Source organism: Martes martes (genome assembly GCF_963455335.1).
Source record: "Martes martes genome assembly, chromosome: 5".
In the NCBI taxonomy this organism is placed as follows: Eukaryota; Metazoa; Chordata; class Mammalia; order Carnivora; family Mustelidae; genus Martes; species Martes martes.
In genome coordinates, this window is record NC_137892.1 from 68784605 (window position 1) to 69054725 (window position 270121).

The 270121-nt window shown below is 39.8% G+C and overlaps 5 protein-coding genes, 1 long non-coding RNA gene and 2 pseudogenes across 10 annotated transcripts; 4 read left to right on the forward strand and 4 right to left on the reverse strand.

The window, feature by feature from the left end:
* Positions 1–10175: 10175 nt before the first annotated feature.
* MCCC2 (methylcrotonyl-CoA carboxylase subunit 2) lies at positions 10176–77402 on the reverse strand. Of its 2 annotated transcripts, XM_080803638.1 has the most exons (17): positions 77113–77402; positions 68730–68796; positions 66184–66268; positions 62875–62976; positions 54317–54444; positions 52486–52598; positions 41721–41834; positions 35552–35616; positions 30420–30519; positions 30215–30310; positions 25872–25944; positions 22724–22800; positions 21663–21729; positions 19091–19247; positions 18255–18369; positions 15010–15095; positions 10176–12282 (listed from the first exon to the last, which is right to left on the reverse strand). In XM_080803638.1, exons 1-17 carry the CDS (start codon positions 77239–77241, stop codon positions 12165–12167), a joined length of 1692 nt encoding a protein of 563 aa, XP_080659764.1. In that variant the 5' UTR covers positions 77242–77402; the 3' UTR covers positions 10176–12164. The 2 variants fall into 2 exon arrangements, with proteins under 2 accessions (XP_080659764.1, XP_080659765.1); XM_080803639.1 differs by lacking the exon at positions 41721–41834.
* Positions 77403–77586: 184 nt separating this feature from the next.
* On the forward strand, positions 77587–95190 carry LOC308342925. The gene is made up of 3 exons (XR_013966827.1): positions 77587–78590; positions 91516–91684; positions 95024–95190. It is a non-coding gene; the product is annotated as an uncharacterized lncRNA (long non-coding RNA).
* On the reverse strand, positions 85458–178283 carry BDP1 (BDP1 general transcription factor IIIB subunit). Its single transcript, XM_080803640.1, has 40 exons — positions 178166–178283; positions 175017–175632; positions 171362–171638; positions 168566–168675; positions 167503–167562; positions 165829–165957; positions 164139–164272; positions 162945–163039; positions 155519–155573; positions 152165–152308; positions 148963–149247; positions 147068–147212; positions 143284–143442; positions 140410–140569; positions 139040–139131; positions 137724–137922; positions 136821–136933; positions 133864–135286; positions 132662–132846; positions 131623–131845; positions 128557–128735; positions 127154–127358; positions 126001–126140; positions 124214–124415; positions 123765–123955; positions 122359–122746; positions 118949–119068; positions 111945–111981; positions 111026–111118; positions 109213–109438; positions 108052–108209; positions 100535–100685; positions 100116–100293; positions 97691–97754; positions 97150–97336; positions 95909–96116; positions 92476–92515; positions 91579–91846; positions 90857–91103; positions 85458–85925 (listed from the first exon to the last, which is right to left on the reverse strand). Exons 2-40 carry the CDS (start codon positions 175226–175228, stop codon positions 85794–85796), a joined length of 7614 nt encoding a protein of 2537 aa, XP_080659766.1. The 5' UTR covers positions 175229–175632; positions 178166–178283; the 3' UTR covers positions 85458–85793.
* Positions 100877–105752, forward strand: LOC308342604 (ubiquitin-like-conjugating enzyme ATG3; annotated as a pseudogene). Its single transcript has 4 exons — positions 100877–100957; positions 104199–104806; positions 104993–105405; positions 105629–105752. The product of its transcript is annotated as a ubiquitin-like-conjugating enzyme ATG3 (transcript).
* Positions 178284–179779: 1496 nt separating the features above from the next.
* On the forward strand, positions 179780–185233 carry SERF1B (small EDRK-rich factor 1B). Its single transcript, XM_080803641.1, has 3 exons — positions 179780–179934; positions 180713–180821; positions 183775–185233. The coding sequence occupies exons 1-3, from the start codon at positions 179928–179930 to the stop codon at positions 183845–183847; spliced, it is 189 nt and encodes a 62-aa protein (XP_080659767.1). The 5' UTR covers positions 179780–179927; the 3' UTR covers positions 183848–185233.
* An 8623-nt stretch (positions 185234–193856) lies between these two features.
* Positions 193857–227716, forward strand: LOC308343784 (survival motor neuron protein). Of its 2 annotated transcripts, XM_080804955.1 has the most exons (10): positions 193877–193965; positions 206930–207001; positions 208836–208955; positions 210087–210287; positions 210881–211039; positions 212886–212975; positions 214209–214319; positions 219818–219868; positions 225178–225206; positions 227367–227716. In XM_080804955.1, exons 1-8 carry the CDS (start codon positions 193894–193896, stop codon positions 219863–219865), a joined length of 873 nt encoding a protein of 290 aa, XP_080661081.1. In that variant the 5' UTR covers positions 193877–193893; the 3' UTR covers positions 219866–219868; positions 225178–225206; positions 227367–227716. The 2 variants fall into 2 exon arrangements, with proteins under 2 accessions (XP_080661080.1, XP_080661081.1); XM_080804954.1 differs by lacking the exon at positions 225178–225206 and having other exon boundaries at positions 193857–193965.
* LOC308343311 (small ribosomal subunit protein uS8-like) lies at positions 221597–223137 on the reverse strand (annotated as a pseudogene). The gene is made up of 2 exons: positions 223103–223137; positions 221597–222055 (listed from the first exon to the last, which is right to left on the reverse strand). The product of its transcript is annotated as a small ribosomal subunit protein uS8-like (transcript).
* A 5340-nt stretch (positions 227717–233056) lies between the features above and the next one.
* Positions 233057–260247, reverse strand: NAIP (NLR family apoptosis inhibitory protein; the record flags this gene model as incomplete). Its single annotated transcript, XM_080804335.1, is given in 9 exon segments — positions 233057–233109; positions 233112–233127; positions 233131–233222; positions 233225–233428; positions 236023–236109; positions 239357–239395; positions 259925–260011; positions 260014–260124; positions 260178–260247. Coding segments are annotated over 9 exon segments (759 nt in total).
* Between the last annotated feature and the right edge of the window lie 9874 nt (positions 260248–270121).

Genomic DNA, 270121 nt, shown 5'->3' on the forward strand with positions numbered 1-270121 from the left:
AAACTGAGGGTTGCGGCGGGAGGAGGGGATAACTGGGGGATGGGCATTAAGGAGAGCACATGAGGGATGCCTGGGTGGCTCAGTTGGTTAAGCAGCTGCCTTCGGCTCAGGTCATGATCCCAGCGTCCTGGGATCGAGTCCCACATCGGGCTCCTTGCTCGGCAGGGAGCCTGCTTCTCCCTCTGCCTGCCACTCTGTCTGCTTGTGCTCACTCTCGCTCCTCTCTCTCTCTCTGACAAATAAATAAATAAATAAATCTTTAAAAAAAAAAAAAAAAAGGAGAGCACATGATGTAATGAGCACTGGGTGTTACATGCAACTGATGAATGACTGACCTCTATACCTGAAACTAATAATACACTATTTCTTAACAAACTTGAATTGAAAGAATATCTTGAAAGAAAAAAATGTCAACAGTAAAGATCGGAGACCCACAAAAGAAGTATTTCCAGTAAGCTCACCAAAATCTAGAGAGAATGCTGGTGCTCTGAGAGCTCACGCACAGGCTCTATGACATTTGCAGAGATCTCGGGAATCCTCCAAAGATACAGGAGTTGTAGGAAAGGTACCAATGCATGCTTCAATGAGTAAATTTATGAAAATAATCATGGGCAACACCTGTCAAGTACCTGCTCTCCATCAAGCACTTTTCATACATTAAATGCTCATAAACACCCAGTGAGAAGTTATTAGAAATGAGGAAAATGAGGCGCAGATAAGACCATAAATTGGGAAAATAACAACCTATGAATGGGGAAAGCAAACCTAAGTTGATGTGATTCCGAAGCTCATGCTCTTGATCACTCATCTGTAATATCTAGTTTCTAGAGAAATCTAAGCATTGACTGAAGAAATGAAAGCATGTTCCACATCATGAGTTTGGAAGGATTCCAGTGTAGTTCTGGTAACTTGTTTTCTCCATCAACAGCTGACGAACGTTTGCTGAATAGCTCCCTGGACCTGAGAGAGCATCAAGGTCATCTAGCCAACCTGTGCCAGAATCCCCTACAGTCTCTGCCCAAGTGTGGGCCACAGACCAGAAGTATTGGCTTCAGTGCAAGCCTACTAGACATGCAGAATCTCAGGCCTTATCCTAAACCTACTAGATTGGCATCTGCATTTTCATCTCCCCATAGTCCTCTCAAAGCTAACTACCCACCTCCTCCAGTATTTCCTAGACCATGCTGTTCATGTCTCCCCTCTCTGTGGTACCCAACCTAGAAGGACTTGAAAGTATTCAAGGGTGGATCTCAGGAATCTGTATTTTTACATACTTCCCCAGCACAGCTAAGACCCAGATCTTAGGGCTCAGAACCAATGCCATGCATGCCCTCTAGTTTCTTAACGTACTTCACGGAGTGCAGCTTGTCTTCATCGAGCCGAAGATGAGGATCAGGCCAAAGTATATGCATTAATATCAGAACATATAATTTTAATTAGTGCAGCCTGAAATGGGGCAAGCACTTATAAGATAGTCTCATCACAGTGAGCCTGTATCAAGCTTGCTGATAACCAAAATTCCAGCATCTGCCCCACACACACATACCACCCAGAGGAGCTGTTTCAAAGTCAAGTTTCCCTGGTTCTCTACATAAGCTCTCTAATGTTCTGAATTTAGATTTAAGACTCTGTACTTTTTCCTCTCAAAATTCCACTTGTTGTTTTGAACCCTTAATTTCACCTGTCAAAAGTTCTGAATCTTTATTCCATCCTTTATTGGAAAGCAATGAATGGACTGGGAGTAGTTAGACTCTAGAATCAGACATGCTTGAGTACCATCAGGTTTACTGGAGACAAATGTCTCAAATGGCTCTGCCCAAGACTTAAGAGGTCAGCTCAGTGCTAATAAGAAATGTTCACATAATAGGATACCTGTTGAGGGACATCTGGGTGGCTCAGTTGGTTAAGCCGCTGCCTTCGGCTCCGGTCTTGATCCCAGGGTCCTGGGATAGGGTCCTGGGATCGAGTCCCGCATCGGGTTCCTTGCTCGACAGGGAGCCTGCTTCTCTCGCTGCCTCTGCCTGCCTCTCTGCCTGCTTGTGTGTGTTCTCTCTGGCAAATAAATAAAATCTTAAAAAAAAAAATTAAAAAAAATAGGATACCTGTTGAGTGAATTAATGAAATAATGCCTGATGGCAGGGATACTGGCTAGGAGACTGGCTAGATACTTCCCCAAGTGAGACCAGATGGTGGTCTAAGCTGAGACCCATTCAGTGGTAAAGGAGGAGGATTTGGGGAGCTCTTTGAGAGGTAGAAACAATAAAATGTTTGGGGCAATTGCATGTCTGGGTAAAGAACAAAGAGTCACAAGGACACCGGGGTTTCTGGGCTGAGCAAGTATGGGGAACGTGGTTGCTGAGAGCAGGACCAAGTGCAACCCACCTCGGCCCACCCACAGGAACGCCTGAGGGCTCCAGGGAGATTGGAGTGCCCTCCAACGCCTGTGTGTTTAACTGGAACAGGACCTTTACCTTTATGGACTTAACTCAATTGTGACACTGATCATCCATCAGTAATAATCTCTGGATGAACCTTGAGGACACGATGCTAAGTGAAATAAGCCAGACACAAATGGATAAGTATTTTGTGACTTCACTTACATAAAATACCTAGAACAGACAAATTCATAGAGACGGAAAGCAGAATAGTGTTGCTAGGGGCTGGGGAAGGGGAAAAATGGGGAGTTAGTGTTTAAGGGGTACAGAGTTTCTGTTTGGAATAGTAAGTTCTAGAGCTAGGGGGTGGTGAGGTTTATACAGCAGTGGGTATGTCCTTCATGCCATTGAACTGTATACTTGGGAGTGGTTAAAACAGAAATTTTTAAGTTATATTTTGCCACAAGAACAAAAATGTTTTCAATGTAATCTCAAGTTATCAACCATCCATGTTGATAATTATTCCTCTTTTTTGTCTGGTTAAGCTTGGTTGGGACTGAGGAACTGACAAGTCATCAGAGGCTCAAATGCTCTGTGTAATCCACTGAGAAGTCACAGCAAAGGCAACAGGGCAGAAAGAGATGATTCAGAAAACAGTCTGTGGAGGCAAAATGTCAGCTGCTGTTATGGCCCATTACGTAAAAATAATTTTCCTGCTTCAGCTTTGTGAATGTTTTTGCTCTGATCTCATTTCTATCACCTTGGATACATCTCATTAGAAATTTCTGTTTAAGTACTTTCTGCAGCTAACCTAAAATGAGGCACATACAGAAGTCAAAATAAGGCAAATCTTCACTGGGGCTGTGAACTGTACCTTCAAAAACATTTATACAACCTAAAATTTAAGATTTTAAGTCCACGCAAGAGTCCTGAAATGAAGAGTTGCTCCATTTTGAAATCCCCTGATGTAGCCTCACCCTGTGACACAACCCTCAGCTCAGACTGCACACTGGAATCGCTTAAAGGAACTTTGAAATTTACTGAGACCTGCCTCCTAACCCAAGAGTCTGATTTAGTTATGGGGAGTCCCGCGTGGGCAACAGGATTTTTTTTAAAGATTTTATTTGTTTATTTGACAGAGAGACAGAGATAACAAGCAGGCAGAGAGGCAGGCAGAGAGAGAGGGGGAAGCAGGCTCCCTGCTGAGCAGAGGGCACGATGGGGGGCTCGATCCCAGGACTCTGGGATCATGACCCAAGCCGAAGGCAGAGGCTTTAACCCACTGAGCCACCCAGGTGCCCCACAACAGGATTTTTTTGAAAGCAAATTTCCTCAGGTGATTCTAACTTTCAGCCTTGGCTGTGAACCAGTGACTAAGAAGCCAAGACAAATTCATCCCACCCTGAAAATGAGGGAGAAAGACAAACATATAATGACCTAACCAAAAATATACAAGAGTGATACCATCACCAAAGCAGAAATTGATCTTAGAACTCTAACATTTTAGAGCTAGGAAGAAATTTCAAGACCACTAGAGCCATCGGTGGTTCTCAAAGAATGACCCCTGAACTGTCAGCATCAGCTGGAAACATGTGAGAAATGCAGATTCTGGGGCCCACTCCAGACCAGTAGGATCAGACTCCGAGGTAGAGCCCCAGCAATCAATGTTTTATTTATCTATTTTTCTGGCAATCTGTGTTTTAAGAAGTCTTCCAGGAGATTCTGATAGCAGCTGAATTATAAGAACCATTGTTCTAGAGCAGTGATGGGGAGCTTTTAAAAAAATATCCCACACTCCCCAATGATTCTGATTCAATCATTTTTTAAACCTCTTCAGCAGATTCTAATGTGAAACCAGGGTAGAAAACTAAACAAGTCCCACCCTATATTGAGACCAGGAAAGACCAGCCCAATATGGGACAAGTAGTTAGGACCACCATCTGAATGAGAACCCAAATCCCTCGATAACAAATTGATCTTGATGTCCAGTAAGCAATTCCAGTTCTCTTACTAGGAATACTAAATCTGTTCTAGTATGGATTTAAATTACGACTCAGTTCCAAAACTGCATTGTTCCTTTACTTAGAGTGCTCTGGTCTAGGAACTTGATCCTCTGGTTCTCTTTCCTATATCCCTCATGGTGGATAGAGAAGATCAGAAGACCAGCCACATCAATATCAAGGCAAAGTAAAGATGCCAATATGTCCTAAATTTAAAAAGGAGCCCCACAAGTCCTTGCAAACATCCACAGAATACATGCAATTTGTTAACATTTCAAAAGAGATTATGGACAATGTTTTGCAATGTCCCATTGGTTTCAATGCTGAAAAGTCCTCTTTAAGAACGCTGGCAGTGGGGTGCCTGGGTGGCTCAGTGGGCTAAGCCTCTGCCTTCGGCTCAGGTCATGATCTCAGGGTCCTGGGATCGAGCCCTGCATCGGGCCCTCTGCTCAGCAGGGAGCCTGCTTCCTCCCTCTCTCTCTGCCTGCCTCTCTGTCTGTTTCTGATCTCTGTCTGTCAAAATAATAAATAAAATCTTTTTTTAAAAAATCTTATTTAAGAACGCTGGCAGTAAAGCTTTCATCATAGTTGAAAATGCAGAGGAACTTATTTTAACCTTGGTCTTCAGGACATGCCACCAGTTAGTATTTGGGGCTACAAGCCCTGGAGCCTGACTCTGGCAAGTTTATTTTAAAAGGACTGCTAGAAGAATACAAGATGCCAGGACACCTCACACCTAGAGTCTTAGTAACCAGGGAGGTGTCAGGGCCGTAGAGCGAGAATGAACGAGCGGCCTCTAACACTCCACAGAACAACACAGGGCCGGCTGTCTTCCACGCTTCTCCCTCCGCTCGAGAATCAAACGACTCAAGTGAGCCCGGCCAAGCCCCAATGAAGGGCCCAGCTCTCCGCTAGGAACCTGAGCTCTTTGCTCGACACTCGCCAAGACTGCAGGGAACAGGAGGGGGTAGTTTCCCAAGGAGTATGAGGGGGCATGTACTGAAAGACGATGAATGGGACTGAGCAGGCGAAAATGCTCACTAAGTCACTGACCCGGGGTACACAAGGAGAGGGCCATGCTGTACTTGTTTGTGTAAGTATTAACTGCCCTGTTTACTCTGTGTTCTATCCAAAAGCCAGACACACTGTAGGCCTTCAGTAAATGTCTGGTCACTTTAAAAAAAAAAAAAAAAAAAAGCTGACAAAGTTCAAGAACATCCTCCTGGCAAGTGGTCTCCACCTCAGTCTCACCAAGTCAGCTGGTGCATACTTGTGTGCAGAATAGTAATAATGATAATGACGACAATGATAATGATTTGATGATGATGACAGGGGTGACTGGGTGGCTCAGTTGGTAAAGTGACGACCTCTGGCTCGGGTCATGATCCCAGGATCGAGGGATGGAGTCCCTCGTGGGTCTCCCTGCTCAGTGGAGAATCTACTTCCCCCTTTCCCTCTGCTCCTCCCCCAGCTCTCTTGCTCACTCTCTCTCAATAAGTAAAATCTTTAATCATCATCATCATTCTCAGCATATTGTATTTTTTTATCCAACTTACTTCTTTTTTTTTTTTAAAGATTTTATTGATTCATTTGACAGACAGAGATCACAAGTAGGCAGAGAGGCAGGCAGAGAGAAAGAGGGGGAAGCAGGCTCCCTGCTGAGCAGAGAGCCCGATGCGGGGCTCGATCCCAGGACCCTGGGATCATGACCTGAGCCGAAGGCAGAGGCTTAACCAACGGAGCCACCCAGGCACCCCTTTATCCAACTTACTTCTAACAAGTTGGTCTGGTCTCATTTTCTCTCTAAGTTCTCTATTAGATCCCCACCTTCAAAGACTTTTCCCTGCTTCCAATCCTCACCCCTCTCAGGCCACTTGCCCCACAAGAAGCAGGAAGAAAGCGGAGATGGAAAGAAAACTTGACTAACTGGACAGAGAGAAGGAAACAACTGCAAGGTCAGAGAGGCTGAATTTGGTCCCCGCCCATCTTCCTCAAGTTCACATAGCTTTTTGGTAACAGAACTACGGATTAACTAGCCTTCTCCCCACCTTTTCCCAGTCCTTCCACAACCACGATGCCACCCACGCATTTTGAGTCTTCACAGTTTGTTACTAATGTGACACAGCTACCTACACACAACTTTTAAAAATTAACAAAATCACTAGTTTTCTAAACAATTAACCTCTACTGGAAGTCACCGCAGCATTTGAAAGCACCAGAGTCATTATTACATGCAGCAATAATTATATCTTAAATATATGTTTATAGAACAGAATTTAGCAATATGGGTCTTAAAACTCTCCATATACTTTGATCCAACAATCTCACTTCTAGGGATTTATACCAATAATCACAGATATATATATATATTAATTGTATATATATTTATATATTATATATATTAATTGTAAGAATTAAGAATTAAGAATTGTAAGAATTAAGAATTAAGAATTGTCAGAATTAAGATATGATATATGATATATATATATGTGTGTGTGTGTGTGTGTATATATATATATATATATATATCACTGCAAGTATTTACTGCAGCATTATCTATAATAGTGAGAAGCCAGAAACAACCTAAGTATCCAACAGTAGGGGAGTGGTTAAATCAAATAGGATGTCCATACAACGTAGCATTGTAGCATTGTGCAACATCACAATTGTTGTAGATGAAGCAGCACCTGACATGGAAACATGCTAATACGTTTACAGGACATTAACTATAAATGGAGGTAACAGAGTAACTTTGTGTGTGTGAAAAAAATTTCCACAGATAGGAAAAAAAGAATAGCACAGTCTATACATGAAATTAGTAATAGCGGCTATCTCTGGGTGGTGAAATTATGGAGAATTTTCACTTTCTTCACTGTTTCTAAGTTTTCTTTAAAAAATGATTTTACATTATTGGGGCGCCCAGGTGGCTCAGTGGGTTAAAGCCTCTGCCTTCGGCTTGGGTCATGATCCCAGAGTCCTGGGATCGAGCCCCCCATCGTGCCCTCTGCTCAGCACGGAGCCTGCTTCCTCCTCTTTCTCTGCCTGCTTCTCTGCCTACTTGTGATCTCTGTCTGTCAAATAAATAAATAAAATCTTTTAAAAAAATGATTTTACATTATAAATTATAAAACATTTTCATTACCTTACAACATAGGAGTACAATACTGCTATTGAAAAATGTATAATTCATTTCCTACAGAAACCTCTTGAAAGTAGCCCTAGCATTCCAAAACTCTACCTTTTCATTTAACCTTTTCAATTAACACTTGCTGAATTACACATTAATTTTTTTTAATTCCCCACTTCTAACAAGTAGTTCTGGTCATGTTTTCAGTCAGTTCTGTTATATCACAACCTTCTAAGACTTTGTTCTCCCTCAGACAATTTTTTAAAGATTTTATTTATTTATTGTTTATTTTATTGTTTATTTATTGCTTATTATTAATTTGTTTTTGATTGATTCATTGAGAGAGAGAGACTCTTAAGCAGACTCCATGCAGGACTCAATCTGAAGGCCCTGAGATCATGACTGGAGATTAAATCAAGAGTCGGAATCTTAACCAATTGAGCCACCCAGGCACCCCAACACTTCTCTCTTAACCTAACAAGTAGCACAAACCTGTGATTTGGGTCACCTTTGCGAAAGGAAAAGCAGCCAGACACACTGAAATGCTGGGTGCTACAGAAAACTAAAATTGCCCCTACCCCGTGGTGAACTCTCCTCCTGAATGGATTAAAGGGCTCTCAGAATGCTAACACATACCATGTGTTTGACAGAACACTGAAATCTGTAATCAGAGTTACAAAACAGGCAGGCGACCTATAGAAGCTAAAAAAGACAAGGAAATCGATTTACCCTTCAAAGCCTTTAGAGTGAACACAGCCTGGCCAACCTTTTGATTCTAGACTTCTGACCTCCATAACTAGAACAGAATAGACTTGTATTGTTTTAAGCCATAAAAAAGTTACAAAGCAGGTATCTGGAAGAGTGGCTTTTAAGGAGATATTGAAACCTGACATCCTTCGGTACTTCGGGATAATGAACTAGAGAGAGCAACCACAGGTCCCAATCTGCTCACACCTGTTTCCCCAGTACAATTCATAGCAGGCCATGTTCCCTCCCAAGTATCTCAGAATGGATCATCAATTAGTTTGACTACAGACCTCACCTGGAATGTACGTTTGCCTAGAAAGGTCAAAAGTATAAATTACATTTAGCTCCAAGAGCAACTTTACCCCTAGCATTCTGATTCTACATACAAGAGAATTTCAGACACATTAAGTTTTTTAAAAATATTTTTTTAAGTGTTCAGTGGTACGACTTTTTGTTAAACCAATAAAAACATGTCATTATTAGATACTGATTGTAACTTCTCACATTTGCAAAGAAATGTTATAAATAACCAGAGACCATGATTATCTAGTTCATTCTCCTTCTAAATACTGAATTTCAGAACCAGTAATTAAGATTTGTAAGAAATGGCTTTGGCTAGAATAATAAGCAATCATCCTCCCAAAACACCAACAAACACATTTCAGAACAAACAAGGACTATGTGACCTCTCCCCCCAAAAATCTTAGGAAGTCATGGAAAAACCTGCCATTTACCTACCCCTGTAAATGTCATACGAGCCTCTATAGTTATGCCTTACACATAAGCAAGCACACCTGGCAAATTATAACTTTTACTTGCACATTCAATAACATCTACTGGTAGTATAAAAAATATATATATATTGAATTCTTTTTCCTTGAAAACTGAAAAATACATGTAATTTTATCTTTTATTCTGTAAGTACCTAGAGTAGCTAATTTAGATTAATTAGCTGCATGAGTCTTAAAATTTGAAGTTACTCCTATTATCCTGACTGCAATTCTCATTTATAAGAACTGAAATGGAGAAAAACAAAAACGTTCTCCCTACCAAACAAAAATTTCTGTGAGGTGAATGTGTTAGGTAACCGCACTATAACCATTTCACAATAGGCGTGTATTAAATCACATTGTACCCCTTCAACTTACCTGTGATAGGTCAGTTATGTGTCAGTAAAGCTGGGAGGGGGCAGACGAAAATGCTTCCCATTTTGGTAAAACAATGACTTTTTTTTTAAGATAAACTATGTAACATAATTTAACTATTTTAAGTGTGGTGCTGGTGGTGCTGGTGCTCTTTTTAGAGAAAACAGTTTTTAGAGAGGTAAAAACACTCCTAAAAAAAATCCACCCATCTTTGATTTGTTGATGATTAGTAGCAAAGAACTATTACCTACTCTTGATTAAAAAAAAAATTGTTTTCTGACATGGATGTAAATTTTAACGGAAACTTTAATATTATTTACTATTTTAAAATGCTTACCATGTCCCTTTTTTGGTTCGAAAATGCTCCAGAACAGGGAGGCCAAGGGAGGAACAGGAGAGAGAAGCAGGCCCCTCCACGCTAGTAACCAAGGCAATGCCATTCTGCGAGCGTGGTCTGCGACCACCACCACATGAGATCATCTCCACACCTGTGGGCCAGAATCTTGTTTATCAAGAGGCCTTAACTGTGTTCAGATGGTCTCAGCAACTCCTTACTCTCCGAAGGCTATGTTCTTGAAATGGCTCCCGCTACAGGAACAGTGGGCGGAGCGGGGGGAGGGACTTTCCAAGGAAAAGGGAGGGGACGTCCTCTCAATGACCTCGTCCAACATCCTGAAAATGCGGCCTATCTCTGAACTGTGAGCATTTACCTGTACACATGTCAAAAAATTAAACTGATTTCTGACACACAAATGCTGCCTATATTGAACATCACACACAATGTTTGAAATATTAATTTTATTAGGAAAGCACTGGATAGTTGTATTAGATGATACAATCAATCACTTCATTGTAATGTGGTCTGAAGACATCAATTAAAATCTGGCTTTTCTCATCCATTCAACAAACATGTAAGCACCTACAAGTGCTAGGGACTAGAGATGCAGGCTAAACGGGACATCCTTGCTCTCAGAGAGCTTCCACTCTAGCAGGAGGCCAATATTAAAGAAATATTTATGTTTCTCATATATATGTTACACAGAGAAAGTGGCTGGTGCTTTACAAGAGGACATAGTATCTAATCCAGCCCAGGGGAGTCAAACAGACAAAAAGGTAAGTGTTTAAGGTAAGGTAGAATGGTACCGGCAGAGGGAACTCTGGGTGGTGGACCCCAAGGTGGGAAGGACTCTATAGGTTCAAGGAATAAGAAATCTAGAAGAGCTGGAGCATTCGAGCATGAGGAAGAGTCATAGCTGAGACAGAAGAAGGGATGTGATGATCGTGGTCCTACAGAGCATGAGGGGTCTGGTACTTCTATAGGAAACCAGTGAGACATTTAAGCAAGGGAGGAACATACCAGATGCACACTTAGAATGGTCATCTTCATCTCACAGTACGAGAGAGGCAGTACTAGCTAAGAGTGGATGCAGGAGACCACTTCTAAAGCCCATGGTAGTGAAAGACAAAAATAAGGGGGAATTCAAGAGATAGGAGGCAAAATCAATGGACCTTGATGATTGAATCTGAGGTTCCTATAAGACCATCGGTGCAGACATCCAGTAGACCTGATAAGATATACAGGTCTGGAGCTCAGGGAGAACAGTGTCGATGCAGGAATCATCCACATTCAGACAGCAACCGAAGCCATAAGGGCTGAAATGACCTGATGAGAATAAACCAAACCATGAGGAACACCTACATTTAAGAATGAAGAGAGGGCCAAGGGCTGAGGAGAGGAAATGGGGAGTTTCATAACAGAGTTTCAGTTTGGAAGGATGAAAAGTTCTGGAGCTGGACAGTGGCCCGGTTGCATAGCCGTGTGACTGGATTTCATGCCACAGAACTGTGCAGCTAAAAATGGTTAAAATGGTACATTTTATGTTATATATATATTTTACCACAATTTTTTAAAAAGAATGAGGAGATACGTTTGTGTTATTTTTGTATCTTTCAGAATCAGAATCTATTTATGTTTTACTAATGAAAAATCAGGACAAATGGAGAAGGGGGTGGGAGAGAAACGTGTGGAGGAAAAGGGCCTGGCAAAGGAGACAGAACAAAATGGGCCAAAGAGTTTGCTAGAAAACCTAGAGTTACAGTCTGGAAGCTAAGGATAGCACTGCTAGGAACAAGTGTTCAACTGCTCTTCGTGAGAATTCAGTCCAGTAACATCGGGAAAGAACCCACTGGCTTCAGCAACATGGAGGCCAACCTTGGAGAGGGCTGTTGGCAGTGGAAGTCAGTGAGGAGAGGGATGAAGAGAGATGGGGAGGAAAGGGAGCCCCCCCCCCGCCCCCGAGCAGACAGCAGCAAGTCTGACTGTTAGGGGAAGGAGCAGGATGGTGGCTGAGAGGCAAAGTAATAGATGCTTTTAAAAGCTGTGTGTGTTAAAATAGCATCATGCATAATCACCAAAGCAATCATTTCGGTGGAAAAACAACTTTCTGTGAACAACCTCAATCATCCCTGGAATTTATAGGTTAGGGAACTTTTCACACTACATGTGGGTTAAAAAGGCTAACTAAGTTATTCTCTTCATTTTATGGATTGTAAATCTGGGCCGCAGAAAAATTTCTCTAAGAAAATGGACAAAGAATTAAAATACATCAAACAAATATCCTCACTTTTTTTTAAGGTAGAAAAGTAAAATGCACTGTGTTCAGGAAACAATTCCACTGTAACAGCCACATGTTGGGAAAGTCTAAAATTTTAAGGCTACTAGGACATCCATTTTTGGTGCACGTCCCATGGAAGATGCTTTGGATTCTAGTTACATCCTCAGGATGCCAAAGTCAGTCTTCTGGATTGGTGCGTTGAGCGCCGCACTAAGACTGAGACCCAGGACCAGTCTGGTGTCTGCCGGGTCAATAATCCCATCATCCCACAGCCTGGTAAAAGAACAAAACATAACTCATTAGGAATCCATCACCAAACAACCATTTACACAATTTACATCCAGAAACACTAAGGTTTTTCTTCAGGTCCTAGAGGAATCTACTGCTGAGCTCCCATGTACTACTTTCTCACAACTGAAACCGCCTTCAAAGGAGGGGAAAGGAGAGAGAAAAATGATAGGACTTTCATCCCAGGCCCTCACAGAACGTTAGAGTGAGCTATGGCTTTGGGAACTGTTTCAAGAAACCTCAGAATACTCCTTGATTTTAAAATATTTTACATATTCCAGGAAAATGTCTCCTGTTCCTCTTCTGCCAAACCAACTGCACAAGTTGATGTGTTCCTGTTATTAATACGGAAAGGCCCAGGAACCCAGGTAATCTCAAACCAAAGTCTCTACCGGAAAAGGTGTATTCCCCCAAACTCCCATGCTTTTAAGAAATAATGACAATTACTGAAGAGACTTCACCACATTTGGCTAATAAAATACCTTCAATATAAGTCCTTTATTTTTTGCTACAATAGGAAAGTAAGTAATTGCTTTAAGCTGCTTACAAAAGAAACTCTGAAGTAGGAATGTGTTTGCTTTTCACCGACAACCTCAATTTTATAAAGAAAAATGAATGAGAAATACTATTTTTTAAAGGTCATTAGTAGGTGGCAGTTCGGCTTTCTTTAAACAAACTGCCTGCAGTATCTGGACAAGAGCATCAATTATTAAACCATACTTATATCGACAGACCATGAATCAAATCTTTGCTCATAAAACATTCATAATAGGGACCCTGAAGTATCAACAGCCAATAAGGGAAGGCCACCCTTGTCATGCATAACCAGGTCAATTGATTACACTCCCTTCTGCAGCCAACGGCAGAAGAGTCCAGGGAGCACAGTGATGCCAGGGCCTCCTTCATGATGGCCATGAATAAGACCGCTTCAGGTAAGAAGCACTAATCAAACACCTGAAAAAGTCTGGACAGCAAAAAGAAGTGAGCAGAAGAAAATGGGCATGCTGCACCTGTAAGAGGAAGGATTAAGAGAAACACAGAAGGTCAGAGCAGTGATAAAAAAAAGGGTTCTCTGAAAAGACAGGTCCAACCATGGCAGAGATGAAACGGACCACAGAAGCTTCTTGTTAAGCTGAGATTTACTAAACCTGGCTTGAAAATCCTTTCATCTTGGAAAGAAAATTGCTGTCCCCCTGCCACCAAGTGTTTCAACAGAAGAGTTACGTATCCGCAGATTAACAGAAAAACCTTTGTGTCTTACAATATTTATTTCCGAAGATAAATCTATCTGGGCCATATGTTCTCCTGCCCTGAATACAGTCCATTTAAATAATAACGCTGATGTAAGCATGAAAATAATAAGGGGTTCGGTCTTTTTCAAAAGATGACTTAGCCAGGGCTGAAAAACTTATTAATGGCTCACTATTTTTCAAAGTTTAATATTTCAACTGTCCTTGTGAATTTCACTCACAATCTTACAGAGAAGCTTTAAAAAACTGGAGATGAGCTTACAATTTATTATTTTCTCTTAAACATTTTTTTTAGGGTTTTCTATTTCCTCTTTGCTTTTACTGGCTACTACAGAAGTCTGTTTAAGTGATGGTAAACAAGACAATGTTTCTGTCTCCAAGACTATAAAATACTTTGGTCTTAACTCAATGAATCAATGACCCACAACAACAAAATATACCTGCAAACTTGCTGGCGAAAATATGTATTAATGAGAAGAGAAAGGGGCTTTTTAAAGATGCCAAGTAGTGTTCTTTTTATTCTGAAATAATTATGGTCTTGAAAATAGGTATGTTCCGCCCTTATACCCCCAGTGCTAGGAGCAGCGCCTGTCCCAGAAGTTGTGTTTGGATGACTGAATGGATTCTAATTTGTTATTTTCTTCTCTCCTTCCTCTCCAGTTTGCCTTCACCAGTAAATGACATAAATCACAGCGTAACCTAATTTTAAAAGACACAAATAGTTATTTGCTTTATTCCATCTGCCCAAGGGATAAGAGGAGGATAGGAAGCTTAGATTATTCTTCCAAATGAAGAACATTAAAGTTGCTGAAAACAGAGGTCTGAAGGCACACACACCAGCCCGTCTCCAGCCTGGGCAGGCCATGATCATTTATTACCTCATTAGGCGGGGTAAGAAACAAACAGAACCAAGAGCTGCAACGGCGTGTGAGGTGATTACTTGGTGTTGACACAGAGACCCTGGCTGTGAGTAATCTCCTTCGGAATGCACACGCACACTTGTCAGCAATGCCAACGAGTGTCCAGCCAATCTCATGTTCAAAACGGGGTAAACAGCAAATAGTCAAAGAGAGTGGAATGACAGGAATCCACATGTTGAAGCAAAAATGGTAAAAGAACAAATTCCTGAGAACGACACAGCCAGGTAACCCTTAACTCTTCAACTTTTCAGCCCCTGTAGGCCCAGACACTTCCCCTATAATCGGGATAAGGAAGAAAGAGGGGAGGGTTGCGGAATCAAGACCAATGGTGGTGGGTGCAAAGCCCAGCCTGGAAGTAAGGGGTGATATTTCAGCAGACATTCCCATTATAGAGATAACAATACAAAATTCAGTGTGTCTGAACGTTCTGCTGTGGTTCCCATGAAAGCTGGACCAACCCAACAGCCCAGATCTCTGTAAGGCTGCCGCCCACACAGCCCAGATTGAGCGCATGAGGGAGGTGGTCATTCCCTGGTTCCCACCTTGCACTGGAATAGTAAGGGTCTCCCTCTTCTTCAAACCTCTTAATGATGGGCTCTTTTAAGGCTGCTTCATCAGCACTGGAGAACTGAAAGAAAAAAGGACCATGAGTAAGTCCACTGCAGTAAAACAAGAGATCCACTCAAGAGAACTCACAAATAAAGGGGCAAGCATTTCATGAGTAATGATGTTACAACCAACATCTTCATGGTGATATAAGAGCAATTACAAGAGATGCTTTCACACACATGATCTCACTTGAGATGGGAGTGCCACGCCGGTGCGCCATTACACCTCCCTTATCAGAGACATCCTGAAACTGTTCAGTATAAGGTTCAAAACCAAGGGTATCATCGTGTAATCTAGCAGGGTCCAACAACGGATGTGAACTATACAGTGTAATGAAAGGGTAACCTCATATTTAGCAGCTTCTGCTGAAGGTGGACAAGTAGGGAATTTTCATTCAAAAGAGCCAAATTCAAAAAATTTTAAACCTTAAAGGGGTAAAACAAGAACCACAACTTGAATAAACTCAAATAGCTGAGAGATGTCTTACCCTAATTAAAAACTTGGTGGCTCGCCCACCAGTATTGCCAGAAACAAGTGATAATTCAGGTGTAAAAATCTTTATACAAACTAATTTTGAAAGCCTGAAAAGTATTTTCAACTTAAAAAGTATTTCAGGGGCGCCTGGGTAGCTCAGTCATTAAGCATCTGCCTTCGACTCAGGTCATGATCCCAGGGTCCTGGGATCGAGCCCCACATCGGGCTCCCTGCTTCTCCCTTTCCCACTCCCCCTGCTTGTGTTCTCTCTCTCGCTGTGTCTCTGTCAAATAAATAAATAAAATCTTTGAAAAAAAAAAGGTATTTCAATCCAAAAACAAATGACTTATTTCAAATAAATTCAACCTTCTTTTATGTACTTTCAAGTTTAATATTATTTTATGTCAAGAATTTGGAGGGAGGAGGCGCCTGGGTGGCTCGGTGGGTTAAGCCTCTGCCTTCGGCTCAGGTCATGATCTCAGGGTCCTGGGATCAAAACCCGCATCAGGCTCTCTGCTCAGCGGGGAGGCTGCTTCCCCCCTACCACCACCCTGCCCCACCTGCTTCTCTGCCTACCTGTGATCTCTGTCAAATAAATCGATAAAATCTTAAAAAAAAAAAAAAGAATTTGGAGCAAGAACCACTAAAATCCTGTACTTTCCTTTCATATATAAAAACAGACAAATCCATGGATCTGTATGTCACATTAACCAAAGAACAACTATCTAGTAAGAGACCACTGAGTTAAGGGGTAAGTCTTCAAAATATCAGGTAGAGGGGCAGGTGTCTCTCCTCTGAGCCTGCGTGGCTGAGCTGTTTAAACGTCTGACTTTTTTTTTTTTAATAGTTTTGGTGGTTTTTTTTTTTTTAGATTTTATTTATTTATTTGACAGAGAGAGAAATCACAAGTAAGCAGAGAGGAGGCAGGCAGAGAGAGAGAGGGGGAAGCAGGCTCCCCGCCAAACCAAGAGCCCAATGCGGGGCTCGATCCCAGGACCCTGAGATCATGACCTAAGCCGAAGGCAGAGGCTTAACCCACTGAGCCACCCAGGTGCCCCTAAACGTCTGACTCTTGATTTTGACTGGGGTCATGGTCTCAGGATTGTGAGACTGAGCTCCACGGGGGCTTCCTACTCATCGTGGAGTCAGCTTGAGGATTCTCTCCCTCGCCCTCCCCACCCTCCTGATACACACTCTCTCCCTCTCTAAATAAATACATAAAATCTTTAAAAATATATGTATCTGGTAGAATTTCATACCCCTGCCACCCCTAACATACACACACAAATAAACCTTTCATTTAGCTTTATTACAAATAGGTACTGAAGTGAATATGAAACCTCAGTTTTAGGTGTGCTGAGTTCCTGCTGCTTGGAAAAGACAATTTAGAACATGGGGCACGCATGGGAAGCATTCAGGGAGGTAGGGCCCGCCCTCCACGCTTCTCTTATCCCCGTCCCACCAACTAGACAGCTGACCAGATGACCCCATGGCAAGAAAGTGAGCCTTCAAGGCAAGGCCTCCTCCATGTTATGCCCTGTTATGATACAACAGCGCACCTGAACAATTTCAAGAACATGCACTAGTCATCTGAAGGCTTGGTGCTTACACAAAATAGTCGTTCATAAGTTCTCAGTAATAAAATTAGCGAAGGGGCATCTGGGTGGCTCCGTCAATTAAGCCTCCAACTCCTGATCTGGGCTCAAGTCATCATCCCAGGGTCATGGAATTGAGCCCTGAGTCAGACTCCACACTCGGCAGAGAAGCTGCCGAGATTCTCTCTCTCCCCCTGCCCCGCCACCACTCCCGTGCGGCTCCCCTCACCCACTCACGCACGCATGCACTCTCTCTCTCACAAAAAGAAAGAAAAAAAACTAATGCAAAACTTCGGAGGAATCTCTGAGACACACACAAAAGGATCCACTTTAAAAACCTGCAGTGAAGAATCTGTCTTGATAAATTACCTTGTTGTTCACTCAACCCTTAGACTGTGAGTCGTCAGCCCCCAGAATGTCAGCTCTGCAAGGGGCAAGAACTACATTTTTTCTGAGTCATGTAAATTTTCTCTGGAGCTTGGGAGCACTCTGTACCCCGTGGAGTCCTTTTTTGTTTGATGTTACTGATGAGACGTAAAAAATAATCACTTCCAGTGCCCCTTATTAACATCCAGCAAAACTAAAAAGCAGCTACTTGCTGATTTGCCTTTCATCAAGCAGCCAGTGACCTCTCTGTTTTCCTCCACTTATCCCTGCACAGTATAATGGTATTCATTTCTCAATTAGATGACTGAGCCCTCCCACTCAAAGCCAATCTGAGGAGAAACTGAAAAAAAAAAAAAATTCTGCTGCTTTCAGTCCTAAAATCACATTTCTTTAAATCACATTTCTTTAAATCTCACTAACCGCAAATGACAAAGAAACCAAGTATCTTTATGTCTCGGGCCCTCACAGGCATAGTTTCCGAAGCGTTATCTTGGAGATTTGGAAAAATTACAAGAAGGGACCTCAAATTACATGGCTTTAAGAAGAGGGACAGAGCATATGCAAATCGATATTGCTCGAAGTCAGCATCTTCTAAGTGAAGCCAGGCCCTGGGGTGAGACCCTGACCTATGAACACTGAGGGGTTCTGGGTGCACTGCTCCCTGCCTCCAGAATGTTCAGTGGTAAAAGCCAAACTGGAGAAGCAGAAGAAATGACATTTACTTGTTTCCCTTCACGTGCTCTTTGGTCCTTTGCTACTGTGGCCAACACACTGGCTGCCTGCTCTCCTCCCATCACCGAGATGCGAGCGTTCGGCCACAGGTAGAGGAATCTTGGGCTATGGGGGGAGAAAAGAAAAAATGATCAAGTTAATTCACTGTACAACACAGAGATTTTCACAGACTTGTGTTTATCTTCTAAATTAGTAGTTCTTCATTCTAGCTGTGCATTACTAGGGGATTTTTTTTTTTTAAACCATGCTCAAAACCCACCCCAGGCTAATCTTCAGAGGTGTGGCCTGAACCAAGTAGGATTTCTAAGTTCTCCAGGTGATTGTGATGTGTTCGGATAAATTTTATTTTTCCATCTCATCTCAATTTACTTGGCCTAGAAACATACAAAATATCCCCTTATTACCTGTGCTCATGTCCTGTTTTCCATTCCTGATATAAAATAAAGTCTTGCTGCTTTACTTTTTAGTTTTACTAGGAGATTATAAGTTTGTTAACCTTTTTAAACCAAACAACTTTTTTTTTTTTTTATATCTACTATACATGTTCCTCAAAGCAAGACTTTGGCTGCAGCACACAAGTTATGACATGTAGTATTTTCGTTATCAGCCATTTCAAAATATTTCCTGATTCCCATTGTGGATATCTTCCAAGTAGCATGTTTCGCCTTAAACTTCATTTCACTCCTCCAGATGATACAAATTATGGCATCACTGATCAAGATGTGCGAATGACATTCTGTGTTTCAAATAAACCCATAACGAGCGGACCACTTATAATTAGACTCGAAGTGTGATTCTTTCAGAGAAAACCATGACAACCACCTACCTATATGCTCTGCCACACATCCCATAGTTTCCAGCCCCGTAAGACCCCCCAATGATGATGGTTATTTTAGGCACTTTGGCACAGGCTACAGCAGCCACCATCTTGGCACCATCCTTGGCAATCCCTTCAGCTTCATATTCTCTACCAACCATAAATCCTAAAAGAAAGGAAAGAGAAAAACCCTCTGGATGATGAGATTTATGTGCAGAAGTCAAGCCCAACACGGTATTTGAAGGACATCCTGCCAACTATATTTTACTATAAGGCCTCTCACTGTAACAACATATTTATATGTGAAATATATCTCCCAAAAAGTGTGCTTTAAAAGATCAAATAAAATTGCTCCTAATCACTTCTAAAATTTCCCTTAGAATGGGTCATCTGGATGCACACAAAGATCTTCAAGTGAGATAAAGATGCAAGAAACTTATCTTCAAGAAATGCTCTCAGAACAGCAATGTGGTGATGAAAGCAAGTGAGCCGGCAAGCTAAAGACAAAGGGCTGTGGCGAGCCCAGCTGTGAGGCCTCCAGTACTCACGGACCTGCTTCAATACAGAAACTGCTCCTTCTGAAATGCTGCTTTACACCTCTGAGGAAATAAAGACGACGGTTTCATAGATGCTAAGAGCCCCTGCCAGTGACTCAATAGCAAGGTGGAAAAATTTTCCACAATTACAGGTTTCCTCTACTACCTCAAGCTCCCAGCTCTACTGAAAATGCTCTGCTCTCATACTGGGCCTTCTGGGCCTTTGGCGAATTCCTCCTTCCCTCACAAAACCCAAGTCAGGCTTCATGTGGCTCCCTCCCCACCCATGGACTCACTTGCCTGACTATCACCATTTTTGCTTTGCAAGTCCCCAGCCATGGAGTCATCCGATTCCACTCAGTTTCTATGAGATGCCTATATGAGCTACGGATACAGTGGTACTCTCGCTGGGCATGATGTGCTTCCCTGGGACCCCTCTGAGCAGGGCCCTCACATAGCTCAGAGCTCCCCTTTCTGCCTTGTCCTGACTCCATGAAACCTTCTACAGTAGCCATCTCAAGGATCAGCTATCTTCAAGCTCTGCTTCCTCACCCAGGAACCCACCACCTCTCTAGTCCCTGTAGATGACTCCGCCTTGAGAAAGATTTTGCCACCTCACTTGTCTTTCTCTAATTCTTCCCAGCACTAGGAACAACATAATCGTGCTCCCTTCCTTCCTCTACTCTCATCTCTATGAAAGAAATCAGAGTTACTTGAAGACTGTCCCTGAGCCTTCTTCTCTTCTCTAGGGGTGTTCTTATCTCTTCCCACAGCTTTAAATAACATCCCCATATTCTGACGATGTCTACATTTTCACCTGCAGCTAACACATGTCTTCTGTGCTCAAGATTTATTCAACTGCCTTCTGTGTACATACCTCCATGAATGTCACAACAAGTCCCTCAAATGCAAGGTTGCAAAACCAAACCCAACCTCAGCTCTCTACCCCCACCCAAACAGACACCAAAAACCAAAAATGTAGGTCTATCTTTCAGAAAGAAGGTTCGCTCTATTGGTGGTTAAGAAACCATGAACCATTATTAGAAACAAGGTCCCAGGACTAGTGAAGCCTCAGAATCCTTTTTAGCTGCCCTATTACCACACCTGCCGCATAGGACCCCCTCAGGCTGCTGTCTGGATAGAACGCCTCTCAAAACTCATCTAACCAAGTATCATAAACTTAAGAGCAGCACCAGATAAACATGTCTTAGCAACAGGGCTATTTAAAGCCCTGCTGCCCACCATGAGCCAAACTCCTTTTTCTTGTGAAGGCTTGCTTGATTCTAACAACTAATTAAGAGCCCTCCTTCCTTTGACCCTGAAATAACCACGGTCACTTAGAAGATGGGGTGGGGGGCGGTTTTCAGCTAACCAACATATCTAAGTGCAACATACAATATAAATAGTAGAATCCTAGAATTCTAAGAAAAAGAAATCTACCATCATAAAAAAAACCTTAAAAATCATTGCATCCACCCTATTATGATCATCGGTGAAACATGAAATTCAGAGAGATGATACTGAGCATGCCATTCTTTGTGGAGTGTAAACTCAAATCCTCAGACTCCTGTTCAGGAGTGAAAAGGAGTGAATAGACCTTTTATAATATGTCGCTTCGGGCAGAATTAACTACACAGGAAAAGATGAGGGAAAGGGCGAACCATAGCATGTGCTCGAAATCCTTTAAGGAAAACAAAGTGCTAGCAAACAGACGATGGGTCAGACGACACCTTCAGAGTGAGATCAGAGAGTGTTCCTGGTAGAGAACACTGTCCTGCTGCTGGAGGGGCAGGTATGCGTGTGGACGGGCAAAGGGAGGCCATGTGACCGTGATATGTGGAACTCAGAAACTGCTTCATCCAAATATGGATAAACTTCTCATCTATTTGATTCATGAAGGGTTAACCCTTACCCTACAAAGAGTATCCACTAGACCGTTCCTCTATGACAGAAGTGTTCTAGGTCTATACTGTCCAATCCTGGAGTCATACTGGACAGTGCAGCTCTGGAATAATGCAACAAAACTGATTAAGCTATTTTCTTACCTGTAATGTTTTGAAGGAACAGCAGAGGAATATTCCTTTGGCAGCACATCTGGATGAAGTGAGCCCCCTAACAGCAAAGAAGATAATCTTTTTAAAGAGGGGGTAAGGAATCTGCACCCATCGTGCGTCCTACAAACACCATAGTTGGGTCATGTTAAGAATGAGTGCCCTGTGCTTAGCTAGTAACAACACACCATGTGGACCGACGGCCAACGGGACATGTGACTGTGCTTGTAGCGCGTTTGTTTTGCAGTTGCCTGTGTGATCACCAGCACACAGCTGGAGGGGTGAAGTCAATCACTAACATGCGGAACAGCAAGTGACACTCAAGAAACGAAGAGAAGAACTGCTTGTCAGTGGGAATTCCTGAGCATAAGATAATTCCTTAGTTTTCCACTTTAAGAGAAAACAGAATATAAACACCTCACAAGTACTCTCATAGTTTTAGGCTATGTACGTGTCATCCACAGCATTTATAATTCATGTATCTTATAAGAACTTTTTAAAACACTGGATATTTCTTTATTAACATGTAATGTATTAAACATATAATGTATTAAAACACTGGATTTTTTAAATAGTGCTCTAGTTGGGATGCCTGTGTAGCTCAGTTAAGCGTCTGCCTTTGGCTCAGGTTGTGATCCCAGAGTCCTGGGATCGAGTCCCACATCAGGTTCCCTGTTCAGCGGGGAGCCTGGTTCTCCTTCTGCCTGCTGCTCCCCCCGCTTGCACTCATTGTCTCACTCTCTAACAAATAAATAAATAAAATCTTAAAAAAATTAAAATAAAAATAAAACAAAAATAGTGCTCTAGATAAAACAGGTTAATGTAAACCTTCATAAAAACTGTTCAAGCACTAACACAACACACACACACACACATGTTCACATGCATGTACATAATGTTCTGCCTGCTAAGGCATCTGGTTAAATATTTAAAAGCTTTTATCTAATAAACTTTCATCCAAAAAAAAAAAAAACTTTCATCCATTACTTGGCCTTCAAAGCCAATTATGTTTAAATTAAAATGGAAAATCTTGAAACATGTTTAACAGTACTTGCCTTTTTTGCAGACTCAGAAAAGAGAACTCCATTATTTCCAACGATACCTATAGGGTATCCAAATATTCTAGCAAATCCTCAAAAGAAAATTGAAAAAAATATTTATGTATTTCAGAGGGCTTTTAACTCACAGCTAATATACAGTTATACATTCCTTAACTTCAGATGAAAGGTTAAAATGTGGAGATTTTGTCCAGGGTACAGAACAGTTTCGGTCACAGTGTTTTATTTCGAAGGTATCGGGAGTCTGGGTGTTGTGCTTCCTTGAGTGCACTCCGTGTAAAGTTGTCACTTGTCTGACTGGTTGGTTTGGTTAGATGATGGGGTTAGAGTGTCACCCATTCATTCCTGTAGTGTATGTCCAAGTGCCCTACTAGGTATCAGACAGAGGATCTTCTGAAATGGAACGAATCACAGATGGAGAGCCCTTAAAAGGCCCACGTTCAGAGCTCTCCACCAGTTTCAGGTGACTGGCTTGCCTGAAAATGCCTGTGGCGATGACAAGCCCTCAAGGTAAAGGGGATAAACTCAGCAAAAGCAGACTTGCTTTCAAAAGCAGGAACACAGTCAAGCCTGGGGGTTGTGAGTTTCCAGTAACAAACACAGCTAAGCTGAGAAGAATGGCTCTCACCACCACTCCTGCTCCCATTGCAAACACCCACCATCCATACAGACATAACGGAGAAGTAAGGGAGAGGGAAAGGAAGGATAAGACTATGTGAGGGAGACACCTGAGGTAATTTCAGGAGGTTTTTGCAAACCTGAAAAACTTGGCTAGAGAGAGCTTCCCAAGAGTGAACTTCAACAAGCCTGCGTAGGACTCTAAACAGGTGTCAAAGACTTGGAACCCAAGTCAATGAACTGTGCTTGTTGAAGTGGGTCCAAGAAAGCACGCGACCAAAGTGCCCAGAACTGGACTCTGTCTTCAAGCTCAAGACGCACAGGCCGCTGCTGAGATATCTCTAGCAGGTGCTCGAAAAATCGTTGAAGATAAATTAATGAGTAAGACAAATCGTTGAAGATAAATTAATGAATGAGACAGACAGAATGTCAACCTACTGATACACCAGAACACTAAACGGTTAAAATTTGTTTTACTCTGGCTTTGCCTTGATTTTCTTGGTCTTTCAGTCCTAAAACCCCAGCCAGAAGCCTAGGCTATCCATCTTAAATGGCACTGCCACTTACAGAGGGAAATGCAGAAGGGTGACCATCCCCAGAGGTTGAGCAATCCACTCAGAGTTCAGCCTCATCCCACAAAAACAGCTAGGAACCTAGCACATCTCTCAGCAGTGTGGTACTAACCGTAAGGTATATTGCCCCGTGAGCTATTTAGAGTTTCAGCCCTAGCCTGGCCTGGGATCTCCAGGCACAGCACCAGATAAGTAGGCCACATACCCTACCATATTAGGGACACAGAGGAAGTACCTTCACCAAATTCACCAATTTGGTGAAGTACCTTCACCAAATTCCTTCAGGCCAAACAGGAAAGCAAAATGTCCAAGAAACTACTAGGGCCTACATAAGGCAAGTGCACAGGCAGGAGGAAACTCTTCAGAGGGGTCAGAGAACCTGATCCTCAGAAAAATCTGTCCTTCTCCCTCTCCCCAATACTTCCCCCTCTCACCAGCCCCAATGCCCCTCTTCTCTTTCTCAAATCCCTTTCCTTTCCCCAGTCTTAGCTGAATTCCAGTACAGTCAGAAACGGATAGAGGAGCTTGTATATCCTTAGTATCCTAGGGGACAAAGGTACCACAAGTCTTTTAGCAAGTATGGGGCAAATTCATAAAAAGAGATGACCAGAACAGCCCATCTGTCTTTGGAGAAAGAAGCAGAAAACAGCTCTGACTTGTTTCAAACTGCTGCACAAGAGGTTACATCCTGAACTATTTGGTCACAAATCCTGAATATATATCAAACAAAAAGCTCTTAATCACTTAAACACCTCAATACAAAAACATAAATTCCACTCCCTTTTGTGAACCCTTTTGTTGCTCATAAATCAAACCAGAAGAAAAGTGTGATTCATCCTTAAGCCTCAACGTATATTTGCAATTTGGATTTTTATAGTGAGTTCTATTTTTTTTTTTTTACTCTGATATGTTGTCTTCAGGTGACTTACTATATTTTCTAGCTTTCAAAAGACCAAATAAAATTCACAGAATTCATTTTGTCATTTGTTCAAGACAGATTATTATGGGTCTAGCATCTAAGTTTCAAATACTTTTCTTCAAAAGCCTATAAACTCAACACTTCAGATGAACAAATGAACTTTTATAAACAGCCTTATTTTGTTTTTTTCAGATTTGGTTTTCTATCCTGTATTCTCAATCTAGTATTTACATGATTCAACATTAGACCTACACAGAGGCTACGAGAAGGTGTAACACACTTAATGTCCTTCTAGGAGGCTTAACACCATATAAAACCTGCTAGCAGAACTAAAGACTACAGAACCATGGAAACAGTGCTGAAGTTTTCAAAATTATTACAAATTATCCAGAGGAGCAAAAAGAACTACAAATATTTCTGCTAACTTTGCTTTGATAAGAAGCTTTTTAAGAGAGGGAGAGAGAAGTGGGGTAAGGAGCAGATAGAGAGGGAGGGAGAGAATCTTAAGCAGGCTCCATGCCCAGTGTAGAGCCTGACATGGGGCTTGATCCCATGACCCTGAGATCATGACCTGAGCCAAAATCAAGAGATACTTAACCGAATGAGCCACCCAGGCACCCCAATAAGAAGCTTTTTATAAAGCGAAGACCACCAAGTCGCAGACAAGGGCCTTTACTACAGCATCTAGCCGTCATCGTTGCAAACCCCGGGTCTATAAAACCATTCAGCTACACATGACCTTCACAAAACAACTTTTGAATATAGACCCACACACCTGTACCACTTTAAGTAACAAAGTTCATGTGAAGTACATCAATACCTTACGACATGAGCTCATTTGTTTTCAAAGCAATAGAAAATGTTCAGGGGCATCTTACTGGCTCAGTCAGGAGAACACAGGACTTCTTGATCTCAGGGTTGTAAGTCGGGCCCAACATTGGGTGTAGAGATTACTTAAAAACAAAATCAAGAAAGAAAGAGAGAGAGAGAAAGAAAGAAAGGAAATGCTCATATTTTCGATTCTTTGCCTTTATACCTGTAACTAATGTGTCTCCATAGAAGGCTTTGAACTCGTTGAATCTGCTTCCATCCACAATTCTAGCAATGACCTAAGAAGAAAAATAACAATATTCTAGAAAGATTATATTACAAAAGAATTTTTATATTAAAGTTATTCATAAGGGAAACAACTTCACTGTTAAGTTGTCACTTTCATAGCATTTCACCCGACAGAGTCTTCTCACTAGAATTTCACTTTCCATGTGTGGTTTAAGGCCCTGACATTAGTCCGGGCCCCGGTTTTATACCACATGGTAAGAGCTACGGCACCATGTTACAGACCAGAGAAGCACAGAGACTATGAGGGCTGGGAGCTGGACTCAGAACTTCAGGAGCTGCCCAAAAGATTGGCAAAGGGTCCAGGATTCAACCACAAAGCATGGTATAGGCTCAGAGTCGGGAGACTTAGCCTCCAAACGAAGGGATCACACAGCATCTGCATGTCCTGGATAAAATCTCAGTTCTCACAGTGAAGAGAGACTTCACAAAAGTTGTGAGGATGTCATAAGCCTAAAAAAATAATGCTGAGGGGCGCCTGGGTGGCTCAGTGGTTTAAGCCTCTGCATTCCGCTCAGGTCATGATCTCAGGGTCCTGGGATCGAGCCCCACATCAGGCTCTCTGCTCGGCAGGTAGCCTGCTTCCCCCTCTCTCTCTGCCTGCCTCTCTGCCTATTTGTGATCTCTCTCTCTGTCAAATAAATAAATAAAATCTTTAAAAATAATCATAATAATGCTGAGATGAAGACCCAGCTCTGACTCCCAGGCCTACTGCTGAGAAACTAGAGGCATAGACTGATTACCTAAAATCCTAAGCCTCAGTTTTTTCATCTGATTAAAAAAATAATAATAAGGTGCCTCTTAGTACAGTAGGTAATGCATCAGTCTCATAAAAAAAAATAATAATAAGGGGAACCCTCTTACCCCACTGATGGGAAAGCAAACTGGGGCAGCCACTCTAGAAAACAGTATGGAGGTTCCTCAAAAAGTTTAAAAAAAAAAAAGGAACTACCCTACAACCCAGCAAATGCATTACTAGGTATTTACCCAAAGGATACAAGAATACTGATTTGAAGGGACAACATGCACCCTGATGTTGATAGCAATATTATCTCCAATAGCCAAACTACAGAGAGAGCCCAAATGTCCATTAACTGATGAACGGATAAAGATATTATACACACACACACACACACACACACACACACACACACACACACACAGGAATATTACTTAGCCATCAAAAAGAATAAAATCTTGCCATTTGCAACAACATGGATGGAACTAGAATGTATTATGCTGTGTGAATTAGTCAGAGAAAGACAAGTATCATATGACTTCACTTATATGAGGAATTTCAGAAACAAAAGAGATGAACACAGGGGGAGGGGAAAAAAAGAGGGGAAAAACACTATAAGGGACTCTTAACAATAAAGAGAACAAACTGAGGGCTGATGGAGGGAGGTGGGTGGTGGATGGGCTAGATGGGTGATGGGGACTAAGGAGGGCACTTGTGATGAGCACTGGGTGTTGTATGGAAACTATGAAACACTGGATTCTGCACCTGAAACTAATATTACACTGTGTGTTAACTAGCTGGAATTTAAATAAAAACCTAAAAAAGTTTTTAAAAAAAGGTAACACTTAAAAAGTGCTAACTAAAGCACACTGCCTGGCCCTCACTGAAAAGTAGCTATTATTGTTAAGACTTCAATAAATGTTCCTTGATTCTGAATCTGATCCTGCATATATACATATCTAATCTAAAAGGGGTCATTATGAAATAGTTTATCCTTGGGACTCATCACATACATTAAGACTATTTCAAAGAGTTCCAAACATATTCCAAATTTCTTCAGAAACTATTTTAGATGATAGACACCATTTTTCTTTCTAGTCCAAACTTTCTTTTCCCTGTTTACCACATCAAAGCCTTGTTTTGTAACATGCAAAGGCTGAGAAATGAGTGAATGCCTCCCAGTATCCATTCTTTCCAAAAAGTAAGAGCGTACTTGGAATTATTTTTTATTTTCCTAAAAGGTCCGATAATGTGATGGGAATATAAGTTATCTGTTCTAAATGCTATGTAGCTCCAAAACTGTACATTCTAAAACACAACACAAAACAACTACCATCCTTTCACACAAAAATAAAGCCCCTCAAAGAGCACAGCAAATTAGGGCCACTTATTATCAAACTATCCCCTATTTGCTTTACGATACCCAACACCCAGCCACATAAGATGTATTAACTCAACTTCACAAAGACTCACACTTCAGGAAGCAGACATATCCTTTGGTACTATAACTATTTCTAGAAGTGGAAAGCGATGCTCAGAGAGGTCCAATCCCAGTACCACTGATTAGGGAAACAAGGACTACAAGCCAGGTTTTCCAATGAGCATTTCAGTGTTATCCCCTAGCTCCATATACTAGTAAGACCTCCATATAAGACTTACTTGCAATTATAGAAAAACGTAATACATGATCATTATAAATCAACAAAAGGTAGAAAGTCCAGGAAACTATTTAAGAAGGCAAAAGTCTATCTTTGTAGAAAGACCTCCATTTAAATGAAATGGAACTGTCACGAAGGCCTGGACGGGCGTCTTTTTACTCATTACTGTACACTTGGCGCCTCAAACAGCATCTTCACAGACCAAACATTCAATAAACACTGTTGCATAAATGAAAAATAGCATTTATGCTTAACAGGATGAATTCTTACCCATATAGAAAACTTGGCTATCCGCAACAACTCACTTCTCAAACTTATCAGATTGTAAGTATCAGACTGTCTATGCCTATTGTTAATGGAAAAGGCAAGCTAAAATCCTAATTCTATAACTTACAGTAAACCAAGTCACCTTGCTGAAGTGAAATACCGGTGGGAGCTTCATAAAAATCCAGAATGTTAAGACCCTCCAATATAGGGTATTGCCTCAGTAAATAGCTGTGCACATCCACAGATGGGATAGTACATTCATCAATTTGTGCAAAGAAAATATTTACTAAGGGTTAAGCATCTGCCTTCGGCTCAGGTCATGATCCCAGGGTCCTGGGATAGAGTCCCACATCGGGCTCCCTGCTCAGCGGGGAGCGTGCTTCTCCCTCTGCCTGCCACTCCCCCTGCTTGTGCATGCGCACTCTCTCTGACAAATAAATAAAATCTTTAAAATATCTATCTATCTATCTATCTATCTATAGATAGATAGATATTTATTGAGTGCCAACCATGTCACCAGGTATCATTATAGCAAACAGGACATAGCCATGGAAATGGTTTCAAGAAGAACTTATAAATATTGGATAAATGTTCAAATTTAAACTGGAGAAAGAATTTTTAAAATACACATGTGTATGTTTGCATGCACAGACGATCACAGCTATATAAAAATGTACACATATACATTAAGCCAGAACAGCAAAATATTCACTGCTTTCTCTGGATGGTAGAATTATAAGCAATCTTGTGTTTTTCTGCATTTTCTACAATTTTTCACAATTAGCACAGGATCATTTTATAGTCAATGGGAAAACCAACAAATACGAAGGCACAGAAACTGACAGTAAGATTATTTCTTAATTTAAAAAGTATTCTGTCATATATGGATAGTGAACAAAATAAAAGACTACATGCTATACGCAAGCACTAAAAATTATCAATCTAGACCAAGGAAGACCATGTCAGCAATCTGTAACCATAGCTACGTCTTCGAATGTAATCAAAAGTCTAATCTCTGCTAAGGTCATATTTATCTAAAAAGGGTATGTTTTTTCCTTTCCACAACTTACTGACATTTTCTCCACTTCCCAGAAGAGCACTAAAAAGAAATAGATGAAATTTATGAAGTTGCCTACATCATTCCTCATGTGCACAGCATTAGGGAGTCCTATTTATGAACAAAGCAAGCTTCGTCATTGTGCAATGAAAACTTTCCACCCATTAAGAGGTTTTTTTATCCCCCTCTCTCTTCTAGTAAGAAATCTTTTCCTTATATGTCACTCCCTACTGAAATCCGTAAGAGGCTCTAGGTAGGAAGGTATCTAAACAGATTTCACCTTAAAAATGGATACACTCTTAACTACAGGAAACAAACTGAGGGTTGCTGGAGGGTGAGGGAAGGGGTGATGGACATTAAGGAGGACATGTGATGTAATGAGTGCTGGGTGTTACACAAGACTGATGAATCACTGACCACCACCTCTGAAACCAATAATGTTAATTAATTGAATTTAAATTTTAAAAATGAATTAAAAAAATGGATACACATATAAAGAGACTGACAGCTTGGTTTACAGCTCACAGCTCCACTCCACACACCTCTCTAATATCAAAGTGCCTCTTAAGGTTAGTACCAACGATTCCATACAATTCATCAGCAGGAAATAAAGGATCCTCAGAAGGTTCTACAGTAACCTGCAGAAATATAAAACAACCACATTAACCTATTTGAAGACATTATTCAAGGTCACAAAAGCCTAGGCTTTTGAAGAAAATAAAAGATCCAAGAAAGCAACCAACTCACATCCAATTTCTTCTGGTAATTTAGATTCCTCACAATCATCCTAGTTAGGTGGAGGGCATGATGATCATCCAAAGCGTAGTAGTCGGACACTCCGGACTTTCTACGGAGTAAAGCACACTAAAGTAATCAGAACAGGGAAAACGAAAAGAAATGTCTTAAACCCTAAAGATCTTCTCTCATCTAAGGCTAACATCATTTTTACTTCCAGAACACTTTAATAATAATGTCCCCCAACTTGATTCTCATCATGTGCCCTGCAGAACAGTATTACCCTTATTTTACAAACAAGAAACATTGATGTCTACCTAAATTAAGTGCCCTGCCCTAGGACCCTCAGTAGCTGTGTAAGAATCCGCACATTCTGGTTCTCAATCTTGACCTTCTAGACCTAGACCGCAGAGTCTTGCTGACGAGGACTTCTACTGAATGCTCATCGCAAGCACCTCAAAGAAAACTGTATGATAAAGTTCAACGGCCATAGGTGTAGTCCATAACAACAAAGCATCTGTAACTCACCGAGCTCCTAGTGGGGGTGCCAGCTATGCTCTCGCATTGCAGGGAGACCACTGAGGCCCCAGCTTTACAAAGCTACACCTTAAGAGTAAGCCATCATGGGTAACATACAGAGGCTTGACGACCCTGTCCCTCAGATAAAACAGAACTGCGAGAAGGGCCACAGAAGTTCCTGCTCAATCTCAAGTTCAATGTGAATGAAGCACGGCCTTGCTCTGTTTATTAGCTTTGTTCTGACTGGATGGCTTTTTATCTCCTATTAGATATACTGACACTAGAATATAGTATTAGAAAACAGTGCCTTGGGGCGCCCGGGTGGCTCGGTGGGTTAAAGCCTCTGCCTTTGGCTCAGGTCATGATCTCAGGGTCCTGGGATCAAGTCCCACATCGGGCTCTCTGCTCATCAGGGAGCCTGCTTTTTCCTCTCTCTCTGCCTGCTTCTCTGCCTACCTGTGATCTCCGTCTGTCAAATAAATAAATAAAATCTTAAAAAAAAAAAACAAAAAACAGTGCCTTGGTGGCACAGCTGGTTGAGCCTTGGACCCTTGGTTTCAGCTCAGATCATGATCTCAGGGTCATGGGATTGAGCCCCACAATGGGGCCCTCACTCATCACAGAGTCTGCTTCGGACTCTTTATCCCTTTGCCCCTTCCCCCTTTGTGCACGCACACATGCACTCTCTCTCTAAAATCAATCAGTCGATCGACCAATAACTATAGGGGTGGCTGGCTGGCTCAGTCAGTGGAGCATGCAACTCTTGATCTCAGGGTCGTAAGTTTGAGCCCGACAATGGGTGTAAAGATGGCTTAAAAATAAAAAAAAAATTTTTTTAAATAAACAAAATAATTGTAAAGACAGACAAAAATATGTACCTGAAAAAATAGAACTTTGGTTCATTTTATGAGTAAGGACTAATCTGCAGCAATCTAAATTGTGATGTCTTGTCTAGGGAAAATGCCAAACCCTTAACAAATACTTCTTGGAAATGGGTCCTCACAGTGGCTTCAGGGCACTCTCCACCTCTGGACTGGGCGTTTCTAAATGAGAGCAGAGACCATGCTTACTCCTTGCTATAGGCCTACAACACTTCGCAAATGGTAGACCCTTCATGTTTTTTAACTTAATATGACATTTTAAAACAAACAGTATCTTTTACATGCTTCATACATCATACCAGCTATATTTGCTGACTTCTAGATACACTGTGATAATTCAGAAAGCAGAGAGAAGCAGAAGGCACTACTTCCAAATCAGGAAATATTTAAAATAAAATGTTTTCTTTTATTTATTTTTTTTAAAGATTTTATTTCTTTATTTGACAGACAGAGATCACAAGTAGGCAGAGAGGCAGGCAGAGAGAGAGAGGAGGAAGCAGGCTCCCCACTGAGCAGAGAACCTGATGTGGGGCTCGATCCCAGGACCCCGGGATCACGACCTGAGCCAAAGGCAGAGGCTTTAACCCACTGAGCCACCCAGATGCCCCTAAAATGTTTTCTTTTAAAAACTGCCTGGTATTTACCAAAATAGCAGGAAAGGGAAAGCTTTGATGAGACACTGTATTACAGAAGTCTTTGTGTCCAATTAATTCCTTTGGATGGCTAATCAGAGAGGTTTAAAATATGTATTTACAAAGACAGAAGAAACCCAAAGCAATGTATGACTAGTAAATTTTGTCAGACTGTTAAAAAAAAAGCCATTACTACTATTAGGTCATTACCACCTAATCACTGTTCCGTGATTTTAAACAGGTTATTACGAATAATCATAGCTAGTGGTATCAGGGCACTTCCCAGGGACCAGACACTGTGCTCTGAGGTAGAAACTATTCTCATCTTCACTTCACATGTAAAGAAATGAGGCTCAATGAAGTTAACTAGTTTGTCCAGTCACAAGGGTAGTAAGTAAGGCAAGCAGAAGATGAATTCCAGAACCTACACCCCTAACTTGGCATAGACTGCCTACAGCTTTTACGGGCACCAAATAACTTTTTTTTAATAGTCAAAAAAATTTTTTTAATTAATACTTCTCAAATACTATTTTCATTTTCTCGTTAAGCATCCACAAACAGTGACAGCCCACTCTGGCCTGTACCCCACTCACACCCCATTCTACCGTGTCCTCTCTCCAGGCTGAAATGCCCATGCCACCATCTCCCTGCCACGGTCAGTGCAATCAGAGAGTAACACAGCGTGGCAACTCACACACTTGTGCTCAGCATAAATAAATAAGTGTTCTTCTGTTCCACACAGGCAGAAACTCAGGCTCGTGCTAAGCTTTTCTCAGCCAACCTCAACACCACTCCCTTAACCACTCCTCCCTTCGCCTCTAGTTGCTCTTTATTAAAAAAAAAAAACAAAAAACTACTCTTTAATGGTCCAGTTATGATAAACAACAACAATAAAAATAATGGCAGAAGGGGTGTCTGGGTGGCTCAGTGGGTTAAACATCTGCCTTCGGCTCAGGTCATGATCTCAGGGTCCTGGGATCAAGCCCCCCATCGGGATCTGTGCTCAGCAGGGAGCCTGCTGCCCCCTCTCTCTCTGCCTGCCTCTCTGCCTACTTGTGATCTCTGTCAAATAAATAAATAAGATCTTAAAAAATAATAAGAAAAACAGCAGTTAACATTTTTAGGTCCTTATTTAAAGCAGGTATTGTTTCAAGCAATTTACATATATCATCCCATTTAATCCTCACAAAACTCTAAGAGGTAGATGGTCTTCTTACCCCTGAACTCTAACCTGACATGACTGGACCAGTAACCAGCAGGAGCCAGCTCAGGGCTGACTCACAGGAGCCAGGTGTGTGAGACTCTTGCTGAATCTACACTCAGTGGTGTCCTGTTGGGACCCTGCCATCGGCCTCAGTGGGATACTTTGTACCAGAGGCACTGACAGATGCCACAAAGCCGGACTCTTCCCCTCCCCAGAGAACCAGCTGTTATGCATCCACCTGCTCATGAGAGTGAGCTAAACTCCTCCACGGTGTGGCTGCCTCAGCATCTGTTCTGTGTGGTTGAGGGGACAGCAGGAGCCTAAAGCGGCTCCAGCCGGCTCAGGAAGGCGTAGGTGCTGGAGAGCAGCCCCAGACTCACAAGCACGTTAAGGTCCTGATTGGATTTCCCCAACAACCCTTGTGACCAACAGGCCCTTCCGCCTCCCAGCTCCTTCCTGAATGCCTTATGCGCGTTAAGACCTAAAGCAGAACCAAACAAAATGCCCATCTCTTGTTCTGAATTAGCCCTTGAACTCCCAAGTGCTCCAAACATAGACCCTAAGAAAAAATGGGCTCAGGCTCCGCCTCTGTGTGTGCTCTGCCTTGAGCTGCCGGCCTGGCCCCTGGAGGCACGCCGTGTACTTCCTCCAGGTTCTGTGAGTAATAAGCCTGTCCATTTCAATTTCTCCTGCGGTCTGTTGTTGAACCACAGCTCACCATCCAGCACTCTGTGCTCCACTTAACAAATATTAATTTAACAGTGTCATTTAACTGCGCCTGGATGGCTCAGTCGGTAAAACATCCAACTTCCTGATTTCAGCTCAGGTCATGATCTCAGGGTTGTGAGATCGAGCCCTGCATAAGGCTCCGTGCAGATGTCACTGGGTCCCACTCTCAGAAGGGCCCTGTGCTGAGCGTGCAGCCTGCCTGGGATTCTCTCTCTCTCCCCCTCTGCCCCTCCCCACTCTTGTTCTCTAACAATAAAATAAAATCTCTAAACAAAAAAACAAAAAGCACAGTCAACACCTACATACCAGTGGGTTGGATTGATCTTCCATATGCTCTCCCTAGACTTCTTTACAGGCCTTATCACACATACACATTTATATCATTATATCATATTGTTACTTATCGCCCACCTCCCTGACTAGAATGTTAAGCTCCCTGAGGTCAAAGACAAAGTCTATCTCATAATCTTGACTACCTATAACAGTGTCTGCCACACGACAGATGCTGGACGGATATCTAGTAAAGAAATGAGAAACCTCCTATTAAAAGAAATAACGAGGGGCGCCTGGGTGGCTCAGTGGGTTAAAGCCTCTGCCTTCAGCTCAGGTCATGATCCAGGGTCCTGGGATCGAGCCCCACATCAGGCTCTCTGCTCAGCAGGGATCCTGCTTCCCCCTCTCTCTCTGCCTACTTGTGATCTCTGTCTGTCAAATAAATAAATAAAATCTTTTAAAAAAAAATAATAATAATGAGGGGCGCCTGCGTGGCTCAGTGGGTTAAGTCTCTGCCTTCGGCTCAGGTCACGATCCCAGGGTCCTGGGATCAAGCCCTGCATCGGGCTCTCTGCTCCGTAGGGAGCCTGCTTCCTCCTCTCTCTCTGCCTGCCTCTCTCCCTACTTGTGATCTCTGTCAAAATAAATAAATGAATAAAATCTTAAAAAAAAAAAAAAAGAAAAAAGAAAGAACGAACAAGCTAGTGTTGTAGCTTAGAAATTCAACTCTGTAGTTCAAAGAATTGAACCCTGAAACAGCAGCTCAAGAACAGATCGACTTGTGGTTGAATCTGGCAAATTTAACTCTTAGAAAAAAAATAATGAAACTTTCTCTTCGACAGAGCAACAGGCCTGTCATTCATTCATTCCTGGAAGCCTGGAAAGCAACAAGGGCTTCTGTCTCACCTGCAATGCAGGTCGGCACCCCCGAGGTCCTCAGCGGATACATCCTCTCCAGTGGCGGCTTTCACCTACAGCAAGGAGAAAAGTAGGTGGTGAGTTCTGCCCGTCAGAGAAATAAAAACGCTTACCTAACATGCACGTCTTCTGACCTGACTATGCCTACCGCTCTTTATTCCACACAGCTAAAGATTTTCCCTCCCTCCTTCCTTCCTTCTTCCCTCCCTCTTTTTCTTTCTTTTTTTTCCCCCATTTTTGAAGTAGACTTCACACCCAGCATGGAGCCTAACGCAGGGCTCAAATTCAAGACCCTGAGATCAAGACCTGAGCTGAGACCAAGCGTTGGACACTTAACCCACTGAGACACCCAGGTGCCCCAAGATTGTTTTCTTATTCCACCCACCCAACAACCCTAGAAAAAACTGTCTCTAGTCTACAGAGAAAAATCTGAACCCAGAGCCACTAAGGAATTCTCCCACAGCCCCTGAGCAAGGGATGGAACCTGAGCTGAGTATTTCCGATCCGACTGTGTCTGTGTATATGCTATTCCCACTGCCTGGGCTCCCTCCCTGCTCTCTGTCACCCACCTGGGGAATCCCTCCTTCTCCTGCACGCCCCATCTACTCTATGCGGCTTTCTCTGTCCTGCACAGGCCTTTTCATCATTGGCAACACCCCAGAGCAATAAGAGAATAAGGTTTGCTCATCTGTGGTCCAAGAATACCCCTCACACACCTCCAACAGGGCACCCAGCAGACTGTGCACATCAGTAACCTGCATGTGTCTCTCTTGTCTCCTCTATAGTGTGAGTGCCTTGATGGCAGGCACTGTGATGTATTCATCTTTGAACGCTCAGGAAATTTAATGAAGTAAGGCCTTTTGAAAAACTGAAAAACTATCCTGAAAAAACGCAGTAACTATCAAACTCTTACAAGTGCAATACCTTTAAGAGGCCAAAAAAAAAATCTCTAAGATTACCCACACCTACAATTCAGCAGAATATAACCAAAAAGAAAGAAACGTGAAGTAATAAATGAAGAATGGCTTAACTACAGCCCGAGAAATTCTAATAGGAAAACAGAAAAATCAGTTAGTGCCAAATGTCAACCTGACCCCTTAGGAATTGCTAATTGGTTCCTACTTCTTTATGTTGATTGATTTCTTTTTCTTTTATAGGAAAAGCTGGTGTTAGAACAATGAACATTTACCTAAACTGTAGCACAGAAAGGACTTATTATTCACTACATCAGAAGTTCTGTCTTAAACAAAATATTATTGCACAGAGAAGAGTAATCAAAATTTTCCCTTCCAATTATTCCACCCACAGAACTAAATTCTTCTTCTCTTCTTCCCAAAATATTCAGTGTAAAATAGCATTCAGCCCAGACAATAACTAATTATAAGAGGTGCCTGGATATTTAAAGTTGTAGAAAGGAATAAACAACCGACATACTCTGTTTATTTCCAGGGATCTGACTAATACCAAGTGATGAGATAAGGATTCGTCATTGGTTAGTATTTACTGAACACCCACAACATGTTTGATACTGTGACAGGTGCAAGGACGATAAAAATTAAGAACAGCTCATTCTACGAAATATCAAGTTCAGAAGACAGAAGAACAAAAAGCTCCTTCAGAAACTTGTCTTACCCTTAGGCATTTTTTTCAACCATTCTAAAAGCTATAGCAACTCAACTGCATATGATGCATGGAATCTTCTTTCAATTTTCTAAAACAAGAGTTAAAATTTAGAACCCTCAAACTGATGAGATTGCTGGGGCTTGCTTTTTTTTTTTTTTTCTTTACCTGTAAACATGGTCATTCGGTGGTAGACTACAGAAGAGAGTTCAGTTCTCTCAGAGAACTGCCGACTTGTTGAGGTAAAAGGTAAAAATCCTCACCAATGATCGGACATTGCCAACTGCACCCCTCAGAAAACCTCTTCTCTCGAAACAGCTAGTGTTATTTCAGTATTAATGATGCTGCCTATGGTCCCAAAAAAGGCGTTTTCAAATTTCAGTCCTATCTTTACTCATTCTTTAAGGAAAAACACCTCAAAACTACTGAAAGTTTGTATGCATCACTAGACAAAGGGAAATTCTAAATGAATTTTCCTCTCATTTACCAATGGTAAGTATCACTTGTAGCTAGAAATACATCAAAGAATAACTGACACCACAGGCCTTCTGAATAATGCTTTCAGACTTTTATCACATTTTAAAATGGCAGCTCTTCAGGCTTATCTGATCCTCAATAAAATTTATGAAAAATAAACACAATCATTTGCAAAATATACATATTTCACATCAAAGCAAGCATAAGCTCTTTTTAACGTACTCTTTTTAATTAATTCATGTTATTATTTCAAAATCAAAAATGATTTTTTTGACAGACTTCTGAAGCGTTAACCTTACTCTTTGAGATAGAATTCACACATCATAAAATTCACATTTAAAGAATACAATTCAGTGTTTCTCAGTATATTTTCACGGCTGTGGAACCATCAAAACCACCTAGTTCCAGAAGTTTCATCACTCCCAAAGGAAGCCCATACTCATTACAGTTACTCTCCATTCTACCTTCTTCTTGGTCCTGGCAACCACGAATCTACTTGTGGTCTCTAGGAATTTGCTTATTCTAAATATTTCATAAAAGCAGAATTATACAATACTTTTCCTTTTGTGTCAAATTTCTCCTTTTGTGACATAATGTTCTCAAGTTTCATCCATGTTGTAGCATGTGTCAGAACTTCATTTTTTTTATGGCTGAATCATATTCCACTGTATGTATATTATAGTTTTATAGTATTCTTTACATTCTCCTCAACTATATAACATTCTTAGATTTCACTAAATAATGGGACATTTTGTTGTAAGATATAGTAATTATACCTGTGTCTTCACCTAGCCTCTGTTCATCCCTTTGAAGTCTGGGCCCAGACTGTGACACACGCATAGCAGAGTGAAGACTGCATTACTGAACATCACTGGAATGGAGCCGAGCATGGAGGAGATGGGAAGGGCCCAGGATTACTCAGTCCTGCAACACAGGCAGCTCCCCAGTAAGGGTGCACTGGGTCCCACTCTCAGAAGGGCCCTGTGCTTGGAGTTTAATGCTCAGTGGTTACCCTAATGAAATTTTACTTTTATCTTTGAGTATGTGTTCTGTAAATGAAGTCTGATGGGACAATGGGGTATGTGCGTTGGCTGCTCTGTCTGGTCTGGTCTTGGCTCTTGGCTGGTCTGTCTCCCACCATCTTTCTGGAAAGGGTTCTTGGCTCCCTGCTTCCTGCCAACTGGTACGTAGGCCCTGGGCGCTGCCCCATCTGCTCCTCCCCATCCCTGCCTAGCGACTATTACACCTGTCCCCAGTGCGGCCTGCCATGGGCAAAGGGAAGACCAGGTATCAGACATGCACCCCCTGGTGTCTCAGGGTGGAGCACAGCAGCACCTTCACCACTCTGGGCTGGCGGTGCTGAGCTGTATTCTCTAGCAGGTGCGCAGTGGTGGTGGAGGTGGGAGCTGAGGGATAGCTTTTCACCCCTCGCCCATCTGAATACCAAGCACATCCTGGAATGCAGGCTGCATACCCCTGGGGGGTCATATGTCTACCAGGAGTTGAATGATGGGCCCACTGGAAGCACAAATGCCTGAGAGGGGAGTATTCTATGCTTGAAGAAACATGTTCTTAAACAGCAAATAAAAAACACCAAGGCAGTTAAACATACCAATGTTTTATATTTTATATAAAACATGTTTTATATTTTAGTCCCTTTAACAGTAGTTGTTCCTCCTTTTTGAACAAGGGGTCTCATATCTTCATTTTGCACTGGGGTCTGCAATTACGAAGCTGGTCCTACCAGTGATCTGTAACGACTGCTAGGATTAGGAATGTAGAGCCCCTCTCACAGCTACTCTAACGTGTTCCTTTTTTTTTTCTAACTTAATCTTTTTGAAAAGGTAATGTTTTCACAAGACTCAGAAAGTCAAAGGGCTCAAAATGTTTATGTTCAGCACAGACACACATACACACAAGTCAAAGGTCTCTCCCTTGCCCTATTTCATCTCCTCTGCATTAAAACTATGTTTACTGTACCTTTTCAGAGTTTCTTTATGCATATACAAGCTTACAAACGCATAATATGCCCCGTTTAAAACAGAAGTTGAGGGGCGCCTGGGTGGCTCAGTGGGTTAAAGCCTCTGCCTTCGGCTCAGGTCATGATCTCAGGGTCCTGGGATCGAGCCCCGCATCGGGCTCTCTGCTCGGCAGGGAGCCTGCTTCCTCCTCTCTCTCTGCCTGCCTCTCTGCCTACTTGTGATCTCTGTCTGTCAAATAAATAAATAAAATCTTTAATAAAAAAAAAAAAAAAGAAGTTGACATATTATGTGCAAGCACCTTGTTCATCAACTTCCAGTGACCCTGAGTCAAACAAGAATGCAACTGAAACAAGAAGAAAAAATAAGCAGAAGTTTATTTCATCAGCCATTCAACAAATGATGCTAGTCCAACTACATATCACATACAAATGATGTTGGATTCCTTCCTTAAGTCCTACCCAAGCTAACTCAAAATGGATTATGAACTTGTAAGAGCTCAAACTATAAAACTTAAAAGAAACCCAAGTATTAAATCTTCATGATCTTGCAATAGGCAAAGCCTTCACAGATATGACACCAAAAGCACAGCAAAGAAAAAAAAATGCAAAAAGTGAACTTTACCAAAATTAAACATTTTCATGCTTCAAAGGAAGATGCCATCAAGAAACTAAAGACAATCCATAGAAAGAAGATATTTGTATCCAGAACCCATAAAGAAGTCTCACAACTCTAAATAAAGACAAAAAGCCCAATTTAAAAAGTGTGCAAAAGGATGTAAATAGGTAGCTCTCCAAAGATGATATACGAATGACCAACCAGCACATGAAAGGCACTCAACAACATGAGCCATTAGGGAAACGCAAATCACAATCTGAATGAGGTACCATCCACTAGGATGGCTGTCTTCACGTAGACACACAACAACTGTCTGCAAGGAAATGGAAAAATCAGAACCCTCACACACAGCTGCCAGGAACGTATAATAAATATGCTGTGGGCAGTTTGGCAGTTCCTCAAGATGTGAAACCTAGAGTTTCCATGTAACTGAGCATCTGTACTCACGGGTCTATAAACCTTATAAAGGGAAACACATCCATTTAAAACTCGGACAGGAAGGTGCACAGCAGCATTACTCCTAATATCCAAATGCTGGAAACAACCTGAGTGACTCTCAGCTGATCAACAGATACACGACATGCTGCCTATCCATAAGATGAAATATTATTCAGCAATAAAAAGAAATGAAGTGGTTTTTCAAACACTTAAACACATAATTATCACATGATCCAGCAATTCTACATCTGCGCAGAAACCCAAAACAAGTGAAAGCAGGGACTCAAACATATATATGTGTACACTCAGAGTCACAGCAGCAATATCCGTAACAGCCCCAAATTGGAAGCAACTCAAAAGTCCATTGATGGATGAGTTAATAAACAAAATGTGGCAGATACATGCAACGGAGTATTACTCAGCCTTAAAAAGGAAGTTCTGACATATGCAAAAACATGCTGAATCTTGAGGACATCATCCTAAGTGAAATACACCAATCACAAAAGGACAGACACTGTATGACTGCACTTATACAATGTAGCTACAGTAGTCAACTTCATAGAAAAAGTAGAATCGTGGTAGCCAGGAGCAGCAGAGGTTGGAAACAATACGGAGTTAATGTTTAATGGGTACAGATTTTCAGCTGGAACAGATGAGAAAGTTCTGGAGATGGGTGGTGGTGATGGTTGCACCACAATGTGAATATATTTAATCCCACAGAACTGTGCTCTTACAAATGGTTAGAACGGGGATGCCTGAGTGGCTCAAGCATGACTCTCGCTTTTGGCTCAGCTCACGATCTCAGGGTGGTGAGACTGGGCCCCACATCAGGTTCTGCACCCAGCGGGGAGTCTGCTTGAGGATTCTCTCCCCCGGCTTGTGCTCTCTCTTCCTCTAAAACAAATGAATAAAGCTTTGGGAAAAAAAATGGTTAGAACAGTTTAAAAAAAAATGGTGAGAATGGTAAATCTTATATTATGTATATCTTAGTTCAATCAATCAATCAGTCAAGACTATGTTCTTACCAGTGGGGGTCCTGCCAAGAAAATGGTACCCTGCTTGCGTACAATGATGTTTTCATCAGCCATCGCAGGCACATAAGCACCACCTGCCGTACAAGAGCCCATGACCACCGCTATCTGGAATCCAAGCATACAAGAAACCCAACAGGTGAGGTTCAGTTGGCTGTAGTCTCTGGATCTACAGACCCATAATTGTCGCCGTACCAGAGGCTCTTACTAGCTGGTTCCTATAAGTCCTTTTAAAAATGGTCCTCTAAGTGTTTGGAATAATTCCTTAACTACTTCTATCAAAGCCTTTTGAAGGGATTAGGTCACATCTTTACAAAATTTATGGACAGTCCCCCTGTTGGAGGGATGACTGGCCATTTAGAACATCAGCCTGATCAACTCATGGGGAGAAGAAACTCCACAATCCACCCACAGGAGAGCAACACTGTGTTGAAACTAATAAATCTTCTCAACAACCACCACTTACCTCATGGGAATGCTGAAATAATTCTCCAAATGAGTGTGAATATTTTGTGTTACCCTGAATACGGTATGTTCTAAATATAAAACTAATGTTAGCATCTCAGCTGAAAATTGTGTTCCAAGAGCAAGTCAGCTCTGTGGACCCAGGGTGATGTGTATGTTGAGAGCCCACAGTGTTGTTTTCTCAACATTTAGGTGTGTTTGAAATGCTCCATAACAAAGCTTTTTAAGAAGACTCTTTCCCAGAAATTAGTAAGACACAAAGAATAATGAATATGGGTTTGGCTGATTCCCCCTAAGTAGGAATAAGTAGTATCAGAGAAAAATAAGAAAAATACATAATGGCCATTTTCTTAAATTACCACACAAAAGCACTTTTTGCTACTGATTCCAATATTCCATCAGTTTTCTTAGAGTCAGGCAAATACCCATTTTGAAATAAAAATGCTACACTAGTATTAATCCAAAGATGCAAGGCAGCAAGAGGTAACATTTTCCCATCGAAATGGGCTACCACAAAAAGTACTTTTCCCTATTTCACATATGTTATTAAAAACGGCTGTAACATTTCACTGTCAACATATTACAAAAGTGTTTATCATGTATCGTTTTTGCTTATCAATCACTCGGAAGTTTATTTTCAAAATATCTATGGCTAGAAAAACTATCACATAAGGAAATGAGCACAGAAAACATTCACTATAACCGTGTTCACAATAGTGAAGATACGCAAATAACGAACATATCCATCAACACCACATTTTGAATGGATAAATGAAATATGAATAAATAAGTTCTTTAAAAATCTGAGGGAGAAAAACAAATGAAATGCTACCACTTTATAAATCCAGGCGCACCTGGGTGGCTCAGTGGGTTAAACCCTCTGCCTTCAGCTCAGGTCATGATCTCAGGGTCCTGGGATCCAGCCCCACATCGGGCTCTCTGCTCAGCAGGGATCCTGCTTCCCCCTCTCTCTCTGCCTGCCTCTCTGCCTACTTGAGATCTCTGTCTGTTAAATAAATAAATAAAATCATAAATCCAAGTGGAGGGTGCATGAGTGTTCCATTATTAGTGCATTATTCTCTGTACTTGCTGCATGTTTGAAATATTTTATGAGCTTTTTCTTTAAGGCTTGAGGAGTAAAGGACATGATGATGATTTCAATTCACCAGCCTGTTCTCAGTACAAGAACAGCAGATACAGCTCAAACTATTTCAGTACCCCCCCCCCAGAAAAAAAGAAAAGACAAGGAAGTAGAGAAGAGTCACAGTGAAGTAATAATCTAAAAAGGCACAAATTTCAAAAGTAAGACCCAAAGAACGAAAGAGGCATAGCAGGGTTCTGTGACAGCAAATTGAAAGCAAAAGAAAAAAACAGCAGGGGCACCTGGGTGGCTCAGTGGGTTAAACCCTCTGCCTTCAGCATCCCAGGGTCCTAGGATCGAGCCCCACATCGGGCTCTCTGCTTGGCAGAGAGCCTGCTTCCCCCTCTCTCTCTGCCTGCCTCTCTGCCTACTTGTGATCTCTGTCTGTCAAATGGATGAGTAAAATCTTTAAAAAAAAGAAAAGGAAGAAAAAAACAGCAATGATCAGCAAATATTCAGAGACCAAGGATGCGAGGTGGGGTGGGTGGAGGACAAAGAAAGAAGAATTCAGGTGTCAAAAGGCAGAAAGACAAAAATGATGGTAATGAACCTGAATGCCATCATGCCATCTCATGGGGGAGAAAACATCTACCGATTTAGTAGAAAAGTTTCACAAGTGAATAGCGAACAAATTATTAGTGAATCTACACCAAGGAATTTTACCGTATTCCTAAGGGCACTTTCAGATGTGTTCTTTTCCCACAGGACTTTCAAAACCAAGGAAATTGACAATCCACTTCTCTCACACAAACTGCGAGTGGACCCCAGTGACTCCCGACTCTTGGGATTCATGTCCTGTATAATCCTATCCCCCTTGAGTGTGGTGGATCTGGTAACATGCTTCTAACACACAGATTATACCAAGTGCCACTCTTGTGATCCAGTTCTGAGAGACCATGTCTCCCCCCTGCCAGCCCCCTTCTCTTGCCCACTTGCTTGTTCGCTCTGATGCAGCCAGCCAACATGGGGAGACTTGCTCTCTACAGATGCCCACTTGGGAAGGAAGCTCAAGATGCTTCCGGCCAACAGCTCCCAAGGAAACGAGCGGGGCCCTCAGAGAAATGAATCACACTGCCCGCCGCCACATGAGCCAGCCGGGGCAGAGCCTTCCCAGTCCATCCTGGAGGGGACTGCAGCCACCTGCGCTCAGCACTGGGGGATCCAGCCCAGCTGTGCTTTGAGCCCTGAACCACAGACACTGCAGGGTAATACATGGTGCTTTCAACTACCAAGTGTGGGGGGAATTTGTTACACAGCGCTAGACAATACAGAGATCAAAGGCCATCTACCTTCTGTAACTGCTATGGAGGCATCTCTGAAACCCTGGGACACTCTTTGATTAGGAGTAATCTGTGGTTGCTGGTCTGTAACCTGTCTGTCTATAAACCATTCCTCTATTCCAGAGATGGGAGATAGGCCAAGAAGAGAATTCTGGACGATCCCGGAGAGTAATGAAAAACCAAAAGATGTGGGTAAACATTGAAACCATCATGCTACATGAAAGAAACCACTTATTATATGATCCCTTTCAAATGAAATGTATCCTAGGCAAATCCACAGAGACAGAAAGTAGAGGAGTGGTTGCCAGGGGCTGGAGGGATTGGATACAAATGGGGAGTAACTGTCCTTGGAAACGGCATTTCCTTTGGGAGTGTTGAAAATGTTCCAAAATTGACTGAACTCTGGGAATATCCTAAAAGCCACTGAACAGTACATTCTAAATGGGTACACTGTATGATATGTGAATTCTCTCTTAATAAAGCTATTATAAAAATTTAAAATTTTAAAATAAAGCTATTATAAAATTTAAGAAGCAAGACCTAGAATTATTAAGTATAGAAGATTCAAAATTTTCCATCAAGAAGAAACAGGTTATTCTAGTCACAAGTGTGTCACAGACACTAAACAATATCTCTAAAGCAAATTCTGATAATAGAAGAGAACAGAAATAGAATAGGAAAATGAAATTTTAAAAATGAAATAAAATAGAAACAGGATAGAAAAATGAAACAAAAAAACAGAAAATAGTGGAGTCTCCACTGTCACAGAATCTCCTCTTCTCATCATGTAATTGTAAGCCAGGCACTCACTCATGAAACAGGGTGACTGGCCCCAAGAAGAGCCCTGTCACTGTGTCTACTCCTTCTCCTCACAAATAACAGGAACCCCTCGGCAGAAGACCTCCACTAGCTTTCCATGTCCGCAAGCATTTGTCTACGGAACAACAAAGATCTTACATTGGGGCCATGCTGGACAAATGATATGGAACCCCAGAGAGAAAATTCTGCTTTCTTTACCAAGAGGACATTAAAAGGACATAAGTAAGATGCAACTGTTCTGCACACACTCAGGGTAGAGATTTGGCTTGCATTGAGGCACAACACAGGCACCAAATCAGAAGAGACGGGACAGTGACTGTCATCTGCATCAGAGCAAAGGAGAACTCCCAAGAACTCCACTGAGAGGCTTGAGTCCACCCAGTCACCTGGGAGGAGAGCTTCCTGTGACACAGACAAACCAGGAGATCCCTCTTACAGGGCTGATGAGAAACAAAGGCAAGAGAAATGGAGCTTAGATTAAATCTCCTCACAGCTTGCGCCCACTGAGAGATAACCTGAGATAGGCAGAGCATGACCTTCTTCAAGGAACTCATAGCTGTCTTAGTACCTTAATGTTTATATTTATTAAAGACTAAAAGGAACATTTTGATAGCAGCTAGCCCTCAAGGTTGGGAAAGCCTTGCTTCCCAAATCCTTAGAGAATTACACCATCCTTAAACCCCACTAATCAAAAAGTATATAATAAGTTACTCCTCACAATCCCAGTGTAGCTCTTTCTGCCCACAGGTCCTGTCCACATGCTGTAAGAAAATCACCTTTTTAGACCAAAAATGTCTCCAGAATTCTTTCTCAGCTGACAAACCCCAAAACTTCCAAATTTCACCAGGGTGAGGACGTCCATGGTGATCCAAGACTTGAATCAAAAGCAAGAAAGCAGCGAGAAGGCCAAGAAAATGTAACTGACCCTTACACGGCTTGCCATGACTGCCAGAGAAGGCACAAGCAGAAATTCTGAGTACAAGGAAATGAGATGCTACGAAACAGAGGTAAGAGACTGAGAAACTTTAGATGAAATTTATTACCCTCCAGGTCCTGCCTGAACAAATAAAGACTGGTTCTCATTGCACCAAAACCAAATTACATATTGTAGGTCAGCAGCCTGCCCTACAGAAAAGGCTTCTGAGAGAGAGTCAAGAGGTTTTACACCTAATTCTGAAAAGCTGTGTGAACTCTAGACCTCCATGCTTCCACTGAAAAATTGCAAAAGACCATCCAGTTCAAAGGCACACTGTGATAAATGTAATGCAACTTGGAGGGGGGAAAAGTTTCAGTTGTTTGATGGAAAAGCCATTGAAAATACAGCTCATGTTTTGGGGCACCAGTCGGTTAAGCTCAGGTCATGATCCTGGGGTCCTGGGATCAAACCCCACGTGGGGCTCCCTGACCAGAGGGGTGTCTGCTTCTTCCTCTCCCACTCCCTCTACCTCTCTTCCCCTATTCCCCGCTTGTTTTCTCTCTCTCACTTGCTTGCTCTCTCAAGTAAGTAAATAAAATCTTTAAAAACATTTATATAGTATGGGCGCCTGAGTGGCTCAGTCAGTTAAGTGTCTGCCTTCAGCTGGGGTCATGATCCCAGAGTCCTGGGATGGAGCCCAGCTTCAAGCTCCCTGCTCAGCAGGGAGCCTGATTCACTCTTTGCCTGCCGCTGCCCCCTGCTTGTGCTCTCTCTCTCAGTCAAAAAAATAAAATCTTTAAAAAAAAAAAAAAAAGGTTTTATATAGTATGTTTTTAGGGGCGCCTGGGTGGCTCAGTCAGTTAAGCACCTGTCTTTGGCTCAGGTCACGATCTCAGGATCCTGGGACTGAACCCCACTTCGGGCTCTGCACTCAACAGGGAACCTGCTTCTCCATTTCCCTCTTCCCCTCCACCCACTCATGCTCTCTCTTTCTTTCTCTCTCTCAAATAAATAAATAAAATCTTTAAAAAAAAAAAAAAAAGCAAACCGGGAAAGCAAATACTGTCTATATCACACAAGGAACAAAACTGGTTCCTTCCTCTACCTATAGAGCTTCCATTAAAAAAAAAAAGCCACAAAATACTCACATCAATTCAATAGCTATCCAAAACTTAAGAACGTCACCAATTATACTGACTGATCACACTACTGATTCTGGAGCACTCATGCTTATCTGTGCTAAATAGGCTGAAATGTGCACAGAAAACAAAAAGTCCATCTTGCCCAGAATGTCCTGTTTCTTTCTCAATCTTTTCATCAGCCTCAAAGCCATCAGAGTGATTCCGTCTCCCCTAGGCCTTATCTGACTTCATGGACAGGTTGAAATGTATTTAAAAATAATGAGCAGCTCTTCCTGCCCATGGGTCCTGTCCCCGTGCTTTAATAAAACCACTATTTTTATAACCCCCCCCAAAAATAGGGATGCCTGGGTGGCACAGTCACTTGAGTGTCCAACTCTTGATGTCAGCCTAGGTATAATCTCAGGGTGGTGAGACTGAGCCCCCTTTCGAGCTCTGTGCTCAGCAGAGGGCTTGAGTTTCTCTCACTCCCTGTCTCCACCACCCCTGGCACGCTCTCTCTAAAATAAACAAATAGGTCTTTTTTTTTTTTAAATAAGTCTTTTAAAAAAAGAAAAACATAGTGATATACAAGTGCCTGTCCTAACTAAGCCCTCCTAGCAATTACCATGATCTGAAGCAAAGAAAACAAGTTTCAAAAATAATGAGCTAAAGCCAGAGGGAGGAGGTGAGGGGAGGAGGGAAGGAGAGAAGAAAGCAAGGACACTTGAAAGAATTTTAAGTGCCTCTCTGAAAAGAAGAACGAACAGGCAGAAGTGCAAAGAAAACTCAAGGGAAAGTCCCAAGGCACTGACCCTGCACAAGGCTGGATGAATATGCCTATTTCAGAAGAAATGCACTGTTAGTCATAGCAGAAACACTCTATTCCTGATGCACTAAAGGGTCACACTCAAGCAGGGTGAGAGGTGACACAGCAGAGCGAAGATCCATCCAGACGAGGCCACCACTAATTTTAAAAATTAATGGTATGTGAGACCTAAAGAAGACAAAGGTCCCACCTCCAAAGAGAATTAGAAGTCCCCCACTTTTGAAGCGAAAGGGAGCCACTATCTGGAAAATAAAAGAAGCGTGTCCCCAAGATCATCAAGACATCGGGCATGGATTGCAGAGAGCCCAGATTGCATGAGCCTCTAAGCAAGACCACAGGTCACCAGTATAAAAAGTCTTTGAACGTCAAAAACAAAAAACAGGTCCTAAAGCATACCAGAGAGAAAGGAAAGAGGAAACAAGATAGTACCGAGGCAGGTATTTCCTGTAACTGTCTCCTACCTGAGAGCAATAACAAACATTTTCAACCTTCTAGGTCTGTAGGAAGCTGTCCATATCTTGACCGCTACAACAGAGACATGAGAGATATGATTGAGACAACATCTCTGAGAGACATCTCTGAGAAACAACAGAGATATGATTGTCCAAAGACGTACAACTTAGAAATAAGTGGGTAAGTGGATTTACATGGGCAAGGATACTAACATTAAAAACCAACCTTGGAGAGGAAAGCAGGAACTGAATAAGTAAGGAAGCTAGTGCTCCCTATCAAAAGGCACACATAACGGGCCTCCCTCTTTCTTCTGGGCTGTCGACATGCCATCCAGACTGAGGAAGACCCAGAGACTCCGGGGCCACGTGAGCTACAGCCACAGCCACATCAGCAAGCATGCAGGAGGCCGGGGTCATGCTGATGGCATGTGTCACCACAAGATCACCTCAGACATGTATCACCCAGGTTATCCTGGGGATATAAAAATGAGGAAGAAATATATATAAATCATACACACACACACACACACACACACACATAAAATATATCTAAGATCTATATTTTAAACCTGAAATGATTAGGTAGGGGGAAAAGCAGAGAAGAGACAGGATGACATCACAGTCTGAATCCTAGGGAGAAGACCAGAGCAAACAGGAGCAGTAAAAAACAGGTCAGTAAAAAAGCGAGCGTCTTCAAAGTCTAGTTTGAGCCTGTAAGTACTAACTGGAAATCCATGTAGATGGCTGAAACGCCCAAGGGTAAGCAGAGGTGCAGTGGGAGGTCGGGAAAGATCACGGAGATTAAAGTATGTCATGAGGGTTTATGCAACCATTAAGGACAAGTTCCTGGGTGGGGTTGGGAGGATTACATGGAGAGAGTGGGGGAATATGGAAAAGCCAGAGGCAGGAAGCCTAAAGAGGATTTCAGGGAAGGGAACAAATGACAAGACCAAGGGGTCATACGGAGTGGGAATCTGGTCTGTAGGAGGCCAGCAGGACCTCCAAGGACAGTGGGTTTTTATGGAGATTGAGCAGTCAGGAACAGAGGCCCTGGGACAGTTCTTGAAGAGTTTGCTGATTCGGGGAAGGAGAGAAGCTTCAGGGAACAGGAGAAGCTAGAAAACGTCCTTTTCTTTTGTCATTGTTTTCGGTGCTTTTTCTTTTTCCTTTAAAAACAGAAGTCAGATGCCTGGGGTGCTCAGTCAGTTAAGCATCTGCCTTCAGCTCAGGTCATGATCCCGGGGTCCTGGGATTGAGCCCCACATCAGGCTCCCTGCTCAGCAGGGATCCTGCTTCTCCCTCTCCCTATGCCACTCCCCCTGCCTGTGCTCTTCTGCTTGCTCTCTGTCAAAATAAATAAAAATATTTAAAAAGAAAAAAAAATTTAAAAAGAAAAATGGAAGTTATTGGCTGTGAGAAAAAAGAAAGTGGTTAAAAAATATTAACATGAGAGGGAGGAAAGGGATAGATGAAGAGTTACAAAGGAGGGGTTGGCATGAGGATTATAAATGTTAAGTTTAGCTTTGGAAGTAAAGAGGGACAGTTGTCTGTGGGCTAAAAGAAGGCGAAGTCGCAGTGTGTTCAGTACAACAGTGCTCACACACAGTCTGATTTCTCCAGTGAAGTATGAAGCAACAGCTTAATTGCAGACGTGGCGTTTGGAGTCCACTTACTGGGGAAAAGATCGGAGTAAGCGCTACAGAAACTGGTAGCAGCTAGAAATTTTCTCCAATTCCCAGAGGGTCATAAGAACAGAGGAAGGTAAACCTTTCCCCCTAAACTTCCTACTGGAGTGAAATAGAAAAAAGATATGCTAAAAGAAGTGGCTACGTTAAGGAAATATTGATGTTGAAACTTTTAAGAGACAAAAATAAAATAGGAAAAGGGAAAGCATTCTAATGCCCTTCCCACATTTTAGATTTTTTTTTAATCATAGGCACATACAGCTTATTCAAAAATATGGACACTTTTAATTTTTAAAAGACCTGTTTTTCAAAGCACTTTAAGGTTTAGGTTCCATGGGGCCAGAGCCTCTACCTGGTTTTATTTACCAACATAGTGCTTGGTTTACAGAAGGTCCTCCATCAATATTTGTTACATGTTGACTGTTAAAAACTACACGAACAGAAAGAGCAAAGAATAAGCATGCAAGATGACAGGTCTATAGAGGGCTGAATGATGGACCCCCAAAAATATACCCACACCTGAATCCCTAGAACCTTTGATTATGACCTTATTTGGAAAAGGAGTCTCCGCAGATTCCACAGATGTAATGAAGGTAAGGATCTTCAGATAAGATCATTCTGGATTATATGGGCAGGCCCAAAATCCAATGACAAGTATGCTTGTGAGAGAGAGAAGAGAAGACACAGCCACAGACACAGGGCAGAAGGAAGACAAGCTAGAGATAAGAGTCACAGAGCCATGAGCCAAAGGAACACCTAGAGCCAGGAGAAACCAACAGGGGCAAGGAACAGAGCCTGCCTTAAAGCCTTCTGAGAGAGCCCGGCATGGTTCCCACATGGATTTCAGACTTCCAGCCTCCAGAACTTGAGAGAAGAAATTTCTGTCATGTTCAGCCCCCCACCCCCACCCCATGTGCAGCAATTTGTTATGACAGCCCTAGGAAACTAATACAAGGTTAGTACAACTATACAAATTATACCACAAATTAATATGGGCTGGTTTCCCCTATTAAACAAAAGATCACAGTAAAAACTTCATACCAGGTCATGGAAGGACCTCTGTGCAAAAGTGAGCAAAGCTGAAGTTTCTATTTAGAGAAATAAAGCATAGATGGTCAAAGTCACTACATAACCATAAGTTATACAGTAAGTAGTAACTGTTTCGATAAAAAATAAAGATAAGATACAATAATTGCAAGTGAAGGCTAATTCATTAAAATATTACCAAAACACCACAAACTTAAGAAATCCAGTAACAAAACATAAACGAAGGAGAAGCATCAATATTATGAAATATTTCAAACATGCCAAAAAAAAGAATACAGAATAACAAAAAATAAATATCCTAACACCCAGTCTTAAGAAATCCTGACATTTGGCCAAATTCACTTCAGATTTTTTTTTTAAAGAAATAAAACATTTCAGGTACTGTGAAGCCTCCTGCCTGACCCCTTCCTCCCACCTCCCACCTCGAAGGTAACCACTGTTCTAAAGCTGAGTATATTATTCCCATGCACCTGTTTAAGACATAAGTAATAGATTGTTTGATGTATTTAACAATTACAAACAAAGCAGGTGACTATGGGTTTATTCTACTATTACTTTTACTCAACTTATTTTCTGAGACTTCTTTATGTTGATGCACGCAATTCTAGTTCATTCATTTTAACAGCTAAAAATCATATTATTCATCTCCCAATAATGGCCACTTAGGTTGTTTGTTAACTTTTGCTATGTCAATGCTACAACAATCTCCCTTGCACCTGTCTCTTCATATAGCCAGCAAAGTGCGTCAGAACATAGTCCTAAAAAAGCAATTACTCATTGCCCTTTCTTTTAAGAAACTCTTTCTTTGGTGAACAGCCTTTAGGACAATATAAAACTATGCCCATAATGAAGAGAATAATCTGACTACAGATAATTTTAAGGCACTTTCTGTGGCGGAAAAACCTAAATTCTATATTAAGTTCCGTTTTAAGTCATCTCAGAGCACCTAGTTAGCAATGGCATTTGGAACAAAAAGCAGTAAGTACATTTCATTAATGAGAAATTACCTGTGCAATATTTTGAGAAGACATAATCGCCTGGTTATAAAAAATACGGCCAAAGTGATCTCGATCTGGAAATATTTCTGCTTGTCGAGGTAAGTTTGCTCCTCCTGAATCAACTGAAGACAAGGGAATTAACAGAAGTAAGTACACTTGAATGAACAAAATAGCCGGCACACAGAGAGACTTTTATCAGTGAAACAGTTCTTAATCACCTTCACAAAAAACTTGCCCTACTGTTCTAAACTATTCTACAGCATCTTTTTCAAGTCCCCCAACACAGCCAAAAAATTCACTGTTTTCCTCAGATCCATTAGGGTCCCCTTCCAGTGCCAAATTCCACTTGAAATGTTTAGGACATTCTCTCTTTGAGGACAAGCTAAAGCCCCAGAAACACCATAAATTCTTAATCAGTTCAGCTAAAAACAAAAAAACAAAAAAACGTGTCTTTCCCTCTTTTAAATCAATACAAAACCATCTACAGAATTCATGTGACAATTCATCACGGACTGCCTGGAGGACTGTTTTTACTGCAGAGGGGAGTAGGGGCTACGAACGTCCGTTGAATTCGGAACAGAGCTTGCTGACTTCAGAGCTCTGTGATGACTGGTGTGTTTCCTAGCCTTCTATGCCTCGCCTTTCTCACCTGTGAAATGAAGGGGACAACAGTAGCTCTCCCAGGGAGCTGTTCCTGGGATGACATGAAATAAGGTATGTAAGTACTCAGAGTTCAGCACAGTGTGAGTGCACAGAGCAGTGTTATGAAAATTCAGCTAGTCCCATGCCTACTGCTCTTGCCTACATCCATTAAGTCTTTCATTGTTCTTTAATACATGACATCCTGTCTCCAATTCATTCAAGCTTGCCCAAGACAGGGATAACATCATACTCTTTCTTCACTCCATCCCCTATGGTGTTTGGCACAGCACCTGTAAGCAGTAGGGCCCCGCTGGCTATTTTCCTCATGTGCGAAAAAAGTTCACATTGTGAGTCAAACAGGTAAATTCACTTTTGCAGGAAAAAAAAATCTCTACATCAGTACCTGTTTAAATACCGCACCAGCAATATATGTATGGTGGCATTTCACCAAACTAAACCAATATCCAGGCAGTGCCAATTTTTTTTTAAAGACTTTATTTATTTATTTGACAGAGATAGAGAGAGAGATCACAAGCCAGCAGAGCAGCAGACAGAGAGAAAGGGGGAGAAGCAGGCTCCCCGCTGAGCAGAGAACCTGATGCAGGGCTTGATCCCAGGACCCTGAGATCATGACCTGAGCCAAAGGCAGAGGCTTAACCCACTGAGCCACCCAGGTGTCTCAAGGCAGCGCCAATTTTAAACTGCCTTGCTTTTATGTTCCTTTTGAAGTATCCTTAGACTTAAACATTACTTTAATTTCAAATATAAATATACTTTCATAAAGAATTAAATTTCTTTAAATTGCATTTGTTGGAATTATTCATAAGCATTTACAAAGTACTTAGCACTCAAGAGATCCATAAATATCAGCTATTATTTTTCCATAGTTTGAGCTCATTAGGTCCAGACAAAAAGAAAATACACAGAAGGAAAAAATCCACACCCATGTAGAGAAAAAAAACTGGCATACATGAAAACACTATCAGAGGTAGTTACTCCTCAGGGATATTATTATAGGTAGTTTTTGTTTACTTTTTCTTCCAGAGTTTTTAGCAAAGAACGTGTATTTCTTTTGTAATTATAGGAAAAACTAACAACAGTTTTTAAAAAACCCATTGATAATGTCATATACAGCCTTCTAAACAGTATTGTATTCTCCCAGCTAAAAATTGTTCATTTTATGACTCTCGTGACTTGCCCAAGTAGATGCAGGGGAGTCTGTTTTGCATTGCAATTTCCTGCGCCCGTAAATGTTTCTTCACAGTCACTGGGTAGTAGGTACCTCCTTTGATGGTGGCATCATTGGCAACAATAATGCATTCCACTCTGAAAGGCAGAAATGTCATTATAAAGAGAGTATGAGAGACTTCTTCAAAGTTCAAAGGCCAATTACGTCTCATTACAAGACACTCCAATACAACCTTTAACTTCTAGTACATTTCACCAATAACAGGCATTAGCAGACAATCTCAAAACAAGTGTTAATCACAGTTCACATACTCACTTATGTAATATAAAATCATCACTGTGAACATCTTTACAAACTCATACTTAATTTTTAAAGAGTCCTCAGTCCTGGGGGCACCTGGGTGGCTCAGTCAGTTAAGCGTCTGCCTCTGGCTCAGGTCATGATCTCGGGGTCCTGGGATCAAGCCCCACTGCCTCACCCTGAAGGTCGGGGCCTGATTTGACACTTGAGTGAACAACAGTGTGCTCTTTACCAAATTTAATCTTCTTTATGTTTATGATATTATTATATTTTAAGATTTTACTTTTAATTACTCTCTACACCCAACGTGGGGCTCGAACTTATAACCCCAAGACCAAGAGTCATACTGCTCCACCAACTGAGCCAGCCAGGCACCCCAATTTATGATATTTTTTAAAAATCTCACTTTATATTCCTTATAATTCTAAAAAATAAGCCACTAAATCCCTCCTGAAAATAAACTAGGGAAGAGCCTCAGAACAGCGGCCCCAGATAGTCTGGGCTGCTCGCATTAAGGGATGTGGCCAGCAGTGCTCACAAGAAAAAGGGGCTTATCTCCTTACAGCATCCATTTTATGGCTAGGAAGCACCTTTCCACATTACAGGTAGCATTTTAGAGTGGAATGCCAATTCTTCATGACTTTGGTGAACAAATCAGACTTCAAAGGAATTTCAGTTTATGGCAGGTTATTGGGGCTATGATCTCACACCCCCAGAGTCTATTTGTCCTCCCCTGCCCTGGGGGTGCTGCCCTAGAAAAGCTTACGAAGCTCTGATACTGGGGACACCTGGGTGCCTCAGTCAGTTAAGCGTCTGCTTTCAGCTCAGGTCATGATCCCGGGGTCCCGGGATCGAGTCCCTCATTGGGCTCCCTGATCAGCAAGGAGTCTTCTTCATCCTCTCCCTCTGCCCCTCTGCTCTGCTTGTGCTCTCTCTTGCACACGCTCTATCTCAAATAAATAAAATCTTTAAAAAAAAAAAAAGAAAGAAAGAAAGAAAAAGAAAAAAAGAAGCTCAAACACTGGAAAGGGACTATGGAGCCAGAAAAGCTATGGTGAAATTCTGGCTCTGCTGCTTGCTAGACATGTGACCTTCCACAAGAGACAGAGCCACTTGCCTATTAAAAGGTCAGAGACATGTTACAGAATGAAAAATAAAATAAGACCACAGAAAGACTGCATTGTACATCTATTAGTTCTGCCTACCTAGAATCTATCATTTTGGCAACGGAATTCAACTTTCTTTTAAGAAAATGCCTCTTATTGGGGCGCCTGGGTGGCTCAGTGGTTTAAGCCTCTGCCTTCGGCTTGGGTCATGGTCTCAGGGTCCTGGGATCGAGCCCCGCATTGGACTCTCTGCTCAGTGGGGAGCCTGCTCCCCCCCCCTGCCTGCCTCTCTGCCTACTTCTGATTTCTCTCTGTCAAATAAATAAAATCTTTAAAAAAATACTTTAAAAAAAAAAAAAAGAAAAGAAAATGCCTCTTACCTAACCCATGTGGTCCAAGTGGGACTGACCCCAAAGCCTATCTTCAAAGGTGCACACAGGAAGCAGGGCTTTCTTCTGTGTCCACACTGTGGCTCAAGAATGGGCTTGGACCCCAAGGCTAACCCCATAGGAGCTCCAGGTGCACCACTCTGCCCACATCCCCACACGTCTACCAACCAGGAAGCTCTCAGAACCCAGTCCTCTCGGGTTTTATGTAGGCTTCACTGCACAGCCACGACTGACTAATTCAGTGGCCACCGTCTGATTCAACCTCCAGCTCCTCTCCCCTCCCCACAGGTGGGGACTGGGGAAGTAGGTAGAACAGAAAAGTTCCAACCCTCTAATCACATGGTCAGTTCTCCTAACAATCAGCCATGGCCTTGGTTGGGAGTTCACTGATATAACAAAAGACACCATGACCATTCTCAACACTTCCAAAGGTTTGGGGAGCTGTTGAACCAGGAATTGTGGACAAAGACCAAATATATATGAGAAATAAATTTTGCTCATGTAAATGATCATGTAGATAGACCAAATCTATCTATCTTACAAAACACAGTATTACAGTAATACAATATATAATTTTTATGGTATTATTAGCACTACAGAACAACATATAATAAGACAAGGTAAAATATATAACTAAAAAAAGTAATTGTGATGGTGCTAGGTCAAGATACAATGGTCAAACAAAGAAATGGAAAAATATTCCATGCTCATGGGTTGGAAGAACAAATATTGTGAAAATGTCTATTCTACCTAAAGCAATCTACACATTTAATGCAATCCCTATCAAAATCCCATCCATTTTTTTAAAGAAATAGAACAAATAATCCTAAAATTTATATGGAACCAGAAAAGACCTCGAATAGCCAAAGGAATATTGAAAAAGAAAGCCAAAGTCGGTGGCATCACAATTCCAGACTTCAAGCTCTATTACAATGCTGTCATCATCAAGACAGTATGGTACTGGCACAAAAACAGACATATAGATCAATGGAACAGAATAGAGAGCCCAGAAATAGACCCTCAACTCTATGGTCAACTAATCTTTGACAAAGCAAGAAGGAATGTCCAATGGAAAAAAGACAGCCTCTTCAACAAATGGTGCTGGGAAAATTGGACAGCCACATGCAGAAAAATGAAATTGGACTATTTCCTTACACCACACACGAAAATAGACTCAAAATGGATGAAGGACCTCAATGTGAGAAAGGAATCCATCAAAATCCTTGAGGAGAATGCAGGCAGCAACCTCTTTGACCTCAACCGCAGCAACTTCTTCCTAGGAACATCGCCAAAGGCAACAGAAGCAAGGGCAAAAATGAACTATTGAGATTTCATCAAGATCAAAAGCTTTTGCACAGCAAAGGAAACAGTCAACAAAACCAAAAGACAACTGACAGAATGGGAGAAGATATTTGCAAACGACATATCAGATAAAGGGCTAGTATCCAAAATCTATAAAGAGCTTAGCAAACTCAACACCCAAAGAACAAATAATCCAATCAAGAAATGGGCAGAGGACATGAACAGACATTTCTGCAAAGAAGACATCCAGATGGCCAACAGACACATGAAAAAATGCTCCACATCACTCGGCATCAGGGAAATACAAATCAAAACCACAATGAGATACCACCTCACACCAGTCAGAATGGCTAAAATTAACAAGTCAAGAAATGACAGATGCTGGCGAGGATGCGGAGAGAGGGGAACCCTCCTACACTGCTGGTGGGAATGCAAGCTGGTGCAACCACTCTGGAAAACAGTGTGGAGGTTCCTCAAAAAACTGAAAATAGAGCTACCCTATGCCCCAGCAATTGCACTACTGGGTATATATCCTAAAGATACAAACGTGGTGCTCCGAAGGGGCACGTGCACCCGAATGTTTATAGCAGCAATGTCCACAATAGCCAAACTGTGGAAAGAACCTAGATGTCCATCAACAGATGAATGGATAAAGAAGATGTGGTATATATACACAATGGAATACTATGCAGCTATCAAAAGAAATGAAATCTTGCCATTTGCGACAACGTGGATGGAACTAGAGGGTATTATGCTTAGCGAAATAAGTCAATCGGAGAAAGACAACTATCATATGATCTCTTTGATATGAGGAAGTGGAGATGCAATGTGAGGGGGTTGGGGGGAGGTAGGAAAAGAAAAAATGAAAAGATGGGATTGGAAGGGAGACAAACCATAAAAGACTCAATCTCAAAAAACAGACTGAGGGTTGCTGGGGGGAGGAGGGACAGGAGAAGGTGGTGGGGATATGGACATTGGGGAGGGTATGTAACGATGAGTGCTGTGAAATGTGTAAACCTGGCGATTCACAGACATGTACCCCTAGGGATAAAAATACATTATATGTTTATTTAAAAAAAAAAGATACAATGGTCAAGGGATGGTAAAAATAACAGTAACAGACCATACTAACATGGCACTTACAATGTACTTGGTGTTCTTTTAAGGCTTTAGATACAGGAGGTGTCCCATTTTACAGATGGGGAAACAGGCACAGTTAAGTAACTAGCCCAAGGGTACCACCCAACAAGTGGTAAAACCAGCAAATGGCTTAAATACAGGCCCTGAAGCAAAAGTGAGTTTAATGCATCCACAGAGCAGTGAGACCAGAATGGCTAAAGTGTTAAGTACAAAGGTAAGGTGAGGAGAGCAGGCAGGGACCATACCCTACAGCCCATGGTGAAAAAACATGAGTTTTGCCAGAAAGAAAGACTAAAGGTCCATTACTGTGTAGCCAGTTACATTTTAGGCAAGGAGTCCTTGCTTAGTTTAAGCTGGTTTATAAATTCCATACAATAGTCTCATTACATTTCTTGGGGTCTGTTCAGAACTGACCATGGAACCTCTTATCAATATACCCATCATGACTCAAAAATATACAGAAGAGCAGTAAGAGTATAAACATTTTTAGTGACTTAGCAAATGGTTCTGGCTCTGAAGAGATTCCACATTGCCGGAACAGACCTTCAACTTGCCACCTACAAGTGCCTGTCTACTCTCAGTGGCAAGAGGATCACCTGTACTGTACATCTCTTAAGGAATGGTGGTATTTCTCTTCCTTGTTTCTTCCTCTTGTTTCACAATAACCCTCTCTGGTAGCTACTATGATCATTCCAAAGTCATGAATCACATTCTCCAGATGAAAAAAAACAAGGTACTGAGTGGTCAAGCAATTTGCTAAAGGTTAAACAGCTATAAAATGCTGAAGCCAGGATTCTAATTGAGGCTGACTACTACTGAACCCATACAATTCCTACGTGCAATTCAATTTCCTTCCACGCTGAGAACTTTATAAACTGAGAACAAGGCACAAAGAGAGAAAATGAAAATGAAAAATATAAAAGCATAAATAAGAATAAAATATTAGTATATGCACAGGAAAGGTGGAAAGGCAAGCTCCAACATGGGGGCCATCATTATCACTGAGATATAATTAATTATAACTATCCTACTTAAGTAGCTTATTTAGTGATTACGAATTTAGTTTAGCTCTGCATTAAGTTTATCCTTTTTTATTTTTTTATTAACATGTAATGTATTATTTGTTTCAGGGGTACAGGTCTATGATTTATCAGTCTTACACAATTTACAATGCTCACCATAGCACACACCCTCCTCAATGTCCATAACCCCGCCACCCCGTCCCTCCCACCCCACCCCCCCCAGCAATCCTCAGTTTCCTGAGATTAAGAGTCTCTTATGGTTTGTCTCCCCCTCTGGTTTTGTCTGGTTTCATTTTTTCCTCTCTTTCCCTTTGATCTTCTGCCTTGTTTCTCAAATTCCACATATCAATTATGTTATATAATTGTCTTTTTCTGATTGACTTATTTCACTAAGCATAATACTCTCCAGTTCCATCCATATTGTTGCAAATGGTAAAATTTCATTTTTTTCACAGCTGAGTAGTGTTCCACTGTATATATATACCACATCTTCTTTATCCATTCATCTGTTGATGGACAACTAAGTTCTTTCCACAGTTTGGCTATTGTGGACATTGCTGCTATAAACATTCGGGTGCATGTGCCCCTTCCGATCACTACGTTTGTATCTTTAGGGTAAATACCCAGTAGTGCCAATTGCTGGGGCATAGGGTAGCTCTATTTTCAACTTTTTGAGGAACCTCCATACTGTTTTCCATAGTAGCTGTACCAGCTTGTATCCCCACCAACACTGTAGGAGGGTTCCCCTTTCTCCGCATCCTCGCCAACATCTATCGCTTCCTGACTTGTTAATTTTAGCCATTCTGACTGGTGTGAGGTGGATCTCATTGTAGTTTTGGGTTTTTTTTTAAGATTTTATTTATTTATTTATTTGACAGAGAGAGAAGTCACAAGTAGGCAGAGAGGCAGACATAGGGAGAGGGGGGAGCAGGCTCCCTGCCAAGCAGAGAGCCTGATGCAGGGCTCGATCCTAGGACCCTGAGATCATGACCTGAGCCGAAGGCAGAAGCTTAACCCACTGAGCCACCTAGGCGCCCCTCACTGTAGTTTTGATTTGTATTTCCCTGATGCCAAGTGATGTTGAGCACTTTTTCATGTGTCTGTTGGCCACCTGGATATCTTCTTTGCAGAAATGTCTGTTCCTGTCCTCTGTCCATTTCTTGATTGGATTATTTGTTCCTTGGGTGTTGAGTTTGATAAGTTCTTTATAGATCTTGGATACTAGCCCTTTATCTGATATGTCATTTGCAAATATCTTCCCCCATTCTGTCCCTTATCTTTGGTTTTGTTGACTGTTTGCTGTGCAAAAGCTTTTTATCTTAATGAAATCCTAGTAGTTCATTTTTGCCTTTACTTTCCTTGCCTTTAGTGATGTTTCTAGGAAGAAGTTGCTGTGGCTGGGGTCGAAGAGGTTGCTGCCTGTGTTCTCTTCAAGATTTTGATGGATTCCTGTCTCACATTGAGATCTTTCATCCATTTTGAGTCTATTTTTGTGTGTGGTGTAAGGAAATGGTCCAGTTTCATTCTTCTACATGTGGCCGTCCAATTTTCTCAGCACCATTTGTTGAAGAGACTTTTTTCCATTGGACATTCTTTCCTGCTTTGTCGAAGATTAGTTGACCATAGAGTTGAGGGTCCATTGCTGGGCTCTCTATTCTGTTCCATTCATCTATGTATTTGTTTTTATGCCAGTACCATACCGTCCCGATGATTATAGCTTTGTAATAGAGCTTAAAGTCCAGAACTGTGATGCCACCAGCTCTGCTTTTCTTTTTCAACATTCCTCTGGCTATTCAGGGTCTTTTCTGGTTCTATACAAATTTTAGGATTATTTGTTCCATGTCTGTGAAAAAAGTTGATGGTATTTTGATAGGGATTGCTATATTAAATGTGTAGATTGCTCTAGGTAGCATAGACATTTTTCACAATATTGGAATGTTTTTCCATTTCTTTTTGTCTTCCTCAATTTCTTTCACGAGTATTCTATAGTTTTCTGAGTACAGAGATTCCTTACCTCATTGTTAGATTTACTCCTAGGTATCTTATGGTTTCAGGTGCAATTGTAAATGGGATCAACTTCTTAATTTCTCTTTCCTCTGTCTTGTTATTAGCGTATAGAAAAGCAACTATTTCTGTGCATTGATTATCCTTTTTTTTAAAGGTTTATTTTTAAGCATCCACTATGACTCCAAAAAAAAATGTCTTCACACTGGGTGAATATTAAGCAAATCATAGCTGGCAAAGAGTTGTGGAGGAGTATTGGGGGTACAAGAAGGAAAAAGTGACGATGACTAATGGCTACAGGTGCACTGCAGGCACAAATCATGGGCAGAAGGTGGAGGAACACACACTATAAACCATCATGTGAGTCAAATGCAACTCAGAGTCCAATCACCTAAGGACCCAGCAAAGTTTTGCCAGTGACTTGATCTTAGGCAAGTTATTTACCTTGTTAAGCAGGCTTCTTTACCTGCCTAATGGTGATGATGACTGTAATACCCATTCTCACAGAGCTGTGGTAATGATTAAAACAACTAATCAGTGGGAAGTGTTTACTAAAATGCCTGGTGTGCTAACCTGAGATGGTAAATGTGAGGCCATACATACACATACACAAGTAAATTGAACTTCCACCAATTAAGATTTCCTAAGTCTAGAGTGGTTCTCAAATGTTACCATTTGAAAGAAGGGCTTCTTTAAAAACACTGGTTGCTGGGCCCCAACCTCAAAATTTGATTTTTCTTTTTTTTTTTTTTTTTAAGTAGGCTCTAAGCCCAGCATGGAGCTCAGTGTGGGGCCCGAACTCAAGACACTGAGATCAAGACCTGAACTGAGATCAAGAGTAGGGAACTTGACTGACTGTGCCACCCAGGTGCCCCTGATTTGGTTACTTTGTAGGAAGACCTAGTCATCTACATTTCTAATAAGTTCTCAGGTGATGCTGAGGCTACCTGGAAAGCACACTTGCAGAAAGACTCCTCTAAGACACTGGATTTCATCCTAGATGTGCAAGAGACCACCTACGGAGCCTTGAAAAATGACATAAGCCAAGCCCACACCTGTAGTCTGATTAAGCAAGAAGGTTTGGATTCAAGCCCCAGGATTTATGCTGTGGCTTTTTCCCCCACTTCCATCTTTGTTTTTAAAGCTCTACAGATAAATCTGATACGTGTTGGGGTAGGAAGCCTCAGTCCTAAATAACACAAACAGCATAAAACTGCACATTCATCCGCATAGCAGTGGGTGGTGGCCCGTGCCTGTCACTCTTCTTCCTGACCCACATTATTGAGTGTAAGTAGAATACTCACCCTGATACTCTCCCAATGCCTGTAATAATGCCACCAGCGGGGACCTCCTCATTCGCGTATAACTGGTAACCTGCAAACTGAGATAATTCCAGAAATGGAGATCTGAAGGGAAAAAAGGATATTGCTTGAATTAAAGTCACTCAAAAAAAAAAGAAAGAAAGAAAGAAAAAAAGAAAGCATACTTAAACAGCTAAACATGAAAAAGATTAATGAGCCAATGTTTCAAGTATGCATGCTATATATATATATATATATCCTACAAAAAAAATATTTAACCAAAATCTAGCATGGATATTTTGAGGAATTACATGTTATAGCCACACAATAGAACACTAGGAACCTATTTTAAGAGATGTTGTACAAATGTGCTTATTAGTAGAGAAAGAGACCAGCACCTAACACTAATGTAAGCCCCCACCCTATGCCAGGCTCTCTTTTAGGAGCTCCAGAAACCTAATTCATTTGTTCCTCAGAACCACCTCCTGAGGTGGATCCTATTATGATCCCCACTGACTGATGAGGAAACTAAAACACAGAAATTAAGTCACTTGTCTAAGGTCACACAACTAGTAAGTGGCAGAGCTGGGTTTTAATAAGCAGTCTAATCCCAGGGATCAGGCTACTCACCACAGTATTTTTACTCTACCTTTCACTTACTTAAATGTTCAAGATCCAGTAAGTGGGGAAAAAAGGTGGTACAAAACACCATCTTTAGTATGATTCTGTTTCTCTTGTAAAAAAAAAAAAAAAAAATGTGTCTAAGGGGCGCCTGGGTGGCTCAGTCAGTTAAGCATCCAACTCGTAGTTTTGGCTCAGATCACAATCTCAGGGTCATGAGACTGATTCCCGAGGCAGCTCTCCGCTCAGCAGGGAGTCTGCCTCCCCGGCTCTCTCCCACTGCCCTCTCCCCCTCCCCCTGCTCATGCTCTCACTTTCAACTAAATATATAAATCTTTTTTTAAAAAATGTCTCATACGGGGGTGCCTGAGTGGCTCAGTCAGTTGGGCCACTGCCTTCGGCTCAGGTCATGATCCCAGGGTCCTGGGATCAAGTCCTGCATAGGGCTCCTTGCTCAGCAGGGTGCCTGCTTCTCTCTCTACCTCTGCCTGCTGCTCTGCCTGCTTGAGCGTTCACGTGCGCTCTCTCTCGCTCTCTGACAAATAAATAAATAAATAAAATCTTTTAAAAAAAAAGTCTCATACATATATGCACAAGAACATTCTAGAAGGATATATACTTTGTATTAACAGTGTTTGTCTCCAGAATGGGGGTACATGTCGTAAGAAATACTTTTGGAGTCCTTGTTCCCTTCTCTCCACCTGCACTCCCGGTCTCCCACTCCAATCCTTCAGGAAACCCCGGTGGGTTAGCTGTTCTTGACAACAAGCCTAGAACCTGACATTCGCATCACCTCCACTACTACCACCCTAGTCCAAGTCACTGGCATATCTCCCTTGAATCATTGCCACATCCCTGTAACTCCTCGTGGTGCTTCCACCCTTGCTGCCACCAGTCTACTCACAACATAGCAGCTAGAATGACTCTTTTCAAATGTAAGTCAGATAGATCATAAGGCTCCTGTTCAAAGCCCTACAAAATCTCCTCACTTCTGGATAAAAGCCAAAATTCTCACACTGACCCAAAAAGTCTTATGGAACTGAACCCCATCTCTACTACTCTCCCCTTCATGCCTTCTTCCCCCTAATACACTGGCACCTGTGGTTCTTGGGCATATCAATACATTCTGCACATTCCCACCTCAGGGCCTTTGCACTGGCCATTCCTTCTGTCCATAACACTCTTTTACCAGTATTTTCAAGGCTCTCTCTCTTCACTCTTTCAATTTTTTTGCTAAGATGTACCTTTTCAATGAGGCCTACTCTAATTACCTTATTTAAAACTACAACTTGTGGGGAACCTGGGTGGCTCAGTCATTCAGTGTCTGCCTTCACCTCAGGTCATGATCCCAGGGTCCGGGGATCGAGCCCTGCATCGGGCTCCCTGCTTGGAAGGAAGCCTGCTTCTCCCTCTCCCACTCCCCCTGCTTGTGTTCCCTCTCTGGCTGTGTCTCTCTCTGCCAAATAAATAAATAAATAAATAAAATCTTTAAATAAATAAATAAATAAATAAAACTACACTTGACTCTCATCTTCTCCCTTACTCTGGTCTTCCTTTTTTTTTTTTTTTTCCTGGTCTTCCTTTTTTCCAATAACATTTATCACCTAATATACCATATCATTTAACACATTTATCATTTATTTTCTATCTCCTCCTGCTACAATGTAAACTCCAGCTGAGCAAGGACCTTTGTCTGTTTTGTTCACTGATGTATCACTATCACCTAGAACAGGGCCTGACACTTAGTAGCCTCTCAATAAAGATTTGCTGTTGGATATACAGAAGTTGCACTGTTCTTCTAGGCTTTAACTTATATAGTCAAATACTGCCAACTCAGTCTTGGGAAGGACCATCTTTGTACTTTTCTTGCTAAGATTGAATTATGCCTGTACCTGCTTCCCTCCTTCCCTAGACTTTTCCATTCTGCATTCTCAGATCACTTTCTCCTTTTTTATTTATGGCCAAAACATTTGTAGAGCTACAAAATGGTATCCATTCTTATTATGAGATAGTGCGAATTTTACCTAAAAGTCTTTTTTTTTTTTAAGATTTATTTATTTGACAGACAGAGATCACAAGTAGGCAGAGAGGCAGGCAGAGAGAGAGGAGGAAGCAGGCTCCCTGCTGACCAGAGAGCCCGATGCGGGGCTCGATCCCAGGACCCTAGGATGATGACCTGAGCCGAAGGCAGAGGCTTTAACCCACTGAGCCACCCAGGCCCCCCCTAAAAGTCTTTAACACTTTGTGGTTCTAAAATTACTGTCAACAATAAACATAACCCTAGAAGTAGTCCTTCCTTCAATATTTTTAGTGTTTCCCCCTAGATGTAAAAGCATTCCTTTATAAGGCCTAACTTATAGAGAAGCCAACTTCTCTAGAATATAGATTACTCCTATGGAAGAACCACCAAGAGCTCTGATTAATGGCTATGTGGCCTATACATTGTGCAGAAGGTCCCAGTGATTTAAGGGCTTTTTGAAACTATTAATTATGACTATAATTTATACTCTTTCGCTTACCTGATGAAACTTTGTTCTTTGTATAAATAAAATATGCATATGTAAAAAAATAATAAAAATAAAAAAGATTTGTTGTTGAATCTTAGGGTAAGAACAAATCATTTATTTATAAAACTGTCTAAGAAAGTACCACAGACTAGAGAAGCTGAGGTAGTACTTGGGCTATACGAACCCTGGGTCTATAAGACCGTCCACTCTTTCTCTGGCTAAAAGTTTTCCTCTTGATTTGTGGAGTTGTCGGGCTTTCTCATTGCCTCCTAAGATAAAAACACGATTAGGTTAGATTGATACCATGTAAGATCTCCAATTAATTTAAGGCTAGAAAGACATAAAATAGTCCAAAATATACTGCTTTTAAAAGTTGAATGTATCTTCTGAGAAACAACCAATTTTCAGATCGTTCACTCAACTTACAGGCTTTATTTTCTGAAGTAAATAAACTAGAATTTTTAAAAAATCGGTCCCTGATTTCATAGCATATTGTACATTTTCTGAATTCAATGGTAATACTTAAATAACCTAGTATCTTCTCTGCAACTCATATGCTGTAAATACTGCCTCACCTCCACACCTTCATTAAGCACCTGCCACAAATACCTAGTACTCCGCTACATACTACGTGAAATCTGAAAAACTCCTACCTTCATTTGGGCCAGGTGAAAACACTACTTTGCAAGACTTACCTAAATGTAAGCGACCCCAAACTTTTTATCCCGTCTCCAAAGGGGAGAGAGTTGCACACCTAATATATCAATTAAAAAGTCCAGTTTTGTTAGCATCTTCGCTCAGGTTGTCTTTGATGTTTCCGGATGTTGTTCTAGACCGAGACAATCACAGTAGCTGAAGAGTCCACGAGGTCCCCAGATAAGGCTGTTTGAGGCACGCAGCACGCCAAACCTCCCCAAGACTGACGGCTGCCCAGCTCGGTATCTCAGGATTGATAACCCACTCTCAGCAAGCCAAGGTATCAGATCAGAAACAGAAGGATCACACGGTACCTTCATATGTTTAGTTTTCACTGCTGGAAAACTAAACTTAGTATGTTTAGTTTGACAAATTTCACAGTAAAATGCTCTCGAGCTAATGAAGTGTTCAGCTACCTAAGAAAGCTATTTCTCTGGGGGGTTTTTTAGGTGAGAAAACAAGTTCTTGTCTATTTCAAACAAGCTTCCCAGTATTATTTTTCAAACCAGGCCTCTGTACTCTCTCCAAGGGGATTTTTTTTTTCTGAAGGGATGGATGGTGTATTTCTAAAATTATATCTGCCTTAAGCTTACCAAGAAAATTTTATCCTCGGGCATTTAAACTAGCCTGTCCTGTGACAGGACACCTGGGCAGCTTGTTGGGTTAAGTGTCTGCCTTAGGCTCAGGTCATGATCTCACAGTCCTGGGATCAAGTCCTGCATCAGGGCTCTTTGCTCAGCGGGGAGCCTGCTTCTCCCTCTGCCTGTTGCTCCCCCTGCTTGTGTTCTCTCTCTCTCTGACAAATAAAATCTTTAAAAATAAATAAATAAATAAACTAGCCTAGGATATGTGGGCTATGAAACAATGTGACACTGCACATTAGTTTTCCAAGATTATTCTTAAAGATTCTGTGCTATCTCCATTCCCACAAACTCTGAAACAGAAAAGCCTGTTCCTTCAGTCTCGTATACCATATGGCACTGATTCTAATACACACATTCTGTTCACATTTTAACATCCCTGAAGTCAGGAAGCATTTTACAGTTTAAAGGATCTTTCCATCTCTGTCACCTGGGGACAGCACAACACATCTGTCTGCCTCTGCCTGCATAGCACAAATGTCACTTCAACTGTGCTACATGCAAGATGAACTACATGCATCGAGTTAACTTCCATTTTAAAATGTCTTCAGGGTGCCTGGGTGGCTCATTCGGTTAAGTGTCTGCCTTCAGGTCATGATCCCATGATCCCATGATCCGTCCTGGGGTCTAGCTCTGCATCAGGCTCCCTGCTCAGCAGGAAGCATGCTTCTCCCTCTGCCCCCACCCCCACTCATGCGCTCTCTCTCTTTTTCTCTCCCACAAAAATAAATAAAATCTTAAAAAAATAATAGTAAAATAAAAATAGAATCTTATTTTGGAAATGGCTTTCAGTTCAAGCCACCTGGCCTTTTAAAGTAAACTGTCACACTGATCAATCACAGTAGAATTCAATGTGGTATTTGTTTATACATTAATATTTTACATGCCCCACATCATGCAATTTCTTCCAAGCAAAAGGATGTCTATTATTCCACAACTTAAAAACAGAAAATAATGACAGTCTGCAGAGTTCTTAGGAAATCTCATTTAATTAGCACTAAACCCACACAGAAATTATTTCCAAGTTATATAACAAAGCAGAAAATGCATAATTATGCAAAATTAGTATATAGGATAAATATAACTAACGAACAGAAAATGTTTCAGTTGCTCCAGGCAAAACAAAAATTTCAGTGGATGCTGTGGCTAAAATAAAACGGGAAGAAGCAATGCTTTAAAAATTGACGAATCTGAAATTTTACTGTTTCCCAGATAGTTGGCAGTGCTTAGGAGCAGAAAAACTGGCCAAGAGGAAAAAATAAAATGTCAGCACACCAACAAATACACAGTCTTGAAGAATCAAAGCCTTCTGCTACTAGTTTCTCCTAAAACCAGCAACTATCAAGGATGAACTTCATTAACAGCATAAAATGAAGAATAAATGAGTGTTTACCTAATTTTATTTTCTGTGCTCGTTCACGGAGTTGATTTACTAGTGCTTTCATCTGCTCATAGTTTTCCTAAAACAGAAACAAAGAAAGGGAGAGTAATATTAGAAAGCAATTATCTTGTTGGGTTTTTTTTAGCCAAAGTAAGGGTTGATGAGAATATCCCATGCCAACCCCATGTGGCTTCACGTGGGGTCACCCCCCACCCATGTGGCCTCTGGGCTGCGTCACTCCATCGGATAGAAAAGATGAATTCCTGCCTGTCCATCTTTGCCCAAGCTGCTCTTCCTGCCTTCCCTCTCTGGTCCAAGTATTCAAATCTCACCCCTCTTTAAAGCATCGATTGTTTAAAAAAAAAAAAAAAAAAGCACAGATTGTGTTCTGTCTCCTCTCTAACCCCATTTCTGGTCACTCCTACTCATTTTAGGATCTTTCTTATGTAAGCATCAATTGAACTTCACTGATTTCTATTTGTTTCCCCATTTTAAGGAATATAAGCCCTTTGAGAGCCTGAATGCCATCTTACTTTTTGTGTCCCACCAATCCCTGCCCCAAGGAGTTTCTAACCCATGCAGAAATACTTGCTTACTGACAAATTACACTTATAAGCAGAGCCCAGGGAAAACAGTGGGTCCCCTTCTGTTTAAAAAGGAACAAAACTCTATGTTTGCATGTCTTCAAAAATGCTCTAGAGTAATACATAGGAAAATATAAACTGTGAGAGGTGGGAAAAGGGTAGAGGGCCTAACTTTTTGCCATTCTGTCAATTCTGTCTGATCAGTTCATTACTTTAGACCAATAAGTAGCGAGTTATTTTTGAAAATTCAGAGTTGACTCAACTAACACATATTGCTCCCCACAATGTCTTTAACATCTCTGATTTAATTCCCTTTCCATGACACAATATAGCTTTCCAGATGCTCAAAATTAGATGAATTTATAGTCTTTATAGTAGAACTCCAGTATTTCTTATTTTCTACAGCTCTAAGAGCTCCCACCGTCAAGGTTTCTGCTACATTCTCCTGCTCTGCAAAATCCAGAAAACAATAAAGAGAGAAGCAGCATACTGTTAGGAAAAGAACCTTTGCCCTGGAGTAGGGAGGTCCCAATCACTGTCTAGTAGCCCTGTGACAACTTCCCTTTGAGGCCCACCAAGCCCTGTCCAAGGGCAGACAACCTGCGAGGAACAAACTCCAGAATCTGCCTAGAACATTGTTTCTCAACCTCGGCTGGACACTGGAATCACTGGGAAGCTTTGAAAAATAAAAATAAAATAAAATACAAATAACCCCCCAGAAAGCCTGATGTCATTGGTTGCAGCATGGCCTGGGTATGGCACTTTGAAAGTTCCCCAAGGATTCAAATGTCCAACCAAAAACAGAGAAACGCTGGCTCACAGTCTCCATGCCTGAGCTCCACTCTAGACAAATTGGAAACCTACCAAAAAGGGGGGTTGGTAACAGGCAAAGAGGTCTTTTATCACCAGAACTTTTTCAGATTACTGCAGTGTTTGCTCATATTAATAGCATGAGGCAGTGGAATCCAAGAATTTGTTCTTCCATTAAGCCCAGGTTACAGATTTTTACTCACATTTAGCAAATTCAGAAACTCCTAACCTTACTAATTGCCTCGGCCAGAAACAAAGCTCTGGCCCAGAGGACGTCTGTTCAGCCCATCACCAAGAGGTGGCATTAGAGCAACGTGTGTATCACCACTTGAAGTACATGAGGACATTTTCAGCAGCCTTTCAAAACAGGGAGCTACCTACCTCGGTACTGAGAGCCTCCTGGGCTGAGAATGAGTCCTAGGAAGCAGGGGCTGTGTTCTGAACTCCTTTGTCATCAAAAGAACTAGGAGAGGGGTTTTGTAAGGGAAAGGCCTCCTCGCATAAACAAAACGGGGAGGCGGAGTTGGTGGCCGGCTCCCATCGGAAGCCAAAGGCCATCTTCTCTGTGGGGCTCTCTCACCTCACCCTGGGCTTCAGCTGCCACCTGGGGGCTCAGAGATGGGTGCTACTCTGGCTTCAGGCCCTGGGCTCTGTCTACCTGCTGCTCAATGCACAGGGTGAGGAAAAGATCTGATTACTGTGTTGCTAAGTGGAAAGGAAAGGTAATTTCCCTGCACAGGCAAAGTTATTTTTTGCTTGCTTTTTGCTTCAAGTCTATCTTGTCAACTTCTACCTTTATTCTAAGGTTCAAAATCTCAAAAGCCACCTCAGAGGTGGCTTAGTGTTTCAGAGACCTTCTTTTTTTTTTTTTTTTTTTTTTAAAGTAAGCTCTAGGTCCAATGTAGGGCTCAAACTCATGACCCCAGAGATCAAGAGTCGCGTGCTGTACTGACTGAACCAGCCAAGTACACCTCAGAAACCCTGACCTTAAGAATCTCCATGGAGGGGCACCTGGGTAGCTCAGTGGGTTAATCCTCTGCCTTCAGCTCAGGTCATGATCTCAGGGTCCTGGGATACAGCCCCGCATCAGGCTCTCTGGTCAGCGGGGAGCCTGCTTCCTCCTCTCTCGCTGCCTGCCTACTTGTGATCTCTCTCTCTCTCTATGAAATAAATAAAATCTTTAAAAAAAAAAAAAAAAAAAGAATCCCCATGCATGGTGAAGCGCCTTCATCAGGGTAGGCAGACTTCCCAAATGCTCCATTGTTTGGAATTCCATTTTGTCTCTCTGCCACTCTCTCAGCTCATCCATTTCTCCAATTCACGGAATGACTGATTCTGTGGTTTTTAAGAGGATTTGCTCATTTTGAGTTTAAGGCATTTCTGGAAAGGAACCTCATCCAAACTGTTAGCCCTTGAACTCTTCACTTTCAAGTAATTGGATTAAAAGATAATCTGAAAAATGCTCTGAGGGAAAAGAGAGGCCACACATATTGTCCCACGTGACTACAAGTTCAATAAAAGGCATTTAATGTGGCACCTGGGTGGCACAGTGGGTTAAGCATCCAACACAGTTTCTGCTCAGGTAATGATCTCAGGGTTCTAAAATTAAGCCCAGCATTAGGCATGCTGGGCATGGAGCCTGCTTATGATTCTCTCCATTTAAGAAATGAAACAGATGAACATAGGGGAACAGAGGGAAAAATAAAATAACATGAAATCAGGGAGGGAGACAAACTGTAAGAGACTCTTAATTATAGGGAACAACCTGAGGGTTGCTAGAGGGGAGGTAGGCGGGGGGATGGGGTAACTGGGTGATGGGCATTAAGGGGGGTACTTGATGTAATGCGCATTGGGTGTTGTATGTAACTGATGAATCATTAAACTCTACCTCTGAAACCAACAATATACTATATGTCAATTAACTGATTTTAAATTTAAAAAATAAAAATTTAAAACAGATTCTTTCTCTCCCTCTCCCTCTGCCCTGCCCCACCCCCCCCCATTCTCTCTCTCTCTCTAACATAAATGAAAGAATGAATGAATAAAAGGAATTTAGTGCCAATGGGGGGGAAATGTGAATACCTACTAACACAGCAAGGCATGTGAAAGGTTAACACATTTACCTGGGAATAATCCTATTTTGTTAGTTTAAAATTGATGAAGAAAAAAAAAGAAAGTTTTTTTTTTCCAGTGACATTATATGGGGCTAATTCTCAAGGAAGTCCATCCACTCATTATGAAATACTATCTTCTGCTCAGTCCTGCTTAGCTCAATAGCACTTAGATACAAATAGACAGGTTACAGGACAGCAAAGTGAAGAGATAGGGGTTTCACTAACATTTTCAGCTCCCCTTAAATGGGGTTTGTCATTGTTGTTAATGGAAAAAAGCTGTGTACCTGGGTGGCTCAGTCAGTTAAGCATCTGCCTTTGGCTCAGGTTATGATCTCAGGATCCTGGGATCAAGCCCCAAACCAGGCTCCCTGCTCAGCAAGGAGTCTACTTCTCCTTCTCCCATCCCCCTACCCCCACTCATGCTCATGCTCTCTCTCTCTCTCAAATAAATAAATAAAGTCTTTACAAAAAAAAAAAAGGAAAAGGAAAGAAAGTTAACTTTCTTCCATGGAAATTTTCAAATACATATAAAAACAAGAAGACTATCGGGACACCTGGGTGGCTCAGCTGGGTTAAGGCTCTGCCTTCGGCTCAGGTCATGATCTGAGGGTCCTGGGATCGGCCCACATCAGGCTCTCTGCTCAGCAGGGAGCCTGCTTCCCCCTCCCCCTCTGCCTGCCTCTCTGCCTACTTGTGATCTCTCTCTCTCTCTTTAAATCTTTAAAAAAAAAAAAAAAAAAAGAGCAAGACTAGCATAATGAAATGTAGCCAATGTCCTTCAACAATTAATTATCCATATATGGCCAAAGTCGTTTCCTTCTTGCTCCCCACCCTGAATTATTTTGAAGAAAATCCCAGACATAGCACTCCATCTGTAGCCAGTATTTCCAAATCTCCAAAAGATGAGGAACATTACTGAATATCAATAATCCGTTAATAACAGCCAATATCCAATTAGTGAAGATATTTCCTCAACTGGCGGATAGATGTTTTTTAAAGTTTGCTTATTTAAATAGGACTCTATGGAAGGTCTGTATACCCACAACTGGCTGATGTTTCTTAAGTCTTTTGTGAAATGTAAGTTCTCCCATCTTTTTTTTTGGTCTTGATATGTTCTGTTTGTCCCATAGATTTTTTCCCACAATGCTAAGTGTAACCTCCTAGTGTCCTTTAACAAGTTCTCATTCTCTTGCAGATCACAGAGACTGATGGGATTCTGTTGTGCCTTTAGTTTCCTTCCGTGCCCCCCAGCTCAAGAATGAACTGATCTCCCTCCCCTGCTTATGCTCTCAATCTCTCTAAAATAAATAAAAACTTAAAAAATAAAAAATAAAGTGTACTCAAACCCAAGATGGAATCACTACAGCCTCTGACATCGCCCAATTTACAACAAAGTCAATCAAAGCTAAAAACTACTTACACGAGGGATCTTTATCCTAGCTAAGTCAGCCTCCCAGTTAAGAAATAAAGGAAACTGGGCAGCTGGGTGGCTCAGTTGGTTAAGCGTCTGCATTCGGCTCAGGTCATGATCCCGGGGTTCTGGGATCGAGTCCCTTTTGGGCTCCCTGCTCAACCGGGAGCCTGCTTCTCCCCCTCCCACTCCCCCTGCTTGGGCTCTCTCTGTCAAATAAATAAATAAAATCTTATAAAAAAAAAGAAAGAAAGGAAAGTATCACTAATTGCTAAGGCTTTCTGAAGCACATGGCCATAAGAAGTGACAGCGGACAGTACATACTCCTAGCCACTAATAAAACTGTGCACAGAGACATCAGACTGTGGCCAGGGCTCCTATGTCCCATCTCCCATCCAAGGCATGGCTTTTTTATTCTTCTCTTGTAGCTTCTTTGCATCAAAGAAGCTTACTACTTACAAGCTTACTACTTGTAAGCTAGAGGTCCCAGAAGATAAGGGTACAACCCAAGTGAAATCTTTCAACATCCAACATACGAAGAACATGTCTGCTCTCCCCATACTATATATTATTTGTGGCAGACCCTGCTTATCCATATCCATTCTTCCCATCTTTCTTGATGATGAAATCCTACTTTCATTCAAGGTGACAACATGCCCCAGCTGAAACACTAACATATCCGAGCCTCCTTTTGTAGACAGGTGCGGCCACATGACTTAATTCTAACCAATGAAATATAGGCAGACGTTGTTAGGCATGACTTCTAGAAAGGCTTCTTAAAAAGAGAACAAGCAGGTGAGGGTGTCCTTTTGCCTACTCACCCTTCTTCTCCTTAACCTGAACTCTGTATGTGATAGGTGGAGCTTAGGCAGCCACCTCTAGGGCATGAGGCAGATTGTCCTACTTGCTCAAAATTCTTTTGTCCCTCTGCACCATTACTAAAATAACAGCAAAGTAGTGTGAGATTATAGTTCCCCATCCACATTCCATGAGTCTGTCCATTTTACTTTTTTTGACCAGTGGGATATGGGCAAAACGGACAGCGCATCCACTGCAAGCAGAGGCTCTAAGAGGGACAGTGTTTCCATACTCTCCTCCTGCGCCCCAGCCCTCCATTAGGAGAGGCGCATCTCTCAGTAGCCACTTTCCCTTCAAACTGGGCTCTGGAATAAAAAACAAACCTCAATCTGACACGCTGCCTGGGCAAGAATTGCCACAACCAACCCATAGATCCCAGAGCAAAAAATGAATATTTGTTCTTTTGGACACAGAAATCTGGGGACTGTCTGCTATTCAGCATTACTGAAGCAAAAGCTGGCTCAACAGATCCTGAGATGACGATGTGGACAGAAGGAAAAGTTGAGAGAGCTACTACTCCTTGAGGGTTTATTATATCCCAGGCCATGTTGTAAGTGGTCACTAAGTGTCCTGATGACACCATGCCATATGCAATTATTAATGCTATCACACAGTTGAGGTAACTGAGGCACAGAGAGATGAAGTAACTGGCCCTAAATTACTCAGCTAACAAGTAGTAGAGGTAGGATTTAAACCAAGGCTCACTAGCTCCAGACCCTTGCTGTTACATTTTTGCATATTTCCCTTCAAGTTTTTTTCCCCCTCTGTGGAAATATGTTGTTAGTTTTTAACACACATGAAATACTAGACCAGTGTCTTTTCCATCCTATCACAACTACTTCCCCAATTACTAGTGCACAGACTGGACCAGAACATTAAACACCTCAGAACATTAAACACATTAAACACACTCAGGCCCACACTCCCTAATCCCTAGCTAACAACAGCCACCATCAAAAACATAGGCCTGGGGGCGCCTGGGTGGCTCAGTCGTCAAGCATCTGCCTGTGGCTCGGGTCATGGTACCAGGGTCCTGGGATTGAGGCCCCACATTGGGCTCCCTGCTCAGCAGGAAGCTGGCTTTCCCTCTCCCACTCCCTCCGCTTGTGTTCCTGCTCTCACTGTGTCTCTCTCTGTCGAATAAATAAACATAATCTTAAAAAAAAAAAAAATAGGCCTGAACCTAAAGCCAAAAAAGATGGCAGACCAGGAAGCTCATTCTCCCGAGACATCCCAAAACAACAAAACTGGCTAAAACAACCTTATAGAAGCCCCAGAAGATAATCAAAGGCCTCCAGCAACCAGAACACCCAACCAAGAAGCCATATTCCAAATGGGAAGAAATCTATCCTCCATACTGCCACCACGCTGATGATTCTACCATGTCCTTGGGATCTTGCCGCTTCTCTACTCAAGTATCTCAGCAGACAGCAAAATGCAATGTGAATGTGGCTTCCGCACATAAGACCCTCCACTATTTAATCTCATCTACTCCATGAATTCCCTACCCTAGTCATGCCTTCAAAGTCCTCATACCCACTATACTCTCTTAACTTATCTATGTTCTCATAACTCCCTTAATTTGTATAATCTTGCCTCTCCTCTTTAGCCCTGAACGTGGCCAGCTCTCACCCAACAATCAAGATCCAACTCACTCATCACCTCCTATCTGCAGCTTTCTGTAACTATCTTTTCAAGCTTTAGACACCACTTATAATGTACAATAGTTACACGCTTTCTTGTCCATCTTCGACACAAAATTATGATTCCATTCCTACACATCTATACCAAATACCTAAAATACTGTCTAGACCACAGAAACCACTTAATATTTCTGAATCAAACATTCTTTCCTGACTCCAGAAAATCTAGACTCTTGGAAGACTCTTATTGGATATTGTTTCTGACTGAGCCTACTTATTTTCTTTCAATATAAAGAAAGTGTTTAAATGTCTTTTCTTAAAGTTAACTGTACAATTTAAATGTTATCTGTATAAGTTCAGAAACCATGGAACAGGGTGAAATTTTCTAGCTGGTACTTCACAAGCTGTTTCTTTGACCTTGCTATATACCTCCCGATTCCAAAAAAGGCCCTTCAAAGATTGTGTGTGATAAGCGTGTTCTATTAACAACTATTCAAGTAAAGTCTGTTAAGCACAACCCAGGGTTACCTGTGCTAGGCCAGTGGTTCCCAGAGCTGGCCTCCGCTGCCAAGTCCTGAGGATTTCATCAGCAATGCAAACACCAAATCCCCACCCCAGAGACCCCAAAGGTCCAGGGTGGAGCTTAAAGCAGCTGTACATTTAACAAGTTCCTCAGCTGACAATGCTGACCAGGTTTTGAGAACCACTGATTTCAAAGATACAATGTACAGTGCCAGGGCTCAAAGTGAACTAAGATGTATTTGACTTGGAACTACCTTCTTTTGCAAACTTCACGACCTTCACTGCGTCCCAGAATCAAGACTGGGGGTTCCAGAGAAAGCAAAAGAGGTGTTAAAGTGTGCCCACCCTCCACCTGCTTCCTAGTCCGGCCGTCACTGGCGGACAGGTGGAAAAGGAATCACAGGCTGTCAAGGAATACCAGGCCCGGGCCGCCGGGGCGCTCACCCAGCCTACCTGGTAGATGCCAGAGCCCGAGTCTGGCTGGGTGCCCAGCGTGGCCACCGAGTCCCCGTGATAAGCGCGCAGCCCGGGGACAAAGGAGCGGGCGCAGGATCGCAGGGCTAACCTCAGGGCAGCCCACATGACAGCCGGCAGGGAGCGAGGGACCAGCGCCAGAGAGGGGCCTGGGAACGCTCAGAGGTGGCTCTTTCACCTCCGGCTTCCCGTTTTCGGAGCACCACACCGCTCTCCTTGCAGCCCCAACACGCCTGAATCCTCCCAGGTTCTCAGGCCAGCCGTAGCACGTGTCTGCGCACGCCGGCCGTAATAGGTCGTCGCTGCACACCTCGCCCCCTGAAGACAGCCAATAAGGGCAGAGGCGCAGCCCCGCGAGGTCCTGTCGCATCGCGAGCTCGGGAGTTCCGCGGTCCGGAGGCGGAGCTACCTTGGTTGCCGCCCCTCCTCTCTCGGGGCTGAGCTGCCTCGGTAAGGTTTGGTTTTTCTGCGATCCGCTTCGGTTCATTTTGTACGTGCTGCTGTCTTCTTCACCTCTTGATAGAAAGGGACTGAAGCTTGAAAAATCCTATCCTTATATGAGAGCTGGAAACTGAACCGGCATTAAGCTGTCCTAAGAAACAAAACTCTTTAGAGGAGATAAGTATTTATTCATTCAACAAATACTTCTTCAGTGTCTCCTATTGTCCATTGCTTTTCTGGCGCTGGGTTTTACAACTTAGTGAGTCTTCCAGCTTTGCCTTCCTTTTCAGGTGTTTTTTCCGTTTCGTTTTGTTTTTGTTTTTGGCTATTGGGGGCCAGTTTCTTGAGATTCCGTATTATTTTTCGTATGGGTTTTTCTATTAATGCCACACACACACACACGTCACTGGGGTTTTGATAGGGATTGTATTGAATCTGTTGCTCATCCTTGTATAGTATTGACATTGTAACAGTATTAAGTTTTACCATCCATGGACATGGGATGTGTTCCCATGTATTTGTGTCTCCTTTCTTTTAGCATTGTTTTGTAGTTTTCATCGTGCAAGTCTTACATCTCCTTGGTTAATTCCTATTTTATTCTTTGTATTTTATTCTTTTTAATACTATTGTAAATGGAATTGTCTTTGTAGTTTCCTTTTCAACTGTTCATTATTACTGTATAAAAGTGCAACTGACTGATTTTTTAGTGTTGACTTTGTATCCTGCTACTTTGTTGAATTCATTTATTAGTTCTAACAGTTTTGGGGGGGTCTTTAGCGTTTTCTACATATTCGTCATCTACAAAGTGATAATTTTACTTCTTTCCTTCAGTTTGAATGCCTTTTCTTTCTTTCCTAATTGCTCTGGCTAGGACTTCCAGTACTATGTTGAATGGCGGTGACAAGAGTGAGCATTCTTGCCTTGTTCCTGATCTTCGAAGGAAATGCTTTCAGTCTTTCATCACTGAGTATGGAGTTTGCTGAGCATTTTTCATGTGTGGCCTTTATGATGTTAAGGTAGTTTTCTTCTATTCCTAGTTGGTTGTTTTTATCATGAAAGAGTATTGAATTTTGTCAAATGCTTTTTTGCATTAACTGAGACGATCATGTGTGCCTTTTTCTTCTTTCTTGTTAATGTGACATATTTGTCATCATTCAGCATTTAATATGCTGCCGAATTCATTTCACCAGTATTTTATTGAGGATTTTTGCATCAACATGCATAAGGGATATTGGTCTATAAGGTTCTTGTATCTTTGTCTGGCTTTGGTATCAGGATTATGATGGCCTCAGAATGGGTCAGGAAGTGTTACCAACTTTTTATAAAAGTTTGAGGAGAATTGGTATTAGTTCTTTAAATGTTTGGTAGAATTTACCAGTGAAGCCATGAAGTCTAGTGCTTTTCTTTGTCTGGAGGATTTTGTTTTGTTTTAGTTTTGGGGTTTTTTAAAATTACTGATTCAATCCTCTCACTATAGATCAGTACAAGTTTTCTGTTTCTTTGAGATTAAGTCTTGGTAGGTTTTGTGTGGTAGGAATTTGTCCGTTTCATCGAGTTATCCAGTTTGTTGGTGCACATTTGTTCCTAATGTTCAGTTTACTTTTTACTTTAGGGAATACAGTATTTCAACTTTCATGGTGGAAATAAAGATGTTTTTACTTGTTTCTGTCATAAATGATCCCAAGGCCACAAAAAAAATTCATGTCCCACCTTCAATTACAGTAGGAGAAATGGGGCACACCTGGATGGCTCAGTTAGTTAAGTCACCGACAGACTTGATTTCAGCTCAGGTCATGACCTCAGGGTGGTAAGATCAAGCTCCACATCATGCTCTGCCCTGGGTGTGGAACCTGCTTGGGATTTACCCTCCTTCTCTCTCTGCACCCCTTCCCTAGCATGTGCACCCTATCTCTCTAAAAAAACAAAGTAGAAGATATATGAAAGACAGTAGGCAAAAATAGGAATAATAAATTTAGAAGAAAAAAAGGAAGCTGAAATCTAACTGCTTGCAGTGGAAGATAAAAACAAGTAACAAGGGGCACCTGGGTGGCTCAGTAGTTAAACATTTGCCTTCGGCTCAGGTCATGATCCCAGGGTGCTGGTATCGAGCCCCACATTGGGCTCCCTGCTCAGTGGGGAGTCTGCTTCTCCCTCTCTGTCTACCGTTCACCCTGCTCATGCTCTCTCAAAGAAATAAAAGTCTTTAAAAAAAAAAAAAAACTTTAGACTATGAATGGATGTTATGGAAAATGCCATTATTAAAATCTTAATTGTAATACAAAAATCAGTTGCCTATTTCAGCAATAAACAATTAGAAAATGAACATTTTAAAAACCATTTATAATGGTATAAATGTTATAAATGGGGTTGTGAGTTTGAGCCCCATGTTGTGTGTAGAAATTACTTGAAATCTTTTTTAAGAAGTACTTAAAAGTATATCTAACAAATGAGGTGATACTATGTATTTAAACATAGTATTTGTACAAGAATATTTACATAGCTTTATTGAAAACACCAAAATTTGCAAACACTCCTGTAGGAAAATGGACAGAAAATTAGGAGGTATTCATATAATGTGGTATCCTCATAAAATGGAATACAACTCAGCAACAAAAGCAAACAACTACTAACGGGGATGAATCCCAAAAACACGTTGAGCAAAAATTACCAAATACAAAAAAAAAAAAGCACAGTATGTGATTCCACAAAGTTTAAGGAACAGGCTAAACTACTCTTTGTGGATGAGAGAGGGGAAGGGGCTTAAGGGAACTTCCTAGGGTGATGGAAACGTTTTGTGGGATTGTCAGAGAGGCGTATGTATTGTCAGTCCTCAAACAATATGTAAGATCTATTTATTTTATTAAATGCATACTATGCCTTAAAAACATTAACTGAAGAAAACAGTGTTGACTCAAAATTATGAACCAAATCAAAGGATGATGGTTTTACATGATGACTCACATTCTGTGATTTGATTCTATAAATTTGTTAGAAGCATTAGGACTGTCTAGGCCTTCCCGCTGCCAATCTTGTGACTAACAAAGTTGCTTCTAAAAAGAAATAGATGCTTCAGTTTTTCTCCAGAAGTCAAAATTGAGACAATCTCCCCCTTCCCAAAACAAGAACAAAACAACAAAAGTGAAGAAAAGAAAGAGGAGGAGGGAGGGACAAAGAAATGGAAAGCAGTAGAGAAAAGATAACTTAAGGAACGAATAAAAGTGGTAAAAAATAAAATGATTAATAGAAGTTGCAGATATGAGAACAATGAAATTGGAAGGGACAAAATTATCAAAACAATAATACAAGAACATTTCCCAAAAGGGAAGTAAATGAGTTTCCCTATTAAAAAGGTCCATTAAGTGTCCAGCAGCATGAATGCAGGGGCAGGAAAGGAGGGCGGGCTTACACCAAAGTTCATTATTGTGCAGAATACCAGGTCAAAAAACTGTAAATAGGCAAGCCACATCCAAAGGATAGGGAATCAGAATGGAACCAAACTTTTAAACACTGAAAACTGGAAGACGATGGAGCATGCCTTCAAAATGATGTAAAAATTATTTTCAAATTATTCAGGAAATTCTATTCATAGCCCAACTGAGAGTAGAATAAAGAAATTTCAGACACATGAAGTTTTAAATAATGCTATCAGCCATGTACCCTTTCACAGTAAACAGTGGAAGATATGCCAAAACAAATTAAGAAAGACAAGGGCATGGGCTCAAGAAACAGAATCTAAACCAAGAAAGAGAGGTAGGAAATTCACAGAGTAATAGATGAGGGAAGTCTCATGACAACAGCTATACTGCACATAGAGATCTGTAAAGCCCCTGGTCCAGTTTAAAGTAGGAAGAAAGAGCTCCAGAAAGTGTTCCAGGAAAAAAAAAAGAAAGGAAGAAAACAGTTTACCTTACAGTTTGACCATGTGGAAAAGTATATGCAGAGGCATTTTAAACACTTGCTGGAGGGTGTGGAAAGTTAAGTCACAGGTTCAAAAACAAAACCCAAAGCAAATGAAAGAAGTGCAGCAGTTATTAACTCCAAGAAAAACAAAAGCTTGTACCATGTCACCTTAGTACATAAAGAGATATAGCACTGAATAATTACAATTAATACAGTAACAATACTAAATATGGACTAAACCTTATGATTAACATACTAAGAGGGAAGCAAGGAGGGGAGTTTTAAGAAAGCTATTTAAGATTTTATTTAATTTACTTGACAGAGAGAGAGAGAGCACAAAGTGGGGGGAACAGCAGGCAGAGGGAGAGGAAGAACCAGGCTCCTTGCTGAGCAGGAAGCCCAATGGAGGGCTCAATCCCAGGACTCTGGGATCATTACCTAAGCCGAAAGCAGATGCTTACCTGAGTGAATCACCCAGGAGCCCCAAGAAAGCTAAAATTCTTAAGTACCATGACAGAATGTCAGTTATCAATGTCTAACATTGTAAATTCTATAAATAACAGAATAACCATATTTAGAAATAGGTAATAGCAGAAGACACAGCTTGTTTGAAATGTAGCACTACTTGACTTTTTCAGCCATGTATAATAATTTTTAAAAATATGATATAATGCATACTAAAAGGTTAGTACCATGTCTAGCATAATAAATGGTAGCCTGTTGTTTTAAAGAAGTGAAAGTTTTTAAAATCTATGGTGGGGGTAGGGGGGAGGGGTAAAAAGGGTCAGAATGAGTTTAGTACAAAACTTGTGTGAAGTATTGACCCCAAATTTAGCTTTGCATTGAAAAAGAAAATAATACAAAGGTTCACACAGCCCATATACAAAAACAAAACAACAACAACAACAAAATCAAACCAGTGAAACAGAAGCCCAATTATTCCTGGCACTGAAGCCAAAGAGAAATTATCCTAAATAGGATTCTCATAGGTAGGATATTGGGTGATATAACTATTTAAAACTCTCTAATACCATTACAGTAAAAATATCAATTTCTTTAGGCTTTTATTCTATTTCACATAATGTCTCTAAACACAACCAGACCAAAAAATATAGGCAGCTCATATATAAAGCTCTTTGATAATATGAGTAAATTCTAGATAAAAATTCTGTCCTGGACTTCAGAAGTCCAGGATTATATTATGGCCAGGACAAAAGTTTCTCTACAGAGAAAACAAAGTGGGAAGAAAAAACAGGAAAAGAGACTGAGTTCTTATACCTAAAACTTCATTATATATGGAATAAATAAACAAGAAAGCAACTCTTCACATGTCCTAAATGGGAGGGAGGGAGAAATCTATACTTTATTTTTATAAGATCAAAAAAATAGGGGTGCCTGGGTGGCTCAGTGGGTTGAGCCTCTGTCTTCGGCTCAGATCATGATCTCAGGGTCCTGGGATCGAGCCCTGGGTCGGGCTCCCTGCTCAGCGGGGAGTCTGCTTCTCGCTCTCTCTCTGCCTGCCTACTTGTGATCTCTCTCTCTGTCAAATAAATAAATAAATAAATAAAAATCTAAAAAATATATATATATATCCTTCACACATGCACATAAGACAAAAGATTAATTCTTCCACTTACATTTTTATGGAAGGAAGAAAGTATATGCTATAGGTGAAAAACTGACAAGTTTTGGTTAAACAATATCTTTAAGTCATGTGAAAAGAAAAAACAGAAATAGTATAAAATAACTTTTATTTACATAATTTATATGTATAGAACATAACTGCTTTCTTTAGAACAAGAAAATTTACAAATGACAGGTATTGCTTTTTTGTCAAAAACTCCTTCAAGCAAGAGAGTATATATGGTCATTTCTAATTTGAATAACATGGTGGTAAGCAGCAGATACTCACATTTTTAACTGTGCCTCAATCATTTACCAACAGTTAAGCTTTTAAAATCATCATGTTGACCACTTGCTAAAATATAAGTATTCAGGAGGAAAAGTCAAGAAAACAAAGACCATTATTCATACCTCCTTTCAGATTTACAAAATAATTCTTCTTTACAACATCATCTTTACAGGAATATAAACAAAGGGTACGACTAATTCTTTCCACCTTGTAAGGTAAATACAATGATTAAGTTTCTGATTTTCCCAGGTTAGTTTAAAGGATATAATAGTAGGACAATTTATCTTGGCTGACTTGATTCTCTTACACAATGAACACCCAAAGATAAAATTATTTTTTTATATAGTAAGAAGTTACACCTTCCATAAAATGAATTCATTATAGATGAACAAGAGACAGATGTTAACAAAGTTAAAAAATAAATATTACACAAGGGATAAAATAATACTTTAACTGTGGCAACCTAACATCTAAACTAAGATTAAATGAAAGAAACTGTTTCAAAATATGAGACTTTAAAAAATTTATAAAAACAGGGCATTAAAATAGCTATGTGATTGACGACCATGATTTTTGTGACATATTAATCACATGAAATAAATTAATGCATACCTACTGAGAATTTCCACTCAGATTTATAGATCTTCCTTGATGACACAAAAGTTAAATTATAATTTCACTATAAAGCAATGAATAAGAAATGCTCTAATTGCAATTTTAGGATTACTGTTACATTTGCTGAACCACATCCTATTTTACTAGTGAAGTTGAAAATTGGCCACGATTTTTTCCAATATACAAACACAATTATCTAGATATTAAAATATCTTCCCAGTTGAAATACTGATCATTTTGTAATGCAATCATCACAGTTTTAATTGTGATGCACAACTAATAACTTCAATGACAGATATGTCAAAGATAAAATGTCAGCACCTTAAGGTAAGAAAATTACTATCTAATACAGGGATCAAATGAAAAGCCCATTACAGCCATGTCAATCCCTTCAGTATTGTCTGTGGCTGTTTTCACACTGAAACAGCAGAACTGAACAGCTGCCACAGAGGCCATCCAGCCTGCAAATTCAAGAATATTTTCTAGAAAATGTTTCCAACTCCTGCTCTGAGGCTTTTCAAATAAAAGAACAAATTTGTTTTTGAGAAGTTTGATTTGAACCACCGAAGATTTGCTTGGGTAGATAATGGAATTACATATATAAAAAGCAAAATTTCAAAATCAAAAACAACCCTTAAATTAATACTGATGATAATCACTGACTAAATAAAGTCTTATTATCTTATTTTCTGTTTTAATATCACAATTATGTTCTGTGCTTAAAGGCCTAAGAGCCCCTTAAGCAAAATTTAATGGGGGAAAAAACTATCAAGAAATTAGTTTTTAAAAAAAGGAATGTGAGTGAGTGTGTGTGTGTGTGTGTGTGTGTGTGTAAAAGGGACTGAGTTTTGTATGTAAATCTCCCTCATAAATTAAGGGTTTTTTTTCCCATACAAATCCTGAGATTATCCAAAAAATAAGAAAAACAAAAACTTCACAGTACAAATTCAATATACTAAACTATGAGAAAAAAATGTATTCAAAACACATATACTATCCAAATACTTTTAGTGATATAACTATAAATATCTTTAAAAATTAAAGGGAAAAGGGACAAACACAAATTTGTCAATGTTGTCTTTACCCATAATCTGAGTGGTGAAAATAATTAAAACTGAATATTCTTTTAAATAAAAAATTTAAAAATAAATAAACTTTTTGATGTTTCATTTTTATAAATAAGTTTAAATACTACTTGTTCAATTAGGACTAATGTTACATCAACATGAATTAGAAAAATACATATTTTCCAGTCAAATAGCTGATAATAGAAAAGTTTTTAACATTTACCATACTAAACTGGAATCTCACAATATGCTTTCATATGCTTAGAGGCAACTGTAAAGGCCTTCAGCAAAACAAACAAAAAACAAAACCAAAAAAAAAAAAAACCAGAAAAAAACCTTTACAAAAGAAGTTCACTAAATGCTAAATAAATACAATCCACCTCCAAGTAAGTCGGCACTGTGATTTATACAGAGAGTTTACCCACAGCGTTCCAAAATGTCCCCATGTGTTCAGCACAGGAAGAGTCAAAACGTGAACGAGAAGCTATTTCTGTCTCAGAAGCAGTCTTAATTGCTTTGTATTTCCAAAATGCTGAATCAATCAGAATGAAAGGAACCTCAGCAATGTTTTCCACTGATTATAAAAGCTTCAAATCAAGCTCTTAAATATTCAAAATCAATCTAAAGAAAAATAGCCAGTGATGCTTTTTTCTAAATACTGCTTAGTTGATATTTGACTCTGGAAATCCTAGACTTAAAAAAAAACAATAAAAAAAAAAAGACTTTTATTCTGTTTCATCTACTTCGATAAAGATATCACCAAAGAAATATTCTGAGACTGTGGTTGGCTCCTCCTCGGGTACCCGGTTTTGGCTACTTTTACATTCTTCTTTTGGTAAGGGACGATCACAAGAAGCCTAAAAAGATAATAAAAATAAGTATGCAAATATAACATTTATATATTGGTAGTGGTCATCTAAATTGCCATCTCTTTGAAAAGCAATATAGTAATAAATATTAAGAGCTTTAAATATGTTCATATTCTTTGACCCAATAATTTCATTTCTGTGCTGTTTTATTAAGGAAATAATACTAAACATAGAATGTTATGAGTAAGATAACCTTTGAAACATTAGTTAAAATAATAAAACTGGACTCAACAAACACAACAGTGGGCATGATTAGATTAATTACAGTGTACATATGATCCATTATTTTACCCTAATTTCCATGAAAAAAATTTTAATACAGAAAAGCATAACATCAAATCTATAATGAAACATTTTAATAACCTGCAAAAGAATACAGACCCACAAAACGGAACAGTACTCCAAGGCAACTACAAATTAAAGCAATCCTATCAAAAGTTAGCATACTGGGCGCCTGGGTGGCTCAGTGGGTTGGGCCACTGCCTTCGGCTCAGGTCATGATCTCAGGGTCCTGGGATCGAGTCCCACATCAGGCTCTCTGCTCAGCAGGGAGCCTGCTTCCCTCTCACTCTCTCTGCCTGCCTCTCTGCCTACTTGTGATCTCTCTCTGTCAAATAAATAAATAAAATCTTTTTTAAAAAAGTTAGCATACTTAGGAACTTATAAAAAATTAAGACAACATGGTATTGTCATTGGAACAGACTTATATATCAATGAAAAAGAAGACTAGAAATATCCCTAACACATATACTGCAAATTTAGTATGAGAAAAGTTGGATTATTTAATAAATGATGTTGGAAAACTATATAACCATATTAGAAAAAAAAGTCAAACCAAAATAAATTCAAGATAAATGATTTAAATGTGAAAAAAATTTTTTTAAATCTATTCTAGGGACGCCTGGGTGGGTCAGTCTGTTAAGCATCTACCTTTAGCTCAGGCCATGATCTCAGGATCCTGAGACTGAGCCCCAAGTCAGGCCCCCTGCTGCCCAGCCTCCCCTCCCCACTCCCCCACCCCCACCACCTCCTGCTCATGCTCCCTCAAATAAATAAATAAAATCTTAAAAAACAATATACTCTAAAATATCATGGGAAAATACTTTAATAATCCTGGACTAGGGGAGAGGGAGTTATCTTGTTAAATGAGTTGAAATGCAGAAGTCATAAAAAGATTGATAAATTCACTTATGTAAAAATTTTTTAAATGTCCACATGGCAAAAACTACTGTACACAAAATCAAAAAACAAATGACATATAGGTTAAAAAAATTAGTAAATATATACATATAACCTTTATCACAAAGGGTTTTCGTTAATGGAAATCAACATGAAAAATACTAATGATGCAATTTTTTTTTAAAAAATCAAACAGAGTGCCTGGATGGTTTAGTCGGTTAAGTGTCTGCCTTGGGCTCATCATGATCCCAGGGTCCTGGGATTGAGTCCCTCATCGGGCTCTCTGCTCAGTGGGGAGCCTGCTTCTCCCTCTCCCTCTGCTGCTCCCCCTGCTTGTGCTCACTCTCTCTGTGTGTCAATTAAATAAATAAATAAATAAAATCTTTTTTAAAAAATCAAACATATGAACAGATGGTTCACGGAGAAAGCATGAATGATTCAAATACATGAAGAAGTGCTCAACCTCACTCATATGCTCATTAAATCTACAAAGAATTCCAAAAGTGAAAAAAAAAAAAAATGACATGCTAGTGTGAGGAAAAAGACCCTAGTCTCCTACACTGCTGCTAAGAACAGAAACTAATACATTCCGTATGGAAGACACTCAAGCAATCTCTATCAAAAGAATAACCCCCTTTTGGGAACCTGGGTGGCTCAGTGGGTTAAAGCCTCTGCTTTCGGCTCAGATCATGATCCCAGGGTCCTGGGATCGAGTCCCACATCGGGCTCTCTGCTCGGCGGGGAGCCTGCTTCCTCCTCTCTCTCTCGGCCTGCCTCTCTGCCTACTTGTGATCTCTGTCTGTCAAATAAATAAATAAAATATTAAAAAAAAATAACCCCCTTTTGATCCAACAATTCTATTTCTAGGAATTCAACCTGTAGATAAATGTGTAAAGTCACTCGTTTATAAGTTAGTTATTACCATATTATTTGAAGCAGCAAATCCATTAGGAATAACCTAAATGCCTACCAGTGTGAGACCACTATTACTCTATGGTACATCAAAACAGTGGGATATGATCTAGTCATTAAAATTATTCCTGAAAAATGAAGTTATGTTCATACAAGAACTTAGATATGAATGTTCACAGCAGCTTTATTCGTAAGAGCCAAAAACTGAAAATAACCTGTATGTCCTTCAGTAGGTGAAAGGATAAATGTGACTGGTAACATACTATGGAATACTATTCAACAATGTAAGGAACAAATACATAAAACCATTTGGATGACTCTCTAGGGAAGTATGCTGAATGGGAAAAAAGTGAATTCTAAATGTATGATTCCATTTACACAACTGTATACAATATTCCACTGACATAACATTCTCAGAATGACAAATTTAATGGGATAGAACAGGTCGCCAGAAGTTAAGGAGAGTGTGGGGGTGCAATGAATGTGAGTTTGTCTATAGAAGGCAATACACAGGATCACTGTGGTGACAGAATTCTTCTGTCTTGACTGTGGCAATGTCAATATTCTGGTTATGCTATCGTACTACAGTTCTGCAAGATGTTAACATTGAGGAAAACTGGATGGAGGGTACGTGGGATCCCTCTGTATTGTTTTTTACAACTGCATGTGAATCTACTATTATCCCATAATAAAAAGTTTAACTTTAATTTTAAAAAAGAGAGAGGGGCACCTGGGTGTCTCAGATAGTGGAGTGTCAGACTTTTGATTTCGGCTCAGGTCATGGTCTCAGGGCGGTGAGATCCAGCCAGAGTCAGGCTCCGTGCATAGCACAGGCTGCTTAGGATTCTCTCTCTCTCCCTCTGCCCCTCCCCCTGCTCACACATGCTCTTTCTCTCACTCTCAAATAAATAAAATCTTTTAAAAACGTAAAGATTTTATTTATTTGAGACAGAGAGACAGTGAGAGGGCACAAGCAGGAGGGCGGGGAGGAGAAACACACTTAATCAAGTGAGCCATCTCAGCGCCCCTAAACAGAGTTAGTTTTAAAACTGCTTACTGAACGTTTTATACCTATGGAGAGAAAAACTTCCTTAATCATAAAAGCAACTTAAGAAATTGTAAAGAAAGGGGGCATCTAGGTGGCTCAGTGGGTTAAAGCCTCTGCCTTCGGCTCAGGTCATGATCCCAGGGTCCTGGGATGGAGCTCCACATCAGGCTCTCTGGTCAGCAGGGAGCCTGCCTCCTCCTCTCTCTCTGCCTGCCTCTCTGCCTACTTGTTATCTCTGTCAAATAAATAAAATCTTTAAAAAAAAAAAAAGAGAAATTGTAAAGAAAAAATTGATTTGACTATTTAAAGCTTATGTGTATATTAAAAACCCTACAAAATTTTTTAAAGTAAATGAATTTGAAAAAATTACTTGCAGTAAAGAGCTAAAAGGTATGGGGCTTTTTTACATAAGGATCTCACATAAGTTGATAAGAAAACCACCTAGAGGGCGCCTGGGTGGCTCAGTGGGTTAAAGCCTCTGCCTTCAGCTCAGGTCATGATCCCAGGGTCCTGGGATCGAGCCCCACATCAGGCTCTCTGCTCCGCGGGGAGCCTGCTTCCCCCTTTCTCTCTGCCTGCCTCTCTGCTTACTTGTGATTTCTGTCTGTCAAATAAATAAATAAAATCTTTAAAAAAAAAAAAAAAGAAAGAAAGAAAAGAAAATCACCTAGATCCCAAAAGCTATAAATCAGCAAAAGATAGGAACAAAAAAGAAGAAAAAAGAGAAAAAATCTAGTAAATGCATGGGAAAAAATGAAGTCACTAATAACAAAAGAAATGCTAATTAAACAGATAGAATTATATTTCTACCCTCTACTGTCATATTAAATAAGAAAAAAAATTTATTTTCAAGAGTTAATATCTAAAGCTGGCAAGACTATGACCTTAACTGGCACAGTTACACTGCTGGTAATTTTAACAACTGTTCTCCACAGTCATTTGGCTATAATAAAGATTCATAATATACTGGTCCCAGAAAATAATTCTAGGAAATATGAAGTATTTTTAAAAATTTTAAAGACAGTCTTTACAAAAGTACTCCTTTTGAGACTCATGCTATCTAACAGGTTACCAGCCTCTTCTGTGTTGAAATCCTAAGTAACCAATCCCAATACTCTTCCAAAGTTTCTGATATAAGTTCATATATGTTTCCATCCCAGGACTTGCCATATGAGCATGCAGAGAAATGAAACATGCAAATAAATTCTAATTTTACTATTCCTTGAATTCTTATGGGTTTCAGGACATTTCCCCCCAAACAAATAAAACACCAGCACCATTTTGTTTTGCATCCATAGATCAGAAAGTTCTCTGCATTAAAAGAATGACAATTAAAGTGTCCATGTACGGCTGGCTTAAATGCCTCTGTACTAAAAGAGCTGTAACTTCCTAATTCAATATCTTATCTTCCTTTCTTATAGTGAGGTATGATGGGGAGAAGACAGACAAGAGATGCTCTGAAACAATTTCTAATATCCAAATGAAAATAGCAATTGCCATGTTTTTCCTAGTTAAGTCTGATTTCTAACCCATTCTTTTTTTTTTTTTTTAAGATTTTATTTATTTGACAGACAGACATCACAAGCAGGCAGAGAGGCAGGCAGAGAGAGAGAGGAGGAAGCAGGCTCCCCACTGAGCAGAGAGCCCGATACAGGGCTCGATCCCAGGACCCTGAGATCATGACCTGAGCCAAAGGCAGAGGCTTTAACCCACTGAGCCACCCAGGCGCCCCTCTAACCCATTCTATACAAACAATAAAAATATAACAGTTATCACATACCTGAGTTGCTGAACTGCCAATACTCTCAGATTGAGTATCAACAACACTTGGAGATGGAGGCTGATCAGAGGACTCTTGGATTTTTTTCTGGCTTTCACTGAGCAGATTTGATCTTTTCAAATTCTTTCTTGATACAGGTATAAGAGGTTTTATACGTTTCTTATTATAAACCTGAGTAGGTTCATCAGACTCCAAACTATTCTTTGAACATATTAAAGACAAAAATCCCAGGGGTCTTCTGCCAGGTCTAGAAATGCAAATGTAAAGATATTCAAGAATATGCAAGAAGAGAGATTCCTAATACCAACTTCTTTCCATGAATGCTAAAATGGCACATGTGATACCACATTAGTGCTATCAGCATATCTAATAAATATCTTTATTATTTTGATCATTATATACCAGTAGCTGGTACACCATCATACCAGCAGGTGCCAATGCAGATTTTCTACCTAAAAAGTTAGTTTCAGCATTTAAAGTTAAGCTCCTGTTATATGGAATTTAGTATTTATCTGAAGAGTCCTACAAAATGCTGACTACCGAATTTCCTCTGATAAAACTCCTTCCCTTTACATTACTGACAGAGAGTTATGTTTATAAAACAGCATCCTTAGTAGTGAACTTAGTCTTTACATATATATCATATCTGTTGCATACAGGTTACATTTACTCTTTGAGAAAGAGAATGGAGAGAATCTCTGTTAAAGAGCATCTCATGGTACCTGGATAATGGGGTTTTTGAAGATGATGCAAGGCTATTCATTTGTTCAGACTTCGAAGCAGCACAAGTTCCCTCCTCCTTAGCAGACACAATCCTCTCATCCTGAGGTAACTGAGATGTACTTTTTTCTATATGTGTATCTGTTATTTTATCAAGAGACTCAGATCCTATACTCTGAAAAGTTGGTTCAAGTTGCTCTTTCTGAGGTTCTGGAGTTATATGTGTGCTTCCTGAGGTAGGGAAGATACCTTGTTCCTTATAAGACTCCCCTTCAAAAAATGAAGACAAATGATAAGCACAGAGAACACATATTGAAATCTGTATATACAACTTAACTGTAATATTTGAAGGAAAGAAATCATGACATTCTACCATAAACTTACCCTAATAAGAATAAACTAAATTATAAATTAATATGTAAGTCATCTGGACTATTAAGAACTTTCTAGCTGGTAAAAAAAAAAAAAAAAAGTATGGTTAGAATTTTTTCATTCAGATACAAAATAGTCCTACCAACATATTTTGACCTAGAAAATCTTTCTCCATGAATCTATCTTCAACTAACAAAATAAGAGTTATCACCTGCTAATCGCTGGGTAGTAAACCAAAGGAACTATAAAAACCCTTTTATGCTCAGCTTTCTAATTCCTAAAATATAATTGTTCAGCTTTTACAGGACATCCTGTAGCCACATAGTTTTCTATTAATTACAGGATTAAAGTAGCTTTGTATGGCTAAGAAAGTGCCAAATCCAAGATCTCAGCTGCGGAGAAAAACATAAGAATCAAAGCAAGATAATTCTTAGAGAAAGTGAGCAAGATCTCTTTTTCAATTCCAAATTTGAACAGATGCATCAAAAATAGCCAATTGTAATCACATTAAAATTTATTTCACTCACCTGTTTCCTCAGAAGCATTTATCATTTCCTTTGAACACACCTGTTTTAAGAAAATTAAGAAAAATAAATTTATCAAGTAAAACTTCTTTCTTTTTTTCTTTTACTTTTTTTTTTTTTTAAATAAAGTAAGCATGTATCTCCCAGAAACCTCTGGGGTAAAAGATGTTTTATGGAAATACTACCAACATTTATGAAAAAGACATTGCTACTATTAGTAAATCTGTTCCAGAGCACAGTAAAAGAGAAGTTTTCCAATGCTTTTAATAAACCAGTATTAATATTAATTCAAATTCTGATTATAACCAGTACAAAAATATCAAATATAATAGTACAAGCATAATCCAGCAACATATCAAAAGACTAACACATCATAATCAAACAGAGTTTGTCTCAAGAATGCAAAGATGTTTCAGTATGTGAAATTTAGTATAAATCAACTGAACTAAGGAGAAAAATAATATCCCCATCTGTATGTTTAGGGGAAAGTATCCAATATTATTCATACTTTAAAAAAAGACATTTTCTTAACACCATAAACTGTAATTACTGCAATTCAAAACCAGCATCCCACTTCATAAACACTGGAAATATTCTCATTTAAATCAGGAATAAGAAAAAGATGTCTACTATCAGGACTGTTTTCTGATATTTTTTGAGTTTTATTAGCCTATATAGAAAAGGGAAAGAAATTAAGTGTATACAAAGTATATGAGAAGAATTAGAAAACCCAACAGAATCAAGTGAAAAATTACTGTAGGTGGTAAGGGGAATTCAGTAAGCTCTCTACTGTTTTGTTGTCAATGATAACGACAACAAAAAAGATAAAATTCTTAGGGGATACCTAATAAGAAACGGACCAGAATTTGAATGAAGAACTGAAAATACCATTGAGACATAAAAGAGTAATTAAACAAGTTGAAAGACATACTATGGTTTTGGATTAAAAAAAAAAATCCCAACATAACAAAAATTCTGACACCAACTTTTCCTACATTAACTGGTCAAGTTAATATGATCCTAATTTAAGTATCAATAGTTTCTTTTTTTTTTTTTTTAAGCTCTAAACAAGTAAATTCTAAAATTAACATCAACTTTAGGACATATACCCAGCTAGGAAAAACTTGAAAAAAATAAAATAATGTGCAGGGGAGAGAGAAACTTCCCATTAAGATAGCAAAGCATTTAAAAACTACACTAATTTAAAACAGTGGGACACTGTTGCCCTAGAACAAACAGGTGAATCTCAAAGTAGAAGAAAATTCAGGAATACACTCAAATACATATGGGACTTCATATCCAATAAGTGGAATTTTAAATCAGTGGAGAAAAAATGAATTATTCAACAAATGGTGCTGGTACAACTAAGTAGGCACCTGGAAAACATGAAATTGGTTCCACTCTTCTAACACCAAAATAAATTCTAAACAAATCATTAATGTTAACTCTAAGAATTTATACTAAATCTCAAGGTAGACTTTCAATGTGTAACACAATCCCCAGAAGCCATACATAAAAAGACTGATAAATGGATTACATAAAAATATGTTTGCATGTCTCTGTGACTGCTGTATGTGTGCATTCTAGAATTTACAATTATAACTTCAACATTTTATAAGCATTTTTTATTGTCAGAATGTTTAAAGTTTAAAAAATAAAAATCACAAATAAGATAAAGAGGGGTCTGGGTGGCTCAGTCCGTTAAGTATGTGCCTTCGGCTCAGGTCATGATCCCGGAGTCCTAGGATTGAGCCCCACACTGGGCTCCCTGCTCAGTGGGGAGCCTGTTTCTCGCTCTACCTCACCTGCAACTCCCCCTGCTTGTGTGCTGCTCTTCCTCTCTCTGTCAAATAAGTAAAATCTTAAAATAAAAAAATAAAAAAATTTTTTAAAACCACAATGTTTGAAAGGAATGCTGATAAACTGATGAAAATGGGTGACTGATACACAGGGATACATTATACTTCCCTACGTTTTTAAATTCTTGAAAATTTTCGTATTAAAAAATCTAGGGCACCTGGCTGGCTCAGTGTATGGAGCATGTGACTCCTGATCTTGGAGCTGTGAATTCAAGCCCCGCACTGGATGTAGAGATTATTTAAATATAAAATCTTACCCCCATACCCAAAAAAATCAACCAAAAAGAAGTCTGCAAGAAAAAAAGAACACACACAAAAAGTAGAGTCAAAAGACAAAAAGTAGGAAAAAATATATGCAACTCCTTCAAAGACATACACAACACAGAGTTCCTCCAAATCTCTAGGAAAAAGATCAACAACACAACCAGAAAAATGGCTAAAGAACACAAAGTCATTTCACAGAGAAAGGAATACAAAAGGCTTCTAAGTATATGAAAGATATTCAACCTTACTTGTCATAAGAGAAATTAAAACCATTCAGGGTAGTTGGGTTATGGACATTGGGGAGGGTATGTGCTATGGTGAATGCTGTGAAATGTGTAAGCCTGATGATTCATAGACCTGTACCCCTGGGGCAAATAATACATTATATGTTAATAAAAAATTCTGTGATACCATCTTCCACCCATCAGATATACAAGAATCCACTGCCAAAAAAAAAGAAGAAGAAGAAGAATCCACTGCCTCTTGTTGTCTGCCCTCACCTAAGGACTACTGGTCTTCAACTATCCCTTTGAGAAAAGGGATTCTAAATCAACTTTCCCAAAAATAAATAAATAAATTAACTCTTCCACAGTGTAGCTACATGGTGAGATAAATTATCATGAGTATTGGAAACATAAACAAGTGGGTGCCAAGAAACCTTTAACAGAGTGGCTGGTGATCAAATCCGCATAGTATCTTCACGCTTCCCAACGACAGTGATGACTGAGCTAAAGAAGTTTCTATGTTTGGCAAGAAAATGTTTCATAAAAAGGTAATAAAAGAAATGCCCTGGGACGTGAAGAAAGATGGTGCTTTCTAGAAACTGAAAGATGGCCAATATGGTTAGAGAGTGAGGCACACAGTGAGATCAGAGACAGAAATGGGCCAGACAAATAGAGGGTTTTTAAGGTTCTGGTTTTCTTCCTAAAAGCAATGGATAGCTTTACGCATTATGGTAATACTGATGATGATACTACTATTACTATTTTACACAACGGGAAACTCATTCACAGAAATAATAAATCTTAACTCAGGTCCCAAAACTGTTAAAGGGTACAGCCGGGATCCAGATCTGTAGGACAATTTTGGCTTTTTTTTTAAGCCATTAACAAAGAACTATGAATGGGCTTCCTGATTAATGTCCATCAATTTTCATCTAGAACAGCTGAAAATGAGAATCCAAAACCAGTTTTAGCTGGATTATTAATGGTGAAAAGTATTAGAACTATCTTTACATAAAGAGTCTAAAGAAAGAAACAGAAATGGATCTGTTGTAATATGGTGATCTTATTTGCTTGATGATTCTATCTTACCTCGGAGGTATAACTTTGACAGTCATCTCCTGAAGTGAGCAAACTTTTTTTGGGAGGAGGAACCTGGTCACTTTCATCAAGCATACAGTGAAATCTCTTCCTAGATATAAGATCCAAATTAGCAGGAGGAGGCTTTTCAGAATCATCTTTTCCAGGATCAGATAAACACATGGTATTCTGACCAACTGAAGTTACTGGAAAACTCACACTGTATAGAAAATGCATACATATGAAATTAGCAAATTAGAAGCTACTTAATGAGGTAAAAGGCTGAACTATTCCAGTGAAAACTGCCAAAAAACTTCCAAGTAACTACTATATATACATGGCCCTAGTCACAAAAATGTTAGTTTTAAGATCCATTCATACTCAAAAACTCACAGCTTAAATTCCATAATTCTAAAATAATCCAAGGTATAAAAGTAGTGTTTTCCTTATCTATAAAGTTAAAATTTTAATCTAAAACGCCTCTTACTTATATAAAAGGCTAATATCTAATGCTACTTGACAGAGAACTAAGCATCTTAACCAGTGACTGTTAAAATACAACAATTCTCTAGGAAGGAATTTAAAAAGCAGTATTAAAATATATAGAAATGGGGTGCCTGGGTGGCTCAGTTGGTTAAGTGTCTGACTCTCAATCTCAGCTCAGGTCTTGATCTCAGGATTGTGAGTTCCAACCCCATGTTGGGCTCCACGCTGGGCATGGAAGCCTACTTGAAAAAAAAATACACACACACACACACACACACACACACACACACACACAGAAACGTTATCCTTCTTGTAATTTCTATGAATGTGTATTTATTTCAGAATTTAAAATATATAAGCTTATAAAGTAACCACACACCTTTGACAGACAACATTTTACAATCCGAACAGCTAAAATTTTTTAGCTTTCAAAATGCTTAGGATACCAAATAAGTTTCACACAAAAGTATTATACATTTAAATGGCAGCTTCATCAGGCATAAAATCAATAATTTCTTCTCTAACTTATCACATAATTATTAAATAAGAGCTTTGAGACAATTATAAATAATGCTGGTGAACAATTTACTCAGTTAATACTATTCGACTCATAAAGCACCTTTCCTCCTAGCAAAAAGAGTTTAGTTCCCAGGTGATGTATGGAAGTGTTGAATCACTATATTGTACACCAGAAACTAACAGTACACTGTATGATAACTGGAATTTAAATAAAAAGTAAAAAATAAATAGTTTAGCTTATTCATTACCTCATGTCACTCCTTTCTTCTGTATTCACGGATTTGATCAATATAGGTGCTGGCAGTAAAGGGTTTGGCATTAACTGTGCACTGGTATCACTAAATTCTTCTACAGCATTGGCTGGGATTTCCACCAGAGTTAAAATGAATGCTTGTTCATCCTCACCATCTTGATGTACATTAGCAACTAGATTCACTATCAAAGTTTGAAAGTTAGTCATGAAAAGCTGAACTATGAAAATCATTAATTTATTAATTTATTACATTTCTAAAAAGTCTCACTATAACTTATCCCATGAATAAAAAGCAAATTATGCCCACAAAAATAAAAAGTAATTTCATAAAGGATAAAAAGACAGTTCACTATAGAGAAGATTTTTAATCCGGAATAACAAAACTTATACACAAAATACTTCAAGTTTTTTTGTTTGTTTTTAATTTAAGACTGTCATAGACTAAAAAACTATTTTGTTTTTCCATAGTCAAATGGGGTAGGGGAATAAAAGCTGTACTATTAGGTTTGGTGATACTTTATCGAAGATTATCATACCTGTTAAGTCTTGAGAACTGATTACATTCTCTTGTTGGACTTCTGGCATACTAGTTAGTGTATCCTAAAAAAATTTAAAAAGTTAAAATACAAGAATGAAGTTGACCAAATTTTATTTTTATTTATTTATTTCTTAAGATTTTATTCATTTGACAGAGAGAGACAGTGAGAAAGGGAACAAAAGCAGGGGTAGTGGGAGAGAGAAATAGGCTTCTCGCTGAGCAGGGAGCCCAAAGCAGGGCTTGTTCCCAGGACCCTGGGATCATGACCTAAGTCCAAGGCAGACACTTAAGAACTGAGCCACCAAGGCACCCCTAATTCTAGTTTTAAAAAGTTTTCCAGGCAATTGGATATAATAAGAGTTACTGCTTCAAAACTCAACTTTTTAACCGTATCAATTTTTCAAATGTTCTGAAACTTTTAGTTATATGAATAACTTTTGATTATTTAAATAAATATATATGCACAAAGGAATTCAGACTCAATTGTTAAACATGTGAATTTTATAAAATTATTTTTAAAGTAACAGGAAAGGGAGATTCAAACCCCTCAACCTTCCCTCTATCCCCATTACAGCAGCTCTTGTCCTATCTGAATGGAAGCAAACTGCCTGTCTCATTGCCACCAGCACAGCTCCTTCCAATCTGTTCTCCAAAAAACTGCCAACACTATTCTCTAAAATGCAATTCTTATTGTAATTCTTTACTGCTTAAAATTTTCAAACTCTCATTTTGTAACCAACAATGTCAGTAATCAATTCAGGCAAGCATCACCAATGGATACTGAAACTACTGGGTAGAAGGTTGCTGGGTCTGAAATTACTAACACAATGTACAAAAGATGCTGTTTAATGTAGGAATCTAGCAGGCACCATGCTAGCCAACTAATTAGTCCACATCACCAACAATGAAACAAGCTGACATCACATGCCTGCTGAGGGGATACAAAAGGAAGAACACAACAACACCTAAGTAGTAATTGTGCCAAACACTGTTCAATCTGAATCTAATATGAGGAACAAAGCACAAAAATCCAGATTATGAATTAGCTTGCAATGTCAAGCTCACAAAAGAGGGAAGCGGGCAAGGAGACCTACTCTAGATGAAAAGAGAGTAAAGAGAATGACAATTAAATGCAATCTGAGAGCCCTGGTTGAAACTATGTATTACATATAATTTTAAAATCAGTATTAGATAATATGGTAATACTGATTGTGCCAACAGTATCATCATTTCTCTATTAAAAACATCCTTGTTGGTATCAAATACAAGCTGGAATATATATGAATGAAGGCTCATGTCTGCTCTCAAATGGTTCAGTTTCTTGAAAGTATCTATCTACAGAGATGGAGAGCATGACAGAAAAAGCAAATAAGCAAAATGTTAATGATTAATGAATCTAAGTAAAAGTTATTTGAGAGTTCTATTTAAGATCTTTGCAACTCTTCAATGAGTTTGAAATTATTTCAAAATAAAAAGTAAAACAAGTTGGGGGTTAGGGAAAGTCCCATACATTTGGATATACTCCAAAATCTTGCAAGTCATAAAAACCCCTTTTATGATCCGCTCCCAGGTTGCCTAGCTCACTCATCTTTAACTACTTCTTCATTTATATCCTACTCATAACTACTTAACCCTGAACATGAAATGCTGTTTCATACATATTCTTAACACATGTTCTTCTCCCTTCAACTGGCTAATTCATACCTGTTCTTCTAAATCAAGGGCTTTTTGAGTCCTGGCTACACATAAGAATAACCTGAGGAATTTTAATAACAACAGCAACAGAAAGCAAATGTCTAAACCTTACTTGCGGAGACTGATTTTACTGGATTGGGTTGAGGACCACCCCTTTAGTGTCTTGTGCAACTTGCTTTCATAGCACCTACCAGAGTTTAACCATTCTTATCCTCAACAATTTCTCACAACTCTGTCCCTCCAGTACCTTACGCGGTACCAAACATGTAGTAATAACACCTCAAAAAAATACCTGCAACGTGAAAGTAGTTCTCAGATTCAGTAGCCCACAGGCAAGAGGTAAATACTCTGTACAAAACACTTTTTCAAAACTTTCACAGCAAAGCTGCATATTGGTTGTTTTATCTGTGCTCAAAAGACTAAAAACACACTCAATAAAAAATTCTATCTTTGCCTTTGCAAAGGCAAAACTGTAAGGGAAGAAAACAGATAAGGGATCGCCAAGAAGCCAGGGTGCTAAGGGGGAGGTTAGTAAAAAAGGGCCCTGGGTAATCTGGGGGATAATGGAACTGCTCATTTGTTGTTTACATGACTATATATGTTTGTCACAACTTGTACAAGTACACACTTAAGAAGGTGAAGTTTATTGTATGTAAATTATACCTCATTTTTTTTTTAATGGGGAATAAACACCCAGCCACCCCATGTTATATTTTATATTCTTTTACCTCTGACATATGAAGAGCAAGCACATTGTCTCCATTAGAGTCCTTTCCCTGGGGCTCTTCGACAGAACTCTCAGGGAGAACCACATCTGAACCAAGTATATGGGGCCTTGTCTCAAAGGAAACTGGAGCAACTGATGATATCTGAACCTTTTGAGATTCCTCTTCCTGATCATCATTTCTGAAAAAGAGATTAGTACATATCTGAATTTCAGAGTATGTATTAAAGTTCTGTACTAAAACCAAGTGGACAACTACAGAGTAATGTTTAGAGCTGTGAGTCAAAGATTTAACGTTGTTCAAGTTTCTAAAATATATTTAATGCAACAGAGCCCTCCTTTTCCAATCAAAGAGTTATAGCTATAGCTAATGACTATAGTTGAAACAGAATTTAAACCAAATCCCAGAATTTCTCTTTTTACCTTTCAGTTAGATTTGCTTCTTGAGAAATAGCAGTCTCTTCAATACCATGTTCACAAGCCAATTTGCTCTGCTCCTTACTCTCTGCTGTTGTAAGTGATCCAAGGTTTTCATCTTGTAATTCCGTTGCTTCAGAAGTATTTTTCTCAGTTTCTTAAACAAAAAATACACTTAAGATATAGTCCAAAACTGTACAGCTAAAACCTCCATATTAGTTAGAACTGTGTTCTCTCTTTAAAGACTGATCGCTATATAGTGGCTCTTCCAAATTTCTCTCAATCCAAAAATCAAACTTATTTACACAGCAGTAAGAGTGGTCCTGGCCAATGAGATTTTTTAGGCAGATGATTAACAAATCCTACACTGTCCATATTTCACTCAAGGCTGCCAAAGCAATTTTGTGTCCACTCCATGGTGACAGCAGTGTAATTACAAACCCACATATAAAAGAATTTTAGAAGTGGGTACACATGAGGTCTGGCTAGTTCCACCTTAGGCAAAGTGTTAGGGAGGGAGCTATTCTAAAAACAATGTCACAAAGAAGAAGAAAATGACTTCTACATAAAAGAGTTACCTTCAAATCGCTATCAAAATACCAACAGCATTTATCACAAAACTAAACCAAATAATACTAAAATTTGTATGGAACCACAAAAAAACTCCGAAGAATCAAAATAATCTTGAGAAAGAAAAACAAAGGCAAGCGGTATCACAATTACAAATTACAAGATCTACTACAAAGCTATAGTAATCAAAACAGTATTGTATTGGCACAAAAATAGATCAATGGAAGAAAATAGAGAGTCCAGAAATAAATCCACACTTATATGGACAAAGGAGGTAAGAATATACAATGTGTAAAAGACGTCTCTCTTCAATAAATGGTGCTTGGAAAACTAGACAGCTACCAAAGACTGAAATTGGACCACTTTCTAACTCCATAAACGAAATATAAACTCAAAATGGATTAGAGAGCTAAACATGAGACCAAACCATAAAAATCCTAGAAAAAAACATGGGCAATAATTTCTCTGACATCAGCTGTAGCAACATTTTTCTAGATGTGTCTCCAGAGGCAAGGGAAACAGAAGCAAAAATAAACTATTGGGACTGACAGCAAAGGAAACCATCCACAAAATGAAAAGGCAACTTACCAATTCGGAGAAAATATTTGCAAATGATACATCTGATAAGGGGTTTGTATCCAAAATATATAAAAAATGTATACAACTCAACACCAAAAAACAAAACAATCTAATATAAAAATGGGCACAAATGGGGCTCCTGGGTGGCTCAGTTAGTTAAATGTCTGAATCCTGACCTCAGGTCTTGATCTCAGGATCATGAGTTCAAGCCCTGTACTGGGCTCCATGCTGGACATGGAACCTATTTAAAAACAAACAAACAAACAAACAAACAACAAAAACAAAAAAGGGGTCTTCCAAAGAAGATATACGGATGGATAATAGACATGAAAAGATGCTCAACATAACTAATCATCAGGAAAATGCAAATCAAAACTACAAGATATCACAACCAGAATGGCTAAATACAAAACCAAAAACAAAAACCCAAGAAATAACAAATGTTAATGAGGATATAGAGAAAAAGGAACCCTTGTGCACTAATGGTGGGAATGTAAATTGGTGTAGCCACCGTGGAAAATAGTAGGGATGTTTTTCCAAAAATTACAAATAAAAATACATATGATACAATAAATTCCAGTACTAAGTATTTACACACAAAAAAACGAAAAGATGGATTCCAAAGATATATGTACCACCACAAAATTTATTGCAGCATTATTTACAAGAGCCAAGATATGGAAGAAACCTAAGTGTCCATCAGTACATGAATGGATAAGGAAAATGTGGTATATACACACAATGGGATATTACAAAGCCATTAAAAAAGTTGCAATTGGGCTGTTTGTGACCCGGATGGACCTAGAAGGTATTATGTTAAGTGAAGTAAGTCAAACTGAGAGAGACAAATACCATATGATTTCCCTCATATATGGAACCTTAAGAAAGCAAATGAATACAAATGAAGAGAATAATAGACCTATAAATACAGAGAACAAACTGATGGTTTCCAGAGGGGAGGGAGTAGGAAGACAAACAAAATAGGAGATTGGGAGATACATGGTTCCAGTTATGGAATGAATAAATCACAGGAATAAAAGGCACAGCATAAGGAATAGTCAATGGTACTATAATAGCAACATATAGTGAGAAATGGTAGCTCTACTTATGGTGAGCACAGCACAACGAACAAACTTGTTGAATCACTATGTTGTACACCTGAAACTAATGTAATACTGTGTGTCAACCACACTCAAATCAAAACAAATTTTTAATAAAAATAAAAAAGGTAACTTCAGCCTACACACTGAAATAGCTTCTGGATATTTCTGAACTCAGAGTAACGGAATTAACTAACTGAATCATTAAGCATTGCTAGTTGAAAGGAAATCCCAGAAATTGGGAACCCCCAAACAGGGCAAAGATGATGCTAACTATCCAGATCTTCTACCTATAGGGCTTAAGACAATCTAGACAGCCTACTATATACACTGTTTTCCTGCTCTTAATAGCATGTGAAGCAGATGGGCCCTTGGCAGGGAGGGAAGGTGGAAAAGGAAGTAGAAGTAGGATTCAACATGTACACCACAATCTAGTGAGGCCATTAAAAAAAAAAAGAAGAGAACGCTAGGTAATCATATAGAAAGACTTTTTTCAATATACTAATCTTTAAAAACAGAGTGCTATTGGGGGACCTGGGTGGTTTAGTCCATTATGTGTCTGCCTTTGGCTCAAGTCATGATCTCAGGGTCCTGGGATTGAGCCCTGCATCAGGCTCCCTGCTTGCAGGGAGTCTGCTTCTCCCTCTGCCTCTGCTCCTTCCCCCTGTTCATTCTCTCTCTCTCAAATAAATACATACAATCTTTAAAAACTCGGGGCACCTTGGTGGCTCAGTGTGGTTAAAGCCTCTGCCCTGGGGTGCCTGGGTGGCTCAGTAGGTTAAGCCTCTGCCTTCGGCTCAGGTCGTGGTCTCGGGGTCCTAGGATCCAGCCCAGCATTGGGCTCCTTGCTCAGCGGGGAGCCTGCTTCCCCCTCTCTCTCTGCCTGCCTCTCCACCTACTTGTAATCTCTGTCAAATAAATAAATAAAATCTTCTAAAAAATAAAAATACATAAATAAAAACAGAGTGCTACAATATAAAGAACTCAGTAATAAAACAAGTTTCCCAATACAAAAATGAGCACAGATTTAGAGCACCTGGGTGGCTCAGTTGGTTAAGCATCCAACTCTTGATCTCAGCTCACGTCTTGATCTCAGGGTCATAAGCCCCGTGTTAAATTAAAAAAAAAAAAAAAATGAGCACAGACGTGAACACATGTCTCTAAAGAAAATATAAAAATAAGCACATAAAAAGATACTCAGTATCAATGGTCATGAAAGAAATTCAAATCAAAACCAGGAGATACAACTTCAAACTGACTACACTATCTAATAACAAGTGTCTGAGAGGATAAAGAGAAAGCAAAACCCTCACAAAATGTTGATGAAAAGACACAATATTGGGCCGCCCGGCTGGCTCAGTCAGTAGAACATGTGACTCTTGATCTCAGGGTTAAAAATTCAAACCCCACATTGGGTACAGAGATTACTTAAAAAGAAGCCCCTCGTCCGGTCCATCCCATCACATCCCGTCTTGTCCCGACCCCTCGGGTGCCGGTGCCGATGCGCATCAGCGGCAGTGGAGCTTTTTTCTGACTCCTGGTCTCTTCCCCGGCTGCCCTTCCTGACCTGTCTCAGGGCCGGCCGCTTCTCTGGCCCCAGGATACAGAATGTGATTAACACGGTGAAGGGAAAAGCACTGGAAGTGGCTGAGTACTTGACCCCAGTCCTCAAGGAATCAAAGTTTAAGGAAACAGGTGTTATCACCTCAGAAGAGTTTGTAGCAGATGGAGATCACTTAGTCCACCACTGTCCAACATGGCAATGGGCTACGGGGAAGAACTGAAAGTGAAGGCATACCTACCAACAGGCAAACAATTTTTGGTTGCCAAAAATGTGCCATGCTACAAGCGGTGCAAACAGAATATTCAGATGAATTGGAAGCTATCATTGAAGAAGATGATGGTGATGGGGGATGGGTAGATACTTATCATAACACAGGTACTGCAGGAATAACTGAAGCAGTTAAGGAGATCACACTGGAAAGCAAGGACAGTATAAAACTTCAAGATTGGGCGCCTGGGTGGCTCAGTGGGTTAAAGCCTCTGCCTTCGGCTCAGGTCATGATCCCAGGGTCCTGGGATCGAGCCCCACATCGGGCTCTCTGCTCAGCAGGGTGCCTGCTTCCTCCCTCTCTCTCTGCCTGCCTCTCTGCCTGCTTGTGATCTCTGTCTGTCAAATAAATAAAATCTTTAAATAAAAAAAAAAAACTTCAAGATTGCTCAGCAATATGTGAGGAGGAGGAAGAAGATGATGAAGGAGAAGCTGCAGATATGGAAGAATATGAAGAAAGTGGATTGTTGGAAACAGATGAGGCTACCCTAGACACAAGGGAAATAGTAGAAGCTTGTAAAACTAAAACTGATGCTGGGGGTGAAGATGCTATTTTGCAAACAAGAACTTATGACCTCTATATCACTTACGATAAATATTACCAGACACCACGATTATGGTTGTTCGGCTATGATGAGCAAAGGCAGCCTTTAACAGTTGAACACATGTATGAAGACATCAGTCAAGATCATGTGAAGAAAACAGTAACCATTGAAAATCACCCTACTCTCCCACCACCTCCTATGTGTTCAGTTCACCCATGCAGGCATGCTGAGGTGATGAAGAAAATCACTGAGACTGGGGTGCCTGGGTGGCTCAGTGGGTTAAAGCCTCTGCCTTCGGCTCAGGTCACGATCCTGGGGTCCTGGGATCGAGCCCCGCATCGGGCTCTCTGCTCAGCGGGGAGCCTGCTTCCCTCCTCTCTCTCTCTGCCTGCCTCTCTGCCTACTTGTGATCTCTGTCTGTCAAATAAATAAATAAAATCTTTATTAAAAAAAAAAAAAAAAGAAAATCACTGAGACTGTTGCAGAAGGAGGGGGAGAACTTGGTGTTCATACGTTATCTTCTAATTTTCTTGAAGTTTGTAGAAGCTGTCATTTCAACAGCAATAGAATATGACTACACAAGATACTTCACAATGTAACGAAGAGAACATAGAATCTATCCTAATTATTGTTTCTGATTTTTAAACAATTAACCCACAGATGTGACCACTGACCATATTCACCAATATGTATAATTTCTCTAATAAAGGGACTTATATGTTTATGCATTAAATGAAAAAAGTTCCACTACCAGACTTATTTGCTTAATAAAAATGAGTGTTAAGAGAAAAAAATTTTCCTTAAAAAAAAAAAGAAAAAAAAACAAAAGAAAATACAAAACGTTGCTACCACTTTTGAAATATTTTGGCAGTTTCTCAAAGGTTAAACATGGAATTACCACATGTTCCAGCAATGCCACTTGTAAGTGTAAATCCAAGACAAATGAAAACTTATGTCCACACAAAAACTTACGCATGAATGTTCTTACCAGCATTACTTACAATAGCTAAAAAACAGAAAACCACCTAAACGCCCTGAATGGATAAACAAAATGTAGTATGATGGAATATTTGGTACGCAAAAGAAATATCTGATACATGCTACAACACAGATGAGCCTTGAAAACATGCTAAGTAAAAGAAACCAGACACAAAAGACCACATATTATATGATTCCTTCAATATGAAATATCCAAAATAGGCAAAGCTACAGAGACAAAGTAGATTAGTGGTTGCCTAGGGAAGGGTTGAGCTCCAGGCTCAGCCAGGGTCTGCTTAGGACTCTCCCTTCCTCTCCCTCTGCCTCTCCACCAGGCGCTCGCTCTCTCTCTCTCTCTCAAATAAATAATCTTAAAAAATAAGTCAATAAATAAATGTGCTAAACAGTATATATGATATAGTATGCTCATAATTTTGTTCTTTCTGAAAGGAATGACATATATTTAAATATGTTATATTTAATATATATTAAATAGTATGTTTGTTATTATTTAAATATAATGATAAATATATTGTTTATTATATATATTAATATTTGAATATATTTAAATACATGTGTTTATGTATATACTGATCTATGTACACACACAGTCCCACATTTAGATGCTTATGTCTATAAAATAATGGAAGTCCATGAAAAAAACTTAATGGCAATTTACCACTAGAGATGAGATTGGGGACTGGGAACCAAAGAGTTTTATTAAATTTTATAACTTGGGGACAATGTCTTATTTTTTGCCACATGCATGTATAGCTTTCTAAAAACTGTTTGCTTGAATATTCACGTACACACACATACACACATAAAAAAATATGACGAAAACATTAAGTAAATATAGTTAACTCTTGTACAACATGGGGGTTAAGGGCACAAAGCTCCCATGGAGTAGAAATTCTGCGTTGTCTGAATCTCAAAAAACCTGACAACTAATAATCTGCTGTCGACCAGATAACTTACCGATGATTTAAGTAGATTAACATATATTTTCTAAGTTTTATGTATTAGATATTATATTCTTACAATAAAGTAAGCTTGAACAAATAAAATGTTATTAAGAAAATCCTAAGGAAGAGATGCCTGGGTGGCTCAGTCGGTTAAGCATCTGCCTTTCGCTCAGGTTATGATCTCAGGGTCCTGGGATCAAGCCCCACACAGGGCTACCTGCTCGGCAGGGAGTTTGCTTCTCCCTCTCACTCTCCCTCTGTGCTCTCCTCTCTCTCAAATAAATAAATAAAATTTAATTTAATTTAAAAAAAAGAAAATCATAAGAAAAAGAAAATACATTGATAGTACTGTACTGTCTTTATCAAAAAAAACTCCATGTATAACTAAGTGTAAGTTTACATACAAGAGGTATCTGGATGTTCTTTGTACTATTTCTTATTCTTGTAAGTTTTCTGTAAGTTTGAAATTATTTCCAAATAAAACATATTTTAAAAGTTAAAAAAAAAAATCCATGTATAGGGGCACCTGGGTGGCTCAAGCAGCTAAGCATCTAACTCTTGATTTCAGCTAGGGTCATGATCTCAGGGTCAAGATCAAGCCCCGCATCAGGCTCCATGCTCAGCACGGACTCTGCTTAGGATTCTCTCTCTCCTCCTTCCCTCTCCTCCCTGCTGTATATAAATAAATAAAATCTTTTTTTAAAATCCATGTATTGTGGACCCATGGGGTTCAAACCCATGTTATTTTGGGTTTTGGGTCAACTAAACAGAAAAATGGTAATGATGACTGAAGCTAGTTGATGGATTTATTGGTATTTCTTTTATAGCTCATTCTACTTTTTGAAACTTTTTAACACTAAATTAAAATAATTTTAAATGAATATTCCATTTGAAATGCTAATGCAATTTCTCCTGTGAATATAATTTTGTAGTTGTTTAAGGGAACAAAATTTACCTCTTTGACTTTCTACCACTTCTCCTTTGTTTACAAACAAATTGGGAACTTCCTGATGAACACCAAACCTGCTGGTCCCTGAAGTCTTAAGATTTGGTTTAGGCTTGGCAAATCTACTTCTTATTCTCAAATTACTGGTCACTTCAGAAGTTGTATTCCTAGAAGAAAGATGGGAAGAGAGAAATCCATCAACCATGTAATAACTATCTCTCTCACCTTCATACATTCTGATACAGTTATGTGCTACCTTCTCAGGTGCCACAATATCTGTAAGTGTTCATTTTTTAATGCAGAAAATAAACAGTGGCAATTTTACTGCAAGTCTGGAGAAGGGAAGAGAATCTGGACCATGTTTATAAAACAGAGACCATATTTACAGAAAACTATTTCATTAAAGCTTCAAAGATGCACATATTACACTTACTTTAATATGCAAACCATTAAGGGCACCCAGCTGGCTCAGTGAGTAGAGCATGTGGCTCTTGATCTCCTGAGTTCAAGCCCCATGTTGGGTGTGGGGTCTATTTAAAAAAATTTTATTAGGGAAAAAAAAATGCAAGCCATGGGTGCCTGGGTGGTTCATTCAGTTAAGCATCTGCCTTTGGCTCAAGTCATAATCCCAGAGTCCTAGGATGGAGCCCCATGTCAGGCTCCCTGCTCAGTGGGGAGTCTGCTTATAACTCTTCCTCTGCCCCTCCCCATTGCTCATGCTCACTCTCTCTCTCTCTCTCACAAATAAAATCTTTAAAAAAAAAAAAAGCAAACCATGAAACTAAAATCAAACCAGCCTATCCTCTCACTTTAAAGGCTGAGAAACTGGGGCACCTGGGTGGCTCAGTTGGTTAAGTGTCTGCCCTATGCTGAGGTCACAATCCCGGAGTCCCAGGATCGAGTCCCAAATCAGGCTCCCTGCCCAGCGAGGAGCCTGTTTCTCCCTCTCTCCTGCCCCTCCCCTTGCTCCTTCTGTCTCTCTCTTGCTCACACTCTCTCTCTCTCAAATAAATAAATAAAATACTTTAAAAAATAAAAGCTGAGAAATCAGCAATGCCTACTTTACACTTACACAAGTATTACTCAAAAGCTATTAACTAAAATGATAGTTTAAATATATTTACTAATTGAATACTATAAAACTCAAGAGTTTAATAAAGCAAAATAAACCTGGTTGATACAGCGTTTTCCTTTACTTTCTCCACTAAACCAATTTCTTCTTTAGTACTTTGCTCTTCCAATACAATCTTGTTTTCTTCTAATGAAGAAGGAGATGTACTATTGACAGGTGAAGAAAGCTCCTGACATTCACGAACAATTTTGTGATTTACATTATCTGGGCTAAAAGGAACACAGCTTTTATCCTTTGAATGAACATCAAGAAGTACACATACTCCTATTACAGAAAAGAACAGAAAATTAAAATTGACCCAATACAAGTAGACATCCAAAGAAAATAAATCCCTCAACATTAAGCAACTATAAAATTCTATATTACTTTTTAAAGTTTACTCTTTTTCATTCTGAATTTAAATACATGATCAGGGCGCCTGGGTAGCTCAGTCAGTTAAGTGTCTGCCCTTGCTCAGGTCATGATCTCAGGGTCCTGGGATCTTCTCCCTCTCCCCTTCTCCCCTGATTCTCCCTCTGCCCTTCTCCCCTATACATGTGCGCTCTCTCTCTCTCTCTCAAAAATAAATAAAATCTTAAAAAAAAATAAATATGATTATATATTTTATGCCAGAGATTTGACTTGTTCTAGGCTGAATCATTCTTACAGACTAGAATTCTTGTGCTATTAGAAGTAAAAATGAGGGACGCCTGGGTGGCTCAGTCAGTTGGGGGTCTGCCTTCAGCTCAGGTCATGATCCCAGAGTCCCAGGATCATGTCTCACTTCAGGCTCCTTGCTCAGCAGTGAGCCTGCTTCTCCCTTTGTCTGTGTTCCCCCTGCTGTGCTCTCTCTCTCTCTGACAAATAAATAAATAAAACCTTAGGGGGGAAAAAAAGGAAGTAAAAATGAATCTGTTATCTTGACTAACTACACGGCCTCAAATGAATTTCAAGATAGGATCACCTTCATTCACAAATTTTTAAAACCTGTTTTTATGTTCTAGAGATTTGTGACAGGTTCTGTCACAAAAGCAATACTCTGCCGTTGAGAAAGGAGCTGTATACGGGCACCTGCCTGGCTGAGTCAGTAGAACATGTGACTCTTGATCTTGTGGTCGTGAGTTCAAGCCCCACACTGGGTTTACAGTTTACTCAAAAAAAAAAAAAAAAAGGAGAGAGAGAGAGAGAGAGAGAAATGAGACTGTGTAAGGAACACAGACCAGAAAATTTCCTGATAAATATATAGTTATGGGGCTAGAAGTCTAACACCTAAAACAAATGGCAGGCCACTCATCTCCAGACAAAATAATTAACAGGACTATAGTTAACTATCCATTTAGTAGACTTAAAATAGAAGGTACTCCATAAGCTCAGCCTAAAATACTGTGAAAATCTGAGTTGACATACCTTTTGGCTCAGTCCAAACTAACAGAATAGTCACAATTAAATTATTTCAATGACTGTTACTGTCCCTTCATACTATATGTGATTATCAATTAACTGTGAAGACAATCCAAAGCAGAAGCCCCTTTGCTACGGAAATGTGTTAAATGATCAGTGATCAATGGGTTCAGTTATTCAACATTTATGATGAGAAAAGTAAAGGACTCACTAGATTATTCCAGGAATACAGAGTTTTCTTAATAAACCAAGTGCACTATTTTGAAATGGTGGCCACTACATCTAAAGGGACTAAGTTAGACAGATCAATGCACACCATATTACCTTTTTCTGGGGAAAAAAACGAAGTTGGCAATGCCAACTTCAAATATAAAAGGCAGGTACTGACTTATTACTCAGTTGTGGGTATAATTTCTTAAAAGCTGTACTTTAAAAGGCTTTTCTCAGTTAAGACTTAACTTTCATTCTTACCATCACTCTGTTCTGCCCCGATCTCTGACTGCAACACCAGATCTCCCATTGCAAGTAATGTTATAGCAGCTTCAGTGCTTCCATCACTGGTACCTTGTGAGGAAATACACCAACATTAAAACAGAAAAATGAAGCTCGAAACTGAAGTTTGTTTACTTAGGAAACATTTTTAATTCAAGCATTTATTCTCTACTAACAAGTTTCAATATCCTGCATACCATTAATTCCTTACAGCAGTACTGGTTACTACAAAATAAGAAATCATTAATTGTTAGCTTTTACTCATTGAAAATTCCTCCTTCCTACTAAATAACTTAATACCTTCAAAGAAAATATATCTGGGCAGAACAGAGGAAGTAAGTAATATTTCTTTATTAAACATTTAACTCTTCAACTATCATATGATCTCTTTGATATGAGGAAGTGGAGATGCAATGTGAGGGGGTTGGGGGAAGGTAGGAAAAGAAAAAATGAAAAGATGGGATTGGGAGGGAGACAAACCATAAAAGACTCAATCTCAAAAAACAGACTGAGGGTTGCTGGGGGGAGGGGGGACGGGAGAGGGTGGTGGGGAAATGGACACTGGGGAGGGTATGGGCTATGATGAGTGCTGTGAAAGGTGTAAACCTGGCGATTCACAGACCTGTACCCCTGGGGATAAAAATACATTATATGTTTATTAAAATAAATAAATTAATTTAAAACAAAAACAAAAAAAAAAAAAACATTTAACTCTTAACTCACTTCATAAAGTAATTATTCCAAGAATCCAAGTTTCTCCTAGGGGTAACATATACAACAGTTAAGACATTTTGTTCAACTCTCCAGTGAAATCACTCACTTGCTAACTAACACCAATACTAAATCACTTTGTTAGTGTTAACCAAGTAGTTTTATCAGTTTCCTTATTAACAGTTACCTGTTTCATCTTGGGTATGTTCATCTGTGTTCATTTCCTAAAAGAGGAAAAGATAAGCAATGTCTTAACATATTTTCCCAAATATATGTTCTGTGTCTCAAAATCCATGATGTTTTACAGTTCTTCAATGTTTCTGATTACAAAGGAGTGCAAACTGTTTTCTCCCTATACAATTATTTATTAGCATTTCATACAGAAGTAATTTAAAAGCCAAGTTATTTTGTCTCTTGCTCCTTATTTTACCTTTTCCTTGTATTACATGCAAATTTTTTTAAAGATTTTATCTATTTATTTGACGGAGAGAATCACAAGTAGGCAGAGAGGCAGGCAGAGAAAGAGAAAGGGAAGCAGGCTCGCCGCCGAGCAGAGAGCCCAACTCGGGGATCGATCCCAGGACCCTGAGATCATGACCTGAGCCGAAGGCAGAGGCTTTAACCCACTGAGCCACCCAGGCGCCCCTACATGCAAATTTTTAACTCTAATCATATTGCATTTACCATGTACACCTACCATTCTTAATTTACTCCTTCACTTTCATAATCCTTCAACTTCAGTCATATCTGTCACTAGTTTTAAACCAGTGGAAACCAAAAACTAAAGAATACTGCCAATTTTTCACACTAGGTGGCTTAAAACTTAAGGGAATTTTAACATAGTAAGAAGTTACATGATTTCTGTCCAATATGACAACATAAGGAGCTCTGCTAACCCTCTCTCCAGTGAAACTGGTGCAATTTATTAAAAACAAACATTTAAAGCCTCTGGAAATGTTCCTAGGGCAAAAGACACATTTTTCTGAGAAAACTGATGAAAATACAGTAATAAAGTAGAGAGCCCGTGGTTTTGACTAGGACTGCTCTCCCCCTGTCCTTCTTCCCAGCTCAGTGAAGCAGAGACCCCCACCTCAGAACCTGCAACCAAGAAAACAGGGTCTTTTCTCCTTGCAGGCCCCAGCTGGAAGGCTTTCTTTCTAGAAAGAACAGGACTTCAGCTCCTGACACCACAAGAATCTGGTGTCAGATTCGTAATAGAAAACAGAATTATTTAGTATGAACTTGCACACACAAAAAAATCAATAAAATACCAGCAAACCAAAGACAGCAACATACAAAACTTGGATGCAATTTTTTTTAATATTTTATTTATTGATTTGACACAGAGAGAGAGAGATCACAAGTAGACAGAGAGGCAGGCAGGGGGGTGGGAGAGGAGCAAGCTCCCTGCTGAGCAGAGAGCCCGATGCGGGGCTCGATCCCAGGACCCTGGGATCACGACCCCAGCCGAAGGCAGAGGCTCAACCCACTGAGCCATCCAGGCACCCCTTGGATGCAATTTTTTTAAAGACTTAATTTATTTGACAGAGATCACAAGTAGGCAGAGTGGCAGACAGAGAGAGATGGGGGAGGAGGCTCCCTGCTGAGCAGAGAGCCCAATGTGGGGCTCGATCCCAGGACCCTGAGATCATGACCTGAGCTGAAGGCAGAAGCTTAACCCACTGAGCCACTCAGGCGCCCCAAGAATTTTTTATTTAATTTCAAAATTCAATGTAATACATGACATCAATACAATAAAAAGGTAAAATCACACGATCATCTCAACAGATGTAGAAAAAGCATATGACAACATCCAACACCCTTTCATGATAATACTGTTATGCAAACTAGGAAAAGACTAGAACATCTTCAGTTTGATAAAAAAATAAAACATCTATGAAAAGTCCACAGCTAACATTAAAGTTAATGGTGAAAGGCTCGATACTTTCCTCTCACACCAGTAATGAGACAAAAATGCTCACTCGCACCATTTTTGTTCACCACTATACTGAAGGTTCTAGCAAGGGCAATTAGGTAAGCAGAAATAAAAGACATGCTGGGGCGCCTGGGTGGCTCAGTCGGCTAAGCAGCTGCCTTTGGCTCAGGTCATGATTCCAGGGTCCTCATTAGGCTCCCTGCTCAGGGAGAGCCTGTTTCTCCCTCTCCCTCTGTCTGCCTTTCTGCCTACTTGTGTTCTCTCTGTCAAATAAATAAATAAAATCTTAAAAAAAAGAAAAAAAAGAAATAAAAGACATGCTGAGTGAAAAGCATTGTAAGATGGGGCACGTGGGTGGCTAAGGTGGTCAAGCACCTGCCTTCTGCTCAGGTCATGATCCCAGGGTCCTGGGATCGAGCCCTGCATTGGGCTCCCTACTCAGCGGGCAGCCTACTTCTCCCTCTCCCTCTGCCAGCTACTCCCCCTGCTTGTGCTCTCTCTCTGTCAGTAAATAAATAAAATCTTTAAAAAAGAGAAAAAAGAAAAAAAAAGTATTATAAACTGAATTCTTTCACCCAGAAACATATGTTGAAGTCCTAACCCCAGTAACATGAATATAACCTTATTTGGAAATAAGACCTTTTTAGATGTAATAAAGCTAACGGGAAGTCATACTGGATTAGGCTTGGCCCTATCCAATATGAGAGGTGTCTTTAGAAGAAAAAAGTCATAGAGACGCACATACAGGGAGATTACCATGTGGTAATGGAGGCAGAAATTGGAAATGTGCGGCCACAAGGTCTGCTGGCAACTGTCAGAAAGTAGGAGAAAAGCCAGAATGGTTTTCCCTCAGAGCCTCCAGAAGGTGGCACATCAATTTTTGGACCAGCCTCCAGAACAATAAAAAAATAACTTCCTATAATTTGAGCTACCTTGTTCATGGCATTTTGTTATAGCAGCACTGAGAAACCAATACAGAAAGGCAGAACTAAAAACTATCTCTAGTCACATGTCATGATCTCATATGTAGAAAATCCTACGGAATCCACTAAAAAAAAAAAAAAAAAAGGAAGGAAAAAACTTTTAGAACTAAAGGGCTCACAATTCAGTACCAGTTAGTTTGTACATTTTAAAATTTTATTTATTTATTTGACAGATAGAGATCACAAGTAGATGGAGAGGCAGGCAAAGAGAGAGAGAGGAGGAAGCAGGCTCCCTGCTGAGCAGAGAGGCCGATGTGGGGCTCGATCCCAGGACCCTGGGAACACGACCCGAGCTGAAGGCAGAGGCTTTAACCCACTGAGCCACCCAGGTGCCCTAGTTTGTACATTATAGGAGGCTTTTCACACTAACTACCCATCTATATAATTTATAGTTTGACATGATATGTTTGTTTAAAAGAATTACATAGTATAAACTCATTAAGGATTACAGAGTATAAACTCATTAAGGATCTGGGGAAGAGAAGCAGCTTAATGTAGAACTAAGCTTTTAAAGTATGTTCGTTTTTTAATTCTGGTCTTGGTGCAAATGTTAGTTATGCCTTATTCATTTCACAATTAGATCACTATGCTGTGACATGGTTTATATTCATGCTGCCCTGGGTACTTTCATAATTATTTGTTGCAAACTTGTGACTGTCCCAATTAACTTTCTTTTATGTAAGTACTTTGTGAACGTTTCTTAAACTTTTGCTTATTTAATTTTGAATAAGAGCTAAATTCATGGGGCGCCTGGGTGGCTCAGTGGGTTAAAGCCTCTGCCTTTGGCTCAGGTCATGATCCCAGGGTCCTGGGATCGAGCCCCACATCGGGCTCTCTGCTCCATGGAGAGCCTGCTTTCTCCTCTCTCTCTCTGCCTGCCTCTCTGCCTACTTGTGATCTCTGTCAAATAAATAAATAAAATTAAAAAAAAAAAAAATTTTAAAAGAGCTAAATTCATTAAAAAAGAAAGAAGTAAACAGTTCAGCAAAGTTGCAGTACTCAAGACCAATATACAAAAACCAATTGTATTTCTATACACTTGCAATAAAGAACCTGAAAGCGAAACTGAGAAAACAATTCTATTCACAACAGCATCAAAAATAACAACATACTTGATAATAAATTTAACAAAGGAAGTGCACTGCAAAGTATGAAACACTGCTGAAAAAAAATCAAAGACAGCCTACGTAAATGGGCAAATAACCATGTTCTTGGATTGGGAGACTCAGTATTAAGATGGGACTAGCTCCCCCAAAGTGATCTACAGATTCAATGTAATCCCAATCAGAATCTTAGATAATGTCCAGAAACTGACAAATTTTTAAAATTCATATGGAATTCCAAGAGTTCCTCAAAAGCCAAAACAATTCTAAACAATCAAGTAGGATGACTCACACTTTCCCAATTCCAAAACTTACACAAAGAAACTGCAATCAACGGAGCATCACTGGTATAAGGACAGACATATAAATCAATGGAATAGAGCTAAGAATTCAGAAATAAATTCACACATGTACAGCTGATTTATTTTTGACAAAAATGCAAGGTAATTCAATGAGGGAAAAATAGTCTTTTCAAAGAAATACGGCAACAACTGTACAGTCATATGCAGAGAATGAAGGACTGTAACATCACACCACATACAAAAATCAATTCAAAATTGATTAAAGACCTAAATGTACCACTCTAGTAAAATCTATAAAACTATTAGAAGTGGGATGCCTGGGGGGGTGCCTGGGTGGCTCAGCGGGTTAAAGCCTCCGCCTTCAGCTCAGGTCATGATCCCAGGGTCCTGGGATCGAGCCCCACATCGGGCTTTCTGCTCAGCAGGGAGCCTGCTTCCTCCTCTGTCTGCCTGCCTCTATGCCTACTTGTGATCTCTGTCAAATAAATAAAATCTTAAAAAAAAAAAAAAGAAGAAGAAGTGGGACGCCTGGGACACCTGGGTGACTCAGTCAGTTAAGCATCTGCCTTTGGCTCAGGTGATGATCCCAAGGTCCTGGGATCGAGTCCCATATGGGCTCCCTGCTCGGCGGGAAGCCTGCTTCTCCCTCTGCCTGCTGCTCCTCCACTTGCGTTCTATCTCTCTGACAAACAAATAAATAAAATCTTAAAAAAAAAAAAAAGAAGAAGAAGAAGAAGTGGGACGCCTGAGTGGCTCAGTCAGTTGAGTGTCTGACTCTTGACTGTGGCTCAGGTCATGATCCCATGGTCATGAGATCAAGCCCCCATGTCAGGCTTCATGTCCAGCTAAAGATTCTCTCCCTCTCCCTCTGCCCCTAGCCCCAACCCCTGCTTGTGTGCGCACTCTCTCTCTCAAAAAATAAGAAATAAATAAAACTATTAGAAGAAAAATTGGAGTAAATCTTGAGGACCTTGGCTTTCACAAAGAAATCTTAGATATCACAAAAAAGCATGAACAACAAAAGAAAAAAGATAAATTGGATTTCATCACAATTAAAAACTTTTGTACTTTAAAGTGAACCATCAAGAAAATTAAAACACAACTCACAGGAGAAAATATTTGCAAATCATATATGTGATAAGAGACTTGTATAGAGACAATATAAAGAATTCTTATAACTCAATAATAAAAAGACAAATAGACCAGTAATTTTTAAAAATGGGAAAAGGTTCTGAATAGACATTTCTGCAAAGATGAAATAAAAATGGCCAATAACCACATGAAAACATGCTTGATGACATGAGTCATTAGGGAATCCAAATCAAAATTATAACGAGGTACCATTTCACATCCACTAAGCATGGCTGGATCCAAAAAGTCAAGTAACAAATGTTTGTAAGGATATGAAATTAGAACCCTCATACGTTGCTGGTGGGAATGTTAAAATGGTGCAGCAGCTTTGGAAAACATTTTGCTAATTCCTCAAATGATTAAACATACAGTTACCATATGAGCCAGCAATTGTACTCCTAAGAAGGTATCCAACAGAAATGAAAACGTAATGTCAGTATAAAAACTTGCACGTGAATGTTTACAGCAGCATTATTTACAAAAGCCAAAAGATGGAAACAACCTAAATGTCCATGAACACATGAACAGATAGACAAAATGCAGTACTGTCTACACGGAGAGTTATATGACCACAAAAAGGAATGAAGTACTGATACATGCTAGAACATGGATGAACATGAATGCTAAGTGAAAAACGCCAGGCATAAAAGACCATATTGTAGGAGTCAATTTGTATGAAACATCCAGAATAGAAAATCTATAGAGACAAAAAGTAGATTACTAGTTACCTAAGCCTGGGGAGGGTTGAGAGGAAATGGGGAACAACTGCTTTGAGACCTAAGGTATCTTTCTGAGGTGATGAAAATGCTCTAAAATTGACTATTACAATGTTTACACCTATCTATAAATATACCAGAAACCAATGAATTACACTTCAGTGGGTGACTTATTTGGCGTGTGAGCTGTATCTTAACGAAGCTGTTAAAAAGGGTGCCGCACCTGGGTGGCTCAGTCGGTTGAGCGTCTGCCTTCAGCTGTGGTCATAATCCCAGAGTCCTGGGATCAAGCCCTTCATTGGGCTCTCTGCTCATGGGGAGTCTCCCTCTCCTTCCGTGCTTTCTCTACCTCCCTCTCTCTTTCTCAAATAAATGAATAAATAAATAAATAAATAAATAAAATCTTTAAAAAATAAAAAATTTTTAAAAATAAAGTTGTTAAAAAAGTAGAATTTGCTGTCATCTTCTCCATAAACAAGAGAAATACTAACCAAATATGGAAGAGTACCAAACAAAATGCAACTAAATATATTTTAAGTAATTTATATGTAATATAGATTTTTTAAGATTTTATTTATTTATTTGACACAGAAAGAGAGGTCACAAGTAGGCAGAGAGGCAGGTAGAGAGAGAAGGAGAAACAGACACCCCAGCGAGCAGAGAACCCGACACGGGGCTTGATCCCAGGACCCTGAGACCATGACCTGAGTCAAAGGCAGAAGCTTAACCTTCTGAGCCACCCAGGTGCCCCTATAATATAGATTTTATGCAACAGAACTTTAATGTAAGTTTATGAGGCTCATAAGAGTTCTTCAGGCACATACACAAAAATCAATGCTTTCCAACTGAAATACAAAATCTATGGATTATTCACCAGTTTCTCCTATTCATACTCACAGCTCCCTACATGATAGAAATTAGCAAGAATGGCTCGTAAACTTAAAGCTTTCAAAATAAACCTCCATTCTTTTGAAAGTAAACAAAAAATTAAAAACAAAACATAATAAAATGGGTGCTTACGACAGGTAATGCCTTCAAATTTTCTTCTTGTCTCATCTCCTGAGTAGTCACATCTGTGTTTGACAGTGGATGTTCAACAACAGCTATGCCTATATCTGGTACATTCACAGTTATTTCAAGCTGTCAAAATGAGAAGTTTCATTATTTCATTTTGGGATACTAGTCAGTAAAACAAAATGACTAAGTAAAATAAAGTGTTAAACTGAATGAACAACCCACATTCATACACGATTAAAAACTGAAATATAGTAACTCGACATCAACTTGGCAAAGTAAAACATTTAAGGTTTTGGAGGGGTCTGTGATCCTTACAAACAGTAAACAGAATTTCCAAGGTAATCTTCTTAGTACCTAGCGTTTCCCTGTCTATGATCCCCACTTTGTCTCTATGTTCCCATAATTTCTCTCACCAATCTGTGAACATTTATGCAGCGCTTCCTAAAAACTAGAAGACTACAGATACAAGGATATAAAGCTGAGTAAGTCAAGTGTAGTCCCTACCTTCAAGGAATTCACAATCTGAGAAAAACAGACATGCAATTATCTAACTATACACCATCTTCGGTGCTGTAATAAAGATGAGTTGAAAACACTTGGAAAAGATTTACCATGCATCTGCCTCTGCACCAAGGCAACCAAGCTCTCCCACAACCCCATGACAGCCATGGCCATGGACATGTGAAAAAATGAATTCATTCACATTTACTCACGTAATAGTCTTTTTGGTCATAGATCCCTATAATCTGGAGACTAAAGGACTAAGATTTCTCTCCTAGACTGTATACAAGACAATCTGGCTTCTAATCCCTTATTTATAGAAAGGTAAGTATAAAAAACTATGATTCAATAGAAAGTGAGTAAAGAGTCAAGTATGAAAATCTGCCTTTCATGATATAATTACTATAGTAACAGTTATGCGTTCTATATCTGTTTTCTCAGAAGCAAATATTAGAGAAAAATCTTTGCTACTATCCAGGATGAATGAGAAAGTTAAAGTGACTTGAATAAACAAAATATTTTCTCAAGAGTTGGGAATGGATGACAAATGGAAATACTATAGATATCTGAAAGTTGGTTCCTTAAGGCACAGTCCAGTTTTAAAGCTTTATTTTTCTTAAACAGCTTTACCGAGATATGATGCACATACCAAGAATTCACCCACATAAACTATATAATTTGATGTTTCTGGAATATGCAGTTAGGAACAACCATCACCACAGTCACTTTTAGAACATTTTTATCACTCCAAAAAAGAATCCAATATCCATTAGTTATCACTCTCTTAACCCCTCATCTCCAAATCCCTAAGGCAAACCACTAATCTATTTTCTGTCTCTACAGATTTTTCCGTTTGAGACATTTCATACGAATAGATAATTATGTGATTATATTATTCTTCTGCGACTGACTTCTTTCACTTAACAACATGCCTTTCAGAGGCGCCTGGGTGGCATCTGCCGTCAGCTCATGTTGTGATCCCAGGGTGCTGGGATCAGGATCCCCCGGTGCTGGGATCAGGATCCCCCATCGGGCTCCCTGCTCAGTGGGAAGTCTGCTTCTCCCTCTCCCTCTCTAGCTGTCTCTCTCTCTCCCCACGTCCCAAATAAATAAATAAATAAATAAATCTTTTAAAACAAAAAACAAAAAAACAATGTTCCTTTCAACCAATGAAAAGAGTAAAATACAAAACATAAAACTAAATGAATTCTCATGCTGTGTTAACCAGCTGTCCTTGCAAAAAATTAACTTTCCTTTTGCATTTTCTTGGTTTCAAATAAAACGTAAATTCATTATCTTCATCTTAGAACTTTCAGTTATAAGAAATTTCATTTTGCATCATTTTTATTCAGTTTCAACCATTCTAACTCATGAACTTTATAACATCTAGTATGTGATTATTAACAGTGAATAAATAAAGGTGGTTGTGGACTTCCATTCATCATAAACGTGAAGCTACAGATTCAGTAATTCATTAATTCTGGATTTAACATTACTTGAATTGGTTTGAGTTTCCTACTTCTTTTGTTATCATCATCACTAATACCTCAGTTAATTCCCAAATTCTGTTACAAATGACTCAAAAACAATCACAAATGCTTAATACAAAAGAGATGGGGTTGTGCTGCTCTTTAAGCCAAGTAAATTACTAAAAGCTGAGGCAAAAACAAAGATGGAATACTAGACCAAGAGGCAAAACAGGAGTGCTTATAACAAAGTAAGTTGAAATATTATGTTCCTCTATAATCTATTCATTAGGATGGCTATTCTGAAAAATAGCCATAATATAAAAATAGCCATAAATAAATAAAAGGGCTGGTGAGAATATGGAGAAATCGGAAGCCTTGTATACTATCGACAGGAAGGAGAAATGATACAACTGCTATGCCAACAGTATGAAAGTTTTTCAAAATAGTAAAAACTGGTGTACAATTTACCATATAATTAGTGACTCCGCTTCTAGGTGTATCTCCAAAAGAATTGAGAACAGGGTTTAGAAGAGATATTTGTATACCCATGTTCATAGCAGACTCTCTGCAGTAAGAGCCAAAAGGTGGAGGCAACTAACCATCCACTGACAGATAAAAAGATAAACAAAATATGGTACAGATACATGATGAAGTACTATTCAACCTTAAAAAGAGAACACTCTAATTCAAGATGGATGAACACAAAAAGAACACATGCTTCAATATGGATGAACCCTAAAAACTTTACAATCAATGAAATAAGCCAGTCACAATGAGGACACACTGTACGATTCCAGTTACCTGAAGTACCTAGAGTAATGTCATAAAGATGAAAGCAGAATGGTGTTTGCCATAGGCAAGAAGGGAGGAGGTAATGGGAAATTATCGTTTAATGGGTATAGTTTTAGTTCTGCAAGACGAAAGAGTTCTGTGGATGGATAGTGGTGATGGCGTAGCACAACAATATGAACGCACTTAATGCCACTGAACTACACTTAAAATGGCTAAGATACATTTTATGTATATTTTGCCAAAATTTTTTAACAAGAAAAGAAAAAAAATAAAAAGAAGTACGTCCCTTCTACACTCTCTACCAACCAGCCCCAGCCTATCAGAGAGTTAACAGAAAACACCTGCCAAAATGAAAAAGAAAAACTAATCAGAAAATAGAGTTACGCAGCCTCCATGTACAAATGAAATTAGATTGCTATACTTATTATTATAATAAACTACCTCATGGTGGGCCTGGGTCACAGAGGTTACGTAATCAGAGGAGGCTCCTACTGATTCCTTCAGATATCCCCCAGGCCTCAAACAAATTACATTTGGTAGAGGCTATTTAGAGAACGAACTTTTCAAATCTTAATAATCACTAAGAAGAAACAATAATACACTAAAAGAAAAAAACAAGGCAAAGTTCCAAGAATTCAAAAAACAAACTACCTCTTCCATTGTTTCCTCGATCTGAGCAGAAACAGGTTCGGGAGACCTAAGACCAATGGGAACAAACACTGGAGCTTTGTTTACTTCTTCTGGAGCAAGATGGTAACTTTCATCTTCATAATCAGGCTCAAAATCTTCATCATCATCTTCATCTTCTTCCTGTGAAGCCCGAAGAGTCACCAGTGTGGCCTTGGAAGCACGAGGTTCCTTCCTAGAGGTCTTACTTCGAACTCGTTTTGATCCACGCCCTCTGGTGACACTTGGTTTCATCCTGCGATGCATTCTCCTTCCACCATGATCTACCTCACACTCAGAAGTAGAAGAGGCAGTTGTTCTTCGATCCAGACCAATTTTAGAGTAATTTGATTCTTTTAACAGCTGTGGAGAGCTGGATGTTTAATCAAAATAACAATATAGTCATTATATGCACATGGAGGACATTTTAATGAAACCAAAATTTCAGAATGAAATCCCACTTCAAGCATTTAAATTGAAAATGTCCACAACCCATTAAGTCAAAAACTTACTCTGTGAAATGAAGAAAGCAATGTACTATTACTACCAGTTCCTTATTCAGAGTTCATTCTTAGTTACCTACCTACAAATTTTTCATAGTAAGTTTTTAACTCCGGGCCATTTTTTCCTTACTATTTAAGTGAAGATGGGATATAAGACTGGAAATTATTAGAAGAAAATGAGAAAAGGAAAATGGTCCAATAAAACAAAATGAGCTCAAAAAGAAGTGATACTCTGAGGGTTGCTAGGGGGAGAGGGGGGAAGGGAGAGGGTGGCTGGGTTATAGACATTGGGGAGGGTATGTGCTATGGTGAGTGCTGGGAAGTGTGTAAGCCTGACGATTCACAGACCTGTACCCCTGGTGCTAATAATACATTATATGTTAATAAAAAATAAAAAAAAATTTTTAAAAAGTGATACTGGTGTATCCTACTGGGTAAACAGACTAGGTTAAAATAAAGAAGGGAAGGCAAAAAATCCACCAGAACAGTTGTTTTTTAGAACTTAAGTTCTTTTCCACTTTCCTTAAAACCTATAGAACATGAGTACCCTTCAGGTGTATTTGTGACCCCCCCCCCACCTGAACTAGCACTTTAATTATTTAGGTAACAGATACTGCTACTTTGGTCAGACTTCCACTCATGTCTAATACACTCAATATCCAAAAATTTTAACTGTAGGAAAGAAAAATCTTCCTAAGAACACCAGAAAAGGGTAAACTTTAATAAATAAAAATCCTAAGCGGGAAAGGAAAAGACCTGTAATTATCAACCAATCTACACTTTTCTTAACAAACCATCTTTTTACTCCACCAGTAAGTTATGGCAAGACATCCATAAAAAGTTATTTTTATTTCTTATTCTGAAAGTATTTGTTAAATAAAACTTTACCTTGATAGTTTACTGAGACACTGCTCTTCAGCAACTGAAGACACAGAATTATCCCCTACAGTTTTTCCTCCAACACTTCCTGATGGTCCAACTTCTAAATGAGCACTGCTTTTGGCCAAACTAGCCTTCGTGGAATCTATACAATCTTTTCTTGCTGAAACCTCCAAAGATGTCAGAAACTCAGCCTTTTCCTTAAGTTTAAGAAGAAATAGCTCATATTACCAAGGAAACAATATTTATGATCATTTGGTTCAGTGGTTAGGCCTAAAGCTCTAAGTTTACACACATAGAAGTGACTGGTTTCTAACTTTTTATAATATTAGAAGGTCACTCAATTTTTATAAAATTAGTTATAGTACAAAAGACAAAACTGTATTTTTTAAAATTCTCTCCTTCATGATCTTGACAAAATAGAGCCCACTGACAAAAAGTATTTTTTTCAAACTTACTTTTTGAAGGAGATGAGTGTCAGAATCTCGGGGCTGCGGCAAATTATCTTCTGGCTTCCTTGCCTCACTCTCATCTGCTCTGTCTTTTTCTATGCCAGGCTCATCTTTCTTACCATGTGCTCGTCCCAAATTTGGCTTAACCTTTCCAAACTGCCTTCTTACCAAATGTGCTGGACTAGGAACAGACCTTTTAGGTTCATGTCTAGAATGAAGCACAAATTATGATGAAAAACCAAAATCAGAATTCCTTATCGACAAGAGAACTGTTATATCAAACAATTTTGAACACAAACCAATACTATGTTCAATGGACTGTATATAAATTGGCTTTAAAACTAATATCATAAAATGAAACCATATATGCTGATAAAAAGAATACAAAAGCTTTTATAATTTCCATTTTCTGTACAGTCTATAAAACAGTTTTCAGTAATATTAATCTTTTTTTACTTCATTCATAGATTCTGGTGTGTAGTGTCATGGTACGTTAAGTAATTTTCATAATGTAGTATTAAGGTGCCTGGTGGCTCAGTTGGTTAGGAGTCCAACTCCTGATTTTGGCTCAGGTCATTTCAGGGCCATGAAATCGAGGCCTGCATGGGGTTCGGCGCTCAGTGGGGAGAATGCTTGAGATTCTCTCTCTCTCTCCCTCTGTCCCCTCCCTGCTCACTCACACGCGTGCATATATATGCGCACCTGCTCTCTAAAATAAACAATCTTTTTTTTTTTTAAATAATATCAGAGGGGTGCCTGGGTGGCTCAGTGGGTGAGCCTCTGCCTATGGCTCTGGTCATGATCTCAGGGTCCTGGGATCGAGCCCGGCATCAGGCTCTCTGCTTGGTGGGAAGCCTGCTTCCCCCCCTCTCTGCCTGCCTCTCTGCCTACTTGTGATCTCTGCCTGTCGAATAAATAAATGAAATCTTTAAAAAAAAAAGTAGTATCAATAATAATAAAGCAGATTTTAAGTAATAAATAAAAGTAGTAGTACTGAAATATCTTCACCTTTCTAGTCTAACTCATTTAAAAGAGATCATTCTTAACATTTGGTTTGGGATATTCTAGGATACAGCATTTCCTATGTATGAATTTTAGTCAGTAGGATATAAATTTCTAAATATACCAAGAACTTAAGAACTTGTCTACTATTAAATTTAGTTTTAAAATAAAATATGAGGATGGGGCGCCTGGGTGGCTCAGTTGGTTAAGCGACTGCCTTCAGCTCAGGTCATAATCCTGGAGTCCCAGGATCAAGTCCCATATTGGACTCCCTGCTTGGCGGGGAGTCTGCTTCTCCCTCTGACCTCTTCCCTCTCATGCTCTCTTTCTCTCTCTCTCTCAAATAAATAAATAAAATCTTTAAAAAAAAAAATATGAGGAGGCTCACCAAACTTTGTGGAGAAATTATAAATGAAGAGAATATCAATCATGCAATTCTTATAGTATTTGAAGAAGCATATTTAAAATATTCTATTTCAGATGCGTGGGTGGCCCAGTCATTAAGCGTCTGCCTTCGGCTCAGGTCGTGATCCCAGGGTTCTGGGATCAAGGCTCACATCAGGCTCCCTGCTCAGCGGGAAGCTGCTTCTCCCTCTCCCACTCCCCCTGCTGGTGTTCCCTCTCTCTCTGTGTCTCTGTCAATAAATAAAATCTTTAAAAAATAAAAATTTTAAAAAATTCCATTTCATAATTAAGTATTGCTTTAACCTTTCACAAAATTTTCTTGAGGTCAAGTTCTCCAACCTTTATCTTCAGAAGTTTTACGCTTTTCTGATTAAAAGCAAACTCACCTCATCTTTTCATCTAAAACATTTATTTTGTTAAGATGAAAAGGTTCTGCAAGGACCATGTGACTCTGGTTTTCACACGTTATACCTTCTGAAACTTTGGAGGATACAACTTCAATTTCAGTTCCAACTGGAGAGCTTGGCTAAAATGACAAAAGAATGGTAGCATTTTTTTTTCTAATGCCTCCCAAAATATTTCAATCATTAGGTATTAAGTTTTTCAAAACAAAGAGTCAAACTAGGTATGCAATGTTCACTTTTTATCCAAAATAAAACTATCTAATTCAGAGAAAAGCTTCAATTATTGCAATTATTATGTTTACAGGACACTTTAAAAACTAAATAATTATCTGTTGTGAACACCTACCACCCCCCCACCCCACCCCCAAAATTTTTCCAAAACAGTTCAATGATTTCTTCTGGGGATAAAGAGGTTTCAAACAAGGATTACAGTGGCTTTAAATCTAGATTTTCCCTTGGTAGACAGAGAAAAAGAAGGACAAAGAAATAAGATCTGTTGAAAAGTGCATTACACTACTTAGATTTATACCAAAAGATATATCAAAAAAAGATTGGTTAAACTGTCAAACAGCAGAAGGTTATGCAGCAATGAAAAAGATATACCTCTATACTTCTTGACATGAAAAGTCACTTAATATATTAAGTAAAATATAAGTCACAAAATAACATGTACACAGTGACTTTATTATTTAAAAAAATTATCTTATGTTTCAGTAATCTCTATACCTGATGTGGGGCTTAAACTTACAACTTGAAGATCAAGAGCTGCATTTTCTACCCCTGAACCAGCCAGGTGCCCAAGAGATTGTATTATTTAAATTTACATAAGTGTACACATATGCATGCATGGAGATACACCCAGTAAGATACATCAGAAGGTTTTCAGTGGTTACCTCAATATTATTATAATATTTTGTATTAATTGAATATTTTCATAATGAATAGGTTCATTAATTAGGGGAAAAAATCTATTTTCATTAAAAAAAAAATCCAGAATGGTAAATCTAGAACAGAACTAGATATGGAACATATTCATTGATGAGAGTGTCACATGCCTATATTCTAAACCTAGTCTGAGATGTCATTTCGTATTTTAACATGCATTAGAAGGCTCAATTACATAACAATAACTTACCACAGTCAAGAACTTCTTAGTTTCATCTTTTTGTACTATTGTTCTTTTTTCCTTAATTATCCCTTCAGCTTCACCTTTTTCTATTTGCCTCGGTCCAGCCTTTTTTATGTTTGGTCTGGGTCTCTGAAGTCGGCTCCTTACTATTCGAGCAGTTGGGATAACGCTTTCCTTCACTTCTTGCTGTAAAGTGTTTGTTCTATGAGCCCTAGAATAGAGGACAGGGAGAAAGAGAGGGAACTGGACTGTAAAAAAATGAAAACTACTGTAAAAACATAAAATTTGAATCTTCTCTAACAAACTATAAAATCAAATTACTTCAATGATATATATTCTTTTATTTTAAAAAAATAGTTATTTTAATCTTCAAAAGGTAATGAATTTATGTAATGTAGAAAAATCAAATTCATGGAGCCAGAAAGTATAAAGGTAGTTGCTAGGGAATGGAAGAAGGGGAATGGGGTAGTCTTGTTAACGGGTGAAGTTTCAGTTTGGAAAAATGAAAAAGTTCTGGAGATATATGTGGTAACTGTTGCAGAACAACATGAATGTGCATTTTTGTGAACGTGCATTAATTACACCAGACCATCTATATAAAAAATGGTTAAAACTGGAAATAAGTCTTCTTACTACTATTTTTTTGGTAAAGATTTTATTTATTTATTTGACAGAGAGAGAGAGAGAGAGAGAGAGAGCACAAGCAGGGAGAAGCAGGGAGAGTAGCAGGCAGAGGGAGAGGGGAAAGCAGGCACTAACTAAGCAAGGAACTCAAAGTGGAACCCAGGACCCCAGGATCATGCCCTAGCTGAAGGCAGATGCTTAACCAACTGAGCCACCCAGGCATCTTTCTACTACAGTTTCTAAGAAGATAATGAATACAATCTTTATATACATGTATTTTTAAATGCAGTGGTTTGCATAAAACCCTAAGTAGCTAATAGTGAATACAAGCAGGTAAGCATCAAAAGGTGTTACTCAGTGTGATTTTCTATTTTAGGCAGTCTGACACATGAATAAAAATAAACCAAGTATTCTTGGAGAGCCTGGGTGGTGCAGTCAGTTAAGCATCCAACTATTGGTTTTGGCTCAGGTCATGATGTCAGGGTCATAAGATCAAACCCCACAGAGGGCTGTGTGCTCAGTGTGGCACCTGGTTAAGACTCTCTTTCCCTCTCCCTCTGCCCCTCCTCCCTGAGTACTCTCTGTGTCTCAAATAATCTTTTTAAAAATAATAAACAAATAAAAATAAACCAAGTATTCTTGATATTCACTTTTAAAATACATTAACACATCTTAGTAACAATGACAAAATACTTGAAAGAATTCTCTCATATTTTAGATTTTCCTTTCCTTTTTTAAAAAAATATACATATATTTTAGATTTTCAAAGAAGTATCACTGTTTACCCCATAGAAACAACTAATTCCTTTTCCTGGGTCTGTACAGGCGGAGACATCGCTTCAGGATCGTAAGAACTTGGAGGTGAAAGGTCCTTTTCAGTCTGTATACATGGTAATATTACAGTCTCCTCCTCCCTGTGACCTGATTTGTCTTTTTCTCTTGATGTCATTAGGGAAGCCACACCCTAGAAGGCAGGTAAGAAAAATTTCATTGAGGGTTGATAAAAGTATAGGGAAACAGGAACTTTCATACACTATGAGCAAAATAAATTAGTAGAGTCTCTGCAGAGGACAACAGAAAGGTATCTACTAAAAATTTTAATTCTCAGCAAATTTACTTCTAGAAATCTATCTTACAAACATATTCAAGTAAGTATATGGAAAAGTACATATAAAGATGTTTACGATACCCATTTAATAGCCCCCCAAAAAAGCAAAGAACAAAATCAAAACACTGGGAACAAGACAAACCTATCAGTAGGGTATTGAATAAATTATAATTTGCTTATAATGGAACAATCCAGAACAATTTAGAAGATAAATCTGTATATACTGATCCAAAAATATGTTCATAATATTAAATGAAAAAAATGAGAAGGCAAGTTATAACACCATTTTTGGAAAACAAAGAAAATACCCACACATTTTATTATTTATGTAAATAAGTATATATACAGAAAAGAATGGGTGGCCATACTCAAAACAGTTACCTGACTGACTAACCTGGGAGGAAAAAATGGGACATTATAATGGACTCTCACTTTTAGATTATGTATTTTTTCAATCTGAAATTTCTATAATCAGATAAAATAATCAATAAAAAAGATATACCTTTTTAAAACATAAAGAGCAGGAAGAAAAAAATACAAATTTTCAAGCATTGTAAGAACTAAGCTATTTTATTTTTTTTAAGATTTTTTAAAATTTATTTATTTGAGAGAGAATGAGGGTGAGAGAGAGAGCATGGGAGGGGAGAGGATCGAGGGAGAAGGAGACTCCCTGCTGAGCGGGCAGCCCGATGCGGGACTCGATCCCAGGACTCCAGGATCATATGTGAGCCGAAGGCAGTTGCTTAACCAACTGAGCCATCCAGGCGCCCTCTTTATTCATTTTTTAAATGGGCTCCACACTGGGCTTGAACTCACACCCCTGAGATCAAAACCTAAGCCAAAATCAAGAGTTGGACACTTAACCAAGTGAGACACCCAGGCACCCCAGAACTAAGCCATTTTAAAACACTTGGGGCACCTGGGTGGCTCAGTTGGTTAAGCATCTGCCTTCGGCTCAGGTCATGATCCCAGAGTCCCAGAATGGAGCCCTACCTGGGGCTCCCCACTCAGCAGGGAGTCTGCTTCTCCCTCTGACCTTCCCCCTGTCATGCTTTTTCTTTCTCTCTCTCTCTCTCTCTCTCTCTCGAGTAAATAAATAAATAATTAAAAATAAATAAAAATAAAACAAAAAGAATTTTAATCCAAAATTGCACTTTTTAAAAACTACATCATTTTATTATCTTTTTTATGAACTGGGCTTTTTTTATTATTATTAAAGTACAGTTGACAATGTTTTATTAGTTTTAGATGTACAACACAGTGATTCAACAATTCTATACATTACTCAATATTCACCACGGTAAGTATAGTCACTACCTATAACCATATGTTACTATATTATTACATATGTTACTATATTATTAAGTATATTCCCTATATCGTGCTTATCTGTTACTTATTTCATGACTAAAAGTTTGTGCTTCCTGAAGATCTTCATTTTTAAGTAATCTTTATACCCAACATGAGGTTCAAACTCACAATCCCAAGATCAAGAGTTTGCATGATCTACCGACTAAGCCAGCCAGTGGCCCTGGGAAGTCTGGACCTCTTAATCCCCTTTTCCTATTTCCCCCATCTTCCCACCTCCTTCTCCTCTGGCAACCACCAGTTTGTTCTCTGTATTTGAGTCTGTTTCTGTTCATTTATTTTTCAGATTCCACATGTAAGGGAAATATATGGTATTAGTCTTTCTCTGACTTAGTTCTCTTAGCACAGTAACTCACTTGGCAAAAGGGACTGCTAGGCCCATTCATGTTACTGTATATGGCAACATCTCATTCTTTTGTATGGCTGGGTAATATTCCTGTGTGTGTGTGTGTGTGTGTGCGCGCGCACGTGTGTGTATAAAACTCTTCTTCATTCACCTCCTGGTGAGTACTTTGGTTGCTTTCCTATCTTCTCTATTGTAAATAATGCTGTGATAAACAAAAGGGTGCATCTATCTTTTAGAATTAGTCTTTTCATATTGGGCAAATACTCAGTACTATAATTACTGGATATGGTAATTCTTTTTATTCTTTGAGGACCCTCCATAATGTTTTCCACAGTGGTTGCACCAATTTACATTCCCATCAACAGTGCATGAGGCTTCCTCTCTCTCCATATTGCTGCCAACACTTGCTATTCCTTGTCTTTTTGATACTAGTTAATCTGTCTGGTAGGAGGTGATAGCTCATTGTGGTTTTGATTTGTGTTGTCCTGATGATTAGTGATGTTGAACATCTCTTCATGTACCTGTTGCCATCTGAATAGCCAAAAAAGTACTTTTATATTTAGAACACTCAACTTATAAATGTTAAAATTTCCATTCAAAGTTTTTGATATTATATACACAATCTTAATTTGTTGCAGACCAAGTTAACAAAGTAAATAAAACATGTCCTTTAACTCCTCTCAAGCTTTTAACTTTTTAATTTACCTTAACAACAATGTAAAATAAAGTATGACTATCAAACTCATTCTTCCTGTGAAGAAACCAGCTGCATCATTTGGCTATGGTCACACAGTGAACTTATTAGATCCCAGGATTCTTAAATTCCTTTCCATGACATACTTGCCCATCATGAGAGATACAAGATTCTTACAAAACCACATGGAATAATGAGGCACATTAATTATGGCAAGACTAGTATCACATGCAGTAGAAATTATATGAGAAAATATCTGTTAAATGTTAACCCCAGCTGCTTTACTTTAGTAACAATAGCTAAGACAAAAAACATCCACCTTGAATAGCACTCACATGTTGAGAAGGGAGAGTGTTCACCTGTTCACTGGTCTGCTGCACCACAACAGTCTCAGTTTTATCAGTTTCCAATTTCTTCCCATGTACATATTTTTCTGCTTCTGTAGTCTCTCTCTTTAAAGTTGCTCTTGCTAAGTTTGGTTTTGGTCTCTTGAATCGACTTCTCATAAAAGGTGCTGGTTTAACTTCAAGTGGCTTCTGCTCTTGAGCAAGAGATTTGCTTTTGGAAAAAGGATTATCAAACTTTAGAATGAGGTGAAGAGGCAATGAGAACAGAGTCTTAGGACAACTTGAGAAACTGGCAATAAATATTAAATCTAATTCTTTTTTTTTAATTTTTAAAAATATTTTTATTAACATAATGTATTATTTGCCCCAGGGGAACAGGTCTGTGAATCATCAGACTTACACATTTCACAACACTCACCATTAACACACACCCTCCCCAATGTCCCTTTAAATCTAATTCTTAACAGGAAAACAAATTGGGTTATTTGGCAGATCCTGAAAAATACAAGGAGTACAACTGAAATATAAGCCTATCATCTTTGCAAAGAGAAAATACAGGCTCTCATACCCATACTGACTTAGGAGTATGTGTTACATACAATTCTGATGTTAGGAATTCTCTCAATCTAGTGTCATAATGACCTCAAAATTCTCTCCCTATCATTCCAGAGCTTAGAAGCAGTTTAACACTATGCTATAGATATGTCTTGAAATCTTACTGATAATCTGAAAATGTCTCCTTAGATGCTTTGTCTTGGGCGCATGGATGGCTCACTCAGTCAATTAAGAGTCTGCCTCTGGCTCAGGTCATGATCCCGGGGTCCTGGGATCAAGCTCCACATCAGGCTCTCTGCTCAGTGGGGGGCCTGCTTCTCCCTCTCCTTACCCTCTCCCTGCTCTTGCTCTCTCCCTCCAATTAATTTTTTTTAACCCACTGAGCCACCCAGGCGCCCCTCCAATAAATTTTTTTTAAATAAAAAACACAGATGATTTGTCTTTAAAAGCACACAGACCAATATACTTGTACCTTAAATTAGTGTTTGAAAATTGCTCTGGAACATTTGAAGATAGCATCCCCTGGTCATCTGTTTTATCAGGTTCAGAAGTCTGTAAAGAAGTCTCCAAACAACTCAAGTGACCTGACAGTTCCTTTTCAGAATTTTTTTCTTCCTCAGGTGTTTGCACCATGGATAGTACTTCACTGCTGACGTTCTAGAGGAACAGTCACCGGAAATCGGCACAAATGGAAAATGTCACAATCATGTGAACTTCAAGTAACTGGAAACTTTTGGGGTTTTTTGAAGATTTTATTTTTAAGTAATCTTTACAGCCCACATGCAGCTCAAACCTATAACCCAAAGATCAAGAGTCATGTGCTTTTAAAAAAAGGTCACATGACCCACCGACTGAGGCAGCCAAGCAGCCCCACTGGAAACAAGCAGCTGGGTGGCTCAGTCAGTTGGGCGTCCAACTCTCGTTTTCAGCTCAGGTCATGATCTCTGGGGTGTGGGATCAAGCCCCACAATGCGCTTCATGCTGAGCGTGGAGCCTGACTTAGATTCTTTGACTCTCTCTGAGGCCCACCCCATTCGTGCTCTCTCTCCCTTTCTAAAATAAAGTAAAATTTTAAAAATATTTTTTAAAAAGGAAGAAAAAAGAAAATTTAAAAGTGGAGGGAAGGTGGGGGACACCTGGATGGCCCAGTCAGTCAAGCATCTGACTCTTGGTTTCAGCTCAGGTCATGATCTCAGGGTTCTAAGATCGAGCCCTATGTTGGGCTCCATGCTCAGAGCAGTCTGCTTAGTCCACCCCTCCCACTTGCTCTCCTTAAATAATCTTTAAAATAAAAAATAAAAGTGGAGTGGGACAGGAAATAAAAAAAGAAAGACATTTGGTCAAAAGAAATAATTCTATTATATGTTCATATTAGAGTTAGCACTAATCCAGTCTAATTCCCTACACTCCTTTTAGTTAAGAGTAACTTCAAACTGACATTAAGAATGGTAACTTAACCACATTTAAAAATATTTTTTAAGTTATTTTTTTAAAAGATACATAGTTTCTTTAAGGCCCTAAAACACAGAATTTAGGGCTGGGAAAGACTTAAAGCTTTTAGAGATTTTAAATTTTGTGGGATTTAAGAGCAATAATAACCGTTTTTATTTTGATAATTTTTTCCCTGAAAAAGTGTTCAAAAATAGGTTTTCTAAAGAACAGAAAAATACATACTTTGATAGTTAGTGAAGACATAGTGTTGCAGCAACTACTACTGCTCTGCATTAAATCTGTGTCAGTTTGTCTTGAGGTCCTGGTCTCCTCTGCTCCATATTTCCTTAGAGAAGTGTCTGTTTTTCCAGTTTTTTCCAAATCTGCAGCCATTTCTTCAGGAGCACTAATCTCTTCTGATCTGCTTTTCTTTGAGGAAATGTCTCCAGTTTCTTTTGACTCCACCTCTGTTTCTTCAATAGCAGTCATATTTCCTGATACCTTTTCCCTCAAGGAAAGATCTCCTTCTCCAGTTTCTTTCAAATCAATCTCCCTTTCCCCCATGGCACTGATCCCCAATAGTACCTTTTCCCCCAGGGAAGTTCCCTTTTCAATTTCTTTCCAATCTGTCTCCATTTCACCTTGAGTCTTCGCCTCTGGGGCCTTTTCTTCTATGTCTATCTCTCTTCTTTCAGTTTCTTCCAAATGTGTTTCTCTCTCCTTAATGGGATCAACAATCTCTGGTACATTTTCCCTTACAGAAACCTCACTTCCAGTTTCTTCTAAATGTGTTTCTTCTTCATCTATAGTGCTGATCTCTGGGGCATTTTCCTGTAGGGATATTCTTCTTCTTCCAGTTTCTTCCAAATCTGTCACTCTTTCTTCAGTGACATCAGACACCTCTGATATAGTATCCCTTGGGGAAACCTCTCTTCCAGTTTCCTCCAAATTTATCACTCTTTCCTCAGTGACATCAGACACCTCTGATACAGTATCCCTTGGGGAAACCTCTCTTCCAGTTTCCTCCAAATTTATCACTCTTTCCTCAGTGACATCAGACACCTCTGATACAGTATCCCTTGGGGAAACCTCTCTTCCAGTTTCCTCCAAATTTATCACTCTTTCCTCAGTGACATCAGACACCTCTGATACAGTATCCCTTGGGGAAACCTCTCTTCCAGTTTCCTCCAAATTTATCACTCTTTCCTCAGTGACATCAGACACCTCTGATACAGTAACCTTTGGGGAAACCTCTCTTCCAGTTTCTTCCAAATTCTTCACTCTTTCCTCAGTGATATCAGACACCTCTGATACAGTGTCCCTTGGGGAAGCCTCTCCTCCTGTTTCTTTCAAATCTGTCTCCATTTCCACAGTGCCGGCCATCATTTCTGGTATCTTCTCTCTGGGAGACTTGTCTCTTTCAGTTTTCCCTAAATATGACTCCATTTCCTTAGTAGAATTAGCCTCCACTGATATCCTCTCCCTTGGTAAGGTTTCTTCCATTCTTGTAATTTCTCTCAAAGGTGCTGCGAATTGCCCAGATTCAATCTCTTCTGACACCTCTTTCTTTGAGAAAATTTCTCTTCTTCTAGCTCCTCTTCCTATATTTGGCTTTGGTTTCTGAAATCGAGTCTTTAGAACTGGGACCTTCTTATCCTCTTGAATGCTATGTATGTATATAAAAAAAAAAAAAAAAAAAAAACCACATACAATCACATTTTAAACCACACTGTCAGCTAAAGAAAGGATGGTTGAGAAAATACTACTGAAAGACGAGGAATTCTCAACTAAAAAAAATTAAAAAATAAATTAAGAAAGCCTCAGGTATCTCAGGGTAAAACCTAAAAATTAAAGGAGAAGGAAAAAACCACGTTTTGAAATCATGAATTTTTAAAATATCTACTCATAGAGACATGTATAAAGAGAAATCTATCAATAAGGTCAATTAGAGTAGTAGTCAACTGGCTCTAAACCGTACCTAACTGTCAACCACACAATCCTTCCTAAATACTGGCAAGAGCCTCCAGTCCTCTGCAATGGAGCTACACTAAATTATGTCTACTATTACTACCTCTTGGCCCCCCCTATCCTTTATCCAGACATATGCATTGCCTTAAGAGTTAAGCAACACATTTATATGGCCAGATTTGACCAGCATCTCAAATAGCAATATTGAAGTATGACCTGAATACTAGTAATAGTTGAAACTAAAAGGGCACCTGGGTGGCTCAGTTGTTAGGCATCTGCCTTCAGCTTGGGTCATGATCCCAGGGTCCTGGGATCGAGCCCCGCATTGGGCTCTCTGCTCAGTGAGAAGCCTGTTTCTCCCTCTCCCCCAGCTTGTGTTCCCTCTATAGCTGTATCTCTATCTGACAAAATAAATGAATAAAATCTTTAAAAAAACCACACACACACACACACACACACGAAAAACTACATATAGTAGTGCAAAGGAGTCCACTACTCTGTTCTCACTACTTTTGTGCACACTGAATATTTCCAAAGGAAAAACATTTTCCAAAGTATACTAGTAATTCCATAGATTTTGTTTGGTACCTGCCAGAGGGGAAATAACAAATTTAAAAAATTACATGTGGCTAGAAGAAGTATGGGTTTCCATATATGGGTTTTACATAAAATTTATGTGAATAAAGGTCATATTTGGATCAATCTAATCCCAAAGAAACAAGGAGAAGAAAGTAAGTTGCATTTCATGTTTGAACATAGACAATTTAATCTAATATGCATATTAATTCAGGTCTAATTTATGAGGAGTAAATCAACTCATCAAATCACTAGTAACTAAGAAATTAAGAAGAAAGCTATGGGATGCCTGGGTGGCTCAGTTGGTTAAACAGCTGCTTTCAGCTCAGTATAATCTCAAGGGCCTGGAATCAAGTTCCACATCCGGCTCCTTGCTCAGTAGGGAGCCTACTTCTCCCTCTCCCCGTGCCTGTCACTCTGCTTGCTCGTGCTCACTCTGACAAATAAACAATAAAATCTTAAAAAAAAAAAAAAAAGAAAAGAAAAAGAAAGCTATGACATAAATTGCCCTGTAAAGTCTAGTTATATAGTGAATATCATGTAATCTGATACATAAAAAATCTATCTGATTTGCTTTTGTTTTAAAAAATTGATTAAACATTTCTAAAACCTCATACAAAATTCAAAGATTACATAACCATTAAGATGATGCTTACCTTAAACATTCATTAACATTCATTTGGAAAAAATTGTCTTCTTTCTCAGATTGTAATGTGATATCTTCAAAGTCAACGTTTTTACATGACTGATCTTCTACTTGTTCAGGACTCTTAACAACAAACACATTTTTAAGGTTTCACAATGAAACACTCATTTATAAAAAATTGCATTGAAAACTTTGTCCAATTTGAGTATAAAGAAAATGGTAAATGTTTCACAATTATAAAATGATACTCAAAGGACACTTTTCAATGTTATTTAAATATCTTTAAAAAATCTCATAAGCTACACCTTCTACCTTATCTCAAAGCCCCCATTCTTTTCCTCTTAATCAGAAAGCAAGTTAAAGCGCTTCAGTCTTGTCTCTTAGAATTATTCCTAGGGGTCTGTCTTCTGCTTAGTACCATTACCGTATAGACCTTGAGAATTTTAACAAAAGAAATTCAAATGTAACTATGATCTGAACTCTAACCCTTATCACAAAGACTAGTTATTATGTAAATAACCTAAAATTCATCATCTTTGCTCTTGGAATTCTATTTTAATAGGAAGCTTTTAACATTTTACTGTGTTTAAGCCAGAGCTAAAATTCACATATCTAGCTATATTTTCAAAAAGGAGGCAAAATTTAAACACCTAAATAATGTGGAGGGGGAGGCAAGTTAATCATGAGGTAGTAAGACCAAAGCAGATGCTCCATTATGTAAATGCTCAAAATCTAGATTGCTCAGAGTTAAACAGCTTTACAAGTAGCAAAGCTGCTGGCTCTTGAGATTTTGGCTTTAAATTTAATACACAATATATACAACAATGGTACAGTCTTACTGTTTAAAGAGGGGAGTAAAAGAAGGCTTAAGTACTTGTTTAACAAAAAAATTGGAAAGAATCAGAGTACTTACATCTCTAGCAACACAGGATTCACTTTCATTCTTTTTTACATTGGCCTCAATTTTTTCCTGTGATGCTAGAATTTTTCTTTCAGCAGCTTTACCTACATTTGGCTTTGGCCTTTGCAATCGGCTCCTCATTAGTCGTGCTGGTCTGACAGCCTTTGTTTGATCATCTTCCTGCAGACCAATTTTTTCACTCAAACCAGAACTACAAAAGAATAGAACTATGGTTATTCTGAAGTTACATGTTTGTTTTCAGTATTGCCTTCTCCAAGATACGAATAAGTAAACCATTTGGAATATAAAAATAATTACAAGTGTCCTCAAAAACATCCTCAAAGGGGTGCCTGGGTGGCTCGGTGGGTTAAGCCTCTGCCTTTGACTCAGATCATGATCCCAGGGTTCTGGGATCGAGCCCCACATCGGGGCTCTCTGCTCAGCAGGGAGCCTGTTTCCCCCTCTCTTTCTGCCTGCCCTTCTGCCTACCTGTGATCTCTGTCTGTCAAATAAATAAATAAAATCTTTAAAAAAAAAATCCTCAAAGATGCCCCTGTTTCTAAACCTTAACATTTTGGGACAGACATTATCCTGGAACCCTAACTATAAAAATAATTTCATCAAGGGGGCGCCTGGGTGGCTCAGTGGGTTAAAGCCTCTGCCTTCAGCTCAGGTCATGTTCCCAGGGTCCTGGGATCGAGCCCCACATGGGCCTCTCTGCTCAGCAGGGAGCCTGCTTCCTCCTCTCTCTCTTTGCCTGCTTCTCCATCTACTTGTGATCTCTGTCAAATAAATAAATAAAATTTAAAAAAAAAATAAAAATAAAAATAATTTCATCACAAAACTGGAAAACATCTATATTTGACAGACACTTAATACCATTCTCCACTAAGAATACTAGTTTGTAATGTACACCTCCAGGGCACTAGACAAAGATTATGGCATAAATGTACATACAGTCCAGAATCCAATGGTTCAAATTCATACTAGAATAAGACCTACTCTGAATCTGTATTCCTAGTTAAATATTTCCTTTGAAACCACCTGCTATCCAGAAACATGTACCTTAACCATTAATTAATCTAGTAAGACTTTGGTAAAATCCTGTTAGTAAGTTGAGGAAGAAATGTAATTGCAAACCCAATGGATCCGTATCATAATTTATTTCTCCAGCAGCATAAAGAGCACTACTGAAATGTTTCAATACACCTACAGTTAAAAGAAGATTTAAGCACACTAAATGGAAATAAAATTCAGACATTATGCAGTACAGAACTTATTACGGTCATTCTTAAAATCTACTTGTATTCTACTTCCTAAATACTTACATAGATACAGTCTCAGCTTCTGAGTTCTCTCTCTCTGTATTCTCCATTCCAGAAATGTCCAATGTATTCACTTTATCCTTTTCCATATGATTCTATAAATTCAATTTTTTACATTTTATTGACAACATAAAAAAGTCCAAACTTGGTAATAAATGGAAATTAAAACAATGACATTTCATTTTTTGTTCTTCTAATAAGAAGAGTTCTATAAATCATCGATACAGCTGTGAACACTATAAAACATATAATTCCACCTATATCCTTTCTGGAAAGCCTTTTGCCCATATGAAATCAAAAGCTTAAAAAACGTTCATACTCAGGGCACTTGGGTGGCTCAGTTGGCTAGCATCTGCCTTCGACTGTAGTCATGACCTCGGCGTCCTGGGATCAAGGCCCATGTTGGGATCCCTGATCAGAAGAAAGTCTCCTTCACCCTCTCCCTCTACCCCTTGCCCCCATTACTGGTGCATGCTCTCTCTCTCTCTTTCTCTCAAATAAATAAAATCTACTAAAACAATGTTCATACTATAATACCATTTCTAAGACTCTAAGTAAATATTTAGACAAAGTACAAGAATGTTCACTAGAATATTATATAAAATGTCAAACACCGTGAACAGACTAACTATTCTATAATGAGTAAATGGTTAAATTCAGTTTTACCCACTGACAGAATATTATGAAGTCACTAAAGACCATGTTTTCAAAGGATATTTAATAATATGGAAAAATATTTACGAAATGTTAAGAACTGAAGAAAGATATAAAACTGAATACTACTAAATTTTGTAATAGAAAAATTGGAAGGTTATATGCTAAAATGTTGGTTGCAGCTGGATGAGATCACAAGTCATTTTTGTCTTGATTTTTAAAATAATCTGTACTTTCACAATTTTCTTGAATTTTACAAGATTATAATAACCTGGGGTGACTGGGTGGCTTAGTCAGTTAAGAGTCTGCCTTCTAGCTCAGATGATCCCAGGGTCCTGGGATCGAGCCCTGCGTCAGACTCCCTGCCTATCAGGGAGCCTGCTTCTCCCTCTACCTCTGCCGCTCCCCCTGCTTATCCTCTCTCACTTGCATTCAAATAGATAAATAAAAATCTTTAAAAACTTTTTTTTAATTTTTGAAAATTTATACATGTAAAACAAAAGAGATTTGTTGCTACTGAGTATGTTTGAAATGATATGTCCTAGGTTCTAAATGCATAAACAGGAGATAAGATACATTTCATATTCATGTGTAAGTTCTCGCATCTTTGTTTTATTATCAGTTACATCATCATGTAATTATCAACTAAACAATTTATTCCCAACTACTTAGGGAAAATTTTTGTAATCTTATTTTCTATAAAGTGTCTTATTCCATACCTTTTCAAATGAAGTTTCTGCATGTAAACTCTCGCTCTCTGCATCTGTTTTACCTTGTGAAAGAACAGATTTCTTCCCAACTGCCCTTGATAAATTGGGTTTAGGTCTCTGTAGCTGTCTTCTTCCCATTAGTTTAACATTTCCTGACTGATCTGTTTCCCTAAGAAATGAAAATTATTTTTTATTTTTTTAAATGAACATTATTTAAATCACACCAACACAGAGGCATAGTCAAATAAAATTTGGAAAAATTCTTTAAAAATCCACTCAGAGGCAGAAAAGAAGTCCTTTAGGTTTACTCAGACAAACAGTAGCAAAGAAAACTGAAAAACAAAGAGTTGTGAGGAGGCAACTTATTTTACCAGATGCTAAAAAGCAACTATGCAGCATTAATAACTAAAACACTGGTACTGATAACATGAATAAACAGAAAAATGAAACACAAAAGAAAACTTAGAAGATGACTTCAAAACACATGAAAGAGGTATCTTTAAAAAGGCAGCATTTCAAAACAGCAAGAATGAAATACAAAATAATGTATTGTTACATGAAAGAGGTATATTTAAAAAGGCAGCATTTCAAAACAGCAAGAATGAAATACAAAATAATGTATTGTTACAAACAATATCAAAAGCAATGGTGATGGGAAAACTAACACTGGGGACTAAGATAAGATCAGCTCCATTTCTCGCACTGTACTCGTAGTATGTTCCAACGTATCAGAGTTAAATAAAGCCATACAGTCAACAAGAATGAATTCTTTTATAACCCTGAGTTGGGGTAAGCCTTTATAAAGTTTAACTAAAAATTCAAGGGCTACAAAAGAAAAGAGAGAAAATTCAGAAATTTAACTACATAAAAATCAAAAACTCTACATGACTAAGTCAGAAGTCAAACTACCAACCAAGAAAGGATGTTGTAAATCACAGAACAAGGCTAATCTCCCTAAAATAAAAAGAGCTCCTACAAACAATAGCATCAAAAACTCATTTTAAAAATGGACAGAGAGGGGTGCCTGGGTGGCTCAGTGGGTTAAAGCCTCTGCCTTCGGCTCAGGTCATGATCCCAGCGTCCTGGGATCGAGCCCCGCGTCGGGCTCTCTGCTCAGCAGGGAGCCTGCTTCCTCCCTTCTCTCTCTGCCTGCCTCTCTGCCTACTTGTGATCTGTCTGTTAAATAAATAAAATCTTTAAAAAAAAAAAAAATGGACAGAGAGAGGCTCCTGAGTTGTTTAGTCAGTTGAGTGCTGGCCTCTGGCTCAGGGCACGATCCCAAGGTCCTTGGGATCAAGCCCCGCATTGGGCTCCCTGCTCAGTACACTATTACAAATGTTATATTGTCATTCTTACGATTTTGTTTCTCTAACTTACTTTAATTGTAAGATTACAGCAAATAATATATATAACATACAAAATACGTGTTAATCATCCAATTATGTCATCAGGCTTCTGGTCAACAGCAGACCATTAGTAATTAAGTTTGGAAGAGTCAAAGTTATTTGTGGATTTGCAACTGCCAAGGGGTCAGTATCCCTAACCACTGTGTTGTTCCTAAGGGTCCACTGTACTTACTTACAGGTTAAAGGACGGAGGCTTAAGATTTTAAGCACTGTTTGAAAAAATAACCTACATAACCATCAGTTGGGCTTTGATTATATAAACTCTAATCCATCTATATACACTAGAACACTATGAAATGCTCTCTTCAACAGCACACATACACCAGAACACCATGCACTAGGCAGCTATTCAAAAATAATAAGGAATATCTTCACGCAAAGGTATCAAGATATAAAACGAATAAATTGCAAATGGTGTCTGTGTGAGTCTAGGGAGTGTGTGTGTGTGTGTGTGTGTACACACATACATATCATTAGGATTTTAAGAAGAGTAAACAAATATAAAGAACATATATTTGCATTAGCTTTAAAGTACTTTTTTTCAAATCTCAGAAAGAAAATCAGAAATAAATTACACATGGGGTGCCTGGGTGGCTTAGTGGGTAAAGCCTCTGCCTTCAGCTCAGATCATGGTCTCAGAGTCCTGGGATCGAGCCCCACATCAGGCTCTGCTCAGCAGGGAGCCTGCTTCCCCCTCTCTCTCTGCCTGCCTCTCTGCCTACTTGTGATCTCTCTCTCTGTCAAATAGATAAACAAAATCTTTAAAAAAAAAAAAAGAAAGAAATTACACAAGTTACTTAGAGTGAATGCAGACCTGGGAGGAGGGCTATTTTACTCTTTTTATACTTCTAGGTGTTTGTGCCATTAAGACCATTTTGCCTATTCCAAAGACTAAACTTTTGTTTAAAAAAAAAAAAAAAAAGAAAGTCTCATTTTCAGTGTGACTGTGCTTTACTGAAAATAAGTAAGAATTCATAAACTAAATAGTATATAAGCCTATATGAGGAGTTTAGGAGGGACTCAAGGAAGTCTGAATTTCTGAGCTATCTCTTTTCAAAGGCAGATTCTTGTAGTGTTTTTATTCTGTTTTTAGTGCAAATATTAATCAATATCTACACACTAGAAAACATAATTTCTTCAAAGTCATCAATATCAAACATCTACTACTTTGAAAAATGACTCAAACCAAGTAAAAGTATCTAACAGCAAATGTTTAGGCTTCCAAATTATTTTAGAATTTCAGCATAAGTCACCACTGTGCATAAAATTCCTATCATGGTTACAAAAGAGCATCTTTCTATAATGAAATATAAAGTAATAAGCCCTTATGTCACAATCAGACCACAGTACAATTATATATTAAATGGTGTATCATCCTTTTCTAATCCCTAAAGAAAGCAACATTATCCTTTCTTAAATAAGAAATCATCACAATTTTGAAAATAAATTTTAAAATCTTAACATATAAAATACTTACAATGATTTATTTTTTAGGTCAACACTGCTTTCTTCTGTACAACTCCTTTCAACATTATTCACCTCACACAGTGTACTAATTCCAGCTTCTGATAAAGGCAAACCTGAAGGGCTTGATTCTGAAGCTTCAGTTCCTAATGATGTGGCATCTTGTTGACCACTAAGCAAATGAAAACACAGGAGGAAAAGAATTCTTAGTAATATGTGTTTTATAATAACTACTTATAATAATTATAACTACTTAAAATATTTTTTAATATATAAAACTACTGGGAAAATGATACTTTGTATTTTGGAATTATCAATATAAATATTTTGGTTTTTCTATGATCCTTCTTGTACCATGTTGTTAAAAACTGTACCTTCAGGGGGCCTGGATTGCTCGGTCAGTTGAGCATTCAACTCTTGATTTCGACTCAGGTCATGACCTCTGGATGGTGAGATCAAGCCCCAAGTCAGGCTCCACTATGAGCATGGAGGTGCTTAAGATTCTTAACCCTAGGGAACAACCTGAGGGCTGCTGGAGGGGAGGAGGATGGGGGATGGGATAACTGGGTGATAGTCATTAAGGAGGGCGCTTGATATAATGAGCACTGGGTGTTATATGCAAGTGATGAATTACTAAAATCTACCCCTGAAATTAATAATATATGTTAACCAACGTGAATTTAAATAAAATCTTTAAAAAAAAGTTTTCTACCAAAAAAAGAATCATTCTCTCCCCCTCCCTCTGCCCCTCTCTCCCTACTCACACACACTCCCTCTCTCCCAAAACCAACCAACCAACCAACCAAAAAAAACTGTACCTACAGAGAAAGTAACAGCCACAAATTAAAAGGCATAGGAAAACACTCAAGTCAAAATGAAAAATTCTTAATTATATGGGGTTGACAAATCAAATCTTTGTGCAAAATCAGAGCAATATTAAGGAATAATCTCTCATTTCAATTTTATACAGGCAGGCCCTGTTTTGCACGGTAGTCTGTTAACCAAAAGTTTTATAAATCCGAGGACACAGTGCCAATACGCATAAGCTGCAGTTAGCACTGTATGCCAAGGGAAGACTGTCATATTATGAAATACTCCAACTAATAATGATATAAATGATGGCCATGTACTAACTGGCACCCAGAAGCAACACATAAGACATTCACCTTATTTTTCCTACTGGGTGTTTTTCTTTTCCCAACTAATCAATAAGAGCTCTTTATATGTTATTTTCTGATTAGATACTATACATAAAACCTCCCCAACAGTAGCTTGCCTTTCACTTTCCTTATGAAACCTTTTGTCAAAAGAAATAGTTAACTGTGGTCAAATTCATCAATTTTATCTTTTAAAGTTTTGCTTCTCACACCTTAAGAAATCCTTGACATCACAAAGGTATTTCCAAACACCTTCTTCTAAAAGTTTTCAAGATTTGCTTTACACATGATTTTATTTAATTTATTTATTTATGGGGGAGGGCAGGGAGCACACACAAGCAGGGGGAGTGGCAGGCAAACGGAGAGGCAGGCTCCATGCTGAGCAATGAACCCAACGCAAGACTCAAGACTCCATCCTAGGACCCTGGGATCATAACCGGGCCAAACACTAACCAATGTCTGCCAACTGACCCACTGACTAAGTGGGTCAGTTGGCAAACACTAACTGACGCACTCAGCATCCTTGTAGCCCTGAATCTATCAGAAATTTAGCATACAGGGTGAAATAAGGATCGAATACTATCTAATATTAGATATATCTAAACATCTGGTGAATATTTCATTCAATCTTCACCCACTAATTTCTAATGCTACCTCTGCCCCATTTATCAGATTCCTAAATTTTTCCCCCTAGGCTTTATATTCAGTTCTGCTGAGACAATTTGTCCTTGTGCCAGTAACACACTACTTTAATTACTCCAGCTTTAGATTAAGTATTAATACATTTTCACCCCAGAAATGTATTTCAAATTGTCTTTATCACTCATGACACTTTGCTCTTGTGTAATTGATAATTTTAGAATCAGCTCACTGTTTTTACAAAACCAGCTAGAATCTTAACAGTCATTACAGGGTTGTTTTTCCCCTAAAAAAGTGCCACAGTATCTTTTAGGTGTAGTTTATGAAATTAGTTATATCTCTGAAGTCACAATATAAATGTCTGTCACCTAGCAAATTAAGGACCCAAGGTCCATAGGCCCCGCTTCAAAGAAACTATTAATCTTCCGAATTCTATGAACTAGCACAGACAGACAAGTTGGACAGTATCAAACTAAAAAGTTTCAGCACAGCAAAGGAAATAATCAACAAAATCAAAAGACAACCTATGGAATGGGAGAAAAAAAATTGTAAACCATTAATCTGACACAAGCTTAATATCCAAAATATAACAGGAATGCCTGTAATTCAATTAAAATAACCTAATTAAAAAAATGAAAGGGAAATGAATAGATATTTCTCCAAAGAAGACATACAAATGGCCAATAAGCATATGTAAAGATCCTCAATCACTAAGGGAAATGCAAATCAAAACCATAATGAAGTATCATCTCACCTATGTCTGGATAACCACCTTCAAAACACAAAGAAAACAGAAAATAGTAAGTGTTGGTGAGAATACAGAAAACTGGTATCTTTGTGCACTGCTGATGGGAAGGTAAAATCGCACAGCCACTGTGAAGAACAGCGGGGAGGCTCCTCAAAAAGTTAAAAATAAAAAAGTGCCTGGCTGGCTCATTCAGTATAGCATGTGACTTTTGATCTCAGTTGTAAGTTTGAGCCCCACATTGGGGGTAAACTATTTTTTAGGTAAAAAAATAAAATAAAATAAAATGTCAAAAAAATTAACAGAACAATCATATGATTCAGTAATCCCTCTTCTGGGTATTTATCTAGAAGAAATTAAGAAATGGAAACAGAGCCTCAAAGAGATATCTGCATTCCACTGTTTATTACAGCAATATTTAAAATAGCCAAGAGATGGAAACAGCCTAAATGTTCACTGAGAGATGTATGAATAAAGAAAAACGTGATATATACACACAATGGATTATTATATGGCCATTAAAAAAAAGGAAATACTGTCAAATGCTGCAACACAGATGAAACCTGAAAACATTATGCTAAGTGAAATAAGCCACTCAGGGGGCCCTGGTGGCCCAGCTGGTTAAGTGTCAGGTCATGAGACCAAACCTTACGTTGGGCTCCACACTGAGAGTGGAGCCTGCTGGGGATTCTCTCTCTCTTTCTCTGCCCCTACCCTGCCCAACCCACCCTCGTGCATGCTCTCTCCCAACAAAAATAGAAAGAAAAGGAAAAAAGAAACCCATGCAAACACCAACCACAAGACAGCTGTAACAAAGTAAACATCAGAACAAAAAGCAGTAGGGGGCCTGGGTGACTCAGTGGGTCAGGCCTCTGCCTTCTGCTCAGGTTATGGTCTCAGTATCCTGGGATCGAGCCCTGCATCAGGCTCTCTGCTCCTCGGGGAGCTCCTCTCTCTCTGCCTGCCTCTCTGCCTACTTGTGATCTCTTGTCTGTCAAATAAATAAATAAAATCTTAAAAAAAAAAAAAAAAGCAATATCAGAATGATACACACAAATGATAAAAGGTTGATTTCACCAAAATACAACAACTCTAGTTATGCATGAACCTAACAAGAGCTTCAAAAGAATTGAAGAAAAACAAATACAAATGAAAAGAAAAAACAGGCAAGTTCACAATTACAGCTGGAGACTTCACTCCCCTCTTAGTAACTGACAGGAGATGTAAACAAAGTCAGTAAAGGTATAGAAAAATACCTTGATGAAAGGATAAGGTCAGTTCTTTTCTCAGCTTTTTCACTGGAGGATAAATCCACAATGTCATCCATATTCTGTATGCAAGAAAGCTTCTGTTCCTTATTGACTTCATTTTCATTTATCTCCCTTAAAGACTGACCTTTATCTATGAATACAAAATGCACGTTATTCTAAAAACATCAACTTTTTAAAGCACAAAGGATTTACATAAAACAGTATTTTTCCTACCAATCATTAAACCATTCCACATTCAAGTTCCTCTATGTAAGCCAGAGATCTTAATTTTAGAACATTAATGAAAAGTTAATTTAAATAAATAAATAAATAAAAATTTTACGAATCTAAAAAATTTTAAATATTAGAAAAAAGTTTTTAAAAAATTTTTAAAAAAAGATAATCAACTTACAACTGTGTAAGTTGTAACTGTGTTTTGAGGATCACCCAAATTTTCTGGGTAGTTTGTAGCATTCTTTTATCTTGCTTAAATTTTAAATGGTTAAAATAACTTGTTACAAGTAGACTCACCTATTCTGCTCCTCCAGAAAAATCATAATTAATAACACAGTAACAGCTATCATTTACTTAGTATTTACTAAGTGACAGAAACTTTAACCCCATCAAATGCATTATCTCCTTTAATACTGAAAACAGTCCTATTAGAAGGTGGTAAACCCATCATAGAGAAAAAGAACCTGGGTTCAAGATCTTAGGTGACTTACCCAAGGTCATAATTAGCAAACAAAAAAGCTGGAATCTAAACCAAGGTCTGTTTGATTTCCAAAGTCCAACTTCTTAATTACTGTGCTATTCTGCTTTTTATGTAGTATCTTTACTAGAAAACCACAAATGAATATAATATTGTGATGCCTATAAATACTGTGCTACTACCAAGACTCATTTATTAAAATCATATTGCTAAAACTGAATTACATAAAATTTAAATTCTATAGAAAGATTTTTCTGATTTGCTACTATCTTCTTCTTCTCTATTTACTTATTTACTTTAAGTAATCCACATATGAATTCTTAGGAGACTAAAAATGCCCGAATCTCTTAGCCCTCATACCTTAACAAATCCTGAGTGTCAAAATGCCTGCATTCTAAGGGAGCTAAAAAAAAAATAAATAAGAAAGAAAGAATGAGAAAGAAGAAAAGAAATGAAAAAAGAGAGGGAGGAAGAAAGGAAGGAAGTGGTAGGAAGGAAGGAAGGAAACATTTCAGTAGCTCTTGTATAAAAATTAAACAAATTATTGTGGATTCAAAGGTGCTCTGCAGACGTAGATCATGAACACTTGTGATTTATTAAGAGACACAAGCAATATACAGTTAACTATATACATTGTAATGACTTCTAATCACTATTTGGTTTTAAGTAAAAAAAGATCAAGGCCTGAGCTGAAATCAAGAGTTGGATGCTTAACCGGGGCGCCTGGGCGGCTCAGTGGGTTAAAGCCTCTGCCTTCGGCTCAGGTCATGATCTCAGGGTCTTGGGATGGAGCCCAACATCGGGCTCTCTGCTCAGCAGGGAGCCTGCTTCCTCCTCTCTCTCTGCCTGCTTCTCTGCCTACTTGTGATCTCTGTCTGTCAAATAAATAAATAAAATCTTTAAAAAAAAAAAAAAAAAGTTGGATGCTTAACCAAATGAGCTACCCAAGTGCCCCAAAAACAACCCGAGAAAAATCTCCCCATGTCACTTTGGTTTCTTTACCCCTCAACAATAAACTTCTTTCCTTTAAATTGAAAACAAAAGGATTTAACGCAGTAACATGAATACAGACTACAAAACTTAAGTGCTACTAGTTGCTGCTACTCAGAATTATTTAAATTACACATCATACTATAGTACAAGTTTTCTCTAGTAATATAGGAACTATTAGTGTATATAAGAAACTTACTTTCGTATGTTTCTCCTTCAGAATGACCTAACTGAACAGTGGCATTTTCTGAAAGATTTTTTACTTCTTGTTGACCAACTTCATCCTGATTCTTTCTTCTTCTTTTCTTTTGATTTAGGTCTGGTTCTAATGCAATCTGTTCTGAATCCTGTGCTGTTAAAGTCTGAGAGTGCTGTTCTTCTTCAACTATCTGAGCATCCTTTTGAGATGGTTCTGTGTCTGAAATTCTGGTGCTTGGAGATTCATCTGGATCATCATTTCCTCCTTCATTGGCAACTTTTTTTACTTTGAAAATAAAAGATATTGTTATAAACATATAAATAACCTAAAGAAAAATTCTTAAAAGATGGAGAAGAAAAATACTGAAGGATATCTGAGCAAAAGTTTGAAGACAACCTAACACATCCAACTGGGAATGACTAAAGAAGTTGTAATACACTTATGCTATAAAAATCCACACAATAGGGCCACCTGGATGGCTGTCATTGAGTGTCTGCCTTTGGCTCAGGTCATGATCCCAGGGTCCTGGGATCCAGCCAGCATCAGGGTCCGTGCTCAGCGGAAGGCCTGCTTCTCCCTCACCCACTCCCCCTGATCGTGTTCCCTCTCTTACTGTCTCTCTCTGTGTCAAATAAATAAATGAAATCTTTAAAAAAAAATCCACACAACAAATAATAATGAGGTAGGTTTATAAGTAGTAATATGAAAGATTTAAAAAAAATTGTCGCCCAAAAAACTCAAGTTGCAGAAAATATATACAATATGATCTCATTTTTATTTTTTTTTAATTATTTATTCACTTGACAGACAGAGATCATGAGTAGGCAGAGAGGCAGGCAGAGAGAGAGAGGAGGAAGCAGGCTCCCTGCAGAGCAGAGAGCCCGATGTGGGGCTCGATCCCAGGACCCCGAGATCACAACCTGAGCCGAAGGCAGAGGCTTAACCCACTGAGCCACCCAGGTGCCCCAATATGATCTCATTTTTATTAAGCAAAACCAATTACATATCCTCTAAGACACACATTCACTTGAATAGAAGAGTTTACTAATAGTTATCCCTAGAAAATCTGGACAATTTGATTTCAGGGCAGGATACAAAAGATAATTCAACAAATTTATTTTCTGCATCATTTATTTTTCAATGAACAATCTTTTTAACAAATACTTTTAAACAATTTCTAGTGCCTTTTTTATGAAGGCATATTCACAGTTAACTGTATCAAAAGATGAAAATAAATCACTTTTAGGAAACCAAACAAGAGATCACCATGGAGACATCAAGCAAAAACAAACTTAACTTCACAACCATGGTCAATCAAGACATCTTCTCTAAAAATATCTAATCTTTAAAAAATAATAAAATTCAGTGTCATTTATGTTGGTTCAAAAAAAAAAGTCGTAACAAGATTTTAAAACTGGGAAGACAACTGGATTCTCTAACAGAATAATAAACAGTAATTTTTAAATTCTGAGACTTATAATAATATATCTGAAAAGTTCTCCCATTAAGTAAGATACAATGACTTACTCATGCTTTCACCTGTAACATAATAATCATGTTAATATACCTCTTTTAGGGGCGCCTGGGTGGCTCAGTGGGTTAAGCCTCTGCCTTTGGCTTAGGTCATGATCCCAGAGTCCTGGGATCGAGCCCCACATCGGGCTCTCTGCTCAGCAGGGAGCCTGCTTCCTCCCCTCTCTCTCTGCCTGCCTCTCTGCCTACTTGTGATCTCTGTTTGTCAAATAAAGAAATAAAATCTTAAAAAAAAAAAAAAAACGCTGAGACATTGCCATTTTCATGTGGCATTAAAAAAAAAAAAAACATATATATACACCTCTTTTAATCTCCAAGGGCCATGTATAGTTACTAAAAGAAATGACTAAAGAATGAAATGATTTTGTAGTTACCAATACGATGTTTAAAATGATACAGACATGCTCCAGAAAAAGAAATGCATGATTGCTCTGTGCGAAGAGAGTTAATATGGCAGGCCTCACTGCTATCCCTTCAAAGGCCTGCTTAAAAGGTTGGCCTTTGGACTGTGTCTGGAAACTTGCTCTTGGGGAGAATTCAGACCAACCTGACAAAGGTGGCCTAAAATGTTTGTACAAACAATGTGGTTTATGCTGAAAGACAATTTTCGTTTTGGGAGTTCTGAATTCTGATATGTGCCAGGCAGAGGGTGTCTACATGACGAACTTCCAATAAAAACCTCAGACACTGAGTTTCTAACAGGCTTTGCTGGTAGACAATTTGTTATGTATCCCTTCACGACTTGTTGCTATGGGAATGAAGCAGCATATCCTGGGTGACTCTAGGTGAGAGGACTCATAAGCTTGCACCTAAATTCCCCTCAACTTGGAGCCACATGTCTTTCCCTCTGCTGATTTTATTCCATATCCTTTACTGTAACAAATCTCAACTGTTTTATACAACTATATGCTGGATCTTGTGAGTCTCCAAGCCAATAATCAAACCTAGCAGTAGTCTTGCAGATCCCCAAAGTAGGCTCTTATGGCCCTAGGTTCAAGTCCTGCCTCTTCCACTACTAAAACTGTGAGACCTGAGGAAAAAGGAACAAGATCTCCAAGGCTGTTTCTAAGTGACTAAAACAAACAGAAAGGGTCTGGGATGTGGACTACCTAACATACAAAGTTTGCCATAGTTCCATGATTCTTTAAAGTACTGGAATAGAGGTAAACATTGTCCTCCTAGACCAAAATTCATATAATTAAGAAAGTATCTGCCTAAAAATACAAATACCTACATACAAACAAGTTTCTACCCAGTACAAGTCAACATTAACCCTAAGAAATAAACTGTGCTCAAACAATACAATCCAGTCACAAGCAAAAATATCAGAGTTCCACTATTTAAATATTATAACTTACTGCCCGGTTATACAAAGGAAAATCATGATAAGTAACCAAACACGACACCCCCAAATTCCAATGCTCTTTTATTAGCTACAACTATGCCCTAGATGCAATAAAGATGTCAAATAGACCAGCCATGCCAATTATAAAATTTACAAGGAAGTACTATTTTGGGCAAGATAACTAGAAGATTAGAGAAAAACCAATTCTCCCCAATTGATGCCCTGATGATCTCAACTACCTGAACTAAAAAGGAATGCTCAAAGACTTGAGGGACAACATTCCAAGTTTATTATTATTAAATAATAGAACACACTTCCTTTTACCTTTTACATTTTTCCTTGGCTTAGAGGATTTCTTCTCCTTTAAACTCTGATTTTTAACAGATTTTTGTTTTCTTTTCTCTTCTTCAGCAAGAACTTTCTGAAGCAAATGAGCAAAAAAATCGAAGTCAAAAGGGCGCTTTTCCTCTGTTTAAAAAAAAAAAAGAAAAAGAACCTTCAAATTTTTATTTTAAAAAAAGAATTTTCAAATATCATGATGTCAAAAGCAAATGGACCTATTAACAGGAGAATGCACAACCAACTCTAGTCACTATAGTGATCAAACAAAGGAAAACCAAGCAATAAAAAGGAATAAGCTGCATTAGTTTAAAAAAAAAATTAAAAAGGAACTATGTACAGATATAAGTAACAGTATAGGGAAAATCTCAAAAATGCTGCCTAAAAGAAGGCAGACATAAAAGAATACATACTGTATGATGCCATGAATAAGAAGTTCTAGTACAAAGCTGAACTAACCTATGATGATTCAAATGAAAACCGCAGTGGTCCTACATCAAGACAGCCATGGAAACGGACTAGAAAGGGACACAAGGGGCCTTTCTGAAGTGATGAAAATGTCCCATACCTTGTTTTGGGTGGTGGTTACACAGGTATACTCTTTGTCAAAACTCAAACTATAAATTACACTGTAAGTAAATTATCAATCAACTTTAAGAAAAGACTAATTAGTATGACTAATTCCTCAAAAGCCTCCCCACCACCGTATGTCTACTCTTCAACACAACCCTTTCACTATTTACTCTTCAAGTATCAGCAAAAAAGGAAGCAAATGAATTTTGATCAGGACCACTCTCACTAAATACCCAACAACATCATTACATCAGCAAGAGCCATGAACAGGGTGCTTTGCAGGCTCAGTCAGCAGACTGAGTCATAGGACTCTTGATCTCAGGGTCGTGAGTTCAAGCCCCATGCTGGGTGTGGAACCTACTTTAAAAAAGAAAGAGAAAAAGAAAAAGAAAGAGCATGAACAAACCAGGAAAGAATCCATTACAGGAGTCAAATCCTTGCCTAATACCTATATCTAACAATACAGTGAATGTAGAAAAAATTGTGCCTTATATACATAAGCCCCAAGATTGGTTTAATTGCAAGATGACTACAACATGGCCTCAGAAAAAGAGGTATATAGGGGTGCCTGGGTGGCAGTCAGTTAAGTATCTGCCTTCAGCTCAGGTCATGATCCCAGAGTCCTGGGATGGAACCCCACAGTGGACTCCCTGCTCAACAAGGAGCCTGCTTCTCTCTCACCCTCTGCTGCTCACCCACTTGTGCTCGTTTGCTCTCTCTGTCAAGTAGATAAAGTAAATCTTCAAAAAAAAAAAAGAAATAGCGGCATATACCATAACAAAAACAAATCAGCCTCAAAAAACCAAGCCCAAACCTGGGATTCCTGAAGGCCCTGTTTATTGTGGACCCAGTCTTTTTCTGTTCTGACCACCCACAACAATGATTCTGAAAAATACACCATTAAAATCATTCTCAGAGGATGGGGCCCATGGCTGGCTCAGCTGGTAGAGCATGCAACTCTTAACCTTGGAGTTGTGAGTTAAAGCCCCAAAGTGGACCTAGAGAATACTTAAATAAATAAACTTAAAAAAAAAAATTCTCAAAGGAATTGAAAATGTTATAAAAGAAAAAAAATTGAAGTTTTAATTTTTTTTTAATTTTCCACTACAAAGCACCCAAATCAGTGAATTTAAGTTTTCTATTATAATGATTTTAACAACACTTCTACACCCCCATAAAGACTACAGATCTATAGATTTTTTTCTTATTATAATGCACTGAATGTAATATGGTTTCAGGACTACCTCTCCAAAATGGAGAAGGCTGAGGACCAAAACAATCCAGATATTCCAGGAGTCATTCCTGGAAGTCATGTCCCTGAGGGCCCAACACAACACTGGGTATAGAGTCCAGTCACCTACCTTAATGTCTACTCATAAAGTAAACACAACATCAGTTCTCACTTGAGGTTTTGTTCTGAGATTAGTACTCCAGCAAATGGATACTGAATACATTTATTTATCATGAAACATTGCTAACTGTCTTCCAGACAAAGATTACAGGTAAATAGGTATTGAACCTTTTTTTTTTTTTTTAAGATTAATTTATTTGACAGAGAGAAACACAGCGAGAGAGGGAACACAAGCAGGGGGAATAGGGGAGAGAGAAGCAGGCTCCCACAGAGCAGGGAGCCCAATGGCAGGGCTCAATCCCCTAACCCTGGAATCATGACCTGAGCGAAAGGCAGACCCTTAACGACTGACCCACCCAGGCGCCCAGTATCGAACCTTTATTTATCTGTCTTTTAAATTTTTTTTTTAAGTAATCTCTACACCCAACATGGGGCTCTAATTCATGATCCCAAAATCAAGAGTTGCAAGCTCTTACTGACTGAGCTAGCCAGGCGTTCCTACAGGTACTATTTTACACAATGCATTCAAATTTGTTTTTCTGTCAGATCCCTTGACTCAAAAAGAAAAAAATGTTAATTTCAATGAGGTTATTACTTAAAAGCCAAAAAATATGTATCATTGCTTCAAATCAGGTATAAATTCACATACCATCTTTTCAGACAAAACTTTCCTGACAACTTGATCTACACATCCACTCTTCACCCCCTCTTTTTTCTTCTTCTTAGGAATTACTCACTTTCTGCAATTAACCATGCTTACTGACTTTATCCTTTCCCCCACTCAATTAGACTTATGGCTCTAACAACAAGCTTCTCATCTGCCCTGTTCACCATTATATCCCCAATGCCTAGAATACTAACTAGCACACAGGAAGTATTCACTATTGTTTACTGAATGACCATAAGAAAGAATCATCTATAATGTAAGCCCTTCTAGAAATTTCTTGACTAGTTTCCTCAAAATAAAAAACATTTAGAAATGGTGTCTTCAGGGGGCACCTGGGTGGCTCAGCTAGTTGAGTATCCAACTCCTGATTTTGGCTCAGGTCTTGATCTCTGGGTTCTGGGATCGAGCCCTAAGTCAGGTGCTCAGCAGGGAGTCAGCATGAGATTCTCTCTCTCCCTCCCTCTCTGCCCCTTCCCAGCATGAGATCTATCTCAGTTCCTCTGTAACTTCTATAACTCAGAGCTCTGCTTTCTTGCTTCTTGATGTTTTCACTTATCCCTTCCGTTCCCTACAGATCTGTTATCAGTTCCCAGACCTGCACTCCTAAAGAGAAAAATCTCCAGTCTTGTTCTTCCTATGACAATAAAGAGACAAAACAAATCTAAAACACAATGGAACTAAACACAAAAGACTGGTCATTTTTTAAGATCTCCAAGTGATATGTTGTAAAAGAGATATTAATACTTACGAAAGGCTTTGTCTATTCTCCATCCATTTGTTTTCTCTTCACGTTTAAATTTGTTCTGTTAATAAAAGAAAAAAAAAACCTATAGTAATTTTCTCCCATTAAAAAAGTGATGATTACAGGGGTGCCTGGGTGGCTCATCAGCTAGGAATCCGACTCTTGATTTCAGCTCAGGTCATGATCTCAGGGTCATGAGATGGAGCCCTGCTCAGGCTCAGCACCAGGCATAAATGAAGTCTGCTTGAGAGTCTCTCTCACACACATTCCCTCCGCCCATCCCCCTCACTCACATGTGCATTTGTGTGCGTGTGTGTGTCTCTCTCTCTAAAAAAATTAAAAAGTGGAGCACCTGGGTGGCTCAGTCAGTTAAGCATCTACCTTCAGCTCAGGTCACAATCCCAGGGTCGTGGGATCAAGCCCCATGTCAGACTCCCTGCTCAGTGGGGAGCCTGCTTCTCCCACTCCCTCTGCAGCTCCCTGTGCCTGTGCTCTCTCTCTCTCTCTCAAATAAATAAATAAAATCTTTAAAACAAAACAAAAAAAAGAATATCTGAAAAGAGTATCAAAAAAGTAAAGATTACATTTAAAAATAAACATTAAAATAAAATTCTTATAATAACAAATGATTCTCTCCTAAATAATGTCTTTGCCCAGGGGCGCGTGGGTGGCTCAGTGGGTTAAAACCTCTGCCTTCAGCTCCAGTCATGATCCCAGAGTCCTGGGATTGAGCCCCACATCGGGCTCTCTGCTCAATGGGGAGCCTGCTCCCCCCTACCCCGCCTGCCTCTCTATCTACTTGTAATCTCTATCTGTCAAATACATAAATAAAATCTTTTAAAAAATAATAATAATAATAATGTCTTTGCCCATAGGCAAGCAGCTTAAGCCTCCAGCTTTAAATAATGAAAGGGGTGCCGAGGTGGCTCAAATGGTTGGACATCTGCTTTCAGCACAGGTCATGATCTCCAGGTCCTGGGATTGAGCCCCACGTCAGGCTCTAAAGCTCAGTGAGGAGTCTGCTTCTCCCTCTTCCTCTGCCTCTCCCCCTGCTTGTGTTCTGTCTCTCTCTCTCAAATGAAAAAATTAAAAAAAAAAAACTTCAAAAAACTAATAGGGATGAAGATATATATTGAACTCCCTGAACCTCCTTATAACCAACAGCATAAATCAGCAATGGAAGTTTACAGAGAATACAAGTTTATAGAGAATACAAATAAATAAAGTCAATTAGCCTGGTAATAGATCAAACTATAATCAATTAAGTTAACCACTATTAGTTTTTTAAAAACTAATATATTTGCATCAAGTTAAAATCTTATGTTATTATTTTAATGTTTTTTTATGACATGGAAGAGAGACTATAAAGAAACAACTAAGCAATTTTTGAATCAGGTAAAGTTTATCTTTAGAACCATCTTTATATTAAGGAACATTTCTTGATTATCTGAGCACCAAAGACTGCATCATTCTCAGCTGCACTCCAGATTACTTTAAGATGGAGATGGTTAAAGTTTAAGATTCCATCCAAAAGTCATTATGAAGTCTGAGAGTATAAGTCTGTGTTTGAGAATGTCAAAAAATGCATACATAACCTGGAGGAGTAAATAATCACTAATCTCTCCCTTCTACAGATCAGTAGTCTAAAAGTTTTTATTGAAAATATAAAAATCAAAGTTTTTACTGGACAAAAACAGAGAACAATCGCAAGAAGCGCTTCGTGGCCCCCTTCCTCCCTCTGAAAAAAACCTAACCACTAACCTGACTTTAAAAGAACACACTTTCTTGCCTTTCCTTACTGTTTATCACTCAAGGGCACATCTTTAAACTCTTTAGTTTAACCTGGCCCACTTTTTAAAAACTTCATAGGACTTTAACATCTTTTCATCTATAGGTTACCCTTCTTTTCCAATCTTTATCTTCTTCATAAAACTTACTACCAAGTAACACAGAACTTTTCAAAGATCATCATCTTCCTCCTATGAAGATTACTTTATTCTTTAAATGTCTCCTCAGAAGTTACAGGCTATCATCTCTAAATTAAACATCCTAAAAGAAATGCCAATAGGCTTTAGGCATTATTCAATTTTAAAACAACACTACACCATATTTTACCTAAATAGGAATATAATTGAGAACAATTTAAAACATTTTTTAAATGTATTGTTATTCCATTGCATTTATAGGCAGGAACTATTCCAGACTAAATTCCATGATTATAAAATAAATCCCATTATATCCACCTCTAACACTAGTAAAGTAACTGGTTACAGGCTTGCTCAACACATCCAACCCCACCAAAAATAACTTTATTACCACTGAACAAAATAAATGAATCAACTATTTCCAAACACTGGACAATAGTAAGAGCAAAGAAAACCACAATCCCACATTTCCAGAGAGAATGGAAACACGTAAGATGTACCAGTGTTCACCCTGGCTCTCTGACTGGGCTACATGTCCTAAACAATGAAAAGGAAATAAAGGCCAAAGGGAGCAGAACTCTCACTGAGCTAAGGAGGTAGAATCTTCAGGGGTTCTAGAGAAAAGACAGCTATTTAAAAGGGGAGCCTCCCAAGCCCAGTAGAAGTATCCCACAGGTCCTTATTCTACATCTGGGTTCCACGTGCCCAAAGCATAAGGCCTAGTAGAGAACAACCCCTCCAGGAAGGAGAGCAGAAGAAAGATCCTAGTAGCCACACAACACAATGAGGTGACAGAATTCTAGCCCACACAAATGGAAAGTTCACACCCATTTACTTCAGACACCAGAATAGCCACAGTCCTTAGAGAAAAGGACCAGTCTTACAGCAGCCTTTCTCAATTGGGGTTCTAGCAGAATTAAATCCTAATGCCCTAAAACATCCCCTATACGTAATGAATTACCTTCTCTCCTGTACATCTAGAACGGTACTAATATGGTAGTCCTTGGAGAACATAGAAAACAGTAATTCAAATTATTTTCTATGATTCAGATGAGAAACCTAGAATAAGGACCAGTCTAGATTTGCCTTATTAAAGCCTAAAACTAAGCCTTGAAAGGAACAAGGAGAGTTGGCAGAACATTAGCTACCCTTCAGAATAAAACAACACTCTTTAAAGGAAAAAAACAAACATAATCTACACATTACCAAACATACCATCCACAATGTCTAGTACTCAATTAAAAAAAACTCTGTAAGACATGACAAAAGATAGAAAAATGTGATACACAAGGAAATAAAAGGAGACTCAACAGAAATAGATCAACATGACATAGACATTGAAACTAGTAGACAAGAAAGTTAAAGCACCTGTTATAAATATGTTTAATGATTTAAAGGCAAATAAAGAATGGATAGGGAAATCTCAGAAGAAAGGAAACTAAGAAAAATAACCAAGTATTAATTACAGAAATGAAAACTATAACATGAGAAATGAAGCATTCACTGAATGGGCTTATATGCAGACTGAAGAAAGGAGAAGACAGGTCAGTCAACTTGTGAACACAGTTAACGGAAACTAACCAATATTAAAAAAAAATCAGAAAAACACGAACAGAGCTTTAGTAACCTGAAGCATAAAGTTATGCATACTAACACATATAAATGGAGTCCCAGAGAGCAAGAACAAAGTGGAAAAAATATTGAAAAGACACTATCCCTAGGCAAATCATAATCATACTGCTAAACACCAGAGTTAGAGAAAAAAATCTCAAAAATAGCCACAGAAAAACAATTTATCACATATGAGGAAAGAATAACATAAATATGACTGACTCTTTGTCAGAAATACTAGAAGCCAATGGACAATGGAATGACTATTTTAGAACACTGAAAGCAAAAACTGTCAAACCACCTGCATATCCAGTAAAAATATCCTGCAAAAGTGAAGCTGAAACAGAGACCTTCAGATAAATCAAAATTGAGAGACACTTTCAACAACCGACCTGACATTCAGACCTACAAGAAGAAATGAAAAGCATCAAAATTGGTGGCTAAATATTAAACATGGCTACAAATTAAAACTAGTTTCTCTTTTCTGCTCAATTCCCTTTAAAGATAAAAGACTGTAAGCCAAAATAAGTTGGACATAAAATTGGGTAATATAAAAATGAAATGCAGAATAGCACAAAAGATGAAGGATAAATAGAATATACTTTTAAGAGCTTATTACTTGTGGAGTATGAAGTATAAAGAGTAAAATGGTACAAGAGAGAAAATAAAAAATTACACTAAATTATCTGAATAACCCAAAAGGACGCAGCAAATGAGAACTGAAAACCAGATGGGTTAAGTGGAAAATATTGAGATGGAAGACTTAAGCCCAATCATATCAATTATTACATTACAGTAAATCAATTAATTATTACATGGAAATGTACAACAGACATTTTGTCTTATTTTTATCAAAGATCAAATAAGAATTCAATGAATACTTCCTCATCTCTGTCAGAAATGCAATCTATAATTAGATTAAATTAAAAGGTAGAGTGTCAGACTGGATAAATAAATCACTGGAGCCACTACAGAAAATAGTGTGGGTACTCCTCAAAAAAACTAAAAATCAAATTATCATATAATACAGCAATTCTACTTCTGGATCTTGACCTGAGAGGATAAAATCACTATCATAAAAAGATAATAGTATCCTCATGTACACTGCAGCATTATTTACAACAGCCAACACATTCCAGTGACAAATGAATAAAGAAAATGTGGCACATAGGTGTGTGTGTATAGGAATATTATTCAGCCATCAAGAAAAAAATCCTGCTATTCGCAACATCACAAATGGACATTGAAAGCATTGTGCTAAATAAAATAAATAAGAGAAAGACAAATGATGTATTATCAGTTCAACAACATACTAAAAATGAGTACACCGAATAAAAGAACTTCATATATATCAAAAAGTAATAGATATAAGCATAGAAACAGGACAATCTATCTATAATCATGGTTGCAGATGTCAATTCTCTATTAACTGACAGAACTAAATAACACATCCAACAACTACAGAGTACACATTCATTTCAAGTGCACCAGGAATACTAAGTACGAAAGGTTTTAAAATAAATCTCATTAAATTTCAGAAAGATGGAAATTTTACAGATTATGTTATTTGACATTCACAATGGAATTAAGTTAGAAAACGGTAAGACATTTAGCAATGTCCCAAATATTTGGAAATTAAACAACACACTTCTAAATAACTGACATGTAAACTAAGAAATCACAAAGAAAACTAGCCGATATTTTTAACTGAACAATGGAAACAACCTATGAAAACTTATGAAACGCAACTAAAGCAGTGCTCAGATGAAAATGTATAGATTTAAATGTCTAATTAGGAAAGAAAAAGAGCTTATAATCAATCTTTCTTTTTTTTTTTTTTTAAGATTTTATTTATTTGACAGAGAGAGAGAGACAGCAAGAGAGGGAACACAAGTAGAGGGAGAGGGAGAATCAGGCTTCTCACTGAGCAGGAAGCCAGACATGGGCTCGGATCCCAAGACCCTGGGATCATGACCAGAGCCGAAGGCAGACACTTAACGAATGAGCCACCCAGGTGCCCCTAAATTTTCAACTTAAGAAGCTAGAAAAAGAGAAAATTAAAGGCAGAGTAAACAGAAGAAAGGAAATATTAAAGAGTTAAAAAATGAGAATACACAAACAATTGAGAACTTACAGCTACAAGTTGGTTCATTAAAAAGATTTTTGGAAGTCAAAATACCCTTAGCAAGACAAAGGTAAAAAAAAGAGAGCGAAAAGGAAAACATCAATTATTGATCAAAGAGGAAAACATCAATTATTGATCAAAGAGGACTATCCACCACACATTAAAAATGTCAGTAAACAGTACAAAAACTTCACACCTATAAATTCAAAAGCTTAGCATCAAAACTGACACAAGACAAAATTGAAAATCTGAGTATACCTATAGGTATTAAAGAAATTGAATTTATAATCAAAACTCTTCCTGCAAAGAAAATTACAGGCCCAGATGGTTTCACTGTTGAATTCTATCAACCATTAAAGGGGAAATACCACTAATCTTAAATCCGTTCAAAGAGGGAACACTTTCCAACTCATTTTCTATGACCAGCATAACCCTAGCCAAAACATTTTGGACAAAGACTTTTAAAAAATTGCAAAATATCCCTCATGAACAAAAATGGAAAAAAAAAAAACCCTCAAGAAAATTCAACATACAAAAAGATAATACAGGGGCACCTGGGTGGCTCAGTGGGTTAAAGCCTCTGCCTTCGGCTCGGGTCATGATCCCAGGGTCCTGGGATCGAACCCCGCATCGGGCTCTCCGCTCCGTGGAGAGCCTGCTTTCTCCTCTCTTTCTGCCTGCCTCTCTGCCTACTTGTGATCTCTGTCTGTCAAATAAATAAATAAAATCTTTAAAAAAAAAAAAAAAGATAATACAAGTTTGGTTCAACACTTGAAAATCAATATAACTGACTAGTCCATTTTCACTTTTCTATACTTTGCCCAAAGACCTGTTGGGACTATACTAAACTTAGGGGAGAAATCTAAATAATTTTTGAGAGAAATAGACTAGTGACAAATTTATCATTAGTCAGATTAGAAAGTTCCCCTAGACAATTTCTAGCTTTAACATTTTGTTCTTTACAAAGATCATTAGAAAAGGAACATAAATAATATGAACAATTCATCTTTTGCAGAAACAGAATAACCATTACACTGTACATAGTCCACATGCGGAGGATCCATGCCCAGTCTAGTTCAAGAAAAAAAAAAACAACTTTCCTAATATTCTTTTAATTAATGAAGGAAAAAACCCATGGTTGAATAAAGATCTCACTATAAATTGGAAATGCAATACAACAACATAGTGTGCACTCAAATGCACTCTATCCCAGGAAACTTATAATTAAGTTTCTCACAAAATGAACAATAAAACAGAGAATGCTTATTCTTTCAGGCATATTAAAGCACTAATATACGCCACTGTTGTTGTTAATAGTGTCCCTGACTGTCAAGAAAGTTAAGGTAGCCTAGGAAAACAATGGTTAATTCAGATTGAGAATTATTTAACTTAAAATGTTTCCCTCCATGCCTTCCAAGGAATTCAGAAACACATTGTTTTCAGAAGCTAACCCAAATATTCTGGTATAGTTATCCTCCCTCCTCATTACTTAGCTCTTCTTTTATCTTAATTTCTTTGGTTTTATCGGTACTCCCTCAAATCCATTTCCGAAGTGGGCAACACCTAAATAAGATAATATGCTAAAACTAAGGAGGATGTACTCATATTAGAATTGAGGAACATTTCATTACTTTCTAAGCTATAAAGGGGAAAGTTCTACCCAAAACACTGTAGTGAACAAGGGTGGACTGAGATTTAAATAAAGTTAAAAAAAATAGTGTTGGTAATTTTTGGTTCTTTCCAATCAGTAAATGTAATGAATTTACTTTACCTTAATTTCTATCCTTGCTCTGTGAGGAAAAAGCTGTCCGATCATAGAAAAGTCAGTTCCTACCATGCTGATGGCTAAAAAAAACATATCTGTTTCTGTAAAAATAAAAGATTTAGAAAGAATGAAAATTAATATCAATATGTCAGAGGAAAAAAATCTTAGATTAAGTATATATTTTGAGTTAAAAATAAATTTGAGAGTACTTAAATATTATTTAAGAAATCTTTAGTCAATTTTATTGCAAAGAACTTCATGAATCTCAAATACCTCTAAACTTTAATACAGAAACATGATAAAAGAAATTTGCATGTTCATACCAAAGCAGCTGGAATAAAATAAAAAAAAAAAGACAACGACAACATTCTGGTCTCAAAGTGACCAAAACTGTCAGTCACAGCCAATAAATACTGCTTTAATGGAAGCAAATGAGATGTGCTAATTAGTATATGAAAGAAAGTAGCTAAAAAAAACACAGAAGAAACTACTAATAGAAGTAACCTCAACAAAATAGGATGGGGGAAGTCAGAGGAGGGAAGCATAGAATCTTTCCTGTTGCCCTGTATCAGTCTGTCGTGTTTGACTTTTTTCCCAAAACAACCTGCATTATTTTTATAAAAATAAGCAATATCATTCAATAGGCATTATGTGCTTTTTTTAACAGCCTAAGTTTTACAAACTTTATTATACAATGAAGGTATAACATTACTATGAGTATTAAAAATACTAAAAATTTTCCATAAAAATGTTATTTTTTATACAGGGATTTGACAGGAAAATTCCAGCCCAAATGACCATAATGCTAATTCCTAAAATACTAAGATAAAGCCAGAAATACAGTTCTACGATAGAGGGAGCCCCACCGGAAGGTGCCAATAAAAGTAGCTAAAGAGAAAACAATACAGTTTGTGTTTTATTTACTTACAGAAAATAATTCACTTTATTTCAAATAAATAACCTACACAATTTAAAATGAAAATTAGGGACGCCTGGGTGGCTCAGTTGGTTAAGCAGCTGCCTTCGGCTCAGGTCATGATCCCAGCGTCCTGGGATCGAGTCCCGCATCAGGCTCCTTGCTCGGCAGGGAGCCTGCTTCTCCCTCTGACTCTGCCTGCCACTCTGTCTCCCTGTGCTCTCTCGCTCTTTCTCTCTCTGACAAATAAATAAATAAAATCTTTTAAAATGAAAATTAGTTACCTTTATTTGACCATGGTTTAGAATAATAGTTTTTCCTAAAGCTGGAATATGTAGTTGTAGAACCACGTTCAAATATGGGATCATTTTCCTCAACCACACAGGGGCCTTTTGTCCTTAAAACTTCTACAGTTAAGCTGAAAAAGACACATTTTTAAATAGATCTGCACTAAAAGCAAGAGAAAAGAAAATAAATGATATCCGAATAGTTATCTTTTGAAACCATGGCAGAATCATATCAAAAAAGTGTAATTATGAGATATGCATATTTTCTAAGAATCTACTAATTTTCACTTGAAATGTGATTGCCAAGGAATAAATATAAATGCCAACATTTTTCCAAAATCCTTATCAGCAATATAAAATTTACACATTATCTTTGGGCCACCAAAAAATTATTTGTTTTATTAACTTCTGAATGTCTCCTATATTTAATATACATTTTCTTATACTAGACCCATCAGAAAATATCAAGAAATATAAGTATTTGATATTAATGTTCTATGTTCCTATACACAAAGCAGTTAAATGCTTTTAACTATTTAATGACCAGTAAAATCATTATCACAATATAAAACACACAAAAACAATTACTAATAGTATTGCATTAATGTTTAATTATCATAGAATTTCATATGCTACAAAAAAGATTTTTTAACTAAACTGTTGGAAGACTATCTATCACCCTTTTCCTATTTATTTACTACCTATGAATTTATCTTCTTTTTAAAAAAACATACTTTGGACAAACAACAAATTCCACAATAACAAATTTGAAAAATTTAATGTTATAATTGAAAAATTAAACTACAAGATGAATTAAACATTGTCATAACAGAAATCATAGAATATTTAAACCTATGATTTGTTACATTTTCATTACTTATCAGACAATAAAACATGGTATTAGTTAATACAAAAACCTGAATTTTGACTTCAAGACAATTTTTGAGATCTATTATCAGTAGAGGCCAGCATATGATTAGTTTCAGTAGCTCATCCCAATTACCAGTAAAGGTAGTAAACAATGGATGGTAGGTTAATGGATGATAGATCAAGAGTACTATCTTCTCATAAAAAACATAGCATAAAAATTCCTAAAAATTATAAATGAATCTAACTCACTTTTCCATTTACAGCATCCATTACAAAAATAAAAAAAATCAGGAGGCGCCTGAGTGGCTCAGTGGGTTAAAGCCTCTGCCTTCAGCTCAGGTCGTGATCCCAGGGTCCTGGGATCAAGCCCCACATCGGGCTCTCTGCTCCGCAGGGAGCCTGCTTCCTCCTCTCTTTCTGCCTTCCTCGCTGCCTACTTGTGATCTCTGTCTGTCAAATAAATAAATAAAATCTTTAAAAAAAAAAAAATCAGTGTCTAAGTGACAATGATTGATGTGGAAACACTCTCTCTCATTAAATCTTTTTTTTTTTTTTTTTTTTAAGATTTTATTTATTTGACAGACAGATCACAAGTAGGCAGAGAGGCAGACAGAGAGAGAAGGGAGGAAGCAGGCTCCCTGCTGAGCAGAGAGCCCGATGCGGGGCTTGATCCCAGGCCCCTGGGATCTTGACCTGAGCCGAAGGCAGAGGCTTTAACCCACTGAGCCACCCAGGCGCCCCCACTCTCTCTCATTAAACAAAGCACATTTGTTCTCAGGTTTGAAACCACAGTCTTTTTTTTTTTTTTTAAACTTACCTTTCTTCATCCAAAATAATGGAACCATCTTCTGCCACTTTTACTCGAGGAACCAGCAATGGCCCATCATCCCCCTCTTCTTCTAGTTCTTCATTATCTGCAGTATCAGGAGTACTCTTACCTTCTTGCCTACCAAATGTAAAGACAGGTTAATTCATATATCCATGAGAAGTATTTTCTGAATACTATGAACTTGTGAAATAAATTACTTGAAATTCTACCTTCTATTTCCAACTTTCCCTATAACCTAATTGAAAATATTCATGTTAAGGACAGGGCTATAAGATCTTTCTAATTTTATCCAGCAGCATTTAGTAAAAAGCCTTTACTCACTTTTGAAAATAAAGAAAAAAAACTCTCATCTTTTCTGTCTCAACAAAGTATCAGATAAACCAAATAGATACTGGGGAATTAACACACACACACACACACACACAAACACACACAAAAACCCTTATAAAACATTAGTTTGCAGATCATTCTATTAACTCTTCATAACAATCCTTGGGCATTAGTATTTTCTTTTATTTTTTTTTAAGATATTTTAAAATTTATTTGAGAGAGAAAGCGAGCGAACGAGCACAAGAGGAAGGGAGGGAGAGGGAGAAGCAAGCTCTCCACTGAGCAGGGAGCCCAATGTGGGGCTTGAAACCAGGACACCAGGATCATGACCTGAGGAGAACACAGATACTTAACCAACTGAGCCACCCAAGTGCCCCACGCATTAGTATTTTCAAACCCATTTGAAGTTTGTAGTAGATAAATAATCTTTGCTTTAGATTTCACAACAATAAAGGCAGATCAAGAAGCTAAACACAGCTTCCCAAATAGTAACTCTGAATCCCATATACCTTACATTCAACTACATGGTCTCCTTAAGGTTTTACAGAAGCAAACATAACCCATAAATCTATAAAAATATAGCCTATTAAAAAGTCTGAGACTTCCGCTTTAAAACAATATAAATTCTAAGCAAAACAGCAATCATTACTTAATAACCTTTGAAGTAACAACCAGAAAATCCCAATGCTTCTGGCAATTTTCCATAATCCCCCCATCCTGAATTTCAAAACTACATTAACTTCCCAGGAAGTCTCTTGGAGACATTTCCTAGTAGTAAGGGAACATTACAGTGCAGCGTAGAAGGAAACAAGAAGCTTATACAAAAACCAGACTCTCTACTGGCATCAAAACTATAAAAAGAAAGGAAAGAAAAGGAAAAAGAAAAATATATACATGCTTGTTTGGATAGACACAGAATGGAACTAGAATGATACATTAAAAAAAACAGTAACATTTGTTGCCTCCACAGAAGAACAAGACAGCAGAAAAACAGATTTGGAAGACTTTTCTCAGTATACTTTTGTTTCCTGTGGTTTTTTGTACAACTGTATTATATTATTATTCTAAAACAAAACAAAATCCTTTTTAATTCTGAAAGCTTTCACCGAAATCATACCACTGGCCATTTCCATATATAATACACAAACAGTGTGGACCTTTCATTTTAATTTAAATCAAGCATTAACTTTTATTTTTGTTATTCTACTTATACATTCCTATCACATGTAACTTGACTATAACAAAAAGCATTATTTGATTTCATTTTTTAAAAACTCTACCCCCAAAAAAATTTATTAAAAAAAAAAACAAAACAGTAAGATAAATGCTTACTCTCTCGTCTGGACTGGTGTCAAAGATTTTTCAGTTTTCTTTTCTTGCTCCAGGGAAGAACTAACAAATAAATAACATTTGTTTTTAAATATGTAAGAAGATTTAATATTTAATATAAAAAATACTTTTAAGTAATTCACACATCATGTCTATTCTATCCGTCACCAAGAAAGAAATTATTTTAACTTGTTTTTTTAATGATACACCATAACATCATTATTAATGACAGTGTGTGGTCCAAGAGTCAATTTCTCAGTCAAAAACTTTTGTCATCAAGTATAAATAATCTGACTGATGATTCACAGACCTGTACCCCTGAAGCAAGTAATACAATATATGTTAACAACAACAACAAAAAAGGATAAATAATTTGCTACACTCTAAGTAGGGAATGTTTTTACTCTCTAATTCCTTAGCAAAAGGAGGCTCTCTTAGTCCTGAGACCTAAAGCAACTTAGCCTTGGCTTTTCTCCCAACCCTTAGGTGTCAAATAATGCAAAACCTAGGTTTTTGGCCCTTCCTTCACTAGGCCAAAGACCTGCTAAACCTGAAAAAGGCTATACTGAAAACATGGCACTATTCCTACATCCACCTGCTAAACCATGAAGAACATACACTGAAATTTATTATAAACCATCTGCTTCTCCAGGCTAGCTTGATTAAAGAAGCTTTGTTCTTGGAGAACTTGTTAATCAAATGCCACTATATTTAATTAGGAGGTAGGGCATAAAAATTAAACCATTCCTTTAGAATCAGGTTATAGTGTATAAGAAATAGAATCCGTAATATCGATTAGAGAAAAATTGTTTAGTTGGTTTTACAACAACTTAGTAATATAAGAAAAGAAACTTACTTTTTAATCTCAGAAGTAAAGGATACCATCCCAAGAAAGCAGTTACCTGAAATACCACTAAGTTTTGTTAAAAAAATTCTCTCTAAAAGAACATCGTATGTGCTACAAATTTTATCAACATGCTTTTGGAAAACATTGAAACTCTACTCTAAAAGTGATACTTAAATCACTATACACTCAAAGAAAGGAAAACAAGTAAAGTTTACTTACGTCATTGGATTATTATCTGGCAGGTAATATATGAAATCTCTCATAGTCATTTTTGAACGATCTGGTGGCTTCTGACTTTCATTTATGGCATATTTGTTTTTCCATTGCTTCTATTACACGCAAACACATACAAAGATCCACTTTTATTTTACAAATACAGAATTTCAGATGTACTATACTCCAAGGTATAGCTCACTGCTGTATTCATTCCAAGTGATTTAATATTATTCCTACCACAATTTATTCCTAATTTAAGGAAAAATTTCTTAAAGTGAATATTAAAAAGTTGTAGCACATCAAGGAACCTTAAAAACAAAAGTGTCCAGGACTGGACAAAAGCTCAATGTATAAATCATACAAATGTCTTCTAACTATAAGAGTTTACTAAGAATTTTTAAACATACAGCTTTTTTTTTACATTGCAGTGAACTGGATTTCTATGAATTTCATAAAATTCTTGAAGCAAATGTTTAATTTTTTAATTCCCCAGAAAAAATCTACCTAAGCAGATTCAGTAAACAGAACATCTTGAAAGACTTCAATTTTAGAGGAACAGATTCAAATCCCACTGGTGTTTGACACAAAGCAAGTAACATCTATGAGCCTATTTCCATCTTTGTAAAAACAGTGATGTCTACTTCACAAATGTGATAGAATTAAATATCAAATATAAAGCACCATGTTAAGTGCCTTCCTCTTAATTAAAAAGAGCATTCTGGGCTAAAATTAATAAGTCAGGAAATGACAGATGTTCGCGAGGATGTGGAGAAAGGAGAACCCTCCTACCCTGTTGGTGGGAATGCAAGCTGGTGCAGCCACTCTGGAACACAGTATGGAGGCTCCTCAAAAAGTTGAAAATAGGGGCTCCTGGGTGGCTCAGTGGGTTAAGCCTCTGCCTTCGGCTCAGGTCATGGTCTCGGGGTCCTGGGATCAAGCCCCGCATTGGCTCTCTGCTCAGCAGGGAGCCTGCTTCCCCCTCTCTCTCTGCCTGCCTCTCTGCCTGCTTGTGATCTCTCTCTCTGTGTCAAATAAATAAATAAAATCTTTAAAAAAAAAAAAAAAGTTGAAAATAGAGCTATCCTACAACCCAGCAATCGCACTACTGGGTATTTAACCTGAAGATACAAATGTAGTGATCAGAAGGGGCACGTGCACCCGAATGTTTATAGCAGCAATGTCCACAATAGCTGAACTATGGAAAGAGCCTAGATGTCCATCAACAGATGAATAGGTAAAGATGTAGTATGTATGTATACACACACACACACACACACACACACACACACACACACGAATACTATGCAGCCATCAAAAAAGAAACAAAATCCTGCCATTTGTAATGACGTGGATCGAACTAGAGGGTATTATCCTAAGCGAAAAAAGTCAATCAGAGGGGTGCCTGGTTGGCTCAGCGGGTTAAAGCCTCTGCCTTTGGCTCGGGTCATGATCCCGGGGTCCTGGAATCGAGCCCCGCATCAGGATCTCTTCTCAGCAGGGAGCCTGCTTCCCCCTCTCTCTCTGCCTGCCTCTCCGCCTACTTGTGATCTCTCTCTCTCTGTCAAAAAATAAATAAAATCTTTAAAAAAAAAAAGTTAATCAGAAAAAGACAACTATCATATGGTATCTCTGATATAAGGAATTTGAGAGGCAGGGCGGGGAGTCATGGAGGGTAGGAAAAAATGAAACAAGATGGGACCGGGAAGGACACAAACCATAAGAGACTCAATCTCAGGAAACAAACTGAAGGTTGCTGGGGGATTGGGGAGGAAGGACAGGGTGGCTGGGTTATGGACATTGATAAGGGTATGTGCTATGGTGAGTGCTGTGAAATGTATAAGCCTGATGATTCACAGACTTGTACCCCTAAAGCAAATAATACATTATGTGTTAATAAAAAATTTTAAAAATTTATAAATAAATAAATAAAAAGGGCATTCTGTATTTAAGAATAAGAGCTAACATGTTTTGGGCTCTTACTATCCGCAGAAAGTAGTCTAAATGTGTTTTATGTGTATAAGCTCATCTAATCTTTACAACCTCCAATGAGATACATACTATCATCAGTCTTATTTTACAGATGAGGACACAGAAAAATTAATTAAATTGTGCAAGGTCACACAGTAAGGACTGACTCTAAGATTCAAATCTTAAGTATCTAACTGCAGATTTATATGCTTCCCTATTGGTACTGTGCCCTTTTCAAAAAATAATCAATCTTTAAGATTAAAAGATGGTCTTAAAAAAAAAAAAAAAGGAAGAAGACGGACTCTATGCATACATGCAAATTTTTCCCATTTATAATTTCCATACTGTCAACTTAGAAAATATTACCAATTCATTTTGCTCAAGTATATTTGTCTTAATTAAAACAAATAGAACTCATGTCACTTGGACATCATGAAAAACCAGACTGAAGATTTATTTTATAAATATACTTGGTATATTTTTATATGTATGTATATGTACAGAACTTCTATTTGTGGCCTTCACCAAAACAATGAAAGACATATAGATGAATATATAAAAATTAACATAGTGAGAAAAAAAATGTATTAAGTCCATTGTTCTTATTAATCAATCAGTTAACAAAAGGGATATTGACTGATGAATTACAGACCTGTACCCCTGAAACAAGTAATACATTATATGTTAATAATAAAAACAAAAACAAAAGGGATATTAATTGATTATGCTCCATTAAATGCTGTAGATATTTTTACTCCAAATGATGCCTGACTAACATAAAAACAGAATTCTAGCAGGGACCAGTCAAAATGTGATTTTTGTCTCCCTTACCTTCTCTTTTCTTAATTCTTCTTTTAACATTTCTCTTAGTTTCTGGGCTTTATATAATCGATATCTGTCTGAACATGGCTGTTTCTCTTTTGTTGAAACAGGGTTCGGCTGTGCAACGTCTTGATTAACTGTAGATAAGGGATGAGATTCTGAAGGAACAGTGACACCAGGCTTAACCAGAGTAGGAGTACTTGATATTCTCTTTCTTCTCTGTGAAACAGTAGAGGAAGATTTACTGGATTCTTCAACATAATTCTCACTGTCAGTCTTTTCATCACTGTTGAAATTTTTAAAAAAGAAAAAAAAAAGAGTACCATGGATCTTTTATATTCTAGTTTCAAAAAACTAGCCTGAAAAAAAAAAAAAAAAAACTAGCCTGGTGAAAATCTAAAACAATAGAACCCCATTATTAAAAAAAAATCAATGAGTTGAGATATACAGTAATCATGACAGCAACTGCAATAAAAATTTTATTTAGTAAATGTTTTTAATAGATTTATTAATTCTAAAAAGACTGCAGATCTTTTTCAAACTTCAAATCCCTTAGGGCCATAGAACATATTATTTCATGCTCAAGCTAATTCTTTCAAGGAAAACAAAAGGCCAAGTTAAAAATTAAAGCTTAATTACCCTGTTTTGAACCATTAGATAAGTGACAAATGTTTTTCTTTATAATCTATACTAACATCCTCCTAAACTGATCTAAATTACTGAAATTTTACTCTATCAACCTGAGATCAGCCAAACCAAACATACAAAACTTCAAACTTCTAAATATCTCTACTGCAGTACTTAAGAATATTCATTTAGCTTCATTAATCAAACCAAATATTGTATGGGGCAGAAATCATTTATCTTTTGTTGGGTAACTAGTTACACAGCTATCAAACTCCTTACTCAAAGAAAGTACTCAGTCACTCCAAATTACATACTAGGTATACAGCTCAGATTGGATATACATATTTCAGGAATGGCCTGAAAGGAAATTAAGTCAAGAAGACAGAGGGTTGGGGTGCCTGGGTGGCTCGGTGGGTTAAGCCTCTGCCTTCAGCCCAGGTCATGATCCCTGAGTCCTGGGATCGAGCTCAGCATCGGGCTCTCTGCTCAGCGGGGAGCCTGCTTCCTCATCTCTCTCTGCCTGTGTCTCTGCCTACTTATGATCTCTCTCTCTGTCAGAAAATAAATAAAATTAAATTAAAAAAAAAAAAAAAAGAAGACAGAGGGTTTAGGGGCGCCTGGGTGGCTCAGTGGTTTAAAGCCTCTGCCTTCGGCTCAGATTATGATCTCGGGGTCCTGGGATCAAGCCCTGTACCGGGCTCTCTGCTCAGCGGGTAGCCTGCTTCCCTGTCTCTCTCTGCCTGCTTGTGCTCTATCTGTCCAATAAATAAATAAAATCTTTAAAAATAAATAAATAAATAAATAAATAAAATCCTTTAAAAAAAAAAAAAGGAATTAAAAGTAGTCCACACTTGCAGCACCTGTGTGGCTCAGTCTGTAAAGAATCTGCCTTCGTCTCAGGTCATGATCCCCAGGTCTGGGATCGAGCCCCATATTGGGCTCCCTGCTCAGTGGGAAGTTTGTTTCTCCCCTCTCCCTCCGCCTCTCCTCCCACTTGTGCGCTCTCTCTCTCAAATAAATAAATAAAACCTTCAAAAGGAAAAAAAAAGTAGTCCACACTTTTATGTTATGATTAGTTTTATATAAAAGTGGAAAACAGGGCGCCAGGGTGGCTCAGTGGGTTAAGCTTCTGCCTTCGGCTCAGGTCATGATCTCAGGGTCCTGGGATCGAGTCCCACATCAGGCTCTCTGCTTGGCAGGGAGCCTGCTTCCTCCCCGCTCCCTCTCTCTCTGCCTGCCTCTCTGCCTACTTGTGATCACTCTGTCAAATAAATAAATAAAGTCTTAAAATAAATAAATAAATAAAAGTGGAAAACAGGGATGCCTGGGTGGCTCAGTAGATTAAGCATCTGCCTTGGGCTCAGGTCACGATCCCAGGGTCCTGGGATAGAGTCCTGAATCGGGCTCCTTGCTCAGCGGGGAGCCTGCCTTTCCCCCTGCCTGCTGCTCCCCCTATTTGTGTGCGCTCTCTCTCTCTCTGACAAATAAATATATAAACTCTTAAATATAAATAAATAAAAGTGGAAAACGCCTAAACCTATAGAATAATCGTTCCAAGAAATGTCCATTTTTTTGAAGTTTTGTTTTTTTTTTTTATAACCTCTACACTCAACATAGGACCCAAACTTACAGCCCCAAGATTAAGAGTTACATGCTCTTCCAAGTTAGCCAGGCACCCAAAAAAATGTCCAATTTAAATTCATATCTCAGCCTTTATAACATGATACCTGCACCATGTACATTTCACCCAATTATGCTGAAACCACAAGGACAAACATACATCCTATGTTTTTACCACGTATTTTTACAACTGCAAAGACCCACAAAAAAAAAGGTAAAAAGAAAACAAATACACTCTCCATATGCCAACTCCAAGAAACCAAATATCCTCAACCTCAAATGTCTCAAAACCACAGAACCTGAGTAATTTATTAAATTATCAAACCTCACGCACTTATATGTAATTAACAGGATCTCTTCAAACTTCATTAACAGTGACTGATATTTGTATTTCCTTTTTTAGAGAAATTTTGAAAAAGTATTCATATAAAAAACTTGGAAGCTACTAAGCATCACTAAGCTGGCAAAATAACACCTTATTCCCAGCACCAGTACAGGCCAAAAGTTTGGCCAAAAAGAAAGGGAGTAAAATTTCCACCTTCCTGTCAGAGCATACAGAGAATTTATACCATCTCATTGTCATTTAATAGGGTCAGGTTTTATTGCTTTCCTCACATTCATATTACAGAAACAGGGGCTATTAGCAGCCCAACATGTCTTAACTTTAATTACTTTCTTAATTACTACCATCGCACTTATTTTAAACAAATAACTTTTTGTAGGCAACTATTCTGCCATGATATATGCAAGACAGTTTATGTCCGTTTTTTCTAAACTCCACAATAACTCTCCAAGGCACGTAGTATTATCTCCATTTTAGAGTAAGTAAATTCTGCCTGACCAAGTCTGACAAATTGTTAAATTAAGAAAAAAATCCTAAATACAAATGTGGCACTGGCACATGCTTTTCCCTTCAGAAAACATGACCACTATAAAAGGGCACGCCCTCAAAGCAAAGCAAGTAACCACATCTCCTTTCCACTGACACAAATTAGCAGAACCAAAGTAACATTGGTCTTTTAAGAATAAATCAGTTGTTTTTAAAATTTTAAAAACTACTTAACCTCCTCAATGTACTCCGGAAGAATAAAAACTACGGTAAAGTAATCTAAGCTAATGAACATTACCACGTGTGGATACTTTTCACTTCAAAACTGTTACATGCGGATTCTTCCCACCACCTCTTGAAGACATGGTCCTCACCCCGGGAATCTACAAACCTTAACAAAATCCACATTTGCCACACCTTGTGGACAGAACGACAAACTGCAGTTGGGAGTAGGCTCATAGGGCCTCAACTCTTAAGGCTTAATGCAGGCGACGGAAGACTCCTACGGTAAATTCATCTGGTCAGCTTCCAGGTGACAGCCCCATTGAGGCGGGGCAGAGGAAAATGTTCCCCACCGCATGCACTTACCTGCTCTTGGGAGCCTTTTCTTGGGGCTCAGATCCCCCGCAATCCACCGGGGGCACATCTGTAGACTCCGCTGGCTTCGGGGAGGAGGCCGCTGCAGGATCCTGGGGCCTGGGCGCCTCTTGTCCACGCTGGGGGTTGGGGGCGGTGGAACCCCTGGCGCCTACACCAGGCCTGACATTCGGCTTCACGCTAAGGCGTGCCCTGCGGAACATGGCGGAGCCAGGGGGCCCGGGGAGGCGGCCCCAAGGCCGCTCTCAGCCCCGAGCCCCGGCCGCTGCCCGGAGAAAGGATTAAGAACTACGCCCTTTCCACACAGCCACGCCACCAGGCCAGCGGGCAGCTACCGCAGTTTCTCACCCCCGCCGCCTCCTCCTTCCTCCCGCCGCCGCCTCTTCTTCATGACCCTGCTACACTAATAGCTAAGTTTCCCCCAGTACCTTGCTTCCCCGCCCTCATAGGGCGCCGGAACTGATTACGCCATCAGCCAGCGCCGCGGAAGAACGTAAGACGCACATCTCCCGCAGCCATGGTAACTGTCAAACTATAGTCTCTTGTGAACCGGAAATTGGGATGCACGGTGAACCCCTCTCACCTCATCAGGAATCCTTAGGTGTTACTGAAAGGAGGGGAAGGAGGTAGTCAAGCCCCTCAGCCCAAACCTTTCGGAGACTATGAAAATCATGGGGCGCCTGACTGGCTCAATCAGAAAAAGTGTGGGACTCTCGTGCAAGCCCCACATTGGGGGTAGAGATTACTAAAAACAATTTAAAAAACTTTTTTAGGGGCGCCTGGCTGGCTCAGTGGGTTAAGCCTCTGCCTTCAGCTCAGGTCATGATCTCAGGGTCCTGGGATCCAGCTCCTCATCGGTCTGTCTGCTCCGCGAGGAGCCTGCTTCCCCCTTTCTCTCCGCCTGCCTCTCTGCCTACTTGTGATATCTCTCTCTCTCTCTCTGTCAAATAAATAAATAAAATCTTTAAAAAAAAAACTTTAAAAAAAAAAGGTGTTGTATAGTAGTGCCTGTTCACCAGCACATCCCCAGAACTTAGAAATTCTAAATTGAGTGGAACATAAACTACAAATTCAGGTATGAAGAAACTGGTAAATTACTTCCTAGAAGGGGAGCTAGGTTTCTGTACCATGTCGTGAAAGAAAGACCATTCACTGTATACCTTTGTGTACTTTTTAATATATCTGTTCAAAAATTATTATAGTTAAAACTATATAGTTAGAGTAAATTAGCATAAGTATTCCTAATCTGCTTCAGGAGGTAGAAATAGAGCAATAAACAAGACACTCTGGGTTGGGGAGAAAAAAATACAACAAAAGAACAAGATAATTTAAGAATTTATTAAATACTATGAAACAAATTTAAAGGGTACTATGACAGGGACACCTGGGTGGCTCAGTCGGTTAAGCACCTGCCTTCCTGGGGGGTCATGATCTCAGGATCCTGGGATAGAGCCTGGCATCCAGCTCCCTGCTCAGCAGGGAGCCTGTTGATCCCCCTACTTGTGCTGTCACTCTTTGTCAAATAAATAAAATCTTTAAAAATAAATAAAGTGTACTATGACAGAGATTAATGGAAGCCTGGCTTATTTTAGGTAGGATGGTTAGGCTTCTAGAATGTCAGGAAAAATGGCCATAGATGAGATTGGCCTTACACAGTATGAGTCAGTTTTTGAACTTGCAGTATAAATTCTCTGACTCGTTGCAACAGAGAGGCCGGACGTCCTTCGTGGAAGGACAAGATTTAACAAAAAATCCTGCTACATTAATAACAAAATATCAAAGGAATTAAATCCTTTATTAATTAATCCCCGCTATGTCATCAAGAAGGAGAAAGAAAGGCAAGTGTATTTGAGAGTAAGATAACAAGGATGGAAAGCACAGAAGAGAGAAGAGATTCCTTTCAGACGGGAAAGAAACAAGGTCTGTGGATTCTGTGGGCTCCCTGCGGGACCCTGGGGGAGGGAACAAGGCATCACATACACCTAGAGAAGCTCCAGAACTTAACAAAGAAACCCCTACTAAAGATGTCTCAGGAATATTGGAGCCACTACCAGGACCACAGGGCTTTGCACAATATATTCTGGTACAAAGGTGCATTGCCTTTCCCCAAATGTTCTGTTCCACCTCAGAATCTAGGGCACTCCCACAATTCTGTACATAAGGCAATCAATAATGACAAAGATTTAATTTCTCACTAGTATAAAGATGGGAACAAAGTCAGATTTAATTTTGTTATTAAATATAAAGTCAAGGGCTCCTGGGTGGCTCAGTGGGTTGGGCCGCTTCCTTCGGCTCAGGTCATGATCTCAGGGTCCTGGGATCAAGTCCCACGTCGGGCTCTCTGCTCAGTGGGGAGTCTGCTTCCCTCTCTCTCTCTCTGTCTGCCTCTCTGCCTACTTGTGATCTCTGTCAAATAAATAAAATCTTACAAATAAATAAATATAAATTCAAGCACACCGGGATGGCGCCGTTGTTTAAGCGTCTCTTGATTTCAGCTCTGGTCATGATCCCCAGGGCCTGAAATTGAGCACCGGTGGGGGCTCTGCACTCAGCTTGGAGTCTTACTTGTCCCCATCCCTCTGTTCCTCCTTCGGCAAGCTCGCTTTCTACCCACCCCCTCTCTCTTTCAAATAAATAAATAAATAAAATCTTTAAAAATAAGTGGGTGCCTAGGTGGCTCAGTCAGTTAAGCAACTGCCTTCAGCTCAGGTGATGATCCCGGGGTCCTGGGATCGAGCCCCATATCGGGCTCTCTGCTGCTCAGTGGGGAGCCGGCTTCCTCCTCTCTCGCTCTACCTGCCTCTCTGTCTACTTGTGATCTCTCTCTGTCAAATAAATAAATAAAATCCTTTAAAAATAAATAAATAAATAATAAAATAAAATAAAAAATAAAAATAAAAATAAATAAGTAAATATTAAGTCCTAAGATATTTGTTACAGAACCAAGTTTGTGGAGTAAAATTGTAATGGCAGCACAGTAATTTCAAAAGTCTTCAGTTTTCTCTGGCAGATACACCCAACATTTCTTGTGTACATCATTATGTATCCCTACAACTCACAAAGTATATTTGCAGCCACAAAGAAAAAGCTCAATTAGACTGTAAACTAAGACCACATACAGAAACAACACTACCACTTACCTTCCAGTCCCAAACTGCTTCGTTTCCTTCTTTATGAGCCAGGCCAGAAAATCAATCTTTTCCCCCTACTCCTTACTCCAGAAGAAGTTGCTTAAGTGGAATCAGACACTTGGCCCATAAGAACTGTTGAAGAGAGGTGGGGCTTAAGAATAGTGACAAGTACACAAGGCCCTCTGAGTTTAAAAGGATGACAATAATAGCTAATATATTGAGGGCTACCATATATTGGACACTTAGTACTTCACATACATTAATTCAGTTAATTAAGGAGGAACATCTACCTTCCCATTTTACTGGCAAGGAAGCTTTACTGCAATTAAGTAACGTGCCCAACTTCACATATCTACTCCATGGTAGAGCTGGGCTTTCAACCAAGACATTCCAGTGCTCTAAGCCTTCACCACTTTCTCCTACCTTTTCTAAAACAGGTGATTCTTTGGAGTTAAAATAAATATTATTGAATATTGGTCATATATACTTGAGAGTGCATTGTAGTGGTTTCTATACTTTTGTATATGTTTGAAATTTTCCAAAATAAAAGTCTTCTAGAAACAGGGCAATTTAGGGGAACACTTAGGTGGCTAAGTAGGTTAAGCAGCCAACTCTTGGTTTGGGCTCAAGTCATGATCTCAGCGTGCTGGGATGGAGCCCCGCAACTGGCTTCCCGCTCAGAGGTGAAGCTGCTTCTCTCCTTCCCCTTCTCCCTCCTTTTGTGCTGTCTATTCCTGTCTTTCTCTCAAATAAATCTTTTCTTTTAAAAAAGGACTATTTTAGGGTGTACAGACTAACTCCACATATTTATCAATTTGTAATCATTAACGGAATAGATGAAGAATGTAAGTATTGTATTAACCAACAGGCATCTTTCCACGTCTGTTTCTAGCAATGGCAAACGCACCACGGCTTTCACCCAGGTTCCAAGGTTATCCTGGGCTATTATGAATGTGTGATAAAACTGCATTCCCTGCCATTCCCTTCCCATCACACAACCCAAGCACAGAGCCATTAACCTACAACTCCTAAAGTACTGTCGACCATGACAAAGGCACTGGGACTAAATGGGAAATGAAGAGATTTAAGAGTCTGTCCTAAATTTGAATCTCACTTCTACAAGTCCCTACCTGTTAGGTCAGTCGCTCCTCGTCTCAGTCTCAATCTCCTCTTCTGTATAATGAGAACAATGAAGCCTGTATTACAGGACTGGTGCAGGAATAAAGAAAGAAAATATGTAAAGAGCCAAACTGACTTTTGCAGAGTTAACCCTCAATCTGTTTTGTCCCCTTCCTTCTCCTCCCGCTTCTGCAAGGGATGAATAAAAGTTAGTGTTCTTTGTCGAAAAATGAGATATAGTAGCATTTATTGTTTTTGTCGTTACCAAAAAATGGAGGCTGGCCAGGGCCCAGTGTTGGGTACACAGTGCGTAAAATCCACAGACGCAGAACCTGGTTTGTAGACTCGACCGTATTCGCTTGGCAGAAAGACCCCAGAGAGCAGATGAATCTCAAGACGCTCTCGGCCCGGGTCCCTTGGCCGGGGCTCCCCGCCTACCCCCCGGCAGCGCACGCGCAGTCGCTCGCCCGGCTCGCGGGCGGCCGCTGTCCAGTCTCGGTGGGCGGGGCCATGGGAGGAGCGGAGGCGTTGCCCCGCAGAGGGCCCGCGCGGGCTCAGCCTTCAAGGGCCACCGGTGGGGACTACCGCTTAGCGTGCTAAGAGGCCGTTGCTTTCCGTAGGGGTTTTCTCCCAGGCTCGGTCCGGTGTCGGCATGGCCCGTGAGTGTGCGGACGGGTGGGGGAACGCGGAGGGGAGCGTCCGCTGAGAGAGCCTAGCGGGGAGGCGGGGACTGGCTGGTGTATCCCCTTCGGTTCCGGCGGCGCGGGGACCCTGTCCTCAGTCCGCAGAGGGAGAGGGATGGTTAGCTTCGGGTCCGCTTGAGAAATCGGGCAATCACCTGCAGGTCAGGTGTGAGTTTACACGGTAGAAAACACCTTTCCGGAGGTGAGGTGTGAGGATCGCGGCCCCGGGAAGGGTCCTGGTCGGAAAGGGGTTTCTGTCTGTACTTAAAGGTCCTAAGGCCTGATGAGGACTGGAAGCTCCGACTGAGTCTCCTCCGTAGTTCTTTTGTTTGGCTCCTACAGGTAATGTTTCTCGAACAGCCGCATTTGTTCGCCTAACAGTCGAGTTGTGATGGGCCAACTTGTGGAGCTCTGTTCCCTGTGTATCTATTCTTCTTCCCATAAACGCTTTTCAAAAGCTAGACCTTAATCTGGAATACTAACCGGTATAGACAGAGGAGTGGAATGCCTTTTGTAAGAGACCTGGAATTCACAGCCAGTGAGCACATTCATTGATATGATAATATTCTTAAGACCTTGTGTGTTTACCTCTGTGCTTCCTCCTCGTCAGATACGGGAACAGCGTTTAGTGTAATTACTCGGCTGGAGTGTCTGTTAAAAAGCCAGCTTCAGATGCATTTAAGTAAGAGCGTTTTTGCGGAATTCGTGATTATGTTTGAGATGGGGGAAAGAGCATGACTGTTTGGCTTTGTAGGAGGAAATCAGCGAGAACTTGCCCGCCAGAAAAACATGAAGAAATCCCAGGAAATTAGCAAGGGAAAAAGAAAAGAGGATAGCTTGACCACCTCTCAGAGAAAGCAGAGGTAAGCGATACTAAAGGAATTTTCAAGTCACTGAAGTTTTTGTTTTGGAGAACGGGGAGAATTTTTTAAATCCTTGGTAGAACTAGCCTTAGGCTGCATACGGGGTAACAGTTGAACATTTGTTGCATGCACACTAAAACTATATAAGGTAGCAATTATCCCAATACGTGAATGAAAAATTTCCAGCTCCCAAGCAATAGTCTTCAAGAGAATCTCAGACTTCAGTCACCACAACCATAGAAATTTCATCTAGCAAAATATCTGAATGCCTTCCTCGTGGTAGGCACTGTTCCATGCTAGGGATACAGCATTTTCAAAGGAGGCATCCTACCCAAACTAGTCGAGATGACAGGTGACTCAATTACAGGGATTAAGGTTCTGAAGGAGACACAAAAAAGTATATGTAGCTATATGGACTTTTTAAGATTCTTTGCGTTGGAAAAATTGCAGGTGCACAGCCTTGATGTATGATTATATATGTGAGAAATAATACAAAATTGCCACAGAAATATTTGGATTGCAGCTTAAATTTTTAAAAAGCATTCATATTTATAAACAAGCTTAATATTATTCTAAAAACAAATTTTGTCTAGGTACAGCTTGGAGGTCAGGTGGAGAATTGCCTACACATGCTTCCGTGGGGCTTCTCTGTGGTCCTCTAGCCTGCACATTAGAAACACCTGGGAAACCCTAAAGGCTACTCAAGCCTGTACCTTAAATTCAGTCCTGATTTAATTGGTCTGGGGCTGGGCATAGTAGGTGCTCTAGGTAAATTTTATTGTGACTGAGCTAAACCTGCCTTTAAAACTATCCCCAGGTGATTCCAATGTGCAACTAGAGTTAAGAATAATCGTTTGAGGGGCGCCTGGGTGGCTCAGTGGGTTAAAGCCTCTGTCTTCGGCTCAGGTCATGATCTCAGGGTCCTGGGATCGATCCCCGAGTTGGGCTCTCTGCTCGGCGGCGAGCCTGCTTCCTCCTCTCTGCCCGCCCCTCTGCCCACTTGTGATCTCTGTTTGTCAAATAAATAAATAAAATCTTTAAAAAATAATAATTGTTTGGGGCTGCCTGGCTAGCTCAGTGGAGAATGTGACTCTTGAGTCATGACTTCAAGTCCCACATTGGGTTTATTATCACCTCATGCTTTTTTTCTGTGATATTAAAGTGATAAGGTTTGCCTTAAATTTCTGTTTACCCACGTTGCAATAAAAGTAAACATGGTACAAATCAGTGACCCTGAAATTTTTAGTGGGGAACCTTAGTCTAGCTCAGTAATAGTCCTTGTTAAATGAATATCCATTTGTTAGAAAGCTCTGCGCTGGGTACTCTATACTTATTATCTCTATTCGTTACCCTGAAAAATGGTATTAGCCTCAATGTATAGGATAGGAAACTGAGGTTCTGAATTTCAGTAACATTACTAAGGGTACAGCAAGTGCAAAAGAGTTCAGTTTCAAACAGAAAAGTTACAATCATATTATTTTCCATAATACTTCATTTCTTTTTTTTCTTTTAAAGATTTTATTTATTTGACAGAGAGAGACACAGCTAGAGAGGGAACAGAAACAGGGAGAGTGGGAGAGAGAAAAGCAGGCTTCCTACAGAGCAGGGAGTCTGATGCGGCACTCAATCCTGGGACTCCAGGATCATGACCTGAGTCAAAGGCAGACAGACACTCAATGACTGAGCCACCCAGGCGCCCAGTACTTCATTTCTTTATAGCCATCTTGGTTTTCCTTCATCCTCATTCCTCAACTTTGCTATTGGCTTTACAGAAGTGTCTATTGTCATGGACAGAGCTACTCACCTATATTAAAATCTCACACTAAATCTATGTGATAACAGGAAAGAGCCTGAACTTTGAAATTAGACAAACTTGGGTTTTATATGATTTAAGGCAAATTATTTAGCTCTAAACTTCTAATTTTTTTTTAATTTGAATCATGGGGATAATAACAGTTGCTATTAGACTTAATCCAGAGCCAGCAAATTGGAATGTAGCCAGGTGTCGATTACAAAGCCATTTAATGTATTTTTTAAAATAAGGACTTCCTGGACCATCTAGCCCAGGTAGTCTGGTTCTAGTTCACCATTAATATGATATATGGAGGTTCAGCCAGAGACACCAAGTGTTAAGGAAACGCCTGAATATCCTGTTGTTTTTTAGGGTAATCCATTTTTAATCACTAGCTATTGGGCTTTCAGGCTTGTAAGAAACTGAATTGCTTCATAACATCTATGTCCTAATGCTACGTACCATTTTGGATATCTAGAAGACTTCTTTTTTTTTTTTTTTTTTTAATTTTTTAAATTTCTTTTCAGTGTTCCAGAGTTCATTGTGTATGCACCACACCCAGTGCTCCATGCAATACGTGCCCTCCACAATATCCACCACCAGGCTTACCTAACCTCCCACTCCTCTCCCCTCCAAAACCCTCAGTTCCTCAGAGTCCACGGTCTCTCATGGGTCATCTCCCCCTCCAATTTCCCCCAACTCCCTTCTCCTCTCCATCTCCCCATGACCTCACCTCCGTGTTATTCCTTATGCTTTAGGAGACTTCTTAAATGCCCCTTCTTTGAGAGAAAAATAGAGTATATTAACTTTGTTGAAAACAAAAGTAGTTGCCATTATTTCTGTATACAGCTGCCTGATGTCAGATAGATATATTCATAGCTATTCCACAAAACAACCCTAGTGACTACTTTTCTGATTTTGAAAGGTCGTTATTTGCCCAAGATCATGATAACAATAGAGATGGTTTTCAAAATAAGATGTGACTTCAAAGCCCTTTCATACTTTGTTTTCCCATTCTGTTGCCATGAAAACAGAAACACTTGAATCTTTATAACTTTTAGTTTGTTTTCTAATATGTTTAATGGGTTATGTATACAAAACAAGTAAGAACATGTAATCAGTTTTTCTGTAACAACTTAACAGCCTTTTCCCCCATTATAGGGACTCTGAGATAATGCAACAAAAGCAGAAGGCAGCTAATGAGAAGAAGTCTATGCAGACAAGAGAAAAATGATGACTATTTGGAAAAACCTGGGTGCTCCTGCCGACTAGGTGTATCATAAGCTCTAAGGTCAAAATTTTGTGGAGTGAACAGTCATGTGTTATATCCTTATAAAACTATTTTAAACTTTACCTTTCAGCCTCACTTAATGTTTCAGAACCATTCTTCAAAGAATAAAACACTAACCGTTCATGTGATATATTGGTGGATGTTATTTTTTTATCAGCAGTGAGCATTTATATAATTTGCCAGAGACGTAATGTGATGAGATAATAAAAATCTATAAATCTAGAATATTTGTCATAAACTTTGTTAAAGTAGATCTTGTTTACAGTCAACTTGATTGTATAATAGAATTTAAGATACATTTATCTTAAAACAATCTAATGTTGTTTTGTGATTAACTGGTTTGCTTGAAGAATTTACCATAGCACAGACCCACCTGGAATGGCAACTAAATGAATATAAACTAAATGAAGAGTAACTTACTGAGAAAATTCTGAGTTTTGCTTACCGCTTTAAAATTTTTAGTGAGTGCCTTTCTTCTAATAGACTATGTTCTTTAGAACAGAATTAGGTTCACAATAAAATTGATTTCTCATGTATACCCTGCTTCTATTTATACATAGCCTCCTCCATTATGAATATGCCCCACCAGAGTGGTAAGTCTGTTGTAATTGATGAATCTATAGTAACATATCATAATCACCCAAAGTACGAGGTTACTAGTCCAAAGTTCAAAGGATTCAGTCTTCGTGTTGTAAGAGTGTCGTTTTTTAAGTCTATTCCGAGACTGAAAAACTTGTGACTTGACAGTGATAAATAATGGAAATACATTAACCTAGAGAAGGATTTATGACTATACTACTCTGAAGCAAATAGGCATAATTACTGCAAAGAGAGTCTACCACTGTGGAAATGGACAGTCAGTGGACAGCTCTTTAAGACTTGGCCTCCTATTTTAACGAAGGTTCTGATAATCTTGAGATAAGTCACTTGGCCGTGGTGCCACCTGTTAATGGGGTGGAATCCTCAGTGTCTCTAATACTGGAAGAGGCAAATGGGAAGTTCTTATCTTCATATTACTATAGCTTTTCAGTTAAAGTAAAACTTTGTCTTAGGTTAACGTAAGTCTTCAAGCTTTATATGGGGAGTTATAAGGGCAAAAGGATTACATCAGCTTAAGTTACTTTCTAATAAAAAGAATGATGGGGACGCCTGGGTGGCTCAGTTGGTTAAGCCGCTGCCTTCGGCTCAGGTCATGATCCCAGGGTCCTGGGATTGAGTCCCGCATCGGGTTCCTTGCTCGGCAGGGAGCCTGCTTCTCTCGCTGCCTCTGCCTGCCTCTCTGCCTGCTTGTGTGTACTCTCTCTCTCTATGGCAAATAAATAAAATCTTAAAAAAAAAAAAAAAAGGATGATGAAGTCCGATTGTACTGCAAAGCTTCTTTATGGGTTTGATTTCTATAATCCTATCTTCAGAATTTTACACAGTGGTAAGTCATGAATACAAAGAACTTGTTATGCTTTCAGCTGTATACTTTGTTGTTTTTTTGTTTTTTGTTTTAAGTAATGAATAATGTAGTGGAATAACTTTAGCTTTTCAAAAGTTAATCCTTAATCAGTCTTGGGAAAACCGCGTTTTCCAAAAGAACATGGGTATTAGGATAAGGAAGATCTCTGTGTTATAATTAATCACTAAGACTTAAATCCAGAACTGCATCTTAAAAAAAATTATGGCACTTGAATGAGTTCATTGTAAGATAAAGGGCTTGGTTTTTAACTAAAACATGACCACATGTTTCCTCAAGGCAGACAGAAAACTTACCCAAGAGGAAGAAAATTAACTGTAATTGCTGTAACTTATTGACACTTCAGTTTCTTTTCTTGTACTATATTTAAGCAACGTAACTAAAATAGCTAAACTTCTAAAGATGGTAACGGGTCAAGATACTTTTTAATTTCTCAATCACGAGATATTAAGGGAAAATACGTGTGAATAGTTACATCCAATCAGTAAAGTTAACTTATGCACTAACTTTAGATTATTGTTTTGGTATGTTGCTAAGGCAAGATCAAATTACTTAAATGAAGTAGTGCCAACTCTAAAATGTAATTTAGAAAATACTGAACTCCATGGAACACCCTCATAGGCATTAAAATTGCTACCTTGCATTATCCTTAACGTGGTAGTGGATTGTCATTAGCAATCGTCCTAAGACCTGCTGAGATATATGAGGGAGCAGCTGCTACTGCCCAAGGTGAGAACAGGGAGGTCAGATTCATCAGTTCCTTGATTCCTTTTTTTTTTAAACATTGTTTTTTGTTTTTTTTTTAAAGATTTTATTTATTTATTTGACAGACAGAGATCACAAGTAGGCAGAGAGGCAGGCAGAGAGAGGAGGGGAAGCAGGCTCTCTGCTGAGCAGAGAGCCCGATGCGGGGCCTGATCCCAGGACCCCGAGATCATGACCTCAGCTGAAGGCAGAGGCTTAACCCACTGAGCCACCCAGGTGCCCCTTGATTCCTTTTGAGTACCCTTTCTATTAGTAGCATGTGTAAGAAATTGTTACCCACTCAACACAGGAAAGTGTTGAAAAATAGGACTCACAGGAAATACTGATTACTGACATCATTTTTCTAACTTTTTAAAAATATTTTTTCTTTTTCTGCATGTTTTTATAGATAGAATGAGGTTACTCACTCGAGGAGGGTGAGCACCTATGTATTTTAAAGTTGTGCCTTGTAAAGAGTTTCTGTTCAAGGCAAGGGTCGTACTAATACTCTTAGTACTAATACTGTCTAAAAGCTGTTTGAAAACTATTGAACTCTAAAAAGGCTATCCCCTCACAGTGTATACATCTAACAAATTATATTGTACACCGTAAATATAAACAATTTTATTAGTAAATCATACCTCATTGAAGCAGTGGGAAGGAAAATACCCCTAAAGTGAAAACCCAATATAAAAGTCACTTTGGCAGTCAGAATTTGAGATTTGTACATTTTATCATCTGTGTCAGCAGTGATTGAAACTAAGCAGGGAGCGTGTGAACTTTAGTTAAGTTCCCAACTGCCTTTGGTGATGAAGACCTAAAGTAAAAATTGAATTGAAAAATTAACTTTATGAAATTGTCAACCATAATTTTCCATTAGAACAAAAGAGTAAGAAAGTTTATTAAACTACCTCCTAAGACTTTATCTGCTGAAGTACTTGCTTTTTGGTAGTCACATATTGGGATATATTGCTTTACTGATGGCCAAGTCTTGAAAATGTCAGTGGGAAAAGAGGAATGACTCTAGGTTGCTGAAATGCACTTTCCCATAAATTGCACCAAAATTTTAAACGTCATATAGACTTTTCCGTACAACTTTGCTTCTTAAAACCCTTTCACGTACCACTAAACCTGCTAATACACTTGAAAAGTTTACGAGCAGCCTGCTATTAGATGATTTGTCCAGCAAAATTGAGATTTAAAATTTATACTTTGATTATAACCTAACTTTTATAGAAATATTTTTCACGCCACCTACTGCTTTTCATGCTACTCTATCAATTGGATCTAACTTTGCTTACTGGAGTGTCCATACAGGAATATTGAGTATTACTTGAGTATTACTGAATGGAGCTTCTTTTATACAAGTTTTTAGTTTGTAAGAAATTGCCTACCAACCTGGCTGTAATAAAGACAAAATCCTATTGAATACTTCCCTTTTATAAACATATATTGCATGACAAAGGCTTTTGTGAAGGCTTTGGATTTTGGGAGGGAGGAGTTATTGGTCAAAGGCTCATTTGGCCTTGTACACTCAAGATGACTGCTAAGGTGGCTTTTGAATAGACATTTAATAGAGAGTTATGTATTTTAATGCATGCTTGAAGAAATACAAGCACATTAAAACTGTGATTTGATGGTATGTTAAAATTTCTAGTTGCAAACAGACTCATCAATTATAAATAACCACAACAGTTATTTGAGTGGATGAGAGACTCCAGAGTCCGAGGAAAAGTTGAAGACTCAAGGCTTTGGAAAGGTCAAGAGTTGGAACAGCTCCAGGTCCTATGAGAATTTCTTACTCCATGATGGTCCTCTCAGGGTGAAGTTTTGACAACAATTTTCCATCTTTGTCATTCAGAGTTCCTCCAAATGAACTTATTTGGGTTGCATGCCTACCCTTCAGCAAGGGGAAGGCAGGCACCTAAGATGATAGAATCAAGAGTGTATTCCGTGAGTAACAGATGTCTGTGAGAATGTGTTTTGTGTGTCAGTAACTCTATCTTCTTCATGGCTGTGTAGTATCCTGTTATAAAAATATACCATGATTTAGTTATCCACTCTACTTTTCATGACGTTTGGTTTGCTCTTAGTTTGGAGCTTTTAAAAATAATTCTGCCATAAATATTCTATATATATAGATAGATAGGTATCTATCTATATATATCTTTTAGGGGTCATAAATATGTATTTCTATTTAATATTAACAGTGGAATTGCTGGGTCATAGAATACATAAAATTGTTGTCTAGTTTTCCTTAATGCTCATTTAAGCACTTATAAACACATAACTAAGGAATGTGGGGAATTTCCTTGGGTTGCTGTAACAAATTACCACAAACTTAGGGGCTTACAAGAACCAAAATTTATTCTTTCACAGTTCTATAGGCCAGAAGTATACAGGCAAGTTGTCAGCGGGACCACATGGCCTCTGAAGATTCTAAATGAAAATCTTTGCTTGCCTCTTCCATTGGCTTCATGCATTACTTTGCTGTGGCAGCATAACTCCTATCTTTGTCTTCACATAGCCTTCTTTTCTCAGGCTTCTTCCTGTTTTTTAAAAGGATGTTTGTCATTGGGTTTAGGGCCCACTCTAATTTAGGATGATCTCATCTTAAGATCTTTAATTACATCAGCACAACCTTTTTCCCAAATAGGGTCACATTCACAAAATATGGTGGACATATTTTGGGGACCACCATTCACCCACTACAAAATGGGAAACAAAAACGGGGAAACTTAGCTATAACTTACTTTTTTTTAAGCCATCCTACAGGTCAGTCCATATTGATCTAACCATAGTGTAGATATATAGTAATTTATCCAGTGACTTCCTTACTCATGGACATTGAAGATGTTTTCAAGCATTTGCTACTACAAACAATTCTGTAATACAGTCATACCTATAATGTTCTTTTATTTCTGTAAGAATGCATTCCTAAAGATAGAATTCTTAAGACAATGGTAGAGTATATGTATTTGCTATTTTAAACAAGTATTTCCAGGAAGAAAATAGCTTTCTATATCCATGCCCTTGATAACATCAAATATTAATCTCTACTAATTTTGCCAACGTGAGTGAAAAATGGTATCTTAGTTTTAATAATTCCCTGCATGTAGAGGTTGAGCATTTTTCCATGTTTATTGGACAGTGAGATTTTTTCTTCTGATCTACTCATGTTTTCCCTCTGCTTTACGCTTTTTATTTCATTTAGTCCTCACATGTAGACCCTACTATTCTATCTATCTGTATAGTTAAAGAAATTGAGGTTTTAATTAAGGAATTTCCCCCAAGCTTACCCAGCTAGTAAGTGGCAGGTTAGGGATATTAAACCAGGCAGACTGAGTGCAGGAGTTAGGCTTATTTTCATACTTATTGGCTATGTTTTTCTTCCCCCCCCCTTTGGAATATTTTATTCTTGGCTTTATTATTTTTTTGCAGTTTTTACTTTGGACAAAGCTTTTTTAAAATATATAAACGTAGGGGCGCCTGGGTGGCTCAGTGGGTTAAGCCGCTGCCTTCGGCTCAGGTCATGATATCAGGGTCCTGGGATCGAGCCCCGCATTGGGCTCCTTGCTCAGTGGGGAGCCTGCTTCCTCCTCTCTCTCTGCCTGCCTCTCTGCCTGCTTGTGTTCTCTGTCTCTCTCTCTCTCTCTGTCAAATAAATAAAATCTTTAAAAATATATATATATATAAACATATGTATATAGTGTATGTATATAAATTATACTAAATATGTAAGAGATAGTAACCTCTTTACATGTGAAAAATATTTTCCAAACTATTGTATGTCATTTCATTGTATTTATTCTGCTTTTGCCAGAATTTTTTTATAAAGATTTTTATTTTTATGTGATAGAGAAAGAGAGATCACAAGTAGGTAGTGAGGCAGGTGGGGGGCGGGGGGAAGCAGGCTCCCCACTGAGCAGAGAGCCCGATGCGGGGCTCGATTCCAGGACCCTGAGATCATGACCTGAGCCGAAGGCAGAAGCTTAACCCACTGAGCCACCCAGGTGCCCCAAGAATTTTTAATTACATAATTGTCTAGTTTCTTTATAAGTAAGGATGCAGACTGACAGCAGAGTTGTCCTGTCTGACATGTTAAAACTTTTTAATGTGAACTTAAATACCTTTGTTCGGGCAGGGACCAGGCATAGTGAATGGGATGGGGTGGAGGGATAGTCTCCACCTAACTGATTACAGTACCCACCACCCCTTATTGTTTACTCCTCCTTAACTTACTTACTCCCAAAAGGTATTTGGATTTTCAGTGCTAGCATGGTTTCTTGTTTCTACCTTAAGATCTTCCCCATCCCAAGTTTATAAAAATCACCTAGAATGTACTTTGGTACGTGATGTGAGAGTGAGGAGTCCAAACCTCAGATGCTGGATGGTTAATTATAGCTATGTTGTTTAAGAATTAAAATACCATTTGTCCATTACATGGTTCAAATACTCTTCCAAAACATCAATTTTAAGTTTTAACTTTATGCGGCTATAACAGGTCTGTGAGCATTCTTGTACTAAAATCACTGATAACATCTCTCATCTGCCCCTAGACCCTGATAACAAGGGTAAGGAACTAACTGGTTTGGCTTTGTCATTTGTTTATTCACTCTTCCACTTGAAATTCAAATCGGAAACCTCATCACTAATTATTTGAATCCTTTATTTGTTCCTGGGCAAGTTCCAAGAGTCACTGAAGGTAGGTTTTTTATTTGGAAATTACATATGTACAAAGATGTGTTCCAGTTCATGAAGTTAAATTTGATGTTTTCATAAATGCCTTCAAATCAGGTGAAATGGCTTTTCTTTGGAAGTTCATGACATTGTACTTTTTTTTTAAAGATTTTATTTATTTATTTGACAGACAGAGACCACAAGTAGGCAGAGAGAGAGGGGGAAGCAGGCTCCCTGCTGAACAGAGAGCCCGATGCGGGGCTTGATCCCACGACACTGGGATCATGACCTGAGCCGAAGGCAGAGGCTTAACCCACTGAGCCACCCAGGCGCCCCCACTACATTGTACTTTGAGTGCTTTGTGTGTCATATTAAATAACTTTATAAAATACAGAAATTCAAACATAGAGGTCACCATCAGGGATAAAAGAACTTAATATTTTCTTTGAGGACAAAAATTCCATAGGTTCATTTTTGTTGGTGAACCTGGTCCTCATAAGGAGAAATACTTTTTCCACAAAGAATCTGCCATTCTGAATTTAAGATATTTATTCCTTCTTGAAAACTTTATGCTAAGGGAGAAAATCTAGACACAAAAGGCCACATATTCCATTTATATAAAATATAAAAATAAGTAAATCCATACATAGAAAGTGATGAGTAGTTGTGAGGGGCTGGAAGGAGGAAAGAATAGGGAGTGATGGCTAATGGGTACAAGTTTCTTTTTGGGGTGATGAAGTGCTCTAGAATTAGCGGTGGTGGCTGCATAACCTTTCAAATACACTAAAAACTAAGCTGTTTGCTTTAAAATGGTGAAATTGATGGTACATAAATTATACTTAAAAAAATAAAACCCTCTGGGGCGCCTGGGTGGCTCAGTGGGTTGGGCCTCTGCCTTCGGCTCGGGTCATGATCTCAGGGTCCTGGGATCGAGCCCCGCATCGGGCTCTCTGCTCAGCGGGGAGCCTGCTTCCTCCTCTCTCTCTCTGCCTACTTGTGATCTCTGTCTGTCAAATAAATAAATAAAATCTTTAAAAAAATAAAAAAAAAAAAATAAAAAAAAATAAAACCCTCATTCCAAATTCTTTAAATTTCTGCATCAAATGCCATTGTGAAGGGGTTCCTGGCTGGCCCCATAGGATCGTGCAACTCTTGATTTCCAGGTGGTCAGTTTGAGCCCCACATTACGTGAAGAGATTACTTACAAAAAAAAAATGCTATTGTGAGAATTTTTATGATTGAGAGAAATCTCAGTGGTTTTTTTTTTTTAATCCATCTGGCAATCCTAAATACTTAATAAATACTAAATACTTAATAATAATATACTAAATAAATACTAAATCCTAAACAATAATCTGGAAAAATAAATGATAAACTCCTATTAAGATTTAAAATCCTGCTTGATCCATATAAAGACAAAAAAATGCACCTTCATAAACATTAGACAATATTTGATCCCATTTTTCTTGCCTATCCCTCTCACTTTATCTATCACTACACTCCTCCCACTCCCTGGCAATTGTCAGTTTATTCTCTAGGAATCTGTTTCTGTTTCATTAAATTGTTTTTGGTTTTCACATGTAAGTAAAGTCATATGATATTTCTCTGACTCATTTCACATAGCATGGTACTCTCTGGATCTGTCTATGTTGTTGTAAATGGAAGATTTCATTGTGCATATGTGTATAAACACATCTTTATCCACTCATCTGGGGTTTGCATCAATTTATATTCCCACCAATAGTGCATGAGGGTTCCCTTTTTATATCATTACTCTCCTTGTTATTATCTTTCTGATAATAGCTATTCCAACACCTGTAATAGCTCTTTGAGTTTTGATTTGCATTTTCCTGAAGATTAGTGATATTGAGCATCTTTCCATGTACCTGTTGACATCTGTATGTGTTCTTTGGAAAAGTATCTGTGCAGGGCCTCTGCACATTTTTTAAGGGAATTGATGGTTTTTGGGGTTGGGAGGGTTTTCTTGTGTCTTTTAAATTTTTTATTTATTTGATAGATTGAGAAAGTACAAGTAGGCAGAGGGAGAGGGAGAAGAAGGCTCTCCGCTGTGCAGAGAGCCTAATGGACCCTCAGATCGCGACCTGAGCTGAAGGCAAGCACTTAATCCACTGAGCCACCCAGGCTCCCCTTTTGTTGTTTTTTAACTTTGAGTTTTATGGGTTCTTTATAGATTTTGGATGTTAATGCCTTATCAGTTAAATCATATGTGAGAATGTCTTTGCCCATCCAGTAGGTTGTCTTTTCCTTTTGTTGGTTTCCTTCACTATGCAAAGAATGAAAGTTTGATGCAGTCCCATTTGTTCATTTTGATTCGTTTTTTAAGTTTCAAAATTTGCTAGAGAAGGTTTGGGAGATATTAACCTAAATGTTAATATGTTGGGAAGTGGCTAAAGGGATCCAGGAAGCTGTGTAAATGCTCTGTGCTGGTTTCCTGGGGGGGAGGGGGGGGGTGTTGGGAGGATATCAACAGTTCCTTACTTTTTAAGTTTTTAAAAAGTAATCTCTACCACCTCATGTGGGAGTGTAACTCACATCCTTCTCCCCCAGAGTAAGTCTCATGCTGTACCCATTGAGCCAGCCATGTGCCCCTTGTTCCTTTTTATTGCTGAGTAGTAGTCTATTGTACACATATACCAAAGTAAATTTCTTTAAAATGGACATATTAATTCCGCACTTACGGAGTGGTGAAAATTAACATAAAACTTTGTAAAGCATTTTTTTAAATGGTAGCCGTATTAATGGTTACCTCTAGACTTTTATATTTCTTACCCACATTTCCTAAATTATTTGCAATGGGCAATATTTTCTATGGAAATTTGCTTAAAACAAAAACACCCTGGTAGAATCACTCTACGAACGTACCAAAAAGTGAAACCAAAGAATTGAAAGCAGGCGGAAAAAAAGGAGCAATACGACCAATCACGGAGACAGCAACCACTCCTACCGACCACGCGGACTTCTCCAGGCCTCGTGGCCGCTCTCCAGGACACCGTACTCTTCCGCTCCCAGAGGTCCCCGGCGGCGGAAGTTGTCACTTCCAGAGAGACGCTGCCCACGCCGTGCACCCGGCAGTAAGCTCGCCATGGCGATGGGAGGAGGTGGTGGCGTCCCGGAGCAGGAGGACTCCGTGTTGTTCCGGCGCGGCACAGGCCAGGTGAGGTCTTGGAGGGCACCGCCTCCCGAGAGTGCCCCGAGCGGGCTCCCAGCGCCCTCCTCCGGGCCCCAGCGGCTGGACGGAACCTGGCGGGTTCGCTGATTGCGGGGCCGTATTCCAGGTTTCTACGTCTTCACAGGTTTGGGATCTTTTAGCCACGAGCTCCTTTCTCTTGCGGTTTGGACTCCCTGATAGCTGAGAGACGATTCCCTACCTCACCTTGATCGTACCTTGGTTTGTTCATTCTTTCTGATTGGGAAGTGTTCGGGAGGCAGACCGGGGTGAAGCAGGCGAACCAGTTAGGAGTCCGTTGAAATAATCCCGTTTTAGACCCAGGTGTTAGCAATGGAAAATAAAGTACTTGGATTCCAGGTGTAATTTGAAATCAAGAGGTACTGTGGGTTTTGCACATGGAATCGATAAAGGAGATTTGAGAAAGGTAAGTCAAGGTAATTTCAAGATTGTCCCAAACTGAGATTGCTTTTTACTCAGGTGTGCTTAGGAAGACTGTAGGTAGAGAAGGTTTGTAAGGGGGAAGATCAACCTTGGGTAAAATCTGATTGGAGTGAGTTTGGAGCGGGAGAGAAGAAAATCAAGGGAAAATTTGTAAATAAATATTTCAAGTTGTAAATAGAAGGTAGAGAAATTGGCCAATAGATGGAGGGGGCACTAAAATAAACAGGATTCTCAATTTAGTTTTTTGTTTGTAAGGTGAGAGAAATCTGTTTCAACATTTTGTGGGCTGGTGGGAAAGATCCAGTAAGGATGGAAAACTTGGTGACACAAGAGAAATGTCAAAGCACTGTTCTAGAATAGATATAGTTAAGAGAGAGGTTAACTATAGAATAGTTAAGAGAGGTTGGATTTGGCCTTTGTTAGAAACATTGACAGTTAATATTGTGGTAATTATGTGCATAGAGACCTTTGTGGTTGGACAGATTTGTCAGAGTTCTCTTTCCATTGTGGCTGTGTTCAGTAAAAGATGTAAAGTCATCAGCTAGAAGTGAGAGGGGGCAAATGTTGGAGATTTGAGCAGAGAGAGTAGAAACTAGGGATAGAGAATGAGTGTTGGACTAGGGAAATGTAGTGGAAGTGTTGCTAGGCCACGTTAATGGTCTCCTTGAGATCTGTGGTCATGAGTATAAAGGGGACTAGGCAGCATAATTGTATTTTTCTCCAGCTAAATTCAATTCAGGTGTGTGAGGGCAGGCACAGAGTGAATTAAGAGTTGAAATTAAAAGGGCTGTAGTTTGGAGCACCTGATGGCTCAGTTGGTTGAGCGTTTGCCTTCAGCTCAGGTCATGATCCCAGGATCCTGTTAGGAGGCCCACATCGAGCTCCCCATCAGTGGAGAGCCTCTTCCTTCTGCCCCTTCCCTCACTTGTACTCTCACTCTCTTTATCCTAAATAAAGCTACAGCCGGGGGCTGTAGCTTTACCAGGAGAATGTAAGAAAGGGAGTTGGGGAAGTACAATGGAAATGTCTTGATAATTGGCCGTGGAATTTAAGCTGGCTAAGAAATGGAGTGAGAGTTCGTAGGAGTTTAAAAAGTTGGAGAATCAGGGGCGCCTGGGTGGCTCGGTGGGTTGAGCCTCTGCCTTCGGCTCGGGTCATGGTCTCGGGGTCCTGGGATCGAGCCCCGCATCGGGCTCCCTGCTTGGCGGGGAGCCTGCTTCCTCCTCTCTCTCTGCCTGCCTCTCTGCCTGCTTGTGATCTCTGTCTGTCAAATAAATAAATTAAATCTTTAAAAAAAAAAAAAAAGTTGGAGAATCAGTGTTTTGTCCCCGTGAAGTGGAATGATTGCCATCATCCACCTACTAGAAGGAGTAAGTTGCAGAGGCTAGAACGTGATAGTTGTGGAAAGTAGGATTCTTTTTTTTTTTTCAATTCCAGTATACTCAACATACAGTGTAATATTAGTAACGTACAGTGTAATATTTCATGTGTACACTATAGAGGTTCAGTATTTCTCTACATTACTCAGGGCTTATCATGGTAAGTTTACTCTTAATCTAACCCTTCACCTATTTCACCCATCTCCCCAGCCACCTCTCCTCTGGTAACCATCAGTTTGTTCTCAATAGTTAAGAGTCTGTTTCTTAATTTGTCTTCCCCCCCCATTTGTGTTTTGTCGTTGTTGTTGTTGCTTTGTTTTTTTTAAGTAGGCTCCACACCCAACATGGGGCTTGAACTGATTACCCTGAGATCAAGAATTGCATCCTCCACCAATTGAGCCAGCCGGGTGCCCCCTCTTCCTTTGTTTTGTTTCTTAAATTCCACATATTTAAGAGTGAGATCATACGGTATTTGTCTTTTTTTTTTTTTAATTTTTTTTTTTTTCTAATTTATTTATTTGTTAGAGAGCGAGCGAGCACAGGCAGAGTGGTAGGCAGAGGCAGAGGGAGAAGCAGGCTCCCCGCGGAGCAAGGAGCCCGATGTGGGACTCGATCCCAGGACGCTGGGATCATGACCTGAGCCGAAGGCAGCCACTTAACCAACTGAGCCACCCAGGCGTCCCGGTATTTGTCTTTTTTTGACTGACGTATTTCACTTAACATTATACTCTCTAGGTCTGTCTGTGTTGTTGCAAATGGCAAGACTTCATTTTTATAGCTAATAATAGTCCATTGTTTATATATACCACATCATCTTTATCCATTCATCTATCAGTGGACACTTGGGCTGCCTCCATTATTTGGCTAAGTAATGCTGCAGTAAACATAGAGTTGAAATACCAATGGAAAAAATTTCAGGACAATGTAAAGAGGCAGAAAGGCATTTATTCAATGCTCATGGGTTAGAAGAACAAATATTGCTAAAATGTCTATACTACTGAAAGCAATCTACAGATTTAATGCCATCCCTGTCAAAATACTAACAGTATTTTTCACAGAACTAGAACAAACAATCCTAAAATTTGTGTGGTACTACAGAAGACCTTGAATAGCCAAAGTAATCTTGAAATAGAAAAGTGAAACTGAAGGTATCAGAATTCCAGATTTCAAGATATATAACAGATTGGTAGTAATTAAAACAGTATGGTACTGGCGTCAAAATACATAGCTCAATGGAATAGAACAGAAAACCCCAAAATAAGTGCACAATTGTGTGGTCAATTAATCTTTCACCAAGGAGGAATGAATGTACAATGGAAAACAAAACAAAACAAAACAACTCTTCTACAAATGTTGTAGAAAAACTGGACCACTTTCTTTCTCCATATACAAAAATAAACTCAAAATGGATTAGACACCTAATGTGAGATCTGAAACCATACAAATCCTTGAAGAGAGCATAGGCAGTAATCTCTCTGACATTGGTCATAGCACCATTTTTCTAGATAGGTCTCCTGAGACAAGCAAAATAAAAGCAAAAGTTATTGGAACTACATCAGAAAAAAAGTTTCTGTACAGCAAAGGAAACAATCATCAAAACTAAAAGGCAACCAATGAATGGGAGAGGGTATTTGCAAATGACATATCCAATAAAGGATTAGTATCCAAAATATGTGAAGAACTGATAGAACTCAATACCCAGCAAACAATCCAATTTAAAAATGGGCAGAAGAGGGGCGCCTGGCTGTGTGAGTCAGTAGAACATATGACTCTTTAACTCACTGTTGCAAGTTCAAGCCTATCCATTGGTGGATGTAGAGCTTACTTTAAAAAATTAACTAAAAATTAAGAAAAGAATGGGCAGAAGACATGAACAGACATTTCCAAAGAGGAAGACAGATGCCAACACACATATGAAAAGAAGCACAGCATCACTCATCACAAAGGAAATGCAAATCAAAACCATAATGAGGGGTGCCTGGCTGGCTCAGTGGGTAGAGTAAGTGACTCTGGATCTTGGAGTCATGAGTTGACCCCCATGTTGGGCACAGAGTTTACTTTAAAAAAAAAAAAACAACCCATACACATAGTGAGATACCATCTCATGTGTCATAATGGCTAAAATTGAAAAAAAAAAAATGTGTGAGGCTGTGCAGAAAAGGGAACCCTCTTGCACTGTCAGTGGGAATGCAAATTGGTCCATCTGTGGAACACAGTATAGAGGTTCCTCAAAAAAATAAAAATACAATTACCTTAAGATGTAGGAATTGCACTACAGGGTATTTACCCCAAAAAAGACAAAAACTCTAAGTCAATAAATACCCTGCACTACAGGGTATTTACCCCAAAAAAGACAAAAACTCTAAGTCAAAGGGATATATGCACCCCTATGTTTATAGCAGCATTATTTATACTAGCCAAACTGGAAGCAGTCCAAGTGTCCATTGATCTGTGAATGGATAAAGAAGATGCAGAATGGAATATTAACAGAGTCATAAAAAGGAATGAAGTCTTGCCATTTACAACAACATGCATAGAGCTAGAGAGTATAATGCTAAGTGAAATAGGTCAGAGGAATATAGCAAATAGCATATGATTTGATTTTTTTAAAAAGATTTTATTTATTTATTTGACAGAGAGACAGCGAGAGAGGGAACATAAGCAGGAGGAGAGGGAGAAGCTGGCTTCCCAGTGAGCAGGGAGCCTGATGCAGGCCTTGATCCCAGGACCCTGGGATCATGACCCGAGCCAAAGGCAGACGCCTCTGATTTGACCCTTATGTGGAATTTAAGAAACCAAACAAACGGGTGCCTGGGTGGCTTGGTTGGTAAATCATCTGACTCTTGATCTCAGCTCAGGTCTCTATCTCAGGGTGGTGAGTTCAAGCCCCACATTGGGCTCCATGCTAGGCCTGGAGCCTCCATTTAAAAAAAAAAAAAAAAGGAGGAAAGAAAGAGAAAACAAAGGAAAAACACAAATCAAGAAAGCCTCTTAACTATAGAGAACAAACTGATGGTTAGGAGAGGTAGGTGGGGGTATGGGGATTAAAGAATATACCTATGACGAAATGAAATGATTGTTAAAATAAACATAGGGGTGCATATATCCTTTCAAGTTAGTGTTTTTGTATTCTGTGGGTAAATATTCAGTGTGGTTACTGGATCATAGGGTAGTTCTTTTTGCAGGGGGTGAGTAGTTCTATTATTAATTTTTTGTGTAATCTTCATACTGTTTTCCATGGTGGCTGGTCCAATTTGGATTTTCACCAACAGTGCAGGAGGATTCCTTTTTCTGCACATCCTTACCCACACTTGTTTCTTGTGTTCTTGATTTTAGCCATTATAACAGGTGTGAGTTGATATCTCCTTGGGGTTCTGGTTTGGATTTGCCTGATGATAAGAGATGTTAAGCATCTTTTCATGTGTGTTTTGGCCCTCTGTGTCTTCTTCCAAGAAATATCTACTCATCTCTGCTGCCCAGGAGGAGTAGGATTCTTTAAACCAAGTTTATGGAAAGCTTGTAGTTATTGATTATTACAAGTAAGAACCATATCAGTTAGTGTCTGCTATTGGGTGGTGTACAAGATCGTTGGTAGAGAGGAGCTTATTTAATGACCTGCAATGATAGGATATTGGAAGGATCATCTACATGGGTTTTTAAATGATCAGGAATGGGACGCCTGGGTGGCTCAGTTGGTTAAGCAGCTGCCTTCGGCTCAGGTCATGATCCCAGCGTCCTGGGATCGAGTCCCGCATCGGGCTCCTTGCTCAGCAGGGAGCCTGCTTCTCCCTCTGCCTCTGCCTGCCACTCTGCCTGCCTGTGCTTGTTCGCTCTCTCTCCCTCTCTCTCTCTCTGACAAATAAATAAATAAAATCTTAAATGATCAGGAATGACAGGGGTAGATTGCAAAGAGTACTGGGATATAAATCTCAAAATGAGGAAAGGTGGCTCAGATGGCTGTAGATGGTCACATAAAGAGGAATAGTAGATAGTGGAGTCTGGTAACAGGATTTTTAAAACAGTTTTCAGGAAGGAAGGAGGAAGAAAAATCTGGAAGTGGGTGTGAGGAGAAGGAAGATTGCTTTCCCATCTGTGGTACAATAATTTGAGGAATATGGAGGGGAAAATACTTTATTTGAATGTCTGTAAGGAAAGAAGCATCTTTGGGAAAACCTAGATTTTTTAAAGATTTTATTTATTTATTTGACAGAGAGAGGCACAGCGAGAGAGGGAACACAAGCAGGGGGGGTGGGAGAGGGAGAAGCAGGCTTCCCACTGAGCAGGGAGCCCGATGTAGAGATTGATCCTAGGACCCCGGGATCATGACCTGAGCCACGAAGGCAGATGCTTAATGACTGAGCCACCCAGGCACCCCAACGCTAGATTTTAAAACAAGATATAGGGAATATTCAGAGAAGAGGTTAAAGATACTGGGAGCAGGATTTGCTGATTACTCAAGAGATCACAACTGAAGTGTCAGCAGTTGAGAATTGTAGAAGATGGCAGAATTGAGGAGTACCTTGGGAAACCTAGGCTACTACTACTGGTAACGGAGAAACAGATACATAAAGACAGTGCTCATGTCCTGTTCTGGTGGCTACTGTGTAACAAATCACTGAAAACATAGTAGCTCGAAACAGTAATAATGGTGGGGTGCTTGGGTGGTTCAGTTGGTGTAGTTGCTTAGTGCAGAGCCTGACATATGGCTCTATCCCACAACCCCTAGATGATGAACAGAGCTGTAACTGAGAATCAGATGCTTAGGTGGCTCAGTCGGTTGGGCATCCAGCTGTTGATTTTGGCTTGGGGCTTGATTTCAGGGTCAGGCTGCCTGCTCAGCACCAAGTCTGCTACTCTCCCTCTCCGCCTGCTCCTCACCCCACTCTTATGTGCACACATACTCTCTTTTAGTCTCTCTCACTCAAATAAATGGATAAATCTTTTGAAAAAGGAGGGAGGGATGTCTGGGTGGCACAGTCATTAAGTGTCTGCCTTCGGCTCAGGTCATGATCCCAGGGTCCTGGGATGGAGCCCTGCCTTGGGCTCCCTGCTCAGTGGGAAGCCTTCTTCTCCCTCTCCCACTCCTGCCTGTGTTTCCTCTCTCTCTGTGTTCCTCTCTGTCAAATAAATAAATAAAATCTTTAAAATAAAATCTTATAATTTTTTTTTAAATTTATTTGTTAGAGAGAGCGAGCAAGCACAGGCAGACAGAGTGGTAGGCAGAGGCAGAGGGAGAAGCAGGCTCCCCGCCGAGCAAGGAGCCCGATGTGGGACTCGATCCCAGGATGCTGGGATCACGACCCGAGCCGAAGGCAGCTGCTCAACCAACTGAGCCACCCAGGCGTCCCTTTAAAATAAAATCTTTAAAAAAAAAAAAAAAAAAAGGCACTAACTGAGCCACCCAGGTGCCTCAACAGCCATTTCTGTTCTTTGTGATCTCAGTGTGTGGGCTGGTTTAGATTTCCTTATACCCCTTTATAGTCCTTCCCTCTCATTTCTCCTTATCTCCTATTCCCCCAATAACTGCTGGATCACATTTTCTGTTACCACAGATTAGTATGCATTTTTTAGAATTTTATAAACATGAAATCTAGGTTAGCTTCCTTTATTCATAATAGTTATTTTGAGTTTCACACATTTTGTTTTACATATTAGTTGTTCATTCCTTTTTACTGCTATAGTGCCTCACTGCATTAATATACTATGATTTGTTTATCCACTCACTTGTTCATGGACATTTGGATTATTTTCATTTGGGGACTATTACTAACAGAGCTGCTGTATTAGTGGAGAAGACTTTGTATGTACCTAAGCTTTCATTTCTCTTGGAAATGTACTCACGGAGTAGTTGTATTTTAACTTTTTAATAAGCTGCCTTGGGGTGGGGGGGTACCTGGCTGGCCCAGTCATTAGAACATGTGACTCTGGATCTCAGGGTCATGAGTTCAAACCCCCATGATGATGTGTTGCCCACTTTAAAAAAAAAAAAAAAAAAGGAAAAAAAGCTTCCTTGGGAGCACCCTACTGTTTGTTAAATGGGATGCTACCCATTGAATAAATTCAGTATGACCTTTAAAAAAGAGAGGGTGTGAAGCTCTTCTTTCAGAATGATTGTACCATGTCACATTTTGACTAGTAATGTGTGACATTTCCATATTTTCCACATCCTTTTTAATATTTGGATTGGTCATTCTTGTTAACTTTAGACATTCTAATGTAGTGCCATCTCAAGATTTTATTTATTGTTCTAAAGTTTGTGTTTGTTTGTTTGTTTTTTTAAGTAATCTCTGCACCCAGCATGGGACTCAAAAACTCACAACTCCACCAGTGAGGCACCCCTAGCTCATGATTTTAGTTAGGATTTCTTTAATGACTGATGATATTGATCGTCATTTTATGTGCTTATTTGCTACGCATTTACTGTCTTCTTTGACAAAGTGCTGAGATCGTTTGTCTTTTGTTATCTGTTTACTTATTTATTTATATGGGAGAACACAAGCAGAGGAAGGGGGAGGAGAGGGTGAGGGAGAAGAGCACTCCCCATTGGGCATGGAGCCCAGCATGGGGCTCCATCTCAGAATCCTGAGATCATGACCTGAGCCAGTCAGATCTTTAACCACCTAAGCCACCCAGGCAGTTTTGTCTTTTTTTTAAATTGGATTTTATCGGTATTTGCAAGTTCTCCAAGTATGCTAGATACAAAATCTTTACTAGGTAGATAATTCACAGATATTTTCTCCCAGTTTGTGGCTTGCTTTTTCAGTCTCTTAACATTGTCTTTTTAGGAACAGAAATTCTTCATTTTGCTGAAATCTAATTTTTCAGGGTTTTGGTTTTTTTTTTTCCCAGTGTTCTTTTTGTGTAGGCAAACTGAGGTCACAAGGATTTTTTCTTAAGTCTTACAGTTTTATTTTACGTTTCTGTGATCCATCATGAATTAATTTTTGAGTATGGCTCAAGATAGGGATCCAAATTCTTTTCTCTGCGTAAGTTTCCAATTGTTTCAGCACCGTTTGTTGACACTACTATGCTTTCTCTACTAAATTGCATCTGTACCTTTGTTTCAAATCAGTCATATGTGTGTGGGACTATTTATGACTCAGCTTTATTACATTAGTCTATCTATCTTGTGCTAATAACACACTTTTTGATAACTATAGCTTCACAGTACATCCTGAAGTCAGATAAATTAACTCCTCCAGCTTTGCTTTGCTTTTTCAAAATTGTTTCGGCTAGGGGCACCTGGGTGGCTCAGTAGGTTGAGCATCTGCCTTCCACTCAAGTCATGATCTCAGAGTCCTGAGATCAAGCCCCGTGGGCTCCCTGTTCAGTAAGTAGGGAGACTGCTTCTCTCTCTCTCTCAAATAAATAAAATCTTTTAAAAAGGAAAAAAAAAAGTTGTTTTGGCTATTCTAGGTCCTTTTATTTCCATTTGAGTTTTAGAATCAGCTTGTCTATTTAATAGATGTTGACCCTTGAACAGCATTGGTTTGAGCTGCGCATGTCCACCTGTATGTGAATTATTTGCCATAAATACAGTACGGTAATATAAATATATTTTCCTTAGGACTTTAATATTTAGTTTACTTCAGTGTAAGAATACCGTATACAGGGGCGCCTGGGTGGCTCAGTGGGTTAAAGCCTCTGCCTTCAGCTCGGGTCATGATCTCAGGGTCCTGGGATTGAGCCCCATGTCAGGCTCTCTGCTCAGCAGAGAGTCTGCTTCTTCCTCTCTCTCTGCCTGTCTCTCTGCCTACTTGTGATCTCTCTGACAAATACATAAATAAAATCTTTAAAAAAAATTAAAAAGAATACAGTATATTATACTTTTATCAAATATGTGTTAATGGGCTGTTCATGTTACCTGTAGGGCTTCTTTCTAGTCAGCAGTAGGCTATTAGTGGTTAAGATTTTGGCAGGTCAAGTTATACGCAGGGGTGCTTGGTTGGCTCAGTCAGTAGAACACGTGACTTCCTGATTGTGGGTCGTGACTTCAAGCCCATGTTAGGTATGGAGTTTGCTTTTAAAAAAAAAAAAAAAAAAAAAAAGTTATACACAGATTTTTGCCTGGGGGGCAGTAGGGGGGGATAGAGAGGAGTTGGCACCCCTGATTCCCCCATCTGTTGTTCAGGGGTCACATGTACTTTACTTTTCTCTTAAAACTGCAATTATATATATTTGATGCTAACAGCATTGGGTTTATTTTTTTTTAACCCAAGATTTCCCTGTTCATATCTTAGTTGGATAAAGCTTATTTTCAGTAGATTCCTCTACAAAGACTAGTTGTGTTCTTGCACATTGTAAGTTAGTCTTGGTACTTGAAGGATAGGTAGGGTGTATCACAAGATCCTTCCTTGGCTTATACTTTCTCTCGTAATTTTTTTTTTTGGAGATTTTTTAATTTATTTATTTGGCAGAGATCACAAGTGGGCAGAGAGGCAGGACGAAGGGGGTGGTGGGGAGCAGGCTCCCTGCTGAGCAGGCATCCTGAATGTGGGGCTCGATCCCAGGACCCTGAGATCATGACCTTAGCTGAAGGCAGAGGCTTATTAACCCACTGAGGCACCCCACTTTTCTCATAAATTTCTGTGGGACAGTCTCCTACTGATTTTCTTTATTTTGTAAATGACTTGGTCTTTTTGTTTACAGGCTGTAAGGTTTTTTTAGAGTTTTTTGTTTGTTTTTGTGTTTTTAGGCTTTATTCTTCAGGGACCCCATTTATACATATGTTAAATATTCTTTGCTAGTCATTCATATTTATCATTTCACTTTTTTTTTTTTTTAAGATTTTATTTATTTATTTGACAGAGAGATCACAAGTAGGCAGAGAGGCAGGTAGAGAGGGTCGGGGGAAGCAGACTCCCTGCCGAGCAGAGAGCCTGATGTGGGGCTCGATCCCAGCACCCTGAGATCATGACCCGAACCAAAGGCAGAGCCTTAATCCACTGGGCCACCAGGTGCCCCAATCATTTCACTTCTTGTTTTTCTTTCTTTCTTTCTTTCTCTCTCTCAGCTTTTCCTTGGGACCCCTTAAGTCTTCAGTCAAATGTGTTCTTTTTTGGTTACTTTGTAGCCGACATTATGGTTTCTTCCATTTCTTTCTTGATTTTAACTCTTGATTCAAATCTTGCCCTTTTGCCGTTTTGTCATCTAAGTTTTTTATTTTTTTTTAAATATTTTATTTATTTGACAGAGAGAGATCACAAATAGGCAGAGCAGCAGGCAGAGGCGGGGGGCGGGGGGAGCAGACTCCCTGCCGAGCAGAGAGCCCGATGCGGGGCTCAATCCCAGGACCCCGAGATCATGATCTGAGCCAAAGGCAGAGACTCAACCCACTGAGCCACCCAGGGGTCCCCATCTAAGTTTTTTAAATATTTGATTCAAGTCGGTTTGTGGATGCTGGTTTAAGAATATTTAATTTCAGTTGGGTGTTGTGTTTTCTTATTTTTGTGATTGTTATTTGGGAAGTTTTATCAGCTAAAATATTTTTTGTTGTAATAGCTTTGTATAAAATCTGAGGTGTCTTTAATTTTCATTTTGAATGTCCTGTTTCCCTGATCTGACAATATTCATTGCCATGTGAGGATTTTGAGTTGCTATGTGTTTTTACTTTTTTTTTTTAAGAGTTTATTTATTGGACAGAGGGAGACATAGCCAGAGACACAACACAAGCAGAGGAAGTGGGAGAGAGAGAAGCAGACTTCCCGCTGAGCAGGGAGCCCAATCTAGGGCTCAGTCCCACAACCCTGGGATCATGACCTGAACCAAAAGCAGACAACCGCTGAGCCACCCAGGCACCCCTATGTGTTTTACTTTTAAGAATGCCCTCTCTGGGGGCACCTGGGTGGCTCAGTGGGTTAAGCCTCTGCCCTCAGCTCAGGTCATGATCCCAGGATCCTGGGATCAAGCCCCAAGCAGGCTCTCTGCTCAGCGGGGAGCCTGCTTCCCCCTCCCCCTCTGCCTGCCTCTCTGCCTACTTGTGATCTCTCTCTCCCTCTCTGTCAAATAAATAAATAAAATCTAAAAAAACAAAACGAAACAAAAAACGCTCTCTCTGGGGCACGTGGGTGACTCAGTCATTAAGTGTCTGCCTTCAGCTCAGGTCATGATCCCAGTCCTGGGATCAAGCCCCACATCGGATCAAGCCCCTGCTCAGTGGGAAGCCTGCTTTTCCCTCTCCCTCTGCTGCTCCCCCTGCTTGTATTCGCTCTCAAGCTGTGTCTCTCTCTGTCCAATAAATAAATAAAAAAGAACGCCCTCTCCAAGGGCGCACGGGTGGCTCAGTCTTCCCACATCAGGCTCTCTGCTCAGTGGGGAGCCTGCTTCTCCCTCTCCCTCTGCCTACCTCCCCCCTGCTTGTGTTCTCTCTTTCCCTGTCCCGTTCTGTCAAATAAATAAATAAAAATCTTTAAAAATAAATAAAATAAAATGAAAATTGATTAGTCACTATTAATAATTTATAACCTTAAACATTTTGAGAGTTTTTCTTATAAAGATTTTATTAATTTTTTTGAGAGAGAGAGAGAATGAGAAAGAAAAGGAGAGCATGGGAAGGGGGAGGGTCAGAGGGAGAAGCAGACTCCCCACCAAGCAGGGAGCCCAGTGTGGGACTCGATCCCGGGACTTCAGGATCATGACCTGAGCTGAAGTCAGTCGCTTAACCAACTGAGCCACCCAGGCGCCCCGAGAATTTTTTTAATAATCTAGACATACTGTAAGTCAAGGGGGAAAGAATATTTTTTGGACCTCAGACTTTAAGGTCAGGCTAGCATTACCGTAGTCTGTGTAAAGTCAAGGTAATGGCCAAGTATTTTCCCACACTGCCAAGCTAAACCATTTGTCGGCTCATAGAAGGGATTGAAACACAGGTTACCCTTAAACATACTTATTCATTAAATTGTGGAGCATTCACTTTTCAGCATACCTCTTAGAGCATTTACATATGTCTAGCTTTGGGGGTAATGTCACATACTCTCTAAGTAGGTAGGCTTTCTTTAGTTTTATTTAGGATTTTAAAGACCTGTTTTTAGTGTAATTTCATTATGTCTGGAGTAAGATGGCTCTTGATACTACCTAATGTACATTATGATGAAATCCATATAAACGTTTTTGTTCTTTACCCTTCCCAGAGTGATGATTCTGACATTTGGGATGATACAGCATTGATAAAAGCTTATGATAAAGCTGTGGCTTCGTTTAAGGTATGAAATGTTTACTAACTCATTTCCTTATTTCTTCATGTTAATCATTTGGTAAAAAAAATTAGCTGATAACATACTTAAAAGTGTTAATGTACGTGTCACTCAGTTCTAATTTTGAAGACCAGTAGATACCATTGGTTAGTTAACTTACCTGATAATCTGATAATCTTCCTTTAAAAGTAGGCAGGTTCTCTGTATGTCATCCCTTTAGCAAAGGCAACTGAAGTAGAATTTTAAACACTAATGGGTTTGCATTGTATCAAACAACAGAAGTCCTCTTAATTCAGATTAGTGGAAGGGCAGCCTGAATTATAATTTCCATTTAACAAGCCTTCACTGAAATAATAATATCAGTCGTGCTATAATTAGTACTTATAGAATGTGTACAGCATTTTAGGCACCGTTCTAAGTGCTATACTTACATTAAATTAATCTTCCCCAAATCCTGTGAGTTGATTATCAAGTCAAGCATTTCTGCTGGTAGGAATATACTATTCTTTTAGGGGCTGTAGTCTCTTTCTGTGGCCCAAACAAAACATTTACACAGTTGTCTGCCATTATCACTTTCCCTACCGTGTGAAGTATTTGGTTTTTTTGAGCACCATGCATGGGCCTTCAGTAGTCCAGGCAAAGAGCATATCTCAGAGCACCAGGTACAAAGTCCACTTCTTTCCCTCAGTCACTCCTGTAGCATGAGGTAAAGATCAAACCTGTATGTCATCCTTGAAGCTGAATTCAGATTTGTCAGTAATGCTTTATAGTATACCTTTAGAGTAGAAGCATACTAATGCGGGGTTCTGAAAATGCGGGTTAAAGTAGGGCTCAGTATTGGATGGAATTAACGATATTGCAGAGGGAAGTAGTCTGAGTAGAGGAGAAGATAGTTAACATTTATTTATTTTTAAATATTTTTATTTTAGAGAGTATGAGGAGGAGGTGGGGCAGAGGGAGAGGGAGAGAGAGAATCCCAAGCAGGGCCCAGTGTGGGATTCAGTCTCACAACCCTGAGATCATGACCTGATTTGAAACCAAGAGTCAGATACTTAACCGACTGAGCCACCCAGGTGCCCCGATAGTTTACTTTTAATTGTGTTGAGTGTGAAGTAAACGTGAAGATAAGAAATTGGTAATTGGAAATGTTGGGTTGAATGGAGAAGAAATGTCACCTGAATAATAGCTTTAAAAGTCTGCTTGCATAGAGGTTATAATTGAATTAATAGGAATAGATGATCATAAGCAGGTAAAGAAGGGTGGACAGTTCTTTTCGGGAATGCCCAAGTTTAAGACTCGATCAGAGAGGTAATAAAGCATTGAAGTTCTCTGCATTGCTATATCCAAAATGTCATGAATTTCAAGACAAATGATTAGCAGAATATAATGTTACTGAAAGGATGAGAGGGAGGACTTAATTAAAGGGATCCTTAGAGGGATGCTTGGGTGGCTTAGTCGGTTAAGGGCCTGCCTTCAGCTCAGGTTGTGATCCTTGGGTCCTGGGATCAAGTCCCACATTGGGCTCCTTGCTCAGCAGGGAGCCTGCTTCTCCCTCTGCCTGCCTCTCCCCACTGCTTGTGTGCTCACTCTCTGTCTCTCTCTCTCTGACAGATAAATAAATCTTTAAAAAAATAAATAAAATAAATAAAAGGGTCCTTAGAGCTGATAGCTGTATGATGCCTTCCAGAATAGTTTTTGCATTGTGTGGGATGACGGAAAGAGGAAATAGAAGCTGTCTGAGTTGATGGGACCTTCAGACCAGCTTATAGTGACTGAATTCTTTTGTTACACTTCTTCGATGTTTTACCCTATAACACGAACATTTGTATTCTTGTTTTCATAGCACGCTCTAAAGAATGGTGACATTTCTGAAGCTTCAGATAAACCAAAAGGCACACCTAAAAGAAAACCTGCTAAGAAGAATAAAAGCCAAAAAAAGAATGCTACAACACCCCTGAAGCAGGTTATTTTTAAACATTGAGATTAAACTTCAAAGAATTTGTTGCTGTTTTTAAGAATAGTGTAAAATATTTTTAACTTAAGTGATTAGTATAGTGTTTTCCATTGACAGGTAATCACAAAATTCTAAAATAGCTATTAAACTTTCTATAGTTTAGGAACATGCATGTTAATAAAAGTATACTGAATTGGTTGGGAATGATCCATTGAAGATTATGTTTACTTTATGTGAGGGGTGCGGTAGAGGAACCCAATGCTATTTGAGAGGAGTACTACAGAACCCTAATCTGAATTGGCAGTGTTCTACTTCAGCTGAGAGATGGCTCTGCTTCTCCCCACCATCCCCCCTCTTTGGACCACACATTCTATGGTCCCTTGAACTAATACCCAGGAACCAACTATTCTGGGTGGAATCATATCTCCTTTAAAATAGTAGACCCGAGGGGCGCCTGGGTGGCTCAGTGGGTTAAGCCACTGCCTTCGGCTCGGGTCATGATCTCAGGGTCCTGGGATCGAGTCCCGCATCGGGCTCTCTGCTCAGCAGGGAGCCTGCTTCCCTCTCTCTCTGCCTGCTCTCTGTCTACTTGTAATCTCTGTCTGTCAAATAAATAAATAAAATCTTTAAAAAAAAAAAAATAAAATAAAATAAAATAAAATAGTAGACCCGAAAGCTAAATATTTTGGTGTCTCATCAGTTCCTTTAGTTTTATCATTACCAAGGGGGAAGAGAGCTAACATTTGATAAGCTCTCCCTGTGTCCTGGATCAGAGCACAGGACACTTTACACACTTTCCCCCTTTCTGTTCTTTACAGCAAATACATGAGGTAGATTTTGTTGTAATTACTTAACAGATGAGGAAAATGAGACTTAAAGGGATTAAGAAACTTGTCCGTGATTATATAAATGGCAGAATTTATATGGCAAATCTGTGGCTTGATAATATAAACAGAATTATATTGGAAATTCATACTTATGTGTTTTTGGCCCCAAACCTTTTTATATGATTCTGCATTCCAGATGAGTTAACTGGAGACTGTCCCCTTCACAACCTACCATACCCTACCTAAACAAGATTGCAGTTCATCTTCTTTAAAAGAAGTATGTGAGTGTATGTATCTTTGATTTCTTTTATAGTGGAAAGTTGGTGACAAATGTTCTGCCATTTGGTCAGAAGACGGCTGCGTTTACCCAGCTACCATTGCTTCAATTGATTTTAAGAGAGAAACCTGCGTTGTGGTTTATACTGGATATGGAAATAGGGAGGAGCAAAATATGTCTGATCTACTTTCCCCAGCCTCTGAAGTAGCTAATAATGTAGAACAGAATGCTCAGGAGGTAAGGATACGGAGGGGGGAAAAAAAAAGAATTCTTGGAAGCCAAGAGGGGATGAGAAACTAAATACTATAACTAGTTGTTAGTTTGATCTACTGAAGCACTAATTCTTTTGTTTGTTTGTTTGTTTGTTTGTTTTAAGATTTTATTTATTTGACACACAGAGAGAGAAATCACAAGTAGGCAAAGAGGCAGGCAGAGAGAACAGGGGAAGCAGGCTCCCCGCTGAGCAGAGAACCCCATGCGGGACTCGATCCCAGGACTCTGGGATCATGACCTGAGCCGAAGGCAGAGGCTTAACCCACTGAGCCACCCAGGCACCCTGAAGCACTAATTCTTTTTTAATGATACCTTTAGGGACACGTGGTTGGCTCAGTTGGTTAAGCATTTGCCTTCAGCTCAGGTCATGATCCCAGGGTCCAGGGATTGAGCCCCGCATCGGGCTCCCTGCTCAGCAAGAGCCTGCTTTTCCCTCTGTCTGCTGCACCCCCTGCTTGTGCTCTCTTGTCACGCTCTCTGACAAATAAATAAAATCTTTAAAAAAAAAAAAAAAGATACCTTTATAACAAAAACACATCTGTTTTTTCTTTCTAAAGAATGAAAATGAGAGTCAAATTTCAACAGATGAAAGTGAGAACTCCTCCTCCAGGTCTCCTGGAAATAAACCCAATAACATCAAGTCAAAAGCTGCTCCATGGAACTCTTTTCTCCCTCCACCGCCCCCCATGCCAGGATCGGGACTGGGACCAGGAAAGGTACATTTCTACTCAGAAAAGTTCTCCCAGGAAATAGTTAAGAACTTTCCACTCCTCCATTAAGTGAGTTTTAGCTTTTCTGTGAGACTGTAGTTTTCTGTAGATATTACATATCTACACTTGAAAATTTTTTGTAAAGGAAATAAGGTAGTAATGTAATGCAGAGTATTTTATACTGAAAGACTTTCCCAACTATTTATGGAGGATTGCATGTTAGTCTGATGATTTAGTGAACTTAAGTTAGACGGTATTACGGAGTTTTACGGTCAGCAGGGTGTTATGCTCTAGTTCCCCACGTCACTTGGGTAAGTGTGTAAAAACTGGAGGAAAACACAGCATTTACATCTAATACAGATTAAATCCTAGGGTGCTCCCAGATTGTTCTATAGAATAAAATGCAAATAATATTTTCCTATATGGTTCTTTTGGCTGTAAGTAATGAACTTAGAAAAGATCTTTACTGGGGCACCTGGGTGGCTCAGTGGATTAAGTGTCTGCTTTCAGCCCAGGTCATGATCTCAGGGTACTGGGATGGAGCCCCATGTTAGGTTCTCTGCCCAGGGGGGAGTCTGCTTCTCCCTCTGCCCTACTTCCCCCATCCCCCGCTCATTCTGTCTCTCAAATAAATTAATTAATTCAATCTTTGGAGAAAAAAAGAGATTTTTGTTTTAAGTTGTGTCATGTGTGTGTGTCCCTATCCAGTTGTTTTGTATAAAGCAGTGATTTCTTCACTGGAGGTTATAGTATTCAGGCAGCAATAATAATAAATTAAAAATCATGACTTACTAAAGCTTTTTCTGAAGATTTTCTGTGAAAGATTTCTTACTAGGTTTATATTATAATTTCTAGAATGATCAGACCTCTTAATTTATATATGATACTTTATTGGTCTCGGGGCTGGTTTTTCTTTTTTCTTTTTTTTTTTTTTTTTGGACAGGAAGTTGGATTTATTGGTGGGCATGAATACAACAGGAGGGGCTAGTGCCAAGGTTCTCGTGTGTGCAGAGCCCTCCATTTGTCCGAGGGGCCATGGTTAGAGATGTATTTAACCCCACAGCCATCTAAGATAAGCCGCTTTTCAGCTGCCATGTCTTCAAATTCATCCGCATTGAACTTAGTAAAGCCCCACTTCTTGGAAATGTGGATCATCTGGCAGCCAGGGAACTTGAACTTGGCCCTGCGTAGGGCTCAATCACATGCTCCTTTTTCTGCAGCTTGGTACAGATGGACATGATGACTTGGCCAGTGTGGACCCTGGCACTTGACCTGGGGCTTTCCAAAGGCACCCCGCATACCTGTCTGCAACCTAAATTGGAAATAGCCATGAGGTCAGACCTCAACATCTACTGGAAAGGGCTGTCTCCAAGGCCCCTCAGGGCAACCCATACAATCAACAGGCTGCATACACTACCAAGGAGGCTACTGTTTGCAGCCATGGCATGGTTTTTCTTATTAAATGCGAGGTTTACTAATTTGTACAATATATGCTCTACAGTAATATGTAACTCAAAGGACATCTGTAAAAAGATTACACAATTAGTAAAACTGTGGGGGAGATAGTCTTTTGTGATTCACATACCTTGCTAAATATGCTGTCTCTGATTTATTAGGTAATTAGGAGTCTTTCTTAGTTTGATTTTACTCTGGATGTTTATATAGAAAGGAAATGAGGAATATCTAGATTTATGAGTCTTTACTATTTGGTATATGAAATTCTATTTCATCTTTTTTGATATGTATAATGTATTATTCTTGGTGGTTATTTTAACTTTTATGGCACTGAATCATTTTCCTCCTTTCATGTGTAAATGGGTAAATTAATCTTCCTTTGGAATGTTCTTTACAGCCTGGTCTAAAATTCAGTGGCCCACCACCACCTCCACCACCACCACACTTCTTATCATGCTGGCTGCCTCCATTTCCTTCTGGACCACCAGTAAGTGCAGAAGAATTCAGATTAAACGTTGCTTTCATACATACTTAGGGATTTAGCAGCACATGGGTGATTGCGAAATGTCATTTTAGACCATCCCTATGGTCAGATTCTAGTGGATAACAATTGGAATCAAACCCCAGGTTTTTGTTTTTGTTTTTTAAGATTTTATTTATTTATTTGACAAACAGATCACAAGCAGGCAGAGAGGCAAGCAGAGAGAGAGGAGGAAGCAGGCTCCCCGCTGAGAAGAGAGCCCAATGTGGGGCTCGATCCCAGGACCCCGAGATCATGAGCTGAGCTGAAGGCAGAGGCTTAATCCGCTGAGCCACCCAGGCGCCCCCAGGTTTTTGTTTTTAATGCCCTTCTGCTACCCACACTCAGTCCTCTTATTGACCCCAACTCAGCCTTATATTCCTTCCTGTCAGAAATTGTATGTCATTCCATAGGGAGGTATCTCTTATTTAAAAGGATTTAATTGCACTGTAAGTAAGGATTAATCTTTTGCTCTTCCAGATATGCCTGGATGTTAACTTTGCATAGACTGTGTGGATATCTAATGGTAGACTTCTGGATATCACCAGTAGGCTAGATATAAGACGCTTTTTAGCAAATTGCTTGTGTTCCAGTGGGTGCAGCGCAGTTGTTCTATACAAGACCTTTACTTAAAATGCTGTCTGGGTGGTTTTTGAGTAAAACCATAGAAGTATGTATACATGCAATGTCTGGGTGGTTTAGTCGGTTGGGCATCTGACTCTTGATTTTGGCTCAGGTCTATGATCTCAGGGTCATGGGACTGAACCCCACATCAGGCTCCATGTTCAGCATAGAATCTGCTTGAGATTGTTTCTCTCCCTCTGCCCCTACCCACCAGCACACGTGCTCACGCTCTTTCTCTCTCTGAATAAATAAAATCTTAAAAAAAAAAAGTATAATATACTTGGTCTTTTACCCACAGATAATTAATGGAATGGAATAATAGTTCAAAAGTCAAAACAATACTGACATTTTACATGATGTACTGTCTTTTGATTCTTATTTATTTTGATTTTATTGGTCTTTTGTTGTTACTTGTTGGCTTTCTCAAAATGTCATTTTTTTTTTAAGTTTTAAATAGGAAATGGCATAAAATATAGGGGAAGATACAACAAATATCCAGCATTCCTTATGTAAAATGGATGTCCAGACTTCAGTTTTTGTTTATTGACTTTAAAGTACGTCTTTCTCCACTTCCAGATAATTCCCCCACCACCTCCCATATGTCCAGATTCTTTTGATGATGCTGATGCTTTGGGAAGTATGTTAATCTCTTGGTACATGAGTGGCTATCATACTGGTTACTATATGGTAAGTGATCACTTAGCATCTTTCCTGACAACCACTTTGTGGTTATGTGACTTTGTTTTGTGACTAAAAGAATGTTTTGTTATGTTTGGTAGATCCTAAGGATTGAAAATCACCTTAAAGTTAAAAAAACACAATTATGTGTTTAAAGCTTACATTATTCTTGTATTGTCCCTGCTAAGTGTAACTGTAGTGCATTTAAAATTTTTTCATGTTATTAGATAATGTTGATAATATGTTTTCTAATTTAATGATGCCCTTTCCAAATTATTTTCCAGTCTTATTAGCCTTTCTCTCTCTTTTTTTTAAGACTATTTATTTATTTATTTCACAGAGGGAGAGAGATCACAAGTAGGCAGAGAGGCAGGCAGAGGGAGAGGGGGAGGCAGGCTCCCCACCGAGCAGAGAGCCTCACGTGCGGCTCGATCCCAGGACCCTGAGACCATGACCTGAGCTGAAGGCAGAGGCTTAACACTGAGCCACCCAGGCGCCCCTAATCTTTCTCTTTCAATCTGAAATAAAAATGCATTGTAGGAGGGGCGTCTGGGTGGCTCAGTGGGTTAATAAGCCTCTGCCTTTGGCTCAGGTCATGATCTCAGGGTCCTGGGATCTAGCCCCGCATTGGGAATCTCTGCTCAGCAGGGAACCTGCTTCCCCCCTCTCTCTGCCTGCCTCTCTGCCTACCTGTGATCTCTGTCAAATAAGTAATCTTTTTTAAAAAATACATTGTAGGAGATAGAGAAAGAATGAATAATATCTTGAAAAAAGAAAGACAAAAAGTGTTAAGTTCTTTTTGTGCATAGAGGAAGATCTGAGGTGATAATCCAGGCTGGACGTTAGGGACGGAAGCTCCATACTTATCATTTGATATATCAGTCTGTTGCAGGCATGTAGTATTGGGATTTATCAAGAATTTTTTTAATTTTTTTAAATTTAAAAATCAATAAATTTTTATTTAAGGAATTTTACATGTGATTTCCTTCCACTGCCAATCACTGTAGTTCCTCCAAAGTCAGAATCATAATCTTCAAAATAGCACTTTTTTTTTTCTTATTTATTTGACACAGAGAGAGACAGTGAGAGAGGGAACAGAAGCAGGGGGAGTGGGAGAGGGAGAAGCAGGCTTCCCATCAAGCAGGGAGCCCTATGCGGGGCTCGATCCCAGGACCCTGGGATCATGACCTGAGCCGAAGGCAGACACCCAACAACTGAGCCACCCAGGCACCCCAAAATAGCACTTTTAGAAAGAACTTTTGTTCAGCCCACATTTGTCAGTGTCAGTCCACAGTTTATTCAGTTGGGCTTCTTTGATCTTCCCTTAAATGTGGACATACTTCACAAATTCTCTACCTGCAACCTTTTGGATCCAATTTCTTGACCTTAGGACCTTAGAAATCAAACTGCAGTCAAATGCTCTAACCATGAGCTATACCCCCTAGAAATCAAACTGTAGAAAGTACACTGATTGCTATTTTGGCAAATGATCTAAAATTTTTATTCCTTGATTTTTTTTCTAATATTGAAAAGTCTTGTAACTTCCACTCTACGCCATGAGCCTAGCAGAACATATTACCGGTGTCATTGTCTCCACAGCAATAACCTTGCTGTGATGGAAGCATAACCTCTGTCTCAAGTTATTGTAATTTTTAAGTTTTGTTGTTGTTGTTTTTTAAGATTTTATTTATTTATTTGACAGACAGAGATCACAAGTAGGCAGAGAGGCAGGCAGAAAGGGAAGCAGGCTCCCCACTGAGCAGAGAGCCTGATGTGGGGCTCAATCCCAGGACCCTGAGAGCATGACCTGAGCCGAAAGCAGAGGCTTTAACCCACTGAGCCACCCAGGTGCCCCAATTTTTAAGTTTTTTAAAAGGAAGCTGTTACGCCATGCTGAGTTTATGATGTGATATTATTGTAAGTACTTGAATTTCTGGTTAATTAACGTATAGAAGAAGAAAAACAACTGACTTGAAGGTGTAATTTTTTAAATGTATTACCCGTACGTACTCCCATTAATACTATTATTTAAAAGCTAATGTTGAGCTGTTTTATAACCTTGGTGTATTTATATTGTATGATGAAATTCCCCTTTTAATAACCAACAAGATAATGGAAAGTAAGAAATTAATAGGTTATAATTTGAGACCAATCACTTAACTTGCTAAGCTTCCATTTTCTGCAGTTCACATTTCTCTCCATATATTTTTTATTGTGAAAATTTTTGAAAAATGTAGGGGCAGCTGGGTGACACGGTTGGGTGTCAGACTCTTGGTTTCAGCTCCGGGTATGGTCTCAAGGTCGTGGTCTCAAGCCCTGCCTCAGGCTCACCACAGAGTGAGATTCTTGGGGTTCTCTCCCCCTCTCTCCACCCCTCCCCTTTTACATACACACTTGCATGCTTTTTCTCTCTGAAATAAATAAATCTAAAAATATATATATATAATATATATATGATTATTTTTCAATTTTTTAGAACAAGAGAGAGCTCTTTGACTCAGATGCACCATATTTTGATTTATTTTCAGCTTTATATTATGCATAGGTTCATGGTTTTATTTGGTCATTGTTGTAAACTTTTTATTGAAATACATGTGCAGACTGGGGCGCTTGGGTGGCTCAGTGGGTTAAAGCCTCTGCCTTCAGCTCGGGTCATGATCCCAGGGTCCTGGGATCAAGCCCCACATCGGGCTCTCTGCTCGGCAGGGAGCCTGCTTCCTCCTCTCTCTTTCTGCCTGCCTCTCTGCCTGCTTGTGATCTCTCTCTGTCAAATAAATAAATAAAATCTTAAAAAAAAAAAACATGTGCAGAAAAATGCATACATTAGAAGTGAACAGCTTGATTAAAAAGAACATTATTGGGATGCCTGGGTGGCTAAGTCCATTAAGCATCTGCCTTCAGCTCAAGTCATGACCCCACAGATCAAGTCCCATACTGGGCTCCTTGCTCAGCAGGGAGCCTGCTTCTCCCTCTGCCTGCAGCTCCCCCTGCTTATGTGCATGTGCTCTCGCACACGGGCACGCGCACACTCTCTCTTTCTCTCTGACAAATAAATAAAAATCTTAAAAGAAAACAAAGAGCTATATTTAAAAAAACAACAACAAAACATTATCATAGTCCTGAAGCATCCTTGTGTTTCCTTCTGATCACTACCAATCCATTTCTCAAGGGTAACCATTTTCTTGACTTCTAACATCACAGATTAGTTTTGCCCTTTTTTTTAACTTTTATGATTGGAATAAAACTGATGCAGGGTTCAGTGTCACCACCCTGAGATCGTGACCTGAGCCAAAATCAAGAATCATATGCTTTTTTTTTAATTTTAAAAGATTTTATTTATTTATTTCACAGACAGAGATCACGAGTAGGCAGAGAGGCAGGCAGAGAGAGAGGGAGAAGCAGGCTCCCTGCCGAGCAGAGAGCCCGATGTGGGGTTCGATCCAGGACCCTGGGATCATGACCTGAGCCGAAGGCAGAGGCTTTAACCCACTGAGCCACCCAGGCGCCCCAAGAATCAGATGCTTAACGGAGTTACCCAGGCACTCCAACATTTTGAATATATTTAATTTGAAGGATGGCACGGATGAACATTAGACTTGGTAAAATTACATTTATAAGTACTTCTATTTGAAGTACTAGAGCTTACTCTGTTATTAAAACCTAGCAGATTTTCACTTAGAAAATCTTAGAACTTAGAACTTAGAACTATGATGCTGACCATTAAACTGCAGATGTTTCCGTTTCTTTCCTGAGTTCAAGCAACGGTTCTTGGAAATGCAGCCTGGTCCAGATTATTTGCCACAAATTCATGACCAACCTATGACTAACTTGTTCCTAAGAAAAGATCTTTAAGGGGTGTTATTCATATATCTGCATACATTAAAATGTAAAACATTGACATTCAGAAGTGTAAAGAAATAACAGTTTCCTAGATACTGCATTTTTTCTCTTTGAAATTGTTACCATTAAAAAGAAGCCACTACTCATTATTAAGTTTTCTAACAGCTTAAATATGTTTTAACCACCACTGTCTACAGCTAACTTGGTTTTGTTTTTTGGTTTTTGTTTTGCTTTGGTACAAAAGGTGTTCTATTAAGGCATGGGGAGAAAGAGCTGCTTCTCTGGGATTGTGAGGCACAACTCTCAGCTAGCTTTTTTTTTTTTTTTTTTTAAAGATTTATTTATTTATTAGTGAAGGGAGGGGCAGAGGGAGAGGGGGAGAGAATCTTAAGCAGGCTTCTGAGCCCAGAGCCCTATGCAGAGCTCATTCTTGCAACCCTGAGAACATGACCAGAGCTGAAATTAAGAGTCAGACACTCAGGGGCGCCTGGGTGGCTCTGTGGTTTAAGCCACTGCCTTCGACTCAGGTCATGATCTCAGGGTCCTGGGATCGAGTCCCGTGAGTCCCTCTTCGGGCTCTCTGCTCGGCAGGGAGCCTGCTTCCCTCTCACTGCCTGCCTCTCTGCCTACTTGTGATCTCTCTCTGTCAAATAAATAAATAAAATCTTAAAAAAAAAAAAAAAGATACTCAGCTAAAATTAAAAAAAAAAAAAAAGAGTCAGACATTCAGCCAAAGGAGCCACCCAGGCGCCCGTCAGCTAGCATTTCTTAACCATTGCTTCACAGAAACATGCCTGACAAATTTTCCATTAACAACCTGTTTGCATTAGGACAGCCAGACAGGATTTGGGTCCACCTCTTAGCCTCTGGACATCTAGAAACCCAAGCATAATGCAGATGATTTAAGAGTAGTGTTTTTGAAATAACATGAAATAGGCTATAACTTTGGTACTTACTAAGAGTAAATCACTTTTAATATATCTTGTGGTCTCTAAAGTATAGATTAGCAGTAAAGTGGAAAGTTGATACATGTGTAGGGAAAGAAGGACACGTGGAAGCCAGAAGAGAGGAATAGGGCATTTGGGTTAGGTTTGACCAGGAAAAACAGATAAATACTGGTCCTGCTTTTTTTAACTTCTAAAATGTTCTTTAGTACATAGTCTCTAATGGTTTTTTTGTTGTTGTTGTTGTTTTAAGATTTTATTTATTTATTTGACAGACAGAGATCACAAGTAGGCAGAGAGGCAGGCAGAAGGGGGGGAGGGGAAGCAGGCTCCCTGCCAAGCAGGGAGCCCGATGTGGGGCTCGATCCCAAGACCCTGAGATCATGACCTGAGCTGAAGTCAGAGGCTTAACCCACTGAGCCACCCAGGCACCCCAGTCACTAATGGTTTTGTTTTCATAAATGAGAGTGACACAGTGTATATTTTACTTGACAGAATTAAGGTATAAGTTGGCTCAGGAACATCACTGGACTTCGTGAAAGAAAATTTCTTAATTACAGCCTAATAGTTGTTTATGCTGGGATCACTTTTAAAGCATATTTAAAGGCTGTGAACCCTTATTTTCTGATGATACTTTCTTAAGTGGAACTAGTAAAATGTGTTATATGAACAAAGTGGAAATGTGTATGCTGTTCTTTTAAATTCCTTTATGTTTCCTTACAGGGTTTCAAACAAAACCAAAAAGAAGGAAGGTGCTCACATTTCAATTAAGGAGTAAGTGTACCATTATTATAAAAGTGAACCTTTTATATAAATTTCACAACATATGTTTTAAAAAATTGAAACGGTGGGGCGCCTCCGTGGCTCAGTTGGTTAACCATCTGCCTTGGGCTCAGGTCATGATCCTGCGGTCCTGGGATGGAGACCCATGTCGGGATCCCTGCTCAGTGGGGAGCCTGCTTCTCCTTATCCCTTAGCCGCTCCTCCTGCTTGTGCGTGCATGCGCACGCGTGTGCGCGCGCGCTCTCTCTCTCTCTCTCTCTCTAATATATAAAACCTTTTTTCGAAAAAAAATTTTTTTAAATGAAATGTTAAAAAATAGAAAAGTTAATAGAAAACTATTAAGGGGCGCCTGGGTGGCGGAAGAGAGACAGGTGAGGTGACATACTGGAAGAGTGCCTTCATTAAAAGATTGACCAGAGATCACTATACCTTACTCACGTTTAGTAAACATAGCTTTTCTGCATGGTCGCCATTAACGTAAATAAACTACAGGGTTAATGGTTTTTAACAGTTAAAAACTTCCAAGACTGGGGCGCCTGGGTGGCTCAGTGGTTAAAGCCGCTGCCTTCGGCTCAGGTCATGATCCCAGCGTCCTGGGATCGAGCCCCGCATCGGGCTCTCTGCTCGGCAGGGAGCCTGCTTCCTCCCTTCTCTCTCTGCCTGCCTCTCTGCCTACTTGTGATCTGTCTGTCAAATAAATAAATAAAATCTTTAAAAAAAAAAATAAAAAAAAAATAAAAAAATAAAAAAAAAACTTCCAAGACTCCTGTTGTTTGAAGCTCTTGATGAGTATAAAAACAATTCAGCTCAGAAATCAAATTCTGAACCTTGAATAAGAGCAATTCCTGCCACTGCAGACAGAGTCTGTGTTTTGTATACGGCAGTTTGTAGAAGACATTCATTATATAATTCTCTCACTAAGTACTTGGCATTTGGTCATTTTTATGTATGAATCATGGCCTCTCAGAAGGGCTCAACAACATTTGTACATAGCCCACTTTTTTTTTTTCACAGTACCTTTGTTTGAGGTATAATTTATATACAGTAAAATGCACAGATTTAAAATGGAGAGTTTGGGGGTGGCTAGATGGCTCAGTTGAGCGTCTGACTCTGGATTTTGGCTCAGGTTGTGATCTCGGAGTCCTTGGATCAAGCCCCCCCCCTTGTCAGACTCCCCGTTCAGCAGGAGTCTGCTTATCCCCCTCTCTCTGCCGTTCCCCCTGCTCTCTCTTGCTCTCTGTCTTGCTCTCTCCCTCACTCTCACTGAAATAAATCTTTAAAATAAAATGGAGAGTTTGATGTTTTGAGAAGGCATATCATTGTTAACTACACCTAGAAATCAAGATATAGACCATTTTCTTCAATATAAAAAGTCACCATTTTGAATTCTGTGATCAAAGATTACCTATTTTAGACTTTATATGAGGGAATCCTATAATATGTACTCTTTCACACGGGATTGTTTTTAGTTACGATTATGCATGAGTTCAGCTGTTGTTTTAAGATACTATATGTAACATATTTTGGAGATAACAAGTAATACAGTTAAGGAAAGTAATTTATGAGTTTTCAAGTTCTAATCATTTCATTACTAGTTATTATGACACATAAATTCGTCTTTTATATTTTAAAATGGCACATAATTTGGAATTTACATTTCACTTCATTCATTCATTCATGTCCATTGAGGGATTTTATTTGGATGTATATATTATATCCCTAGAAGAAGAATCCCAGGATTTTCCCTCCTGTGTGTTTTCATCTTGCTTCTTCATAGTCCATGTTGCCAGTTGAGTTTGTGAGGACAATGAAACCAAACTGATGGGACAGGAACATTATTCTGCCATGTTTCTAGATCTTTCAGTTGTACATCAAATCTGGGGCTGATCATATGTGTTTAACCTTCCCATGAGGTTTAGAGCAATTTTCCCAGCTCTGTGATCATCAGTGATTTCTATCACCAATGTAATCATGCTTCGTCATCACAGTTAGAAACTGAATGATGACTCTGGAGCATGGCCTAATAAGAACTCAGCATTGTTAATGCTCTTGAGAGCATCAGCCAGGGCATTCACAGGCACCACTGTGGCAGCCCGGAAGGATGGTGGAGAGCCGTATTTCACTAAATAAAACCAGATCTTGGTTTCCAGGCGGAAGACAGATGTGAAGCATTGTAGTCTTTGTGTTTAGATAAAGACTTCTTGCTGAGAGTAAGTAAAATCTTACTTTATGGAATTTGTTTTCAGTAAACTCCTTAGGTTTATTAGTTTGAGTTTTTGTTGTAAAGGAAACTAGAAACTGCACATGAAAGATTACTGGGTGTTCTAGGCTTAGCTTACTTCATTTGATCTTTATAGCACCATCAAGTTAGATATTACTATTCCCATTTTACAGACAAGAAAAAGACTCATAGAGGTGAAATGGCTTTTCCTTGGGTACAGTGGCACCCTGTATGACCTCAAAACTCTCCCTCCAGTTCTCAGCCCCCCCTGCACTGCTTCCAAGCTCCATGGTATCTGCATAATTAAGGATTTGGGCAAGTACCTAGGAAGAATTTTTACACAGATTTCTAGAGCTCCTCATTTTCAAATCCCTGCTTTCTAGACCCTACCTCTTTAGATTCTAGGTCCCTTATTCCAAGGCCCAAACTCTCTCTTTTTCCACATACGAAGAACAATACCTGTTCAAGCTCTGCCTTGGAAATTGTGTCCTCCCAAAATGGGGTGAGTGGAAAACTCACCTTAAGTGTTTGCTTTTTTCATGGATCTCTGCCCTATGCTATCTGTTGCCCAATGCCTATTTTCATAATCTGTGGAAGGAAGACAAGTATACTACTACCTGTTCCTCCTGTTATTTTTAAGTTTTATTATTTAAGTTATCTCTACACCCAGTGTGGGGCTGAACTCAATGACCCTGAGGTCGAGAGTCACACAGTCTTGAGACTAAGCCAGCCAGGCACGCCAGTTCCTCCTATTTTTTTTCTTTTTTAAAGATTTTATTTATTTATTTGACAGAGATCACAAGTAGGCTGAGAGGCAGGCAGAAAGAGAGGGGGGGGAACCAGGCTGTCTGCTGAGCAGAGAGCCCAATGCGGGGCTCGATCCCAGGACCCTGGGATCGTGACCTGAGCCGAAGGCAGAGGCTTTAACCCACGGAGCCACCCAGACACCCCAGTTCCTCCTATTTTTAAACAAACATTTCATCATATTTTTCTTGGAGACTTACTCAGTGACACAGTTCTTTTCCAGCACCTTTCCCATTCTGTAACAATTAATTTTCAGTTATTCCGTGTTTTTAACCGACTGAGCCACCCAGACATCCCCTATTCCATGTTTTTAAAAGATAACTATTGTGATGGTTAAAACAAAAGTATATGAAACAAAATGAAAAGATGGGATTGGGAGGGAGACAAACCATAAAAGACTCAATCTCAAAAAACAGACTGAGGGTTGCTGGGGGGAGGGGGGACGGGAGAGGGTGGTGGGGAAATGGACATTGGGGAGGGTATATGCTATGATGAGTGCTGTGAAATGTGTAAACCTGGCGATTCACAGACCTGTACCCCTGGGGATAAAAATACATTATATGTTTATTATAATAAAAAAATTAAAAAATAAATTTAAAAAAAGTATATGAAACAATGATATTATAATCTGTTTCTCTCAAGTACCTAAAAGTAATATGTCATGCTTGGGGCCAGTGATAAATGTTTCTACATGGTAATAAGACATCTGTTTTGGGTTTTCTTATTTAACATAGTTCCATAGAATTATTTCTGTGTATTGATGATTAATTTCAGGTATTAAGCTTTAGATTCTAAGTAGTTCTGTGAAGATCATGGTATGTTGTCATACTGCTTCCCCCAAAGAATAAACTAGTTAATAATTCCTTTATTCTTCCCCCTTATCTAAGTGCTGAGTAGCTCTGTGTTACAGTTCAAGATTTATTTTTTCCATTGTTATTTATAAAAGTTCTAAAATAGTTTGAATCTGTTTTTTAATATTATAGGTTTCCCCCAATACCTGGAAGTAGAGCATTTCTGGGAAACCTTTCATAATCTGAAATAGCATAAAGCCAAGAAGTACCACTTACCTTTAATTTATATGGAAAATTTCTGAACATCTCAGATGACAAAAGTAACCGCTTGGGATTTTCTGGTACCTTAGTACACAACTTGCTAGCAGATACACAAAATAAATCGAGATAAAACACAGATGCTCACAGTTCAGAAATACGGCAGCGGGATGCTAAGACGCCAGGGAAGGAGCCTGGCTGTGCCTCTGTAACAGCCTTTGCAAAACACACACTGAACGTTATTTCTGGGTTTTGCCTTATTTTCATAAAAATGTAAATCCTCTTCAGAGTTCTTTTGGTTAGTGAAAACAGGTGCTGCTAGTGTAGGTTTTTGGTACAGAGTGGCCTAAGACAAACTTTTGAAAAGCATGAGATACTTATATTCAGTTTATTCTTTTAATTCTTTATTTTTTTAAGATTTTATTTATTTGATAGACAGAGATCACAAGTAGGCAGAGAGGCAGGCAGAGAGAGGAGAAAGCAGTCTCCCCGCCGAGCAGAGAGCCCGATGTGGGGCTCGATCCCAGGATGCTGGGATCATGACCTGAGCCGAAGGCAGAGGCTTTAACCCACTGAGCCACCCAGGTGCCCCAAGAGGGAAAATTTTAAAAAATAGAAAAATAAAAATAAAATAATTTAACATTGAAAGACTAAGGAATCATGGGAAAAAGCCATAAATTCTTTATTTTTTAAACAACTACATTGTTGGAGCGCCTGGGTATCTCAGTCAGTTAGGTCTCCAACTCTTGATCTTGGCTTGGGTCATGATCTCGAGGTCGTGGGGACGAGCTCCTTGCTAAGCGTGGAATCTGCTTGTCCCTCTCTTCCTGCTCTTCCTCCCGTTCCGGCACGCACTCTCTCTCTCAAATAAAAAACTGCATTGTTGCTTGTTAAGTAGAACAATCTGATAGGAAGATAGATATATTTAAATGAAAAAAGATGCAGAGATGCATTGTGCTCCCTGCCATTGATGTAAATACACACTTACAGACATGTCTGTGCATTGATGGTCACCTCAGGGTGATACTCAGGTCATCTCTGGAGAGAGACTAGAAGGTAGGCATGTGAGGGAGACTTCACAGCACACCTTTTGATGTTTTGTGTTCGTGTGTATGTGTGCTGTGTATGTTCACTGACACTAAAGATAATATATAATTGAAATAAATCTGGTAAGATGTTTCTATCATATTATTCCTTTCAACTTTTAAAATTTTTCATTTTTGTAGGTAATCCATACAGTGTTAACTCTTAATAGGTAAGTGCTTTTTCCTCAACATTTTTTGGAGACTGCTCCATACCAGTATATAAAACTGCCTTGTTTTTTAAAGTTGCATGGTATTTTTTTTTTTTAAGATTTTATTTATTTATTTGACAGACAGAGATTACAAGTAGGCAGAGAGCCTGACGCGGGGCTCGATCCCAGGACCCTGGGATCATGACCTAAGCCGAAGGCAGAGGCTTCAACCCACTGAGCCACCTAAGCGCCCCAAAGTTGCATGATATTTTTATGTAGAGATGTGTCTCATACTTAATTAAGCTCTTATGGATGGAATTTTAGGCTTTCCTAATTGTTTGCTATTTAATGCTACAGTCAGTACTCTTTTACATAATTCTTTTTGTAGATTTATGAATACATTTTTAGGATTACCTTAATAGAGTCTAGAATTCTAACCTAGATTTGGATTCTAGAATGAGAACTGCTAGGTTGAAGAGAATATACATCTATAATTTTAATAATTTCTTGCCATGTTGTTCTCTGTAGAGACCTTCTTAATATTCTCACCAACATTGAGAGTTCCTGTTTCCCCCAGTCTGTTCAATAATCTATGAAACCTTTGGATTCTTGTCAGTCTAATAGTTGGAAATGGTTATCTCATTATAATTTTTTATTTTATTATTGTAAAGTCCAGCATCCTTTCATGTGTTTAAGAGCTATAGGTCTTGTCTTTGCTGAAAACTTTATCAAGTGAATTTTGGTGCACAAGCCATAAAAGCTGAATACTGTCTGGTGGCAGGGAAAAAAGATGAATACTGTCTTTGTTTTTTAGCAAAGTGGGATGGTTCACGTTTTTGCCACAAGATATTATGATGAAATCCTTCCTATTGAAGGACTTGAAAGACACTGCTGTATTTCCTTTTTTGTCCTCAGAAATATATCAGTTCTTCAGTTGGAGAAAATGCACCTAAGTAGTATATGCCATTTGAAGACTCATCATCTGAGACTTGGCTTATAGGAACAAGTTCACCACCATTGTTAGCCTACAGTAGAGATCACAAATATTTTCTCAAGGACAGCTGACTCAGTCGGAAGAGCATGTGACTCAATCTCAGGGTCGTGAGTTAGAGCCCCACAATGGGTGTAGACATTACTTAAAAAATAAGAAAATGAAAAGACTAAGAAGTAATGCAGAATTTTTTTCTGGGGCACCTGGGTGGCTCGGTTGTTTGGGCAACTGCCTTTGGCTCAGATCATGATACCAGGGTCCTGGGATCGAGCCCCACATTGGACTCAGCGGGGAGGCCTGCTTCTTCTCCTTCTTCCTCTCCTTCTGCCTGCCACTCTCCCTGCTTGTGCTCTGTCAAATAAATAAAATCTACAATCTAAAATCTTAAAAAATAATAACTTTTTGAAAGAAAATCCAGTACTTTGGGTAAGAGAAGAAAACTGAAGGATGCTATAGTAGTAATCATCTCATTGTTGATGATTTATTTCATCATCATTTTAGGTGATTCCATGTTATTATTTCAGTCTTTTTTTTTTTTTAAAGCATAGCTGCAGATAATTGGTGAGTGTATTATCAATTGTTTAGCCCAAAATTTAGCACTTCAGCTCAGGTCATGATCTCAGGTTCCTGGGATAGATAGAACCCTTCATCAGGCTCTATGCTCAGCAGGGATCATGCTTTCTCTCTCTCTCTGCCTACTTGTGATCTCTCTGTCAAATAAATAAAATCTTTATTAAAAAATACTATTTTTTAAATAGTCTTGCACATTTACTCACGTGAATTTCATAATTTGTGTAATTCTGTATCTTATAAAGATTGAATTTATTGTGGCATTAAATATATTAGCATATTATATTCTAGTTTTATTTCCCTTGATGAGTGTATTGCTTTGCATTTTCTTTTTCTTTTGTTTTTTTGGTGTTTGTTTTTTTGTTGTTGTTGTTTTTAGGATTTTATTTGACAGAGAGAGTACAAGCAGGGGGAGTGGCAGGCAGAGGGAGAAGCAGACTCTATGCTAAGCAGGGAGCCTGACACAGGGCTCCATCCCAGGACTCTGTGATCATGACCCAAGCCAAAAGCAGACACTTAACCAACTGAGCTACCCAGGCTCCCCATTTCTTTTGATTTTATAAGAAAATAGGTTTTTTAATTGCATACTTACATCTCGATCTTTTTTCCCCAAAAAACAGGTGCAGCTCTCTCCTGAGGAGAATGGTATTTTGATGCACCATGGTCAACATGAACAAAATTTCATCTTTTCTTCATGAACAGTTGGTTGGGTGGCATAATCGCCTGCATTTCCCCTTGTCGCACGTGACTCATGCTTAAATAACCAGCCGTGTGTTTCAAGGGAATAATCAGTTTGAATAACTCAGCAGTGGAAATGTGAGTAATTAAAAGAAACTCAGTTACATGTAGTAAAGAAAAGTCAATCTGTGAAAATTTCAACTCAGCCCATTTGTATATTATATCTTTCTTAGTATAAAGTATGTTAAGGTTTTTATTAATGCCTTTAAAAATAAATGGTAAATTTTTTTAACCTTGACTATAGGAGTAATTTTCTTTAGAATATATATGGTGAGGTAAATCTGTATAAAAATGTAGGAGGAGAACTTCTCAGACTTAGATAAAAGGCAGCAGGGTAAACATACAGCAGTTGTAAAGCCATGTTGTTGTTAATTCAAGTTTAGGAAACAAAGCTTATGTGAATCTGAGTGTCATGGCACTGGACCTAGCCAGTCAGGGACCATGGCTCTGTTCCACTTCTTGGAAGTCATACTGTCATTCTCCTCTCCATACTTTGTCTTATCTGCCTATCTTATCTGCCTGCCTCTCTGTCTTCTGGCCTTCTTCAGATTTTCCTCATGCACACTGCCTAACATGGCTGCCTGTGCTTTTGTGCTTTCATCACTGCCTTGCATTACCTCCTACTATCCATTTGACTGTATCTCTGTCCGTTCAAATTCTCAGAAGAGGTAGAGAATCCTGTTGTTTCATTTGAGTCTAAGGATTGGTATCTATGACCTGGGATGCTCCCTAGCCTTTTTAGCTGTGGAAGAAGAGGTTAATATAAAAAGCTATTTCTTTCAGAAGTTTCGCCTGGACAAACTAAAGGTATATAACGTATTTGTAGCAGCCTAGTACATGTTTGTGGAGTGTGTAAAGGCACCAGATGGTAATACATGCTGTAGACAAAAATGAAGCAGGGGAAGGGATTGGGCAGGGGTTGCAATTGGAGTGTGGATGCTTTTTTAAAAAGAATGGTCAAGGGGGCACCTGGCTGGCTCGGTTGGGAGAGCATGCGACTCTTGCTCTTGGGGTTGTAAGTTCAAGCCCCACGTTGGTTGTAGAGATTATTAAAAAGTTAAAAAGAGGGGTGCCTGAGTGGCTCAGTGGGTTAAGCTTCTGCCTTCGGCTCAGGTCATGATCTCAGGGTCTTGGGATCGAGCCTTGGGTCGGGCTATCTGCTCAGCGGGGAGCCTGCTCCCCGCCCCCCGCCTGTCAGATAAATAAATAAAACCTTTAAAAAATAAATAAATAAAAATTAAAAAAATAAAAGTTAAAAAGGATGGTCAGGGAAGCTGAGGTGACATCTGAGCACAGATGTGAAGGAAATGAGAGCCATTCATGTAAGTAGAGAGAGAACCTCCCTGGCAAAGGAAATGACAAGTGCGAAGGCCCTAAGAGTGAATTTGGCATGTTCAGGGAATGGCAAAGAAACCAGTGTGGCTGGAATGGAAGTGAAGGAGGAGGAGAGATTAAAGAGATGGAGGTAAGAGAGGTAGCCAGGGGTCAGGTCACATGTAGGCCCCTGTAAGGTCTTCTGGAATTATTTTCATTTGGGATCCATTGAAAGGTTTTGAACCAAAGATATAGCATTATCTGATTTATTGAAACTGTCTTATGACTGTTGTGTTTGTGTTGAAAATAGACCATAAGATTCAAGGGAGGCAGTAGGCTGCTGACTGGTTAAGACCAGTGGTTAGTAGTGGTTGGACCTGAGTAATTTTAACGTAGAGCTCAGCCTTTGCCTATAGATTGATTGCATGTGGAGTATGAAAGAGAAATCAAAGATGACTTGGGCCTCAGCAAGTAGAACAAAGGTGGAACTTACTGACATGGAGAAGTTGGCATGAAGAGTACTTGAGGGAAAGGAAGGATAGGAGTTGGGTTTAGACAGTTGAAATCTGAGATGAAACTCATAGCTCATATTAAGAGGAGTTAGATATGAGTCAGGAGTTCAGAGGAGAGATCTGGGCTAGAGATGAAAATGTAGAAGTTCACATAGACTTGGAATTTCAAGCTGTTCAATAGGACCAGATCTCCAAGCAAGTGCATTTACATAGAGATTTCCGAGAACTCCAGAGTACCCCCCAGTGTTTAGACATCAGATATGAGAAGCAGTAAAGGAGACTGAGGGAACTCTCAGTGAGTTAGGAACAAACCCAAAAGGGGTGCCCTGGAAGGCAAATGAAGCATTTGAGGAGGGAGTGATGGGCCACATCAGAGTTACTGCTGGATTAGATGATGTTAACAAGTAAAGTAGGATGAGGTTTGAGAAGTAAGTGAGCAATGTTGAGATCACTGGTGACCTTCGTAAAAGCTGTTTTGGTGGAATGGAGAAGAGAAAAGCCTTGTGGGAGGGAATGTAAGAACAATTGAATATTGCACCATATAAACAACTCTTCCAAGGAATTTTGCATTTCTGAATTTGTTATATTTGTATATCAGTAAAGTCGTATATAACTTTGAGGGGTTTTTTGGTAAATCTTAGTTCATTTGTGTACGTTTTTGAACGTGTCAGTTGTTTACCTTAAATTTCTTACTGTGAGTCCTGGTAAAAATCTGAAAAATATGAAGTTAGAACAAGAAGATGTAGGATTGGGAACCTGGGTGGCTCAGTGGGTTAAAGCCTCTGCTTTCGGCTCAGGTCATGATCCCAGGGTCCTGGGATCGAGTCCCGCATCGGGCTCTCTGCTCAGCAGGGAGCCTGCTTCCTCCTCTCTCTCTCTGCCTACTTGTGACCTCTGTCTGTCAAATAAATAAATAAAATCTTTAAAAAAAATAAAAATAAAAAAAAGAAGATATAGATATTGTTGGATAAGAGGTTGAGGATAGTAGGGGATATTTCTCATGTGGGTAGAGTGGAAGGATTTAGGGAGTTGCAGAGGGTTAAATAGGTGATCAGAAAGGGAGAAGTTTAGAAACAAAAGGGTGGTGAGGGTTGGCCTAGTCGGCCTGTGGAGACAACGTATACTAGAATAAAACAGGACCGTAATCTTACAGTCTAAAAATACTTTGTCATGGAAGTATTCCATTGTTTGTGAAGGGTGAGAATTATTTTAACTTTGCAGGCTAGTCACATATTTTTTAAACTTTTAAAAATGTAAAAAAGAGTCTTAGTTCCAAGCCTGTATAGTTTCAGGCCACACTTTGCTGGCCCCTGCTTTACACTAGACACCCTTGCTGGCTTTGAAGAGATCATTTATGCGGAGTTCTCTTCATTTTTAAAATACCATTTTTAGGGGTACCTGGGTGGCTCAGTCGTTGAGCGTGTGCCTTCAGCTCAGGTCATGATCCCAGGGTCCTGGATTCAAGCCCCACATTGGGCTCCCTGCTTGTCAGGAAGCCTGCTTCTCCCTCGCCTACTCTCCCTGCTCTTGTCTTCCCTCTCTTGCTATGTCTCTCTCTCTCAAAGAAATTTTAAAAATCCTTGATTTTTTAAAAAAAAATTTTTTTTCAGGGACACCTGGGTGGCTCCACTGGTTAAGCATCTGCCTTTGGCTCAGGTCATCTCCCTATGCTTGCCTCTCCCCCTACTTGTGCTCTTTCTCTGACAAAATCTTCAAAAATTTTCAAAACTCAAATTTTTTTAATTAAAGATTTTTAAAATTTAATAAAATATTTTTTAAATTATTTATTTATTTGACAGAGAGAGAGAGAGAGATCACAAGTTGGAAAAGGAAAAGCAGAGCTGAGCAGAGAGCCCAACGCAGGGCCCAATCCTAGGACCCTGAGATGACGACCTGAGCCGAAGGCAGAGGCTTAACCCACTGAGCCACCTAAGCACCCCAAAATTTAATAAAATCTTAATTTTTTACAAAATCATTTGTCAGGGGGTGCCTGGGTGGCTCAGTGGGTTAAAGTCTCTGCCTTCAGCCCTGGTTGAGATCCCGGCATCCTGGGATCGAGCCCCAAATCGGGCTCTCTGCTCATCGGGGAGCCTGCTTCCTCTTTTCTCTCTACCTACTTGTGATCTCTGACAAATAAATAAATAAAAATCTGTTAAAAAAAAAATCATTTGTCAGCAAGTGAGGGAACACAAGCAGGGCAAGCTGGAGAGGGAGAAGCAGGCTCCCCACTGAGCCAGGAGCCCAATGTGGGGCTCGATCCCAGGATGCCGGGATCATGACCGAAGCTGAAGGCAGACACTTAACCAACTGAGCCACCCAGGTGCCCCTGAAATACCATTTTTAATAGTACAGGCACATGGTAGAGAATTCACATAGTATAAAAGATATGCAAGAGAAAAGAACCAGCCCCCCCCCTCCTATCCCCTAGCTGTCCTGTTCCCCTCCTTAAAATCACTACCCTGTTTCTTGTATATCATGTAAGACGTTTTTATAACCATGCATGTGCATGTATCCTGTCAGTGACTCTTAAAGCAAAAAGAACTTAGGTTTTTTTTAATGTCTAAATTATTTAATAAGTAATAGTTGTATCAGTTACCATGTTGTTGCTTCTCATGTCGAAATCCAGCCTTCACTGCCTTCTCTGCAGTAATGGATCCAGACTCTGTACAAAGACCTGGGCTCTCAGCAGACGGAGTATAAAGCTCAGTCACTAGAGGGTAGTGGTGGAACACTTCTTTTCCCCTCAAGGCCCTTCCAGTCCAGCTTCCAGTGTGCCCTTTTAACAGCTCCCTGCCCAGGTGATTTTTCTAGCGCCGCCTGCTGGCAGCACACAGCACCACCACAAGAACGGTGCCCTCTGGTACCCCCAAGGTATGTTCTCAGCAAGCTCACCTTGGGCTACATTTCCACAGCTTCAACCCACCTCCAGGGCTGTGCCCTCTCCACTGAGTGCTGAATCTTAGAAATTCAGTTTTGTACTTGGTGTTGATACAGTGAGTGTTGAATCAAAAGCCTCCAAGAGCTTTTTTCCTTAAAGCCTACTTCTACTACCAAACAGTTGCTTCAAGTATTCAGGAGTATCTCTTGGCCCACAGAAGATACATCTGGATCCTGTGTTGAAGTCTTGTTTCATTTAGTTAGAAAATGGATTCAGTCTTGAAATTCATCATTTTACCTGTAACTTGACTACTACTTCCATATTGTGGCTTAAAGGACAGATCAGTGTACCTCACTCCACTCCCATGGCTGTTTTTGATCTGCCTTACCACACTTAACCTGAAAATCAGATGCTGATCTGGATAATGGAGGATTAGGTGTATAAAACGGATTGAAGGAGCGCCTGGGTGGCTCAGTGGATTAAAGCCTCTGCCTTCCGCTCAGGTCATGATCCTGCATTGGGCTCTCTGCTCAGCGGGGAGCCTGCTTCCTCCTCTCTCTCTCTGCCTGCCTCTCTGCCTACTTGTGATCTCTGTCTGTCAAATAAATAAACAGAATCTTTTTAAAAAAATAAAAATAAAACGGATTGAAGGACTGATCTTTTAGTTGGGGAAGATCACTCAGGAACTGCAAAGGTGCTGGTAATTTGTTTCTTAAGCTGATGGACAAGCAGTGTTCATTTGTGTGTTTTTTTAACATGCCTATTATTAGTACCCTTTTAGTGTTTAATGGAATGTTTAATAAAGTGTTTTGGATCAGGTTTTTAGAATTGACAAAAATTTAACGGTTTTCAGCTAATTCTTCTGTAGCTAAATGTTATATTTCTGAGTGACTGGCGAGAATGGCAGCATCCATTTCAGTAAATACTTAAGTGCTGAGATTAAGGAGGTCTTTCTTTCATGGCCATAAACAGTGTGATCCCTTCTGCATCCAGGAGGCAACCTAATATGCGAAGGGGATGAGGCTTGGCAGTCACCACACACATTGACTCAAAGATTTAATGGTTGTGGCCTGAGTTCTGATACAGTCAGTGAAATGCCTGGAAATAATCAACTCTTTCAAGTATGGCATGTTGTCCAGTGCTTGAAAGAAATTTCTGTATCCTTCCTCTGTACTCTTGTGACTAACTGAAAGATTTAAGTTCTCAAGTTTCTGGAAACCTCCACTGGTTGCTACCTTGGCTATAAAAGCCAAGTATTTGCAAAAACAGAATCATAAGGACTTCATTTCAATAGTGGTAGATTAGGTTATTTGTACCAACCTCCCTCCCACAACCACCATCACCACTGAAAGTAGACAATGCCCAGTTTTAGCTGCTTAAAAATCCCAAACCACTAACAGTAACGAACTACCTGGCCAAAACCCAAGAAAAAAGCAGAAACCAGAGAAGTTAAGACCACAGCACCGAAGCTACTCTTCCATGAGAGTTTTGCCATTCTGTGCTAATTTGGGTTTCTCTTGTGGTCTCACAGGACAACATGACTTGATCCCTAGAAAGTTTCTGCTTCTAAAGCCTTACACCTGGTAATGTTTTCAATACTTTCTACCATCCACTGGTATATGAAGCTTATCTTTTGTGTCCAGTTTTTGTATCAGCCATTCCTCCAGAGACTCTAGTTCCTTTTAGGGAGGTGTTCCTTTTAGTATTCAGGCATGAAGATCTGGTGTGTGGGGTCTTCATTACGACTAGGTCGCTTTCTGATCTTTGTTGACTGAGCTATGTATGTGTGTGTGTATAGAGATACATAGCTCACTGTATCCATGTGTATCCGTAGACTCGCAAACATATAGAGGTTAAAAACTTCTGAGTCCACCACAGTATTCCCAAATCTAATTTAACACCTTAGAGTTCTTCACAGCCTCTCCCTTCAGTACTTCCAAATTCCTTCTGCAACAATGAGGAAACTTGGTTCTCATTCTACTTAATGTATTATTTACTTAGCTTGTTGTGTATGCCACTCACCTCCTCAGCCCCTGGATCTTGCCTCTGTCCTCCTCAGCCTTCCTGCTCCTCCCCCAGCCACATGCTGCCTGCAAAGGAAGGAAACAGAAGGGAAGAGCAAGACATCGGGGTGATCATGAAGCGGGCCAACGTTTAAGAAGCACTACTGCTCTGTCTCCGTATCTCCACTGACTCCTCTTCTCCTGTGTTTTTAAAACAAAAACCAAAAAAACACAGGCCCAAAATGGAGTTCCTTCTGCTCATGCCCCATATCATTAAACTAAGATTTAATTTTTAGTATGAGCTATCCCAGAAAAAGAATCTTCAACCAACCGAGCAGGAATCACCTGATTAGCATTAGTTAGGTCATCTGCCCAACAGACCTCTGCCATCCCCCTAAAGGAAAATAACCTTACCGTAACCAACTCACCTGCTTTTTCACCTACTATAACTTTCTCGTTCCTGCTCCTGTATACCTGTAAAGAAATCTTTCATTTTATACAGCTTCTTAGAGCTCCTTTCTAGGTCCTTCATTCACTGGATGGTACCTGATTCGAATCCATTTTTCAAATGAGCTCTCAAAATTTTTAATATGCCCTGGTTTATCTTTTTTAAGATTTTATGTACTTGACAGAAAGAAAGCACAAGAAGGAGAAGCAGGAGGGGGAGGGAGAAGCATGAGGGGGAGGGAGAAGCAGGCTCCACTCTGAGCAGGGAGCCCAATGCAGGGGCTCAATCCTAGGTACCCTAATATGCCTTAGTTTATCTTTTAACACCTATTAGAGGGGCTCCTGGGTGGCTCAGTTGTTAAGCATCTGCCTTTGGCTCAGGTCATGAACCCAGGGTCCTGGGATCGAGCCTCACATCAGGCTCCCTGCTCAGTGGGAAGCCTGCTTCTCCCTCTTCCACTCCCCCTGCTTGTGTTCCCTCTGTCACTGTGTCTCTGTCGAATAAACAAAATCTTGGGGGGGAAAAAAAGTAATTCAGTGAAAATACTTCAGTGTAATATAAAAAAACCCCACCTATTAGAATTCTTCTGTGAGTACACATTCTTTTTGTAACCATAAAAAAAAGTATTTAGGCAATTTCTATAATTATCATTTTGTTAATTCCAATTTCACATACTCAATTCTCTTAAAAGATAGCTTTATCTGTATGGGGTGTGTGGTGGCTCAGTCGATTAAGCATTTGCCTTTGGCTCAGGGCATGATCCCGGGGTCCTGGGATCAAGCCCCACATCAGGCTCTCTGCTCAGCGGGGTCCTGCTTCTCCTTCCTACTGCTCTCCCTGCATGTACTCTGTCTGTCAGATAAATAAAATCTTTAAAAAAAAAAAAAGTTTTACCTATATCCCAAAAACTTTTGAAATAACAGGGATTAAGTATTTCTGGAATGGGTCACATAAAATTACATCAGGTTGTAATGACCAAATATGTATTCTAAGAAGTACATCGCTTGGGGCATCTAGGTGGCTCAGTGGGTTGAGGCCTCTGTCTTCGGCTCAGGTCATGATCCCAGGGTCCTGGGATTGAGCCCCGCATCCGGCTCTCTGCTCGGCTTGGAGCCTGCTTCCCCGCCCCCCCTGCCTGCCTCTCTGCCTACTTGTGATCTGTTGAATAAATAAATAAATAAAATCTTTAAAAAAAAAAAAAAAAAGTACATCACTGAGGACACTGCTTTGAATGAGATCAAGCACTTGGAGGGTCCTAAAGAGCACTGTCCCTTCCTCCAAATGAGTAAGGGCAGCTAATACTACTATGACTTATAGTTAATATAAAATAGAAGGATTTTAGGGGAAGAATAAAAAGTAAAAGGCACGATTTTGTAAACATACCAAATTTTTCAGGTGTTTCCTTATCAGGAAAGTGTTGGTATTCAAGATTTAATATCTTCAAAGAAATAAAATTTGGAGAAACAATGACTTTATATAAAAGGAAAGAAAAATATTTAGTTATGTTAGCTACATTTTTTTCCTCCAAATTTGTATTTAAAGTCCAGTCATTCAGCTCCATCTTTTATGCCAACAAATGTATTTAAAGAGTGTTGTTAAAGGGACAGAAATTAATACAATAATTTAGATTTAATTAATTGGTATGACTGAATAAATAAAACAAATCTTAGCTCAGGAAAGAATTCTGGTAACTACAAATACTTAAACTTCAGAAACAAATACACCACGTTTGAAAATTCATTTAAAATCTGATCTATGAGGTGCCTGGGTTGTTCAGCTGGTTGTGTCTTCCTTTAGCCTAGGTCATGATAGGAGGGATCAAGCCTCCAGTTGGGCTCCATGCTCAGTGGGGAGCCTGCTTCTCCCTCTGCCTCTCCCACTGTTTTATGCACTCTCTCTCTCTCTGAAATGAATAAAATCTTAAAAAGAAGTAAAAACATCTATTTTAATACTTTTATTCTTTGACATCAATTGCATATTTAAAATTTACCTTTTAGGGACACCTTGGTAGCTGAGTTGTTAAAGCATCTGCCTTCAGCTCAGGTCATGATTCCAGGGTCCTGGGATCCAGCCCCACATCAGGCTCCCTGCTCTGTGGAAAGCCTGCTGCTCCCTCTCTTACTGCCCCTGCTTATGTTCCCTCTCTGGCTGTTTCTCTGTCAAATAAATAAATTTTAAAATATACCTTTAAAAGTGCTTAAAATCGGGGCACCTAGGTGGCTCAGTGGGTTAAAGCCTCTCTGCCTTCGGCTCGGGTCATGATCCCAGGGTCCTGGGAGCGAGCCCCACATCGGGCTCTCTGCTCGGCAGGGAGCCTGCTTCCCCCTCTCTCTCTCTGCCTGCCTCTCTGTCTACTTGTGATCTCTGTCAAATAAATAAATAAATCTTAAAAAAAAGTGCTTAAAATGACTGTATACAGATGAATCTTAAGCCAGTTTTGTGTTTGTAGTACTTACCAAGTGGGATGGTTGTAAAAAATGGTCCAGAAAAATTAATTTGAGTTTTTCTTGCAGGAAGCAAGTGAAGTCATGAGAGATTCAAAATCGGAAAAGAGATTACATGGCAGATAAAAAACAGTCTGGAGAATTCTGAGTTAATTTCACTGTAAAATATCAAACATTTCAGCAATTAGAGAAAATTCCAAATTCCTATCAGAATTAGCCATATAATTATCCTGTTTCAACAATAACAGAGTTAAAACAAAGCTGATCCATGATGTAATGATCAAAGAATTGGCCACTCTGAGCTTACAGGTTCAGGTTCTGCAACTAACTGGTGAGCTGCGTGAACTTGGACACTCTCCAGGGATCAGTTTTCTCTTTTATAAACTAAGAGCACAGGCTCCATAAGGTCTCCAATTTTGCACAAAACATTTACACAGTAGGAATACTATACAAAGAAACAAAAGCAGTGACAAATCTGAAACAAAACCAAAATTTGATATAAAAATTATTGACAGGGGTGCCTGGGTGGCTTAGTCAGTTAAGCATCTACCTTCAGCTCAGGTCGTGGTCCTGAGATCCTGGGATCAAGCCCTGACTTGGGCTCCCTGCTCAGCAGAGAGTCTGCTGCTCCCTTTGCCTCTTCCCTCCCATCCATGCTTGCTTGCTCTCTCTTGCAAAAATAAAATCTTTTTAAAAAAATTACTGACAAATATAAAAACTACCATTTCCACATTCAGCTTCAAAGAACATATTGCACGCAGCTCTGCATGTTAATTCCACAGAGATTTACACTGCCTCAGTCTGTAGGGTTCAGCCTTCACTAAACTAAGGAACCGAGGACACCTAAGCCATTTTTCTTAAATGATAACTTGTTCAGCCATCTTTCCTCAGCACATCAGTCAGTAGGATAAGCTGGTGAGGAAAGGGGAAATGCTTTCAACTGGCTAGCAATCAGCAGATTTCCTTCCCCCTGATCTGCAAGACCTGAATGTTAAAGTAGATGGGACTGACTGCATTCATGAAGCTAGGTTTGAGGTCTTACTTACTGCAGTATCCTCATCTGTACTTAGTACATGACAGGTGCTTAATAGGTATTTGTAGAACTTACTTTCCTATTTATGATGAGCAATTCCTACTGAAAAACCGTTTTCTATCACAGTACCACACACAGCTAAAATAAGCAAGGTGCTGGTGTTCATTACCATCAATTCACAAAGTTCACAATGGTTCTGAAGTCTGGAATCACTTCTGCAAAGGATTTCATGTTTTGAAGAAACTGACAACTAAGCACAAAGTTGAAAGATATAAGAACAGGGGCGCCTGGGTGGCTCAGTGGGTTAAGCCTCTGCCTTCGGCTCGGGTCGTGATCCCAACGTCCTGGGATCAAGCCCCATATCGGGCTCCCTGCTTGGCGGGAAGCCTGCTTCTCCCTCTCCCACCCCCCCCCTGCTTGTATTCCCTCTCTCGCTGTGTCTCTGTCAAATAAATAAAATCTTTTTAAAAATGAAAAAAAATTTTTTTAAAGATATAAGAATAGTGCTAGGCAATTAAGTGCATTTGCCTTACGTTTTCAATTTTACTGTTAGAGAGCTTTTTTTTTTTTTTTTAATTTTTTTAATTTTATTTAAAGATTTTTTTATTTATTTATTTGACAGAGAGAGATCACAAGTAGGCAGAGAGGCAGGCAGATAGAGAGAGGAGGAAGCAGGCTCCCTGCGGAGCAGAGAGCCCGATGCGGGACTCGATCCCAGGACCCTGAGATCACGACCCGAGCTGAAGGCAGAGGCTTAACCCACTGAGCCACCCAGGCGCCCCCTGTTAGAGAGCTTTAATCGCAAAAATTAAGTATGAAAATGAGATGCCTGGTTGGCTCAGTCAGTTAAGTGTCTGCCTTAGGCTCAAATCATAATTTGATTTGAGGGTCCTGAGATCGAGTCCTGCATCAGGCTCCCTGCTCAGCGGGGAGCTTGCTTATTTATTTGAGACAGACAACGCAAGCCAGGAGAGGAGTAGAGGGAGATGAAGAAGCAGGCTCCCCGCTGAGCAGGGAGCCCAACATGGAGCTCAATCCCGGGACCCCAGGATCATGACCTGATCTGAAGGCAGATATTTGACTGACTGAGCCCCCCAGATGTCCCAATAAATAAAATCTTAAAAAAAAAAAAAAAGTGGAGATTGTTGGGTCTAGATACATACAGGTCCAGGACCATAAAGTGTATGTGGGGTTTAAGTGGACTCAAGAAGGCCACAGCTTGACGGAAACCCCAACTCACCTGTGTAGAGGACACCTGCTCTAGCCAGAGCTGCAGCTCCTGCAGGGGAAGCAAGGGGCCGGTTCTTAGGAGAGTCCAGTCAGAGCTCTTCATAAGCAAAGACATTGTCACTGCTGTAAGCTTAAACAAAAGGCATACTGTGAGACCAGCAAGCATTGCTATTTCAAGTATCAGTGTTCCAATTATGCCTTCCTATATACACATGGAATGTGGATGTATAGCATTTGTTTCAGTGTTACTGGAGGATGGGTTGGAAAAGATGCAAGGCTATGAAGAAGCAGGACTGATGACACATTGCTCGTTGAAGCATGGAAGATACATGGTGGCTCTATGCTACGGTCTTATTTCTGTATGGGTTCAAATTTTTCTATAATAAAACATTCTCTCCATCATCTAGCATCAGAATAAAACAAGACAATGCTAGAGGAGATTACCTTTCTCCCCAAGATTGTGTCAAGATTTGAGAAAATCAAATTTTCCTTGATCTCTCCCTAAGAGCAGGCAGGTTCATTTTATTCCCCTTTGGGGTATCTATTCTCTGAGGTAGTCTCAATTAGACTTCCCACCTTGGGCTGACCCTGGGGTTGGGTTCCTATCTTCCGTACACTGTGAGGACTTGAAAACCAAATATTAATTTAGTTCTGGACATTTAAGATGAAAGCTTGCTTCACTGTTCCACCTTTAAACCCAGAAACCCACTATTAACTCTATTTTTAATCTGAGTATTACTCAATGTTTTGGAAAAACTTGTCTTATCCCTTGTGTCTCCTTTACTCTCACACAACTACCACACTCACAACACTGCTGAGACTACATGTATGGGGGTCCTATCCCTGCTCCCCCTGGAAGCAATTCTTTGGCACCAGCTGGGTGTCCTACAATTCCACACAATTCTAACACTCCCAAGAGAAGTGTCAGACCCCAGAGTTAAGGGCTCAACCCCACAAGACTGCTGTTAGTCCACTTCATTTGCTAGAGTGGTTCACAGAACTCAGGGAAACACTTACTTACCAGTTTATTACAAGTTATGATAAAGGATACAGATGAACAGCCAGACGAAGAGATACACAGGCCAAATTGCGGGGGGGGGGGGGCGAGTACAGAAGCTTCTATCCTTAAGCCTCCGTCAGCTGGCTACCGACAAGTAAGTGGTAGAGGAGAGGAGCACAAAATCAGAACTTTTAGAAGTCTGCTCCACTGCAGGACCTTGCTCCAGGGACTAAGCAGGGCTGGAGCCCTCCCGGGGACAGTGTGGTCTCAGGTCCCACAGGGTCACAGAAGGATCGGGGGTGTCTGAGTGTAGCGGAGCTCGCAGGTATCAGAGCAGGAAAGCCGGCTACAGAGACAGAGCTGAGGAATGAGCTCTCAACTCACAGTTACCTTAAACCAGGATCCAAGGCACAGTTGGGCCACTGCTCTTCAGACAGGGACCCCAGAAGTGGCAGATCTGGGGAGACTCCTCTGGAAGAGCAGCAGGAATCTGCTGGGTTTGGAGACTCCAAATGGAGCCATGCGCCAGAGACAAATGCTCAGTCACAGGCTGGGTGAGCTCGGAGTGCAGCCAGAGACCAGGGAGACGGGAGGGACTGAGCGCTTTTCTCTGAGGACCCACTGAGGAGGGGAGCCCCAAGCTCTCGTCTCCTCTGGGCTAGAGATTGGGAGGCCACCATTTTCACTTCTATCCTCCAAAGCTGTACGGAAAGCATTCAGGGAACGAAAACTCCTGAGCGCAAACGAAAACTCCTGAGCGCAAACCCAAGCGGATAACTTAGCCTGGCCCCTGGCAAGGGCAGTGCAATTCCGCCTCAGGCAAAGACACTTGAAAATCACTGCAACAAAACCCTCCCCGCAAGAATATCGAGCCAAGACCAACTTTACCAATCAATGAGAACTGTAAAACTACAGCGCCAGGGGGAATATAGCACATAGAATTCATGGCTTTTTCCCATGATTCCTTAGTCTTTCAATGTTAAATTCTTTTAATTTTTCTATTTTTAAAAATTTTTCCTCTTGCAGCACCTGGGTGACTCACTGGGTTAACCCTCTGCCTTCAGCTCAGGATCCTGGGATCGAGCCCCACATCGGGCTCCCTGCTCAGCGGGGAGCCTGCTTCCTCCTCTTTCTCTGCCTATCTCTCTGCTTCCTTGTGATCTCTCTGTCAAATAAATAAAATCCTTAAAAAATAAAATAAAATAAAAATTTTCCTCTTTCCTATTTTAGCCATCTTATGATACCTTTTTAAAAATCTTCTTTGTCAGTTTTATAGTCATATTTTATCCCTTCACTGTAATTGACCTTAGTTTTTCTATATACATAAGTTGTTCTTTTTTATAATTTTGGGATACAGTTTCTTCTAACACCAAAATATACCCTACAACTAGTGTAGGGCTTTGTTCTAGTCTCCCGCCTGATCACATTCGTTTTTCTTTTTCCTTTCTTTTTTCAGCCAACTTCTTATCTTACTAATTCCTTTTTTTAAATGTTTTTTTAAATTTTCATCTTTACAGTCATATTCCATCCCTTCATCATATTTACCTTTACTTTTGTATATATGTAACTTTTTCTTTCTTTAAAATTATGGGACACAGTTTCGTCTAACACACCAACATATACCCTAAATCTAGTATAGGGCTTTGTTCTAGTCTCCCACCTGATTACATTCTCTTCTTTTTTTAATTTTTTTTTCTTTTTTCAGCCAACTTACCTTACCAATTCCTCTTTTAAAATCGTTTTTAATTGGGGCACCTGGGTGGCTTAGTGGGTTAAATCCTCTGCCTTCAGCTCAGGTCATGATCTCGGGGTCCTGGGATCGAGCCCCACATCGGGCTCTCTGCTCAGCGGGGAGCCTGCTTCCCCCTCGCTCTCTGCCTGCCTCTCTGCCTGCTTGTGATCTCTGTCTGTCAAATAAATAAAATCTTTAAAAAAAATCATTTTTAATTTTCATCTTTATAGTCATATTCCATCTCTTCATCGTGCTTACCTTTATTTTTGTATATTTTTTTTCTTTAAAATTTTGGGAGGCAGGCCTTGGCAGGGGCGCCTGGGTGGCTCTGTGGGTTAAAGCCTCTGCCTTTGGCTTGGGTCATGATCCTGGGGTCCTGGGATTGAGCCCCACATGGGGCTCTCTGCTCAGCAGGGAGCCTGCTTCCTCCCCCTCTGCCTATCTCTCTGCCTACTTGTGAGCTCTGTCAAATAAATAAGAATCTTTAAAAAAATAAAAATAAATAAAAAATAAAATTTGGGGAGGCAGTTTCATAACAGTCCAAAATACACCCAAAATGAAGTGTGTGGCTCTGTTCTATTCACTAGCCTGATCATTTTGTTTCCCCATTCTTTTCCCCCCAGTTTCGAGTCTCTTATTTCTTTAGTGTATATTTTTCTGGGGTTGTTGTTACCCTTTTAGCATTTTTTTTTAAGATTATTTATTTATTTGACAGACAGAGATCACAAGCAGGCAGAGAGAGAGGAAGGGAAGCAGGCTCCCTGCTGAGCAGAGAGCCCGATGCAGGGCTCGATCCCAGGACCCTGGGATCATGACCTGAGCAGAAGGCAGAGGCTTTAACCCACTGAGCCACCAGACACCCCTCCCTGCATAATTCTAGACGACAATGCTCTGAAGCTAGAACTCAGTCACAAGAGGAAAGTTGTAAAGTACTCAAATAAATGGAAGCTAAAGAGCATCCTACTAAAGAATGAATAAGTCAACCCATTCATTAAATAGAATTTTAAGAATTCCTGGAAACAAATGAAAATGAAAACACAACTGCTCAAAATCTTTGGGACACAGCAAAGGCAGTCCTGAGAGGATAGTATATAGCAACAGAAGGCTTTCTCAAGAAACAAGAAAGGTCTCAAATACACAACCTAACCCTACACGAAACAGAGCTGAAGAAAGAACAGCAAATAAAGCCTAAACCAAGCAGACAATGAGACATTATATAAAGATTAGAACAGAAATCAATGAAATAGAAACCAAAAGAACAGCAGAATAGATCAACAAAAGTAGGAGCTGGTTCTCTGAAAGAATTAATAAGACTGATAAACCCCTGGCCAGACTTACCAAAAACAAGAGAAAGGACCAAAATTAATAAAATCATGAATGAAAGAGATCACAACCAACACCAAAGAAATACAAACAATTATAAGAACATATTATGAGCAAATATATGCCAACAAATTTGACAATCTGGAAGAAATGGATGCATTCTTAGAGATATATAAATTACCAAAACTGAAGCAGGAAGAAACAGAAAACCTGAACAGACCCATAACCAGCAAGGAAATTGAAGCGGTCATCAAACATATCCCAACAAACAAGAGCCCAGGGTCAGGAGGCTTCTCCAGGGAATTCTACCAAACATTTACGGAAGAATTAATATCTACTCTCCTGAAACTGTTCCAAAAAATAGAAATGGAAGGAAAACTTTCAAACTCATTTTATGAGGCCAGCATTACCTTGATCCCTAAACCAGAGACCCCATCAAGAAGGAGAATTACAGAACAATATCCCAATGAAAATGGACGCAAAAATTCTCATCAAAACACTAGCCAAGGGGTGCCTGGGTGGCTCAGTGGGTTAAAGCCTCTGCCTTCGGCTCGGGTCATGATCCCAGCGTCCTGGGATCGAGTGCCACATCAGGGTCTCTGCTCAGCAGGGAGCCTGCTTCCCCCTCTCTCTCTCTGCCTGCCTCTCTGCCCACTTGAGATCTCTGTCTGTCAAGTAAATAAATAAAATCTTTTTTTAAAAAATCAGAAAAAAAAAAACAAAGACAAAAAACCACTAGCTAACAGGATCCAGCAGTACATTTTTTTTTTTTTAATTGTATTTATTTATTTGAGAGAGAGAGATGACAAGTAGGCAGAGAGGCAGGCAGAGAGAGAGGGGGATGCAGGCTCCCCGCTGAGCAGAGAGCCCAATGCGGGGCTCAATCCCAGGACCCTGAGATCATGACCTGGGCCGAAGGCAGAGGCCCAACCCACTGAGCCACTCAGGCGCCCCCCAACAGTACATTTTAAAAGGATTACTCATGAAGACCAGGTGGGATTTATTCCTGGGCTGCAACATTGGGTCAACATCCACAAATCAATCAGTGTGATACAATACATTAATAAAATTAATAAAAGAAAAAACAAGAGCCATATGATCCTCTCAGTAGATGCAGAAAAAGCATTTGATGAAGTACAGCAACCTTTCTTGATCAAAACTCTTCACAGTTGCAGGCATAGAGGGTACATACCTCAGTATCATTAAAGCTATCTATGAAAAACCCACAGCAAATCATTTTCAATGGGGAAAAATTGAGAACTTTTCCCCTGAGGTCAGGAACACAGCAGGGATATCCACTATCACCACTGCTAATTCAACATAGTATTGGAAGTCCTAGCCTCAGCAATCAGACAACAAAAAGAAATAAGAGGCATCCGAATCAGCGAAGAAGTAGTCAAACTCTCACTCTTTGCAGATGATATGATACTTCATGTGCAAAACCCAAAAGACTCCACTCCAAAACTGCTAGAACTTATACAGGAATTCAGTAAAGTGTCACGATATAAAATAAATGCACAGAAAACAATTGCATTTCTATACACCAACAGCAAGACAGAAGAAAGAGAAATTAAGGAGTCAATCCCAGTTACAACTGCACCCAAAACTATAAGATACCTAGAAATAAACCTAACCAAAGAGGCAAAGAATCTGTACTCAGAAAACTATAAAGTGCTCATGAAAGAAACTGAGGAAGACACAAGAAATGGGAAAATGTTCCATGCCCATAGATTGGAAGAACAAATACTGTGAAAATGCCCATGCTGCCTAGAGCAATCTACACATTTAATGCAATCCCTATCAAAATACCATTAACTTGGGGCGCCTGGGTGGCTCAGTGGGTTAAAGCCTCTGCTTTCAGCTCAGGTCGTGATCCCGGGGTCCTGGGATCAAGCCCCGCATCGGGCTCTCTGCTCAGCAGGGAGCCTGCTTCCTCCTCTCTCTCTGCCTGCCTCTCTGCCTGCTTGTGATCTCTGCCTGTCAAATAAATAAATAAAAAAAATGTTTAAAAAAAAAAAATACCATTAACTTTTTTCACAGGAATGGAACAAATAATCCTAAAATTTGTATGGAACCAGAAAAGACCCCAAATAGCCAGAAGAATGTTGAAAAAGAAAAGAAAAGCTGGTGGCATCACTATTCTGGACTTCAAGATCTGTTACAAAGCTTAATTGTCAAAACAGTATGGCACAAAAACAGACACTCAGATTATGGGGCACCTGGGTGGCTCAGTTGGTTAAAAAACTGCCTTCAGCTCAGGTTATGACCCTAGGATACCGGGATCAAGCCCCGCATCGGATTCCCTGCTCAAGGGGGAGCTCGCTTCTCCCTCTCCCTCTGCCACTCCCCCTGCTTGTGTGCTCCTGCTCTCTCTGTATCAAGAAATAAAATCTTAGGGGCGCCTGGGTGGCTCAGTCGTTAAGCATCTGCCTTCGGCTCGGGTCATATCTTGGGGTCCTGGGATCGAGCCCTGCTCAGTGGGGAGCCTGCTTCCCCTCTCTCTCTGCATGCCTCTCTGCCTACTTGTGATCTCTCTCTCTCTCTCTGTTAAATAAATAAAATCTTTAAAAATAAATAAATAAATAAAAGACACATAGCTCAGTGGAACAGAATAGAGGGCCAAGAACTGGACCCTCAACTCTATGTTCAACTCCTCTTTGGCAAAGCAGGAAAAAATATCCAATGGAGAAAAGACAGTCTCTTCAACAAATGGTGTTGGGAAAATTGGGACAGCCAAATGCAGAAGAATGAAACTGGACCATTTCCTTACACCACACACATATATAGACTCAAAATGGATGAAGGACCTCAATGTGAGAAAGGAATTCATCAAAATCCTTCAGGAGAACACAGGCTGCAACCTCTTCAACCTCAACCCTGGCAACTTTCTTCCTAGAAACATCGCCAAAGGCAAGGGAAGCAAGGGCAAAAATGAACTATTGGGACTTCATCAAGATCAAAAGCTTTTTTTTTTTTTTTAAGATTTATTTATTTATTTATTTGACAGAGATCACAAGCAGGCAGAGAGGCAGGCAGAGAGAGAGGAAGGGAAGCAAGCCTCCGGCTGAGCAGAAAGCCTGACGAGGGGCTCGATCCCAGGACCCTGGGATCACAACCCGAGCCAAAGGCAGAGGCTTTAGCCCACTGAGCCACCCAGGCGCCCCAAGATCAAAAGCTTTTGCACAGGAAAGGAAACAGTCAAAAAACCAAAAGGCAACAGACAGAATAGAAGATATTTGCAAATGACATATCAGATGAAGGGTCAGTATCCAAAATAAAAAGAACTTGTCAAACTCAACACCCCAAAAAAGAAATAATCCAATCAAGACATGGGCAGAAGAAATGAACAGACATTTCTGCAGAGAAGACATCCAGATGGCCAACAGACACGTGAAAAAGTGTTCAACATCACTTGGCATCAGGGAAATACAAATCAAATCCAAGTGAGATACCATCTCACACCAGTCAGAATGGCTAAAATTAACCAGTTAGAAAACAACAGGCATTGGTGATGCGGACAAAGGGGAACACTCCTATACCGTTGGTGGGAGTGGAAGCTGGTGCAGCCACTCTGGAAAACAGTATGGAGGTTCCTCAAAATGTTGAAAATAGAGCTACCCTATGACCCAGAAATTTCACTACTGGGTATGTACCCTAAAGATACAAATGTAGTGATCTGAAGGGGCACGTGCACCCAAATGTTTATAGCAGCAATGTCCACAATAGCCAAACTATGGAAAGAACCTAGATGTCCATCAACAGATGGATAAAAATGATGTGGTACGGGGGTACCTGGGTGGCTCAGTGGGTTAAGCCTCTGCCTTCAGCTTAGGTCGTCATCTCAGGGTCCTGGGTTTGAGCCCCACATCAGACTGTGCTTAGTGGGGGAGCCTGCTTCCCCCTCTCTCTCTGCCTGCCTCTCTGCCTACTTGTGATCCCTCTCTGATTCAAATAAATAAATAAAATCTTTTTTAAAAAAAGACGCGGTAGGTACACACACACACACACACACACACAAATGGAATATTATGCAGCCATAAGAAAAGTAAAATCTTGCCTTTGCAACGATGTGGACAGAACTAGAGGGTATTATGCTACATGAAATAATTCAATCAGAGAAAGAAAATTATCATTTGAGAAACAAGACAAGAGGATCGTAGGGGAAAAGAGGAAAAAGAGAAACAAGGTGAAACCTGAAAGGGAGACAAACCGTAAGAGACTCGTAATGTCAGGAAATAAACAGGTTTGCTGGGGGGTGAGGGGAGGGACGGGCGCAGTGTCTGGGGGATGGACATTGGGGAGGGTATGTGCTATTGTTGTGCCTGAGTTTTTGAGTCTGAGAGACCACCAAGGAGCCAAGCACCGATGCAATCACATGAGGGTTTATTTGACAAGCTTAAGCTTGGGCCCAAGTATACCTGACGCAGCGGAGTAGGGACTTGGACCCCGAGCCAGATCACAGTCAGAGTTTTGGGTTTTTTTTGTTTTTTAGATTTTATTTATTTGACAGAGAGAAACACAGAGGGGGAACACAAGCAGAGGGAATGGGAGAAGGAGAAGCAGGCGTCCCACCTAGCAGGAAGCCCGATGCGGGGCTCGAACCCAGGACCCTGGGATCATGACCTGTGCCGAAGGCAGACGCTTAACGACTGAGCCACCCAGGTGCCCCTACAGTCAGAGTTTTTAAAGGCAGAGTAGGGGTGGACTCAGCGGTGGGTGAGGACAAAGGGGATTATGGATGATATAAGTCTCTAAGGAATTTTGGAAGCAAGGTCTCCAGGACCTTGAGGGGCTAGCTGTTGTCTGGGGAAAAGGTTATTCATCACTAGTAATAAAAATCTTCTCGTGAGACCCTCTAGATGTATATCAGTGGGTCATATGCTTGGGAATGACTGCTGACACTATCTTGGAGGTTTAGAGATAAAGTTTCACATTTCTCCCATCAAGTGTCCTTGTTAGTGAGATTTAGGTTTAGAAATTTAACTTTATTTACATTTCCTTCTGCCTCAGCCTCCTTCAGTTTTATGGTGGGGAGGGCGACATTAGGGCTTAAGGAACTGAGTTACTTGTCTCTTGAAATTGGGCTATTGAGAAGATAGCTTCTTTGTTGTAAATCACTAGGACATTTATAAACTGAGGGAGACTGCTGTCTTGCAGGATTGTGATCTCTGCAAGTTAACTATTTGTTTTTCTTTTAGGGCAGCCAGGGGTGGCTGAGGAATGTCACACATACTGCCGAGGGGAGGGGAGCGGGTGGAGAGGGGGTGCAAGGTGCCAGCTTTGGCTTTGCCAAGATGGCTGTACTTATGTCAGGGCTAGACTCAAGGTGGGTGCAGCCTTGTTTTTCTTGGCCTCCACACTATGGTGAGTGCTGTGAACATATTAACATTATATGTTAATAAAATAAAATAAAATAATAAAAAACAAGAAGCTTCCATCCTCATGGAGTTGCTGTGTCACCTCCCATTACGGATGTGTTCTCTCACCTGGAAGCTTCCTGAACACTAAAGTACTGGGATATTCATGGAGGCTTCCTCAGGTAGGCTTGGTTAATCATTAACTTCATTTCTAGCCCCCCTCCTCTGTCTGGAGAATGAAAGGTGGGGCTGAAAATTCCAACCCTCTAGTCAGGGCTTGACCTTTCTAGTGAGCAGCCCCCCTCCAGGAGCCCATCCAAGAGCACCCAGGATGCACCCACCTCATTAGAACAAAAGGTGCACTTAGTGCTCTTATCACTTAGGGATTCACAGGGGTATTTAACACTGATCCTTTTAATAACCTATTTAAAACTATTTAATCCAGGGGCGCCTGGGTGGCTCAGTGGGTTATGCCTCTGCTTTCAGCTCAGGTCAGGATCCCAGGGTCCTGGGATTGAGCCCCGCATCAGGCTCTCTGCTCAGCAGGGAGCCTGCTTTCCCCCTCTCTCTCTGCCTGCCTCTCTGCCTACTTGTGATCTCTCTCTCCCTGTGAAATAAATAAAAGCTTTAAAAAAAAAAAAAAACTATTTAATCCAGGGGGCCTGGGTGGCTCAGTGGGTTAAAGCCTCTGCCTCTGGCTCGGGTCATGATCCCAGGGTCCTGGGATAGAGTCCTGCACTGGGCTCTCTGCTCAGCAGGGAGCCTGCTTCCCTTCCTCTCTCTCTGCCTGCCTCTATGCCTACTTGTGATCTCTGTCTGTCAAATAAATAAATAAAATCTTAAAAAAAACAACAACAACAACAACAACAACTATTTAATCCAGAAATTTTGAGTGTTTTACCAAACTTGTCAGCCAAAAACCCAACCCTGTCAAATTATCCTATGCTCACTTATGCTAAGAAAAACTGAAGCACTACAGGAGAGTGGAAATCTCTTAGGGAAATCTTTTTTTTTTTTTTTTTAATGGATTATGACCCTGTAAAATGAGGAGAATGAAAATGAAAAAAAAGATAAAGCAAAGGAACAAATAAGCAAAGCCTTTGGAATATGCTGGAGCCTTTATTCTTGATGTAAGAGGTAACTCACTCTTGACCAAGGAATCTACAAAATGTTCTCCCTGAAGAAAATTAAAATTCAAGTTAGCAACTGTATGACTTAGAGTAGACACTGATCTATGAATAATAGTTGCTAGACCTTCCCCCACCCCCAACAAAGACTTGGACTGGATTGAGGGGCACGGGTTTTTGGATGGTCATTCCTTTAATTTTCATTTCTATTAATGGAGTGTTTTTTAAGATTTTATTTATTTGACAGACAGAGATCATAAGTAGGCAGAGAGGCAGGCAGAGAGAGAAGGAGAAAGAGGCTCCCTGCTGAGCAGAGAACCAATGCAGGGCTTGATCCCAGGACCCTGAGATCATGACCTGAGCTGAAGGCAGAGGCTTAACCCACTGAGTCACCCAGGAGCCCCATAATGGAATTTTAATGTGGTACAGCCCCCCACCCCCAACAAAAGAACACCATGAATGTGTATTTGAGTCAATAAGGAGCCTTCTTAGGGTCATGGCTTTCAGAGGTCCAGTTCAAACTCAGGATTATATTTACATTTCAGATATACTTTGGTTAATGAGGACATATAAGCTACAGGGATGAAAATGGATTCAGAAGGGTGGATAGGTGTTAAGCAACCTCCCCTTCTGGTAGTAACACCAGCTTCCTTTCTGAGCAAACACTCCTCCCCCACTTCCCCGTCTTATTCTTTTCAGGGTTCTCATCTTCTGAGTCCTCTTAGCCCATCAGTCCTCTTTTTGCTTCAGCCAGTTTGGGATGGGCTGTCACCTGCCACTAGGGAATCCTTACTAACAGAGCATAAAGTAACCGGCCAGCAGGCAGCAGCTCTGAGGCTGGCTGGAGGGATGGTACCTGATCTGAATATCTCCTGCAGGCCTTCAGGTTGGGGCACCAAGGCACACTAGGGGAAGTGGCCTCAAAGAGGGGGGACACCGGCTCCAGTTCAACAAGACAGTGTCGATGTGGGAAACAAAAGCAAAAGAAATGCAGCTTAAATTAAAATCTCGTTAAAGTTTGCAGCCCATGGAGAGATACCCGAAACCTGCAGAGTGTGACCTTCCTCAAGGAACTCCGGGCTGCCTTAGTCCCTTAAAGTTTAAAAGTACCTTATCTTGGCAGCAGCGGGCCCAGGCCGCTGGAGGTCCTGAAAGCCTCACCTTCAGATTCCTTGCAGACTTGCAGTAACCCTAACCTCTACTAATTAGGACAGATACCATCAGTCACTCCTCACAATCCACCTTAGCTCTTTCTGCCCACAGGTCCTGTCCCATGAGTAGGAAAGCCGTGAAGGTGATGTGGTTTTGGAATACAGGTGAGGTTTGGCAGGGTGAAATCCGGAGCAGACCACCAGAAAGAATTCTTGAGACATGTCTGGTGCAAAACGGTGGTTTACTGAAGCACAGGGACAGGCCCCGTGTCTTGAGGAAAGAGCAGTTGCCCTTGGGTCTTGAGGAATGGTTGATTATATACTCGGGGAGTTGGGGCAAGTAAGGAAAAGGGAGGTTTCAAAAGAACTTTCAGGGGCGCCTGGGTGGCTCACTCAGTTTAGCATCTGGCTTCAGCTCAGGTCATGATCCTAGGGTCCTGAAATGGAGCCCACATCGCACAACTCTCCCTCTGCCTACAGCTCCCCCTGCTTGTGTGCTTGCTCTCCGCTAATAAATAAATACAATCTTAAAAAAAAAAACAACTTTCATATGCTAAAGAGGACCTCCAAGATAATGCCAGAGAGAACGGCAAGATAATCAGAGGCCTTGCGGGTTTCAAGGCTGTTTTCCCCTCTAGCAAGGGATTAACATTAAGGTAGCTGGGAGATTCCTGGAAGAATGTCACACCTGTCCCACCCAGGAGTGGGGGATGGAGGGGAGGTTGTAGCGTATCAGCTTCTGCTTTGTCTTTAGCTAGCCTTCCGCTCCCTCACCAAAGGTCTAGCCAAGAGAGACAGGAGGCCCCTGACTCCCCCAACTAGACTCACGCAGGGGACTACACGCAGGGGACTACGTGACCAGGCTCACAGAACTCCTAGCCAGGGAGAAACACTGAGGCTTACGAAACCAGAGATAAGGGAACATAATGAGACTAATGGTCATTTTTGGAATGTAGGTGAGGTTCGGTGGGGTGAGGTCCAGAGCTGACAGCCAGGAAACGTTCTTGAGACGTCTTTGGCGCAAAAGGTGGTTTTAGGGGCGCTTGGGTGGTTCAGTAGGTTGGGTGGCTGCCTTTGGCTGGGGCCACAGTCCCAGAGTCCTGGGGTCGAGCCCTCCCCCTGCTTGTGTTCTCTCTCCCCATCTCAAATAAATAAAATCTTTTTTTTTTTAAAGGGTGTGGTTTATTAAAGCACAGGGACTAGACCACAGGTCCTGGGGGTTGTGAAGGGGTAACTGAAGATATATTCCGGAGTTCGGGGAAGTAAGGAAAAGGATGTTTTCAGAACTTTCATATGCTAAAGAGGACTACAGGATACTGGAAGCCTTACCATTGTCAAGCTCAGGTTGTTTTTCCCTCTAGTAAAGCATTAACATTCAGATAGTTGGGAGTTTCCTTCTGGAAGTTAGGTTATGGACAAAAATGCTTTTTTTCTTGTAAATTACTGACATTTTGTAAACAGGGAGACTGGCTTCTGGCTGGACTGTGATCTCTGTTAGTTAACCATTTGTTTTCCCTTCCCTTAGCTTTGGGGCAGTCAGGGGAGCCTGAGGAATGCCCCACAGACCCCACCTGGGAGCTGGGGGGAGGGGGTGGGCTACAAGATGTCAGCTTACACTTGCCCTCAGCCCACCTTCTGCTACCTCATCGAGACTGCCTCGTTACATCTTAAATGTTGGAGATGAGCTACCCCTATGACAGTTTCGGCTGGACCACTAAAAATTACCAAACTCCAAAGGAAAAGCAAACATGGTTCTGTAAAGGCCTATTTAGCCAGAGCGATTCCATCTTAAACAGTCATTTTGTTGTTTATGCAGTAAAACTTAATCTGATCCTGCGCCCCCCCCCCCACCCGGGGACTTACTTAAAAGCAAGCCCGGGTGTGCCTGGGTGGCTCAGTGGGTTAAAGCCTCTGCCTTCGGCTCAGGTTGTGATCCCAGGGTCCTGGGATCGAGCCCCACATCGGGCTCTCTGCTCAGCAGGGAGCCTGCTTCTCTCTCTCTCTGCCTGCCTGTCTGCCTACTTGTGATCTCAGTCAAGTAAATAAATATAAATCTTAAAAAAAAAAAAAAAAAAAAAAGCAAGCCCGGGAAACCAGTCCCAGGTAACAAAGCCCAAATACAAGGGTGGGTCAGGCCAGGGGGAGGTATTCAATCAGTGGGGGCCCATACTGTCTCCCTAGCTACCAAGGAGTGTGGGTCCCGCCATTTGGGCGCCAATTCTGACCAAGGTGATAGGCTAGTTCAAATGTCTACTAGGGTAAATTATAATTCAATTGGTCACTTATGTGTGACCTAGCATGACTGTGCAGTTTTCTCTGTGTGTTACAATTTCATTGGCCACCTGGGCATGGCCAGGCCCAACCAAATGCTCTTTGCCCTTAAAAGCTAGTCTGTAGGGGTGCCAGGGTGGCTCAGCTGGTTAAGTGGCTGCCTTTGGCTCAGGTCATGATTTCAGGGTCCTGGTATCGAGCCCCGCATCAGGCTCCCTGCTCAGCAGAGAGCCTGCTTCTCTCTCCCTCTGCCTGCCACTCTGCTTACTTGTGCTCTCTGTCAAATAAATAAATAAAATCTTAAAAAAAAAAAAAAAAAAGATGCATGGTAAGACTTCAGTCTAAAAAAAAAAAAAAAAAAAAAGCTAGTCTGTAAGGCAGAGAGAGGTCGCCCTCTCTGTAAGAGGCAGCCCTCTCTGTAAGAGGTTTAAGAGGCGCAGTCGGTTTGATTCTCAATGCTTGGCGTGAAAAAAAGCTTTGCTTGACCTTCGCTTTGTATCAGTCTTGCTCCTTTAATCACGGACCCATTAGTGGGGGATGTTTTAGTTCTATCAGTGGTAGAGACGTCAAGAAGATTTAGGTTCCTGGTCACCTGCAAAAGCCCTCAGGGGCAACCCATCCGGGACCCTTCTCCCTCCCTCTAGGAGCTTTTTCTTTCTTTTCTGGTCTCACCTTCACTTAATAACTTTAACTTCACTTCAACCTTTTGTGTCTGAGTTTCCTTACTACCTACAGCTCACTGACTAGTCCTTGAAACAGGCAGAGTGACATTCTTCTGGTGACTCAGTGGCATTGATGTTGACATTTTGCTAAGGGCAAAGTCAATCCCAGCCCAAACCGCACCCCCACCAGCCTCCAAGATTCTGTAAGCCTACTTTATCATGTAACAATTCCTTTAGAAATTTCCTTTATCTCTAAACCCCCCAAGATACCTGTTGGCAATCACCACCCCAAGCATATGACCAAATGATATACATCTGAATGCTCTCATGAATGAATTTCTACTAAACAGTAATAAATAGGTAGCCCCCTCATGATTTTGGAAACCTTGTTTCCAAAACATGTGAGAGGCTTACACTATCCCAACTTGAAAATATATAATCACCACCCTCACAACTCCATTGAAGCTCATTCTGCCCACGGGTCCTGTCCCCATGCTTTAATAAAAACACCTTTCTGCACCAAAGACAACTCAAGAGTTCTTTCTTGCTCATTAGCTCTGAACCCCAACATCTTTTCTACATTGGTTATATATAAACCACTGGGAGTAAGGGAAATTATATTTAAAAGTACTACACAGGGGCGCCTGGATGGCTCAGTGGGTTAAAGCCTCTGCCTTCAGCTCAGGTCATTATCTCAGGGTCCTGGGATGGAGCCCCACATCGGGCTCCCTGCTCAGCAGGAAGCCTGCTTCTCCCTCTCCCACTCCCTCTGCTGATGTTCCCTCTCTCGCTGTGTCTTTGTCAAATAAATAAATAAAATCTTTTTTTAAAAATGGAAATTAATAAATTTTGAAATTTTAAGAGAGGATATTGAACACCATTTAAAAAACACATTCCTGCGGCACCTGGGTGGCTCAGTCAGTTAAGCGTCTGACTCTTGATCTCAGCATCCCCAGTTTATGCTTTTTAAAATGTAGTACTCAATCAGTGTCTACTCAGACATTTTGTCCATAGTTTATAAAAGCAGCAGCAAAGGTAGTTTACAAAATTGAACTCCAAGCAGCTAACAACAGACAACCAAACAGAAGCTTGGACATTTTTAGTCCTAATTTCAGCTCTGAAATTTATTGGCTAACCATATGCTCATGAGGACAAAAAGATGAAGGTGAAAATATTCATCTTCATGTAACACACAGTTTTTATAAGGCATTGGTTGCCTATACTTCAGACTCCTGACAACAACCATACATCTCCATGTTACCATGTGCATTCTGACATACCCAACTCAGAGGTGCAGGAACTGGTCAACCTGGGAAGCACCCCTGTATACCTCCTAAGCTTCTGAGCTGCCCCCCTGTCTTTCATATCAGCAAGCCTTAATAAGACCGATAAAACCCCTGCCAGACTTATCAAAAATGGAAGAGAAAGGACCCAAATTAATAAAATCATGAATGGAAGAGATCACAACCAACACCAGAGAAATACAAACAATTATAAGCAAATATATTATATGCAACTGTATGCCAGCAAATTAGACAATCTGGAAGAAATGGTTGTATTCCTAGAGATGTATAAACTACCAAAACTGAACCAGGAAGAAATACAAAACCTGAACAGACCCATAACCAGTAAGGAGATTGAAGCAATCATCAAACCTCTCTCAACAAACTAGAGCCCAGGGCCCGACGGCTTCTCAAGGGAATTCTACAAAACATTTAAAGAAGAATTAATACCTGTTTTCCTGAAACTATTCTAAAAAATAGAAATGGAAGGAAAACTTACAAACTCATTTTATTTATTTTATTTTTAAAGATTTTATTCATTTATTTATTTGTCAAAGAGAGAGAGCGCTTGCAGGCAGAGTGGCAGAGAGAGAAGCAGGCTCCCCGCTGAGAAAGAAGCCTGATGTGGAACCATGACCTGAGACAAAGGCTGCCACTTAACCAACTAAGCCACCCAAGCATCCCATCCAAACTCATTTTATGAGGCCAGCATTACCTGGATCCCAAAACCAGACAAAGACCCCATCAAAAAGGAGAATTATAGACCAATATCCCTGATAAACATGGATGCAAAAATTCTCACCAACATAGTAGCCAATAGGATCCAACAGTACATTAAAAGAATTATTCACCACAACCAAGTTGGGATTTATTCCTGGACTGCAAGTTTGGTTCAACAACCACAAATCAATCAATGTGATACAATACATCAATAAAGAAAGAACAAGACCCATATGATCTTCTCAATAGATGCAGAAAAAGCATTTGACAAAGTACAGCATCCTTTCTTGATTAAAACTCTTCACAGTGTAGGGATAGAGTACATACCTCAATATCGTAAAATCCATCTATGCAAAACCCACAGTGAATATCATCTTTTTAAAAAGATTTTATTCATTTATTTGACAGAGAAAGTGAAAGAGGGAACACAAGCAGGGGGAGTGGGGGACAGAGAAACAGGCCTCCCGCCGAGCAGTTAGCCCAATGTGGGGCTCAATCCCAGGACCCTGGGATCATGATCTGAGCAGAAGGCAGACGCTTAATGATTGAGCCACCCAGGCACCCCTGAATATCATTTTCAATGGGGAAAAATTGAGAACGTTTCCCCTGAGGTCAGGAACATGGCAGGGATGTCCTTTTTTTTTTTTAAAACAGGTGTTTGGTGTTTTTTTTTTTTTAAGATTTTGTTTATTTATTTATTTGACAGAGAGAGAGATCACAAGTAGGCAGAGAGAGGAGGAAGCAGGTTCCCTGCTGAGCAGAGAGCCCGATGTGGGGCTCGATCCCAGGACCCTGAGATCATGACCTGAGCTAAAGGCAGAGGCTTAACCCACTGAGCCACCCAGGCGCCCCTGGGGATGTCCATTATTACCACTGCTATTCAACATAGTACTAGAAGTCCTAGCCTTGGCAATCAGACAACAAAAAGAAATAAAAGGCATCTGAATCTGCGAAGAAGAAATCAAACTCTCACCCTTTGCAGATGATATGATACTTTATGTGCAAAACCCAAAGGTCTCCACTCCAAAACTCATACAGGAATTCAGCAAACTGGCAGGAGATAAAGTCAGTGCACAGAAACCAGTTGCATTTCTATACACCAACAGCAAGACAGAAGAAAAAGAAATTAAGGAACTGATCCTATTTACAATTGCACCCAAAATCATTAAGATAGGTACCTAAGAATAAATATAACCAAAGAGGCAAAGAATCTGTACTCAGAAAACTATAAAGTACTCATGAAAGAAACTGAGGAAGACACAAAGAAATGGAAAAATGGTCCATGCTCATGGACTAGAAGAACAAATATTGTGAAAATGTCTATGCTACCTGAAGTAATCTACACATTTAATGCAATCCCTATCAAAATACCATTAACTTTTTTCACAGGAACGGAACAAATAATCCTAAAATTTGTATGGAACCAGAAAAGACCCCAAATAGCAAGAGGAATGTTAAAAAACAAAAGCAAAGGGGCGCCTGGGTGGCTCAGTGGGTTAAAGCCTCTGCCTTCGGCTCAGGTCATGATCCCAGGGTCCTGGGATCGGGCCCCGCGTCGGGCTCTCTGCTCAGCAGGGAGCCTGCTTCCCTTCCTTTCTCTCTGCCTGCCTCTCTACCTACTTGTGATCTGTCTGTCAAATAAATAAAATCTTTAAAAAAAAAAAAAAAAACAAAAAACAAAAAAAAAAACAAAAGCAAAGCTGGTGGCATCACAATCCGAACTTCAAGTTCTATTCCAAAGCAGTAATCATCAAGACAGTATGGTACTGTCACAGAACAGACACATGGCTCAGTGGAACAGAATAGAGAACCAAGAAATGGGCCCTCAACTCTTATCATCAACTCATCTTCGACAAAACAGGAAAGAATGTCCAATGGAAAAAAGACAGTCTCTTCAACAAACAGTGTTGGGAAAATTGGATAGCCACAAGCAGAAAAATGAAACTGGACCATTTCCTTACACGACACATAAAAACAAGACTAAAAATGGATGAAAGACCTCAATGTGAGAAAGGAATCCATCAAAATCCTTGAGGAGAACACAGGCTGCAACCTCTTCGACCTCTTCAACCTCAGCCGCAGCAGCTTCTTCCTAGAAACCTCACCAAAGGCAAGGGAAGTAAGGGCAAAAATGAACTATCGGGACTTCATCAAGATCAAAAGATTCTCACAGCAAACAGTCAACAAAACCAAAAGACAGTGGACTGAAGGGTTAGTATCCAAAATATAAAGAACTTATCAAACTCAACACCCAAGGAACAAATAATCCAATCAAGAAATGGGCAGAAGACATGAACAGACATTTCTGCAAAGAAGACATACAGATAGCCAACAGACACATGATAAAGTGCTCCACATCACTTGGCATCAGGGAAATACAAATAAAAACCACAATGAGATACCATCTCACACCAGTCAGAATGGCTAAAATTAACAAGTCTGGAAACGACAGATGTTGGTGAGGATGCAGAGAAAGGGGAACCCTCCAACGCTGTTGGTGGGAATGCAAGTTGGTGCAGCTGCTCTGGAAAACAGCATGGAGGTTCCTCAAAAAGTTGAAAATAGAGCTACCTTGGGGTGCCTGGGTGGCTCAGTGGGTTAAAGCCTCTGCCCTCGGCTCGGGTCAGGATCCCAGGGTCCTGGGATTGAGCCACACATCGGGCTCTCTGCTCAGCGGGGAGCCTGCTTCCTTCTCTCTCTGCCTGCCTCTTCACCTACTCGTGATCTGTCTGTCAAATTACAAAAAAAAACAAAAAACAAAAAACAAAAAAAACCCGCTACCTTGACCCAGCAACCACATTACTGGGTATTTGCCCCCAAAATACAAATGTAGTGATCCAAAGGGGCACTCCAATGTTTATAGCAGCAATGTCCACAATGGGCAAACTATGGAACGCCTAGATGTCCATTGACAGATGAATGGATAAAGAAAAATGGGTATATATACACACACTCATGGAATACTATGCAGCCATCAAAAAACCCCAAAATCTTGCCATTTGCAACGACATGGATGGAACTAGAAGTTATTATGCTAAGTGAAATAAATCAATCAGAAAAAGACAATTATATGATCTCACTGATATGTGGAATTTGAGAAACAAGGCAGAGGATCATAGGGGAAGAGAGGCACAAATGAAACAAGAGGAAACCAGAGAAGGAGACAAACTGTAAGAGACTCTTAATCTCAGGAAACAAACTGAGGATTGCTGGAGGGGAGGGGGGTTGGAGGTATGGGGTGTCTGGGTGATGGGCATTGAGGAGGGTATATGCTATGGTGAGTGCTGTGAATTGTGTAAGACTAACGAATCAAAGACCTGCACTCCTGAAACAAGTAATACATTATATGTTAATTAAAACAAAAGAAAGAAAACAAAAAGCTTAGAACACACAAAACTCCCTCCAGTACTGTAGCAATTAAAAGAATTAAAGAAAGATGGAGGAAAAGCTGAGGAATGCATAGGAAAACTAGGGTCAAGTTGACCTCATGATTTATTTGGAGGGCCTTGAGAATGCAATCAGTATTGTCTAAGGTCCAAATTTAAGGAAAAGTAACTTATTTTATGAAATATTTGGCAAACTGTTTTATATAGTGAGTTCAAGTTACTAAAATTGAATTTTAATAAAATAGACAATATACCTAATAGAACACATTTAACAAGTGAGGAAAATTTCAAAGATTATTGCAATTCAAATATGGAACCCAGGGGCACCTGGGTAGCTCAGTGAGTCAACCATGACTCTTGATTTGGGCTTAGGTCATGAGCTCAGGGTTGTGAGATCCAGGCCACCCCTCCACACCCCGCCCAGAGGGCTCTGGTCTGGAGATGGACCTTCTTGAGATTCCCTCTCTCCCTCTGCCCCTCCCTCGCTTAAAAAAGAAAATAAGACAAATGTGAAACCCAAACTTAAAACCCCAGAGAAATTCTTCATAAAATGACTTCAAAATTACCTATAAAGACAAAGCCAGCAGCTGAGAGGTCCCTTGCAGATACCACTTGTATGGAAAACGGCCAGTTTTTGGAGGATTCCAGTCTCCCCTGTCTTCCTGGTATCTAGCTTTGTCCCCTCTCAGCTTGTTTTCTGGATTCTTGACTCTTTTATCATACCTGGCAATGTTCCCAACATCGCTGCCCAAAAGGAACCCACAGTCTGCAAGAAAGGGCTGCAGGAGAAGCGCTGAGTCCCAGACTCCACGCCGCCACCTCCCGGGGCGCGCATGCCCGGGGCTGGTCCTGGGGCACCAAACTCCAAGCTTGTTGCTTCGCTGCGCATTTGCGAGTCAAAGCCTTCCTGCGTTTTTGTTCCTTCTGCTCCTCTTCCATTTGTTCGGCTTAGGGAACCGCAGCTGTGCGGGGGACAGCCGACAGCTCCAGAGCTAACGGAATCAGAGAAATGCTCTCTTCCGAGGCCTCCCCCGCCCCCCCGCGGCCATTTTCTGAAAAGGGAAGAAAAGCAGGGTGATGAACACTTCTGTGTGGTCTACTAGCGCCCAGACTTCCTCTAGAGATTTTATTTATTTGAGAGCAAGACCAGGAAGAGGAGTGTGTGGGGGACGTCACCTGAGCTGAAATCAGACACTAAACCAACTAAGCCCCCCAGGTGCCCCTGGTCCTCCATTTCTTTCCACCCTTTCATCCTTCCTATTGCCCTTCTTCCGAAAAACATGGATCTTCTGTTTACCTTTCAACCCCATTCAGAACAAATGTGCCAGGAGGTGTATGAAGGTGTCACGGCCATCCCCCAGCTCGCCAGTGGCATGGTCACCGTCTGAGCCCCTGTCACCACTTAGGTCAAAGGCACAAAACAGGGCCTCCCCTTAGTACTGTCATCTATCGATCCCGGACATGCGCGCTTGCGGTCTCAACTCCTGGGGGCCTCAGGAGTTTTTCAATACCTACACCTGAAGTGGGATGGTTCTGGGTTTATGGGCCCCATCTTTACATGGTACAGCTGATCAAGGACTTGCCCATCTACCCCCCATTGCTGCAAAAGCTGCAGGTAATTGAAAATCTTGATTAAGAGCAAGCCTGGAGGCACATGAGTGGCTCAGTGGGTTAAGCCTCTGCCTTCTTTCCGCTCAAGTGGTGATCCTAGCACCTTGGGATCCAGCCCAACACAACATCGAGCCACAACTCTCCTTTGGCGTCATGCTTCCTTCCAGAATAAAGGGCCAGAGCATGGTGGACTCAGTGGACTTAGCCAAAGCAGCCAAAACCAGCCAAGGAATTGTATTCTTGGCAGACTTCTCTTTCTGAATTTGTTTTAATAAACTGTGACTCTTTCCTCTGGTTCTGATCTACCCCCTTTCACTTACTTTGCTGTGCTTTTCCTTCCTTCCCTAGTCGTCTTACTTGAAATCAAGCAATCCATGCCTCAGTCTCTCTCCCACTTTTCATCTTTTTTCCCTCTGAAAGCTTTCACCATCAAATAAATTTTTTTTAATATTTTATTTATTGGACAGACGGAGATACCATCAAATAAATTTTAAGTGCAACAACCGCTTGAACGATTCCAACCACAGTGCCCTCGCCGGCAATTACACAAGGGCGGTTAACTGAAATAACTCATAAGACTCTACACAATATACTTTTTGAAGACTTTAATGAAGGTTAAAGACAAAATACAAAAGTAACGAAATTTTTTTTAACATTTTACTGATTTGAGAGAGCACACAGAAGCTGGGGAAAGGGGCAGAGGGAGGAGAAGCAGGCTCCCCACCCAGCAGAGAACCAGATGTAGACCTCAATCCCACGACTCTGGGATCATGGCCTGAGCTGAAGGCAGCTGTTTTATTGACTGAGCCACCCAAGTGCCCCACAAAAATAAAAATTAAAAACAGGTCTACACAGTTTCTAGGGATCTTTTCTCTATTGCACAGGATGCTCTTCATTTTAGGCCATGAACTACCTACACAGCTCTTAGGGAAGCTGTTGGGTAAGCCATCATCTCAGGGTCTTTTATACCCCTCTGGTCATGTCGCACAAATTAGGCTGCAAGGCCAGTCTCAAAACCAGAAATGAGCTGATCCATGCTGCCCCCTTGTTTGTCTCAGATCCCAGCACAGGACTCCGTGAACAACTCGTTAGGACCTTTCGTTCAGTTTGGCCAGCACCCAGCACCACAGCTCCCCATCTCTTTGGAGATCTATAGAAGCACCGGGTCACTGGCCAGCGGGGATCAGTCCTGTTCTTAGACAACAAAGTTTAGTGGTCAGTTTTGCTGGTGCGCAGGCCATTTCTGGGCAGAAGAGCCCTCCAGGGCCCTCCCAGTTCCCCTGTTCTTTGCCAGCAAGAGCTAAGAGTGCCAGGGAGGTGACCGTGTCAGGCAGCTAGGATTCTGCGTGACATCTGTGTGATTCTAGTGCCTGTCCTCTGGCCTCCCAAGAGAGAAACAGGAATGAGCGAAATACTAGGGCTGTAAGGTTATAGGTGTGGAAGGAAAGCACCTTGGCCAGAGAAGTTTACTTACAGAGAGGTTTCTCCTGCACCCCACTCAGATGAAGGGGAGTGTGTGACGTAAGTGCAGAGGCTCTGGGCCGGCCTTTCAATGGGAAACTGTAGGAAAGTATGTGAGGAACTTGGACTCAAATTGCAGTGTCCTGGGAAGTTACCAGTGAAAGTTCTAGGGCATTGAGTCAAGAGGCATTAAATGGTCAGGACTTAAAACCTATCAGCTGGCCCAAAAGAAAGCATTTTATTCTAAAGAGTTTTTCAAGATTAATGAAAGCTTGGGTGGCTCAGTTGGTTAACTGTCCAGCTCTTGGTTTCAGCTCAGGTCTTGATCTCAGGGTCATATGAGAAATCGAGCCCCAAGACAGGCTCCCTGCTCAGCACCAAGTCTTTTTCTCTCTCTATTGCTCCCTCTATTGCTCCCCTGCTTGTGCTCTCTCTCAAATTTTAAAAAATCTTTAAAAAAAGATTAATGAAAGGTTATGATGCTAGTATGTCTTATTCTTCGATGGTGACAGTTTCTCTACCTTCCTGGTATCGTTTAAGGATTTTCTCTTTTATCCTTGGGGTTATAAAAATTCGAAGTATTACATCTAGGTGTAAGTGTTTCTACATTCATTGTGCTGGGCATTCAGCAGACTTCTTCATTCTCAACACGTGAGTCTCCCATCACCCCTGGGCAATTATCTTCTAACATTTGGTAAGTGCCTACCGTCTGTTCTCTTTTCACTCTGCCTAGTATTCCCAATATTCAGTTGGAAATCGGAGTTTTCACTTTCCTTCCCTCAAACATTCTCCTACTAGTTTGCTCTACTTTCTGGAGATTCCTTCTCCATGATCCTCCAACTCTCCAACAGGAGCCCTTAGTGTCTGCAATTACACTTCTACTTCCCGCAGCTCTTTCTTTCTTTCTTTTTAAAGATTTTATTTATTTATTTGACAGATAGAGATCGCAAGTAGGCAGAGAGGCAGGCAGAGAGAGAGGAAAGCAGGCTCCCTGCTGAGCAGAGAGCCCGATGAGGGGCTCGATCCCAGAACCCTGGGATCATGACCTGAGCCAAAGGCAGAGGCTTTAACCCACTGAGCCACCCAGGCGCTCCCCCACAGCTTTCTTGTTCTGACTCTATTTTGTTTTCAAAACTTCTCATTTTTTAACCAATGCAATCTTTTTTTTTTTTAATATTTTATTTATTTATTTGACAAACAGATCACAAGTAGGCAGAGGCAGGCAGAGAGAGAAGGGAGGAAACAGGCTTCCCACTGAGCAGAGAGCCCGATGCGGGGCTCGATCCCAGGACACTGGGATCATGACCTGAGCCGAAGGCAGCGGCCTTAACCCACTGAGCCACCCAGGCGCCCCAACCAATGCAATCTTTTAAAATCTCTTCTATGATGCTATCAAATGACAAAACTAAATCAATTTTTTAAAGATTTTATTTGAGAGAGACAGAAAGAGAATGAGCATGAGTGGAGAGAGGGGGAGAGAGTTGGAGAGGGAAAAGCAGACTCGCTGCTGAGCAGGGAGCCATTGCGGGACTGGATTCCAGGACCCTGGGACTATGGCCTAAGCCAAAGGCAGATGCTTAACCCACTGAGCTACCCAGGTGCCCCAGAACTAAACCAATTTAATAACAAGTCTGCAGGAACCTACAGGTGGGGGAGTGCTATTGCCAAGGGATTCTGAGGAGCCACTAGCTTTGTAGAAAAGAGACAACATGGAAACTACCATTGGCTAGGAGGCGGACCGTTTCCTTGTAAGCGTGGCAGGCCCTATTTTCTAGGGCAAGGTAAAGGAGCTAAAGCTGAGTTAGAGGACCCTGGCTGGTCTAGTTACATTTCTCTGACAGATGTTGCCAGTAAGTGCAGGCTTACCTAGTTTTAGATTTGTGACTTGGCCCTGGCCTTGGGGCTAGTCTCCATTTTGTGGGTCCTGCTATAGAAATTGAACTTATCAATACTGATGTTTAAGCTCTTCTGTCTTCTGCATGTCCTGTTTCATTGAAAGCTATTACCTTTCATCTTGGTGTCTTTTCACATTATCAGCTCTCCTCAAATGTATACTGGTCTTCGGTTTCACATTTAAGAGTTAGGCAAATGAGGGGTACCTGGTTGGCTCTGTCGTTAAGCCTCTGCCTTCCGCTCAGGACATGATCCCAGGGTCCTGGGATCGAGCCCCATATCAGGCTCTCGGCTCATCGGGAAGCCTTCTCCCTCCCACACTCCCCCTGCTTATGTTCCCTTTCTGTCTTTCTCTGTCAAATAAATAAGTAAAATCTATTAAAAAAAAAGTGTTAGGCAAATAAAAAGCTGACTGGCCAATGGTATGGTTAAAAATCTACACAGGCTTGGGTGGCTCAGTCAGTTAAGTGGCTGCCTTTGCCTCAGGTCATGATCTTGGAGTCCTGGGATTGAGCACCACATCTGCCTCTGCCTCTCTCCCTGACTTGTGGTCTCTCTCTCTCAAATAAATAAGTAAAATCTTAAAAAAAAAAAAAAAAATCTAAGTCACATGAGTGTGACTTGAACCTAAGCCCCTTACTTTATGGAGAACAGAGTAGGAAGCCAAGATTTACTTTGGAGAAGCCGATCTTAAGAGTCAGAGACACTGAATTCAACTTACCTTTGTAAAGACAGAGCTAATAGCTGAAAGCTCACTTGGGATGATCCTTGAGCATAAAATGGTCAATTTTGGAAGGATTGTTTGGGGGTGCCAGTGCCCACACTAGCTCCTCAAAGTCAGTTGAAGCTGTTTAGTCACTTTCTTTTTTTTCAAGAGAAGAATTTTTTTTTTTTAAGATTTTATTTATTTATGTGGCAGAGAGATAGCACAAGTAAGCAGATCCACAGGCAGAGGGAGAAGGAGAAAAAGGCTCCCCACTGAGCAGGAAACTCCACGTGGGACTCAATCCTAGGAGCCTCGGATCATGATCTGAGCTGAAGGCAGCCGCTTAACCAACTGAGCCACCCAGGCACCCAAGAGGCAATTTTCTGCCTCAGTGTTAACACCTGTCTATAAATAACCTGGTGGTGGGGTAGAGGGAGCTGGCCTTTAAATTGGTCCCTCGGGGGCACCTGGGTGGCTCAATGGGTTAAGCCTCTGCCTTCAGCTCAGGTCATGATCCCAGGGTCCTGGGATCGAGCCCCGCATCGGGCTCTCTGCTCATCAGGGAACCTGCTCCTCCCCCCGACCCCCCGCCTGCCTCTCTGCCTACTTGTGATCTCTGTCTGTCAAATAAATAAATAAAATCTTAAAAAAAAAAAAAGAATATTTCCTTAAATTGGTCCCTCGACCTTCAGCCCTTCCTGTCACCCCTGCCCTTCTTACCTGGCATTCTGGGTCCCCAGGGTTCTATGCAGGGAACATCCTCTCCCATAGGTTACGTGGGTTTTCAGGCTGTGGTTTTCTTTGGGCAGTTCATTGATGACTACAATTCCATTGGAGTTTCCATCTCCCAACAATCTGTTAAAATATTCATTTTTAAAAAGATATTATTCCTTTGAGAGAGCAAGCAAGCGAAAGAGAGCACGTGCAAGCAGGTATTCACCAGCCCCTCCTCACCTATTACCATGAATGCTGTTGCAGCAACCGTGTTCCTTTGAAGCACTTTCCATGGGGCACCCAGCTGCTGCTGAACCAGCAATTCCTTTTGTAGGATGCCAGAGGTCAGTGGAACTTCTCCATGCTGCTGACCTTTCTGCCTATAAAATTTTCCCAAATCAACCTTACTTTCCATTTATAATGTTGTGTCTTCTTTGTCCAATGTATATTTATTGTAGCACCTTAAAGATTTTGTTGCCTTTATGGATTGGATTTTTTTGAACTTAAAATTCTATCTTCTGAATTTTTATTGATGATGTCCAGGACTCCTTCTGGTCTGTTTTTAATACATGATTGTAAATCCTCTTGTATATTGTAAGTAGATATTTGTATCTTCTGAACATTATGACTGTTTTTTTACAGTCATTTCATTGTCTTGTCACATTGATTATATTTAAAACAATGTTGCTTTAAAACAGTGATAATAGATACTGTATAGTGACTTCGGTAGGAATTCTTCTAAACTTTCACCCTTAAGAATATTTGTTGTAGGGTGGCTCGGTGGGTTAAGTCTCTGCCTTCGGCCCAGGTCATGATCTCAGGGTCCTGGGATGGAGCCCCGCATCAGGCTCTCTGCTCAGCAGGGAACCTGCTTCCCCTTCTCTCTCTGCTTGCTGCTCTGCCTACTTGTGATCTCTCTCCCTCTGTCAAATAAATAAATAAAATCTTAAAAAAAAAAAAGAATGTTGTAGATTTTTAGTAGATATCGTTTATCAGTTGAAAGAACAACACTTTTACTCCCAGTGCCCCTAAAAACCTCTGCATAGCCTTAAAATTCAGTAGAATTCTATGATTGGGACCTGTTTTTAAGTTCTATGCACCTTTGCAGTACTATGAGAAGCAGTGGTTTTCCTACTTCAGCATTTATCACAGTCCCCAGAGGATTTGCTGAAACACAGATTGCTAGGCCCTCCCCCAAAGTGGATTCAGGTCTGTGACAGGTCCTGACAATGTGCCTTTCTAATGAGTTCCCAGGCTTTTAAAAAAATTCTAGTATAGTTAACATACAATGTTTTATTAGTTTCAGGTATACAATATAGTGATTCAACAATTCTATATGCTGAATTGCATAGCCTGTGTGGTTTTTGAAAATTAAATCAACATTTAAAACTTAAAACTCATTTAAGATTGTATTTATTTTCAGAGAGAGAGTGCATGTGGGAGCAGGGTAGGGGGAATGGGGGAGGGAAATGGAGCAGAGGGAGAAAGAGAATCTCAAGCAGACTCCCCTGGCTGATGCAGAGATCTGTGCAGGCCTGGATTCCACACCTTGAGATCATGACCTGAACTCAAGAGTAAGGTGCTTAACTTTCTGAGCCACCCAGGCATCCCTAAGGAAACTCAATTAAAAACCGAGTTTCAGTATCAAAATATATGGTACCAGGGGAACTACATTCACAGGAGGAAAAGATTGGCTGGGGCTGAGTCATGGTTATTTCCCCTAGAAAGTATTTTTGACTAGGTAACAAATGGGCCTCTACAGAATTCAGGAGGTACGAAGGATGCCCAGTGAAAGCTGTATCTCTCTTCCATCCCCGAGCCCAGAGTCTAGATGCTGTCTCCTTTAGATGGCATGGAGCTTTCCAGACGCCACCACTTCAAATTAACCTGACCCCCCCTTCACTTACTGCCATTATCTGCCTGGTCCCTTTAGGCATCTGACTGCATCCAAGACCATTTTCCAGTCCCTCTTGTGCATTAAAAAATTTTTTTTTAAATTTTTTCATTAACATATAATGTTATTATTAGCCCCAGGAATACAGGTCTGTGAATCGCCAGGTATACACACTTCATAGCACTCACCATAGCACATACCTTCCCCAATGTCCATAACTTAACCACCCTCTCCCTCCCCTCTCCCCCCACCTCTTGTGCTTTCGTACGGCACTTGGATTTTATTAGCACTTTCACACTCATTTCTTCATAGGTTGGCCTCTTAAGGATGGACAGTCCACTGATCCACGAGGTTAGGGTGTGTGTGCGTTTGGTGTCTACATCCTAATGCCTAGGATCCCAACAGGTAGGTAGCAGATGTACAGATTTATTTAGAGAATTAGTAAGTTAATTAAGAAACTGTGTAGTATTTCCGGAACCCTAGCCTGAGGTGTGACTCAAACAGCAATTTAGTCAGGTGAAATAAAGAACTTAATTCCCTTAAAGACCCCATCAGAGTCCCCAGTCAACCTTGTAACAGGTAGCCCAAGAAGAGAATTTGAGAACACGGAAAGTAATGCATCTTCGATTCTTTTAGAACCAGATCCAAAGAGGTATCAAGGACACTCCTGAAGCTACTTCCCCTAAGTGTGACAATGTCGTACAACCCTTTCTTCCTAGGCCCCGGGGATTCAAACTTCTGGCCCTTTCTCATGAACTCTTGCACCCACTAGAGCTCTTAGAATTTTGCCACCCGACTTCCCATCAGCTGGCCATGCCCTGTGGCACCTCTGTGAAACTGTTCTTCTGGTTATGTACTAGCCAGTCATTACAGAGATACAAAGAGCGCAACACAGATGTGCCCACACATGAGGAAGGTACAACGTTTAGAGAAATTTTACAAAATGTTTGTTTCTTCTTCCAACTGCCATTCTGGGCATCAGAAGCCCTCTTGTCCCCTCAGTTTCCACATGGTCGTGTTTTGATTATGACATGGCACGCGGATGTACAGTGCGTTACATGTGGCCCCTACACCCAGGACTTATCTGATCTTCATCCAATCATTTCTTCTTGCATGGATGTAGTTCTTCTCAAGGGCAAGCATAAAAGAAACAATGCACACATTGCCATACTAGGGGGAAAGATTATTGTTTGAACCATGATCCAAGTAAAAAAATTTTTTCCATTTCCCCTTCAACCACCTGCTTTTTTTTTTTTTTAATTTTTTATTTATTTTCAGCGTAACAGAATTCATTGTTTTTTCACCACACCCAGTGCTCCATGCAATCCGTGCCCTCCCTAATACCCACCACCTGGTTCCCCCAACCTCCCACCCCCCGCCCCTTCAAAACCCTCAGGTTGTTTTTCAGAGTCCATAGTCTCTCATGGTTCACCTCCCCTTCCAATTTCCCTCAACTCCCTTCTCCTCTCCATCTACCCTTGTCCTCTATATTATTTGTTATGCTCCACAAATAAGTGAAACCATATGACACTTGACTCTCTCTGCTTGACTTATTTCACTCAGCATAATCTCTTCCAGTCCTGCCCATGTTGCTACAAAAGTTGGGTATTCGTCCTTTCTGATGGAGGCGTAATACTCCATAGTGTATATGGACCATGTCTTCCTTATCCATTCATCCATTGAAGGGCATCTTGGTTCTTTCCACAGTTTGGCGACCGTGGCCATTGTTGCTATAAACATTGGGGTACAGAAGGCCCTTCTTTTCACTACATCTGTATCTTTGGGGTAAATACCCAGTAGTGCAATTGCAGGGTCATAGGGAAGCTCTATTTTTAACTTCTTGAGGAATCTCCACACTGTTCTCCAAAGTGGCTGCACCAGTTTGCATTCCCACCAACAGTGTAAGAGGGTTCCCCTTTCTCCACATCCTCTCCAACACATGTTGTTTCCTGTCTTGCTAATTTTGGCCATTCTAACTGGTGTAAGGTGGTATCTCAATGTGGTTTTGATTTGAATCTCCCTGATGGCTAGTGATGATGAACATTTTTTCATGTGTCTGATAGCCATTTGTCTTCATTGGAGAAGTGTCTGTTCATATCTTCTGCCCATTTTTTAATATGATTGTCTGCTGCACAGCAAAAGAAACAGTCAACAAAACAAAGAGGCAACCCACGGAATGGGAGAAGATATTTGCAAATGACAGTACAGACAAAAGGTTGATATCCAGGATCTATAAAGAACTCCTCAAACTCAACACACACAAGACAGACAATCATATTAAAAAATGGGCAGAAGATATGAACAACCACCTGCTTCTTAGTTATTTATTACCTTCTTTGATGAACGGGACTGCTTTTGTGTTATTGTTCAGGGCCTCCACTAACAGCTAACATTAACTACATTACTTTATTTTCATTTGTTTCACTATGACTTCCCAGAATTCTATACATCTTATCATTTTGAATACTCAATTTGTTTATATGG

Bases quoted from the DNA above. Each gene is read 5' to 3' on its own strand.
- BDP1 (XM_080803640.1), bottom strand. From the start codon at position 175,228: ATGTTCCGCAGGGCACGCCTTAGCGTGAAGCCGAATGTCAGGCCTGGT. The intron at 149,248-152,164 runs GTAAAAGGAAGT...TTATTTTCAAAG, and splicing joins GCCAAGGAAAAATGTAAAAG to TAAAAAAAGTTGCCAATGAA. The intron at 100,294-100,534 runs GTAAAAAGAGAA...TCTCTTTTTCAG, and splicing joins GAAGCAAATCTAACTGAAAG to AAATGATGATCAGGAAGAGG.
- LOC308343784 (XM_080804954.1), top strand. From the start codon at position 193,894: ATGGCGATGGGAGGAGGTGGTGGCGTCCCGGAGCAGGAGGACTCCGTG. The intron at 211,040-212,885 runs GTACATTTCTAC...TGTTCTTTACAG, and splicing joins CGGGACTGGGACCAGGAAAG to CCTGGTCTAAAATTCAGTGG. The intron at 214,320-219,817 runs GTAAGTGATCAC...GTTTCCTTACAG, and splicing joins ATCATACTGGTTACTATATG to GGTTTCAAACAAAACCAAAA.
- SERF1B (XM_080803641.1), top strand. The intron at 180,822-183,774 runs GTAAGCGATACT...CCCCCATTATAG, and splicing joins ACCTCTCAGAGAAAGCAGAG to GGACTCTGAGATAATGCAAC.
- MCCC2 (XM_080803638.1), bottom strand. From the start codon at position 77,241: ATGTGGGCTGCCCTGAGGTTAGCCCTGCGATCCTGCGCCCGCTCCTTT. The intron at 62,977-66,183 runs GTTCGTATAGCC...TTTTCCCTTCAG, and splicing joins GACGGTCTTATAGACCCAGG to ATCTCCATTTCTGGAATTAT. The intron at 22,801-25,871 runs GTATAAAGGCAA...TTTTCTTTTGAG, and splicing joins TGGAGACACATTAGTTACAG to GATTTGCTAGAATATTTGGA.